At 44.1% G+C, this 288,358-nt stretch overlaps 4 protein-coding genes across 15 annotated transcripts; 2 read left to right on the forward strand and 2 right to left on the reverse strand.

Annotated features, from left to right (window-relative positions):
• The first annotated feature begins 12,967 nt into the window (after nucleotides 1-12,967).
• SNED1 (sushi, nidogen and EGF like domains 1) lies at nucleotides 12,968-149,337 on the forward strand. Of its 6 annotated transcripts, none has more exons than XM_083178178.1 (42): nucleotides 12,968-14,019; nucleotides 64,429-64,716; nucleotides 66,019-66,159; nucleotides 67,378-67,540; nucleotides 72,335-72,460; nucleotides 72,603-72,716; nucleotides 81,555-81,668; nucleotides 83,251-83,376; nucleotides 84,047-84,160; nucleotides 85,910-86,023; nucleotides 89,353-89,466; nucleotides 91,852-91,965; nucleotides 95,410-95,523; nucleotides 97,413-97,526; nucleotides 98,680-98,793; nucleotides 100,038-100,151; nucleotides 101,677-101,790; nucleotides 104,605-104,718; nucleotides 105,665-105,778; nucleotides 112,234-112,359; nucleotides 115,715-115,816; nucleotides 116,798-116,914; nucleotides 117,519-117,635; nucleotides 120,050-120,166; nucleotides 120,358-120,474; nucleotides 121,602-121,778; nucleotides 121,873-121,986; nucleotides 127,882-127,995; nucleotides 130,263-130,376; nucleotides 131,203-131,319; nucleotides 131,985-132,272; nucleotides 132,617-132,797; nucleotides 132,906-133,018; nucleotides 135,219-135,497; nucleotides 135,591-135,729; nucleotides 136,599-136,681; nucleotides 136,767-136,865; nucleotides 140,629-140,736; nucleotides 141,700-141,787; nucleotides 142,686-142,762; nucleotides 144,316-144,353; nucleotides 148,273-149,337. In XM_083178178.1, the coding sequence occupies exons 1-41, from the start codon at nucleotides 13,822-13,824 to the stop codon at nucleotides 144,339-144,341; spliced, it is 5,337 nt and encodes a 1,778-aa protein (XP_083034304.1). In that variant the 5' UTR covers nucleotides 12,968-13,821; the 3' UTR covers nucleotides 144,342-144,353; nucleotides 148,273-149,337. The 6 variants fall into 6 exon arrangements, with proteins under 6 accessions (XP_083034304.1, XP_083034305.1, XP_083034307.1 ...); XM_083178179.1 differs by having other exon boundaries at nucleotides 121,605-121,778; XM_083178180.1 differs by having other exon boundaries at nucleotides 12,969-14,019; nucleotides 83,263-83,376.
• Nucleotides 149,338-151,061: 1,724 nt separating this feature from the next.
• On the reverse strand, nucleotides 151,062-176,345 carry MTERF4 (mitochondrial transcription termination factor 4). 2 transcript variants are annotated; one of them, XM_083178185.1, is made up of 5 exons: nucleotides 176,173-176,337; nucleotides 170,756-170,881; nucleotides 169,825-170,600; nucleotides 169,028-169,390; nucleotides 166,857-167,067 (listed from the first exon to the last, which is right to left on the reverse strand). In XM_083178185.1, the coding sequence occupies exons 3-5, from the start codon at nucleotides 170,588-170,590 to the stop codon at nucleotides 167,063-167,065; spliced, it is 1,134 nt and encodes a 377-aa protein (XP_083034311.1). In that variant the 5' UTR covers nucleotides 170,591-170,600; nucleotides 170,756-170,881; nucleotides 176,173-176,337; the 3' UTR covers nucleotides 166,857-167,062. The 2 variants fall into 2 exon arrangements, with proteins under 2 accessions (XP_083034312.1, XP_083034311.1); XM_083178186.1 differs by lacking the exons at nucleotides 166,857-167,067; nucleotides 169,028-169,390; nucleotides 169,825-170,600; nucleotides 170,756-170,881 and adding exons at nucleotides 151,062-151,515; nucleotides 157,532-157,716; nucleotides 158,496-158,802 and having other exon boundaries at nucleotides 176,173-176,345.
• A 6,954-nt stretch (nucleotides 176,346-183,299) lies between these two features.
• Nucleotides 183,300-251,766, reverse strand: PASK (PAS domain containing serine/threonine kinase). 5 transcript variants are annotated; one of them, XM_083178191.1, is made up of 18 exons: nucleotides 251,748-251,766; nucleotides 247,699-247,863; nucleotides 241,022-241,191; nucleotides 238,334-238,501; nucleotides 214,826-214,954; nucleotides 212,673-212,807; nucleotides 209,550-209,792; nucleotides 208,813-208,945; nucleotides 207,656-207,770; nucleotides 205,113-206,179; nucleotides 202,399-202,577; nucleotides 201,472-201,639; nucleotides 200,154-200,279; nucleotides 192,907-193,041; nucleotides 192,218-192,417; nucleotides 190,994-191,127; nucleotides 190,388-190,564; nucleotides 183,300-185,231 (listed from the first exon to the last, which is right to left on the reverse strand). In XM_083178191.1, exons 2-18 carry the CDS (start codon nucleotides 247,844-247,846, stop codon nucleotides 185,185-185,187), a joined length of 3,474 nt encoding a protein of 1,157 aa, XP_083034317.1. In that variant the 5' UTR covers nucleotides 247,847-247,863; nucleotides 251,748-251,766; the 3' UTR covers nucleotides 183,300-185,184. The 5 variants fall into 5 exon arrangements, with proteins under 5 accessions (XP_083034317.1, XP_083034315.1, XP_083034314.1 ...); XM_083178189.1 differs by lacking the exon at nucleotides 251,748-251,766 and adding an exon at nucleotides 251,514-251,668; XM_083178188.1 differs by lacking the exon at nucleotides 251,748-251,766 and adding an exon at nucleotides 251,080-251,152 and having other exon boundaries at nucleotides 183,300-185,228.
• Nucleotides 251,767-254,057: 2,291 nt separating this feature from the next.
• Nucleotides 254,058-276,784, forward strand: PPP1R7 (protein phosphatase 1 regulatory subunit 7). 2 transcript variants are annotated; one of them, XM_083178192.1, is made up of 11 exons: nucleotides 254,058-254,087; nucleotides 255,838-255,937; nucleotides 256,487-256,585; nucleotides 259,328-259,383; nucleotides 263,454-263,519; nucleotides 263,805-263,935; nucleotides 268,004-268,166; nucleotides 269,708-269,824; nucleotides 275,052-275,156; nucleotides 275,238-275,324; nucleotides 276,280-276,784. In XM_083178192.1, the coding sequence occupies exons 1-11, from the start codon at nucleotides 254,073-254,075 to the stop codon at nucleotides 276,454-276,456; spliced, it is 1,116 nt and encodes a 371-aa protein (XP_083034318.1). In that variant the 5' UTR covers nucleotides 254,058-254,072; the 3' UTR covers nucleotides 276,457-276,784. The 2 variants fall into 2 exon arrangements, with proteins under 2 accessions (XP_083034318.1, XP_083034319.1); XM_083178193.1 differs by having other exon boundaries at nucleotides 259,331-259,383.
• The last annotated feature ends 11,574 nt before the right edge of the window (nucleotides 276,785-288,358 follow it).

The raw sequence follows: 288,358 nt of genomic DNA on the forward strand, positions 1-288,358 counted from the left end.
AGAAATGCACTGAATAAAATGGCCCCTGCTCCCACCCTTGGAATTCAAACCCAGCCCATTATTTAAATAGCCTTATAATGAAAGAGTCTTTCGCCTCCTGAAAATCTCTCGCTCTTTGGGGGAAATAGCTCAGTGTGTACGCACTACTTTGGTGACAGATATATCTATCAGAGATTTTGGCAGTCTTTTGAAATGAAAATCTTCTAGTGTGTATGGGCCTTAAGAGTAATTTGAACAGGCTGCAGCCAGGTAATTAGTGATGATACTGGACAGGTGTACCACAGCAGCCTGGGAAGACTGGATAACAAGGCAACCAGAGATGCAGAAGTGACTGGTACTGGCCTATTTGTTGTCTAGAAAGATAGGAACCACTGCGCTCATTCCCAGCACTATTCCATGGAGCATTGAATTTAATTGCCCCCATGGTATATAATGGTTCTTATGTAATATCTGGGCTCACGTTTTTCTTATGAGACCGCGTCCCCTCGCCATGCTTCGGGCACGGTGGCTAGCTGCGCTCGCCACACTATATAAAATCAACTCCATGCATAGTTGGATAGTAGGGGTATGAAAAAATGGGGTGCATTTAACATGGGAGCCCAGATAATACATAAGTACCTATATAATCTCTGTAAAGCTCCGTACACACGGGGGAGATATATTGCTGAGCAATATATGGCTGAGCAATATATTGCTCAGTTTCTCCTGTTCATCAGCGACCAGAGATGGTCGCTGATGAAAAAGAAACTGCCGGGGGCAGCCCGGCAGTGGTAATCAGCTGGTCGCAGGAGCATGTTCCTGCGACCAGCGATCACTACAGGGGTAAAAACGGGAGCGCGCACCCAGCGATATATTGCCGGTGCCCACTCCCATCGTGGGCAATATGGTCGCTTAGCGACCATATTTCCCGCGATATTGTACAAAATCGCCCCCGTGTGTACACAGCTTTAAGCCCCGTACACACGGGGGAGATATATTGCTCCTGAGATGGTCGCTGATGAAAAGGAACCTCTGCTGGCGGAGCCGCAGAGGTAATCAGCTGGTCGCAGGAGCGATTAGAACGGGGCTGAAAACGGAAGCGTGCACCCGGCGATTTATCACCGGGGCACACTCCCATCACTGGCAATATGGTCGCCAGCGACCATATTTCCAGCGATTTCAGCCACTATCGACCCCGTGTGTACACGGCTTTAGTTATCGTGGTTACAGTACTATGGTACATATTGCTTTTATTCTACCAACAATATAGAGTAATTTGCCCTCCTGTAATTGGGTTGTCATTTTCTATAATGTGTGTCTCTGATATAATACAAAAATGATTGTTTTGGTATCAGAGCTTGTTTGATCAATTAGATGTTGTAATATTGAGTGGCTGTATTATTTGGGATACGGTCATATTGTCTACAGCATTTAGGTCTACAAGCATTAGGTCTACACCACTAGGTCGACCTGCATTTAGGTCGACCTGCATTTAGGTCGACATGCATTTAGGTCGACATGACTGAAGGTCGACATGACTTAGGTCAACAGGGCCATTAGGTCGAGAGGGTGATTAGGTCAACACTTTTATAAGGTCGACAGGGTCATTGAGTCGACGTGGGGAAGGTCGACAGGCAAAAGGTCAACATGGGGTAATTTGACTGTTTTATGAGTCGACATGTGCCGACAGGCGGTATTTCATGCCCTACCATCCACTAGGGCGTGGTGGGAGAATAAAATAGTGTGCCGAGCGTAGCGAGCCATGCGAGGGGACACGGTGCTATGTTGACTCTGTCGACGCTTGAAAAAATGAAAAAAAAAAAATGACCCTGTCGACCTTATACCTGTCGACCTAATGACACTGTTGACCTAACACCTGTTGACCTAACACATGTCGACCTAATGACCCTGTCGACCTAATGGCGTGTCGACCTTCAGTCAGGTCGACCTAAATGCAAGTCAACCTAATGGTGTAGACCTAATGCTTATAGACCTAAATGCAGTCTGACGAATGATCCCATTCCGTATTATTTACCCAAGTTTGTGCACAATCTTTTTCTGAAGTTATAGCATTTGCTGCATTATAAGTGAGATCATTGACATTGGCAGGCAATGTGTCCTATAACTGGCACATTCCTCTTCTCCCTTGATAATTCTAACATTAGTTGTGCTGCCACACATACTCCTTTAGCTTGAGGATGAATTAAACTGGTTCCCATGTAGGGATAACTCCTAAATATACACAATCATCCTCCTCTGCTGCCTGGTAATTGTGTTCCACTTCTATATACAGGCCTGTGAAATTTGATTAACTGAAAATTGCAAATCTCTGACTGGTATGCTAATTACAAAAAATACTTTTTAAAAATGACTTAATTTCCTGTAAGATGTAAGGAGTTATGCATTGAAATAAATGTGACAACCAAAGCTACTTTACTTTTCTCTGCATGTGGATCTGCTCTGTGCAGCATCTGACAGTGGTCTGACACTTTGATGACGGGTGTTGTATGTGACTCCGACAGTCGGGATCCCGACAGTCATTATCCCGACATCAGGATCCCAACTGGCCAGAGTCAGACAGCATGGCGAGCGCAAAAAAGCCCCTTGCGGACTCGCTGCGCTCGCCACGCTGCGGGCACAGTGGCTCGTTACGCAAGCCACCTATTCTATTCTCCCTCTATGGGGGTCGTGGACCCCCACGAGGGAAAATAGTGGGTGGCTGTCGGGCACCCGGCTGTCTGCGTTTTGACAGTCGGGATCCCGATGTCGGGTAAATGACTGTCGGGATCCCTTGATGACATGCCATATTTACTGGTATTGTCATTCCGTTTCCTTTCTGTATGCTTACTAACTTTCTGGCTTCATGGAGTCGGATCTGACAGTCTTAATGACCGCATTGAATATGCGAGTGCTGCTAGTTCTGGCAGTGGAAATAGAGGCACAAATTGAATGGGTGCCGGATGACTGCCCGACAGGGGGGATCACGATGGTCAGTATCCCGACATCGGAACCCGACTGCCGGTGCTCCTACAGGGGGAATCCCAACTCACTGGGGCTATTCCATGACCCCCATAGAGGGAGAATAGAACCTGTGGTGAGTTAAGCGAGCCCACAGCGTGGCGAGCGAAGCAAGCCAACAAAGCTTCTTTGCGCTCGCCCCCCTGTCGGAGCACCAGCAGCCGGGATTCTGACATTGGGATACTGACTGTCGGGATCCCCCTGTCAGAGCGCCAAACCATACCCAGATTAAATATTCCTCTGACTTTAGCAGACTGACCACCCTCGTATCCTGGCAAAGCGTATGGAGGGCTTCATCTAAAAGAGCGACATGCTTTGCGGAATCACAACGCTTTAGCTCCTCCTTCACTTTCTCAGGCTGCTTCTGCAATAGCCTGATCAGGGGAATCACCTGATTAATGCAGGTAGTGTCAGAACTGACTTCACGTGTGGCTGGTTCAAACGGCTGGAGAACCTTGCACAACATGGAAATCAGCCTCTACTGTGCTGAGTCAGGTGCAGCCCTGCTCCTCTGCCTATGTCGTAGGTGGCCGTGTAGGCTTGAATGGATTTTTGCTGCTCCTCCATCCTCTGCAGCATATAGAGGGTGGAGTTCCAGCGCATCACCACCTCTTGTTTAAGCTGATGGCAGGGAAAGTTGAGGAGTTTTTGCTGCCACTCCAGCCTTCCGCAGGCAGCTGCAGAATGCCAAAAGTGTCTGCAAATTTTGCAGGCCACCACAAGCATCTCCTGCATGCTCCTGTCACTTCTGATGAAATGCTGCACCACCAAATTTATTGTGTGGGCAAAACATGGCATGTGCTGGAAATTGCTCATGTGTAATGCCCGCACAATGTTACTGGCGTTGTCCGACACCACAAATCCCCAGGAGAGTCTAAGGGGAGATGATTTCCCTCAGATTCTCTAAGAGGTTGCTGGCGTTGTGCCTCTTCCTGAAACCGGTGATACACAGCGTATCCTGCCTTGGAAGGAGCTGGCATGCAGGAGATGCTGCTGTGGAAGGCGATGCCTCTACCCAGTGGGCTGTTACAGTCATATAGTCCTTAGTTTGCCCTGATCCACTTGTCCACATGTCCGTAGTTAAGTGGACAGTCAGTTCTTTTTTCAGTACTTTTTTTTTTTTACATTTCAGGGCACTGAGGACACTTTTTCTGACCTCCCTGTACATCCTGGGTATCGCCTGCCTAGTGAAGTGGAATCTAGACGGGATTTGGTACCGGGGACACAATACCTCCATCAACCGTCTAAATCCCACTCCACTGATGGCGGACACCGGACGCACCACTAATAACAGCATAGCTGTCAAGGCCGTAGTTATCCTCTTTGCCATAGGATGACTGCTATCGTATTTTGTCCTCATGGCAAGCGACTGTTGGATGGTCAATTGCTTGGATAGAAGAGGAGTCAGTCATGCAGGTGACATGGCCTGCATGAATCCCCCCAATCCGGATCGAGGAGGAAATTGACGAGGAGGGGGTTTGTGTTGTGCTTTTCAGGCGCTTGGCTCCAACAGGAGGACCAAGGGATTTAGGTGTCCCTGGACTGATACCCGCAGTTCCTGAACTAAACACTGATTTATGAAGGGTCATCAGGTGAAGTATAATAGAGGATGTCCCTAGGTGGGCAAGATCCTTACCCCTGCTTATTGGAGCTTTACATAAGCTACATATGGCAATACATTTGTTGTCCGGATTCGGATAAAAAAAATTCCAGACCGTAGAGGTGGATTTATTGGTCCTCTGCCCAGGCATGACGATGGGCTTTTTCATCCCATGGACAACAACTGCTCCCCCCCTGGTGCCTCATTTAAGAAAACAACCTCAGCATCCTCCTCGTCAACTTCCTCCTCAGCACCAGCTACATCAATATCCTCCTATCATTCTACAACATTGACAACTTCATTATCTAAATCAGGAACTGCACTGTGGGTGATCGTTCCAGCATATGCAGAGGGAGTGCTGAAAATGGTGGAAGGAGCCACCTCTTCCCGTACAGCAATGGGAACGTCAGGCATCGCAACTACCAACACCCCTGGACTCTCCTTGGGGGGTTTGTGATAACATGTCTTCTTTAGTAGGCAGAGATGTTTGCTCTGTTTTTGATGACAGCTGAAATCTCTCCAAATTTCTAAAAGGGGGAGTAGGAGGGCTTGCATGATCATGTGTAGTTGAACCACCAGTCATGAATACAGGCCAGGGCCTTAACCGTTCCTTGCCACTCTGTGTCATAAATGGCACATTGTCAATTTTACGTTTCTCCTCCAATGATTTGAATTTATTTTTTTGGTCCTCCTTTTACTCAACTTTTGCTTTTTGGATTTTACATGCCCCGTACTGTGACACTGGACATCGGCCTTGGCAGATGACGTTGATGGCATATTATCGTCTATGTCATCATTACTACTTGCATTTGCAGCAGATTTAGAAGTAAGAAGAAACGGCCCTTCATCTTTCCCTAATTGATTCTCCATATTTTGGATCTCCATTATTTTTGTGGAGTTATGCAATACAGTGGCTAAACCAGCCTCTGCTCTCCCTCCTCTCTCTATGACGCTGCCGGGGTTCAACGTCACTATCTGGTGACCAGCTCCGGCACGAAGAAGGTGCTATTGCCGGCACTGCCAGGGCGAAAGGGCGGTGACAGCGGAACCCGGGCTGCCTGCCTGCCTGACATCCGCGCCACTGAGGGACACGCTGCGCTGCTGAGGCGATCCGGCTCCGGCGCCGATATGGAGGTACAGTAACACAAGCCAGTTTATACTGTGGGAGGGCAGGGGGGCACATGATGCCTGGTCAGGTGGGGTGGGATGGATGAAGATCTTCCCTCACTCTCTCCTCTTTTATCCTCTGTCTTGCACTCTCCTCCTCCCCATCTCTCTCTCTCTCTCTCCCCCTCTCTCTCCCTCTCCCCCCCCCTTGTCTCCCCCCTCACTCATCCTCCCCTTGTCTCATCTCTCTCTCTCCCGCTGCCCCACTCACTCTCCTCTTTCTTTCTCTCCACTGTTCTTTCTGTTTTCTCTCAACCCTCTTACTCCCCCTCCATCACTCTGCCTTTATTCTCTTTCTCCTCCCCAGCTATCTCTTTCCTGCCTTTCCCCTCTCTCTTTCTTTCCCCCATTCTGTTGCACTACCTGACACTGGGGGGTATTCAATGCTGTGGGCGAGCGACAACAGCATGCAGAGCTTCCTGCTCGCTGTCACCACTCACCCTGTCAGTATTCAACGCAGCCCCCTCATACGCCAATTCCCCCTCGCTCCATTTTTTTGAGCGAGGGGGAATTGGCGTATGTGGCTCCAGAACCAGCGAGACTCGTGGCTAAATTCAGCGAGTTTCCTGCATTAGCCGCGGGTCTCGCTGTTTTGGGGAATTCTCGCCGTCCTTTCACGGCGAGGATTTCCCCAGAGCATTGAATAGAGCGAGCGGCCGGCGCGGGGGTTAAACAGCGAGGATCGCTGGTTTTCTGCAATTCTCGCTGTTTAACCCCCTCGCCGGCCGCATTGAATACCTGCCACTACCAGACTCTCTCTCTCCTTCCCTCCCTGACATTCTCACTCCTGCTCATACCTCTCCCTTTCTCGCTTGCTCCTCTCCCTCTTTCTCCTCACATTCATTCTCTTTTCCTGACCACCCTTATCTCACAACCTTCCCCAGCAGAGGGGGGGGGGGGGGATAGCAAAATTTTGCTATGGGGCCCAAAGAGTCCTAGTTACGCCTCTGATGCAATATATTACACCACAGGACAGCACCACTGGAGTGCAAGTATATACGGCAATAGATGCACCATTAGAGAGGTATTATATATATGGCAGTAAATTAATTATGCCCCGTCAGAAAGATATTATATATACGGTAGTAAATTAATTAGGCACCACCAGAAAGATATATATACGGTAGTGTAAATGAATTAGGCACCACCAGAAAGATATTATATATATGGTAGTAAATTAATTATGCACCACCAGAAAGATATACGGTAGTAAATTAATTAGGCACCACCAGAAAGATGTACGGTAGTAAATTAATTAGGCACCACCAGAAAAGATATACGGTAGTCAATTAATTATGCACCACCAGAAAGATATACGGTAGTAAATTAATTAGGCACCACCAGAAAGATATTATATATACGGTAGTAAATTAATTATGCACCACCAGAAAGATATTATATATATGGCAGTAAATTAATTAGGCACCACCAGAAAGATATTATATATACGGCAGTAAATTAATTATGCACCACCAGAAAGATATTATATATATGGTAGTAAATTAATTATGCCCCACCAGATAGATATTATATATACGGCAGTAAATTAATTAGGCACCACCAAAGAGATATTATATAAACGGCATATGCACCAGCAGACGCGGAATACATGTGAAGTGATGCGCGTCCGCTCGCCACGCTTCAGGCTCGGTGGCTCGCTGCGCTCGCCACACTATATAAAATCAACTCCACGCCGATGTGGATAGTGGGGGTATGAAAAGGTCGGAGGACTAGCTGGTTTTCTGCAATTCTCGCTGTTTAACCCCCTCGCCGGCCGCATTGAATTCCTGCCACTACCAGACTCTCTCTCTCCTTCCCTCCCTGACATTCTCACTCCTGCTCATACCTCTCCCTTTCTCGCTTGCTCCTCTCCCTCTTTCTCCTCACATTCATTCTCTTTTCCTGACCACCCCTATCTCACATCTTTCCCCAGCAGAGGGGGGGGGGGGGGGGAATAGCAAAATTTGGTACTTATGTAGTATCTGGGCTGCCGATTTTGAAATCGGGTCCATCGCATCGCATACGACCATATCGCATGCGATGCGATGCGATGGACCCGATTTTTCCATAGGATTCAATGTTAAAATGGACTGAGTCCATTTTAACATGGAATTCAATGGGAAAAGGGGTCCTTTTCATACCCCTACTATCCAAGTGGGCATGGAGTTGGATATAAACCTGTGGCAAGTGTAGCGAGCCACCGAGCCCGAAGCGTGGCGAGCGTAGCGAGCCCCGCAAGGGGACACAGAATACCGTTCGCTCGCCACGCTTCGGGCTCGGTGGCTCGCTACAGGTTTATATCCAACTCAATGCCCACTTGGATAGTAGGGGTATGAAAAGGACCCCTTTTTCCCATTGAATTCCATGTTAAAATGGACTTAGTCCATTTTAACATTGATTCCTATGGAAAAATCGGGTCATCGCATCGCATGCGATATGGTCGCATGCGATGCGATATCGCATTGCATCGCACTGATTGTATGCCTTAAGTTAAGGCATACAATCAAAAAATCGGCAGCCCAGATACTACATAAGTACCCAAAATTTTGCTATGGGGCCCAAAGAGTCCTAGTTACGCCTCTGATGCAATATATTACACCACAGAACAGCACCACTGGAGTGCAAGTATATACGGCAATAGATGCACCATTAGAGAGGTATTATATATATGGCAGTAAATTAATTATGCCCCGTCAGAAAGATATTATATATACGATAGTAAATTAATTAGGCACCACCAGAAAGATATATATACGGTAGTAAATGAATTAGGCACCACTAGAAAGATATTATATATATGGTAGTAAATTAATTATGCACCACCAGAAAGATATACGGTAGTAAATTAATTAGGCACCACCAGAAAGATGTACGGTAGTAAATTAATTAGGCACCACCAGAAAAGATATACGGTAGTCAATTAATTATGCACCACCAGAAAGATATACGGTAGTAAATTAATTATGCACCACTAGAAAGATATACGGTAGTAAATTAATTAGGCACCACCAGAAAGATGTACGGTAGTAAATTAATTAGGCACCACCAGAAAAGATATACGGTAGTCAATTAATTAGGCACCACCAGAAAGATATACGGTAGTAAATTAATTATGCACCACCAGAAAGATATACGGTAGTAAATTAATAAGGCACCACCAGAAAGATATTATATATACGGTAGTAAATTAATTATGCACCACCAGAAAGATATTATATATATGGCAGTAAATTAATTAGGCACCACCAGAAAGATATTATATATACGGCAGTAAATTAATTATGCACCACCAGAAAGATATTATATATATGGTAGTAAATTAATTATGCCCCACCAGATAGATATTATATATACGGCAGTAAATTAATTAGGCACCACCAAAGAGATATTATATAAACGGCATATGCACCAGCAGACGCGGAATACATGTGAAGTGATGCGCGTCCGCTCGCCACGCTTCAGGCTCGGTGGCTCGCTGCGCTCGCCACACTATATAAAATCAACTCCACGCCGATGTGGATAGTGGGGGTATGAAAAGGTCGGAGGACTAGCTGGTTTTCTGCAATTCTCGCTGTTTAACCCCCTCGCCGGCCGCATTGAATTCCTGCCACTACCAGACTCTCTCTCTCCTTCCCTCCCTGACATTCTCACTCCTGCTCATACCTCTCCCTTTCTCGCTTGCTCCTCTCCCTCTTTCTCCTCACATTCATTCTCTTTTCCTGACCACCCCTATCTCACATCTTTCCCCAGCAGAGGGGGGGGGGGGGGGGAATAGCAAAATTTGGTACTTATGTAGTATCTGGGCTGCCGATTTTGAAATCGGGTCCATCGCATCGCATACGACCATATCGCATGCGATGCGATGCGATGGACCCGATTTTTCCATAGGATTCAATGTTAAAATGGACTGAGTCCATTTTAACATGGAATTCAATGGGAAAAGGGGTCCTTTTCATACCCCTACTATCCAAGTGGGCATGGAGTTGGATATAAACCTGTGGCAAGTGTAGCGAGCCACCGAGCCCGAAGCGTGGCGAGCGTAGCGAGCCCCGCAAGGGGACACAGAATACCGTTCGCTCGCCACGCTTCGGGCTCGGTGGCTCGCTACAGGTTTATATCCAACTCAATGCCCACTTGGATAGTAGGGGTATGAAAAGGACCCCTTTTTCCCATTGAATTCCATGTTAAAATGGACTTAGTCCATTTTAACATTGATTCCTATGGAAAAATCGGGTCATCGCATCGCATGCGATATGGTCGCATGCGATGCGATATCGCATTGCATCGCACTGATTGTATGCCTTAAGTTAAGGCATACAATCAAAAAATCGGCAGCCCAGATACTACATAAGTACCCAAAATTTTGCTATGGGGCCCAAAGAGTCCTAGTTACGCCTCTGATGCAATATATTACACCACAGAACAGCACCACTGGAGTGCAAGTATATACGGCAATAGATGCACCATTAGAGAGGTATTATATATATGGCAGTAAATTAATTATGCCCCGTCAGAAAGATATTATATATACGATAGTAAATTAATTAGGCACCACCAGAAAGATATATATACGGTAGTAAATGAATTAGGCACCACTAGAAAGATATTATATATATGGTAGTAAATTAATTATGCACCACCAGAAAGATATACGGTAGTAAATTAATTAGGCACCACCAGAAAGATGTACGGTAGTAAATTAATTAGGCACCACCAGAAAAGATATACGGTAGTCAATTAATTATGCACCACCAGAAAGATATACGGTAGTAAATTAATTATGCACCACTAGAAAGATATACGGTAGTAAATTAATTAGGCACCACCAGAAAGATGTACGGTAGTAAATTAATTAGGCACCACCAGAAAAGATATACGGTAGTCAATTAATTAGGCACCACCAGAAAGATATACGGTAGTAAATTAATTATGCACCACCAGAAAGATATACGGTAGTAAATTAATAAGGCACCACCAGAAAGATATTATATATACGGTAGTAAATTAATTATGCACCACCAGAAAGATATTATATATACGGTAGTAAATTAATTATGCACCACCAGAAAGATATTATATATACGGTAGTAAATTAATTATGCACCACCAGAAAGATATTATATATATGGTAGTAAATTAATTATGCCCCACCAGATAGATATTATATATACGGCAGTAAATTAATTAGGCACCACCAAAGAGATATTATATATACGGCATAGGCACCAGCAGACGCGGAATACATGTGAAGTGATGCGCGTCCGCTCGCCACGCTTCAGGCTCGGTGGCTCGCTGCGCTCCCCACACTATATAAAATCAACTCCGCGCCGACGTGGATAGTGGGGGTATGAAAAGGTCGGAGGACTCGTACCTCGCTGCGCTCACCACGCTTCGGGTTGGCGTTGATAGTGGGGGTGCATTTAACATTGTAAGCACCCATTAGGGTGCTTATACAATTAAAAATTGTATAGGGGCTTATACAATTTAAAATCGCATTGCATTGCATGCCATATGCCCGCATGCGATGCAATGAGATGCCATACAACTTAATATCATGGGTGCCGTGCTAGGAAACAAGTACCCAAATTTGTACTGCGATCTGAATAAGGGCCATGAAGTGTTTTTTCATTGCGATGCAATGCGCACTCCCCGCACATCACATCGCAAAGTACAAAAATGATGTTTAACACGTACTTTTTTTACTACTATAGATCGCATCTAGTTCAAACGCACACTGTTGGAAAGTATGGCATGCGTTTTGAACTAGATGCGATGTGATCTAGTACAAACCACACCGTAGCTGCACATTGCACCATGTGTGGGCACCTTGAGACAGATTGTCTCAATCACAACTGAAACACTGTATGCATGGACTCTGGATTCATGTGAATTGCAACAGACAAATGTGCAGTAGAACAAAAAAAAAATTCTCAACCATGTGCAACATTGACATCAAGCTCCTAATGTGGAGCCCAGTTGTTAGGAATGGGTCATCAAGTGCAAAATTGGGTAACTGCAACATTTGTGATGTCTAGAGGGGGTGTGGACAGATCCAAGTACACATGACAGCGTGTTCTCAACAACAACAGAAAACAAAACCCTTCCAACAAGCCTGGGCCCCTATAAATAATACACGCACCCTGTCTGATGCTGTAACTAGTCATGAAAAGTGCCGGTTATTTGAGATAATTCTGTAGACCAGTGGTTCCACCCTGTATAGACCTGTGGCACCCTGGTGTGCCACAGGACCCTTGTAGAGTTTCTTCAGTTTGATTGTGTATGACTAATGCAGGTCATTTATGGTCATTGTAATAAGCAAAACCAGTGCTAGTGGTTGTCAATCATAAACTATGTGGACAAACAGAAGTGAATTCTATTCCTCACCACATAATTAAACCTAAACCTAATTAAAACACAATTTACTTAAATAGTAATTTTTTTAATTATAAACTTTTGTACTAGGGGCGCCGTGAAAAAAATATTGCGATACTCCAGGGTGCCGTGATACAAAAAAGTTTGGAAACCACTTGTATAGACCCTCAGCAAACCTATTAGTAAAAAAAAAGATAATCCTTTCGGGAAAATATCAGAAAGTTTGGAAACCATTTCTGAGATCCTGAAAGTCAGAACACCAGATGTGACACCAGCTTATGATATTGCATATTAGGTTTTACCACTTTCTACTTGATTCCAAATAAAGGTAAAATAATGTAAAGTTAATAAAATTAGATTCTATTGTTAGAACATGACATAGTTTAAAAAAAATACAGATGTGTATTATAGTATAACGTCAATTATTGCATTTTTCTGACATTGTAACGTGAGAAACATCTATATATCATTTATTATTGTGTATTTTTAATTGGGTTTTTTTTATAGCAAAATTACAGTCTTCATACATAGTGGTGACCAAACACGTGTGACATAATATAAGCCATAATAATATTATTGATAGCTGCTATTATATTCATTAAAATGTTTAGCAGATGTTGAGGGCACAGCTAATGGTCATAGGTTGCCAAGGAGTACCCAGGTGGACAGTTACTGAGAACCACCGGCTCAGGGCAATGGAGGGGAAGCCCTGCACGGAGACCAGTGCGAGCCATTCTAAAGTGCATGTGTGTGCTGCTGTTATTATTCCATGTAGCCCGGGGACTGCGAGTCCCATGATGCTTTGCGAGAGGTCCCGGCACATTCCTGAGCTCCTCTCAGCAAACTGGACACATTAACCCCTGCACGGTTGCTCTTTCCCGGGCCCAGCGTCACCGCGGACAGGGTCGCTGCTGATTGGCAGGGGCCCCCACCTCTCATTCCGGGGGGTTGTAGAGTAATGGGGGGGAGGGGACAGAACCCCCCAGTCAGTTCTCAGCCTGAACAGAGAGTTCAGTGTCAGTGAGTGAGCTGCTGCGCACAGGGAGAGTGAGAGAGAGCTCCTCACACCGGGTGTCAGGGAGAGTGCTCGGGGCTGCAGAGAGAGAGAGTTAGGAGGCGAAACACTCCGCTGTGCTGGGGAGGACAGGGGCAGTCTGCTGCAGAGCTAGTCCCGGGACAGCCTGGCATAGGGGGGGGGGGCAATAGCAGAGCAGAGTGGACTATAGGGGCAGGGGTAATGCAGGGACAGGCTGACATAGAGAGGTAATGCAGGGACAGGTTGGCACAGAGAAGCAATGCAGGGGCAGACTGGCATAAAGAAGCAATGCAGGGGCAGGCTGGCATAGAGAGATGCTGCAGGGCATTTTGCCTGGCATGAGCAATATACACGAGAAAGGACTGAGGACAGAATACTCCATCCTCACACATCCAGTACATTATAGTAATACTACACACAGGACAAAGAGGTTATTTGCAACACAGACCTTTACACCTATCCAATGACAATGGCAAAGCTGCCCTCTGCCCTGTGGGAAATGTCAGACCTTTAAATCGGTGGAGAAAGTCCCTAGTGACTGTCAGAAGGGGGGCTGCAGAGTGATACTACAGAGAACAGGGCATCCCATAGCCTCTCTGGGAGCTGTAGTGCCACCCCGGGCAGATACATTGTTTTGTTACTTCTGGGGATGGGGTCACTGGCCCAGTTTTTGGTTTTGTGGTATGTGTTTTGTGGTGCCCACTGCTTGGTACCTTTGTCAGATTTCTACCCATTTGGCCCTGAAGAGGGAGACTTGGTAACCCGCAGGCAGGATGATGGAGGATCGGGACTACTGCCCATCTCGAGAGCGTTCACTTTCTTTGGAGACAAGCACAGTGGCCTTTATGTGAGTATAATACAGAAAATCTTTGGTAAACAGATTATTATGCCCTCATGTACATACACACATAGCAGATGTGATGGTTTATATAATATGTAACTGGTGGAGATTTAAAAATAAAATTAGAATGAAGTTCTGCATCGTCTGCTCAGGACCTAGGATGTGCAATAGACATAATGAAGTTACTGATATAATAGTCATGTGTATTCTGAATGCAATTGATCTAAGTATAAGAAGTTTGTGTGTGTGTATATATATATATATATATCCTAAAACTTTTAAAGTATTAAACTAAATTAGACACAATCACACTGCAGATAACATATTGTGGCTCTGTTTAACCGATTATTTGATCCTAAAAACTTGTATTATTTACAACATTCTGTGTGGCCTTTATCTATTTGATCTGTTCTAGAGCCCGTTGGTTGTGCCTTTATCGTTAAAACTCAAGTATGTATTGATCATATTCAGTATAAATGATTTAATCTTGTGTTGTGTACAGAAGGGGGTCAAACCAAATATATAGTCTCCTCTATACTATTTCACTAAATTCAGCATTATTGCAGAAAGGTAGGGTGTGGTTTATGTAATTCTGTGCGTCCAATGGACAAAAGACTTTTTCCTAAACTGAATGTGTCGGATGCAAGAACAGCATCCACTGAACAACTGAGCGTGGAGAAATACTTCTGGATTTAGTAAATCAGCCACAAAATGGGAAAGCATCTGTACATCTGCAGCTCACCTGATATGATTCCTGTACATCCCCTCACTATAATGACAAGAGAAGTCTGTTCCTTTACTCTTTTAAATTAGTCTCAGATGAATACATTAGCTAAACTAGTGAAAGCAGAAATTGTCGTTCTTCGTGTTGACCTTTTTAGACTAAGAGGAACACTTCCATGTTACATGGATTGTAGTGGTAAACAGTGGGTCAAATTTTAACCTGCCTACTAGGATCTGGTGGTACCTGTGTTTACTTATACCACTTTCACACCAGAAAATGCAGGGACTTACCTGGGAATACCATCCAGGGATCAAGCAGGGACATTCCCGGGCTGGCCCCTTTCACACCAGCCTAGTCCCTGTATTTTCTGGTGTGAGAGTGGAAAGACAGCGCTGGGCTATGTGCAGCAGCGGGTGGCGGGCAGTGGGGGTCCGGGAAGCTGGGTCCAGACTGCGGGGATTCGGGCAGCGGCAGCTGGGCACTTGTAGAGCTATTTGCCAGGCTGTGGGGTGGGAAGCGCTGCTGAATTTGAAAAGACGGGCCGGACACTCTCAGCCAATCAGCGTCTGGCCAGTCATTTCAAAATGTTTTCAAATTCAGCAGCGCTTCCCACCCCGCCGCTTAGCAAATAGCACTACAAGCACCCACCGGCCACGGCCGGATCCCAGCAGTCTGGACCCCGCTGCCCGCAACCCGCTGCCTGGACCTTACTGCCCGGGTCAGTAGCTTTCACACCAGCCAGTAAGAGGGGCTGGTCACAGGAGCAACTCTGCTATTAAGCAGGGTTGATATCCGGGCATATTTTTCCGGGAATTTGGCCCAGGAACCTTTCACACCAGCGCTAGTAGCGGGTTGTTCAAATTTTGGCTGGTGTGAAAGAGGTATTACTAGCCTAAATAACAAGCCTAATTATATCAGTATAATTATTTTAGAGGAGACCATGGGGCCCATTTATCAATGAGTTTTAGCTAATCATTTTTCAAACATGTGACAGTGGGGAGCTGATTGACTGGAGTAGCATATGTAATACACTCTGGGCCAGATTCTCTAAGCTTCAAAAGTTATAAAATAGAGAGTGATAAACAGCCAGCCAATCAGCTCCTGCCTGACATTTTTAAAACACAGTCTGTGACATGGCAGGTAGGAGCTGATTGGCTGGCTGTTTATCACTCTCCATTTTATCACTTTTGAAGCTTAGAGAATCTGGCCCACAGTGTTTAAAATAGCTAAAGCTGGTTGATAAATGGGCCCCTAAATCAGTTGTCTTTCTCCTAATTTTTATGACTAAAATCCAATGGGGTTTATTCTTTGTATTTATGGAATGTGTAACAACCCATTGAAAACAGTTTGGTTATGTTTGTTATTTTTCCATATCTGGTTGCTGTAAGATTCTGCACATTTCTGGCCATTGTGACATGGTCTTATTAAGCCAATTTATGTTCCTGATCAGCTGATGGTATTTATAATAGCCTAATCTGGCTTCTCATAGGTTGAAATGGATAATTTCTAGATTTTAGATAGAGATATGTCAAAGCTTAGAGAAAGAACCAACCAACTCCTATCATTTTTCAGATACAGACTGTAAACTGACAGAAGCTGATTGGCTGGTACTATTTGACACATCTAGCTCCATGTGTAAAACAGTTGTTCCCTAACTGTGGGCCTTGGCACCCTAGGGTGCCATGAGGCTGATCCAGGGGTGCCTCAGGTTGGTGGTCCACGACCAATTTAAATTATTGGGAACCACTGGTGTAAAACATTACCTCAGTATGAGCACGGGTTGGTAACACATGGACATTGTTATTCTGTCCAGGTAGTGTTTGTCAGCCTCCAAACATACCTAGCAATCACTAGTTTTCTGACTTCTGGAAGCAAATCAAAACTATTCACAAGTGTGCCTATAGAAATGAATCATCTTCTAGCTATTATTTACCTAGCTAGTACATTCTATAAAAAGATAGATATAAGTTTATTGGTTCCTATAAGCAACTACTCCACCTGCCCCCTTTATAAAGTTGATATATCTCCCCCAAAGTTTTAACAATCAGCTCATAACACCTGATGCTCCTCCCATGTTGCAGTACTGTATGCTGATAAGCTATCATACAGGATAAAAAGCTGAGACACAAGTCCTACTGTGACATCACTGTCCTTGCCCTTTTAGAAATCAACCAATCCACAGAAGGCATTTTTGCGCAGAAAAGCTGGGTACACACTGGAGCATCTTGATGGTGGAGCCTCTGTCTTGCGCAGACAGATCAGCTGGATCATGTATACATGTACAATTACTGATGAGTTGCTCCATATATCACATCACAGCAGCAAGTGTATGGGTAGACTGCGGATAGCCTGTACACACAGACAGATGCATGATTTATCTGCGGCTATATCGGCATCGGCTCTGTTGCCCGGCCCATGCGATATATCTAAACAACATAATTCATAGGCATATCTAGTGTTCATTCTAGCACCCGCTATCTTTGAAAACCCATGCAGTTCCTCTTCCCTGCCTGGGATGTCGCTGTCTGCTGTAGTGCTTCTAGCGCAGTGTGGTCTATATATCAACACTGATATGCAAACTAGACCAGTGCTAGAAACACCACAGCAGACAGCGACACCCCAGGCAGGGAACAGGAACTGCATGGGTTTTCAAAGATAGCGGGTACTAGAATGAACACTAATATCAGATGTACACAAATGACGATCCGATTACGATATATTGGCCAGTGTCTAACTTTAGTTTGCCAAGCTGTTACTCACACTTCCTCGTAGCATCCTACTACGGGGGAAGCAGTCCATTTATACATTGCGTATTATTTGACTTATATATAAACATAGAATTTGGTGACACATAACAATCTCTTGGCCCCAAACAAAGCCTTTGATATATATATATTCTTTCCAATTGAAACTAAAACTTGAAGCTAAAACGACACAAGTGGCTTTTGTTGAGTGACAAATTTTATCTGAAGTCTACAAGTCTACAAAAAAACACCTATCAATCAGACTGTTGTGTGACAAAGTTGCGGTAGCCATACACATAATTGACATCATTGTTGTTACGACTGAATGAAAACAAAGTAAGTCTAAAGGCAGATAAAGGAAAAGGCTGCTAACGACAAACCAAATGTGGTGTTTCCTTTGTGATTTGCTGCTAATGGGTGTTTGAGATCACTTTTAAGATGTTGTTGAAAATAATATCCTTGGAGACATGCCAAATGTACTAATGAAGACTAATCTTGTAAAATAATCATACATCTGGATCGCAACAGCTGAAGGCATTGACGGTGGACCCCAGTGGTGTTTGAATATGACTGTTGGTCACAACAAAAGTATTAGTGGTTTAGTTGAACCATGTGTGCAGAGGAATGCTATCAATGGTTCCTACTCTATTCCCAATAGTTCTGTCCTGTACTGATGTTATTTATTTTGTTTATAAATGTCGATGCATCGAATATTTGTCTGTTGGGTTTGTGGGTGACAAAAATAAGTGCAATAATAGTTTGTACAAGATGCTTGTAAATGCTGTCAGTATTGGTAAATGTTGACTGTTGGATGGCCAGATCGGTGTCCAAGTTGGAGTATGTGTGCTCACCCGGCTATGTGTCGGTAGTTTCTGGGGCAACACCAGTTGTTTAATGTCTTATGGGCACCTTATTCTGGGCTCTCTGCATTGTATTGTATTGTAGGTAGATAGAGGAAGCCTAAAGGCCACCAACCACTAGTGTGATACGGCCATTTGTTATGGGATTGCATTTGCTGCAACGGTTCATATGAAAAGTGACACATTGCATGTCATATTCCTGTAATTGGCATTTGTGGCACATTCTCGTGAGCCTCACACTGCAGTCGCAGATCCTGTTCCATGAATTTTTATCGTAGCCTGTAGCCCTTGCTGAGATCACATACAATATGCATTGTATGCCAAAGGATCACATACAATGTATCGTATGCGATGATCTTGCTGTAAGTTTGTGGGGTATCACATGTGAGGTACCTCAATGCGATACCTCAACCCTATTGGATGAGGGCCACATTGGCAGGGTTTGTTGGGATTTGTTTTTTTTTACAACCGCCTAATTACAATTTGTCTCAGGATTAGTGGTATGGAGCGACTTGTGTACTTTTAGAATTTACAAATAGATTGGGTTTATAGGTTGTTGCAACATCCATAGATGCAGCATTTATTAAAAGAAAACCTTTTTTTATTCTGCATGTGTTATGTTCAAGTCATGACTCAGTCATTGTCCAGCTTGTGTACAGTGAAATAATGCTCTGGAGAGCTGACGGGTTAGAGTTTATACAACATTAATAAGAGTGAAAGGAGGAGATGGGGGGGCGGGGGTTACAGGCTCCTGCCATCTGACCTTCCTCTATAACGATTCATACTGCTTATGCAACAATGTATAAAACTATCTGCTCTAGTGAAAACAATTTGTTCTGTTTATGCAACACGAGTCCCTAAAGTTTTTGTTCTTTTTTTTTTTGTTTAACAAAGAGAAAAAAAATGTGGAAATTTGACTTTTTAATTCCTCAGAGTGGTGGAACTCAATCCAGATGTAAATTACTAGATGCAGAGATTCTCCACAGTGCTGGATTAAAAACATATATACATTGTAATCTTCAAAGTAAAATCATTTCTAGCTGCACAAACAGAAAAAAAGAGGATTGTTATTATATACATAAAACTTGTATATATTCACAGAGTCAAAGGTTGCATGAACTGTTAGTATATATTTACATACTCATTGTATATGTTGGATTTATGATTTGACCTAACAGGTCTGTTTCTAGTAGATAGCAAAAGTATATTCAAACAAAATAATAATAAAAATCCCACACATTTAACATATGGCCTGCTCTACAGAAAAGGATTTGTATATAAAAAATGTTTACGTATATAAATCATTACAGTCATTTTATATATATATATATATATATACATATATATATATATATACATATACAGTTGTGCTCATAAGTTTACATCCCTAGTAGAATTTGTGATTTTCTGGCCATTTGTCAGAGAGTATGAATGATACTTTGAGTACTTTTGTTTCTGATGGTGTTAGGGTCACCATTTTAGACTGTACCCACCACAAGGCAGCCTTAAGCGCACTTACTCAAAACTTTCTTCTTGTGTCTATTTCAATATGAATGATAAATCACAAACTTTTCTTTCCCTCATGGTTAGTGGTTGGGTGAAGCCATTAATTGTCAAACAACTGTATTTACGCTTTTTAAATCATAATGACAAAAGAAACTACCCAAATGACCCTGAACAAAAGTTTACATACTCCAGTTCTTAATACGGTATATTGCCCCCTTTAACATCAATGACAGCTTGAAGTCTTTTGTGGTAGTTGTGGATCAGGCTCTTTATTCTCTCATATGGTAAAGCTGCCCATTCTTCTTGGCAAAAAGCCTCCAGTTCCTGTAAATCTTGGGCTGTCTTGCATGAACTGCATGTTTGAGATCTCCCCAGAGTGACTCAATGATATTGAGGTCAGGAGACTGAGATGGCCACTCCAGAACCTTCACTTTATTCTGCTGTAGCCAATGACAGGTCGACTTGGCCTTGTGTTTTGGATCATTGTCATGTTATAGCGTCCAAGTACGTCCCATCCGCAGCTTCCGGGCTGATGAGTGCAAATTTTCCTCCAGTATTTTCTGATAACATGCTGCATTCATCTTGCCATCAATTTTGACCAAAGTTAAAGTGCCTTTGTAACTCACACATCCCCAAAACATCAGGAATCCACCTCTGGTGTTTCACAGTAGGAATGGTGTACCTTTAATCATAGGCCTTGTTGATTCCTCTCCAAATGTAATGTTTATGGTAGTGGCCAAAAGTTCAATTTTGGTCTCATCACTCCAAATTACTTTGTTCCAGAAGCTTTGTGGCATTTGCGTAGTAACGGCTTTCTTCTGGCGACTCGGCCATGCAGCCCATTTTTCATCAAATGCCTCCTTAACTTGAAACAACCACACCACTTTTTTTCAGAGAGTCCTGTATTTCAGCTGAAGTTGTTTGTGGATTTTCCTTTGCATCCCGAACAATTTTCTGGCAGTTGTGGCTGAAAGTTTTGTTGGTCTACCTGAACGTGATTTGGTTTCCACAGAATCCCTCATTTTCGACTTCTTAATTAGAGTTTGAATACTGCTGATTGGCATTCTCAATTGCTTGGATATCTTTTTATATCCCTTTCCTGTTTTATACAGTCCAATTACCTTTTACCGCAGATCCTTTGACAATTATTTTGCTTTCCCCATGACTCAGAATCCAGACACGTCAGTGCAGTGATGAAAGATGCAAGGGTCTTTCAGGAGACCAGAAACTCACTGACCTTTTATACACACACACTGATTACAAGCAACAGATCACAGTTGTCATTATGATTTTAAAAATAGTTATTCATATTCTCTGACAAATGGCCAGGGTATGTAACCTTATGAGCACAACTGCATGTGTGTATATATATATATATATATATATATATATATATATATATATATATATATATATATATATATATATAATGTGTGTTTTGTGTTGGCTGTACTGTCATGCAATAATAAAAAGTTAGATAAAATGCTCCCCCGCTTGGGATATCCAATGTTCACAATGTCGGTGATGTTTCCAACGATGGTACATTGTGCAGCTCTTGATACCTCAAAGACAAAACAGAACAATCGCACAAATATAGCATCAATATGATTCAATCTACTGTATCTTGAAATGTACTGTGATTCAATTCAATATCTTTAGCAATAGACTCCTTAGTGTTCTGAGTGTAAAGCACTTTGTAATATGTAGGCGCTGTATAAATAACTTAATAAATATAAAAATAAATATTGTTGAGAAAGCACTTTGTTTTTTTATAAGAATTACCATATGGTATGGGGGAGCACAGTTGAACGCAGGTCAAACTTAATTCCTAATTGCATGCTTTAAATTTAATGCATATGTTCACCGCATGCTGAGTTGTATGCATTTCTTTAGACGGACTATCTCCATTTCTACAGTATGCTTGACTTTACAGTATATTAGTCATCACTATCAGTGTACATGTGCATATGTACAACTGTGCTAGCCCACAATTTTGTGGACATACCTTCAGTGATCTTAGCCTATATGTGAAGGTCCTACTCCCAGCCAGCTATGCTCCTTCAGCAACAAGTGCGGTGGCAAAGCATGCAAAATACAATAATCACTTGCGTTAAAATGTGCTTCAGCTCCAAGATCATTCTTTAAATTGTTTGCACTTGTAAGACAAATTGGGCAGGGTAACCTATAAGTGCAATCAGGAGATGACCTTGGTCAAGGCCAATTTATAGTCATGGCCAAAAATGTGTCCGTTTACTCTTATATGTATTGCTCTCAGTTTAGTGCTTCATCCTAACTTGAGTACCTGTTCGGTTCTTATGCTCTAAAATGCCCATTAATTGCACTTGCAGTGCAAGCCCATGTTAAATTTATAAGCCGCACAGATCATATCAGGTTGGCTGAGGGAAGACTGTATTCCTTCATTCTCGGGGAGGGACAAAGCGCAAAGGAATATGCTGCAATATATAAGAAACTGTTAATAAATAAACACTTGCAGCTCCCTCAGAACGCTGGTGTCAGGATTCTGATGGAATGGATGCTACTTGGACCGAAGGGCATGCAATAATCGCAGGATGGGATGGGGAGAATGATTTTTATTCACAGGTACCGATGTGGATTCTACTGGACAAGAGGACAGGCCTACGTTGGACCCTATAGGTAAGTATGTATGAATATAAGTAGAATGTATAAAGTTTCTACAGGTGCGTGTGTGTATGTTCTTGGGGTATTGGTTCTATAGTAGGACTACATGTCCAAGTGGGCCCATTAATGCCTTGCATGCTGGGACTTTTGGTTCTCCAAGTCCCAGCATGCGGGGGAGGTTTGCTGGGCCCTGTAGTTCTACAAAAGAACCATATTACTATTTGTAACACTTTCATTTTAACACTTTACACCATCAGCCTGCTACCCACAGCCCAGGGATGGCTGGGAACCCCTTTATTGGAGGTCACCAGGGGCCCGGCCCGGCCCGGCTGACCAGCCAGGGTGCTCCTGCTTTGGCAGGGGACCTTATGCAAAAAGTGTCCTCCGACACTGGGCTCAAACAGCCGGCGGTGTCCCCCGTATTTTCCCACTGTATTTCTACAACCAGGACCCGTTAATGAGCCCTGGGATGGTTATGCTCCTGGGGGGGACCCCACAACTTTTTACATTTTTATTTTTCCAACTGATCCGTACAGGCTTCAGCCAAATACGACTGGAAAATGAGGAGTTTATACATACGAATTCAACAGTGCGAATGCTAGTAAATGAGGACACCACCATAGAAATCATGGCCATATACAGCCAAGTTTTATCGATGGTGTACACCAGAATTCAGCTGAGTTAGCTGTATATAAATACAGCAAATAAGCCAAATTCAGCTGATAGTAAAATAGCTGATGCTAATTTACCAGCCCGTAAAATAGCTGATGCTAATTTACCAGCCCGTAGTTGACGTCGTAATTGTACAAATGCATGCAATCGTACACATTAAATCTTAGTAAATTCCCTCCAATACCTGCAGAGCGTTTAAATCTTGGAACTGTGCATAAGATATGATTGAGCGTCTTGTGTCCATGTTAATATATTATTATTAAACACTATTATAAAAAACAACGCATACACCAGCTCTGTGTGGAATTTGAATTTTTAGTCAAATCTGAATATGGGACTCTGCCACCCCAGAAATATGTATCACAATATCATTTAGATTTCGTGGAAGCTGTACGGTAGTGCACTAAATAATCCTAGCATTTAGGCACATGAAATCAGAATAAAATAAGCCCAAACTGATGAAAATCTGCATAGATTTCCACCCTCTTTCGAGGTCAATGAATTGGAATTTTACCTGCAAAATTGAGGTATGGACTTCTATCACATATAGCCAAGACTGGGCGATTGTCAGGAGCCAGATTGCCAATACTCCTAGTAAGTTAGTGCTGGCACTTCACTTTTATGAGTCATTTCTACTGTTTCACATTTTCCTTTACTCTTTTAAAGATCATGCTGGTTTGTTTTGTAGCACATTTTACTGCAGCGGTATTGCATTGCACTACCACATACAGCACATTTAATTAATACAGGGCTCTTCGGGAAGCACCTGATTCTGAACTGATCTCACGGATATTAGCAACCTGTGTATGTGCCAAACATTTGTGGGCCTGATTCAGAGATGCACAGAATGTCGGATGCATTGAGCGGATTTTCTTAGCCACTGTGCATGCGCTGCAATGGATTGGCGATTGCAAATACATTTTTGTGTGCTTAGTGTGCGACAAGTAATGGGAGAGGTAATGGGGTGGCTAAACAAAATGGAGGTGTGTCCAGACCATTTTGTAGCTGTGTCCTAGCAGCCACTGCAAATGTATTCACAGCTGGAGAGGCCATGGTGTCTTAAGGTGCTCATACACTGCTGCGATGTCTCACAGCAGTGTACGGACACCCGATACCCTGCAAAGCCACCCGGGACCTTCCTGGGCGGCAGGGACGTGTGCGATCTGTCACAATTTGTTGTGATGGATTGCATGCGTCCCTGATTCCCGCCCGTCTTGCCGCCAGGAGGGAGGTCCCAGGATGGGTGGTTGGACAGCCAGCAGCCAGCCGATAGGTCGGACCAATTTGGCTCAGTGTATGGGGGCCATTAGGTGAGATACTCAGGGGTTTATTTACTAAGATGGGCATTCTGTTAAAGATGAGATGTTGCATATGGCAACCAATTAGAATCGATTTTGTTTATTTAGCGCCTTCTAGAAGATAATAGAGAGAATCTGATTGGTTGCCCATAGCAACATCCCATCTTAGTAAATAAACCCCTCAGTCTGACAGTGTAAGGTTACTGAGAGATCCGATGGTCCATACAATGTGCACAATATATCCATCTTTCTATGTGAATAGTGACTGTGAGGTGCTGGCAGTGTGTGTTTGCACAAAATGCAAGTTACTGCAAGCAAAGCACCGCTGCATGCACAGGGGCTTAATTAGGATATTTGCGCCCCCCCCTCGCACCGATATCAGCAGCGCCTCCCCCTAGCCCGCCGCGCAAGAAAAGTTAAACACCCCCCTTACCCCTCCGCATGCCGCCACCGCATTCAGGGTCACACAGTGCAGATCTCCTCCTGGCTCCGTCTCCTCCTGCAGTGCTAAAAAAAAATGACCATCACAAAATGGGCGGGAGAGGGGTGGCGCTGCCGATATGTCCCGGCCACACAGATAGTAACCATAGCCCCACAGACCAGTGCTACAGCGGGGGCTGCGGGGCTATAGTTACGACACTGCATGCATACCTCCCAAAATGACCCATTCCAGGAGGTTTACGGTATAGAAACATAGAATTTGACGGCAGATAAGAACCATTTGGCCCATCTAGTCTGCCCCTTTTTTTTACCCTTCAGGTAATCTCAACCCTTTTTAATCCTTATTTCTTTGTGAGGATATTCATATGCGTATAGTGGGTAGGCAGTGTCTAGTTCAACAGTCACTTGGTTGATCACTAATGGATGTCAGTGACTAGGTCAACACATGAAAATGGTTGACATACCATAGGTCGACACAAGCTTAAGGTTGACATTTTTTGGGTGGCTATTTTGACATGTACACATCCCCTCACATGGCTTGCTGCGCTCGCCATGCTTCGCGCGGAGCGATATTATATTCTCACTCTATGCCCACTTGGATAGTAAAGTATGAACCAAATCGGTCTACACCGAAAAAAGGTGAAAAACTCATGCTGACCTTGTGGGGTCAACCCTGTCCATGTCGACCTTAAGCTTGTGTTGACCTTCTGTCAGTGCCGACTTATGGTATGTAGGCCATTTCTTGGTGTCGACCTAATCACTGTCGACCATTAGTGGTTGTCCTAGTGACTGTCTACCAAGACATTGTGGCCCCAGGGACCCCATACCTTCCAGGAGGGACACAGTGCTCTGTTCCTGGACTTCCTTGCCAGTGGCAGTTGTAGAGGTGGAGCTGCAGCAGAGTTCAATATTCAAATAGGGGAGACACACCAACTGCCAGTGGGTGGGAGACTGTAATGTTTGGTGTGACAGTTGGTGTAGCTCCCCTATTTGATTTTTTGAACTATGCTGCAAGCCTGCAGCCACCACCTCTGCATCTGCATACCTCCCAACTTTGCCAGTTCAGCAGGCGGGACGCTGCTGCTGCGCGGCGTAGGCGCGTTGAAATTTTGGGGGGTGTGTGGCCTAATTTGGGGGCGTGGCCTATACTCGCGCGGCCACGCCCCTATTTTGCCGCTATGGGGGCATGACCCAGAGGCTCTGTGAGCCTCTAGCCATGCCCCCAGCCCCCTGGCTGCGGGAATAGATGCTGTGCGCGTTTATTCCCCGCTGCTTAGCAGCTGACAGGGGGGACTCCCAACAGCCCCCCCACACCGCGGGACACTGCCACCCGCGGGTGGGACAGCGGGACAGGCCCTGATAATCGGGACTGTCCCGCTAAAATCGGGACTGTTGGGAGGTATGAATCTGACACTGGCAAGTAAGTCCAGGAACAGAGCATTGTGTGTTCTGACGGCCATTCTGAGAGACCTGACAGTTGCTCAGAGGTACAATGTGCGACCGATGTTACCGATGTTGTGTTTTCCTAAACAAGATGCCAATTGCGGGCATCTCCGTATACAACCTACTGTAGCAAGTTCCACACTTGCATATTTTCACATGCCCGGCATGAACCAGGATGCAGCCATGACAGGAATGGCGTATGCCTCTGAATCAGTCCCAATATATATATTTCTGCACACCAAGGTTTAATGCCAAATTATAGAGTGTATAAACTTCCAGTTCTCATGAATACTTCCCTCACATCACACATCAACACGTCTCCTTATTACAGTTTATCAGGGCTATGAATCTATATCACTTCATGTTTATATAGAGATAATCCTATACCTTATGCACATGACCTATAAATCAAGTCCTGAAACTGTGTTTACTTGCAGATTAGTTTCCAGAAGAATGTAGTTTTTTTTGCATAGCTTAACGTAAACATGTTTATTTAAAGGTGGTTGGCCCAAAATCATAATCACGTCTTTCATGTGTACGATATCAAAAGATACAGATGGCATTCCTTGCAAAGAAGCGTTTTCTGTTCATTATTTGTATTTACAGTAGTTAAACTGCTCTTAAGGAACTTGTAATGAAAGACGCATGTTTACCTTATATTCAAGGTATCTTAAATATTCATAAAAATATGAACTGTGTTATGCTAGATCTGGTATTGCACAAAACATGCAAGGTGATAAGGGGATACACGGGATAGCTTGAGCATAGAATAAAATATATACTCTATAATGGAACAAAGTTCTGCAACAGTAATACAGTATATGATGAATTAATAAGTGTTATTTTCTTGTTTGCCTATGAAGTTCAAGGTAAAATAGAACTGTTGACAAGCGTAATGAACATGTTAACATTATGCCAATGTTGACATTCTGACCATGTCAACAGTGTGATGCCGACATGGTTTACCGTGGCCAAAATAACAGCCTAAGGCCCTTATTCAGATCTGATTGCAGTACAAATTTGTTCTCAAAATGGGGACAACCATGTGCACTGCAGGTGGGGTAGATGTAACATGTTCAGAGAGAGTTAAATTTGGGTGGGGTGTGTTGAAACTGAAATCTAAATTGGGGTTAAAAAAAATGCAGCTAGTATATACCCTGCACAGAAACAAAATAACTCACACAAATCTAACTCTCTCTATACATATCCTATAGATTGTAAGCTTGCAGCAGGGCCCTCTAACCCCAAATCTGTCTGTTGTTACCCAGTTTGTTTTATCAGTCTACTATTGTAAAGCGCAACTGAATCTGCTGCACTATATAAGAAACTGTAAATAATAATAAATATACATGTTACATCTGCCCCACCTGCAGTGCACATGGTTTTGCCCATTTTGAGAACAAATGTGTACTGCGATCAGATCTAAATAAGGGCCTATGAATTTAGCTGTGTTGCTATACTAAATATGCTGGTTCAGTAAAGCTGGGTACAGACTGGGATGGGCCAACATTTCAGATCCATGGTATACCCTTTCTTCATTGCACATCCTATGGTAGTGATGATGGGCAACATGTAACCAGAAACTTCCGCAGCTGCCCCTTGGACCTGTCTTCCAGCATCTCCTGGAATGGAGGCACTAATAATAGGTAGGTATTAGGGATGCCATCCCTAGGACTCATGACCCGGGCTGGTAACCTGTGTCTGAGCTCCACGGGGCGGTAGTGGCACTGGCGACCTCCAGCGATGAGCGGCACCGGGCAGAACATATCATTGACGCCCTGGCCGCCCACTATTTACTTACATTTTGCAGAGTGGGCGGCCGGGCTGGTGCAGGGTGCTGTCGGGAGTCGGGTTTGGAGGGCCGGGGTGCCGGGAAGGCGGGGCGGATGGGCGGGCTGTGCACTGCGCAGCGTGACCTCGTACAATGCTACATTTCCGGGTATGGGAGAAGCCGGGCAGCGTCTGAGGCAGTGAGTGCTCAGACGCTGCCCGGAATTAGACTACGCATGCGCAGTCTAATCCCGAAATCCCGGGATTGGAAACTCCAATCCCGGGATTGAAATCCTGGCATTTTGGGGGCCAAATCCTGGGATCCCGCCGATCCCGGGATTGGCCACCCTAATAGGTATGATTCAACTGCTTGGCTCACTAACCTGCCATAGGCGTATTTAAATAAATATAAAGGGTGGAAAGCTCAGGGATGGCTCTACCATTAGGCAGCTGCCTAGGGCGCCAGGCTCTGGGGGGCACCACCAAGTCGCCTATAAAAAATTAAGGATGTCTATGAGGATCCTTGTACTTAATGCAGGTGGCATTAAGTACCTCCCAACTTTTCCTTGAGGGATACTTACCTACTTTGCTGCCCCCTCTTCCTTGTACTCTGTTGTGGGTGGCAAAGGGGGCCTCTAGGGAAAGTGGGGAATTGCCCACCTTCCCGAGGTGGGGCTGGAAGGACCACCCAATTTTTTGGTAGACTCCCTGCTATTCCAGAAAGTTTGTCAAGTATGCCTTAAGGCAGTGGTTCCCAAACGTTTTGAATCACGGCACCCTACAGTATCAGATTATTTTTCACCCCTAGGCAAAGAGTTTGTTACTGAGAATTTCAGAAATAAATATTAAATTAAATATATTGGGATTGAATTTTATCCGTAGGTCCAGTTATGTGGTGAGGAACATGATTTAGTTCTGTTTACCCACATATTTTATAACTGGAAGCCACAAGCACTGACTTTGCCTATTTCATTGACCATAAATAATTAGAATTGGTTCTGGACCACCAACCTGAGGCACCCCTGCAAGTGTTCCGAGGCAGCCCAGGGAGCCTAGGCGCACAGTTTGGGAACCACTGCCTTAAGGGGTTGGAAAGTGGGGTGCAGTCAGTTTAAGTTTTGCCTAGGGTGCTGTGAAGCCTTACACCGACCCTGGGAAAGCTAAAGCATCTAATAAATGCCACACAATTACCCAAAGTGACATTCAGCTGCTTAAATCCCATTCGACAGTAAGCAGCATAAAATTATCATTACTGCTATTACCTAGATGTGTGTATAATAACAAACCTTTCGTTATAGAAAATCTCTGAAATGGTCAGATCGACATAAAGCATTACTACAATGCAATGTAATCATTTTCTCCTAAGGCTTAAGCACTCTCTTCATATAATGCTAGAGATGTAATGTACTGTATATTGTGGATGTTTTGCCAGAATTTGGGTACTGTTTTTATAATGTAACTGAGCAGTGATTTGGGCACTTTTGTTAAGGGTCTTTTCTTGGATAATAATCATGGGTCCTCAAACTGCGGCCCTCCAGATGTTGTGAAACTACAAATCCCAGCATGCCTTGCCACAGTTTTGCTATAAGGGAGTGTTAAAACTGTGGCAAGGCATGCTGGGATTTGTAGTTTCACAACATCTGGAGGGCCGCAGTTTGAGGACCCATGATATAGATCATGCTGTTGTGTGTTTTGACATTATTGAGAATTACTGGTATAATGTGTATGTGATCACCAGACTAGTGACTGGAAGTATCAATTGCACATTTGTAGAATAAAAATGAAAAGTGTTCCTCTATTGTGCTGGAAACTATTATGCATCGTAGACTTCCTCATTTGCTGTGGTAGGTTTCCCAGCTTCCTAAATGATATTCCATTCCCACCTTTTCTCTTGGTATTTTGCAGCCTTTAAAATGCATGTATTTCACATTTTAAAGACAATAAAAATCACTCCAAAAATGTTGTTAATGTAGGTTGTGCCAGGAATACGTATATGCAAAGGCACTCATACAGATGGTTACCATTCTTCTGATTATTCCTTCCAGCAACTGTGTAATAATCCATTATATTCCACAACTGCATCACTTTGTTGAATGTTAATAAGCCTTATAAAGGAACCAGCGGTATTTTCTGATAAAGCCAAGGTATGACTTGTGCGCTTTTTGAAAAGGAATTAGCTGATTTTGAATTCAGGAATGTAATGGGCCCAATGGTGCCAAAATAGGATCAGCACAGTGGAGAAAATGCCTTATCAACAACGGGGTTTAATAAACAGTTGAAAACAGGTGAATTAACAAAATTGGGGTCATTCTAGTCTGCTCGTTCCCTGGCGTGTTCGCACCAGGGACCAATGTTTGCTCTGCGCATGCACATATTCACTTATGCAGTACACTTACCCCCCCCCCCCCCGTAGAAGGGGGGGTAAGTGCGCATAAGTATTCACTTATGCGCATGTGCAGGGCTGCTGTACGGATGCCTTTGTCGACTTGTATAGTCCCGGCGGTGGTGTTAGCACTGGGGCGGGGGGCAGAATGGAGGCACGCAGGGGGCGTTCGCATGGGGACGACCAGCATTTCCTGGGTGTACCCATGAAGGTGCTGGGTGTGAACACAGATGGGCAGCTGCCTGCCGGGGGCCGTCCTCGCACCGGACGCCCAAACCTAGGTCAGTCAAGACTGACTTACATTTGCAAACGGGAAAAATAATTTCATGGTCGGTGACCATCGAATGTTTTTGGCCCCGTACGCTCCCCTTAAAATGGATGTATATGCAAAATAACCATTTGCAAAGTGGCGGGGATGTGTGGACCACTGCAGGGGCATTAGATGATTCGGTAAGCAGTGATTTTTCACTGCTTAGTGAGTCAACCAGAATCAGCCCCAATATACCAAGAGTGTTAAACGTATACAGTGCAACAAAACAGTATGGTTCAAATGAGTAATTTCCATACATTAGGGATGTCTAACGCTGACCTACAAGAATAAGTATAAATAAGGGGGTCAGTACCCCTGGGACCCCCTCAACTAGAGGCCCTGTGGTTGGCATGTATTTAAAAATATACATATTTATTTTTATTAGCTAAAGATTTTGTGCATGGAAGTGGGGTAGTGCTGTAGCTTCACCTATCTGCCAATGTGACAATGATTAATGGTGCTGAGCATCAGGAGCCAAGGCACACTGACTTCACAAGTGTGCAATGCATTACTGGGAGTTCACTAAGTCCCATAAGAGGTCAGAGGCTGAGAGGCTTGTGCTGAGCTCTGATTGGTGGAGCTCATCATATGCTTCTCAGGCCTATTGAGGACAGCAGCAGCAGCCGCATCATGGGAGGGTTTTTAATCAGAGGCAGCGCTGAGCCTGTCAGGGCTCCTACAGAGTAAGGTACAGAGGGACAAACACAGGTTTTTCCATGTGGTATTATATATTTATATATTAATCCCCCCCCCCCTGCAGTTACCCATTGACCAAGTTTAAATTGCCTTTATTCTGTGTTTTGACAGTGTAATTTTCTCCCGTGCAGTTTGTGGCCAGTAATGACAAGTTGGAGGGGGTCCCCCTGTCTAAAGTGACCACCCCCCCCCCCCCCCCCCCCGAAGGTTTAATCTGGCCACACTGTAACTTTAACAGTATGGCCCATGCTATTACTAGTGTGTGACATTATTGCTTGTATGGCTGCATGCTTGATATTTTGCACCTGTTAGCAGAGGATTTAGCTGAAATGGCCAAACACACTAATTAGAATAAAATATTTACAGCCCTGTGGTATAGCCTTGGTGTAGGGTAGAGCCACAAGGAAAATGGAAATAAGTGCTGCGTGTGTGCTCCTTATTATGTATACAGAGAAGGGATTCATGACTGGCGAGGTGCTCTTCTGGGTGGTTTTGACGATTGTGTACCAGTTAAACTAAAATGACCTAGAGATAATTAAAAACATTGCCGTACGGTAGTTGTTTAGAAGGACACACCTCTCCTTTTACATCAGAGATGTACCTCGTCTTGCAGCCGCAAGTGCATAACAGCTCTGATTTTTTCCCCTCAATCATATTCTATGCTCACAGATCCATGTTTGTTTTCCTATGGGAAAGCTGACTTCTCACTCAGTATTGGGGCTCTAGAACTTTGCGACCTCCTGGCACTCGGCTTTAGATTTTTGTTGAGAAAGGTCTGGTTAGGTCTGGAAACAATTACGCTGGATGTGACAGTGGATGAAAAAAAAAAGCAAAATCTTGCGCTGTAACCAAATCTAAATACTTTACCATGACTGTAATCATGCCCCTATTAAGGGTTTCATTTCAAAATAAACAATATCAACAGGCAACACCTGGGCCGTAATGAAAGCTGCTTCTTCAGCATTTTCTTACACCAGCATTTTTACTATTTTGATTTGGAGATCTCCCAGCTTATCATCCTGTCTCATGTGACCAAGCTTGAACTATTTCCCCAAACACTGACCCATCTGGGATACATTTGCTGAAAGGCTCCAGGTGACAGCTGTCAGCTTGGCAAATAAACCAAACAAAAAGTACAACTTGAATCATAGTTTTTGAGTTTAAAGCCACCAGTAAAATATAGAAATAGGAGATTTTATCTTTAAGCCCTGGCCGATAAAATTAGAAGTATTTTGCTTGTAGATCTCCTGTACATTTTACACTGAGGCTTTATATTAGCTGCACCTAGTTATGTTACTATTCATGGTTCTGTGAATATTAAAATTTTGAGGAAACATGCAGGACTGACACCCTAGAGCCACTTCCTGAAAACATCAAAAAGATATGTCCTAATTTTTTACCTTTGATATTTCATTTATTTAATATATATACAGGGGTTAAAGTGAGGGGGAACTAGGTGGAACTGAGTTCCACCACCTCTAATGGTAGGGGGAACTGAGTTCCACCTCTATCACAGCCCTGAATAGTAATTTCAACAGAAAAACCTGTCCCAGTGTCGGCTTCTTCTGGCACAGCGTATGTGATGTCATACCGTCACCACCGCAGAAGTGAAGAAGGGCCACTAAAAGCAGGCTCTGTGCTTGCTGAAGACAGGGTGAGAGGGGGCTGGAGGGACTCAGAGGTCGGAAAGGTGCTGGAGGGACACAGGGCATGGAGCTGCTGAGGGACATGGACAGTGAGCTGGAGTGACAGATGTGTATAAGCAGCACTACAAAGGGACACTACTGTGTGATTTGTGATTTCAGGGCACTACATGCGTTGAAATGTGTATATGATTGTACTACTGTGTTTTGTAGTTTTAAATGGAGTTACTATTGTGTGACCACACTCCTTCCTTGTGAGACCATTATCCCTTTATTGGAGGTGGGGCAAAATTCCCTGGCACTGGTCTAGGCTCTGCCTAATGAGGAGGAGGGTTCGGTGTTATGGGAAAGGAGTTCCACCACCTCTCCAGTACCACTTTAAGCCCTGTATATATATATATATACACAAAAGAACAGGGATTCAGCGCCAAGATATAAAGCACAGTGGGACACGGGGTAGGTTTTATATAGAACTGTATATAATAAACATTCCCTCAGATATGGGGCGTCTGCTCACGTCAAATTGACCTGAGCAGTGTAAGGTGAACCTTCTAAATGCTAGGAAGTAATTTGGAAAAAAGTTTTTGACATTGGCGACCTGTGTTTAAGTTTTAAGAATAATAAAACTACAGGTATATATATATAATAAATACAAAGATTTATTATGAGGGTTAGGAGAGACTATGCATACAAATACGGTAAATACGTACAAAAGGGATATCCCTTTTTAAAGAAACATATGTTTCTTTAAAAGTGCAATAAAAAAAAGGGCATATATGTTCATTCGTGCAATAAAAAAGGGAGATAAGAACGCTTAGCTTTTTGGTATAACGTGAAGCGGGTTCAGAAGCTGCCCAACATGTCTCATCACAACTGACTTCCTCAGGGGGTCCCATTTTTGAAGGGACATTTGAAGAGACATTTGACGGCCAGATCATGCACCCCTACAGTGCTGGCTCCCCCAAGCCACTGCTTCGGCTGCAATGCCATTGTTACGACACTGTGCTGACATTACTGTTGCGTTGTTCTGTCATTTTGTCTGGCAAGTAACTAGTTCAGAATTGGACCTCTGCTGATTGGCAAAGGGTTGCCTTCTCCAATGAGTCATGTTTTCTGTTCCATCGAATGAATGGATGGTGGCAAGTCAGTTCAGAAACTGCAGAGAAAAAACACTCTCTAACCATTGCTGGAAGAACACAAGCTGGTGACAGTGGTGGTGTTATGGTCTGTGGAATGCTTTCTTGGCATTCTCTTGGTTCACCCATTCATTGCATTCCATTATTTAGCTGGCAGGTTGCTCTTCACTTAACTTTAATATTTGAACATATACATTGAATTATTTTTTTCCATAGGGCATTTGTGAACAAAATATGTTGAACCTGTTAGAAGACAGAGGGCCTTATTTAATTATCAATCAGGCAGAGGCATTACATATGCCTCTGCCTGATTGACAGACCGAAGCATATGGGGGAGTGAGGGAGTGGGGCGACTGGCTTTCAAGAAAATGGGGTAGTGTCACACCGTTTTTCTGAATGTGGCGAGGTCAAGTAATCAAGCCCCCTTTCTCTAGTTGCAGATGAACATCATCACAAATGCATGAAGGAGGTGGTATGCAGGCAGCGGGTGGTATGCAGGCAGCGGGTGGTATGCACCTCCTCCTGCATATGAATTTCTAAAGATCGCAAAAGCTATGCTGCTGCCAACAGCTTAGAATATACAATATATACTGAATGAAGTTCAGATTCATTATTTTTTAAAATGTGCAAGAAATGTACCCATTGAATGTGTAAATGTCCTCTTTGGATACATTGGGCTAAATTTACTAAGATGGGAGTTATATGGAAGATGAGCTGTTGCCCAAAGCAACCAATCTGATTCTACTTATTTACTTATTTATTTATTTAACACCTTCTAGAAGATAATAGGTAGAATCTGATTGGTTTCTATGGGCAACATTCCATTGAATTCCATCGAATAGAACTTCCATAGAACTCCCATCTTAGTAATGGGCCCTACACACAAAGCTCTACGCGTGCCAGCGATCTGAGCGATGCACCAGCAATGTGTGCTGAGCGATCTGGCAGGGCCAGTGTTCTCTGGTAAGAATACTGGTGGTCTGACTAGATTTATACTGTGTGTGTGTAGTATATAGTCTTCATTCTAGCACCCTGCTCCTTGAAAAATCCTTGCAGTTCCTCCTTCCTGCCTGGGGTGTCACTCTCTGCTGTGGCGTTTCTACAACAGTCTGGTTTATATCTTAACATTGAGATACAAACCAAGCTGTTCTTGTACCACAGCAGACAGCGACACCCCAGGTAGGAAGGAGGAACTACAACTACTAAGGTTTTACAAGGAACAGGGTGCTAGAATGAACACTAGTATAAATCTGGACAGGCAATAGCGATGTGTGCGGCCCCACATCGCTATGGCCCTTATACACAGAGCGATTTCGGGTTAATTTTCGAAGTGATCTAGTCAAATCTAGTCAGATTGCTTAGAAAATGACCCAAAATCGCTCCACGTATAGGCCCCATAACTTTACACCATTGTGCATGATTCAGGTTGGATTGTATTTTCTAAACTGCTCACAGTAATGCAAATGCAGGAGGAGGTGCAGCATGCTCCTATTTTCTTGAACACCAGCCACCTTCACCCTCCTCTTTCCCCCGCATAAGCGATCAAACCTGAATCAAGCCCATGGAATGGATATATTTGGGTATCAGGTCTCCTGCGTTCCTTCTTAGGAAGCCTTCTTAATTATCACTTTTAAGGTCTCCCCCAGACCTTGAATAAATGCTGGGATATGGGTGATTGTGATAATTTCAACAGGCGCCCAAAATTGAAATAAATTCCAAATTGGAATTTATTTCAATTCTGGGCGCCTGTTGAAATTATCACATTCACCCATATCCCTGAATCAAGCCCATAACTGTAACAAAAGTTTATTTTTTATTTTTTCATAAAAGCATCCTCCTATTTCCACTAAATGTTAATTTAGTCATTATAAGAGTACAAATCTAAGAATCTGTTGTCAACCACATTTTTTTTTCCAATTATGAGTGGGCATTGTGGTATACAGACAAAGAAATTGGAATGCAGGATTTGGAACTCTTTTTGTGTTACATGCGTTCTTTTTTTGTGGGTTTGTAATAAAATGTCATCATCTCACAAAAAGATTTCTATGTCCCTAGGGTTTTATACATTTCTCTTTACTGATGAGCAAAGTTTCTCTCTGTCCAAAGATAATTTACTTTGTTCTACATATGAAAATTTCAGCTTTGTACTTGTAATTTTTTTAACTGTGGGGACATTCCGCAAAATCATCTTCCAGTTGTGCTGTTATCAGCTCTTAACATATGTTGAAGAAAGTATTGTGAGTCAAGATTGTAGGTGAAAAAAGGAACAGGAAACATGAAAGCCCTACTACTATGCCAATTCACAGATCTTGGTTGTTCTCCATTTACAGATCCCTGATCAGTTCTCCATCCACAGTCTTAAGGTGGCCATATATCTACAGATCGATTGTCAGATTGGGCTGGTTGGAGCAAAAACCTGGTAATATCTGAATGACAGTGTTTTGGGCCACATACATCAGCAATTAATTGTGACAATCCTCCGTTCTGGAGATGATTGTCACAATTAGGGGGGTATTCAATGTCAGGGGCACGGCTGTCGAGCTAGCGCGACAGCCGTGCCCCTGTCCCGTTCTCGGTCAGCTCGCCTGGAGCTCGGCAGTCGGGATTCAATGTCCCGGCCGCCGAGCGGCGAGAAGTGGGCGTGGCCGCTAGTTGATGACGGAAAGAGACGAGCTCCGGCCAGGAGCTCGCCTATTTCCGGCTTTTCTCGACAGAACGAGCCCGACAGCTTGTGATGTCAGGCTCGTTCTGCGCAAAACCCCTGTTCAATGCTGTCGGGGAAGACAGCATTGAATAGGGCCCCGCAGCCATCTCCCCCCGTTGGGAGATGGCTGCGGGAGCTCGAATTACATTGCATACCCCCCTTAATCTTTAATGTGTGGGCTCCCCCTTTTGGTGATCCCAATCAAAAATGAATAGGGATCACACCAATGGATTGCTGAATCAGATTTTTAAACATGTTTAAAAATCTGGTTTTATTGGAGTTTCATTTTTGTATGTGTTGGCATTCTAACAAGAAAAATTTGCAGATTACTGAAACAAATCTGTTTAAGGAAGAGGGGAAAGACTCTCTCTTTGTCGGGGCACTCTTTTTCAAAAAATTAATTTCTTTAAGACAGTTCAAGACAGTATTACGGGTTTAACATCAGGAAGACACAAAGGATCCCAAGAAAATGTTAATTGTTAGAAAGGTTTTTAGTGATACATTACTTGCGTGTGTATGTGACAAGATTTAAAAGAATTGCTTTAATGGTTATTCATTAAAAATAAGCACTAGACATAGACAAAACAGTGACACAACCAAAAACAGATACATATAACATAAAATGATAGCTGAGCTCGTATTGGAAAAGACACTCAGGTAAATGGGGCCAATAGCGGTATGTTCCTCGTGGAACAGTTGGTCCCAAAAGTGGGAAATACCAAAAGTTCCCACGGGGGTCTCGGTCCCCAAATGGAATGCTCTTCCAAGTTTATCGACTCAAGTATCGGTGGTTTTGATAGGGATCAGAAATAATCGCTAGAATAAATCAATCAATACACCAATATACAATTTCTTAGATGTGAGGTAGCAATATATTTTATCTATCCAGGTATTACGCCCTCCGAATATCTGCAGTGACGACACACTGCACAGTTATAGGTAACCTGTGTCGACTCTGCTCTGGCACATTGTATGGATATCACTAATTGCGTGCAAAACCAAAAAACTGCTGCGTTAGATCCCTATCACTTGTCATTCAACATACATCTGTATGGTATAGAGATAATGTACTTTTGTAAATGATGCAGGTAATTACGTCAAATAGTACAGTAAAAATCAATCACACATTTGATAGAAAAAAGCGAAAATATAGCTTATATATGCAAAGGTAGCACTGTCTCCTCTCCCCCTAAGAAGTGAGTTGTAGAAGAAAGATGGAATAAAAAGAGTAGGGAAAGGAGAAAACAAATCTGTAGTGTGTGGGCAAGTCAAATAGATTGCAGAAACAATTTATCTGGGGGGAAAAAAAATCACTGGATCTGAGAAGCAATTAATTGTGATCGCAGGTGTTTTCCAGCATTTCAAACCAAATGGTCAACAGTCATTTGCTCTCATCCATTACCAGGATTTTGTTCCAACCAGCCCAATCTGACAATCGATCTGTAGATGTATGGGGCCCATTTGACCGGTTCTCCGTCCTCAATATTTGCCACGACGGACAAAAGCACACATCTTAAGATCACAGATCTTTCTAGTGTGTGGGAACCTTTAGGCTGATTCTCCATTTGCAGATCTGTGGCTGGTTCTCCATCTGCAGATCTCTGGCTGATTGTCCATCTGCAGATCTCTGGCTGATTGTCCATCTGCAGATCTCCGGCTGATTCTCCATCTGCAGATCTCCGACTGATTCTCCATCTGCAGATCTCCGGCTGATTCTCCATCTGCAGATCTCCGGCTGATTCTCCATCTGCAGATCTCTTGGCTGATTCTCCATCTGCAGATCTCTTGCTGATTCTCCATCTGCAGATCTCTGGAACATTCTCCATCTGCAGATCTCTGGCTGATTCTAGATCTGCAGATCTCCGGCTGATTCTCCATCTGCAGATATCCGGCTGATTCTCCATCTGCAGATCTCCGGCTGATTCTCCATCTGCAGGTCTCCAGCTGATTCTCCATCTGCCGATCTCCGGCTGATTCTCCATCTGCCGATCTCCGGCTGATTCTCCATCTGCAGATCTCCGGCTGATTCTCCATCTGCAGATCTCCGGCTGATTCTCCATCTGCAGATCTCTTGGCTGATTCTCCATCTGCAGATCTCTTGCTGATTCTCCATCTGCAGATCTCTGGAACATTCTCCATCTGCAGATCTCTGGCTGATTCTAGATCTGCAGATCTCCGGCTGATTCTCCATCTGCAGATCTCTGGAACATTCTCCATCTGCAGATCTCCGGCTGATTCTCCATCTGCAGATCTCCGGCTGATTCTCCATCTGCAGATCTCTTGGCTGATTCTCCATCTGCAGATCTCTTGCTGATTCTCCATCTGCAGATCTCTGGAACATTCTCCATCTGCAGATCTCTGGCTGATTCTAGATCTGCAGATCTCCGGCTGATTCTCCATCTGCAGATCTCCGGCTGATTCTCCTTCTGCAGATCTCCGGCTGATTCTCCATCTGCAGGTCTCCGGCTGATTCTCCATCTGCCGATCTCCGGCTGATTCTCCATCTGCAGATCTCCGGCTGATTCTCCATCTGCAGATCTCCAGCTGATTCTCCATCTGCAGATCTCCGGCTGATTCTCCATCTGCAGATCTCCGGCTGATTCTCCATCTGCAGATCTCCGGCTGATTCTCCATCTGCAGATCTCCGGCTGATTCTCCATCTGCAGATCTCCGGCTGATTCTCCATCTGCAGATCTCCGGCGGATTCTCCATCTGCAGACCTCTGGCTGATTCTCCATCTGCAGACCTCTGGCTGATTCTCCATCTGCAGATCTCCGGCTGATTCTCCATCTGCAGATCTTCGGCTGATTCTCCATCTGCAGATCTCCGTCTGATTTTCCATCTGCAGATCTCCGTCTGATTTTCCATCTGCAGATCTCCGGCTGATTTTCCATCTGCAGATCTCCGGCTGATTCTCCATCTGCAGATTTTGTTTCCTTGATTCTTATTCCAGATGCTGCTTAAATATGTATTTACCACAGAAACTGGCTGCTTATTCTTCTAGTTGTTGCTTTGTTGTTTGTTTGCCATCCCACACATAACTGCTGTGTTATGTAATCAGATGTGTCATTTGGTTCTCTATGCACATAGGGCCTGATTCAGACCTAGACTGCTAGTGGTTAGCCGCCGCCCACGCAGAGTCACTCACCATCTAATGATTTTCCCAGTCTGTGCAGATGTGAGTGAGTCTGACCCTTCCACAACTCTGCGACAGATGTGCAAGCTGATTAAGGCCGATGCTGATGCTCCCTCCCTTAAACCGCCTGCAATTTTTAAGACACTCCCTGAACTTTTCCGGTTTCCATCCCCAAACGACAGCTTCCTGTCATTCAAATTGCACTGGAATGGCAATTAGATATTTTTCTCTATTTCTGCTGCTAATTTGGTTCATACATGCACGCTACGATCTGTAGGCATGCGCAGTTGTTCGATATTCAGACGGATTGTGAATTGGCACAACAGATACATACCTCCCAACAGTCCCGATTACAGCGGGACAGTCCTGATTATCAGGGCCTGTCCCGCTGTCCCTCCCGCGGCCGGCAGTGTCCCGCGGTGAGGGGGGCTGTTGGGAGTCCCCCCTGTCTGCTGCTAAGCAGCGGTGAATAAACGCTGTGCGCATGTGCACAGCTTCTATTCCCACAGCCAGGGGGCTGGGGGCATGGCTAGAGGCTCACAGAGCCTCTGGGTCATGCCCCCATAGCGGCAAAATGGGGGCATGGCCTCACGGGAGAGCCGCGAGTGTAGGCCACGCCCCGGAATTCGCCAGCGCCCCCCTGAAATTTTTGACACGCCTATGGCGCGCAGCAGCTACGTCCCGACTCTGGGACGTCAGAAGTTGGGAGGTATGCAGATATCAACAATGAATCAATTCCATAGATCCATTTGTTTCTAATAGGTAAATGTCTAGTTTTCTATACTTGAATGATGATAAACATACTTGGTTGTAATCTAAACCCTTCTTAAGTCTGTGAGATTTGTCATAACTTGTGTGTGGTAATACTGGCCACAGATATGCCTACATATCAACAACATTAGAGTATGTTAGTAGTAGAGATGTGCAGACTCGGATTCCAGATTCCGAGCCCCCACGGACGTCATCATTCCGAGCCCGGTTCCTAGCAGCGCTCGGAGATTCCCGCCTGACTCGGGTCCGTCCACGTGGTCAGAACGTCATCTCCCGGCGCCGGATTTCGCGAGGCTTTAAATAGCGTCTGCTGCGCCCGCCATCTTCACTCCAGTCTAGTAGTGGGTTGGGAGAGGGTGTGTTGGTGCTGCTGCTGGGGCTTAAACTTGAGCTTGAGCTTGACCTTGAACACAATATTTTTTATTCGCTGGGGCTGTCTCTCAGTGCTGCTGTGTAGTCTAACTGTGTACCTGTAGTACTACTGTTTCCTCTGTGCTGTCTACCTCTGGTGTGCTGTAATTAATTATTTTATTCACTGGGGCTGTCTCCCTCAGTGCTGCTGTGTACTCTGTTCTCCTCTCTGCTTAGGAGAACAGTCTAACTGTGTACCTGTAGTACTACTGTCTCCTCTGTGCTGGGGCCTACCTCTGGAGCTGTGCTGTAATATATATTATATGAATAATTAATTATATTATATATATATAGTCCACTGGTGCTGCCTGCACTGAATATGCCAGTATTATTTAGTTACTCAGACCACTGTTGCCACTGGCAGTGCTACTGCCTACCTAGTGTACCTACCTAGTACATACTAGGCTGCTATATCTAATTTAATAAAAAAATAATACTTGTGCTGTGTGGGACTGTAAAAAATAATTCCATGCTGCTGGTGCACTGACGTGTGCCACTGAGTGCCACTGCCAAGCATTACCTAATAATAAAATTAATTATTATAAATTCTGCTGGTGCACCGTATAAAGCTACTGGTGGTGTGTAATATAACTACCTTTTGTGGTGACCACTGGCAGTGCTACTGCCTGCCTGCCTTCCTGCCTGCCTGCCTGCCTACCTACCTACCTAGTAGTTTATTTTCTCTACCTACTAGGCTGCTATATTATTAATACTTAATTAATTGAATTATATGTAGTCCACTGGTGCTGCCTGCACTGAATACTGTGAGGTTGCCAGTGATATATACTCAGTCCACTGTTGCCACTGGAAGTGTTACTGCCTAAGTGTACCTACCTAGTAGTACAACTACATACTAGGCTGCTATATCTAATTTAATTCTGCTGGACTGTAAAAAATAATTCCATGCTGCTGGTGCACTGATGTGTGCCACTGCCAAGCAGTACCTAATAATAAAATTAATTATTATAAATTCTGCTGGTGCACAATACTAGTATTGCTGACGTATTTACCTGTCTTGCGCCTAGTACTGCCTTATCTACCTGTCTGGTGCCTAGTACTGCTGTATCTACCTGTCTGGTGCCTAGTACTACCTAGTACTGCCGTATCTACCGCTACAGTGACACTCTTACATGAGCCACGTGTTTGTGCCGCACTCTTGTGTGGCTTAGCATAGTTATCCAGCTACCTCGGTGCAATCTTTTGCCCTAAAAACAATATTGTGAGGTGTGAGGTGTGAGGTGTTCAGAATAGACTGGAAATGAGTGGAAATGAATGTTATTGAGGTTAATATAGCGTAGGAGCAAAAAAATAAAAAATGCTGCGACTTTAGTCGTTTTTATGCTTTTTTAACAAACGAAACAGAACCCAAACCCCAAAAAATCCAAACACAAAAGACTTAGGAGGTGTTTTGCCAAAACCCATTAGAACCCAAAACCTCAAGGTAATCAGAACCCAAAACCCGAAAAGTGGCCGGTGCACATCCCTAGTTAGTAGATTGCTGGACTGTGTTCTGAATATGGTCAGGTTTAATTGACTCTTTATAAAGTGGACTTTTTTTAGGCCCTTTATCAGACTGTGCATTGGCAGACTCTAATAAAGTGAATCCCAGCTTCATCGAAACAGAATTTGACAGCAGAACCATCCAACCCATCTACTCTGCCTATTTTTAAACCATATTGTTACCCTTAAACCCTATTTAATCCTTATTTATTTGTAAGGCTATGCTTATATGTATCTCATGCATGTTCTACTGTCTTAGCCCCTACCGCCTCTGATGGGAGGCTATTCCACTTTTCCACTACCCTTTCTGTGAAGTAATTCATAAGATATGATACTGTAGACAGGATGCGCTAAAGTAAAAATGTGTTAAAAAAACCCTTATTAGACCTTTTTACTGCATTTTCGAATGTACCAAAGCCCCTTCTTCGGTGGCTTAGGTGTGGAGGGTAATGCCAACAAAAGATGACATTACCCTAAAAAAACCTTGGTATTCTCTTTGCATCGCTATCAGCGGAATCCGTCACAGATCCACTCTCCATTGTATCACTTTTAAAGCTTAGTACATCTGTCCCTCTGTCTTGCTAGCAAGAAGTGGTTGGGGTATGCAGGGCCTTGCAGTAAAAATGCCATAATAAGGGGCATGGCCAGTAACAAGAGGAGGTGTAGAGAGATGTAGATGTTCTTTCTCTGTCTTTCTTGTACTTGTGTGTGTGTATGTGTATATGTGTGTGTGTGTATATATATATATATATATATATATATATATATATATATATATATATATATATATATATATATACAAGTGTACGGACCAGCACTCTCCTCGAAGATTGTAGTAAAGCTGCGTGCCCTTGCTAGTATATGTAGCGGTCTGGGTCTCCCCTCCAGGCAATGAAGTAGAGACAGCACGTCACTGCAGCAGATAAAAAAATCTTTATTCCAGCCTCAACGGCTCGTTTCGGGGCAACAGCCCCTTTCTCAAGAAGCGGAATACAACAGGAAGCAGATGGATAAAACACTCCTACACAGGTGTCCTTTTTAAAGCTCACCAATTCGCGCCATCTCCGCCTCTCAGCGTCTCCGTCTACTCAGCTGTTGCGAGTCACGGCCAGAGCATGACGTGACGCGACTCCCACTCGCGTCACCGTCACCCAGGCAACCAGACTCACACCCCCAGGCGTCATTGACAAGCGCCGCTCACACCAGCGCTGTCATGACGACCGGACGCTAGCATAGTATCGGATGATACCGCTGGTAGCTTTTTGTAAATGCATTCAAGCAGCGGGCTGCTCATCAGCAATTTTAGCTGAAACGGCTCTCACTCGCTCAGCAGAATTGCAGATCGATAGGCCCCCTACATAAAGAGTGCATACAATCTAGGCTAAGGAGGTATGATAGTGTACAAGCTTATATATCTATACAGGGCACCACATGTAAAAAGTACAGTACTAAACAATGCATCAGGTAATGAAGTACATACAGTAAAGCATATCTTCAAAACTATCACACAATGTTTACAAATATAATAAAAATATGCAAAAATACAAAAAAATTGCAAAAAAAATGCAAAAAAATATATAAACATTCCCAAACAATTATATAGCAGGATTGGACAATATCAATACTAAATTTAACTAGGCAGTCAATTCTCACAACCAAGAAATCTTACATAAAACTGCTCCACACAATACGCTCATTAAGACCGTATGGGGCCACAGTGTTAAGACGATATATCCAGTTGGCTTCAAGTCTAAGTAATCTCTTAATTCTGTCCCCACCACGATTGGACGGGGGTATGTGATCTATGACTTGATAGCGTAGTGAAGCTAGAGTATGTCCACACTCTTTAAAATGGATAGCCACCAGTTGATCTGCTTTTTTGCCATGCAGGGCCGCCTTGATTGACGACCGGTGCATGGCCATTCTTTCCTTGAATTTTCTACTTGTCATGCCTATGTAAAAAAGGCCACAAGGACAAACAATTCTGTAAACAACGAACTGCGAATCACATGATAACACATGTTTGATGTGATGTATTTTAGAAGTGTGGGGATCTTTAAATTCATTACCAGTGATCATAAAGTCACATGTCACACATCGTGGACACTTATAGCATCCTGGTTTCTTATACCTGATATTACTATTTACATCACTTTCAAACCCCGTGATATCAGTGTGAACTAGTATATCACGTAAGTTCCGACCCCTAGAGTAGCAGGTCAGTGGTCTTACTTTTCTAAACACCGGTAACCCTACATCAGTAGCTACTATGGGCCACAGCGCTTTGGTAGCAATGGGGACCACAGAGCTCGATGTGTCAAATTTAGTAATGAAGGGGAACACCTGGGTTGGAGTTTTAACAGCTGGATTCAGAAGATCTGATCTTTTCAATGATAATGCTTTATTTTTAGCTTTAATGAGCTGCCCATAGGGGTATCCTCTTTGACGAAATTTGTAAATGATACGCTCTAATTCAGAGTGCATTTTGGAAGGGTCACTACACATTCGCACCGCTCTCACCATCTGCGAATATGGTAGGCCCCTCTTCAATGCAGGGGGGTGGTGACTGCTAGCATGTAAAAGGGTGTTACGGTCTGTAGGTTTTCTAGTCATGTATTGACTTTCTGGATGTGTCAGTCAAAGTGACTGATAGGGTAGTTAGTACGGAGCTGTTTAGAAAACCTACAGACCGTAACACCCTTTTACATGCTTTTCCCCATTGCTACCAAAGCGCTGTGGCCCATAGTAGCTACTGATGTAGGGTTACCGGTGTTTAGAAAAGTAAGACCACTGACCTGCTACTCTAGGGGTCGGAACTTACGTGATATACTAGTTCACACTGATATCACGGGGTTTGAAAGTGATGTAAATAGTAATATCAGGTATAAGAAACCAGGATGCTATAAGTGTCCACGATGTGTGACATGTGACTTTATGATCACTGGTAATGAATTTAAAGATCCCCACACTTCTAAAATACATCACATCAAACATGTGTTATCATGTGATTCGCAGTTCGTTGTTTACAGAATTGTTTGTCCTTGTGGCCTTTTTTACATAGGCATGACAAGTAGAAAATTCAAGGAAAGAATGGCCATGCACCGGTCGTCAATCAAGGCGGCCCTGCATGGCAAAAAAGCAGATCAACCGGTGGCTATCCATTTTAAAGAGTGTGGACATACTCTAGCTTCACTACGCTATCAAGTCATAGATCACATACCCCCGTCCAATCGTGGTGGGGACAGAATTAAGAGATTACTTAGACTTGAAGCCAACTGGATATATCGTCTTAACACTGTGGCCCCATACGGTCTTAATGAGCGTATTGTGTGGAGCAGTTTTATGTAAGATTTCTTGGTTGTGAGAATTGACTGCCTAGTTAAATTTAGTATTGATATTGTCCAATCCTGCTATATAATTGTTTGGGAATGTTTATATATTTTTTTGCATTTTTTTTGCAATTTTTTTGTATTTTTGCATATTTTTATTATATTTGTAAACATTGTGTGATAGTTTTGAAGATATGCTTTACTGTATGTACTTCATTACCTGATGCATTGTTTAGTACTGTACTTTTTACATGTGGTGCCCTGTATAGATATATAAGCTTGTACACTATCATACCTCCTTAGCCTAGATTGTATGCACTCTTTATGTAGGGGGCCTATCGATCTGCAATTCTGCTGAGCGAGTGAGAGCCGTTTCAGCTAAAATTGCTGATGAGCAGCCCGCTGCTTGAATGCATTTACAAAAAGCTACCAGCGGTATCATCCGATACTATGCTAGCGTCCGGTCGTCATGACAGCGCTGGTGTGAGCGGCGCTTGTCAATGACGCCTGGGGGTGTGAGTCTGGTTGCCTGGGTGACGGTGACGCGAGTGGGAGTCGCGTCACGTCATGCTCTGGCCGTGACTCGCAACAGCTGAGTAGACGGAGACGCTGAGAGGCGGAGATGGCGCGAATTGGTGAGCTTTAAAAAGGACACCTGTGTAGGAGTGTTTTATCCATCTGCTTCCTGTTGTATTCCGCTTCTTGAGAAAGGGGCTGTTGCCCCGAAACGAGCCGTTGAGGCTGGAATAAAGATTTTTTTATCTGCTGCAGTGACGTGCTGTCTCTACTTCATTGCCTGGAGGGGAGACCCAGACCGCTATATATATATATATATATATATATATATATATATATATATATATATATATATATATATATATATATATTAAAAATAGAATAATATAAAACTGAATTTCAGATGCCAAATAATTTTTTAAAGATATACATATATAAAATGATGTACATATATAAGTTCTGTAAGTACACAACTTGTCAACATATAAATAAGTTCTAATTTTCCTTCATGTGGACCCAACCATCTCTCTCATATTTACATACAGTATCACTGTATATTATCCAAGTACTGTACTTCCCTCGGGTGCTGGACGGCTCCCCGACAGTCAGGATTCCGACTGTCATTACTCCGACGTCGGAATCCCGACAGCTCGCTCGTGGGGGTCCACGACCCCCATAGAGGGAGAATAAAATAGGTGGCGAGCTCACCACCATGCCCGCAGAGCAGCGCATGCCCGCAGCGCAGCTGTGCAGACGGGATTCCCACGTCTGAGTAATGACTGTCGGAATCCCGACTGTCGGGGAAATATACCACACCCCTTCCCTCTGCCATATCCTGCCCAAAACAGCAGATAGCAACTCCATTTCAGTTTCCTTATCAGTCTTGTTTTGCACTTCAGTAATTGCTTTAAAGCTGCAAAACCACACAAAAAATCTGTGCTTTTGGCATATAGGAATCTATTACATTTGTCTCAATGTTGCACCAGCTGGCAGGGTACTTTATCTGATATGTTGAGTTCCATTATCATAGGATGGACAGTGGTCATTGATCTCCATGGTTCATTATAAAAAAATAAAATCAAAATGATGTACTGGCAATTGTTAATAAAAGTATAATATGTACATACTCCAAATCTATTGGATGTGCTGTAGCTAAACACATATCATCATATTATCCCATACTGTAATGCTCTCAGTTCATATTATGCCACACTGTAGCCAACCCAGTTCACATTATGCCACACTATAGCAGCCCCTGTTCACATTATGGTACACTGTAGCATCCCCTGTTCAAATTATGCCACACTGTAGCTCCTACAGTTCAAATTATGCTGTGGCACTGTCTCAGTTCACATTATGCCTCAATGTAGTGCCCTCAGTTCACATTATGCCACACTGTAGCATTCTCAGTTCACACTATGACACACTGTAGTGCCCTCGGTTTACATTATGCCACACATTAGCACCCTCCGTTCACATTATGCCAAACTGTGGCAATCCCAGTTCACATTATGCAACACTGTAGCACTCTCAGTTCACAATATGCCACACTCTAGCTCCCCAGTTTACATAATGCCACACTGTAGTGCTCTCACTTCACACATTGTCACACTGTAGTGCCCCCATTATCATTATGCCATACTGTAGCACCTCCAACTCACATTATGTCACACTGGATGCCTCTTTTTCCACTCAGCATGGAAAAGGTATACGTGATGATACTAATTATGACAGCTGCCATCATAAAAACAATGGGCGGGGTGGCGTTCCCCCCTGAAGACATACAGATACTTGATTTAGCCTAAGCGATGGCGATATGCAGTCCCACACTTCGCCATCACCCTCTCAGATCTTTAGCAAATGCAGTCAAAATCTAGATCGGTCGCCTGTGCATAAAGAAAATAGTGGTTAGCACAGATCGCACATCACACATTGCTAAGTGTGTATGGGTGATTTATCTAACTAGGAAGCTCTAGGGCAGGGCTGGGCAACACCGGCCCTCCAGATGTTGATGAACTACACATCCCAGTATGCCTTGCATCAGTTTCAGCATGGCCACATAGCAAAACTAATGCAAAGCATCCTGGGATGTGTAGTTCATTAACATCTGGAGGGCCGGTGTTGCCCAGCCCTGCTCTAGGGGAATCACCTTGCTAAGCAGAAATCTCCCCATGTGTATTGGGTTTAACATCTGGTCCTGGCGTCTCTAAACCTATATTTCAGTTATATTTAGTCAATTTGATTTTCATATTTGCAAACCCCAAAACCCTGCCTCCCTTTACCCCCAAAGTCTCAGAACAGCAACAGTGAGGGAGGAAATGTGTTGCGCTTTTCAACACGCAGCTTTTCCAAAATTTCACACTTTACAGAAGACAGGCCTTCCCGCTGAGAAAATTGATGTTGCATTTTTCAATGGCACTCTCCTGTCCTACAGCAATGGATTCTATTACTGTCAGATGTAGGATTTTATTGCAGAACCTTCTTTAATGAACACAGCTGTATGGGGGAAGGGGGTGATAGGTACATTCACTCAACATAAACAATAGCTAGCAACTTGCTGAGACTGTACCTTTTCCCACCAATCTGAGTGTGAATAACCAGACCATGGCTATGGGAAGCACAATGAGTGTACTGGGGCATCATGTAAATATTAATGTTAGCAGTCTGGGCTCGACCTCATGTAACCTCGCAGTGTCAGGGTAATGTAAAGCTGAGAACGGTTTAATCAAGGTTAGAGGGAAGGAGTAAAGATTAAATTGTTTATATGACAGAGACTACACAGTATATAATATATGTTTATTTTACTAAAAGGAGGGGAGATCACGCAGATATTTGAGGCTTTTAAGCACTTTGTTCTATTACAAAAAAAAAAAAATCCTGGTTATTCTGCTTAGTAACAGAATGTTGTCAGCAATCATGATTTCAGAATGATCATTAAAGTGACTTATCAACTTGCATGTTCCCAGTGTAATTCTATCCTGCTGTAGTGAGTACAGAGGACTGGGTAATAGTGTAAGCGGGGGAACCTCCAGTGGGACGGCATGTAACTGTATTCTGTGCTCAACACACAAAACAAACTTGGTCTTTCTGTTTCTCCTACAGTATGATTATTGATCACCTAAGTCAATGTAACAATTCAAAGGAACTTAGAAAGTACAGAAGTTACCGGGAACTTGTGTTCCTATCTTTGCTGAGTACAATGGGCAGAAATAATACAAAGTGTCACTATATGAACATGGGGGTGGCCCTGCCGCTATTATAATGAGGCAGAATACATATGTAAAAAATGAATACTAGCTAAGCCCGCTCGACGCAAAAGGTTCAAAAGCTAGTCTGCTACCTTGTGATTGCCTCTGTGTTATTGTATGTGTGATTGCCTCTCTGTTTCTGTATGTGTGAAAGAGCAAGAGTTGTAGTCTCTCTGGCTCCCAGCAGATGGCAGTGTTTCGGTTACTCACGGACACTAGACACACACACACACACACACACACACATATACACATATATATATATATATATATATATATATATATATATAACATTAATTAATACATTTGTGTATTTTTAACAGTTGTTATTAGAGCTATGTGAGATTTTATATATCCGTATAGTTCCATCACTCTCACAGAGGGTGTAGATCATTTGGTCTACAACAATTAGGTTGACAAGCATTGGGTCAACACCACAAGGTCGACATGGGTCTAGTCGACAGGACATTAGGTCGACACAAGCATTAGGTCGACATGGGCAAGGTCGACAGTCAAAAGGTCGACAAGGTGTTTTTTACAGTTTTTTTACCCCGAATGTTGACACAGTCGACATGGACACAGTTTGAAGTGCACCGCATCGCTCGCTTCGCTCGCCATGCTTCGGGCACAATATTTTGTTGTCCCGCCATGCGCTAGTGGATGGTAGGGCATGAAATACCACCTGTCATCATATGTCGGCTCAAAAAACAGTGAAAAACCCCACGTCGACCTAATGACCTTTCGACCTAGACCCATGTCGACCTTGCTGTCTGTCGACCTAGTGGTGTCGACCCAATGCTTGTCGACCTAGTTGCTGTAGACTTAAGGACTGTATCCCCTCACAGAAGGTTTTTTTTTAGCAAGATAGTCACCTAATCTCTGTACATTGTGCATATATATAACAAAATCTCCAAAATTGCACTAAATATAAAAAAAAAAAACGTTTCAATCTTGGTCGCTATAACACTGAGTTGAGTTTCCTACTAGTAGGAACTTGTAACACAAACCTCTCTCACAATAGTGTTAACAGTGCCCTATATTGAAAATGGAAGTCATTCCATATTTACAAACAAAACAAATTTCACCATTTTTAAAACATTTGTTCATAAAGTAAAGCAGATGAACACAATTATGAAATCTCTTTGTGGCTGGAGTATGTCTTGATGTTTAACAGTTGTTTGTAATCACAAGTGAAGCATACCAAACGCGTTTCGTCACAAAGACTTCATTAGGGGTAAAAAATCTCTTGAAAACATCTGTCTGAGGAATCAAGATAATATAAATCCTCTATTTTGACCCTAGGAATGTGTCCTGAAGGCTCCCTTATTAGATTAGGAATTGGTGGTAGGGTTATTTCAGGTGTCCCTTCTTGTGTAAAGAAATAGTTTTCTTTATAAGATAGTCTTTGAGACCTCCTTTATAAAAATTTGTACAAGATGTCCAGATAATTTGATAAAATAAATAAACAAGATTTTCGGAAACTTGGTAATTATTGGCCGATTAGGGCCATATAATTTCCGTTTGGAGAAGGAACCATAAATATAACACCACCTTCTTTATTCATACAGAGGAATGAGATAAGAGTGGTTCCTAGTCCTGGTACAATATGTGTGTGTCCTCTATGGATGGTGTAACAGTTAACCTCATAGCACTGAAGTCATGGGTTCGATTCCCACCATGGCTCTGTGCAGAGTTTGTATATTCTCCCTGTGCTTGCGTGGGTTTCTTCCGCGTAATCCAGTTTCTTCCCACAATCCATAGGCTTCAGGGGTATCCAGATTGCTCACAGACAATTCCTATATAGACAGTCAATAGCTTGTAACCTAGAGTTGACATCCACTGCAGAATGTGTCCTGCGTGTTTTCTGTTTCCCAATTATTGAGAACACGTTACAACCTGAATGAGGCCCATCATTGCAATAACGAGGAACATCGACTCTTTGAGTGAGTCTTTGGTTACACAGACTAGCCCTGCAGTGGCGACGCTGCCCTGTTTTCTACCTTCATAATCACAGCTGAATACAGATACACTCTGGGCAAGATGGGCATGATGGTGGCCTCGCAAAGGTGCCTCAGAGGATAAAGTATACATTTATAACACACTTCTGATATTTTGCATCTCAATTGCAATTGCGTCTCTGTGTGTATACACTGTAATACATGCATCATCTGAGAATATAGGGTTTTCTACACACACATAGTAGTAAGACAATCGTTCATTGCATGGAAGTCAGAATCAGGCCCAATGTGAGCATGATTACATGTCTATACACAGCCCATCTGATATAAAGAGTACATAACCATAACAGCAAATACAGATGTAGCCGGGCTCATCCTTGCAGGAGATGGCGATTCTACCGCCATCCCCCGCCAGCGGCCGGGTACCGCCAGGGGCGCACGCGCACAAGACACTCGCGCGCCCCGTGACAACGGAGCTTGGCGAGGGTCCCTGCTGCTTCCCCCACTGTTGCCACCGGTCCCCCTCGCCGCCCTGACCCCCCCCCCCACCCCCCCCTGAACTGGGCAGCGTCTCCCTGAAGCGGAGATGAGCAGGGAGATGCTGCCCAGGCGCCGTGATACTGGGACGCGCGTGCGCGTGACAAGCACGTGCGTCCCAGTCTCTATCGCCGGCCAAGGATGAGCCCAGCTCCATCTGTATGCAACACAAGTTCTTTGGTGTGATACTTTGGCTGAAGCTCGGCAGGCAAGGAATGCAGTTCTCCACTGAGGCTGGTGGTGTAACTGTTACTAATCAATTTTGTTTCCTGCAAATGTACATCATGTATAGCATCCCTTAGATCAGTGATGAGCAGCATGCGTCCTCCAGCTCCTTCCTGCTATATTGTACTTGCAGCGCTGATTTAAATTGGGTGTAGACAACTGAATTCAGACATGGGCCCTTATTCTGGTTGAGTCAGAAGGCTGCAAATCCGCCCGCCCCCCCCCCCTCTCATGGCACAATTACTCACAGCCAGGCAAATGGATGATTTTGCTTGCAAATCTAAGACACCTCATTGGTGTCTTGCATCTGTAAATGCCTGTACCGGAAGTGGGCGAGCAGCTGACATCCGCTGACGTCAGCTGCCCACCCCCCGCACCCACGTCATCCGGGAATTACCATTAGGGCTGTTTCACACAGTACGGTTCCTGCCGCACGGTGAAATCCCGTACGGCCAGGGAGCCGCGCCGCACTCAGAATTTTATAATGGCAGGGATGGCCACAGCCCGGCAGCCGTCCCTTCCAGTGGGGGGATCCGGCTGCAGCCGTGCGGCCGGGCCGTGGCCGTCCCGTGTGAATGGACACAATAGTGTCCATTCACAACTGCTGAGTGCGGCACGGCTCCCTGGCCGTACGGGATTTCACCGTGCGGCAGGAACCGTACTGTGTGAAACAGCCCTTAGAACGCCCAGTGTTTTCAAAGCAGCTGCGCATGTGCAGTCACAAAACATCGCTCCCCTGGCAAACACACAGGGGAGCAAATCAATCAGAATAAGGCCCATATTTTAAATGTCAAAGTTCACAATGTGAACATGGACATTATGTCGACAGTCACATAGTACATGTCAGTGTTAGGTAGAGGCTGTGGCAAGTATAAATACATTAAAAATGCTATGTCAACATACGCAATGGTGACTAAGTTGGGATTGTCAAAATTCTGAAAGGCCACCCAATGTGGCTGCTGAAGTGTATCGGGTTTCCTATTACTGTCTTAGGCCCTCATACAGCATGGATTGCATTTGCAATACTGCTTGCAACCTACGGCACCGACACCTCTACCAGAATCCGGTAAAATAAGGGGGCGTGGCCATTCCCATGTAAAAAAAACCTTAACAGAGACGTCTGAGTCCTAAACCAGCAGGCAGGTGGCAGGGTGTGGTTGGAATTGCCCAGGGAGAGAGAAGAAAGGCTGCCGCTGCAGCTGCCTCTTCCCACAGCTCAGCACATAGCACTGAGCAGTGTGTGCTGAGCTGTGGAGAGAGGCTGCTGCAGCGGCAGTTAATTATTTCTCTCACTGACCATGGTTCTCTACATCGGGGGACGAGGGTAGTGGGCATCCAGGGATCAACATTCCAGCCATTTGCTGTGATGTTCAGCTGCATTGGCAAGCTGAGTAAGCTTTAGCTTTTTCAGGCTGTCCTTCGCTGGGCAGCTTGTGAGACAAAAGAGAAGGATGTCTTGCCATGCAGTCCTTGGCCTCGCCACTCCTGGAAATAGGAATGACACATCCCCCCCCCCCCCCGCCATTTCTTGCAATGCCGGTCTCCTTCGCCCAGACCCTCCTCCTGAACGCCTTTTGTCTGCCAATTGATAATTGAGAAACTGTGATACTGATAGTGGTTGTGATCAGCAGTAAATGAGGACCTTGGTTGGATATGTGGCCTCATATACAGTATTGTTTCATCTGTTACAAATAAATGTAAGTATTTGACACATTTACTATTTCTGTTGCTGGTTATTTGAGGTGTGTTTTGGCTCACATTTCCCGGCACCTTTCACATGAAAGCACATAGTTGCCATGTATAGTTTTGTAGAGGTTAGCTTTTAGTTAAATAAAAAGAAGAAAAAAGAAAAGAAAAAAAAACCCACTATACTAAAACAGCTTATGGGCAAACAAAAGGAATTGCAATTTTACTTGGCCTTTAATTTAGTAAATTTGTCTTATGAAAGCGAGAACGACCTCTGCCTAGTTTTGGTTTGTTGTCATGTTTGTTATCCGAAATGTCAGTTATAAGGTTAGCAATTGTTTCTGTAATAACAAATGACAAGGAGGGCTGAATTAGGGGGCCAATTCAGACAGGCTCGCTAGGCTGTGTATTTTCAGGGCCTAGCGAGCAGGTAATGTTTTTCTGCCGAACGCCCCCCCCCCCCCCCTTGTTGTAAGTGCAAAACATGGAAAACTTATATTCCATTCTATTGTATGTGTCCAAGTCCATTTTCCTTAATTTTGCCTGTGTGCGTTTACTTTGTGCATCCTGCTTCTCCCCTACCAGTGCATCTGGGCAGATGTATTAAGCCATTAGAGATAAAGTGGAAGGTGATAACGCACCAGCCAATCAACTCCTAACTGTCATTTATCACCTTCCACTTTATCTCCACACCGGGCTTAATACATCTGCCCCATAGTGGCACTTGAAAAAGTCTATGATATCTATGAGCATTGTGTACATACATATTATGAGCTAACGTTAGCAGTCACACTCACATTGTGATGCAGCACCTGCATCACGGCTGAATTACCATGGGAATTTAATAGGAATGCCCACCACCCATGCCCGCCACCCCACGCTCGCCGTCCACACTGCTCCATGCAAAAGTGCCAGCACCTATACAAATCGCAGCGTCCGTTCACAAACGGAGCCTGCACATGCGCACGAATGCTTATTAGCAGTAGCAAAACATCTTTCCCCTTGCGAATGCATGGGGGAGCGTGAAGACCAGAATGACCGCCATTGTTCTTCATTCTTTCTTTTCAATTTTCCATCCATTTGTTCCCCTCAGCAGCTCGCCTGAAAGTTGCTATGGGTATTGTTTCCATTTTATCGCTCCAAGATTAGATACACCTCCCTCCCTGAGTATAATGGTATAATACTGTTGACTGGTTTTGGTGCTGTTGATTTCACTCCTTCCGGAAGAGGCAACCCGGTTAGCACATAGGGAGTGTGGCCTGTTTGGGGGTGTGGCAGCATGATTGCATTGTTGTGGCTCCACCCTTGCTTTACAGTGCCAAGGTAACAGGCATTACATAGAGGGGGTGGGGCTATGATTACGTGCACTGTTGTGAGTGGCCTAGGAGGGATGCAGGGGCCCTGGAGGGGGAGGCGGGATAATTAACCACCCTTATGGGGGCCAGTAATACCACCCAGTCTCTGCCGGGAGGGTAGGCAAGTTCTAGGGCAGGTTGAGAATATTTTAGTGTAGGGGACACAGTTCCTGTTTGAATTAAAATCCAGAAAGCTAGAGGTCCCATTGAAATGAACATACTATTTTTAGATATTTAGTTTTTATCCTTTTGGTGCAAAATCAGCATGTCCCAAGGAAACTAAACTTAGGGCCTGATTCAGTATAGATCAAATATAATAAGCTGATTGCAGCAGCTTTGCCTATGCACTGCAAACGCGAGAGAAGGAAGGTACAAAGGCTATAGGCTACACCTCTGTTTTAGAAACTTTCGAAAATCTACTCCTTTGTCTTGAACAGTAGAAAGGGTTAAACATTTGTGGCAGATCCTCTGTTTACATTTTATATCTTGGTAAAGACGGTTGATGAATAAAATGTATGTGCTCACAAACCTCTGATCACCACTGCAGCGGCCCCCAGGACAGTTTTCAGTGCCAGGTTTCATTTAGCTTTTGCTGTCCAGATTTTAGGATCCCTCCAGTGAATGTTCGTTTCAAAGGGTCATCTAAAGGGGGATAGAGTTAATTTGGAATATAAGCTTTTGTCAATATTTAACACAATACGAATAGAACACCGCTATTGTTTATTGTTGTTTTTGATTCTTAGGAAAAGTATCCAAACAAATATCCAGAGGTCATTGCCTCCCTGGATATTTGTTGACGCAAACACCAGTGGGTAACCGGCCTTATGCCAATTTTTTGTTGTTGTTGCTTGTATATGAGGATTAAAGCGCATGCTTCTACTTTGTACTATATTGGACGACTTCAGCGTTCTGAACAGTGCGAAAGTAATCTATTTAAAAGAAAATACATTATAGTGAATGTGCTTTTCTTGCTGGGTTAAAATAAGACAACTTCTGTTTCTAATTTCCTTCTGTGAATATCCTTCCTCATGGATCTAAAACAGGCCTGAATAGAATTATGGTAAAGGAGGTGCCGGTTATTTATTTAGTAAAATCATTATACAGAACACAGGCTTATTTTATTTCCTAGATACTTACACAAGTTGTTTGGAAGGCTATATTAGCAGCTTCTAGTTCTGCTTATTTGGGGGATTGGTTTGCAGCCGAATGTTGAGTTCGGTTACATATGCAGTGTTCTTGTTTAAATAATTGACCAAGATTGAAATTAAATATCCTCCTTTTTTTGATATATATGGAAGAAAGCTTTAAATCTGGCAAAAAAACTTTTCTTGGGAGGGAAATATTGCTTCTTCATACTTAAGCAGCCATCAGTCTGGATATGTCATAATTTATTAACCGTTTCTTATATAGCGCAGCATATTAAGGTGCACTTTATAACTAGAACATCTATATAATAAGTTGAAGAGTCTGTGTGCGTGTGTGTGTGTGTGCGTGTCCGTCGCATTGCGGACACACCGTGGCACTCAGAGACACCAAATTCAGCAACAAGATACCTCTGGACCCGGTGGTGTGCACCTCGAAGCCCTTTTTGGGAAATTTCACTTAAAAATTTAAAAAACACCAAGTTTTAATTTTCCTTCATTGATGTTCTGGGGAAAAGATCGATGATCTGGGAAACCGTTTGCGAAGGAACAACTCCACACCTGATTTCATTGCTGTCATTGAGTATGAAAGACACATTCTAACATTATGGTGAAGGCGTTAAACAATTAGGAAATAATTGAGGATATACATAGACCACACATAACACACACACATACACATTGTACACGCACACACAGTACACCACATACGCAGACATAGCACACAACACACACATTTATACGTAGAGCACCTCACACACTTACACATTGGACAGATACACACACACACAACACACCACATGCAGTACAATACAAATCCATGCACACTACAACACACACCCAAAAACAGTACAACAAACACACATTGACAGGATACGCAAAGCACACTACGCACACACATATATACGTAGCACCCCTCACAAACTTACACATTCGGCAGATACACACAACACAACGCACACACACACATAACACACCACTCACAGTACAACACACACCCACATTCACTATAACACACACCCAAAAACAGTACAATACACAGAACACACACACTTAAACATTGCACAGATACACACAGCACACTACACACACACACACACACACACAGATTTATACATAGCACACCTTACGCACTTACACATTGGGCAGATACACACAACACACACACATAACATACCTCTAACAGCACAACACACACCCACATTCACCACACACACCCAAAAAACAGTACAACACACACTTAAACATTGCACAGATACACAAAGACACAACACACACATACTGTATATACATAGCACACCTCACACACTTACGCATTGGACAGATACATACAATACAACACACACAACCACATACACTACAACACACACACAAAAACAGTACAACACACACAAACACACAGAACACATAAAAAATTATTTGCCGTTTATTTAACAGTCTGTACCGGCAAATAAAAACTGTACCTAATGTACCGTTTCTACTTTGTACCCCATATCCGTCTCTCCAGTCCTCCAGCCTGTCACTGCGCTCCCCGGCCAGTTGCACTGAGAAATCTTTGTCCTGGCCAATGCACCCATTGATCAATACAAAGTGGCTACACTGGATATCAGGCACTGCTCTGCCTTAAGGGTTTCCCAGACTCTTTTGGTTCATAGATCATGTTTGGTCGATGGGCATGAGCGCTGCATGCATTTGTTTGAATGTTATGAGTGTAAGAAGTTGAAGAATAAGACTGAGATGAAGATTTGTCACGTTATAGTGTACAAATTTCTCAATAAATCGTGAAAAAAATATGTGTACATAGAAGTACAATCAAGAAATGAATGTAGGATTAAAAAATAAATTCCGATTCAAACTGACAATGGTTTGGATGGGGGTGGGTTGCGAAACAAATCTATAGGTTGAGGGGGTATGGATATTGTGGGCATAATTGGTGTTTGGTACACCTACAGGGGGTCCCCAGTTGATGAAAAATTTTCACTACAGTGTCACCGTAGGGGGATTTCCAATTGGGGTTCAGGTGGTCTTTTAGGGACCCCTTTACAATCCCGTTGGTCTCTTCTCCTGGAGCCTACAGTCTCCCTCAGTGATTGACTATCATTAAGGGAGACCGTAAGCTCAAGGAGAAGAGACCTACAGGATTGTAAAGGGTACCTAAAAGACCACCTGGACCCCAATTGGGAATCCCCCTATGGTGACACTGTGACCGTGACACTGTAGTGAAAATCCCATCAATTGAGGACCCCCTGTAGGTGTAACAAACACCAATTATGCCCACAATATCCATACCCACACCTATAGATTTGTTTCACAACCCACCCCATCCAAAAAATTATCAGTTTGAATCAGAACTTATTTTTTAATCCTACTTTCATTTCTTGATTGTACTTCTACGTACACTTACATTTTTTTTCACGATTTATTGAGTAAATTGTACACTTTTTAACATGGCAAATCTTTTTCTCAGTCTTATTCTTCAACTTCTTACACTCAAACCTTATCAATGCACCCATTGATGATTGTGATGGCTGGATCAGTGGATTGGCCCGGCGGGTGTAGGGAAGAATTTGGCCCATTGCACCCATTCCCAGTGGTGCATTACAGTGGTGCGGGTAGCGTGCGTCGCGTCATGACATCATGTGGCCAGGCCCACGGACCTGCTTCCACACTCAGGGGCTGCCCCACTGTTTGGTAGAGATGCCCGGTGCATGTGCTTTACAGATCCCCAGACCTCAGAGACTGCTGCAGGCAGGTTCGGTGAGGGTAGTGGCACTGGCAGGGAGCAGTGAATTTTTAATTAATTATGGCGCGGTAAGTAATGCCCACCCCGGGTCCCCACGCACTCAGCGCCTGTAATTACACACCCTAGAAACTGTACCATTGAAAGTATAGAAATGGAGGTGTGGCCATGTCCCTTTCTGATTTTGGACTGATTTCTGACCCTCAGATGTTGGAGGGTATGTCATAGGTGCTAAATCTCAGGAGTGGATATGGAATTCATCAACACATACAAGTTATCAACTCAGGAGCGTTGTGTTTCAAACAACAACACCACACCTGATTTCATTGCCGTCATTGAGTATCAATGCAAACACATTCTAACATTATGGTGGAATCTATAACAAATTACAATCTTAGGTCTTTGGCACAGCATACTGTAAGATGACATTTTTCAGCAATTTTGGAAATAAAGAAACCCCAGGTTTTCCTGGGCAACGCCGGGTGGGTCAGCTAGTCAGTAATATAACAAAACTATGTAATAACAAAAAGACATAGAGGTAGGAAGGCCCTGCTTGCTCGCAAGCTTAAAATTTGTAGGAAAATAGACAGTTAGACACAACAATATGTGCTACCCATACTTGCTTACTTCTTTAATGTTCTCTCCAGGAGAAGTCCGTAGAGGAGACACTTTAGACCACTTTTGGGGGTGGAGCACAACTGGCTCATTATTAGTCCCCACCCCCAGCACAGAGAAGCAAGCAGCTGCATATGGAGTTATTCTATGTGAGCCATCATTTAGTCCTGCCCCTTTTTTCCAGCCGCTATCGATTGCCAGTAAATGTCACACCATCCTGCCCACTTTACTAGGAAGCGGGCAGGATGAGAAAGAGCTTGCTAACATGATGACTCCATTGGGAGAAAGAATACCAGCAGTTCCCTTGCACCAATCTGTTATATAATTACCAGACTGGATATGTATGGAGAGATGAAGTCTCTGGCTGTTTTGTTGGATACGGCCGTGGATTGTCCAATTCACTCCCTTTTCTCGTCAATCCATGGCCATTTTCACAGACACGGCCAATTTTAGCCACTTGACAGGCTGAACATTGAATTCCGCTTGTCGAGTTGCAGGCAAGCTGACTGTAAACAGCCCGGGATTCCGACTGTCGGAATCCCACTACGAATACCGCCTATCTCTCTATGTTTTTATCTCCTTATTTAAATAGTATTTTACTCACCCATTTAGTGTAAAGGCCCATACACATTGGGCGTTTTTGCCCAGCGTGTATTGACAGCGATGATGTGGAAAATCTTTGGGCTGAAAACTGCTCAGTGCATACACAATAAGCGATTTTTGCCTGTTTTAGCGATTTTCCCGGGGGTGGACGACTTTCCATAGCAGGACGCTATGGAAAGCCATCTAATCCCAGTAGATGAGCGTTGGTGCCAGTGATGATGTGGGAGCATGTATTAGCGCTCAGTGCTCATCGCTGCCCCGTACACACTGGGCGGCTTTTGAGCTGAAAGCAGCTCAGACGAAAAAACTGAGCAGCTTTCAGCTCAAAGTCGCCCAGTGTGTGTATGGGCTTTAAGGCATTGTACTTTGTGAATTTGGAGCAATGCTTAATACTCATGTGTTTGGATTCGCTTCACTATATACTGTACAATGATTAGGAGTATGGGTCATTAGGTCAACCAAACTAAGGTTGATATGCATCAGGTCGACAGGTCAGGTCGACACACGAAAAAGGTTGACATGGCTTTAGGTCAACAGGGTCATTAGGTGACACAAGCATTAAGTCGACAGTCAAAAGGTCAACATGGGTTCTTCACTTTTTTTGTCCCAAATGTCGATACAGTCGACATGGACACCGAAGAAGTGCACTGTGTCCCCTTGCATGGCTCTCTACACTCGCCATGCTTCGGGTCCGGTACCCCTCTACGCTCGGCACACTATTATATTCTCCCTCCATGCCCTAGTGGATTGTAGGACATGTCGGCACATGTCGGTTGGAAAAAAGAAAGTGAAAACCCCATGTCGACCTTTTGACTGTCAGCCTTCCCAATGCCGACCTAATGCTTGTGTTCACCTAATGATCACGCCAACCTAAATTCATGTTGACCTTTTTCGTGTGTCGACCTAAGGCCTGTCGATCTTCAGTGGTCAGCCATGCCATGCCATGATAACACATTTTATTCCATGAATGCTTTTGCAACAAGTACACTTTGTACAGGATATTTCGTAAAAGTGCTAAGGACGTGAACATAAATGTTTTTATACAAGTAATAACTTGTGTTTATTACAGTTTATAAACACTGAATGTATGTTATAATGACAGATAAAATAAGCATATCAGAACAATAAAGCTTCAGACCTACAGTATATAATTACTAATGAAAGAATCTGAGGCTTTTAATTATGTGTAATTGCACATGGTTTATTAAAAATTATTTTGCTGCTAGTTCCCCACTTAAAATGAAAGAATAGACTAATAAGAACCACATGATTCTACACGCGCCCATTTCATAATGTGTTTGTATCTGTCTTATTGCCATTCATTTCATTACCCTTCAGTGTAATTAGATAACCTGGAAGAAAGTAGTTCTAGGTTTTAGTTTGCAGCAAAATCCTGGATTAAAGGGTGTAAAGCTGCCCATACACGCCCCGATGCGGGCGTGCGTTGTGGGCTTAAATGGCACGGATCACATCACATTGCATTGCCTGTGCATGCGTTGTGCATGCAATGCAATGCGATGTGATGATAACTAAGTACAAAAAGTATGTGCAAGCACATACTTTTTGTACTGTGCGATGAGGTGCCGCGGGAGCGCGCACCTCAAAGCACAGAACGCACAGCCCGCATCGCAGCGTTTATGGGCTGCTTAAGTGCTGCATGTTCATTAGTGTTCCTGGGTGTCCCACAAGGGAGTCAGGGTGCCATTTTTGCATCATCGATAAGCAATTCATTTTTAGGTTCTAACTCATAGGTTCCCAAATGTGGTCCTTAAGGCACCCCAATGGTCCAGGTATTAAGTATATTCATGCTTGGCCACAGGTGACTTAATTAGTAACTCAGTCAGTCTGATTAAACCATCTGTGCTGTGCCATGGATATACCTAAAACCTGGAGCGTTGGGGTGCCTTGAGGACAGTGTTTGGGAACCTCTGTTCTAACCTATTCTCATCCTTTCCCATTACACTCACTCAAAATTTTCATTTTCTTTTATGTATAATGAAATATACTTAATTTCTACAGGACCTAAATTGTCCTAATCTGGTACCTAAAATGACCTAATTTGACTGTTAAAAGTCCTAATTCTGTAGTTTAATGCTGGGTACACACCAGGACAACAAGGGTTCGATCCCATCAAGCTAGATCCAATTCCGACCGATTGGATGTAGATTGTGTGGTGATTGGGCCCTTTTCTGTCCTTTTCTGATCCGATTCCGATCGGATGCACGGCCCCGCGTGTCGGTCGTTATTCAGATCCCACCTGCAGCAGGTAGGATCTGGAAATGACCATACACCCGGGTGCGGGTCGCCATCGGATCAGAACCCGCTCACGGTGCACATCGTGAGCAGGTCGTGCACTCCGCGTGATCGTGGGCGGGTCGGACGAGACACTGACGACCCGCTCACGATGTGTCATAAAAGGGGTGTGGATCGTTTGGTCTACAACAACTATGTCGACAAGCATTGGGTCGACACCACTAGGTCAACATGGGTCTAGGTCAACAGGACATTGGGTCTACATGGGCAAGGATGACAGTCAAAAGGTCAACATGGGGTTTTTCACTGTTTTTTTACCCGAATGTCGACATGGACACAGTGCACCGCATGGCCGCCTGTCGGAAATACCGCCTGTCGGCACATGTCGGCTCAAAATACAGCGAAAAAACCTATGTTGACCTTTTGACTGTCGACCTTGCTTGTGTCAACCTAAGGACCTGTTGACCTAGACCCATGTTGACCTTGACCCATGTCGACCTTGTTGCCTGTTGACCTAATGGTGTCGACCCAATGCTTGTCGACCTAGTTGCTGTAGACCTAATGACCGTATCCCCATAAAAGTATCTATACAAAGCACAATAGTTTTACTTTTTGGTGGTACTCAGTGCTGGCACCTTTTTTGGTGTATTTTGAATTCTTATGGGAAGAATTCAGTGAAATGATTTTAGAAATGAATAAAATATATCATTCCCAACATTGTGGAGATCAAAGGAAAGTACACAGTGATCAGGATAGTATTCAGTGTGTAGGGGTGTGCACCAATCTGATAATCGCACCTTCAAGTGAGAGCATTTATCGGATCGGCGCACACCGTGGTATAGCGTGTAGCTAGCTTTACTGTATCAACTTGTAACTTTAGGTGACGCTTTCTAGATTTGCACCATGTTTCCTGTTCTCTTGTAAAACATACAATAAGAGTTGACCATTTGTGTTAAACTATAGCTTTAGGAGTTGTTGATCAGTTGTGTGCTAATAAAGTTTTGTAGAAAAGTCTGCTTTATAAACTTATATTTTGTAAGCTTTGTAGCACCACATGTCTGTCAACTGGCTTTTAACCTCTCCCTATACTGCAAACAATAGATATCTGTATTTTCTGTAATTACCATACTGTACAGTGTTATTTATAGCTTAGGTGGGCTGAGCCAGACGGATTGTCTAAATTAAGGTGGAGATGTTATCAAGTGAGACCTAACTGTTGTGTGAGGCCTTTGTTAGACCCTGTGGATCCCTGCCATCAATAATATGGAAACCTTAATAAGATGCTCAGTTTTTGTAACAACATCTTATATTGAAAGTTTAAGACCCACAATGAGGCATTTTTCATGATGTGTTTCTTTTACAGCAACATTGACCCCATTTTCTATCATTAGTCCTTATTGTTTTCTGACGTATTTTGCAGGTAAATAACAATGGAGTTGTGTCTTTCCTTCGAGAGGTTTCCCAGTTTACTCCTGTGGCGTTTCCCATTTCCGGCGATCGTAGAGTCGTGGCTGCCTTTTGGGCTGACGTGGATAATCGCAGAGGAGGGAATGTATTTTACCGGGAGACTGAAGACCTAAGAATGTTGAAACGTGCCAGCCAGGATGTGCACTCTTACTTCCCGGAGCTGCCCGACTTCAGTGCCACCTGGGTCTTCATTTCCACTTGGTACAGAGTCACTTTCTATGGCGGCGATACCACTTCACCAGTGAGTGACTCACACTTATCTATGCGCATTTGCAGATCACACAATTATGTGGCAGCCTATCAAGACCCTGTGAGGTTTATTAGTAAGATGGGAGTTCTATTGATGATGGGATGTTGCTATGGGCAACCAATCAGATCACATTATCTTCTAGAAGTTGCTAAATAAATAAGCAGATTCTGATTGGTTGCCCATAGCAACATCTTCAAAAGAACTCCTATTTTAGTAAATAAACCCCTACAAAATGTAAAGTTATGTGTCTCCTGCCGTTGTATAATATCGATCATGATTTAACTGTTGTCATTGGAGTTCAGGGACTTTTGTTTAGGAACAATGCCCGAGACAGTATAAACGTTTAGCTGAACGAAGTATAGCCTAAACTATATACCACCTGCCAGGATGGTATTGTTACTAGCGCAGAGTGAAGGGTTAAATTACCATAATCTAATACACAGTCCCTATAAAGCCCTCTACACACTAGCCGACAATGGGGCACTGCCATGCGTCTGGCCAATGAGATAGGGCATACATACTAAAGGATATCAGTTACCGATAACGTTCAATGACATCACTGGGTCCCCCATGGTGCATGCAGCTGCTGATGATATAACCTACAATCACAGACATTAATGCCCACACATGGCTAATCACATTGAATATACAGACTAGGTGGTTTTTAAAAGATGTCGCAAAAATCATTAATTATACAAAATCAATGTAGTAGCACCGGGTTTGCTAACAGTCAGAAGCTTTTCAGAGCCGAATACGAGCGCCAGTAAAAAGTGGGACCCAGATGTTTTGTCCGTGATAACATAGAACTCGGCTAATGCAATGGGAGCTGAGTTTGTAAATCGGACACAAAACAGCTCTATTAAGTCGGACATATTTAGAGCTGGTTTGTTTGAATGAGTTTGCATCGGCAAAGTTTAAACTTGGATACACAATTAGAGCACATTTGTCATAAATAAACATTTGAAACAATTTTTCTAACCTTAAAAATGCAAAAAATTACAAAACATTTACATAAAAACAAATAAAGTTTTTCCCTTTATGTATTCTTATCAGATTTCTTTGTTAACATATTCATTATCTACTATCTAAAACAAATAAATACACCAGGGCTAAAGTTGACCATTATACAGTTATACTCTTCAGTGTTCTCGCTATTATTGCTTTATATTTCTTTAATAGCACTTATATTATAGACAACACTTGTATGGTGTTTTCACAGAACCTTCTGCTTGTAAGTCACTATTTAAGACAACCGTAACTTCTTGCATGAACTCTATTTTGCTATTTTCACAGACAAACACCTTCCAAATTGTACTGATCACAGATGGACTCCGTTCCTTCACCATCTTTAACTATGAGACGATAGAATGGACGACAGGACGACATGCCAGCAGTGGGGGTGACATTTATGGTAGAGGGGGCATTGCAGCACAGGTATACCAATGTTAAATGTATGTCTTTGGTTATGGTTACATTGTTATTATGGCTGCTCCACTAACGCACTACCGTTTCCTTAAAAGATCTTGCTGGCTTCTAAATTTAACCAACTCCCAAATTCTACATTCTACATTATTTTGTCCACTGTAGAAGCCTAATTCACATTACTAAAATGTTTTGGGACAACTGGACCCATATTTGTACCATATTATAGTTGTACCACATTATTCTCTAATTATATAAAGTCAATCAATTAAAAATGAAAGTCCACAAAAAACATTGTACAGTATATTTGCCCAGGTTTCATTTAGAGATATTACTGCCCACCCGCAGAAAAAATTGCAAATATGCCCCCTCTAATTGTTACTGCGGCAAGCAAGAGTTACTTGCTGTGACTAGTATTCCCATGGCTGTGTGTGTACTGCGATCCATTGGATTGAATGGATGTATACACTCCCATAAACTGGTCACAAGCAGGAGTGGCTAGTCGCAAATGTGATGCGACCCATTTATGTGCAACCCATTAGCAGGTAAGCTGACAGCATCTGCATCTGTAAATAAGAAGGAGGGTATATAGGAATAAGAAGGGAGGTAAAATAAAAATAGCAGCTCAATGGAAACTGGATTCCAGCCCATCCAAAATTGCAATAAAAGTGGTGATCTGGGATCTGTATCATATGGAATATCTGTCTAGCATAGTCGAGGAGAACCCATCACCCTTTAAGGCAATCTGGAACCCATGGTTAGCCTATCATAACCTGCCGTTAATATAGTAGGCAAATAAAGTAAGGTGGAGTAGATAACAAAGCGTAGATTAAAAACAAAATTAATGAAAGACGACCCAATAGATCATGATAATAAACACCCAACCCCTTTCCCTATTTATTATTTGTTGTAATGTATTGTCTCTTTTTTGTTTTTTGTTGTTGTTTTATTGTCTTTTTTTCTGTGTAATTATATGTTTCTGATATGTATATCGGTTCAGAATATGTAAAATAAGATGTTATACAATATACAAAAGAAAATAATGCACTGTGAAATGAAAAAACTTGAATAAAGATTTATAATGTAAAAAAAAAAAAAAGCAATAAGAAGGGAGGAAGGAGGATAGGAGCATGACTAATATTGACCATCAGAGGGAACAATGTACAGTACATAAATTGTATTTCACATGTCATGGTGCCATGATTGTAATGGTAATATCTCTATTCCCAGGCAGGCTTTAATGCAGGGGATGGTTGGAGGTACTTTAACATACCAGGCTCTCGTACAGATGACATTGCAGGAATTGCAAACACCACTAACGTAGGAATTCCCGGACGTTGGGTTTTCCGAATCGACAACAACCATGTGCAAGTTGGGGGATGCAGTAATGCAAGTACGTGTTGACCTGCACTTCTCTGTAGAACTAAATGTAGAAGAGATGGTGCTGAAGCCATGTAGAAGAAAACATGGTGAAGGAATGTGTAGAGAAGAGGATGAAGATGATATGTATAGCAGAGATGGAGATCTATTTAGAAGAGCGGTTAGTTGTGACGTGTAGAAAAGAGATGATAATGGGTAGTTTGTAGAAAGGAAAGGATGATGGTGACTTGTTGAAGAAAGGGTATGGTGGTGTGTATAGAGAGGATGGCTATGAAGTGTGCAGAAGAGAGAGGATTATGGTTACATGTGAAAAAAGACCAGATAGTGGTGATGTGTGTATAAGATAGCGGATGTTGGTTAATATTAGAGAGTGGATGGTGGTGACAGGTATATAATAGAGTAGTGATGTGTGTAGAAGAGAGCGATTGGTGGTGACATGTGTAGAAGAGAAGATGGTGGTGATGTGCGTAGAAGGGAGCGATTGGTGGAGACATGTGTAGAAGAGAAGATGGTGGTGATGTGTGTAGAAGAGAAGATGGGGGTGATGTGTAGTTGTGGTAGACAGTGGATGATGGTGTCATTTGTAGATGAGAGTGGCTGTTGGTAATGTATGTAGAAGAGAGCAGATGGTAATGTTTGTAGAAGAGAGGCTGGTGGTAACGTATGTAGAAGAAAGCAGATGGTGGTAATGTATGTAGAAGAGAGCGGCTAGTGGTAACGTATTTAGAAGAGAGCAGATGGTGGTAACATATGTAGAAGAGAGCAGATGGTTGTAATGTATGTTGAAGAGAGCAGATGGTTATAATATATGTAGAATATAGCAGATGGTTGTAATGTATGTAGAAGAGAGCGTCTGGTGATAACGAATGTAGAAGCGAGCGACTGGTAGTAAGGTATGTAGAAGAGAGCAGATGGTTTTAATGTATGTAGAAGAGAGCAGATGGTAACGTATGTAGAAGAGAGAAGATGGCTGTAATGTATGTAGAAGAGAGTGGCTGGTGGTAACGTATGTAGAAGAGAGAAGATGGTGGTAATGTATGTAGAAGAGAGCAGACGATGGTAATGTATGTAGAAGAGAGCAGATGGTTGTAATGTATGTAGAAGAGAGCGGCTGGTGGCAACGTGTTTTGAAGAGAGCGGATGTTGGCGACAGCAGTAGACTAGAATGACTAGTGGTGTTCATGTGTAGCAGAGAACAGATGGGCGAGATGTGTGTAGAAGAGAGAGAGAATGATGGTGAGCTGGTGGCTGGTGGTAACGTATGTAGAAGAGAGAAGATGGTGGTAATGTATGTAGAAGAGACCAGATGGTGGTAACGTATGTAGACGAGAGCAGATGGTGGGTAATGTTTGTAGATGAGAGCAGCTGGTGGTAACGTATATAGAAGAGAGCTGGTGGCTGGTGGTAACGTATGTAGAAGAAAGCAGCTGGTGGTAAGGTAGGTAGAAGAGAGCAGATGGTTGTAATGTATGTAGAAGAGAGCGGCTGGTGGCAACATGTTTTGAAGAGAGTGGATGTTGGCGATAGGAGTAGACTAGAATGACTAGTGGTGTTCATGTGTAGCAGAGAACAGAGGGGCGAGAGGTGTGTAGAAGAGAGAGAATGATGGTGAGCCTCAAAATTATATAATTAAATCATAAAATCCTATGAAAGCAATTAGCCCAAGAACTAATATAAAGGTCAGCAATATAAGACAGCCAAAAAGTAATGAGGTCATATTTAAATAGTCTTAGCAGGGTTTGAGGGCTTCAACTTCTAGACAGAGGGCCCTGTGCCCATGTCTTAAAACGATGCTAATCCTTAAAAGTCCTGCACATCTGGGTAACACATTACTGCCCACTGACATAGAATGTTGTGTTCCATTGTTGGGAATTCTGGAATCTGCCAACAAGTAAATATTGACTTCAGCATGTGCCAAGGAACCAAACATCGGTCTCCAAATATTTGACGTTGAATTCACTGGAAAACAAATATACATATGAGTGGCAAAGTGCTCTTTTTCTCTACCTAACAGCGTTGCAGAATCAGGGCATTCGATATATCCTATTAAAAGAAACCTTCACTCAAATAAATAAAAATAATCCACAGTAGGGTTTATAAAACATCGCTCAAACTTAAATGGCTTCTCTATAGCCATTTTTATAGTGTCACAATAATAATATTGTTTCAGCAAAGTGCTGTGAGGCAGTAAGGTTAACCATTACACCTTCCGTGCTGCCAAATATTAAGATATTATCACATATGGGGGTATTCAATCCCCGCCACTATTTCCTACAGGGGAAATAGCAGCGGGCGCCTATTCAAAGCTGTCGTTTTTGACAGCATTGAAGAGACGGCTCGACAGAATGGACCCAATTTTAAAAGCACTTGGTCTGTTTTGGTGAAAATGGACGTGGGTTGTCGAGTTCATGGCCAGATCTCGACAAATCATGGCCAGTTTGACACCCCCCCCCTTTTCGCCGCTTGGCAGGCGTAACATTGTATTCCACCTGCTGATAAACTGGGGAGTGGACTGAAAAATTCTGTAAGTCGGTACCTGGGATTGAATAACCCCCATAGTCTTTAATGGGAAACATACAATGAACATTGATATTTGGGTTTTGTAGTGCTGCGCTCTGCCTAAGTATTAAAGTGTGTGTGTGGTCATAATAACAGTCCGTTGTTGAAATTGAAAAAACACACTTTACTGATAAATCAAGGTGCGAATTGACATACACATGCAAAATTTAAAGATAAAATATAAATGAAAGTCAAAACATAAACTTAAATGCATACATGGTCTGCAAGTAATGTTGCAGCACAAGTGGAAAATAGTTTAAATGAGCAACAGTTGCCGATATGTGCACAAACTCCCAAGGAGTCAGATTGGTGATCTGTCCTGGTTGGGCAGTGTGTACGCTCTTGCGGAGCTGTTGCTTCGAAATGTAAATTTCACGTCAGAGATGAGACAAAACCTTAGGTTGTTAATAGCAACGGGGGAAGGTGAGTTGCAGATGGTAATTGGCAGTCTCGGAATGGTACTGAGCGCGGCGTCCCGCTAACTCAGATGTAATTTGAACAGATCTTCAGGTACCCCTTTAGATGTTAAGGTTGTGTTGGTTTTCGGAGGAGCTGTGGATGGTGCATGTAGGTAAGCCAGGTGAGCTAGTGCACCCACCGATGTTTGCTGTGCGTGTGTGGAGACACAACGCACAGCACCTCGGTCCTTTGGTGACTGCCTGTTTCAAGGATGTGGACCGTGCCGACTGAGTCACCTTCGGTCACTCGTGCGCCGCGTACCAACCTCCTTGCCTGGGAGTCCTCCTGCCTCTCGTCACACTGGACTACCTCCTACTTACCCGTCCTCACAGTCCGGCTGTCTTAGCTTCCGCTCCGTCTCAGTTCTGCTTCCAGCTTGTCTGTTTGCTGCTGCACCGTGGGAAATTGCGGGATGGTTTGATGTTTTCCTCTCTGGTGTGGAACAGTCCAAATGTCTAATGGATATCACTCCCTGCAGCAAACAGACAAGCTGGAAGCAGAACTGAGACGGAGCGGAAGCTAAGACAGCCGGACTGTGAGGACGGGTAAGTAGGAGGTAGTCCAGTGTGACGAGAGGCAGGAGGACTCCCAGGCAAGGAGGTTGGTACGCGGCGCACGAGTGACCGAAGGTGACTCAGGCGGCACGGTCCACATCCTTGAAACAGGCAGTCACCAAAGGACCGAGGTGCTGTGCGTTGTGTCTCCACACACGCACAGCAAACATCGGTGGGTGCACTAGCTCACCTGGCTTACCTACATGCACCATCCACAGCTCCTCCGAAAACCAACACAACCTTAACATCTAAAGGGGTACCTGAAGATCTGTTCAAATTACATCTGAGTTAGCGGGACGCCGCGCTCAGTACCATTCCGAGACTGCCAATTACCATCTGCAACTCACCTTCCCCCGTTGCTATTAACAACCTAAGGTTTTGTCTCATCTCTGACGTGAAATTTACATTTCGAAGCAACAGCTCCGCAAGAGCGTACACACTGCCCAACCAGGACAGATCACCAATCTGACTCCTTGGGAGTTTGTGCACATATCGGCAACTGTTGCTCATTTAAACTATTTTCCACTTGTGCTGCAACATTACTTGCAGACCATGTATGCATTTAAGTTTATGTTTTGACTTTCATTTATATTTTATCTTTAAATTTTGCATGTGTATGTCAATTCGCACCTTGATTTATCAGTAAAGTGTGTTTTTTCAATTTCAACAACGGACTGTTATTATGACCACACACACACTTTAATACTTAGGCAGAGCGCAGCACTACAAAACCCAAATATCTATGTACAAGCAAAGGATTAGTCACCCTTGAAGTGCAGCTGCTAGCCGAACACGATTCAGTGCGCTGATTACAAACCTTTTTCCTACTGTAATACAATGAACATTATATGGGAACAACATAATTATATGGGAAAGTTTGAAAATAATTCAAATGTAGGCAACGGATCCGATATGTAATGCCGGCGGTCGGAATCCCGACACTGGAATCCCGACTGCCGAAATCCCGACATGGGGGGGACGTGGAGCGCCCCCCCCCCCCCCCTTGCGGGCTCGCTGCGCTCGCCACGCAGCGGGCCCGATGCCTCGCTACGCTCGGCACGCTATTTTATTCTCCCTCTATGGGTGTCGTGGACACCCACGGAGGGAGAAATTTTCGGGATTTCGGCGGTCGGGATTCCGACCGCCGGCAAATTGACTGCATCCCGTAGGCAACTGATGCTGTTATGTGTCTTTAATAAATGCATTCTTTAAAACTAAAATAAAATGTGTTGCAGCCTCTGTGTGCTGGACTCTGCGCCCCTGCCGGAACGGTGGACGCTGCATCGATGACTGTGTCACCGGGAATCCTTCCTACACGTGTTCTTGTCTTAGCGGCTTCACTGGAAAGCACTGTCACATTGGTAATGCAATCCTACATTACTTCTCCACAATTCACTGCAGAATAACTGCAATACATTATAAGACAAACAAAAATGTAATAATGCAAAATAAACATTGAATATTTATTATCTCTAAATATGTTTATATATATATGCCTTTTAGACATGGGGAGGTGTTATTCTCAGCCTTGTCAGAATGGCGGTTCCTGTGTGGACAAACCTGGTTCCTTCTCTTGTTTGTGTCTGCCAGAATTTACTGGAACATTGTGTGAGACAGGTAATTTCAGGGGAGGTTCTTTTGTAATGATTTTAATTTGTGTGTATCATTTACTGTTTTTTTTTTTTAAATAAATTCTTTATTTTTGAATTTGCGGTAAGTCACAACGTACAAGAATAGTTATAAAACAGCGTTATATCTGACCCCAGGCTGACCATACACAGAATGGCCATCTATTGCTCATGTCTTATCCCACAGTGACTTTATACAGCATGGCCATGTATTGGTCACATATGATCCCATAATGACCGTACACAGAATGTTCACATATTTGTTTGATCTCGTTCCACACTGTCTGTACATGGAGTGGCCATGGTGACCTCTGGTGGCGATTACAAATTGAGGCAGAACGTTATTTGAAATCTGCGGCACTTTTTAGAACATACACCCAGCGCAATGTAGTCCTATGGGAGATGGCGCTGTGACAAAAGTCAGTAGAATGCGGAAGTGAAACTAAAGCACTTCCGCTAAACTTTAATAGAGCATACACGATGGGAAAAACTGAGCAGAAAGTACCGGCATTGTGCATCAGTAACGTATAGGGCATTCTGCCCACAGTATGGCTAAATATTGTCCATATCATATCCCAACTGACCGTACACAGGGCCTTATTCAGCAGGAGTTGTAGTTTTGCGAGAAATCGTGCAATTGCATCGCAAAAAATGCGAACTCACAAATGGTCCAACACACCTTCTTTGTCCGGATCAATACCACCCAATGCCGCGTTGTTCACTCTAGACCACGGGAAGGGCACATTTTTCAATCACGTGGGCACATTTTAATTTAAAAGCTCAAAATGGTAACACCTGAGCGTCACACCATCAGCACGTTTATGTTATATAACCATCTTGTGACACCTGAGCATCACACCATCAGCACATTTATACTATATAACCATCTTGTGACACCGGAGCGTCACACCATCAGCACATTTATGCTATATAACCATCCTGTGACACCTGAGCGTCACACCATCAGCACATTTATACTATATAACCATCTTGTGACACCGGAGCGTCACACCATCAGCACATTTATGCTATATAACCATCCTGTGACACCTGAGCGTCACACCATCAGCACATTTATACTATATAACCATCTTGTGACACCGGAGCGTCACACCATCAGCACATTTATGCTATATAATCCACCTTGTGACACTTGAGCGTCACACCGTCAGCACATTTATGCTATATAATCCACCTTGTGACACCTGAGCGTCACACCGTCAGCACATTTATGCTATATAATACATCCTGTGACACCTGAGCGTCACACCATCATTACATTTATGCTATATAATCCACCTTGTGACACCTGAGCGTCACACCATCAGCACATTTATGCTATATAATCCATCTTGTGACACCTGAGCGTCACACCATCAGCACATTTATGCTATATAATCCACCTTGTGACACCTGAGCGTCACACCATCAGCACATTTATGTTACATAATCCACCTTGTGACACCTGAGCGTCACACCGTCAGCACATTTATGCTATATAATCCATCCTGTGACACCTGAGCGTCACACCATCAGCACATTTATGCTATATAATCCACCTTGTGACACCTGAGCGTCACACCGTCAGCACATTTATGCTATATAATCCATCCTGTGACACCTGAGCGTCACACCATCAGCACATTTATGCTATATAATCCATCCTGTGACACCTGAGCGTCACACCATCAGCACATTTATGCTATATAATCCATCCTGTGACACCTGAGCGTCACACCATCAGAACATTTATGCTATATAATCCACCTTGTCACACTTGAGCGTCACACCGTCAGCACATTTATGCTATATAATCCATCCTGTGACACCTGAACGTCACACCATCAGCACATTTATGCTATATAATCCACCTTGTGACACCTGAGCGTCACACCATTAGCACATTTATGCTATATAATCCATCCTGTGACACCTGAGCGTCACACCATCAGCACATTTATGCTATATAATCCATCCTGTGACACCTGAGCGTCACACCATCAGCACATTTATGCTATATAATCCATCCTGTGACACCTGAGCGTCACACCATCAGCACATTTATGCTATATAATCCATCCTGTGACACCTGAGCGTCACACCATCAGCACATTTATGCTATATAATCCATCCTGTGACACCTGAGCGTCACACCATCAGCACATTTATGCTATATAATCCATCCTGTGACACCTGAGCGTCACACCGTCAGCACATTTATGCTATATAATTCACCTTGTGACACCTGAGCGTCACACCGTCAGCACATTTATGCTATATAATCCATCCTGTGACACCTGAGCGTCACACCATCAGCACATTTATGCTATATAATCCATCCTGTGACACCTGAGCGTCACACCATTAGCACATTTATGCTATATAATCCATCCTGTGACACCTGAGCGTCACACCATCAGCACATGTATGCTATATAATCCATCCTGTGACACCTGAGCATCACACCATCAGCACATTTATGCTATATAATCCACCTTGTGACACCTGAGCGTCACACCGTCAGCACATTTATGCTATATAATCCATCCTGTGACACCTGAGCGTCACACCATCAGCACATTTATGCTATATAATCCATCCTGTGACACCTGAGCGTCACACCATCAGCACATTTATGCTATATAATCCATCCTGACACACCTGAGCGTCACACCATCAGCACATTTATGCTATATAATCCACCTTGTCACACTTGAGCGTCACACCGTCAGCACATTTATGCTATATAATCCATCCTGTGACACCTGAACGTCACACCATCAGCACATTTATGCTATATAATCCACCTTGTGACACCTGAGCGTCACACCATTAGCACATTTATGCTATATAATCCATCCTGTGACACCTGAGCGTCACACCATCAGCACATTTATGCTATATAATCCATCCTGTGACACCTGAGCGTCACACCATCAGCACATTTATGATATATAATCCATCCTGTGACACCTGAGCGTCACACCATCAGCACATTTATGCTATATAATCCATCCTGTGACACCTGAGCGTCACACCATCAGCACATTTATGCTATATAATCCATCCTGTGACACCTGATCGTCACACCATCAGCACATTTATGCTATATAATCCATCCTGTGACACCTGAGCGTCACACCATCAGCACATTTATGCTATATAATCCATCCTGTGACACCTGAGCGGCACACCATCAGCACATTTATGCTATATAATCCATCCTGTGACACCTGAGCGTCACACCGTCAGCACATTTATGCTATATAATCCACCTTGTGACACTTGAGCGTCACACCGTCAGCACATTTATGCTATATAATCCATCCTGTGACACCTGAACGTCACACCGTCAGCACATTTATGCTATATAATCCACCTTGTGACACCTGAGCGTCACACCATCAGCACATTTATGCTATATAATCCATCCTGTGACACCTGAGCGTCACACCATCAGCACATTTATGCTATATAATCCATCCTGTGACACCTGAGCGTCACACCATCAGCACATTTATGCTATATAATCCATCCTGTGACACCAGAGCGTCACACCATCAGCACATTTATGCTATATAACCCATCCTGTGACACCTGAGCGTCACACCATCAGCACATTTATGCTATATAACCCATCCTGTGACACCTGAGCGTCACACCATCAGCACATTTATGCTACATAATCCATCCTGTGACACCTGAGCGTCACACCATCAGCACATTTATGCTATATAATATATCCTGTGACACCTGAGCGTCACACCATCAGCACATTTATGCTATATAACCATCTTGTGACACCTGAGCGTCACACCGTCAGCACATTTATGCTATATAATCCATCCTGTGACACCTGAGAGCGTCACACCACCAGCACATTTATGCTATATAACCATCCTGTGACACCTGAGCGTCACACCATCAGCACATTTATGCTATATAATCCATCCTGTGACACCTGAGCGTCGCACCATCAGCACATTTATGCTATATAACCCATCCTGTGACACCTGAGCGTCACACCATCAGCACATTTATGCTATATAACCCATCCTGTGACACCGGAGCGTCGCACCATCAGCACATTTATGCTATATAACCACCTTGTGACACCGGAGCGTCACACCATCAGCACATTTATGCTATATAACCATCTTGTGACACCGGAGCGTCACACCGTCAGCACATTTATGCTATATAATCCATCCTGTGACACCTGAGCGTCACACCATCAGCACATTTATGCTATATAATCCATCCTGTGACACCTGAGCGTCACACCGTCAGCACATTTATGCTATATAATCCACCTTGTGACACCTGAGCGTCACACCATCAGCACATTTATGCTATATAATCCATCCTGTGACACCTGAGCGTCACACCATCAGCACATTTATGCTATATAATCCACCTTCTGACACCTGAGCGTCACACCATCATTACATTTATGCTATATAATCCATCCTATGACACCTGAGCGTCACACCGTCAGCACATTTATGCTATATAATCCACCTTGTGACACCTGAGCGTCACACCATCATTACATTTATGCTATATAATCCACCTTGTGACACCTGAGCGTCACACCATCATTACATTTATGCTATATAATCCACCTTGTGACACCTGAGCGTCACACCGGCAGCACATTTATGCTATATAATCCACCTTGTGACACCTGAGCGTCACACCGGCAGCACATTTATGCTATATAACCATCCTGTGACACCTGAGCGTCACACCATCAGCACATTTATGCTATATAACCCATCCTGTGACACCTGATCGTCACACCATCAGCACATTTATGCTATATAACCATCTTGTGACACCTGAGCGTCACACCATCAGCACATTTATGCTATATAATCCATCCTGTGACACCTGAGCGTCACACCATCAGCACATTTATGCTATATAACCATCTTGTGACACCTGAGCGTCACACCATCAGCACATTTATACTATATAACCATCCTGTGACACCTGAGCGTCACACCGTCAGCACATTTATGCTATATAATCCATCCTGTGACACCTGAGCGTCGTACCATCACCCTGATATGTCGTCGCTTTGCAGTGTAGGTTAGTAGGGCAACAAATACACTCGCGTGGTGACCAGATTTACTATACTCCGTCCCATTGCTTGGTCTAGAGGAGCTGGGTCTATGGCAGAGAGAAGAGGATCCCAAGTCCCTTGCCCTTCCCTCTCCTCCCTGTCACAGGTACTGTATATACCCCCTCCTGACACCTGGAAGGATGGGTGTGGATAATAAATATCTATTACCAGGGTGATTACCCTTTTCCTGCAACAGGACTGGCACGTGTGGCTGCCTTTCATCAGCCTGTGCCCTGCAGGTTACCTAATGCACGCAGGAGACTTTCATGTGTCATCCCGGTGTGTCAAAGTCCAGGCATCCCGGGGGAAGCAGCAGAGTCAGGTGACAAACATGCTGCAATATGTAGAAATTGGACCCTTGCCTGGGACCTGAGATAAGGGAAAGTCCCGGAATTCTGATGAGGTCACATGATTAAAGATTCCATCATATCAGTACCTGCTGGGGGTTGTGAGTTTCCAGTCCCAGCATACAGATGTCATATAACTGCCCTGTGTTGTCATCTACAAGCCGCTGGTTCCGGGTGATAGATCCAGTGTCCAGACTAATTGATGACAGCCGAGCAGACTGTATGTGCGCTGCCCGGCTGTACTGCTGTAGTCTCCGGCAAGAGAATCTGTATTTTCATATCTCCCGCTGGACCGCCGGGCAGCCAATCAGGAGCGGCGGCATTGATAGCCGCTCCTGATTGGCTACCGGTGGTCCAGCAGGAGATCTGTGAAAATACAGATTCACCTGCCGGATACTACAGCCGGGCAGCGCACATACAGTCTGCCCGGCTGTCAGCTACCTACAGGCGGGCGGAGCCACTGGTTGGGGGGAGATGCAAGCCACGTCCGCTGCTTATGTAAGTGGCATGGCTGCCAAGAGCACGTCCGTGTGTCCCCGCCTCCTCTGACTGCACATAGAGTCTATGTGCAGTCAGGGGAGGTGATTCCACACGGACCTGTTCTATGCAGCGCTCGGGAGGAGGTGGGGTCACACAGGAGGAGAGGCAGCCGAGGCCAATGAATATGAAGCAGGCTGGGCTGCGGGGGGGGGTGTGGCCACTCCACACGCTGCCGCGCTAGAAGCTTACACTATGAGGAGACCTCTAGTGCGGCAGCAACTATTAACTTGTGCAGGGCGGGCAAAAACGAGCAGGGTGGAAATCGGCAGCTTTAAAAGGGGCAGGGCGCAGCGCCCTGTGAAATAAGCCTAGCGGGAACACTATACCATATATTTATAACATCGTTTTCAAACTTCCCACGTACGTTTTTAGGCTGATTCCTTTATTCTAATAAAAACAGATAATCCCACCCTTCTTGGTTGTGATATTATTATTTTCTTTTAGACAATTTTGGCAAAGATCCACACATTCTAATAGTTATCACAAAACATCTGTGCAGAACATGGTGAATATTGGAATGAGTGGAAGCTTGCAGTGTACCAATAGTTGTCATTGCAGAAATAACTCTGCGTTTTTTTGCTTGTTACCAATATTACCCAGTGTTAAAGTGGGGTAAAACAGTTTCCCTCATTCATCTGTCAGGTCATACATGGGTGGTAACCAAAACCAGTAACTTTCCAAGTGCTCCAGCTATGAAGTGTTTCTGTATTTAGGTGTGGTAGGATGACAGAAGAGTCTCATTGCCTGCTCAGTATCAGTAATCTGCTCATGTAAAGATAGGATATACAGGTTGAGTATCCCTTATCCAAAATGCTCGGGACCAGAAGAATTTTGGATAACGGATTATTCAGTAATTTAGGATAGTTTTGTATTTCAATGTGGTATCTTGAGGTATCTTGCAATTATATTGTATAAACACGTGAAATACACACACATATATTTTATTTGTGCATAAAACAATGTTTTAAAACATGAAACAAAGTTTGTGTACTATCTCAGGTACTGAATTTGAATGCTAAGCAATCATGTTCTTGCACATATTTAGTGGCAGTTACATATCACGTCCCCAGTCGTGCCAGTTACATATCACGTCCCCAGTAGTGCCAGTTACATATCACATCCCCAGTAGTGCCAGTTACATATCATGTCCCCAGTAGTGCCAGTTACATATCATGTCCCCCAGTAGTGCCAGTTACATATCATGTCCCCCAGTAGTGCCAGTTACATATCACGTCCCCAGTAGTGCCAGTTACATATCACATCCCCAGTAGTGCCAGTTACATATCACGTCCCCAGTAGTGCCAGTTACATATCACATCCCCAGTAGTGCCAGTTACATATCATGTCCCCAGTAGTGCCAGTTACATATCATGTCCCCCAGTAGTGCCAGTTACATATCATGTCCCCCAGTAGTGCCAGTTACATATCATGTCCCCCAGTAGTGCCAGTTACATATCATGTCCCCCAGTAGTGCCAGTTACATATCATGTCCCCAGTAGTGCCAGTTACATATCATGTCCCCCAGTAGTGCCAGTTACATATCATGTCCCCCAGTAGTGACAGTTACATATCATGTCCCCAGTAGTGCCAGTTACATATCATGTCCCCCAGTAGTGACAGTTACATATCATGTCCCCCAGTAGTGCCAGTTACATATCATGTCCCCCAGTAGTGCCAGTTACATATCATGACCCCAGTAGTGCCAGTTACATATCATGACCCCAGTAGTGCCAGTTACATATCATGACCCCAGTAGTGCCAGTTACATATCATGACCCCAGTAGTGCTGTTACAGTTGTAGCCAGTAGGTTTTTTTAGCAAAAAAATAAAAGTACATCTTGGAAACTATAAGAGATAAGGGATACTCAACCTGTATTAAACAACAGGATAAATTATGGGTGTAGTAATCTACTCATTTGGGTACATTTCTGATAATTGGAGTATGGAAATAAGATGCTACAACCTACAGCAGCCAATCAGATGATTGCTTTCTCATACACAGAAAGATGATGCTGTAGCCTACAGCAACCAATCCAATGTATTTCTCCTGGTGTGCAGGAAGAAGATGCTGTAATCTGCAGCATTTTACCAGATTTTGTTTCTTGTATTACTCATTACTCTAGAAATGACCTAATCTCATGATACTTACAGCACCTTTTTCATATGCTTCCATTTTCTCAAATGACCCACACCTGCAGATAATGCTGGGCTTTGTCTGGTCATAGGTGATGTATTTTAATTATTTCCTGCAGAAAAAACACACTATTGTTTTAAGTAATATTATTATTCTGAAAGAGTAAATGGAAAAATGGCTTTGGAAGAGATATTGGCCCTTATTCAGATCTGATCGCAGTACAAATTTGTTCTCAAAATGGGCAAAACCATGTGCACTGCAGGTGGGGCAGATGTAACATTTGCAGAGAGAGTTCAATTTGGGTGGGGTGTGTTGACACTGAAATCTAAATTGCAGTGTAAAAATAATGCAGCCAGTATTTATCTTGCACAGAAACAAAATAATTCACCCAAATCTAACTCTCTCTATACATGTTACATCTGCCCCACCTGCAGTGCACATGGTTTTGCCCATTTTGAGAACAAATTTGTACCGCAATTAGATCTGAGTGAAGGCCATTGTGCAAGGATGAGGTGGCCCTGCCCAAGGGCAAGTGTGTTGCTGTCCTATCAGCCATAGCTAACTGTTGTGTGATGTTCTGCCACTTGTGCAGGCTGTGATGCATTGGAGCTTTCCATGTGTCTCTGACATTAAAGGGATTTATGGCAGTTTAGTCCCTGCGTGTCCTGTTTATCCTAGAGGTATCGCCCTGCGCTGATAAGACCTGCTGGAACGGAGGGGATTGCCAGGTTAATAATGGGATTGCCGTGTGCCAGTGTCATCCCAGATACACGGGGCAGAGCTGTGAGACAGGTAAGGAGCATCAACCACTACTATTAAAGGTTATCAAAAGTATGTGGCTGGCGGGATCCAATACACCATAATCTCTAGGCCACTATGTGGACTGTATTGGTCATCTACACTATGGCCCTTATTCTGATCGGTGCGGCCCGATCAGAATATGCGGCCGCAACCGTGCAGGCGAATCCCCGCCTTCCATACGGATCGCCACCTGCCGTCCGTACGCGGATATGTGGCGATCCGCATGAAATTGGACGGGGATACGCCTCCTCCGTCTTGGGAGCTGCCCCTGCATTCGATGGTCGCCGAACATCGAATGCAGGGCCGCACGCTCCACCAGGTCCCGCAACACAAGACCACACGGACACTTGTCCGTGTGAAATCATGTATGGGGGCGGGCAGCTGACATCCGGCGATGTCAGATGCCCGCCCCTTACCCACGCGTCACGGCCTCATTACCATGCATACGCCCCGCGTTTGCATGGGAACGCCCATGAAACGGGGGGCGTATGCATAGGGTAATGAGGCTAAGTAGCCCCTCACGCCCCTCTACGCCCCCTGTGCGGCGTATAAAGAATCCGTGCGGCGAAATCGCCTGCACATGCGCAGAGTGACCTCTGCACATGCGCAGACGATCAACATCGGCGGTCCGTCCGCATGCGGGAATATCCGCACCGATCAGAATAAGGGCCTATGTTATGTTCATGCCTTGTCATGTCTATCTGTCAGTGTGTAGAAGTGCACACTCATGTCACTAGTTCCAAATGAGTGGACAGGCCACATTCACAGCTTCAACCAATCGCATGTCTTCTTCCGATGTCTGCTGCAGCATGTGCTCTCATAAAACGCCTTCTAAATCTGACTCCGTCCTCATTTACATCACAAAGCCTCTTACTGGGGGAACAATCACTCTATTAAGAATGCTTTTGTAGTTGTTACGCCACAGAGACAAGACATGGAGGGAAATTTTAAGCATTTGCACTGCTGGAAAATGTGTTTGAAAACCATACATTATGCTTTCTTTATTTGGTCCTAGTTCAGCAGGAGTTTTAGTTTTATGAGAAAGTGCAAGACTGCAACTGTTTTCACAAGCATGCGGGGGAGGCCGCCCAGCATAGGGCAAAGCCGCCCCTTATGTCTGGTCCCTCCCTGCAAAATGTTGCGATCGCATTACTAAAATGAAATAGTGAAGCACTGGTTTTATTATGGTAACACCCCCCCCCCCCTGCAGATTTGGTTCACAGTGGCTACGTGTGCCGCCATGCAGTTGCCGCATCCTGCCTCACAAACATTAAAGACATGCCTCCATTGTCTCGACCACACTGACCAAGTCGCAGCCCCCTGCTGGCACTTAAACTGTGGGACCGCAGTTGAATGGTATTGCATTTTCTTGCGACCTCAGTTTAAAGGCTGTTGCATGTGCGCTACAACATGCGCAGATTTTCTAAATCTCCATTTATGCACTGTATTATGGGTTGCAGCCATTAGTGGTAATAGTGTAGGTAACAGCAGCTGGATATGGATATCCATTTAGTATTGTAATCATAGTCATAAGATCTGTGGGGATATAGGAACACATAAGTAATTTCTACAGCTTTATTTTCAGAGATCAGACCGTGTTCTTCTTCCCCTTGTCTTAATGGAGGAAAGTGTGAGGATCTCGGCAATACATACCGTTGTCTGTGCACGTTGCCATTCACTGGAGCCCGTTGTGAAACAGGTGACTATACAGACAATATACTGATCCTTCTGCTGATTGCATTTGTGTAATCGGTAATGTTGCTGACACTGGGTCAGTGTGTACAGGGGCAAACGCCGGACTTTTTGTGGGTGGGGACGGTGCAAAGGTTTTATATTACAGTGATTGTTGCCAGCCAATTTGTGTGCCCCAAATAAAACAGTAAAACAGGCCGATGGACGGAGGTGATGCAAGAGTTTGCATCAGTGCTCCCCATTTATCACCTGTCCATACACACTAGGCAATTTTGAGCGCTACTTTGGTAATGTAAGGAGGTATGCAATAAGCTCCTAACCATACTTGCCTACCTGCCCCTCTCCATGGGTGAGAAAATGCTCTGGTCCTGGACTTCCCTGGTAATGTGTGATTGCCATCACCTGTGGTGAGCTAGGTAATTGATAATAAAGGTGTCTCACCACAGGTGACGGCAATCATACATTACCAGGGAAGTCCAGGAACAGAGCATTTTCTCCCTCATGGAGAGGGTCAGGTAGGCAAGTACGCTCCCAACGATCATTTTTGAAACATGGCCTGTATCAATTAGGAGCTGAGTGCTTATTACATCTCTCCCAGTATGTTTGAAAGACCCTAAACATATGTGCATTCCCCTCTCTTCCTCTCTCCATATGTAAAACACTTTTTGTGTTCCCAGAAATCAGACCTTGTTCCTCAGGTCCTTGCTTGAATGGGGGAAGTTGTGTAGAAACGGGTATTAATTACACGTGTTCCTGTACATCATGGTTTACTGGACCAAAGTGTGAGCACAGTAAGTATCTGAGATGCAATATTAACTTCCTTTGATTCTAATTAGAAACAGTCCTGGAGCCGATTTAGATAAATGGCAGTTGCATCACACATGCTTTCCACATGGATAAAGTGGGAGACATTCCATTATAAGTTCTGTTGACATGTTGCCGCACCAGAGCAGTTCTATCAGTTTAAATGGCCAGTGTTGAAAAACCACACGGGGGTTCGTGCACAGGGAACCCCTATTGATTGCGCAGATTACACATATTCATTGGGTTTCTACATCTGAATCCCAATTTTTAGGTGCAGGAAATGGCTATATATAGCTATACTGTTGAATGCAGGAATTGTAGCGGGCAATTGCATATCCCCATTAATGTTATTCGTAGACACTGGTGAATAATAGTTTGGTAGATTGGCCATGCGGACAAACTTAACCATTATCTAGTGTTTATTGTAGCGCTCATTGATGGCACAGCCATGCTCACAGTTCTGCTACATAGATAGATAGTGATAGAGTGGAGCATGCTATGCAGGTGGTTTAAATCACCCAATGGCATTTTTAAAGCCAACTACACCTCTCAGTTATGCATCTCATACTGTATACATGTGAAATTCATTGTGGATTTCCAAAGAAACTTTCCTCTGTTATCCAAATGAACTACAATCTGCCACTACTCACAGTTGACATCACAAGAAATAATACGATGATGCTGCCCACACATGGGCCCTTATTCTGGTCGGTGCGGATATATGCGCGTGCGTTCGGCCCGCCGATGTTTTGTGTCTGCGCATGTGCAGAGGCGTCTCTGCGCATGTGCGAGCGGGGCGTACGGCCAAGTCCCGCATGATATGTGAACACTCCGAACAGGGGGTGGAGAGGGGAGTGAAGGGCTATTTGGGCTCATTACCGTATGCATACGCCCCGCGTTTCATGGGCGTTGCTATGCAAACGCTGGGCGTACGTATGGTAATGCGGCCGTGACGCACGTGTAGGGGGCGGACATATGACACCGGCTGTCAGCTGCCCGCCCAGATCCCTGCTTTTGCACGGAAAAATGTCCGTGTGGTCTGAGGTTGCGGGAGCTGGTGGACCACTCGGTCCTGCATTCGATGGTCTGCGACCATCGAATGATGGGGGAGGTTCCCTGAGATGGAGGAGGCGTATTCCGTGAAAAATACACGTGCGGTCCGTTCGGCCAGCTTCTTACCGCGTACGGACGGAGTTGGCGATCCGTATGAAAGGCGGGGTTTCGCACGCACGGTCCTGGCCGCATAATCGGATCCGGCCGCACCGATCAGAATAAGGGCCATGGTGAGATGTGATTTGAGCTATACAATATGTCCTATGCAATTTGGACCTCAAGGGTCCTACACACGGGGGGATGCTGAAGCGATCTGAACACTTCAGCAAAATCACCGGGTTCCTCTTTATAATAAGTATACAGATCCATGTACCACAATATTGCTGCCATAGGCAATTCTAATGATAGGTAACCTAGAAACATCGAATTTGACGGCAGATAAGAACCATTTGGCCAATCTGCTCTGCCCCTTTTTAACAATATTGTTACCTCAAATCCTATGTGATCCTTATTTCTTTGTAGGGATATCCTTATGTCTATCCCATGAATGTTTTAAATTGTTCTACTGTCTTAGCTTCTACCACCTCTGCTGAGAGGCTATTCCACTTGTTCAGGAAATAGGACTTAATACTGCTCATTTTTGGTGTCATCTGAGGTGTCGCTTTTTCCTCATCTGTTTCCAGAGATCAGACCCTGCTCCTCAGCTCCCTGTATGAATGGGGCAACATGTGAAGATCTGGGTGACACCTACAGTTGTCTGTGTACTCAGGGATTTACTGGGTTGAACTGTGAGTCAGGTGAGCTACATTAGAGTAAGGCAATGTGCTGCATGAGCTGCAGAGTGTTAATCTATTTCTTTTTGTCCTATGGCTGGCCGCTTGCACAGTCTCAGCCTTGTGCCATTCGTCACATTCTCCTGGGTTCATAGTTGCCATTGGATAACTGATGTCTATGTGAAGAATGATTGTGATTGTTTAGCATTAGTTCACTAGGGGAAGTATCCAAATATAAAGGTGCGTACACACCTGAGATCTCCACAGCCGCCGATAGGTGAAGCAGGTGCTCCTTTATGATATATTTTATGTGGCTTTCTGTGGCCATACCGTATCTTTTTTCCTACCCTTCCACTAGGAGCATGGTGTGCAGAGGTTCCCCATTACATATGGGACTGTCAGGAATCGCAGTGTGCGTCCGCATCCGCATCTGTTATCTGCACCCTGGTGCACCTTGCGGCGCAGATCTGCGAGTGGCACTGTCCTCAGGGGTAGTCCGTGGTGGGATGTCTCCATGGATCTGGCCGATGTCCCACGCCACTTCCATGCCTATTCCCTGTGGCATGGGCGCCGCCATGACACCTTGGTCAGCTGACCGTTTTGCTCCAATGTGCTAGCCGGTGACTCTGACCTGTGCACTCGATCACATGCTCAAGGTGTGCATAGATACTTCCCAGGTTAAATTATGCTGCGACTTGCAGCCAATCACAGACAGGCATGGGTGGGATATAAGTCAGGCCTCCAGCACTATCAAATCGCCTTGAACAACTTGCCTGTGATACCCTCCAGAGTCAGCGTCCAAGGCTTCCAGGCTATTTCTCTGTGTACCTGTGCTGCTGCTAGCAAACCTCCTCGTTATCTCCACCTGCCAGACAAACCTGCTGTTTACCATCATCAGCTCCCGAGTAGTATCTGTGTATTCCAGGTCTCTGCTAGCAGGCATCATCATCGGCTCCCAAGCCACATCATCATTGGCTCCTAAGCCACATCATCATCGGCTCCTAAGCCACATCATCATCGGCTCCCGGCCTGAGTCCCCATCAGCTCCCAGGCCAAATCCCTATCAGCGCCCAGGCCGCATCATTATCGGCTCACAGGCCGCATCACTATCAGCTCCCAGACCGCATCTCCAGTGCTCACAGGCTTCTAGGCCTAATACCCTCGTCGGTTCCCAGGTCAACACCAGTACACTGATACACCATCATCATATCTTCATCCTCCACTATCCTGTATCCCCAGCATCCCAGCTCACAGAGCAGTACACAGAGGACCAGGGCAGAGAGCCACGACTTGCTCGTCGGGCACAGCGATGACCAAAGCCCCTTGCGGGGTTCCCTGGTGAAGACCACCGGCGGGTTAGACTCTGCGCCCCTGTTCCTGGTTACAGTCAACACTCTGTCCCCGCTGCTTCCTTGTGCTCAAGTTGCTGCATGTCATTCCGCTTCCTAAAGCCACCTAGTTTCAAGTATCCAGCTCCCTCCACTGACCCACCAAGGTCACAGCTGGGAACACAGATCTCAGCAGCGTTCATAGTGACTATACAACTGTTTATTTCTTCCTTGAGTTATAACGGCTTATAACAGTGTCCCACAGCCTATTGGAGTCCCCAGTTCTGATGTCTAAGAGGAAAGTATAGGGGCATAATGATGTAATTCACATGGCTTTCATGAAGCCGTGCAAGGAGGACGGCAGAGGCTGCTTGATGTCACACGCAGCTGCTGCGACCCTAAACGTGGTGGCCCCACCACCTGGCTTTGCAGCTCGTGTGTGCAGGTAGGGGGCTACCCTTAGCATGCAAGTGCTCCGCGGTATATGGAAGTGTTTGCATGACAGTGGTGTGATTGCAAAATTTTGCACCGCATTTTTTAACTGATTATTTGGATTCTTTAATGAATAATACTGTATTTTATACAGTTTTATCCATCCTCTCTGGTCCTAGATTTACTTACATGTGATACGGCCACGCAACAACTCTTTGTCATGAGAATCACTCCGTCCAGGTTATGTAGCTAGCTAATTAGTAACCTTTAGCTAAATAGCTATATTTTATAATATGCATCCTTGCAGCTTCATTGTATTTTAAAGTAGACTGGTACTGTACTACTTACTTGTATCAGACAGGTTGTATTTTTGTATAATTATTTAAATTAACATATTTTTTTTAAATAAATAAAAAATTATTCATTATTATTATAATTGTATTGTATTATAATTCTTGAATTGATATTTGCAGAAAATAAATGACCTGCTGGAAAGGAAAATAAGGAAATAGTATTTTTTTTGCACTTGTTTGATACCTAGATTACTAAACACATAGTGAAAGGTATACAAAAGCATTCAAGGGAATGATAGAGAAATGATCTTCATCAAAAACCATTACACTATCTATAAACTGCTAAGCTATGACTAAATCAATGACTAAAATTAGACAAAAGTGTTCATCAAGACTCACTGACTAAAATTTGACTAAGAAGAAATTAAAAAATGTGAGTAAAAGGTGACATTTAATTTCGTCAAATTTTAGGAAAGTGACTAAAACTAAACACTAAAACTAAATTGAAAATCCCTCACAAAATTAACACTGCCCCATAGTGACAAAAAATATATATATTTTAACATTCTTGACCCTTTAATAAAACATTTAATTTAGATTTCTTAATTTGTAAAGAAATAAAAGCGCTAGCATATAGAATACCTTTTTAAATATGGTACTCCTTTTTATTTTTTATTTTTGTGTGTGTGTAAAAAATTATATATCTTTATACAATTTTTTTTCATTTTCAAATTTTATATTCTACCTGTACAAGGATGTCCAGCTGGTGAATAGCCTTGATTTTCTGTTGTCTCTGATGGACAAAACTTAATACAGGTCGGGTCTCAACCATTCCTTTTTTTCATACTTACCTTGTCACCCGACGTCCACGAAGGCCTCCGGGAAGGCCTCTTCGGCATCTCCGGTCTCAGGGGCGCATTGCGCGAGTGCACGGTCGTGCTGGTGGCGTCACCAAAAAACAAAAAAATCCCTTATCCAAAATGCTTGTGGTCCCGAGCATTTCAGATGAGGGATACACAACCTGTACTGTATAGGACAGAAGTGAGCAATGCACACATTTTAGTTTTTTTCTTGTTTAACTCACTGATGTAGGCAAGATAGCTGTGATTGCTATCCAAAGGCACTTCTATTTTGCGGTGACTTATGTTCTTGTCACTTACTATATATTGTAATATGGTGGCGTTCGTGGCGAGTTTTACTCTGGCGATTGCAACTTGCCAGAAAATTGGAGATTATGTAATATCTATGTAGTGATCGATTTTAAGATTCCACTGATCAATTACTTATGTTCTGCCTTCAGAGCTCCGGCCCTGCTCTTCATCTCCCTGCCTAAACGGAGGGCTCTGCGAGGATATGGGTTCTACGTACAGCTGCTCGTGTCCGCGCAGATTCACTGGCAGGCGGTGTGAGACAGGTGAGCTGATCCCAGGACAGCAATGACAAGGAAAAGGGGAATGGGTTTGTTAACCGCACAGGAGGTATGTTTTTGTAAACAAAAAAGGCCCCTCATATATAGATTAGGAGTATAACTCGATATGGTCAGGAGGGTGTGCTACCACTGGACATCTGATTGAGGCAGAAGTTAGTGGGGAAAGAGAAAGGGTGTCTCTGTGTGGTGCACCAGAAGAATACGTAATAAAATGTAACTTTTATTTAATTGAAGGATAAAATATAGCGAAAATATGACAGACACAAAGACATTAAACACATAACATGTAATAAAAAAGGATATGAGAATATAAGGTACAAACGTGATCTTACTGTATCGAAACAGGTATAATCACACTTAATAGTGTCAATAAAGTGGTGACTGAAAGGCTCCAATGCACATATACTAGAGTCTCACTACGCGCTGCTGCGTATCTGTCCCAAAATCGAGAAGCCAGACAGCACGGAGTACAGTGAGGATGTAAAGGAGCTTCCGTTTGCTTACAGGTGAATACCCTTTGGAGCGCGGGTGGTGACCGGCTAAGGGTAGACACGTAAGTGGCACAGGAGCACAGTGCTCAGTACAGATTGAGCCGTGCGGCCGGTTTGTGCTCCAGAGTCCTGGAGGTCGTAGTGCTACACATCATACACTGCGCCTCCCCGGACCCGGTGTTCACGGAACTAGTCTGACACACGGACCACGAGTACCTGTAATGTAAATATTACGCTAGACAGATCAAAATGCATTCAATGGGTAGGGGGAGTGGGTGGTAGCCACGAAAAATTGTGAACCCGTAATTTAGCATGTTTTAGGCAATGAGAAGACTATGGGCCTATATGGCACTCCACCAAGTACAATGATATGTCTACCCACACTGAGGTTCCCCTACAAAAAGCTATAATGTGTCTCCTGCCATTGTATAATATAGGCCGTGATTTAACTGTTGTCATTGGAGTTCAGGGACCTTTTGCGCTGTCCCCCTTAAAGGAGGCAGGAATTAGAGGACCAGTGAGTACTATTGAGAAAAAAGAGAAAAAGTGGAGCGCTAAAGATTGGATCAATATGGTACAATTATATACGTGGTTTTATTTACTTAATAATAAGTGGATTTAAAGCCACTTTGTAGGTATAAAATATTTCACACAATAATACATATAGACATAGTTGAGCAAAATACAAAAAAAATTTAAGGATAAAAAATAAGTAAAAGGAATATTAAATGGTACATATAATAAAATGCAAATTAGGGTAATACTTATGGCATGGATTCCCTTGATAGTGTCCTTTTATGGAGGTACTTGTGTATGCTGGATTTTAGCGTTCTGAGGCTAGATAGTGGTGGGGTCCATATACCTTGCCGGATGGAGGAGCGCTGGAGGAAGATGGTAACCCAAGAGATGGTGGGTGTCCTCAACAATAGTATGCGTCCTTGTAATCCTTATTGTGCAGGTGGTGGTGTCCCAAGTTTGAATTATAGAAGAATTTTTGCCCAGTGGACGATCCAGATATAAAGCAGGATAGTACTCCAAGACAGGGTATCAGATTACAGCCAGTAAACCCAATAAAATCAGAAGGTGCTCCCTGACATGTTTCAGCTTTTTCAAAGGTAATCCATGCCATAAGTATTACCCTAATTTGCATTTTATTATATGTACCATTTAATATTCCTTTTACTTATTTTTTATCCTTAAAATTTTGTTGTATTTTGCTCAACTATGTCGATATGTATTATTGTGTGAAATATTTTATACCTACAAAGTGGCTTTAAATCCACTTATTACTAAGTAAATAAAACCACGTATATAATTGTACCATATTGATCCAATCTTTAGCGCTCCACTTTTTCTCTTTTTTCTCTATATCGCTTTTAGGGGTGTGACACCCCCTAGTAGGAGCTGCTTGGCACAACACCCTATTAGGCGCTTGTATACTTTTAGCCATAAGGCTACTAGTTTTTCTTGTACACCCAGTGAGTACTATTGTCATGCAGATTGTCATGCAGACAGAAGTGACGTTGGCGGATACATGTGTTTTTTACCTTAATGATCCCCCTTGCTGTGAATCACTTTGCATCGAAAATTTCACTACCAGCGCGATTGCCAAGGCATAATGGCACGTGCGCAGTGCGATCGGGAACACGTGCATTTTGCCAATAAATGTTCTTTTGCACAAACTTCAGCATTGCATACAAACATGAATTAGGCCCTATATGCTCTGTGCTATTTTTTGCGCAAAAGTGTTTTAATACTCTATGAAGACCTTCACACAATAGTAACTTGTATTGTTGTAGCACATTGATCTGACTGACACTTAGCGCTCAGTGTGATAGGTTACTTATTCTGTTTTCACTTCTTCTGTCTTATCGACCAGAGATCAAACCTTGCTCCTCATCACCGTGTCTGAGCGGTGGGATATGTCAGGACGTGGGCGATACATACAGCTGTTCCTGCAGGCAGAGATTTACTGGGAGACGCTGTGAGACAGGTGAGAGGGAAGTGGGCAAATTTGCATTGTATTATGATTTTTCTTTTGCAGCTGGTGAAGGTATAAAGGCAGGAAGATGTGATTTATTATATGTAACGTTTGTTAATAGTACAGCTTTGCAGAGAATTAGAGCATATACAGAGGACTTTTGATAAAATGTAGTAATACATCTGAAAACTTTAATCCATGTACTTCTAGAGCAGGGGTAGGCAAGTCATTTTTAATGGAGTCCAGATATTTCGAATTGTTTTGATCGAGGTCCACAAAATCAAATATCTATAATGTGATTAATAACAAGTTTTTATTTTGCTGCTGAAACTTATACTACAGATCCTATATCCTATAGATTGTAAACTTACAGCAGGGCCCTCTAACCCCCAAGTCTGTCTGTTACCTAGTTTGATTTATCACTGTCTACTATTGTAAAGCGCAACGGAATCTGCTGCGCTATATAAGAAACTGTAAATAAATAAATACTACGTTCCTTAAAATTTAAGTATAAGTTTCAGCATCAAAAGAAAAACTTGAGGCTTAAAACTTTAAAAAGAGTCTGCACCGCTGGGTAGCTTGATTTCAGTGCATCTCCTGTGGCGTTTTATTTGTTTGCTGGGTCCTTGGGGCTCCTCCACGTTGTGGTGCATGGAGGACTGGGATGCACTCAGCTCTTAAGCCTCCACATCTGTCACTTCCCGGGACGCCGCATCAGCCTGCTTATGTGACTCACGTAAACAATCGGTATATTACTGGCACCATGGTGGAGGAAGGAAGATGGATGCGGTCGTCTCTCTGCATCATTACAACGCAACTGCTATGCTACTGTAGCGCTACGGCACTAATCTATATTCTAGAGAAGGTCCGGTTTCCTGTACTTTGCGCTCTGGAGTCGGTTGCCTACCGTTGTTCTATAGGTCAATCCTATTGTACGGGACGTGTGTGATGTCGCCGCAGTGGTATAATACCAGAAAAGGCACCCTGTACTAGCACCCTCCACAGGCTGAAATCAGCGAGCACTTTAATGTGTATCTGTTATCTGCTACCATTCCCGACTACAGTACAGGATGATTCTTCACTGTGGAATTCCCATGCGTTTTCCCAGACTCCAAACCTTATAAAATTGAGCTGTAACCGTAACTGTAGGTTGTGCAAACTTCCCTTGTATGGGGTTATTCCTTTGTGTAATTTTTCCCTTGAACTTCACAGGGACGTTTTCACATCAGCAAGCCTCAGATGTAGATATATGTGAAAATATAAACATGGGAGATATCATCGCATAAAACTGTATTTAATTTTCACAAAGATATAAAACATGGGGGTACAATGTTAAAGAAAGTTTTCTTTGGCATCTGAATAAGCATACAAAGTGCACTGGGCCACCAGCTTAGGCCTGGAAAGGTAATTACCGGATGGATTGGAACCGTTAGCGAAAACAGTTCAGAAAGACATATGGTAAGTCACATACGGATCCCGGGTCACGCAGGTGCTCTCACAGTCGATGGGTAACTTCCTCTCCTGGGCGTCTGCCTGGCCCTGTGTCCACCAACGCGTTTCGGATCCCTCTGGATCCTTTATCAGATACACCTTGATAAAGGATCCAGAGGGATCCGAAACGCGTTGGTGGACACAGGGCCAGGCAGACGCCCAGGAGAGGAAGTTACCCATCGACTGTGAGAGCACCTGCGTGACCCGGGATCCGTATGTGACTTACCATATGTCTTTCTGAACTGTTTTCGCTAACGGTTCCAATCCATCCGGTAATTACCTTTCCAGGCCTAAGCTGGTGGCCCAGTGCACTTTGTATGCTTATTCAGATGCCAAAGAAAACTTTCTTTAACATTGTACCCCCATGTTTTATATCTTTGTGAAAATTAAATACAGTTTTATGCGATGATATCTCCCATGTTTATATTTTCACATATATCTACATCTGAGGCTTGCTGATGTGAAAACGTCCCTGTGAAGTTCAAGGGAAAAATTACACAAAGGAATAACCCCATACAAGGGAAGTTTGCATATTAATTATATATTAGCGCTGGTTGAGGATTTATCTCTATCCCTTTTTACATATTATGTTCCTTTCTGGGTAAAAGAAGAAATACCCGTGAGATAAAACCATCCCGGCAGCTTCTTTGCGCACTGTGGTGTTTACCGACCTCATATTCGTAACTGTAGGTTATTTGAGCTCACCCCTTTACTGTGTGGAGATTAGTTGGGATGGACAATGTCACAAGGTCATCGGTCTCAATTTGTAATAAAGGTCCTTTGGCTTACTCCGAGGCACTTTCATAATTTACAATGGTTTACAATGGTTAGTCTGTATCCTTTAACATTTTTACAAGCTTCGTATGTAACATCTTTTCATTGGACAGTCTATTGGACTGGCTTCTGATGTAGCTAGTACCACAATGTAGAACTAATATTAATTCATTATACCTGTTTAAGACAGTTGAAGGTATGTCCAAATGGTTGATTCAATTTTTCAAATTTAAATATACCTGGAAAAAGCTTGCTTGTCTTTTTCTAAAATATCCCCAGCTAGCACGCATAATGAGCTCTTTGTTAATGTCTAGCGTGATGCTTACTTATCTCCTATTAGACGTCCTCATATGGGGACTTCTGAGATTAATTGTTGCCCAAAATGCCATCATGAAGAAGTGGATATTTACCATTGCCCTATTATTGAGTACTTGTGGCATTAATCAATTGGCATGTCACCCTGGATTGGGCAATTTTTGGATCATTTAAGACTAATTTTATAGATAGACCTCAAATGTGTACGGATCGCATGCGATAAAATCCTGCTACTTTTTTAGTCACTGGCCGTATGCAAACTGATTGAGAAGACCGGGTTTGGGGGTGGTAACCAGCTGTTTTCTGGGAGTGTCAGGGAAAACGCAGGCATGCCCAGGGATTTTAGGGGAAGTTGTGTGACGTCCACTCTGGCCACGAACACCCTGTTTCTACCGTAGCCGCCGACTAGGTCCTGGGCTACGCACAGACTGCACACACTGTAGAAATCATTCTTGAGGTGCTATTCACCTGTCCAGCTCATTTTCGATAGCCATGCTAAACAATTCACAGGCTTGCATGGGGCAGGCTTTCACTCTGGCGGGGTGGCGTATATATCTGATTGCAGGACTCTGCTATTTAGCAGAGCAGCGATCACGTCTGAATTAGGCCCTAAGTCAAAGGCATAAGCAAATGCTTAATATTTCCTCAGACTTTTCCTAGCATTTCTACCATGCTACTAGACCGTAATGTCATAGGGAATACCAAAGGTACACTAACTATACTAAGCTACATTTATTAATAGTATACTTATGTTGCTGTTAAAGTTTTAAAAAGGTTTTGCGGCTGTTATAGATGTTTCCAACTGTCAATCTTGTTGCATTGTTTTTCTATACATGTTTACGTTGTTTCTTGTTCTCTTTTTTTGTCTGTCCCCAGAGATCAGACCATGTTCCTCTATGCCCTGTATGAATGATGCAACCTGTAAGGACCTTGCTGGCACTTACAAATGTCTGTGTGGCCACAGATTTACTGGAAGGCACTGTGAGACAGGTGACAGATGTTCACTCAGCAAACATACATTGTTATACCTTTTTCAGTCACCTCCGATATCGGGATCTTTTCTACTTACTGCTTTTTATATAAAAAATGTTGACTTTCCATCAGATTCATGAGCAGAAAGAGGATCAGAGGAGATGTTCCCAAATGGGATTCTTCCAGACATCTGTCAGAATCTGATTCCAGGGCCCTGCTATTCGTGACATTCTCACCCTGCTTGGCTGATTCTCCAGACAGGAATGTAGATTCAGTGGCCCTTGGCTTCATACATATGCTAAAGTATTCTGACCACTGAGGGTAGAATTCTGGTCACAGATGCAGTGTGAGCAGATACAGTATAAGTCTTTAAATATATGAGAGAGAGCGAGTTACTAATGGTATACATTTATATGAAATGGTTGGCTGTGCATTTGCTTTTGGGAAGCGGTTACAATGCCTGTGATCAGGATGTCTGTGGTCAAAATCCCGACTGGTGACCACAACACCAGTGCTGGAATCCCGTCAGTAGTGGAGATGCCGATGCCGGAATCCCAACAACCGACATCCTTATCACAAGGATGCCAGGTGTCTTAGTCATTGATCAGGGGGAGGGGGGGGGGTTTAGGAATTTGGGGAGAGTTAGGAATATGATTGGGAAGGGAGGGTTAGGCATTAAAGGGGCAAGGTTAGGGTTACACTGTAGGTAGGTTAGGGGGCTAGGCAGAGAGCGGTAATTGCCTGAATGGGAAAATTGCCAAGATGTTAGTTATATTTACAGATGTATGTGTACATGTGGAATCACTGGGCACGGCTGTAAGATTGGACATCATCTGTGTTCTTCAAATGTGCCTTAACAGGAAAAAATAATTAAATTAAAACAAAAAATACAATTACAATTTTGACTCATTGAGTTGCCTCCCTGATTTTAGGATCTTGTTCCATTCAGATTTCTCCTCAGCACACTGTTTTCTTTCAATACCAATAACTGCAGCACATTATATACTTAGCGCTCTCTTCTGCAGTCTTCCCTGTTCAAGACCCTTTACTGTCCCAGCCACGTCTCACGCCTCTAGGGCCTCTTTTTCTGCCCTCTATCAACTTCTCCTTGTTCATAATTGGCCCTTGAAAGATGCTAATGAATAGGCCTCGTAGAGGTCTTGGAATCTCACAACCTTAAACTTTGGAACCTAGGAGTGATCTGTTTCAGTGGAAAGAGAACTCATTTTAAACTCTTCTATAATTTGTATTTGGATCCTACATGCCTCCTCTGATCTTTGTAGGTGCTTCTGTTACCAGTGAAACATCCCACAGCGCATACGATGGACCTTTCCAAATATACTGGAAAGTTATCCCTGACCTCATTAGTGCTGTTACTAACACTGAATGTCTCCATCTCATCTTTATTCCTTGATACTTTGACCAGTTCCTCATATTCTGCGATTATGCCAAAAGCTCATCAAACACACATTGAATGCTGCTATATGACAGATCGTTTTGCATTGGAAAGCTACTTCTGAGAAAGTCTGGAAAACACTTTGTGAGGAGAAACCCCCATACTCATTATGTCTCTAATACATTCCCATATTATTTTCCCTTTCTTTTGGGCTTATTGCAGTCTCCTAATTTCTTTTTTTGGCATTTTTTTCATGCATTATGGGTTTTCTACCTCTGACTCTGTGTCATCTGTGTTGTGATTTGTCTGCTTTTCTTATATCACCTTGATTAATTCACCCCCTCCATTGTAGTTTAAGGATCAGGTGCCGAGACGTTTAACGTCAGCCATTTTGTATTGATGCTTTTTCATTTTGCCTCCAACATGTTTAATAGGTTCTTTAAAACAAAACTAACCATTTACTAGCTGGTTCAGCTGCTTCATTTGTCTATCTGTTTTCTTCTTTTCCTAGAGGTCAGACCCTGCTCATCATCCCCTTGCCATAATGGCGGAATTTGTGAAGACCTGGGTGACGGCTACAGCTGCGTGTGTCCACGGGGTTTCAGTGGGGATCGCTGTGAGACAGGTGAGGTCACATTTACCTCTGCTATGTTCTATAAGACAGCACACACCCTAATACACTGATGCCCATATACCATCCTTTGTCTTTTGTATGGTTATTTATACCTTTTGAATGTATTGTAGACCTATTATCTTATTGGTAGGTCTCTTTTTTTCTGCTGTTTGTCATATGATTTATTTTTCCTGTCTGTTTCCAGTAATCCTACTGTACCTTGTTTCTCATCACCTTCTTGGACGAAGGAATGTGTAAAGACCTACAAATGTGTCCTCATCAGCGGTGGCTGCAGCACTGACCAAGCAGTGGAGTGGGGAGATCTCCAGGCACATATATACATATACTGTATATTATCATGTATGTAATATATGTGTTGGATCGATCCCTCAGGGATCACCACTGTTTAGTGCCTGTGGAACCTGAGAGTCCGCATAAACCATTATGCACTGTTAAGCCCGCCCCCCGGGGTATTGATCTAGAAAATATATTACATACATGATAACATGTATGCATATATGTGCCTAGCGATCCCCCCTTCACTCGTTGGTCGGCACTGCAGCCGCCGCTGGTCCGCATAAATCCAGCTTCATTACACCATGTAGCATGGGATGCCTGCCAAGAGTGAGGTGCCAGGTCCCTTCACCTGTCATTTTTTGTTGAAAAGGCACCTTAATCACAACGCAGTGCAACTAGCACACACTGTATATTGAGTCTGTATACAGAGCGAAACAGAACTTGCTTTGGAAAACGACTGCAGCTGCTACATTGTAGCACTTCATGTACAAATTCAGAGGGGTTTATTTACTAAGATGGGATGTTGCTATGGGCAACCAATCAGATTCTATTCTCTTCTAGAAGGTGCTATATAAATAAGAAGTAGATTCTGATTGGGAGATGTCTGCGCCACAGCCAAATAAACTATATATAGTAATGGCTGCAAGCCTGGACAATGCTTTAGGGCCTTGATGGCTAACCTTGACACTCCAGATGTTGTTGAACTACACATCCCAGCATGCTCTGCATCAGATTTAGCATGGCCAAATAGCAAAACTGAAGCAGAGCATGCTGGGATGTGTAGTTTAACAACATCTGGAGTGTCAAGGTTAACCATCAAGGCTTTAGGGTCACAAAGTAGGTTTCAGATTTGTTATTTTTCCCTCAGAGGTCAGACCCTGCTCCTCATCTCCGTGCCTGAATGGTGGATTGTGTAAAGATCTGGGCTATAGTTACAGCTGTGTGTGTACACGTGGATACACCGGGGAGCGTTGTGAGACAGGTGAGGAGATCATGTGCACAAGGACAATACAATCATTTTCTATTCTCTTCTCATTTTGTTGATTATAAAAAGACATTTAACCACTGCAATGCACTGTGGGAGGGATTCAGGTTGAGACTTGGGACTGGCAAAATAGCCAGCCCCCCACTCTACCCCCACAGCAGCTGCCATATCACTACATATTATTGCCACGTTAAAGTATTAGGGTATGATTCAGTTCTACTTAAAATGCTTATAACCTTCTTCTTTGACTGATCTTTTCTATCCTCTCCTCAATGCGATCTTCACTCTCTTAAAGTTCTAGGTTGACGTATTCTGCCATGCCACAGCTCTCCACTCAGAAGTGCCAAGTTTTGGCACCACTTGTAGGTGGAGCAGGGCAGACACGCAGGAATGATGCACATACTGCCGATGCACACAGCATGGTGAAGGTATTGGCAGTAGGAACCTTCTATGTCCAGGCCCGGCCCAGCAGTTGTATCAATAAGCCCCCACCCCCAATGATGGTAGCCCAAGTGAATAGCATTGCTGCTGCTTACATAGAAGATGCGTACAACTCAACATAGTGTGTGCAAAGTTCCAACCAACTCAGGTGTCATTCATAAGTGTGCCCTTGTGAGAGCTCCATACAGTTTTTGTCAAGCGGTACAATTATTATTATTATAGCAAGGGGTAAAGCAGCTGAAGGAGCTTGGTAGGGCCCCTGAGCTGCTCGTCCTATGTTTCTGCCACCCGTGCTGCTCTTAGTGTTTGCTCCACTGTACAGTGGGCCTGACTCAGTTTTGTATGGTTTACGTACAAATCTGATGGTGGTCTGCACAGCTACAAGTGTCATTTCGCACATTTGCAGAACAGGTATTGCAATATCGCTCGCAGCCGCCTGTCATGATTGACATGCTGCGGCATTTGGGGGGCTAGAGTGGGGGCGGCACCCAACACTCTTCTTCAAAACTGGGGCTTGATGGGTTTAGGGTGTGCAAGTGAGTAAGCGTCAGCAATTTTACAGTGGTGTGCTGTGAGACCTAGGAGCTCACACTGCACCATAAGTCAGATGTTACCAGACCAATAAATATTCTATATGTAGGCACAATTTATTTACTTATCCAAATTTATATAGAACTAAAGTGCTACTTTATCCTTCTGTATCAATGTGTAGGCTATGCTTAAGGACGTTTTCTTCTAATACTTTCCACAAAAACTAATAATGGTAATAAGTAGCATCCTGTTGCCTCCACTTTTCCTAGAGGTCCGACCTTGTTCTTCATCACCTTGTCTGAATGGAGCAGTGTGCAAGGACCTGGGTGTTACTTATATCTGTATGTGTACAAGGGGATTCACTGGGATACACTGTGAGGCAGGTAAGATCAATATTTTCATAAACTCTTCACTTCTGGAATGGCCCTATTTTACTAACGTTTCGGGGAGTTTTATTTATTGTTTGGATTTTGCTAATAACCGGTAACTTGCCATTACTGACCATTCCTACCGCTGTTATTTGGACACCAAGTGCTCGCACGCTATAGTGCCAACTGCACCTTAGTGTGGTGACATCAACTGTCTGAGACTACTCGCTGCCACTACATGTCTCCCTCGCTGGCATCAGGAACCGCTTGCTCCCACTCTGAAAGCATAGCTTGCTAGGCAACACAGCTTCGAAGAGGCATTCACTTGTAATCCCCTCAGAACTGGTTTATTGAAGGACAGGTGGATTTTTTTGATGCACAATGTTTCTGTGATTCTGTACAAATGCTGAAACACCTCTGTGCTGATTGCTCTCACTTTGTAGACTTGGGCAGTTTCTTTGGCTGAAGACTGCTGGGTATCAGGCAGAGCATTGCTTTAGGTCACTGAGGGGTAGATTTATTAAGCTCGGTGAAGTGATAAAGTGTCTGGTTTTTATCACCGGCCAATCAGCTCCTAACTGTGAAGTTACAGGCTTGGTTTTAAAAATGACAGGTAGGAGCTGATTGGCTGGTGATAAAAACCAGGCACTTTATCACTTCACTGAGCTTAATAAATCTACCCCTGAGATCCAGACATGGGTTAGAATGTTCCAGTACCTGTAGATTACACGAATACAGCAGTTATAACTCTCTCCCAGAAAGCTCTTCAGCAATTGGGATGTTTATTGTTCAGAATCTGATATATTTTGTACAATTGGAAGTAAATGTACATATTATAAGCTTTTATGGAAGAGTGCAGCAAAAATAAATTGTTCTTTTAATGGCTCCCGGCTCCTTCCAGATTTCGGTTCGAGGTACTACTCTTCAGTAATACGTCCCCTCATACATATCTGTCCTCACCACGAGTGACACTCCATTCTACCACTGCACTTTTGTTTCCCTACCCTACTCATAACTTCCACCTACTATTATCTCAGAGACTTTATTCCACATTGCTCCCTGCCTAACCCGATCTACAATCCTACAAATGCTCCATCAAACCACAAACCTTCAAGCTAGTCTATCAATACTCACCTAAGTCCACTTCCTCCTCCCACTGCCATTTGTGTCCCATCTATGTCGCCTGTCTGTCACTGGGTTCCTCATTGTATTTTGGGTCAATGTATACCTGGACTGCTCCTTGCCATGTGTTCTGCAGAGCGTCTGTGCACACTCACCAATTTTGTACCAAATTCATGCCGCAGCTGTTATTGTTCACACACCACTTATTTTGTATTTATCCCTCTTGTTGTGATCATGCCTGAAGTTATTCTATTTGATGTTATAATATCAATTATGTTTCTACTTCTCTTTCTACTTTTTGAAATCATGCTCTGTCTTGCTAGAGAATCTATTATGCTGTACAAAAAAAACAGTGATTATAGTTAATACAGTTTTATGTTATATCAAAACCTTTGCCTTTGCCTCTGTGTTTTCCTAGAAGTTAAGCCATGCTCCTCATCTCCTTGTCTGAATGGGGGGTTGTGTAAGGATCTACATGACGGTTACCGCTGTGTGTGTCCTTGGGGGTTTACTGGGGAACGCTGTGAGACAGGTAAGCACATTGTGGTACAAAGTTGTATTACCTATGATAAGGGATAGCATGAAAGAATACCCCAAAACTAATATTTTTCAGTATTCCATCTAAGTAACGTTGCTATAATATAAGTTATGCAAATGGTAATCTAAGGTGCTGCTACTTTACACTTACCACAGAAAAAGGAACATAAAGCTGTCCAGTATCCAGGCTTTTTATATCTACAGTGTCTAGTTAGATAATCCAAAGGTCAACAACTATTCGTCGACAGTCAAAAGGTTGACATGAGTTTTTCATGATTTTTTTTGTATTATAAAACAACTTGGTTATACTTTACCATCCACGTGGGCATAGAGTTAGATTCTAATAGTCTTCCGAGCGCAGCGAGGAACCGTACCCAAAGCATAGCGAGCGCAGAGTGCCATGCAAGGGGACGCGGTACACTTATACCGACCTATGTCAACATAGACACCAAAAAAAACCATGAAAGCTAATGTTGACCTATTAACCCTGTTGACCATTAGTTGTCGACCTTTTGATTGTAGACCCAGACACTGTACATCTAAAAGCCCAAGCCCATGCTGGCCATACACTGGAGATATTTCCAGCCAGTCTTACAAATGGTAGAAAGGTCCTAGAGATGACTTTATACATTAAGAAATTTATCTTCCAGATATCGTAAGGCCCGTACACACTGGGCGACTTTGAGCTGAAAGTCGCTCAAAACAGGAGGTTTTCAGCTCAAAGCCGCCCAGTGTGTATGCCCCAGCGAGCGATGAGTGCTGCTGCGCGCTCCCGCAACATTGCTGGGAAAGCCGTTCATCTGCTTTTATACCAGCAGATGAGCGGCTTTCAGGACGGCTTTGCATAGTGCTGCGCTAGGCAACGCCATCCTCCCCCCCTCCATCGGCGCCGAGCAGGGGGAAAGCCGCTCAGTATGTATGCCCCAGCGAGCGATGAGTGCTGCTGCGCGCTCCCGCAACATTGCTGGGAAAGCCGTTCATCTGCTTTTATACCAGCAGATGAGCGGCTTTCAGGACGGCTTTGCTTAGCGCTGCGCTAGGCAACGCCATCCTCCCCCCCTCCATCGGCGCCGAGCAGGGGGAAAGCTGCTCAGTATGTATGCACTGAGCGGCTTTCCCCGCAGCGATGAGTCTCATCATCGCTGTCCATACACGCTGGGCATAGTCGCCCAGTGTGTATGGACCTTAGTCACTCACATACATGCCAGCAGTGATGTTTCATCTGCAGACTACTGAACTGGAAAGATTACATTCATTTTTTGCAGTTTGTTAGCATTGCCGAATTATCTTTCATTGAAAGTCTGCAGCAAGTTTGGGTCTTTGTAGAGGAAGCCACAGGGAGGGGGAGGAGGTGGTGAGGCTGCGCAGGTGCAAACTAAGCAGTGCAGCCCATGTAAGCAGAAAAATAATTGGATGCACTCTGCACTGACCTTTGTGGAGAGTGCGCCCTGCCCCATGGCAACGCTGATCCTTCAGAGATTTTTAAATGGAATAGAATGTCCCTTGGCAAAGTTGTCAGTATCAGCCAACTTCAGGGACATAGGAGGTAATTCTGGTTGGCTCGCTATTCAGCGTTGGTTAGCTGCTTAGTGAGCCTTGTAATGCCGCCCGCCAGGTGTACGGTTGCACGGCCCTCTGCCATCCAACAAATATATGCAACATCCATTCGCAGGCCAACATGCGGTCCCGAATGCATTCAATGGTCGCCTACCATCAAATGCTTTCTTCAGAGCTCGCAAATCTAAGTCAGTCTCTGATGATTTAGACTTGCAGCGTCCTGCTCCGGATACTGGTGCCCGCCCGTGTTCACATGGGGATGCCCAACTTTTTTTCCTGGGTGCACCCAGCGTTTTCATGGTCATGGCCCATCGGTCCCCAGTGCGAACACGTTGGGGACTGAGCAAACCAGAATGATCTCCATGGTGCTAATCGATTCAATAAGGTGGGCACCGTAACATTATACATATAGGTGATTTCTTCTCACAAATATGCAGGGACAGAGTATAAGGTGATGTCAGTGTGCTGCATGTGGGACACTAAATTCTAGCAGATTTTGATAGTGATCGTTTCTTTTATAGTTTTTCAATAATTTGTATCAAATTATCCTATATAGTACCAGTAGCATCACAAGGGAGGTGCAGGAATTGCGTCCCACACCCCGGTGTCACCGTTGTAGGCTCTGAGTACATATAACAAATTTAATGAATAATATTGACATTCTGATAAGCAAATTAACCTAAAGATGTCATCACCTTTCTTTGAAAATCTTTTTATTCTCTGTTAATAAGATATATTATATAATAATAATAATATAGGGGTGTATTCAATGCGTCCGGTGAGGGGGTTAAACGGCGGGGATCGACTAAAACAACCGATCGTCGCTGTTTAACCCCCACACCGCCCGCTCACCCTATTCAATGTTCCAGGGGAATCCTCGCTGTTGGAGGACAGCAAGGATTCCCCCAAACAGCGAGGCCTGCGGCTAATGCAGGGAGACCGCTGCATTTAGCAGCGAGCCTCGCTTTTTTAGCGGCTGCATACGCGGTTTCCCTCTCGCTCCAAAAACCTAGAGAGGGGGAAACGGCGTGTGCAGGAGGTCAGTTGAACACTGACCGTGCAAGCTTACAGCTCGCAGTAAGCATTGAATACACCCCATAGTGTTTATTGGCGCTTTACTGGCAGCAGTTAAGCAGCATGTTGTACAGAAAAGCATTATTTTAACATTACCTATGCAATAGGTTTTTTTAATATTTTTTACTATATGATACTTGAGGGTGTTTCTGTTGACTCTGCTTCTCCCATTTTTCAGAGTTCAGACCTTGCTTGTCATCTCCTTGTATCAATGGAGGAACCTGCGAGGATATGGGCGATGGTTACAGTTGTGTTTGCACTGCTGAATTCACTGGAGTACATTGTGAGACAGGTGAGCAGTGCTATCATTATAGACCAATAAGACCTGGTGATGTGCAGGACTCCATTGTGTTTCTGATACTATGGAATCCAGACATGGGTCACTATAAAACACATAGAAGGTATTGTTAGATTATTAATAAATGAAGAGGGGAGTGGTTAGAACCTCATGCATATCCTTTCCATATAATCCAACATTTTCATCGCTGCCTCTTTCTGATGAGTGTGGGGTGCCCAATCTAGGGTCCGGATACACTACTGCTGTATCAGATGCTTCACAGAACTGCCTATGGCACTATGCACCACCATAAAGGATTTGAGCTTCTACAGATTCTGACACTCTCCCATATTGTTTACTATGCAGAAAATATCAGGTACCTTGTTCTTGATGGAGACAACATGCACAGCTTTATACCTCCTGCTGTGGCCCTGGTGTGGCTAGAGCAGTGGAGCATAGAGCACTGTATGTGAGGGCCCTTTATATCAATTAATATTTGTGAGAAATCCCCCCCCCCCCTTCCCCCTCCCCAGCTGCGCAGGTACGTAACAAAGTTCATGGAAGTCTTGGCAGATCTCCCAAGGTTCAGAGGGGGTAATAATTATCCCTTATCTCGGCAATCTTTTCAGTGTTTTCATCAGGGCTGAGTCTCCAACTTTGCTTTGGCACACAAAACACTAAGAGCTGCAGTGACCTCCGTCTGTTCCTAGGTTTAGCCCGCCTTGGAGTTGATTGATGGGTATCATTTAAAGTTGTGTTATGTCAAACTCATTTTTACTGTGCTATAAGATAATACATATAATCTGAATAATCCTGTGGTTGAATTGCGGCGGAGTGAGAGAATGCATCCTTTGTCACTTCTCTTTGCGGTATGTTTTGATATTATAATAGTGCATTTAATAAGTTAATTGAATAATTAACATCACCTGTTGTTAACTGTTTGTTTCTGGGTTTTTACTAGATGTCCGACCCTGCTCCTCTTTTCCATGCTTAAATGGGGGGATTTGTGAGGACAGGGGCTCAAATTACAGCTGTTCATGTCCACGGGGATTTACTGGAGAACAGTGTGAAACAGGTAAGGGAGCGTTTTTATGTTCCTTTGAATGTAGGTACCTGAGATGTCCTCTAGACTGTAAGCAGTCACAGGCAGGCACCCATCGTCCCTTTGTCTCCGAGTGTTGTGGTCCCTTACATATAAATGATGAAGTATAACACTGTCTTGGCATTAAAGCGTTTTTCAAATACCATACAAAATATAACTGCAGTTCATTATGATATGCAAATGATAGGTTGACCTTAATTTGGCCAACAGTCAATTGGTTGTCCCCATATGATTGACATGCGTTAAGTGAACATGGTCAAGTAGGTTGACATGTAAAAGTTTGGTATAAAAGGTCAACATGTTCAAATGGTCGACATGACAGTGATCAACACAATGGATTTATAATACAAATATATCATCTAGATATCACGGCGGCACGTGTGTGTGACATATGTTTTTTGAAGAATTTATATGTGTGCACTCCGGTTATTAATGATAAGAACAAATTTCATTGTTCAGATATTAATAATAAAAAATAAATTAGCAATATTACAAGTAGATGAGCAGTACTAAAATGCAATGTAAATAATGCAGTACCTGAACAGTATGCATAAATAACCAAAAACAAATTCCCAATGCATAAAGACAAATCTAGAAAAATAAATAAAAGAACAGGAAGGTCATGCCCCTTTCCCACTGCAGCTAAAAAACGGTAAATTGCCGATTTTCAGCGCAATTTACCGTTTTAAGGCTGCAGTGGGAAAGTGCCAGAGTTGAAATACCGCTTAAAGCTAAATGGTATTTCAACCCGTTTTTAAACGCATAAATGCACATATGTAATGAGCGGCTCATTATTATGCACGTGCACTCATTACATATGCGCAAAGTGAGAACTACTAGTTCTCATCAGGCACTGGGACTGCCTGTACCCCGCATGGACCCCCGCTGCCTCCCCACTGCCCTGCATCCCCATGCAGGTAATTACAAGGGGAGGGGAGGGGAGGTGGGGGCACAGGGCAGGTACGGGGGTTAGGCACTCCTTACACTTGGGGGGGGGGGGGGGATTAGGCACTCTTTACACTGGGGGGGGGGGGGGAGGGGGTTAGGCACTCTACATTTTACACGGTTCACTGCAATGGGAATGGTTCTTAAATGGTATTTAAAACGGTAATCTGCTGCAGTGGGAATGCTAATACCGTTTTAAATACCATTTAAGATTACCAGTACTTTAAACTGGTCTGCAGTGGGAAAGCAGCATAATAAACTGCCCTGTTTGATAATAGTCTTAGGGTGTATGAAGGTTCTATCATATACAGGTGAAACTCATTTCAGTAATTCAACTTAAAATGTGAAACAAATATATTATACACTCATTACACGCAGAGTGAGATATGTCAAGCTTTTATTTGTTATAATTTTGATGTTTATGGCTTACAGCTAATGCAAACCCCACATTCAAAATTCAGAAAAATTTGAATTTGACATGAAATCAATAAAAAAAGGATTTTAAATACAGAAATGTCGACCCACTGAAAAGTATAATCCTGCATATGTACTCCATTGCTTGGTTTGGGCCCTTTTTGCATGAATTACTGCCTCAATGCTGTGTGGCATGGATGCTATCATTCTGTGGCACTGCTGAGGTGTAATGGAAGACCAGGATGCTTCAATAGCGGCGTTCAGCTCTTCTGCATTGTTCGGTCTCATGTCTCTCATCTTTCTCTCGGCAATGCCCCATAGATTCTCTATGGGGCTCAGGTCAGGTCAGTTTGCTGGCCAATCCAGCTGGTTATTGAAGCAGGTTTTGGTATTTTTGGCAGTGTGGGCAGGTGCCAAGTCCTGCTGGAAAATGAAGTCAGCATTTCCATAAAGCTTGTCTGCTGAGGGCAGCATGCAGTGCTCTAACATGGCCTGGTAGATGGCTGTGTTGACTCTGGACTTAATAAAGCACAGTGGACCAACACCAGCAGATGACATGTCTCCAAAAATCAACACAGACTGTTGAAACTTCACAATGGACTTCAAGCATCTTGTATTGTGCGCCTCTCCATTCTTCCTCCAGACTCTGGGACATTGGCTTCCAAATGAGATGCAAACTTTGCTCTCCTCAGCAAAGAGGTCTATGGACCACTGAGCAACAGACCAGTTATTTTTTCTTTAGCGCAGATAAGACGCTTCTGACGTTGTTTGTTGTTCAGGAGCGTCTTGACAAGAGGAATAAGACATTTGACGTTTATGTCAAGGATCCGTCTGTGTGTGGTGGCTCTTGATGCACTAACTGCAGCCTCAGTCCTTGTGAAGGACACACTTTTTATTGGCTTTTTTTCTGACAATCCTCTCCAGGCTGCGGACATCCCCGCTGCTGGTGCACATTTTTCTTCCACACTTTTCCCTTCCACTTAACTTTCTATTAATGTGCTTTGATACACCATCCAACTTCTTTTGCAATTTCCTTTTGAGACTTTCTCTCCTTGTGGAGGGTGCCAATGACGGTGGTGCGGCAGTGGCACAGTAATTGAGGGTGCACGTGCTCAGGAGTTGACATTGACACACACAAACGTTACAAACTCATGTTGAACCTTTCTGGGTCGACCTTGTGAATGTCAACGCCTCTGTTCCCCTTCTTCCATATGGTCTGGGGCTGGCAATGAACATCTGGAAGTAGTGCATTCTCAAAGTCTTAGAAGATAAACAACAAAGTGTTGAAATATACTATGGGGATGACAAGTTGGACAATCCACAGCGAAACAAAATAAATACGGGTGCCTGTTGGAAAATAAACTATAGAGGAAGAAAAGCAATTGGCACTTGTGGTATTTTTTAAATTAAAAACAGCTGCAAAGTTACACCATTGTGATATCAAAAGTAATCAAAATGAATTAAGGAAATTATAATGCAATAAAACTAAATTACATAGGAACCCCCTCTCCATCCCAAAAAAATACAGTGATGCTAAGGTTAGACAGTGAGTACTGGAATATAGGAGTAGCAGGATAAATAAAGGTACTTACTGTATCTGAGCAAGCACATGTCAGAGATGATTGCAATGAGTTGTTAGTGCAGTATGTTAGATGGCTGTCTGGCCCAGATAGTTCTGGTTTCACTTGTCCAGTATACTTTATAGCAGGGGATGGCCAAACTTGTCCTCCTGATCTACCAACAGTTCAAGTATGTCAGGCAACCTGTGGATCTATAGTAGGAATGGATGCAGCAGGTTTGACAATGTGACAGTTAGTAATGACTACAGCTGTGCACCAGCTAGGTGATTTGGAAAACGTGGACCGTTGGTAGATCTCGAGGACTTGTTTGGCCTCCCCTGCTTTATACCATAGGTCTGCAGTGCATTACAGAGTATACAGTGCTAATTTAACGTTATATAAAGTCTGAGAATTTACAGTTCAAAACAATGTAGGATATAAATGGAAGCAAGCCATATAAGCATTACTGCATATAAAGGTAGCATACCCAAAAATATATTACCGGCTAAACCAAAAACTTCAGTGCTGCTGATGTCAGGAGAGAGGAAATTATGATATAAATGTGGAAAGGAAGAGCACATGAGGGAACAGGGTTTTGATCGTGAGGGATTTCTATCCCAAACTGAAATATTAAAACTACTTATTTACCTTTGTGGTGCCTCTCCAGGCTGGTGCAGAGAACCGCTCTCAGAGTATACCCTGCAGTGTCAAGCTGTCTCCACTCTCCACAGCATGCTGCTCAAACATCATTACCTACAGGGCTCAGATCTGATGCCTCCATGCCAGAGTTCCCTCCAAAACTAGGCATTGGCGCAGCCATGTTGTAAGCAGTCACCTGATCAATTCTCAGCCACTCCAGTCGTTGTTTTCAGACAGCTGCTCACAGAGTGCGGAGGGTGCGTGCACTGGGCCAAGCTAGGGGACCAAAAGGAGGAACAAGCGTAAAAGGGTAAGAGTGGTGCAGGGAGCATTGAATGTGTGAGAGGGGCAGTGAGCACTGTCAGTGTGTGCTCTGAGAGTTAGGGATTTGGTTTACAGCATGATGGTCGACAGGTTCTAGGTCGACAGGTTGTTAGTTCGATAGGTCATTAGTTCGACAGTGTCTAGGTTGACAGCCAAAGGGTCGACATGGGTTTTTCACTGTTTTTTGAGCCGACATGTGACGACAGGCGGTATTTCATGTCCTACCATCCACTAGGGCATGGTGGGAGAATAAAATAGTGTGCAGAGCATAGCGAAGCACCGTGCCCGAAGCATGGCCAGCGATGCAAGGTGCACTTTAAACTGTGTCCATGTCGACTGTGTTGACATTCAGGTAAAAAAAAAAAAAACGTGAAAACCCCCATGTCGACCTTTTGACTGTTGACCTATGCATTGTCGAACTAATGACCTGTCGAACTAACGACCTGTCGAACTAATGACCTTTTGACCTAGAACCATGTCAACCTTTTCACATGTTAACCTAGACCCATGTCGACTTAATGACTGTCGACCATCATGCTATAGACCAAATGATCCCAACCCAAGAGTTATCCACAAGCTGGTAAGAAGCCGGTAGTAGTGTGTGGCAGTGAGGCTGCAGCAACTGTGAGCAGAGTGCAGTGACACAAAGCTCAGGGGTACATGTACTGTAGTATACTAGATTGTAAGCTGCTCCGAGTAGGGCCCTCTTCCCTCCTGTTGTCAAAGCTCTCTTCTCTTCACATATCACTCACAGCTCTCCCATACTTGAACACTCAGTGACCATCTTCGTCTGCATATTAATCTCCATCATTGGCCTCAAGCCTCTTTATAGTATGTTGATTGAGTCCTCACTACTTATATTTAAGCTGTAATGTTTCAGGGGAGAGTGGACATCTGGTTCCTTCAGGCAGAAGTCTTTTAGCAGATTACCATCTGGTGGGGGCAGTGATATATTAGCATTCCACAACATGGCGTGCTTTTGCTCTAAGGGAAGGAATCTACAGTCTACAGGTGTTTCTGGTCAGTACCTTTGAACTTTCATGTGAAGTGTTGGTTTGGTCTGGCAGTGATTGTACCACAGGTACTTATAAGGTAAAAATCTTTGTAAATAGATACTGTGAGGAGGATAGAGGGCCCATTGTGGTGCCATTGTGGTGCCTGCCTTCAGGGCCCATTTTTCTTTGCTGTGCATTTATTCTGGGCTATGGAAACCATGATGCTCAGAGCTAAAGGTTGTTCTGATACTGTGGTTCAGACCATGCTAAATGCTGGGAAGCCTCTGTTAGCCAGGAATATCTAACAGGTTTGTAAGACCTACAACTCAACTGGGAGTGAAGCAGATTATTTCAGATGGGCCTGTAACTTCTGATATTGCAGAGGATTTTGAAGGTAATATGAAGCCCTTCCAGTTCCTTTTAGAGTCCTGGCTCCCTTACCTGAGGTACATACCTTCTTTCAGGGAATAATGCAGCTACAGCCTCCATGTGTCCCTCCTACAGGTCCTTGGCACCTCAGCTTGGTGTTGAAATCCTTATAGCACCCTCTTTTTAAATCATTAAATTCTGTTGCGTTGGAATACATGTTGGCTATCTCCATATAAAGGTGAGTTCAGGGCTCTGTGCTTTGGACTTAATCTTTCTTTCAGTCCAAAATGGTTGTGAATGTATAGGGACATTGAGATCTGAGTAGTTTGCTGTTTAATGCTAACATGACTTTACGCTGATGTTTGTGCAAATTTAGCACAACCTACTCAACAAGCCGGAGCATATGTAACCTCTGTCATTATTAGTCACATCTATGGAATGATTGGCGAATGTCTGAATTTGGTATCCACATTGCATACCCATGTACAAGTACTAGCTCTGGCTGCACATCTGTTACACACACTTCTGAAACAGTTATGTTGCATGTCAAGGCCTTGCTGTCTCCTAGAGGACACCCAGTAATGCCCAGTTAGCAGCCAGAGAGAAGCAGATGAGATGCATACTACTCTGATTTGCTTGTAAGTTTGCAAATTTGTGAATGCAGCACACCACACTTATGCAGGTCGCTATTGCAAAGCATAGCTAGATGCGGCCACAGCCAAACTTGTGTGCAAGACAGAATCAGAATGGTTAGGATTATTGTTTTTTGGTATAAAATGTTCTGTATTATTGATTCTGTTCTTTGGGGCTTTGCAAGAAAAATGCGAAACTAGCAGGCAGCCAGTAGGGATATAAAGGGGGAGGAGCTTGATCTTTTGCAGAGGACTTTAAATATTGTTTTTTTTCCTTTGTGCATTAATGCTATATGAATGTCAGGTTTTCCTCTGCTCTCAATGTTTGCATGTTATAAATAATTGCTTGTTCCTTATTTTATATCCACCGGAGATTAGTATCTGCTCCCTATCTCTCATCTGATTGTGGTTCTGTGCGTGTTTATGTGGGATAAGGTTGTGTGTTCTCACTCATTTATTCATGCCAGAAACACTGTTTATGATTATTGTATTTTCCTTTTAGTCTGACATACTGAGTATCTGTATACCCTCCTTTTTCCTGTATGTTCTAGAGACTTTGGAATTACTCAGAGCTTGTTCTTCTTCACCATGTCAAAACAATGGTGTGTGTCGGGAGGGAGATGGAGCATACTTATGTGATTGTCCTTTTGGGTATACTGGCTTCACCTGCGAGAACTGTGAGTATCCACCACAAAAATGCCTTAGCCAAACAGTAGCTGTAAAATATAACCTGCTGCCTGTGTGATGAGATTATCACAGATCTGCCCCGGTAATAACCTTTCTACATTTCTGCCCCGGTAATAACCTTCCTACACATCTGCCCCTGTAATAACCTTCCTACAGTTCTGCCCCTGTAATAACCTTCCTACAGATATGCCCCGGTAATAACCTTCCTACAGATCTACCCCGGTAATAACCTTCCTACAGATCTGCCCCGGTAATAACCTTCCTACAGATCTACCCTGGTAATAACCTTCCTACAGTTCTGCCCCTGTAATAACCTTCCTACACATCTGCCCCTGTAATGAGAATACTACAGATCTGCCCCGGTAATAACCTTCCTACAAATATGCCCCGGTAATAACCTTCCTACAGATCTACCCCGGTAATAACCTTCCTACTCATCTGCCCCTGTAATGAGAATACTACAGATCTACCCCGGTAATAACCATCCTACAGATATGCCCCTGTAATAACCTTCCTACAGATCTGCCCCGGTAATAACCTTCCTACAGATCTGCCCCGGTAATAACCTTCCTACAGATCTGCCCCGGTAATAACCTTCCTACAGATATGCCCCGGTAATAACCTTCCTACAGATCTACCCCGGTAATAACCTTCCTACTCATCTGCCCCTGTAATAACCTTCCTACAGATATGCCCCTGTGATAACCTTCCTACAGTTCTGCCCCTGTAATAACCTTCCTACAGTTCTGCCCCTGTAATAACCTTCCTACAGTTCTGCCCCTGTAATAACCTTCCTACAGTTCTGCCCCTGTAATGAGAATACTACAGATCTACCCCGGTAATAACCTTCCTACAGATATGCCCCTGTAATAACCTTCCTACAGATCTGCCCCGGTAATACCCTTCCTACAGATCTGCCCCGGTAATAACCTTCCTACAGATATGCCCCGGTAATAACCTTCCTACAGATCTACCCCGGTAATAACCTTCCTACTCATCTGCCCCTGTAATGAGAATACTACAGATCTACCCCGGTAATAACCTTCCTACAGATATGCCCCTGTAATAACCTTCCTACAGATCTGCCCCTGTAATAACCTTCCTACAGATCTGCCCCGGTAATAACCTTCCTACAGATCTACCTCGGTAATAACCTTCCTACAGTTCTGCCCCTGTAATAACCTTCCTACACATCTGCTCCTGTAATGAGAATACTACAGATCTGCCCCGGTAATAACCTTCCTACAGATATGCCCCGGTAATAACCTTCCTACAGATCTACCCCGGTAATAACCTTCCTACTCATCTGCCCCTGTAATGAGAATACTACAGATCTACCCCGGTAATAACCTTCCTACAGATATGCCCCTGTAATAACCTTCCTACAGATCTGCCCCTGTAATAACCTTCCTACAGATCTGCCCCGGTAATAACCTTCCTACAGATCTACCCCGGTAATAACCCTCCTACTCATCTGCCCCTGTAATAACCTTCCTACAGATATGCCCCTGTAATAACCTTCCTACAGATCTGCCCCGGTAATAATCTTCCTACAGATCTGCCCCGGTAATAACCTTCCTACAGATCTGCCCCGGTAATAACCTTCCTACAGATATGCCCCGGTAATAACCTTCCTACAGATCTACCCCGGTAATAACCTTCCTACTCATCTGCCCCTGTAATAACCTTCCTACAGATATGCCCCTGTGATAACCTTCCTACAGTTCTGCCCCTGTAATAACCTTCCTACAGTTCTGCCCCTGTAATAACCTTCCTACAGTTCTGCCCCTGTAATAACCTTCCTACAGATCTGCCCCGGTAATAACCTTCCTACAGATCTACCCCGGTAATAACCTTCCTACTCATCTGCCCCTGTAATAACCTTCCTACAGATATGCCCCTGTGATAACCTTCCTACAGATTTGCCCCTGTAATAACCTTCCTACAGTTCTGCCCCTGTAATAACCTTCCTACAGTTCTGCCCCTGTAATAACCTTCCTACTCATCTGCCCCTGTAATGAGAATACTACAGATCTGCCCCTGTAATAACCTTCCTACAGTTCTGCCCCTGTAATAACCTTCCTACAGTTCTGCCCCTGTAATAACCTTCCTACACATCTGCCCCTGTAATAACCTTCCTACACATCTGCCCCTGTAATAACCTTCCTACACATCTGCCCCTGTAATAACCTTCCTACACATCTGCCCCTGTAATAACTTTCCTACATATCTGCCCCTGTAATGAGAATACTACAGATCTGTTTCTGTAATAAGATTACCATAGATTTCTTTATGCAATGAGATTATATAGATCTAAACCATATTCAAACTATTTTAAATAGTATCTTGATAGTAATGTGTTTGTTAGTTGAATTATCTGCACATTAATCATTTGTATTTTAGCAAAATAAAAATTAATTAGAAATGGTAAAATTGAGTTCAAGTATTAATTGCTAACTCCACAGTGTGTAATTAATGCGACTGCAATATAGATCTCACTCTGAAGTAAAACCCCACCCAAATCTAATCTCTCTGCACATGTTACATCTGCCCCCCCCCCCTTGCAGTGCACATGGTTTTGTCCATTTGAGAAGTATTATGCCTTTGTGAGTGAACCAGAATAAGGGCCTATGTCCTATATTAAAATAAAACCTTGTAAACAGCTGTCATTAATTGTGGCGCTGCAGCCTGAAACCCACGTTATCTCCCTTTCAAAGCCGTAATTTCTTAATGTTTTTGGCTGTTCAAAAAAATGAATTCGCTAATTTTCAGCTAATTGAATCGGCCCCTAGGTATTAGCTAAGTAAACAGGTAATGTCTGTTGCTGGCATTGCACTCACCCAGGCATGTATTACTGGCACTGTATTGAAATATCCATCAGACTTCTGGTGCAGAGCAGTTTCCTGTTCATAATCCTCTTCCTGGACTCTGAATATGGCTGCCAGCAATTGGATGAATACAGGACACCCTATGAATGGGTGTTTAATGTCCTGGCAGTGACATCTGCATACAAATGATTCTGGAAGTTGATCATGACTGGACATTGCTCTTGTGTTAATAAAAAGCGTTAAAAAAGACATAATAAGGGATTTAGTGATTGCAAATATCTGTCACTTCCGGTTTGTGATTTTGTTTTATGTATACTGATTTCTTTGTTTTATTTTTTTATTTTATGTATACTGCCTTGCTTTATTTATTCTGCTTTCTTCATTTAGCTAGATATGTTATAATAAATAGTTGGCTCAAAAAAAGCAGAATCAACTGTTTCTAAGTACTCACATACCGGTCATTGTAAGTCTGTGGTGACACTCTAGTGATCTGCCCTCTCTCATGAGTTTGCCCCAGATGTATCCGATGGCTGTGCCTGCAGGAATGGGGGGCGATGCGCCGATGGGAACAACACCTGTCATTGCCCACCAGGGTTCTTTGGGCTTCTGTGTGAATATGGTAAGATGTGGAACTTTGATCAATCAGATATACATGTAAATTTTGCATAGCTCAGGATAGTTTACATAGTGAAGGCATATCTAAGAGTGGTACTTAAAGGTGTTAAAGTAGCATAAAATATGGTTACATTTGAAATGATTTGACTAAATTAATGTTAAAAGCTTATGCCCACCATGAACACATATCTTACATGTGCAATCCGTGTAGATTGAAAGCTAAATAAAGAGAAAATACACTATGCGATTTGGACCCAATTTCACCCGATTCGGGACAAGAAATCTTGTTAAATTGGCCCAAATCGTATGTGCATGTCATCCGATCCTATGTGAGGTTGGATGAGCTGCACATAAGATAAATCATATGTGCAGCCATCATTGCGGGTGCTTTTTAGCAAACGCGATGTGTCGCATCTGATGCTCTCCATGTAGGTGTCTGGCAGCGGTGCACCTATCTGCAGAGTGGGGAAACACCGGGCAGGAGAGGCGCTCTCCATCCCCTGCAGCAGTGGGCAGGATATATAAAAATTTGAATACAGAAGATTTGAAAAATTTGAATACACGTAAAAAATGGCACATCAAATGCCATATTATATGTGAGCCCTCCCAGGGAGCTCAAGGGTAATCGGGTATGACTTATCCTTCAGGACAAGCCAGACTAATGTATGGGGGTCTTAAGTACTAGACACTGCTAGTGCTGGCCTGGGGTCCTATGCTCTGGGCAGGAACCTTAGTGTTAGGGACCCACCAGTTGACCCTGGTCATGGTTGGTGTGAACATATATTTGGTCAAACATACAGTAAGCACCTTAGTGTTACTCTAGGTTATATTGCAGAGTTTATTATGTTTATTCTGGTTAGCATATATATACATATAACTAATGTATAAATGTACTAAAAGCCTCTACACATCCCTCATTACAATGCATATCGGATCCCGAGATCTCCGTCTTGTATAAAGTACTTGTCCCCTGTGTGTATTTCAGAGGTTACCTCCCTTCCCTGCAGCATGGGCTCCCAGTGTCCAGATGGAGGATCGTGCATGGAGTACGGAGGCAGTTACCTGTGCGTGTGCCACACAGATTATATCATCAATAATCACTGTAAGTATACACTTGGCTTTTACTGTCAACATTCACTCCGGGTCCTCACCTGCAATAAAGTCATTCATTTACATACTGATATGAATGATCCAGCCAATATATTGTTCAGATTCAGCTGAAAACGACATATCTTCTAGTGTGTACCCGGATTAACTGTTATCCGTTACACAGTGGCAAAAACATAACGGAACATATAGGTTCTGATTCAGTTAGCGTCAGTGAACCGCCAAACATCCCGCAAAGTTTGCCTGAGCACATAGACTCCACAATGCTCATTTCCCTGTGCACCTGTCAGGGGTGAGGAAAAACCTATACTTGCTGCTGAGCGCAGTGCACCATTCCGGAACTGACTCATAATATGAGATGATATAGTCAGGTGTCCTCACCAACTCACATACTTGTTTGCCTTTAATGCTAATTCCCAACATTGAGCATTCATTAAAGAAAAAGTAGACTGTTGTAGAAGCGTTTTTTCCCCATATACCTTTTTTGAGGACTCCGGCAATATCGGTATTGTAGAGAATGAATAGTAGATGACATGATTCTGACATTATATAACCAGAAGGGAACCCGCTCATTCCTGCTCTGCTGCCTCTCTTTCTAGCGCTGCCTTCTCCTTGTGACTCGGACCCTTGTTTAAATGGTGGGAGATGCGAGTCTCAGGAAGACACATACTCTTGTGTTTGTCCCCATGGATTCCTTGGAAAGATGTGTGAAAAAGGTGAGGTTGAAAACCTAATTAACGTTGCCTTTAAAGTGGAGGGCGCAGCTGGTATTACAAGAAGTTCAATAACATGCACATTGCAGAAAAATATATTTACACATGATTAAATGAAGTATGTAGATTCTACTTATGCTGAGGGCTTCCCATGTGCTGGGTTTACAGGAGTAATTCAGACCTGATTGCAGGGCTGGGAGTTCACAGGGCGAATGATTATCGATAGACTGTGCATGTGTACGGCCTGTAGGATGCCAGCGCGAGGCCGTCCTGGGATGAAAGCCTGTCAATCAAGGTGATTTACAGGAAGTAGGCGTCTGGGGTGGTAACCAGCCGTTTCATGGCTGTGCCAAGAAAACTTCTAGGTGCGCCAGAAAAAAACGCTGGGAGTGTCAGGAAAAATGCTGAGAATATCCGGGAAAATGCATGCGTGCCTAGTGAAGAGTGTGTGGCATCAGCAACAGGCGGGATATGGCTGTTTTCTTTGCAGCCTCTGAGTTAGTCTCTGGCTGATCTGAGCCTGCAATGACTGGCGACCAGTGTAAAAATCATTAGATGGCGAATGACTTACAAATGGACATATTTACACGGCTGCGAATGGATTTTGCACCCATACACGTCTATACAGTAGGTATAATGGTTGAACTCCGCGCTAGCCATACACATCTATTCACACAGTGACCACATTCATTTGCAAGGCAGGATTTCACTCTGGCAGGGCGGCGTCAACATGAATTCTGGCCGCTGCCAATTTTACGTCCATACAATCATGTCTGAATTACCCCTATGTTCATAGCAGAATGTTGGTCCCTTTATCAGCCCTTACAGAGTAATACGGTCCCACTGCACACACATTGGGAACTCTGCTCTCTGGAGGAACATGCGATACAGCTGCACTGGAATTTGCTTATGATCTGTGATGTGTCTGTTTCTTCTGCTGTCTGAGGATATAGTGAATCACTGCCTTCTCTTCCCTTACTAAACACAATGCCGACGTGTACAAATACACTATGGGGTCTATTCATGAAGCAGTTAAAAGAGTGGTAAAGTGAGCCAGTGGAGGTTACCTATGGCAACCAAGCAGCTGCTATATCTAATTTTCTAGAATATTCTTGATCATTTGACTTCAATGCTAATTATTTGCCATGAGCTACTTCTCCGCTGGTTCACTTCTCCTTTTCACTGCTAGCTAGCCTTAATAACTGGCACTTATTGGGTGCACCCAGGCACCCAAAGCATAGCCACGTGTTTCCTTCATTAGGTCGGCATTTATTGAGTGACAGTGTCTAGGTCAACCCCCGAAAGACCACCATGCACAAGGTCAACATGCTAAAAAAGGAAGGTGGACCAGTATAACAACGACCAATAGTACTTGACCTTATTACGACCTAAAAGCCAATATACCAGAGCCGTGATAAACATGGGATCGGGAGATTATCCCAGGTCCCATGTGTTATTGCACAATAATGGGTAATTCCCCCCCCCCCCCAAATAAAAGAGCTATAGTTGGATAGCCCAATAATGACCTTCAAATGATAGCATGTAATAGGATACAGATCTAAGGTGTCGATCCTATTAACCCCAAAGGGTGGGAGTTGCCGTTTTCACGCTGAAAATTAACCCTAACTCTCACCCTTTGCAGGGCCGAATTCACTGAAATTTGCTCGCAACCCTATGGAGGTGCAAGCACTTTTCAGTGAATTCAGCCCGCCATAAAGTGCGCCCGGTGTCGTGATGCTTCGCACTCGGCGAATAATCCGCACACATCGTTGAAAATAGGATCGACCACTAAGTGTTTTCAGGTCCATTAGGTAGTTTATGCTCCCTCCTTTACAATTTACTGTCACATAGTTTTCCTACATTCCCTACATATGCTGCTCCTTTAACCTACCATCAGAGACAGCCTGGTTTGTTCATTTAATTATGGACCCAATTCTGAGTTGCGCTCATATCTGTGTGTTATGCTCAGGCTGCAAATGATTTCTGAAGACTGAGGTTCCATTTGCAGCCTCCTGAGATGGTGCATTTCTGTCTCTTGGAATCATATTAGAAACATCATTGGTTACACCATCGAATCTTGCATCTAGCTGATATGATAGGTGCAGATTCTGCACCACTTTCAGAGACACAGCCATGTTGGCTTAGCGCCACCGTTACATCTCAGGTACATCCACTTAAATCCACCAACTCTTTATTGATTCTCTATTGAGTATCTGAGCAGCAACAACTGGGATACATAAGCAGACCTACAAAGTCAGCCAACTGCATATGGCATCGACACAGGGACCACCCTTGCTCAGCGCTGTATTGATTTTTTTATGTCAAATGCTGTTAATCTTTATCTCACGTTCCCTGCTCTCCTTTACCCTGGTCATCTTATATTCCCCCTCTTCTCTACCACCTTCTTTCTATCTCAGTAAAGCCGGCTCTGTGCAGTTTACTTCCTTGCCGGAATGGAGGCACGTGTAAGGAAACCCATGAGGATTATCACTGTGTGTGCCCCTACCCATTCATCGGGAAACACTGTGAGACAGGTGAGTAAATGAGGACCGGAGAATGGATTTGTTCTGTAAAACATTCTTCCACAACATACTTGTTTTGATTGCCCCTTTAAATGAATGTCTGAGTTTGCCCAGTATGCCCAACTGGAACTTCATTACATCCCGCCATTGATGCAATATTGTAGACATAGGCTGATTAACCTCGATTGTAATTATCATTTCAGGGATGAGAGACCCCTGCTCCTCGGGTCCGTGTCACAATGGAGGCACCTGCTTTCATTACAAGGGCAAGTACAAGTGTTATTGCCCGCCTCACTACTCTGGCCGACACTGTGAGAATGGTGAGTGAAAGCTCTAGACACTGTGGAAGACATTTATGTGGCCATAGTAATGGCAGGGTCACTACTGTATTGTTAGATAGAGAATTACTGCATACACCGTATGATGGGACCTGATTCGCAGGGAAGCAGATGTGAAATGATGTACAAAATAAATACAACTGCGGCAGTAGGTGTCTGTGGAAGATAGGTTCCGCCAGCATCCGTCTGCTAGGTCAGAGTGCAGCGGCCGAGGATGCAGCCTTGGATCACCATCGCAAACATTGGTCATGATTCGTGATATTACTGAGAATGGCCATAGGCTCCGAACAGCCGGTTACAGAAAGCCGGCATAATACAACACAGACCCTTGGCCTGGCACACTTACAAAACAAGGAAGATCGCCTCCTTTTAAAGAATGGTGCTGGTTGCAGCCCCGCAAATGCTGCAGCATATGTCAATCATGATGTAAATAAGGGGTCTGTGAGCAACATTGCAGGGCCTGTTCTTCACATGCACAGAACGGTTCTTGCATCTGCAGTGACCCACAAACATCAGATTTGTATATAAACCTGGGTGTTTGTGCACAAATCTGAATCAGGCCCATGGAGTAATATTAGGTCAGTGATGAGGTTTACTGTATTTTGTGGAAGACTAAATACTTTGGGCCAGATGTATCAAGCTTCAAAAAGTGAAAAATGGAGAGTGATAAACAACCAGCTAATCAGCTCTTAACTGTCATGTTACAGGCTGGGTTTGAAAAATGACAGGTAGGAGCTGATTGGCTGTCTGTTTATCGCTCTAAATCTTATCACTTTTTGTAGCTTGATACATCTGTCCCAAAGTTGTTTCCTGCATTATCAGTAGAGTTTACATTGTGACTAGCACTAGATCACTGTAATATCAATTTTTTATTATATATTTGTTATCATCAGGTATTCTATCATACTAGTTTAATTCAGTTTATCATTACTTATTTAGTTTGTTCGATTGTGTTCAGAAATAAACAGCATTAAAAAAAATCATAACAGTTACTATTATTATGTTTCTGTTCTGTTTATACATAAATCAGTTAATGAATGCTTTGATCAATAACTTCTGTTTCATACACCCCATTCTGACACGTGTGCGCTCTTCCCCCAATTATATAGCAGAGTTGGACTGTGGCCCTCCAGAAGAAGTGAAATATGCACAGATGATTGTCACATCGACATGGCTAGGTGGCAAAGCAGAATACCAATGCAATGAGGGGTATATAATGAAAACCCCAAACAATAGTAGCATATGCAATGACGATGGCATGTGGGGTGAACCCCCACAATGTGAGGGTAAGTCTGTCTGTTGTCACTGCTTGGAGATCGGGGGGAAGGGAGGGCTGGTATGTTACAGAATAACACTTACAGCCTTTTCTTATGACCATAGAAATTGATGAGTGTGAATCACAACCATGCCAAAATGGCGCAGTGTGCAAGGATCGCGTGTCCCACTTCCTATGCGACTGCCAGGAAGGATACACTGGTATACATTGTGAACTGGGTAAGGGCATTACCATGTGAACACATGTGAGATGTAGTTGACCTTCAGTACAAGTGCTGGATCTGAGTAATAATATTGTGTTATTAATGAGAAATTTAGGAAATGTTTTTATTTGAATTGAAGTCCATGAGTTTGTAATATATGTGCAGTCTGGCAGATTTTCTGGTATGTGTTCTTACACCAGGGAGGGGGGGGGCCTGTGGTGCCTGCATACTCCAGGGAGGAGGGGCCTGTGGTGCCTACATACACCAGGGAGGGGGGGCCTGTGGTGCCTGCATACACCAAGGAGGGGGGGGCTGTGGTGCCTGCATACACCAGGGAGGGGGCCTGTGGTGCCTGCATACACCAGGGAGGGGGGGCCTGTGGTGCCTGCATACACCAGGGAGGGGGGGGCCTGTGGTGCCTGCATACACCAGGGAGGGGGGGGCCTGTGGTGCCTGCATACTCCAGGGAGGAGGGACCTGTGGTGCCTGCATACACAAAGGAGGGGGGGCCTGTGGTGCCTGCATACACCAGGGAGGGGGGCCTGTGGTGCCTGCATACTCCAGGGAGGAGGGACCTGTGGTGCCTGCATACACAAAGGAGGGGGGGCCTGTGGTGCCTGCATACACCAGGGAGGGGAACCTGTGGTGTCTGCATACACCAGGGAGGGGGGGGGCCTGTGGTGCCTGCATACTCCAGGGAGGTGGGCCTGTGGTGCCTGCATACTCCAGGGAGGAGGGGCCTGTGGTGCCTGCATACACAAAGGAGGGGGGCCTGTGGTGCCTGCATACACCAGGGAGGGGAACCTGTGGTGTCTGCATACACCAGGGAGGGGGGCCTGTGGTGCCTGCATACACCAGGGAGGGGGCCTGTGGTGCCTGCATACACCAGGGAGGGGGGGCCTGTGGTGCCTGCATACACCAGGGAGGAGGGGCCTGTGGTGCCTGCATACACCAGGGAGGGGGGCCTGTGGTGCCTGCATACACCAGGGAGGGGGGGCCTGTGGTGCCTGCATACACCAGGGAGGGGGGCCTGTGGTGTCTGCATACACCAGGAAGGGGGGCTGTGGTGTCTGCATACACCAGGAAGGGGGGCTGTGGTGTCTGCATACACCAGGGAGGGGGGCTGTGGTGCCTGCAGAGAGGTAGATGGGCTTGTGAACTATGTATATATTGGGAAGGTGGGATTTTGAACTTTGTATACAGTGGGAAGTTGGCCTATGATGCCTGTTTGGTTTGGTGCAGTGTGACATCTGTACACATTGGTGCAGTGTGATATATGTACACTAGGGCGGAGTGAAAAAACTGAAATTGAGAAATTCAAAATCGGCTAGTGTGGAAAAGTTGTGACTTGACTTGAATAAGAAACGTGCAAAAGCATTTTGATCTGAGTCAACATCTTCTGTTCTGGCAAGAGGCCTAAAGTTTCACTTTTTTGGTGAAAATGACGAAAACTATGAAGATGCTCCGATCTAGTTAAAATTATGTCAGGATGTCTTAGAGTGGTTCATTAATATACTTTAGCATAGTAAAAGAGAGTACGAGCTTGTCCTAGTGCAAAGTGAATAACTTTGGTGGGAGAAAAAATCCCTAATAATTGACCCATTTTCATGGTCACAATTGTGAATATTGTGTGTTTTCTCCTGAACGTGTTTATAATAGAAGAAGCACAAATACTCTAAATGGAATTTCGGTGACACTGTGTGAAATATAACACTGCATAATAGCCCTTAATCAGAGCTGATCCTAGTACAAATTTGTTCTCAAAATGGGCAAATCAAATGCTGCATTGCAGGTGGGGCAGATGTAACGTGCTGAGAGAGTTAAATTTGGGTGGGGTGTGTTGAAACTGAAATCTAAATTACAGTGTAAAAATAATGCAGCCGGTATTTACCTTGCACAGAAACAAAATAACTCACACAAATCTAAAGGTGGCAATACATCTACAGATCGATTGTCAGATTGGGCCGGTTGGAACAAACAGCTGGTAATATCTGAATGACAGTTTTTCAGCATTTCAAAGCAAATGGTCAACTGTCATTTGCTCTCATCTTTTACCAGGATTTTGTTCCAACCAGACAGATCGGACAATAAATCTGTAGATGTATGGCCACCTTAAATCTCTCTGCACATGTTACATCTGCCCCACCTGCAGTCCAGCATTTTTTTGCCCATTTTGAGAACAAATTTGTACTGCGATCAGGTCTGATTAAGGGCCATTATGCAGTGTTATATTTCACACAGTGTCACTGAAATACATGAAATTGGATTTATGCTGCTCTCTTTGCAGTGCATATACAAAGATAGACAATCCTGTGTATATAAATAAGAAATAACTGTTGCAGTCTGTTATTGAAAAACAGTAACTGTTACAATAAGTATTACAAGTAAGTGCAATCACTTCTGTTTATTGACAGAAAAACAGTGTTGCATCCCCTATACTGGGAACATGATTGGGCTGCATTACAGCATATAATTATGCCAAAGATAAGCCAATATATTAACTGTTAAATACGTTGAAGTGTATTATGATGTAATAAATTGTAAGTTTGCAGCAGAGCCCTCTAACCCCCAAGTCTGTCTGTCATTACCCAGTTTGTTTTATCACTGTCTACTATTGTAAAGCGTAAAGGAATCTGCTGAGCTATATAAGAAACTGTAAATAAATAAATAAACAAATACATCTAATGTTTAGGGGAAAAAAAACAAGAACATTGATTCAAAAAATAACAGGTTAATCATTCTATGAGTGGTGTCCAGCAGTACATATATGCCAATCACTGTGTTCATTTCTAGGCAGCAGGGCCGTCTTAACAGCAGTGTGGGCACCTGGGCAAAGCAATGCACTGGGGCCCTTACCCATTCTCCCCTCCTAGGGGTGTGGGGGGGGTGGTATCAGCAGCAGCTTTGATGTCCCACGGGTGGCAGGGGGTGCTCTATCTTCCATTAAACATGTAGGACTTGGAGCAGTAACTTCTGCTAATTACACCTTTACTGCACAGGTGGTGGGAGGGTGAACACTAACATGTGGAAGGGGGCACTGAGCTGTATGAAGGGTCCCTTGTAAATGACTTCCAGGAAGGTAGGGGGTGTTTTATACACAGGGGATGGTTGGATAATGGAGTGGGCTTAATATTCGTCATTTTCCGGTGGAAGGGCAGCTTGTGTGACTGCAGATATCGCCATTATCTGGAAATAGATTTCTTAGCCTAGTATAAAAACCTAGAGTCCCAACTTTCAGGAGGTGCTGGGAACTTGGGTATCAGAGATCAGGAGCCAGAGCAATCCATTGACAAAAATATAAAACTACACCAGACGTTTGGAGCTGGAGCAGGGACCGGCTGCTGGAAGGCTGATATCTCTGGTTCTGGGCATGATAGAGACAAGCCGCTAGTGTCAGAGAGAACCTGAGAAATATGGGTGCCGGACGGGTTCCCGACAGTCAGGATCCCGACAATCATTTACCCGACGTCGGGATCCCGACTGTCAAAACGCCGACAGCCGGGTGCCCGACGGCCACCCGCTATTTTCCCTCGTGGGGGTCCACGACCCCCATAGAGGGAGAATAGAATAGGTGGCTCGCGTAGCGAGCCACCGTGCCCGCAAGGGGCATTTTTGCACTCGCCATGCTGTCTGACTCTGGCCAGTCGGGATCCCGACTGTCGGAGTCCCATACCACACCCAGAAATATGACTGGAAATTGTAATTAACAGGTCGGATGTGGACTGCTGCTTTGAAGTTGGATATCTGCAGTTCCCCAGGGCCGATTTTCAAAATTCTGGTATCCCTGGAAAAAGGGGATCCTCAGCTATCAACATAGAGCCCTTATACGCCTGGGGCCCCTGGGCAAGTGCCCATTAAGCCCATACAAAAAGACAGCCCTGCTAGGCAGGATTGATCAGCAATACTTATTACAGCATAATGCACTTTAATGTATTTAACTGTTAATATATTGGCTTATCTTTGGCATAATTATATGCTGTAATGCAGCTGCAGGTGGGGCAGATGTAACATGTGCAGAGGGAGTTAATGTGGCCATACATCTACAGATTTATTGTCCGATCTGTCTGGTTGGAACAAAATACTGGTAATGGATGAGAGCACTTTGCTTTGAAATGCTGGAAAACTGCAAAAAACTATCATTCAGATATTACCAGGTATTTGTTCCAACCAGCCAGATCTGACAATCAATCTGTAGATGTATGGCCACCTTTAGATTTGTGTTGAATTATTTTGTTTCTGTGCAGGGTAAATACCTGCTGCATTATCTTTACACTGCAATTTAGATTTCAGTTTCAACACACCCCACCCAAATTTAACTCTCTCAGCACGTTACATCTGCCCCACCTGCAATGCAGCATTTGTTTTGCCCATTTTGAGAACAAATTTGTACTGCGATCAGGTCTGATTAAGGGCTATTATGCAGTGTTATATTTCACACAGTGTCAATGAAATTCCATTTAGAGTATTTGTGCTTCTTCTATTATAAACACGTTCAGAAGAAAACACACAATATTCACAATTGTGACCATGAAAATGGGTCAATTATTAGGGATTTTTTCTCCCGCCAGTCAGTCACTTTGCACAAGGACAAGCTCGTACTGTTTTTTACTATGCTAAAGTATATTAATGAACCTCTCTAAGACATCCTGACATACTTATAACTAGATTGGAGCATCTTCATAGGTTTCGTCATTTTCACCTAAAAAGTGAAACTTTAGGCCTCTTGCCAGAACAGAAGATGTTGACTCAGATCAAAATGCTTTTGCACGTTTCTTATTCAGGTCAAGTCACAACTTTCCCACACTAGCCGATTTTGAATTTCTCAATTTCAGTTTTTTCACTCCGCCCTAATGTACACATTGGTACAGTGTGATATCTGTACACATCGGTGCAGTGTAATATATGTACACATCGGTGCAGTGTGATGTATGTACACATCGATGCATTGTGATGTATGTACACATCGGTGCAGTGTGATATTTGTACACATCGGTGCAGTGTGATATATGTACACATCGGTGCAGTGTGATATCTGTACACATCGGTACAGTGTTATGTATGTACACATCAGTGCAGTGTGATATATGTACACATTGGTACAGTGTTATGTATGTACACATCAGTGCAGTGTGATGCATGTACACATCGGTGCATTGTGATAATGTACACATCGGTGCAGTGTGATATATGTACACATCGGTGCAGTGTGATATATGTACACATCGGTGCAGTGTGATATCTGTACACATTGGTGCAGTGTGATATCTGTACACATTGGTGCAGTGTGATATCTGTACACATTGGTGCAGTGTGATATCTGTACACATTGGTGCAGTGTGATATCTGTACACATTGGTACAGTGTTATGTATGTACACATCAGTGCAGTGTGATGTATGTACACATTGGTGCAGTGTGATATCTGTACACATTGGTACAGTTTGATATATGTACACATCGGTGCAGTGTGATATATGTACACATCGGTGCAGTGTGATATATGTACACATCGGTGCAGTGTGATATATGTACACATCGGTGCAGTGTGATATATGTATACGTCAGTACAGTGCGATATCTGTACATATTGGTACTGTGATATCTGTGCACATCGGTGCAGTGTGATATATGTACACATCGGTGCAGTGTGATATATGTACACATCGGTGCAGTGTGATATATGTACACATCGGTGCAGTGTGATATATGTACACATCGGTACAGTGTGATATATGTATACGTCAGTACAGTGTGATATCTGTACATACTGGTTCTGTGATATCTGTACACATCGGTGCAGTGTGATATATGTACACATTGGTACAGTTTGATAGCTATAGTCTGAAAATGCATGTGAGATACTGGGTTGTGTCTGTGGTTGCATTAATAGATGTTGTGTTGCTGATTTGCAGAGATTAATGAGTGCTTCTCTGGACCATGTAAAAATGGAGGAACCTGCCAGAATTTACCCGGGGGTTTCTTGTGTACCTGCCCTGAGGGCTTTGTTGGTGCCCGCTGTGAGACTGGTAAGACATGTGCACCTAATACCAATGGGATATGACAGAAGTGACATGTGTTGGTTACAGAGTAGCTATTACTGTGGTTACACATCTGTTATACAACAGATGTTACAAATCTTAATAGATTCAAGCTCTTTATTCCAAACTCTCAAATTTGTCAGGACGTCCCGTATGTTCATTTCATATTAAAACGGTTTAGTTCAGAAGGGTAGCCCGGTCCAAAGCATAATAGAAGGATACTTTTGTTGCTCTTTCCCATGAGCCTTGGGCCAAAACTAACAAGTAACACTGTGATGTTTTCACAAATACATTTATCTCAGACAATTGGGGGCAAAAAATTAGTGATACACTCACTAATATGCTAACAAGATATAATGCATATGTACCGATGTATCCCAATTCACTCAGGATGCAATGCTCTGTTTCTTTAAAATACTTGCTACTTGGTTCCATTGACTTATTTGCAATGAAATGCTTGTAGCATGTTTTGTATTAGTACAGTGTAGCCAAGGAACGTGCGTCTGGACTGCATTAAGCCTTAAGCCGCTCATCCTGCAATCATAACTTTTAAAACATCTTCCTCTTTGCAGGATATGCACCTGTTACTAGTGACTTTTTGTTATTTTGGGAGATCTATCAGCTTTGCGAGAGATAAAAGTACCATAGGGAGAGGAGAGTCATCAGCAGTAGAAAGAAAGAAATAAGTAATAATGCCACTGTATAGGTCATTGGTACGACCTGTGTTCAGTTCTGGAGGCCATATCTCCAGAAGATATAAATACATTAGAGACTGTACAAAGAAGGGCAACTAAAATGGTGCATGGCCTACATCACAAAATGTACCAGGAAAGACTAAAAGATCTTAATATGTATACTTTAGAGCAGAGAAGGGAAAGGGGGGACATGATAGAAACTTTCAAATATATCAAGGGTTTTAACAAGGTACAGGTGGGAGACATTCTTCACAGGAAGAGGAGCAGCAGAACACGAGGACATGCACTGACACTAGAGGGAGGAAGATTCAGGGGAAATGTGAGGAAGAATTACTTCACAGAAATGGTAGTGTATAATTGGAATAGCCTCCCAACAGAGGTGGTAGAGGCAAATACAGTAGTACAATTTAAACATGCTTGGGATAGGGATATTGATATACTTACAAAGAAATACGTATCAAATATAGTTTGAGGTAACATGTTTATTAACGGGGAAGACTAGATGGGCCAAGTGGTTCTTCTCAGCCATCAATTTCTATGATTCTATGTTTCTACGTAACCCATTAGCTTCTGTGATTTTTTTAACCACAGCCTGTAAAATAAGTTAGTAGCTGATTGGTTGGGTCATACATACTCTGCATGCTTACCAGCTAAACAGCAGGTCCGAGCTTAAAACTAATCGGGCCTACACACATGCCAATATTAAGGCATTTTCTAAGCGACTTTGCTTAGTTTGGCAAAGTCGCATAGAAAATGCCCCTAACATCGGTGTATGTGTAGGGGCTATAGTGACTGCAATGCACGTCTGGCCGAGATTGATGATCAGTGTCCATCAATCTCGCTGGTCGCCAGTGTTCTCTCTCCAGAAAATGGGGATGGTATTCATTCCTGTTTCCTGGGCATGCCAAGGTCAGTGGTTGCCTGCCCATGGCTGCGTGAAAACTCTGGCAATTCTATCTAACCGGAGGGTTACTCAGATGTCCGATGTTAAGCTTCAAACTCAGGAATGAATCAGAGAAGCTGGCAGGAGGCATCTTTTTACACAAGACGTCCCCATCAGCATTACATTATTATCGCTAAGCAGCTGCGTACCAAGATGTGGAGACTTTACTAATGCATCTATCTCTGAAGAAAGTCTTAAGTGTGGTGTGTTCTCACATATAGGGGGTATTCAATCCTGGCCGATATTTCCTTTTCCCGACCGGGACTCACCGCTGCAGATATGCTGATTTGAAAAGCCCTATCTACATTGGCAGAAATGATCACTAAATTGTCCAATTAGTCCAATTAGTGACCGTTTCCGCCTAAAAAAGATGAGGATTTGCCAGAAAATGTGAAAAACATTGAATAGATCGAAATTTCTAGGCAAAAATTGCCGATATTTTTGACTTTCAGAAATATTGGCCGGGGATTGAATGCCCCCATAGCGTTTATGTATTCTTGTTTACCTTTCACCTTTTTATTGTACATTTGAGTCTGTGGAACATCACCTACAGTATGATTTTGTGATGCAAGGAAGAGTACGGCTACTTTTAATTTGGCGCTTACCATTTTTTAAAGAGCTGGATGGCTGTGACTCTTCCCCGTGCCAGAATGGGGGCATCTGCGAGAACCTGGCAGGCTCTTTCCTGTGTGTATGTCCTAGAGGGTTCTATGGCTATTACTGTCAGACAGGTGAGTGTATTATGTGCCACCCCTCAGAGCTTCACTGCTCCAACTACTAGAACATTAGGTTACACACATCATGGATCCCTATGAGGAATGAGATGTACAGATATGCCCACAAACAATAGCCTCCCTGCATGTTAAAGAGCCCTTCTAGTCGCATCTTGCCATGGAGTAACTCGGTCCCACTAGGTGTTCTTGCCTTTGACTTTTTCTATTACAATGTGTCTTCTTCGCAAGAGAGGACGCACCAGCAGCTTCTGATGATTAAATGATATGCAGCATGCATATAATCTGTGTGGAACCGCAGGTGTATCTGCAGATGAAATGCTACATTACAGAGCTTTCCGGTAACACTGTAACATACTGTAGCATTTCATATGCAGATACACCTGCTGTCACACACAGAATATAGGCATGCTGCATATCATTTTAATCTGCAGAGGCTGCCTGTATACACTATTCCTCTGTTTTTTAAATAAGCCACATTGTAATAGTATAATGGGCAAGCAAACATGCTCAGCACTACTGAGTCACACAGAGCGCATGTGTTATGTGTAATGCGACTTATAGCATATAATGTTAATGTTTACAGCAGCTGCTGGTCAACATCCCATTCAACCCTACTAATGACGTCCTGCCAGATCGCACTGATTGGGCCAAGTTGCAGAATGGCCAGATCCTTATAATGTTGCCCTATATATGAGGGGATACATCTATAGCTAGATCTATATATAGGTTATGTTATCAAGATTTTTTTTCCAGCACAGTAATTATTTGATTTTAATGTAAACCATAGACAATACCAATCTCCACATAAACATGTGTTTTCCAGTGAGTGATTTATGCCTCCTGAACCCATGTGGCAGCCGCGGTGTCTGTGTGTCCAGTGCAGAAGGAATAGTTAGCTGTACATGTCGGACTGGTTACACTGGTGTCACTTGTGAGAGAGGTAATGTTACTTTGTGACCCTTCAGTAATTGTATTTCTGCACACAGTAAAGGTGACAAATTGTAAATGTCCCATGTCATGAATAACATGACATGGGACATGGTGCGCTTGATTGTGGAAAATATGGCTTGGGGCATGGTGCGCTTGATTGTGGAAAATATGACATGGGACATGGTGCGCTTGATTGTGGGAAATATGAAATGGGGCATGGTGCACTTGATTGTGGAAAATATGACATGGGGCATGGTGTGCTTGATTGTGGAAAAAATTATATGGGGCATGGTGCGCTTGATTGTGGAAAATATGACATGGGGCATGGTGCGCTTGATTGTGGAAAATATGACATGGGGCATGGTGTGCTTGATTTTGGATACTATGGAATGGAGGCTGGTGCACTATAATATGGTATGGTCCCCTTGATTTTGGATAATATGTCATGGGGCACAATGCAATAATTTGAAGATAATATGGCCTTGAATTTGGATAATATGGGACAGGGTGCGTGCTTATGGATAAGAACAGGTGCTATATGATAACATTCCTATTGAGTGTTATATAATGCAGAGAAGTGTATCTGTAACAGTAGTAATGCAATGCATATTGGGAAATCTAAATGAACATTTCTGGTCCGGTTACAGTTTGTGACGCATTTTATTCTCCCTGCAGATCTGCTGCCCCCTCTGTCTCTGTCGCTGGGTGCTGTGGGAGAGAACAGTGTATGGGTGTTTTGGACCCCCCCAGATGATATGTCTGGACATTTGTCAGATGGATTTGCTGTGAGCTACACAGCCCCGGATGGCTCCTCCCGGACAGACTTTGTGGAGAAGGGTAACACGGAACATGAGCTGCGAGGTCTCATCCCAGGGCGCCCCTACAACATCACCATTGTCACTGTGAAACGTAACCTGCGCCACAATGATATCAGTCGCCCACTGACCATCTCTGCCCGCACAAGTGAGACATTGTAACTGGCATAGAAAGCTTTGGGTGGTGACTCTAGACAAACAATTCCTTTCAATTTTAATTTTTTTAAAACATGAACAGATTATGGGTCAGAGAAGTCAGGCAAGTAGGCAAGCCTACGAAATGGTTACTAGCATTATAAACAAAAGTACATACTGCACTGCGCAACACTATCAAATAAAGACTATAGGGCTAGAAAGACTTTAAATGATTTGGTTATTGCATATATCTTTTTCATTCATTTTGGGGCAGTAATGAAGTAGTTCATGTGTAGAAGTCTCAGGCTGTGCTGTCTGCTCTGTATAATAGACAATATTGTGTTTTTGACACCACAGGACCACCTGCTGTGGACAGGCCACGGATTAGTTCTGCCACAGACTCTGCTATCACAGTCTCCTGGTCACTGAACCCCCACAGACATACATCTGTGGCCCACGTCCGGCTGTCCCTGCAGCACCCCAATGACAGAACACAGCAAGCAGAGCAGGAGCCATTAGCAGGAGAATACACCTTCAGGTGAGCATGAGAAAGACCACATCCATATATACCTGCATAATGGCCACGTGATTCCCATATATAACTAAGAATAAAACTTCTCATTATTGATGTCTTTACTATCCACAGAGACTTACAGCCTGGAGAGAAATACACAATTCTAATCAGCACCTTAAGCATTTCTGACCCTGGCAACCCACCCTCAGAGAGCCTCCCCGGTGCACCCCTGGTAGCTTGGACACGTAAGACCACCGCCAGTGGCTTGGCATGGGGACAATTAAGTTACTGTGGACAATGGGCCTTATTCAGATCTGAGCACAGTACAAATTTTTTCGGAAAATGGGTAAAACCATGTGCCCTGCAGGTGGGGCAGATGTAAAATGTATAGAGAGAGTCAGATTTGTGTGAGTTATTTTGTTTCTGTGCAGGGTAAATACTGGCTGCATTATTTTAACACTGCAATTTAGATATCTGTTTCACCACACCCCATCCAAATTTAACTCTCTTTGCACAGGTTACATCTGCCCCACCTGCAGTGCACATGGTTTGCCCATTTTCCAAACAAATTTGTACTGAGCTCAGATCTGAATAAGGCCCATTGAGAGAATGCATAGAGCAGGCCTGGGCAACCTGTGGCTCTCCAGCTGTTGTGGGACTACAAGTCCTAGCATACCCTGACACAGTTTTGTTATTAAGGAATGCGGTACTTGTGTATTATAGCGGCGCCCATCGCATCGCATACAATGCCATACAATGCGATTAAAAATTGTATAAGCACCCTAATGGGTGCTTACAATGTTAAATGCACCCCCACGCCACCCGCCCACTATAAACGTGAACCCGAAGCGTGGCGAGCGCAGCGAGCCCGCGAGGGGCGGCGGTACGTGTCCTACGACCTTTTCATACCCCCACTATCCTCGTCGGCGTGGAGTTGAGAATATAAAGTGTGGCGAGCGCAGCGAGCCAACAAGCCCGAAGCGTGGCAAGGGGACGCGGATACCTGTGAAGCCCACGAGGGGACGCGGATACCTGTGAAGGTATCTGCGTCCTCTCGCGGGGCTTGCTGCGCTCGCCACGCTTCGGGCTCACTTTATATTCTCAACTCCACGCCGACGTGGATAGTGGGGGTATGAAAAGGTCATAGGACGCGTACCGCCGCCCCTCGCGGGCTCGCTGCGCTCACCGCGCTTCAAGTTCACGTTTATAGTGGGGGGTGGCGTGGGGGTGCATTTAGCATTGTAAGCACCCATTAGGGTGCTTATACAATTTTCCATTGTATAGGGGGCAAAATGTGTCGAATCGCATGCCATTGGGTGTATGGCATGCGATGCGATTCGATAAAAACATCGTACGACCAACATCGGGGGCGCCGCTATAATACACAAGTACCAGGAATGCTAAAGCTGTGGCAATGCATGCTGGGATGAGTAGTTTCATAGCAGCTGTAGGTCCACAGATTGGCCAGGCCTGGCATCTAGACCTGCATTCACCACCTATTAACACTGAAGGTCCTATATTTGGTGCTAATGATGTCAGGAGCCAGGTGTATTTCTGCTTAGGTCACATACAATATACAAGTGTTGCATATCAGCTCAGTCTCCTGGCGCATCCTACTCACATCGCGTTGCTGTGTGGCGTATTGAGGCTAGATGTATATAGCTGGTAATTCCATGAAAGCTGGCTCATAAAACATTGCCTATATGAGAACTACCTCTGGTTATAAGATGCAAATGAAATGCTCACACCTTTGCTTCACCCTTACTTGGCGTGTGTTCACTTTTGGAGCACGCACAGCATGAAATCATGCAAGATACACTCTGCAAATGGGCATATGTACTAATCTGCATCAAGCCCAAGAGAGCTACATCTGGGCTGCATCTCACACCACATAGTACTGGGGGCAGCTGGTTAGCACATATAAACATACATGCAAAGATGTATATAACATATGTGATGCTGCAGGTCCCTGGGGATCGGCAGTGCTGTGTTCCTCACAGCGGCTGCTGCACTTTGGACGCAGCATTAGGCTTCACTCTCCTTCAAAGCCTGCCCACAGATACCTAGCCAATGGGAGCCTGGGGGCGGGCTTAGATTGCTGCCGGAGTCCGGGTGCGCATGGCTTCTGTTATACACAGCGCTGCCGTCCCAGGATAAAACAAGCCAGCATATATATTACATATATCCCTACATGTATGTTTATATGTGCTCTCCAGCTTCCTTTTGCCCAGTGTGATCTGAGCTCCAGCCGCCACTGGCTTCATCCATGGTTATTAAGCTATGGGTGCACTAAAAGCAGGCATGGCGGTGTTAGGAGTATATAAGTGAATCTGGGGGCCGTTGCACGGGGACATACCTTCTATTGTCTGTGTCTCTAGATCAGCATGTACAATTTATTTATCACACATAGTTATAATGATAACATCCAGTCTTTCCCCCCACCAGGCCCACTCCCCCCCAGTAACCTCTCAGCTGTGCTGGTCACAACCAGCACTGTGCACCTGAACTGGGACACTCCTCCTGCTGGCTCGGTGGATGGCTACATATTCAATGTGACGCACAATCACAGCACTAAGAGCCGCTATGTGCCGATTGGACAGATGACATCGTACACTGTGCGAGATCTCCAGCCCAGCCAGAGATACCGGATTACAGTGACTGCTCTGCGCAATACACCACAAGGCCCAGTGAATAGCGATTCCAAGAACCTGCGAATACAGACCTGTAAGGGATGTTATACAATGTGGTTATCTGGTGTCATATAAATATTCAGAATATTTATGGTGCATGTACTATCATTTTCTATGTATCCTGCAGTGCAGAGGGAGGGACCTCAGGAGCGCCGCTGGCCCCCTCCCAGGATTTTAAGGAACAGACCCCCTCCACAAACTCCTCCAGAAGTTCGGATGCTGACTGAACGGGGCCCACCCCATGCTGAGACCCCACAGGCCCACAAGTAAATATACATTGTTCTGTCATCTTTTAGCTCATTCTACTTTGAATGAAATACAATCTATGCCTTAGACCAGGGGAACCAAATAGACTTCAGGAGCTGCACATTGCAGGCTTCCAACCTTGGAGGAACGCATACAGTATAACTCTTAGGGGTGTATTCAATGCTTTCTGCATTTGCTGCCTGCTCGCTGTCACAGCTCACAGGGTCAGTATTCAACTGACCCCCTGCACACGCCGTTTCCCCCTCACTGGGTTATTGGAACGATGGGGAAACTGCATGTCGGGCAGCTAAATGCAGCGAGGCTTGTGGCTAAATGCAGCAGGCTCTCTGTATTAGCCAAGAGCCTTGCTGTTTGGGGGAATCCTTGCTGTCCTCTGACAGCGAGGATTTCCCCTGTGCGTTGAATAGGGTGAGTGGCCGGCGCGGGGGTTAAACGGCGAGGATCGCTTGTGTTTGGTGATCCCTGCTGTTTAACCCCCTGGCTGGCCGCAATGAATACAGCCCTTAGTCTTAGGTAGTAGTTAGAACCATATGTTTCATGTAACCAGATTTGACAACAGCTTTTGAAAGTTAGAAATTTGTCTGTAACCGGCACACCGTGACTGCTGTGACCATGCGTTATGTCCACACAGTATGTTCTGTTTTATAATACACTGAACTGCATGTTCCCCTAGCTCTTATACAGTATATTATAGGGCTGTAAGCCAAGTTATTGGGGCATAAAGCAGAGAATAGGCAAACCACTTGGCAAGAAACAGGAATTAGCTCAGGTCCACAGGTGAGAAACCAGAGAGCCGCAGCTGGCTCTTCAGATACCGATTTCCCATCAATCACTCAGTCTGTCCTTTCCCGTTTTATTCTCATTACAGATTCACAGAGCTGACAGATGGGCGAAGGCATATTACTGCCAGGTACAGTCCCCATAAGAATAAGTCCATCAAAATTACAAAAGGTGAGTGCAATCCTGTACGGTGCAGCAAGGGGGCGTATGCACAATGCAATCAAACTTTCGCATTGATTCTTTTGTTGGGTTTCAGAACCCGAGGCTCCAATCAGAATTGAGAATACAGAAGAGATGCCAATCCCTATGAGACAAGCACTGAACCTGCAAGACCCTGACCTTAGTAACAGAGATGGTATGTGAGAGGCTGAACTTACATGAAGGTCCTCTATAAATAAATATGCTGTATCTAAGTTTTATATAGGGGTGGTTCGGACACAAGCTTACTACATCAGTTTTACAGGATTCTCCGCTACCTATGTGTGCAGTTGGGGCTCCTGTTTCTTCTGCCTCCTGATTGTGTTGTTTCCTGCCTGTTTCATTTCCCTCCTCACTTTTTGTTAGACCATTGCAATATCAATCACTCAAATGGACAGGTCACGGCCTCTAACAAAGGAGCACACTCATATCTTGTTACAACAACATTCAATAATCTGATCGACGAAGAACTGTGGACCTCTTAGACAAGCAGGAAATTAATATTGAATACAGTAAGGTGATCTGATCCCTAGTCATATGCGCCTTATGCAACAGTCAAGCTGTAAGAAGACGAGGGTGTGGATAATAAGTTATGTCACACTCTGGGAGAGAAACTGATGAAAGCGATATTGGGTAGTTGGAGCCGACAGGATAGAGCCAGAGATTGGACATATGGGGGCGAAGGAGAGGGAGTAGTTAAGAGTGATGTCCAAGCACTCCCAATCTGGAACCACAACCACATCCACTAAATTATCTCTGTAGTAGAGGAATATAAAGCAATGGCCCATTGGTGAGCATCTACTCCCACAATGCCCAATCACAAACCTTTTCAGTGCCTGGCAAAATAATTGGGTGTTGAACAACAAAACCTTATGCATCAAGTCTGTCAGCTTTCAAATGTTGTTATTGCGTGTGAGATAAAGGGGGGTTTCCAAACCAAGATAACAACTGTCAGAACGTCCTGACAGTCAGAATCCAGGGCCATTTTCGCTCAGCTCAACTGTAACTCGACAGCCGTAATTCAATGTTCTGGCTGTCGAGTGTCGTTAAAAAAAACGGCAGTGAATTCGACAATCTGCAGCCGTTTCTGACAAAACAGATCCAACTAGTTTTAAAGTCGGATCTGTTTTGTCATAATCTGCCATAAACTGCATAGGCGACGGGCGCTATTTCCGCAGGTGGAAATAGCAGCCGGGATTGAATACCGCCCAAAGACAGCCTGATTTATGTGGTAAAGCAGTGGTAGCTGGCTGTTCAATCTAGTGGCTGATATTTTGTCTACGCAATGGCGTAGCTACGTTTTGGGCGCCCCTCCGCCGCCGCCCTGCCAAGCACCCGCCGCCCATGCAAACCCCCCCCCCCCCAATCCCCCACAGCCTTACCTATCTCGCTGGTCCTGGTGGTTCCGTTCTTAACTTCTACTGCTGAGGACCACCACAAAATGGCCACCCCCATTCAGCAGACAGTTTCAGAGAACTGTGTGCTATATGGGGGCAGCCATTTTGTGGTAGTCCTCAGTAGAAGAACGGAGCCGGCGGGACCAGCGAGAAAGGTAAGTCTGCGGGGGATTGGGGGGGGGTGTAACTATAGCACCTCAGCCCCCGGCGCCCCCACATGCACAGCGCCCCCCCGCGCGGTGGCGGGGGCTGCGGTGCTATAGTTATGCCGCTGTGTCTACCAGTTTTATACTAAGGGGGTTATTCTGGTTGGTTTGCAAAAGCGAACGCCTTTTTTAACTCTTTGAAGTCCAACATCTAGTCAGCCCTAGCACTAGTAGCAGATCCAATGGTGAACCACTTTAAAATAAGAACATCAACATTCAATGTAGACCAGGGGTAGCCAACTCCAGTCTTCGACAGCTACCAACAGTTCACATTTTCCAGGTCTCCTCACAGAATCACAAGTGAAGTAATTAGCTCCACCTGTGGATCTCTAGTAATTTGGCATTGAGCAAAGAGTGCACCTGCTCGGTGGTCTGGAAAACATGAACTGTTGGTAGCTCTCGAGGACTGGAGTTGGTTACCTCTGATGTAGACTATTTATGAATTTTTAAAAAAAATAATAATAATTAAAACATTTAAACCAGACTGAATTAAAAAAAAAATGTGGACTGCAAAAGGTTAATGGACAAAACCCCCTAAATTCACGTGACTCCATGGACAGTATTGCTGCACCAGAGTCATGTATTAAATTCTGATGGAGGGGTGGCATCCAACAGAGCAATTCAAGGGATGGTCCATTGGGGTGGGCACAGCTGCCAGCACTGACATTACTTTTATGTGGTTCAGTCATTTTGACAGGCTGATAACTAGTCTGGTAATATACTGCTGGTGCTGAAGTTTAATAATCACAAACATCTCCATCATTAAGTCGGTGTGTCTAGGTGCCCAGGTGCTTCCGCTGGCAGACTAGGCAGGTTACTATCCTAAAGTGCAGGCATAGAGGCCAAAGGGCATAGTGCTCTAGGTGTCCTGGTGCTCTGATTCTCTTCATGGGCCACATGCACCAAGCGTCAAAAAGCAATAAAGTGGACAGTGATAAACAACCAGCTAGCGATGGCCATCGTTGCCATTGCCATCGATGGCAATTCTGCAACTGGCCATCGATAGTGCTGAACTATGCAATGGATGACCATCCATATTTTTACATATGGATGGTCATCCATTGTGTTTGATTGATTGGCCTCTGGGCCAATCAAAATACGGGGAGCGAGGTTGCGTGGGTGTCAGGGACGGAGCTATGCTCCGTGCCCCGGGACTTTGAAAAAAAAAAAGAAAAAGCAAAACATTGCGGTTTCATCGATGGAGGGAAACCATCTGGTTCTCCCCCATTGCTGGCAAAAGTATTCAACATCGGGCATAAACCATCAATGATTTCAAATCATCAATGGTTTATGGCTATCCCTACAACCAGCCAATCAGCCCCTAACTGCCATTTTCAAACAGGATGCCAGATGTATTAAGCCTGGCGAAGAGATAAACTGAAGATAAAGTGGAAGGAGAAAGCACCAGCCAATCAGCTGTGTTTAAATATGACAGTTGGGAGTTGATTGGCTGGTGCGTTATCTCCTTCCAATTTATCTCCAGTTTATATATTCCCCAGGCTTAATTCATCTGCCCCCCAGCCTGTAAAATGAGTTAGGAGCGGATTTGCTGGGGAGCATTATGTGCTTTACAGACAATGCTCCACTGTGTATCGGGTGTAATTCTCATGAAGAAAGTACTCCTATTGTTGGGCTGCTTTCGTTCTAAACGCATTATCTAACAGGTAATTGTATCATTTCCATTTTCAACTAAGGAGGATGGTCCCGCAAGCCAAGGTCTGCCCTGACTGGTCAGGCCATGTCGGATCTCACTACAGCCAGTAGGATGTAATACATTCTAGAAAAGTTGTCCATTGTTTCATTACGGTCATCTTCATTTGTAAAACTATCATTACATAACATGGTTATATCTCAGATATTATGTTGCTATTGTATTATTTGGGCTGTTAGAATGATAGCATTTATGGGTAGGTGTGTACAGTATATGTCACAGGTCTTCAACCTGTGGCCCTCCAGATGTTGTGGAACTACATGTCCCAGCATACCCTGACAGTTTTGTCATGCTCTTATAGGAAAAAATGTGGCAATGCATGCTGGGACATGTAGTTTCACAACATCTGGAGGGCCACAGGTTGAAGACCCATGGTATGTCATAGCTACAAAAAAACATTAATGAGAACAAAAAGTGCCTGCCAAACGTATTATGCGAATGGTCTGATTCAGCCGTTTTAGACATATGGACCTAAAATTGCTGCATAAGTGGGCACCTCTGATTGTGTGAGAATATTTCCCAGACCGCTGAGCTGCCTTGGTATTCAGTATTTCAGCATTCAGACCAATGAGCAGGTTTGTTACTACAGTACCTATCCTCTTACAGGTGAACAAGGAGGCTGCCTGGAAACGCCATGTATTAATGGAGGCACCTGTGTTAATGGAGAGGTTTGTGACTGTCCAACAGGATTCAAGGGGTACCAGTGCCAGCTGGGTATGTATACTGGCATGATTTGTTTTCATTTTACATGGTAAAATATGACCGAGACTGTACACGTATGTACATGTTACTGTTGTGAGAACCCTCACTATAGGGGACATGGATTTAAAGGTCTGCATTACATGGTAGTTTAGCTCATTTATCCGGTGTTTCTCTTTTGTGCCCATGAGAACAGTCTTTACCATGATCCCTTATGAAGTTCCATTCAAGCTGCTTTTTATTCAGTCCAATGTAAAGTAGAGCAAGACTGTGGTGAATGTGATGTATGTGCTGTAGTCATCCCCATATTATGTGTGCACGGGGAGCGGGACTGCCACTCTCTGCAGCCTGCACATCTGCAGTAATAAGTGGGTATACGGTCATTAGGTTAAAAGTGTCTAGGTGGACAATCAAAAGGTTGACAGGAGTTTTTCATGTTTTTTTTTTGCTTTTTAAACCGACTTCACAGTTTACCATCCCAGAGGGCATAGAGGAAAAATAGTGGGCTTGGCACTGTGGCCAAAGTAGGGGAAGCGGTACACTTATACCATGACCATGCCGACACAGACACATAAAAAACCTCATGTCGACCATTTGCCAGTGTCAACTTTTCGACAATTTTTTACGTGTCAACCTTTTGACTGTTAACCAATGGTTGTCCACCTAATGACCCATACCAATAAGTGTCATACTTGTAGTGTGCAGTCTCCTACGTTTGACTCATTGAGTGACTGTAAATTCCCCAGTATAATTATTTTAGCTGCTGTATATTGTTAAATCCTCCAGTCCCGCTGGCCAGGTCTGGATCTAGTTGTCCAGCAACAAGGGCAATGATATTCCAGTATATGAATTGTTTTGTTGATGGGTCGCTGGAGAGCGGTGACTCATCTGGCTGTAACACGTTGCTGTGTGACTGTGTGTTTATTGCTGTATAGAAAAGTGTGAGTAGTTGCAGAGGGTGACATCTTTGTCCTCCAGCCTGCAGAAAGGAGACATTTGCCTGCACCAGACTGTTCTCTGAAACACTGTCACATCCTGTGTGGGAGGGAGGAGTCTGTCACCACCTGTAAGTAATTATCCCTGACCATCCAGTGTAAGGTGCAGAACAGGCTGTTCCATGCAGAGCACAGCACAGGGAGAGTGCATGCTCTCCAGAGTCTTTGGTCCGAGTTGGCAGGAGACCCTGGTCTGCATAATGAACTAGCAAATGTCAGTGCTGCACTGATCAAAGGGATTTATCATTTTAGTATGTGCTGTTTTGCCAACTCATATAATTGCGATGTAACCCGTTGTATAATGTCTGTGGTGCATTACAGCTGTGCAGTGATCAGCAAATATCAGGATATTTATCATTCTAGCATGTTTCCATTAAAGATGGTGTTTAGTTAGAGAAATGCACTGTCTATTAGCATGGCTGAAGCCATAATGACAAACTATATAGTTTTTTTTGGTGTAGATGTGACTTATTTAAAGAGGATCTGCTTCCGCATACTATTATTTATTTATAAACTGTTTCTTATATAGCGCATACATATTCCGGAGCGCTTAAGAGTATAGTTTAACACTCGCATCAGTCCCTGCACCAGCGGAGCTTACAATCTATATTGCCTACCACATATACACGCACACAGACATTGTAGGGTTAATTTTGTTGGGAGCCAATTAACCTACCAGTATATTTTTGGATTGTGGGAGGAAACCGGAGTACCCGGGGGAAACCCATGCAAGTACGGGGAGAATATACAAACTCTGCACATTTAGGGCTAATTATCAGCTATTGATGGGACTCACCGAAAATACCAGTATCCTGCTGTATAGAGTGTAAAGGGAAGGTCTAGCAACCCTATTGTTCCTGTCAGAGAATCAACCCTGAAAGCTTTCTATGCCCAAAACAACAGAAAGGATCCATCCCAACCATCCCCTGCTCTGCTACTGATGTGATTGTACATTCCTGTCTTGTGCAGGTACAGACGGGTATACAAGGTACAGCAGGACGTGTGCTACAGGGAGATCTGTGAAGGCACAGTCAGAGGCAGACAAAGTGAGTATGGATATCAATACCAAACTAATCAGTCACACATTGTTTGGTACATTATTGTGTTAGAAATATTGAAAATATCAGTATTTTATTCAACAGAACTTGGAAAAGTTGGGAAATAAATTTATTAAAAAAACGCTATCAGTATTTGTTTGTATGATCATCATCATGACCATGTGGAAATATGACTTCCACATGGTCTCCATTGCTGTGCTGTCATTTACATTATGTCATAAAATGAGCTCAGTGGGAATGAATACTAATGAGTGATCATGGGGGAGGTGCAGAAGCCTGCATTCAGTTGCACACTGTAGTGTACAGTATGAAGCTGCCTAGACTGGCAACAATACAGTGTGAATCGCGCCTCAGCATACTGTGCCACTGAATACTGTAGAAGAGAGTTGTTGTTTTTTTCCTATAAAGGGAAGAAGTGACACATCAAATCAATTTATTGAATAAAAAAATAATAAATACATTAAAAAATCAACAGAATTGTGTGCCCCTCTTGGGATCAAACCCAAGACACACGCATTGTAATACCCACTAGGCCATAACCATCTGCAAAAATCAGACACCAGGGCCGGTATCCTACAGTATACAGCATAAAGAGAATGGCAGCACAGCATTGGAGACCATGTAAAAGTCATATTTATAAGATCCTGTACAGAAGGGAACGAGTGGCCCAGTGGATCACAGGTTTCTTTCCATTTAATAAGAACGAAACCAGGAATACTTTTAGAGATAATAAAGCTGATTTTGCAAATAAAATCCCAAACTTAGTACACAGAGTAAAGACAAAATCACGGAAAGGTGCGACAGCTATTAGAGGCATGCGCTTTACAGTTTAGGAATAGCGACATCTGGTGGACAGAAAGTAGTATTGCACATTACAATTATAATGTGACGTTACATTTATAAAGGGACTTGTAATGCAAGGACCTAGCGCAAGTTGCATGGTGCGCGCTTCACAGCAACGATGTATGTGGACACCTCTGTATGCAGACACCTTGCTATATTATGTACTTAATGAATGATCTAGATGTTATATACAGATGTCCCTGCATGCTACATAATGACTCGCCACATTGTTATGTAATTGTTGGAAGATATTGGTGTTGGACTGCATGTAAGAACATCAAACTGATCTCTATCTTCTAGAAGGTGCTAAATAAATAAGAAGTACATTCTGATTGGTTGCCCATGTGACCTAGAACTCCCATCTTAGTACATTTCCCTCTAGGAATGAGAACATGAGTGCTTGAACCACAGCAACAAGTTAATAGCGTAATTATTCTGCATTGCTGAACCTACAGTATTACTACAGATAAGTGACCGGGTGCTGCACATTGTCGCTTTTTGTTGTACAATGTTATTAAATACGGCTCACTGAGTAGTCTGAACCTTTTCAATCTAACATGTCCCCTATGAGATAGCCATAAGGTCTCCGAATGATAATTCATATTGGCTAGGGCTGGCTTCATCATCTCACAGTACTATAGATTGTAACAAGGTTACATACGAATTTGTTAGTCAGAAATATTTCCATTGTTTTCCAGAGATAAGAGTCCCAAGTAAGCTTTGAAGATCAGGAACGGTAAGTAACTGAAGTTGTGCACATATTTTCCATATGGCCAAACTATATTCATTTAAAATCTGGAATGTTATCTATGATGACGTAATGAAAAGGGAATACTCTACTTCTGGTACTCTTCCCAAGAATCCCTGATTCACTTTCCTAAACTCATGAATGCCGGGAATCTCCTAATGACACTTTGTTCAGTGGCGTAACTACTGTAAGGCAGCCCCAGCAGCCGCTTGGGGGAGCAAGAGGCAGCGGGGTCTGTGTGGGCGCCAGCACCCGCTCAACGCACTGACATGCTGCTGCCTGCCGCTGCCTGCTGGCTGAGCACCGGAGGGGAGTCAGCCATGACAGAGACGACAAATCCACCCACTGATTTAATTGACTGTACACAGAGCTGGCTATTGGCTACTATGTAAAGGATGGGTGTGCGAATGGGCGTGCTAGGGCGGCCTCTCCCGCGTCTGAGCCAAGGGAAGCAGATGTGTCTGCTGGTCTCTCTGCCTCTCTACTGTTTCAGCTTCTCCGCTGGGGAAACACGCTGGAGAGGAGCCCAGGGGGCGCCACAAACTTTTTGGCAGGGGGGAGCAAAATATATAGTTACGCCACTGACTTTGTTTTTTTATTTGTCCACATCACACATTTGCCTAAATTAATTTCTCGCCCCATACTACAGAAACCATGATAATCTCATTCACATCTCTCCCAGTAACGCAGCCCCTCTCTCGTGTCCTCTGAAATGCCAGATAGATCTAATAAACAAGTCTTCCCATGACTTCATCTACAACTCCCTGAGTTGTAGCCATCACCAAACCTGTATTTCCTACTGACACTTCTCCCGCAAGTCTGTCAGGTGGGGTCCTCACATTCTCATACATCGTGGCCTGGAGGTCACCATGGTGGTAGTGTTGGGTCCTTCGGTCTTCCAGTTATTCCTACAAATTCATACTTTCTTTAACATTTTCTTTAATTCCCTATATTCAAAGCTCTTTCTATTTGCTTCTTCCACCTTCATGTCACGCAGCTGCCATTTACTGTCCCCCTGGCTCTCCCTCCAATATTCTTGACATTTGCATCCAGGCTCACTGTCTTCAGATCTTCCCTCCATTACCTTAGGTCAGGGCTTGACAAATTTTTTAAAAATTCAGGAGCCAGGATGAAAGTGTAGGAGCCAGTCAAACTAAGGGTGCGGCGACAGGCCGGGCGATTCTCCCATGGGAACGCCCAGCGTTCATGGGTGTTCCCATGCAATCGCCCGGTGACGTGAGTGGGGGCCCGCCCACTTCCTCCCGAGGGTGCACACATATCTAAGTGACCTGAGAGTCACTTTAGATATGTGTGGACCTTTGCCATCATTCGTTGGAGTTCCCCAGAGCCTGGGAATGGATATTTGGGGGAGCAGGGCTACAAATCATCCAGAGTATAGCATTCCAAGTGTGGTGAGTGTTTGCATGTGTTTAAAGAGGGGGTGGATCCAATGGTCAAGGGGTGTGGCTTAATCTTGGGCTGCGGAGGGCTGTTAAATAAAATTCCATGGAAACAAGATTTGTTTTGTGGGGTGGGGTGGGGGTGTTCTGTTTACTCAGAAATGGCCCTTGCGTAAGCCACTGGTCGCAGCCTTGTAAGTAAGATGAGCTCAGGGACATGGAGCTGCTGCTCTGCCCGGCCGGACACTACTTGCTTTCTCCATCTCCCTCCTCACCCACATTTCTACACAGTGGTCCTGTATATACTCCTTCTTATGGACACTTAAGTTACTCCTTCCTTAACATTTGAGCATTTTTAACTTGTTCTATCTGCTCTTCCTCAGCTCCCATCTCATTCATTTCTGTCTCCTCCAATACACTTCTACCCCCATGTAAATGTATTTGCCCCTTCTCCCTCTATCTTCTGCACAACAGCACCAAATGCCCTTCTCCCCATGCAGATGCCCTCACTCCTATGCAAACCCCCTGTACCACTTCCCCCCAACATACTGTACTGCTCATTTTACTAACCTTCATGTAATGAAAACATCTTACCCAAATTGCCGATTAACCCTCCTTGCACCGCTGATCTGCCCACAAACAGACAGATTCTGCTTCCTCCCTCTGCGCAGTAAAATCTGGTCGCCAGGAACCAGAATCTGGTCGCCATGGCGACCTAGCCCCCGGGATTTGTCGAGCCCTGCCTTAGGTTGACTATAACATATATTGCATTTAATATAGACAGTACAGTCAGCCTTCTTACTCCCACATCAGCATTTAATCCAGGGCTGGGTAATTGCGGCCCTCCAGATGTTGAGGAACTACACATCCCAGCATGCCTTGCATCAGTTTCAGCATGGCCACATAGCAAAACTAATGCAAAGCATCCTGGGATGTGTAGTTCCTCAACATCTGGAGGGCCGCAATTGCCCAGCCCTGATCTCTCCCAATGGACCTTCTCACCCTCCCATCCAATGTACCGGTAAGTGGAAACTCACTTCTTGATCTGGTCCTCGCTCATTATGCTGATCTCTCTGATTACACGAATTCCCCTTTACACTCTATCACCATCTCTATCACCCCTTCTCCACCTACAAGGCTACCATCACTATATGTAACCTTGATGCTATTGATACTGCATCTTCTCTTCCCTGCTCAACTCACTTCTCAACCCCTTTACTTCTCTCTTGCCCTGAACAAGCCAAGAGTCTTTTCTTGGAGTTATCCTCGATTCCTGTAACCTCCTCCAAAACTTCAATCTCCCCACTCCGATCTATCCTAAACGCTGCTGTCTGACTCTTATCCAAAATGTACTACTTCTGCCTCCCCCATCCTACAGACCCCAATTCAAATTTCTCACACTACAGGCCCCCCCATACATCTGAAAAACAGTGTACCCATACATTCTAGATGGATTGTATGCAGATTGTGCGGGCCTCGGGGGGGTTGGAGGACTGGTCCTCTGGTCTGATTGGGAGCAGCACATACAATCTGTCAATAGATGGCTCATACAACCGGGGTCATTTGACGCTCCCGCCCTGACTAGCAGAGAAGAGAGGTGCAGCTTCTGAGTGGTATGTGGCAGTAAAGACGTTGGGAGCCGCAGAAGTTTCCAAGCGGCAGGCGAGCAGGCGGCTGAAGAGAGCGGTGGACGTCCTTCTGCTCAATTCTGTCACTACTCTAAAAACAGTTTTCAGGGGATTGCTGCATTCGGGCTATTTAATAATGGCATAACACAGCAGATGTGAGCAGATCGGTAGTTGCTGGCAACCTGTAAATTAAAAAAATTATAAAATAGGATTTTTGGTACTCCTATCCCTTTGATCCTAGTAGGCCAGCCCCTATTTAAATGAAGCTTCAATCATACAATAATCCAGCAGCTGGATTGTAAGACTGATTCTATGACGGATTGTGAGTACATTGTGTGTCCAAAAACCACCAAGGACTGCCGGGGAGTTGAAGGGAAAGTTGGACATAATCATGATTGTAAGCAGGTCTTTCTGATGTATGGCCACCTTTACTTACAAAGCTCTCACCGAATTCTTGTTGTCACCTCTCCCCGGCTTTCTCTTTTCCCGTATGACCTTATATTGCTTTTAACATTTTGGTTATTGCCCTCATTCTTTTCAACTGACAGTTGTTTATTTATTATGTTGTTATCGAACTATAAATTGTATACTGAATGCCAATGGTTTGTTTTCATATGGAAATTGTCTGGATTTCTCTAGTTGTTCATGTTCATCAGATCCCCAGCACAGTGGTTAGCATTATGGTCTCGTAGCACAGGGCACTATTTGTGCAGTTTGTGTGTTCTTGTGTTTGCATTGTTTACCCCTCCCCCCACAAACATACTGGCACACATCACAGCGCAATGATGTATGTGTGGATATTCTATCGCTTTTTCACATTAAATCAATTTGCAACGTAGTGTCCCTTCCTATAATTAATACGCTTGTCTTCTTTTCCAGACATAGAAATACTAGCTGCTTCTTGGGGAAGGCTTTATATGTCAAGCAGCCCCATGTGTGAGACAGAGTTTGTCTTCCCCCTTTCCCTAACTTCACGGGACCTTGCAACCTCTCTCAGCTGCAATGGCACAGCTGGTATTGGCCATGGGATAGCCAGCCGTCAATGACCTAAGGAGATGCTCTCACCCATGGCCTCCTCTACTGTGGGTCCTGTAGGGTGGCAATTTTACCCTCCTCAGCCAATGATCTACACGATCATCACTCTTCTGACTACAGGCCTGGAGGCATTTGTTCAGTACAGGATTGCTGGCTCTAGAACCAATCCCGAAAGGAATCACTTAGAGAATGCGTTTGCTACTATGAGCTAGTCACACACTCGATGACTTACAGAACTAGCACCTAGCTGATACTGCATCTGAATAAGTGGCACAAAATTCCCCATATCCTTGCTGGTTTTATTAGCTCAGACCCTGGAGACCCTCCGATTGTCACTGTGGCACAAGCAACATGTGTTTGTATGCTACAGACACCAACTTCTCTACAACGATGACCACAGGCTCCTGGTTCTGCTGCTCTGTTTGTCAATACATCTTTGCATCTTCAAGTAGAGTTTGAAATAGTGAAACTGCTCAATTATTTTTGTAGCTTAGACTGATAGGAAACACACGAGGAAAGCAATCTCAAATCAAAGCGCTCGTCTTGCAGTTTGTTAAACTATTATAGTGTTTGTGAAGACTAAAGTATTTTTCTTTGTGGGATATTACCTTTAAGTAAGGAACTGCTCCAACTGCCTCTGTGTGCATTGTCAGCAATGGTACATCCTTGACCACTGACTCCAAGGAAAAGACCACATCCCACATACTGTACAATGTAGCAGCAGCAAGTTAGAGCACGGTGCAGATCCTTTTTCACTTGTACAGGACCAGCCAGCCTCCAGGTGAGGTGACAATAGTATTCAAAGCTGCACCCTAAAAAGATTGGGCTCTAACAGTGTTAAGTTTTGCCGTCAGACAGGCACTTTGTGTTTTATAATAAATTTTATAAATAAACATTTTCTAAAACAAACTGATTTTCTTTCATTGTTTAGTTAAAATGCAATGCAATGGTGATGGGATACACTAAGCGGCTACAAACCTTTATTTCCATATATACAGAATTTGAAATGTAAGATACCAAAGCTCAGCACACATTGCGGTACACCTATTGTTTACAGGCAAAGTCCTGCGAACTAGCAGGAAAGCCAGTGCGAGGGACCGTGCATCACCATCGCTGCAGGGGATACACACAGAGCGATCAGTGCTCCATTTCTAAGCAATCTAGACAGATCTTTTAGATATGTGGCTAAAATCGCCCTGTGTGTATGCCCTTTACGTCATTAATAAAACAGTTGTTCATGCCCACTGAAAACATTTGTCTGCTGACTTATGGCAAAAATAAAGCACATCATATAGCTGTGGTTACTGCGATCTCAGGAGGCCTTTATTCCGCAGACTCTATGGTGGGGTTCTACAGACATCTCTCCTACTCAAAGCTCTATTGCTTATTTAGTAAACTGCAGTTTGTAATTAACCATAGCAACCACCTGACCATAGTAGGTTTGCAGAACTGTGTCAGTGTAAAGGTAGCAAATGAATGTAATGAATTCCTTCTAGCAATCCCTTGGTATGTAGGCAGCCCTTATAAGTTACTGCTGCAAACAAGATCCCCTTATTCAGGGCTGGGCAACACCGGCCCTCCAGATGTTAATGAACTACACATCCCAGGATGCTTTGCATTAGTTTTGCTATGTGGCCATGCTGAAACTGATGCAAGGCATGCTGGGATGTGTAGTTCATCAACATCTGGAGGGCCGGTGTTGCCCAGCCCTGCGCCTTATTGGATGTAGTAAATTGCCTTAACATAAAGGCTTGCAGTATGCACTACATCCGTGCCTCTCAGACTAGCTGCAATACCTGTGAAAATCCACTCTCTCCAAGTCACCTGGCTGCATTCATTCCTATCTGACACATTCTAAAGAGCCGCTGTTGGGCTGGAACACATGATCCATAAGCGTTCCAAAGGACCAAGTTTAAGAAACACTGCATTAGAATTTTCTGTCATGTTCCTAAAGACCACATGACATTGGTGGTCAAAACTGGGTACTTGTATAATAAATGGGCGCCCGATTTTATGATCGGGTCGGAAAAATCGCATCGCATGCGATTGACGCGATTTTCCATAGGATTCAATGTCAAATGGCCCTGTTCATTTCCCCACTATCCATGTGGGCATGGAGTTGATTTTATATAGCGTGGCGAGCGGACGCGGAATACATTTAAAGTAATCCGCGTCCCCTAGCCACGCTATATAGAATCAACTCTATGCCCACTTGGATAGTGGGGAAATGAACAGGGCCATTTTAACATTCAATCCTATGGAAAATCGCGTCGATCGACGCGATTTTACCGCAAAATCGCGTTGCATCGCATCTGATTGTATGCCTTAAGTTAAGGCATACAATCAAATAATCGGGCGCCCAGATATTACACAAGTACCCAAAACTGTAATGGACTCGCTCTAAGTCTGATACTGTGTCAGGGGCAGTCCCTGAGTAAGTGATTCATATGAGTATCTGCTAGCATTTTAGCTGTGCAGCCAGGTGAGTAGTGGGATAGGAGGCGGGCACAAAGTACTGCATCCGGAGCAGTAACAATGGTATTTACAAAAAAAAGAAAAGCTCTTTAAGTGGACAATCCTCATCTCCAAACATGCCCGTGATGTCCGAAGCAGAGAAATAGTGGAGACTGAAATCATTATAGCACTTTGGTTTTATTTTTTCCTCTTACTACTAATGTATGGTCTAGCTCTTCGGACACGTCCCTCATAGTCTTCATCTTCAGAATCACTGTCCGACTCTTGTTCATCATCTTCGTCTCCACTACTTAGTTCATCCTTCTCTTCTCCCATCTTGTCGCCACCATCTTTTCCACTTTCAAGCTGCTCACGCGCCATTAGCTTCCGGAAAGTGCTGAACTCCTCTGGGGAAGAGCATGCGATGCATGATAAGAAGTCCTCCTCAGACGGCTGTATGATCTCTTTCAGCTTGGGGTTAGAAGATGGACATAACCCTTTTTTGTCTGGCGGCTGGAACCTACCAAGGCGTTCCAGGAACTGGTGTCGAACTTTTATCTCATCAAGAGAAGTTAGGAAAACGTCAGAAGAAATGATCTCTCCATGTTTCCCACCCATCCGAAAATATACATACTGGAAAATAGGATGAAAGCAATAATTAATGCTTTAGAATGACACCCAATGAATGATGAGGAGTGTGTAATTATATATATATATATACTAGGTGATTCATCGCGCCCTACGGGCGCTCTTCACACCGTCGTAAGGGGCTGCGCCCCCTTAATTTGTGAACGTTTGTATATGAGAAATATGGTTAGAATTGTATGAAAGATGCCCTGTATTGCAACTTAGGTGTCCACGAATCGCGGGAGGGAGGGTCGCGGAGGGTGCCGCGAATTGCAGGAGGGGGGGTCGCGGGGGGTGCCGCGAATTGCAGGAGGGGGGGTTGTGGGGGGGTGGATGCTGCGAATCGCGGGAGGGGAGGGATTGCAGAGAATCGCGGGAGGGGGGTCGCGGGGTGGGTTGCCGCAAATAGCGGGAGGGGGGTTACGGGGGCGGGGGTTGCGGCGAATCATGGTAGGGGGGGTCGCGGGGGGTGTGCCGTGAATCACGGGAGGGGGGGTCACGGGGTGGGGTGCCGAGAATTGCGGGGGGGTGTGTGTGTGCCATGAATCGCGGGAGTGGGGGTTGCGGGGGGGTGGGTGGGGGGGGTGTGACGCGAATCGCCACAAGAAAAAATCAACACAGAAAGGTCAACACATGTAAATGTTGACATAAGTGTGGCACTTCATTGGTGTCCATGTCGACACATGAGAATGAATATGAAAACATTCAAAAAATAAAAAAAAAACATAGCCATGTCAGTGTTTTCCATGTGCAATTTAATTCTGGAGCTGCTGCGAATCGGGGGGGGGGGGGGTGCCGCGAATTGCGGGAGGGGGGTTGCGGGGGTGGGTGCCGCGAATCGCGGGAGGGGGGGTTACGGGGCGGGGGTTGCGGCGAATCATGGGAGGGGGGGGTCGCGGGGGTGTGCCGTGAATCACGGGAGGGGGGGTCACGGGGTGGGGTGCCGAGAATCGCGGGGGAGGTGTGTGTGTGTGTGCCGTGAATCGCGGGAGTGGGGGGGGTGGGGGGGGGGGTGACGCAAATCGCCACAAGAAAAAAATCAACACAGAAAGGTCAACACATGTAAATGTTGACATAAGTGTGGCACTTCATTGGTGTCCATGTCGACACATGAGAATGAATATGAAAATATTCAAAAAATGACAAAAAAACTTCAAAAACTCATGTCAACCTTTTTCATTGTCGACCATAGCCATGTCAGTGTTTTCCATGTGCAATTTAATTCTGGAGCTGCCGCGAATCACGGGGGGGTGCCGCGAATTGCGGGAGGGGGGGTCGCGGGGGTGGGTGCCGCGAATCGCGGGAGGGCGGGGTTCACAGGGGTTCCGGTGGGGGGTTGCCGCGAATTGCGGGAGGTGGGGGGTCACGGGGGGTGCCGCGAATCGCGGGAGGGGGGGTTGCGGGGGGGTGTGACGTGATTAGCCACAAGAAAAAATCAACACAGAAAGGTCAACACATAATGTAAATAGTAAATGTTGACATAAGTGTGCCACTTCATTGGTGTCCATGTCGACACATGACAATGAATATGAAAAAATTAAAAAAATTAAAAATAAATCTTCAAAAACTCATGTCAACCTTTTTCATTGTCGACCATAGCCATGTCAGTGTTTTGCATGTGCCATTTAATCCTGGGGCTGCTGCGAATTGCGGGGGTGGGGGTGCCGCGAATCGCGGGAGGGGGGTCGCAGGGGGGGTGCCGCCAATCGTGCAAGGGGGGGTCGCGGGGGGGGTTCTTTTTGCCGCGAATCGCGGGAGGGAGGTCGCGGGGGGGGGGGGTGTTTTTTCCGCGAATCGGGGGGGGGGTCACGGGGGAGGGTTTGCCGCGATTCGCGGGAGGGGGGGGTCGCGGGGTGGTGGTTATGCCGCGAATTGCGGGAGGGGTCGTGGGGGGGTTCTTTTTGCAGCGAATCGCGGGAGGGGGGGTCGCGGGGGTGTTTTTGCTGCGAATCGCGGTAGGGGGGGTCGCGGGGGAGCGGGTGTTTTTGCCGCGAATCGCGGGAGGGGGGGGCACGCGGGGGGGGGGAGGTTTTGCCGCAAATCGCGGGAGGGGGGCGCTCACCTGGTGGCTGTGGAGTAGCAGTGCTGGGCAACATGGGAAGGCAGTGGGTGTCTGGCACTGTCTGTGGGCTCACTGGGCTGGTTCTCTGTCACATACCTCCCAACATGACCCTCTCCAGGAGGGACACAATGCTCTGTTTCTAGACATCCCCTTAATGTATGATTGCCATCACCTGTTTTAAACAGGTTAATTTCTCAGAAAGGTGTTCAGCACAGATGAAGGCAATCACACATTAAGAGGAAAGTCCAGGAACAGAGCGTTATAGACACAGACACCCACTTTGAGTGACAGATGTAGCCAAATATATAGGATATATATATATATATATATATATATACACATACATACACATACATACATACATACTTATACACACACACTGCACTCGCAAGATGTACAGAACAGAAAATGAAACCCTTTTTAAAACAGCTTTATAATACACAAAGTAACTTGGCAGTTAACATGTTAAACAAAGGTGTCTGTCGTATTCCTATTCCCTATAACCACTGAGGTTTACGCAAATTGGCGCACGAATTTGATATGTGAAGAGTTTGTTTTCTCCAACATTTAACATGAAACCCTTTTATATATAGAACGATAGTAACAAATCATCCCAGCATAAAACATACAGTGCTTTTATGGGAGAAACATAAAGTGTAATAGATTATAGGTACTTGGTTTAACAAGTAATTCCCCTAATATCTCTGCTTTCCACATGCACCTTTATCCCTGAAGACCAGGGGAGGATTTAGGAGTGAAAGCGCCCCTTGGCACAACAGCCGCCCATCACCTAATTGTCATTTTTTTATTGATTACTTAGAAGCCCTTATTTGATTATAGCCAATTTAATGGATCGATAAAATAGCTGCTAACTGTGACAATTACTTTCTATCATGCATACACATTTACTAAGTAGGACAGGTTACAGGGGCAGTATCTGCATGTCCTATCCATTTACACGCTATTCAAGATGGATAACTGTTATGTGTTCACGGTCAGAGCAGACAAACAGCCATTGATGCCATGCACCGGGGCTTCGGGTTTGCAGCTAATAACATTCTGGAACTAATAACTTAGGGATCCGCAGGATTTGAAGGTGTTCACTGGGAACCTGTCTGGAAACCTAACACCGGGATCTGCTTCTAGAGAATCTATGCAGGGGTACACCCGGGTTGTTACATCTGACCCCCCCATACGCTCCATAACCGGCCTTTGGTGAAAGGCCAGATACGTTACCAGGCTTTGTTTGTTCTTTTATACATACTGTGTGTTTTTATATAAATAAAGGTGTTGGTTGATTACGCTATGAGTGTTTCCCTTATATATCTCTGAGGAAACTGGGAAAGGACTGGATCATTGGAAACATTCCTGATTTATTAAGTGACCCCCGATCTACACCTAAATTCTTGGCCTAAAGGAGATGCCTGTATACGGTACAAGTACCCTCACCTCTTTTTTATGACGTGTATTGAACATCTAAGGAAAATCTGCACCATGAGATTTTCTCTTCTTTTTGAGGTGAAATAAATTGAAGAACCCTACTCGAGGAACAAGAACTGTCTATTATAGAAGGAGATCACAAAAAAGAAACTACCATCATTTAGGGCCTTATTTTGGTTCATTCTTTCTGACAAAATCCTTCTTAGATGGACAAAACCATGTGCACTGCAGGGGGGGCAGATGTAACATGTGCAGAGAGAATTAGATTTGGGTGTTATTTTGTTTCTGTGCAGGGAAAATACTGACTGCTTTATTTTTACACTGCAATATAGATCTCACTTTGAAGTAAAACCCCACCCAAATCTAATTCTCTCTGCACAAGTAACACCTGCCCCACCTGCAGTGCACATGGTTTTGCCCATCTAAGAAGGATTTTGTCAGAAAGAATGAACCAAAATAAGGCCCTTAGTTATTCCATCTACCCCAATAGGAAGCGCAGGGTTCCTATTTCTTCTTTTTTCTGGCATATACTTTGTAGTAGGTGGTACTACCAGGAGCTCGGCAGCATCTAAGTGGAAATGCGGGCTTTTTCCCCCCTTTTTTACTGGTACATTTCAGGCTGATGGTACGATCACAAGCATCCAAGTTCTGCCCCCAAACATGTCCCGCCCCTAGGCACCTTCCTAATGGGAAGATTGGCACTGCCGTAGACTCTATACATTTCATTAGGGCAGCTCTTAAAGAATCATTACACACGGTTGCTGTATCATGCTACTGGAAACTACTATAGGAAAGACTTAAACTGAAATTGGCGTTCCTAACGGAGAATCAGGGCCAGATGTAATAGTGTCCGAGTGCAGCGGCCGTGCGGGATGCCAGCTGAGCTCACACTTTTTTTGTAAAAAGGCAGCCATGTACATGGCATGGTTTTGCCTTGTAAATTATTGCCCCATTAAAATAAAGTCAGTTCAGCCAGCATCCAGCACAGCCGCAGAACTCGAGCGCTAATACAGCCTCCGGCACTCCATCTGCAAACAGATATTTTGTAACACCATTTACTCTGTTGTACTCTTTGCTGAAAATGGAATACTACTTCTAAAAGTAAACCCACAGCATTGTGCAGATACCACAGCAATGTGCAGATACCACGGCCATAGCGTACAGCACAAGATTTAGTGGATCATCTTCTATACATGACAAAGGTTGTCCCAGGACACCCTATGATGCACCTTTGAATTTTCATTCCACTTTGGAAGAATGGTTGTAATCATAAAGGTGGGACTGTAACCTCACCCGAGTAGACGGGCAGCACTTAGACCAGTGGTTCCCAGCCCTGGTCCCCAACAGTGCATGTTTTCCAGGTCTCCATACAGAATCACAGGCAAAATAATCACGTCCACCTGTGGATCTTTTGAAATGTGACTGAATAATGAGTGCACCTGCTGGGTGACCTGGAAAATATGCACTGTTGGGGGTAACTTGAGGACCGGAGTTGGGAACCACTGACTTAGACTATAGCCTCACCCGACTAGAAAGGCAGCATTGAGACTATAACTTTACCCGACTAGACGAGCAGCTGTGTGACTAGCATCACCCGACTAGACGGGCAGCATTGAGACTATAACCTTACCCTACTAGACAGGCAGCTCTGTCTCGCAAAGACTATTACCAGAAAAGGGGTAGAGGTAAGCATTCCCAGAAAATATAACACATATTAAAATACTATGGGGAAATGTGTGCAAATGGGGGGTTGACCCTGAAAGCGCTTCCAATTGTGTAAAGCGACTACCTCCACAAAATCTCCCCTGCTAGTGGGAGATGAAAACAGAAACCAGAAGAAAGATGTAGAGGGCGCTACTATAATTTCCACCACCTTGTCAAGTGCTCAGATTTAGGCAGATAGACAATCAAACACTCTTAATAACATTTATTAAAAACATATATATAAAACATTGACAGATTGTGATCTTTGAAACCGCATGGATAAACCCGATGCGTTTCGTCTCCGAAGAGACTTCCTCAGGGGTACACAGGAATAGGCGGTATGCTAGGTCTAAGACCAATATCAGAATTTCTTTTTAAAATATCGGAGAGATCCGATGACGATGAACCTTTATTGAAGGCCCTTAAAAAAAAGAGGCAGGGCACTCGAGAAGAGGGGAGGATTTAATACCAGAATAGGGTATTCACGTGTGAATCCTCCAGCACCTTTTAACGCACACACATATACCTTTAAATAACTTTTATATTTACTAAAATGGGTCCGCCATTTTGATAACAAATTATGGTGTACAGAAGGTAAGAAGTAAAACAACCAAGCCTCTTAAAGCAGGCCTGTCCAAACTGTGGCCCTCCAGCTGTTGTGAAACTGCACATCCCAGCATTCTTTCCCTTAGTTTTAGCATTCCCTAATAGCAAAACTGTGGCAAGGCATGATGGAACTTGTAGTTTCACAACAGCTGGAGGGCCATAGTTTGGACATGCTTGTCTTAAAGTAACGGAAAGTACAGTGAAACTCACCTGAAAGACCTCCTCTACATAGTCGGGATCCTGTGTCAGGGTTTCTGGAACAGTGTTTAGGATTTTCTGCACCTGCTGAGATGAGAACTGACATTGACCCTTGAGGGTCTGTGCTGATGCCAGCATGTGGGAGCGTGGCAAGGAAAGTAGAGAGGGGCATCTGGACAGGGAGTTCTGAAGAGAGCCTGTTTTAAGATAGAGGAGACTATTATTTATTTACAGGTTCTTATATAGCGCAGCAGATTCCGTTGCGCTTTACAATAGTAGACGGTGATAAAACAAACTGGGTAACAACATACAGACTTGGAGGTAGGAGGGCCCTGCTGCAAGCTTACAATCTATAGGATCCACAAGCTAAAGGCTAAAGATACCATAAATGGTTCAAACAGAATTGTAAAATCTCTCCTGGTTTGGGCTTTTTGACTGTTATATAGGTATGTAACCTGTATGTGACGTCATCATTGTGCATCCTGGCGGTGGTGGTGGGAACATCGATCCAGGATACCAGGGACTAGAAAAGCCACCATTGGCAGAAAAATATTAAAACACATTCCACATATGACCAATCTTCCCTATTGTACCCGTCAATACAATAGACTATGTTTCCTGAGATCCCCTCAGCACAGAGTGTGCTTGGAAATTAAGCCTTACCGTAAAATGTATTACAAGTAAGTGACATCACTGAGGCAACAGGCAACACAAACTTACCCGCTGAATTGTTTTAACACACATATTTATCATCTATATAGATGTCTAGTGTCAGTTTGTGTGTCTCTTAACCACTGCCATCTGTTGGCAGCGAGTGAAACTACATCTCTTTCTCTCTCACACATGTACAAACTCAGAGGCAATCACAAGGTAGCAGTTTAGCTTTCTAAGCATTTGCTTTGAGCGGGCTTACTAGGTTAGCTATAATAGTTATTTGTTAGAAATAAAGCAGTGATGTTCCAGTGAGACAGCTTACCTTCCCCCAAACCCAGGGTCCTCAGAGTGTCTACTCTGTCCCTCAGGTCCTTGGCTGGTGTTCTCAGAAGCTCTGGTCTTTCTTCCAGCATTCTCAGTATAACCCTGTGGCTCAGCCCAATGAGACACAGCTCCCTAATTGTTGACGTTCTGTTCGGAGGGCATCTCATAGACTCAATCGTTTCCACTTGTGTCTCAGAGAAGCCCAAGGCTAAAAGCTCCTGCCTGGCATTCGGAACACTGGACAGGTGTCTAAAACTTAGGCTGGGCCGACTGAAAGCCAGAATGTGTCTGAGACATAAGGACACCTAAGAAGTACATGAGAAGATAAGTCAGACAATGTATCTCACAGTACAATACGAAGAAGAAAGTGTAACAGAATCTAGAAGAGATAGCCCTGTGTATGTCTAGTAAGGGGCTATTTCACACGCTCCGGTTTGACCGGAGGACAAAATGAAATAAAAGTATATTTATACATTTATGTATATTTGCCACATATTATATATGTGGCAAATAGAAGCAAACAGCGGCACTCAGAGGTCTAGGAAAAGATTTATATTTTAAGGCATTACAAAATGCTGGTGAGGACCGACGTTTTGGAGCTAGATACGCTCCATTTTCAAGGTGCAATGTGAGACACACATCTCACATTGCACCTTTAAAACGGAGCAGATCTAGCTCCGAAACGTTGGTCCTCACCAGCATTTTGTAATGCCCTAAAATATAAATCTTTTACAAGACCTCTGAGTGCCGCTGTTTGCTTCTATTTGCCATGTCCATCGAATCCAGAAAGAAGGCACCGGGGCTGTTGACCGTTTGAGGAGAGTTCCAGGCCGCAATACTTTGATTGATTATATATATATATATATATATATATATATATATATATATATATATATATATATATATATATATATATATATATATATATATAGATAGATATATCCACATAGAAATAATGGGTGCACTCACCGGACTTCATCCAAAATGCAGGTGTTTTATTTACATACCACAGCCGATATTTTCAGGTGACAGTGGGCATGGTCAACGTTTCGGTCTAAACATAGACCTTTGTCAAGACCCCCTTACTCCTGCCTCCACCAGTGCACAACCAACAATCCCTTAATGGACCTTTTATGCTCAAACAACAAGTGCTAGGGCAACTCCCACTTTTAATTTTCCGGAAGTGCCTATCAATCGTTAAATCAACTATAACAGCTCATATATTGCGTCTATTGTAAACATTTACATATCATTTAATGCTGCTCACCCAGACCAAGAAACAGCGTGTAGTACAGGCAAGTGACACTTATCCATAGCCGTGTTCAGCGCTTCGCTGCGGCGTGCGTTCCACCGCTAACCTGCGTTCCATTCTCCGGAAGTAGTCATACCTCCCTCATCTCCGTTAATTAGTGTGGTAACCAGCGGCGTGCGCTCCAGCGCCCGGCCTGCGTACCACACACCGGGAACACATACATCACATCCGCTAGAGGTAGCAGCATCAACGTTGGTCGCGTCATGCGTACCAGCGCCCAGCTTGTGTTCCACACACCGGAAGTGTGTGCATTGTGTTTACTACGTTGTTATGGATACCGGCCATGACCTGCATGTCAACGCCTGGCTTGCGCTCCACCAGCAGGATGCTGTCACTGCCATGTTATTCCCACACTGTAATGACTGGGGTGTCAGAGAACGCAAAAATAGCAGCGCTCCATACCTACAAACGAGCTGCACATAATGTTTAGCACAAAAGGTCCACATCAGTGAATTAAAACAGTTCCATTTTTATTTAAATTTTTATATTTTACTAAATATACTGGCGCCGGGGTTTGCGAATTTATTCATGGCTGAATATGAGCAGATTCACATACTAGGCAGGTACGCCACCAACATTGTACACTATAGGAGGTTTATAGACGACCTGTTTCTAGTATGGAGAGGAACGGAGGACTCTTTTTTGTCGATGGTGCAGGAGTTAAATTCGCTCAACAGTCCCATCAGATTCACTGCCAAGGTGGACAGCACCACAATTGACTTCCTGGACGTTTCGGTGACACTGAAGGATTCACATCTTGAGTACACCCTCTTTAGAAAGCCAACCGACAGGAATGCTTTACTTTGGGCCACTAGCCACCATCCCGATAAATTAAAATCTAATCTGCCAGTGTCGCAGTTCCTGCGTGTGCTCCGAAATAATTCTGAGGCCTTCCAAGCTGAGGTACAATTGAAGGAATGCGCCGACAGATTCAGGGTTCGAGGTTACTCCAGTGGAGACATAGAGAGATGCATGTTGAAAGCAAGAAAAATCCATGCTAACTCTGGCACAGGGAGTAAAAGAACGGCTGATGGCAACAGGATGACAGTGGTTATGAAATGTGACAGTGGGTTTAAACAGGTCAACAAAGCAATCAATAAGAATTGGTCGCTATTGAAGACTGATCCTGCATTCTCTGGCATCTCAAGTGCCCCACCCATGATTGGAGCCAAGCGAGGCAGAAATTTGAAGGATGTACTGTTTCGCCCTGACATGAGACCATCCACTGGTGGAGGCGGCTGGCTGCAGAGAAAGATGGGGTGCTTCAAATGTTTAAAATGCACGACCTGTAGAGCCCTCATAACTGGGTCAACATTTTGTCACCCGCACTCTGGGCAAAAAAATCAAGATTCAGCACCATCTGGTCTGTACAGCTGATTATGTTGTTTACATCTTAAAATGCCCGTGTGGGCTCATTTACGTGGGCAAAACGATTAGGACTTTCCGTGAGAGGATGAATCAGCATCGCTCCTCAATACGGTTAGCCTATGCCACCAAGACAACTGACAAACCGGTGGCTGCCCATTTTCTTAAATTGAACCACCAAATAGCCTCGATGTCATATATGATTATTGACTGTGTCCCACCATTGGAAAGAGGAGGGGATCGAGGTCTTCTATTATTGCGTAAGGAGGCGAGATGGATACAAAAATTGGACACTATCTCCCCCAGAGGACTTAATGAGTATAACTCATTGAGTGTGTTCCTATAAAATGGATTCTAACTTTCTCCCCTTTTCTCCATTTATTTTTTCAATTTTTCATTTTTTCCAATTTTTTGCATTCTGGAAATTGATGAATTAATAGTGTATTAGTGCGCCTGGTAATAAATCTTTTTTAAAGTTTTTTAGTAAAATATAAAAATTTAAATAAAAATGGAACTGTTTTAATTCACTGATGTGGACCTTTTGTGCTAAACATTATGTGCAGCTCGTTTGTAGGTATGGAGCGCTGCTATTTTTGCGTTCTCTGACACCCCAGTCATTACAGTGTGGGAATAACATGGCAGTGACAGCATCCTGCTGGTGGAGCGCAAGCCAGGCGTTGACATGCAGGTCATGGCCGGTATCCATAACAACGTAGTAAACACAATGCACACACTTCCGGTGTGTGGAACACAAGCTGGGCGCTGGTACGCATGACGCGACCAACGTTGATGCTGCTACCTCTAGCGGATGTGATGTATGTGTTCCCGGTGTGTGGTACGCAGGCCGGGCGCTGGAGCGCACGCCGCTGGTTACCACACTAATTAACGGAGATGAGGGAGGTATGACTACTTCCGGAGAATGGAACGCAGGTTAGCGGTGGAACGCACGCCGCAGCGAAGCGCTGAACACGGCTATGGATAAGTGTCACTTGCCTGTACTACACGCTGTTTCTTGGTCTGGGTGAGCAGCATTAAATGATATGTAAATGTTTACAATAGACGCAATATATGAGCTGTTATAGTTGATTTAACGATTGATAGGCACTTCCGGAAAATTAAAAGTGGGAGTTGCCCTAGCACTTGTTGTTTGAGCATAAAAGGTCCATTAAGGGATTGTTGGTTGTGCACTGGTGGAGGCAGGAGTAAGGGGGTCTTGACAAAGGTCTATGTTTAGACCGAAACGTTGACCATGCCCACTGTCACCTGAAAATATCGGCTGTGGTATGTAAATAAAACACCTGCATTTTGGATGAAGTCCGGTGAGTGCACCCATTATTTCTATGTGGATATTCTATGGAAGCACCTGAATACAGTTTGGGACTTTCTGGTTTGTGGCACCCTGGCAGTTGGAGACTTGTGAGGAGCGTGCTGTCCGTTCTGCATGGATATATATATAGATATATATATATATCAAACAGATGGACCCGGCCCTCAGGTCTTAACGTCACGTCCAATTCAGGACACAGTTGTACTGTGCTGATACCTTCTTAGTGAAGATATGGGGGTCCTCCCAAATACAAAGTAAATGAAGCAGCACTCAGAGGCAGCTAGCAAGGTGATGTGTGGACTCTTTAATCCTAAAGATCCATTGGACCACTGTTCCTCAGTGTCTCATACACACTAGTCCATACAATTTCTGGGACTGCAGCTCCCCTCCAATGATCCCGACTCCCACGGGGTCTTTTACAACATCTCCACCTACAACAAGAATAGAGGGGGCGCCTGATAGTGTAATATCGTTTTATTAAAAACGTGTATTTAGATTTTTAAAAAGCTTTTGCAAACAGTAGTGCCCATACCAAGGTGATCCTCTTGTGTGGGCTGGCTACCACAAGAAATAGATATAAACCACGTTCTGGACTTACACACGGTCATCAACTCGTATTGGACTTACATAGGATACGAGTTGACGACTGCATGTACGTCCAGAACGCCTAAGTCGTTAATCCGGGAGAACCTAAGAAGAGACTGTGCGTTCTGTGAGTGTATCTACGTATGCAGTTTGCCAGTGGTTTATATCTATATCTTGTGGTAGCCAGCCCACACCAGAGGATCACCTTGGTATGGGCACTACTGTTTGCAAAAGCTTTTTAAAAATCTAAATACACGTTTTTAATAAAACGATATTACACCTCTATTCTTGTTGTAGGTGGATATAGATATATGGAAAAAAGTTTTAGAGGGCGCTAAAATATTAGGTATAATATAGGTATTTCATACATAAAATTGGTATAAAATAACATAAAAGATGCCCTTTGGGCAAAATAATGCATAAACAATTCACATATACATATTAGTAATGTGTCAGTATGACATCATTTTTATAATATTAGCAACAAACATCATTCGGTCGATGCAGAGCCAACGCGTTTCGTCATTACCATGACTTCATGTTACACCAATTTGATTGAATAGTCTCTATCCGAAGTGCAAATCCAATGTAGTATATAAAGCAATCCAGTATCAGAATGTCCAATAAACATAGAGGGATTATGCACTGACTATATTCCTTCAGGGGATATGATATTTGCTCAGATGAGCTAAAGTTCTATGACCTTTATCACTGCCAGCTACCACATAGTGGCTTAGGTGAGAGGTGTGTACTGCTAGAATCCTAAAACAGGAGTGCTATACTTCTGCCATGTTTTTCACATTAATTCTGGGGGCTGGCTTCAATGTGATAAGTTTGGGGTGGGGGGAGAGCTGCACTAGCACACCAAAAACCGGTGTGTGTGAAAGGCCCCCATCTCCCTGTGTACACACTGACCTGTTAAGGGGTGTACACACGGAGCGATCCTTCTAAGTGATTTTGACTACAAAGTCAAAATTGCGTAGAAGGTTAGTAAACATCGCCGTGAAGGTTAGACAAATCTCCCTATAATATCGCTTAGTAAAAAAGAGTTGCCAGGCAAGAATATTGTGACTAGATCGCTGGCTGTCTAGTCAAAATCGCTGCTATTCACTGCTGAGGGAGATATTCACTAGGTGATCTGCAATGAATACCAACCAAGTATGTTAATTCTAGTATAGTCGAAATCGCCCATAGACAAAATTGCTGGTGCATTTAGTCAAATCGCTGAATCACTGTTGTATCTAGTCAAAATCATTGTATCTAGTCAAAATCGCTTAGTTAAAGTCTCTCACCAGCAAAAATCACCTCCGTGTGTATGTACACCCCTTTAGGATGGGCCAGCCACGGCCCATCAGCTGTCCTTTTCAGTGGATAGTTAGGGCTATTTCACATTATCCGGTTCAGGCTGGATGGCAAGAAAACAGTGCCAGGCTTCTAATCTAGGGTCCCTTTCACAGTTTGGCCCCGGGGAGCAGCCGGATGTATCCACTGAAGAGGATGGCTGATGGACTGTCCTAACTTGACAGTGTATTACACAGGCAGATGGGGCCCCACACACACACACACACACACACACGGTTTTTGGTGTGCTGCTGCAGCTTTCCCTGCCCCAACTTGACATCACACTGAAACCCCACCCCCACAATTTAATTGGCAGAAACAAATGTAAATATACTTTAAATATTTTATATTCTGTATTTTATCCATCTAAAAATAGGACAAAGTTTATCCAGCATTTTGCCATCCAGTCAAAACCGGAGTGTGTGAAATAGCCCTTACAGCTGCTACCCGGCAGCCAGGGTTGTGGTTGACTTGTGTGAAAGGATCCATAAACTCTTAATTAAAATCCTGGCACAGCTTTTACCCGTCCAGGAGAAACCGGAGCGTGTGAAATATTCCATCCTCTAGCTAAACCTGGACCTTTTTCTCATTTTACATCTACACTCCTACAGTATATAATATAGATATTCTGCTAATGTACAAATAAAGAGATTACAGTCACGGACAGACTTTCTAGAAGTACCTATAGTGTAACTGAGGACCCAGCTGCTGAGATTGTACAATGTCAAATAAATTTAGTGCAAATGGAAGTTATCAAGTGATATGTATTATACATGATGGGTAATTGCAACAAAATGCTTACACTGGAATAGTCTGGAATATGCCACATACACAAGTATCCACAGCTACATAGGAAACATCAAGTCTTAGTGGTTGATAGTGATAAACCCACTTATTTATTTATTACCAGTTTCTTATATAGCGCACACAGATTCCGCAGCACTTTACAGAGAATATTTGAACATTCACATCAGTCCCTGCCCCAGTGGGGCTTACAATGTATAATCCCTACCACATGTACACACACACAGACATTCTAGGGTTAATTTGTTGGAAGCCAATTAGCCTATCAGTATATTTTTGGATTATGGGAGGAAACCGGAGTACCCGAAGGAAACCCACGCAAGTATGGGGAGAATATACAAACTCCACACAGTTAGGGCCATGGTGGGAATCTAACCCATGACCTCAGTGCTGTGAGGCAGTAATGCTAACCATTATACCATCTGTACTGCACTTTAAAATGTAAGAAATTCTAGAGCCCCCGCTATGTGCATGACAACCGTCTATCAGTAATAGATGCAGAATCACTGAATCATGTACCATGTATTCTGGACTCTAGCTGCAGGTCATAGTTAAGGGGAGGAACCTGCATTTGGGCACAGTAATATTGTGTCTAATTAGGAGTACAAGCCAAAGTTGCTGATGTCCCTGTTAGGGCCAGCTTTCCAGAGTCACCCTGCATGTGGTCACTGGCTTCTTCAGATGATATAATCTAGATCACTTTCCCATAAAGCGAAGGTAGTGTGTTTGGGATCTTTCTGTTCATTAGGTTTTACATGACACCAAACTAATTACTGATCTAGATGTCATCTGTCATCTGCAATCTGTACTAAATAATCCACTCCGGTCATAAGAACAAAGAGGATCCCATTCCTTATGTATTCTGGAGGAAGATTGAATGTTTGGGACATTACTTTATACTGTGTAATTTATTATTAAATCTGTAACCCTACAGAGGCCCTGTATTTTGTATTTGTCATCATATGTGTAATGTTTTTGAGGCTCAGTGTTTCTCTTTTATACAAGGGTCTGTACAGTCTTTTTGAATCTTGGGTTAATTTTCATTGTGATTGGCTCTAACTTCTTTTGCTTCGTACGGAGAACATCGCTCCGTGTATGGGCACCTTAAGATCCCGCTCCACCCACTCCCCACTGTTCCAGTGTCCACCATTGGTATGATTTTAAGCAGTTTTTAACCTTTAATATTGTGTTCCTCAAGGTCATGTGCAAACACAAATCAAAATGGCAGGGAGTGTAAAATATGGGTACATACTTGAGCAATGGACATTTTTTCTGACATGAGAACGAATGCCCGTCATCCCAGATTGTATGTACACACTCGAGTGCTGTAAATGAAGGCTGGATTGATGAAAAGCACATTGTGCATACACACTAAGCAACGCAGGCGATATGTTGTTACAGAACAGCACATCGGCCTGACATTGCTCCAGTGTGTACCCAGCTTACAGCTGCATACACTTGGAATGCAAAGTAGGAGATCAATACTAAGTGCAAACTTGTATAATTTTCCTTTTTTTATTTTTTATAAAAAAAAAAAATCAATTACATAAAGAAACTTGAAGTGTGATAGTAGTGAGAATAATTTAGATAAATAAAATGTTAAAAAACAAAAACACAGAAACAAGTTTCTAGAAAAAAAATATTTATTAACATAAACAGCTAAAAAAAAGTGCAGCTTAAAAGTAATTCTATATGTAACAAACTGGTGTGCGGCAAAAATAGTATTATTAGGTAAAATGAAAAGTAAATCTTAGATGTAAGATACAGGCCTAGAACATGCAGAAAATAAGTAATGCCATTCCATGTCCTGGGGCAGCGCTGCAGAGCCAGACTAGTCTGTAAGAAGAGAAAGATACATTAGTCACAGAAGCAAGAATGCGGAGGATGTTCACATGTACTCTGGAGTTATCCAGAACCTTAGATTAATCTTATCCATCTAATGATGCTATTTTCTCATTTCACAAAGTAGCCATGAAACAAGCGCTATACAGAGATCGGTGTACTGACATTACCTACAATGAGACTGCACCTCCTATGTGTTAGGATCACACGCACAGGGCATACCATTTTCTAGAATATAAACTCCCTCTAAACACCATACAATAACTATTTTTGCCCTTACAAGTGTTATTGTATATTTACATGGAGGACTAAATGTAAAGGGCTAATCTTAAAATCGGTTTTAGACAATTTGGCTAGAAATAAACCTTGTGACGTTGCTATTATGCGTGTCTTTGATCTATAATCATCGTGCGGGCGGCAGGTCTGGATATTTAGAAGAACCCGCCTTCACTGACTTCCTTTCCCCCATAGCAACCAATCAGATTCTACATATGTATCCAGCACCTTCTCTAGAGGATAATGGCTAGAATCTAATTGGTTGCTATGGACAACATTTCTCACGTCTAAAAACCGCTCTCCTAATTTCCTAACTCACAACCTCATGGTACTCAATTGCTCTTAAACCTCTTATATGAGGACGCCTCCTTATTCACGTTCCCTCTCACCCCCACAATGCTTCCTATGGCCGTCGCTTTCCCAGTATTTCTCTTTCAGCCTACAGTGCTCCAGGCCTGCACCTGTTCACTGAAGCCAACCAGTTCTCCTCCAGCCCTCTGTCCTTCCAAGTCACCCCCACTACCCTAGACTGTAAGCACTAACGGCAGACAATGCCATCCACCAACTTGTCTCCAGTACACCTGCCACTCACTCAGCAGCCCCGATTCTGCCCGACTGCCCTCCCAGGACACTGGTCTACTGACTGCTATAATTACACATCACTCGGATCTATAGAAAAGTCACTGTGATGTTTTCTCACGTTGTATGGTCCTTTTGAATGTATTTTATCGTAATCTCCATGTACAGCAAGATGGAAATGTGTGGCAATATATAAAGCATAACAATAAATATTAATGGTAATATGTATATCTTTAGTTAATTAGAAGTGAAGTATAGGAGCCTAATGTTTTCCAGCTTAGTGTAAGACAAGAATGTCCAAACTGTGGCCCTCCAGATGTTATGAAACTACACATCCCAGCATGCCTTGCCCTAGTTTTAGCATTCCCTAAAAGCAAAACTGTGGCAGGGTGTGATGGAACTTGTAGTTTCACAACAGATGGAGGACCATATAGTTTGGACATGCCTGGTGTAAGATCAACAACAGTTACACAACATAGCTACTATTATTTACAAAGAAAAGCCCCATATACTGTAAAGCATGAAAGTGTCTAGTCATTATCACTTTATTTCTACAAAAATAGGTGCAAATTAACATTTTCGCATACTATTATCGAACATTTATTATTAATGCAGGACAGATCACAGATGCCTTCTGCTTACCGATCAGTCTCCATATGGCCCACTGTCCACAATTACTAGGACCTATAGTCATCAATCTTCGAAAAGTCAAAATCTTTAAGGCATGACAGCTGGAACTATCACCATCTTCAAATCGTGCCGATTCCCAGAATCCACCCCTTCCAAATGGGAAGCAGTTTCAGACTGAAGAGGGATCCTATCAGATCCCTCTGCCTCGGTCCAACGCCCTCTGTCCCAAGCTCATGCATGTGCCCAGACTAAAGTAGATATTATAGGGATCGTGGGGGCAGCTGCTTTGCACCGAAGCAATGTTAATTTGCACTGGTGATTTTTTTTATCCACCGCTGCTACTTGAACCAACCCCGAATAATAACTAGGTCCCTAAGCATGTATACATAGGAGTAGTCAGTCTCCGTGTAGACCATTTTAAACAGAAGTAGAAGCAACTCAGTGTAAAGTTCCTGTGAACCAAGCTTACCAGAATAGTAATCTGCCATAACTTTATCTCTCTGCATAGAGCCTTCCATAGTGTCATCCTCCGTGGTTTCATCTTTGATGGGAGGTCTGAGATCCAGAGCAATGTCAATGTCAATATTCTTCAGGACTGCTATATTGTGAATGATGCAGCACACCATAATAATTTTACAAACTTTCTCTGGGTTGTACAGAAGAACTCCATTAGGATTATCCAGACACCGGAAGCGGCTTTTCAGCACATCAATCGTTTGCTCCACAACAGAATATGTTGCAGCGTGCGATATATTGTAACGGATTTCTGGATGCGTAACGGGGTTTTCAAAAGGTGTTAGAAGCCAGGGCTTGACGCCATATCCCAAATCCCCTGAAAGACAGTTTAAAGATTTTAAATATCCCATACAAAAGCACACGTGGATTCAGAATCCATACATGTTCATCTAGATGTGTTGGGAAACACAAGAGAAAAATAGCCTTACGTTTCCATAAAAAAAACAAAAAAAAAAACACACCACTCATTAAAAGGGTATCAAAACTGATTGCCAAACCTTAAACCCTTTGCAGATGATCAGCAAGTGTCCAGTGTATCTTTTTTTACCTATACAGCTGTCCCCAAGTCCTTTAAAGAATTTGGGCTGTATTTTGCAGGCACAGGACCATGCAAAAGGCCTATTAGTAACTACTAACAAACAGGTGTCAATGTATTTTATTACCATTTTATATTATTTAAGAAATAATCTCTTCAAGCCTTTCAAACAACTGAATACATAAAGAAAAAAGAGAAAGGGGAACAATTCTTACCCAACAACCACCCATTGAATTCTCCGCTCTCAAATCGGTCATGTATTTCTGATTGGTTCAGAACGGACGCGTCATCTGTGGAGCCAGGATAATGTGAGACCACATCCAAGATCCTCATGTCCGAGTCACATACTATCTGGACATTGATCGAGTGATAGTGCTTTCTGTTACGGTACCGTTGCTCCATCTCAGATGGGGGAGATATGGCTATATGTGTGCAGCCCACCACTCCCACTACATTTGGAAACCCATCAATTCTCTGGAATCCATCTTTGAGGAGCTGTAGTCCGGCAGGATTGCGGGGGAAGTTTATGAACTGATCAGTGAGCTTTAGGATAGCAGATATGACTTCGGAAAGAGCGCGGCTGAAGGTGCTTTGGGTGATGCCGCCAGCCTCGGCCACCGTGCTTTGTAAGGAGCCGCTCGTGAAGTAATGAAGGGCACAAAGTAACTTGACAATACCTGGAACGGCATTACTCCGCTTCGTAGTGGAGACTAGGTCTTTCTTTATGAGTTCATATAAGGACATTATTGCGTCTGAATTAAGACGGTAACGTTCTTTAATATCATGCTCGTCTATTTCAGAGAGATTTATTCGGACAGGGAAAATCCTCCTCCTTCGGCGCCGTCGCAGATACTGTCTCCTACTAATATTATTTGTTTCTCTATACTGGCGTTGTTGTGATTCATATTGAGCTTCTTCATTTAATTGTTCACGCTGGGCTCGCAGTCGCCTCAGAATCAAATATGGCACCTCCCAGAACATGGTGCAGCACCTGGAGGGGGGAATACAAAATAAATGAGTGCATAACAAAATAACATTCATGTATAAATATAACACTATCAATAGTAACCTTTCCCAATGGTCGGTTTTAAACATTATTTCAAGCAAAGGACAATTTTGGGCATAAAGCAATATAAAATGACTTACTAGTGTTAATGGTGAGGAGATTCCCAGGAGTAATGCAGAAGCTTGGAGGAGAAGCGGCTGATAAAGATGGGGAATCCACGGTGGGACCGGTCATCCGCTTGCACAACTGCGGCGATGGCCAACTTTCTAAAGAAAAAGAGATACTGCCAGGAGTAACACCCCGATGTGTGCGTATTCATGCGCAATACAGTCCTGTCTGCTATACCATCCTAAAAATGCAATGGCAATCAAAAACACCTGGAGGTGCATTGTAGTTCCATACACCATCGTGAGAAGTCGCTCATATGATCGGCAGGCGGAAACTACTGGGATGCAACTCCATAACTGTACACTGCTGGGAAATATGTACATGTACATGAAAATATCATTGGTAGAACCTCACACTTGTCGTAATGACAGTTGTAGCCTCAATCCAGAACTCATGTAGAGGATGCCAATGTTACCAGTACACCTGGATGCGTGCTACAGACATTAAGGAATGGGGCTTGTTTTGAAAGTAGATATTTGTAAAGGACACTCATTTTGGGGTTTATTTACTAAGACGGGAGTTCTATAGAAGATGGTATGTTGTTATGGGCAACCAATCAGAATCTACTTATTTATTTCACACCTTCTAGAAGATAATAAATATGATTGGTTGCCTATAGCAACATCCCAACTTCAATAGAACTCCCATCTTAGTAAATGTACCCCTTTGACTGCAGTGTTTCACAAACTCAGTCCTCATGGAAACATACCAGATGATACCCCAAGAGAATTGTGTACCACCTATAGAACTATTGTGTACTTTAGACAACACACCTGTGATGAATCTAGGATCAGTGCTTCCATCCCTGGTCCTCCAGTATCCCTAGCAGTTCAGGTTTTCCAAGGCACCCAGCCAAAGCACTGTGTATCACCAAATGTCACATTTTAAAAATCTACAGGCAACATGGAAAATGTGATCTGTTAGCAGGTACCTGAGGACCACGGAAATGATCTGGAAAACATGTAATGGTACTTGTTTCCTAGCACGGCCACAATCGGGAGTAATCGTGTACCTTAAGTTAAGGTACACGATTAACGCGATGGACCCGATTTCTTTTGAAATCAGGTCCATTTGGCCGGCTAAGACAAAATATCGGGGGCATCGCGTCGGTCGGGACCATTAACAATGGTCCCGACGCGACCGACGCGATGCCCCCGATTTCCCCATAGGCTTCAATGTTAAAAAATATTTTAACATTGAAATCGTGTCGGGAAAGGTAAAATATCGGGGGCATCGCGTCGGTCGGGACCATTAACAATGGTCCCGACGCGATGCCCCCGATTTTTCCATAGGCTTCAATGTTAAAAGATTTTTTAACATTGAAATCGTGAAAAAATGTGAAAAATGTGAAATGGGCCAATATGACCCATTTCACATTATAGATGTCCCCGTCGTCACCCCACGATAGACGCCAACCCGAAGCGTGGCGAGCGCAGCGAGCCCGCGAGGGGCGGCGGTGCGTGTCCTCCGACCTTTTCATTCCCCTACTATCCACGTCGGCGTGGAGTTGAGAATAGAATAGTGTGGCGAGCGCAGCGAGCCACCGAGCCCGAAGCGTGGCGAGCGCAGCGAGCCCCGCGAGGGGACGCGTATAACTTCACAGGTATACGCGTGCGCTCGCCACGCTTCGGGCTCGGTGGCTCGCTGATCTCGCCACACTATTCTATTCTCAACTCCACGCCGACGTGGATAGTAGGGGAATGAAAAGGTCGGAGGACGCGCACCGCCGCCGCTCGCCACGCTTCGGGGTGTACGCCGTGACATTTGGGGGGGTTGGGAATATTTTACATTGAATCCAATGTAAAATCGGGTCCCAGGGACCCGATTTACATTTCATTAAAAAAAAAAAAATCGGGTCAAAAATCGGTCGGTCGCATCGCATGCGACCAAATCGCATGCAATGCGATCGACCCCGATTTTTCCGACACGACCACCCCGATGTAACAAGTACCCATGTATTGCTAGGGTTCCATGAGGATCATGTTTGAGAAACTGATTGAGGACAATGACCCAACTGATTGAGGACAATGACCAAGTTGAAGAAACTGTCCTAGCCTTTGTAAGCATGGCTTGCTTCAAGTTATCTTGTGTCTCATAATCCTTTACCCTCCTCTCAGGGCATTTCACTTTTATTTTTTATTATGTGACAATCCCGTCTCGGAGGTCTACAGACCTCATGCTTTGACATGCACCGTCAAGTGTGGAACCTTATATAGACAGGTGTGTGCCTTTCCAAATCATGTCCAATCAACTGAATTTACCACAGGTGGACTCCAATTAAGCTGTGGGAACATTTCAAGGATGATCAGTGGAAACAGGATGTATCTGAGCTCAATTTCGATCTTCAAGGCAAAGGCTGTGAATACTCATGTGCATGTGATTTCATAGTTTATTTTATTTTTAATACATTTGCAAAAATCTCCTAAAGGTGCCCATACATGTTGCGATTACCGCATGCGTTTTGAACTTTTAAGTACAAAACGCATCGCATGTGGTCAGAATCGCACAGTGTTTCTGCGGGGATGCGAAGCGCGAGTGCGATATTGTATAGCACAAAAAGTAAGTGCTGGCAGTGCTTTTTGTGCTACATCGCATCACATCACTTTTGTAGCACAGTGTGATGCACCTAGTGACCATAAGGTATATTATATTCAAATGTATCATACATTGGGGGCAGGATGAACCTAAAGGAACGTAGGGCCAAAAATCTAGAGACTGGACCTAGTGGGTAGAACCATCTTTAGATGGCAATACAAAATGGAAGCCTATGGACTACGCTTAATGTCTGACTGAGAGTGTTCCAAACAGGTCCTCCCGAGCACCTTGCCTCGTCATGCGCAGGACTCCTGTACATCGTTTTTCAGGATAGCTCTAATTTACGCATTTTTAGGTACATACCAGCTTTGTTAACGCCTGTATGAATCGAATTAGAAAAGTGATACTTAATACATTCTGACCATTATATATTAGGATTAGCACATAAAAAAAAAAAAAAAAAAAAATTATATCTTAGTTTAGTGGCCTTTTAAACAAAAACTGACCAAACAGAAAAGGGAAATAAAAATAAAAAACATTTACATTTATATTCCCTACCACATGAATGCAAATATACACTAAGGTCAACTTCATTAGATGTCAATAAATAAGTATTTCTTTGGAGTGGGAGCAAACACACACAATCACTTGGAGGACATACAAACTCCACACAGATAAGGTCAAGGTTGGTATCAAACTCATGGTACCCAGGGCAGAGATAGTATTTCTAACCACAAACCCCGCTCAAATGTTAACCCCTTGAGTGGTGGGTTTTGCTGGGGCAGGACAAACCTACCAGGGCACCTAACTCTTATTTTGAAAACCATTCTCTTGGAGGGTACTAGTGCAGTGCATAGGTATATTGTTCCACAGACCATAGAGGTGGTGTGCCATGCAATTCTAATAAGCATGCCCTGTGGATACATACAGAGAGGATATGGTCATTGGGTCACCAGCATGATGGTCGACATGCACTTAGGTCGACAGGGTCAGTAGGTTGACATGGAAGGTCGAAAGGGTCATTAGGTTGACATTGTTTTTTTTTTTTTTACTGTTTTTTGAGCCACAGGCGGTATTTCATGCCCTAATATCCACTAGGGCGCGGTGGGAGAATAAAATAGTGTGCCCGAAGCATGGCGAGCCATGCGAGGGGACGCGGTGCTACGTTTCATGCGACACGACATGTGCCGACAGGCAGTATTTCATGCCCTACCATCTACTAGGGCTTGGTGGGAGAATGAAATAAGTGTGCCCAGCGCAGCGAGACATGGCTATGTGAGGGGACGCAGTGCTACGTTTTAGTGTTTATGTTGACATTCAGGTTAAAAAACAAAACCTTGTCAACTTTTTCAATGTCGACCTTACCCATGTCGACCAAAAGTCATGTTGACCTAATGATCCATACCCCATACGGACACCAGCAACCCAAAGGAGGAAAATCCATCAGGGGTCAGGTAATTTTACATAGCCTGCCACTCCCCCCCCCCCCCCCCAACCATAATTATCCCTTAATTGCAGCCTAACCCCAACTCCCCCCTCCCCTCCCCCACAGCCTAACTCCTTTACCCTGCTACCCAATCACACCCCCCCACCCTACCCACAGCCTAACCCTAAAGGGGTGTTGTAAAGCGCAACCGAATATGCTGCGCTATACAAGAAACTGTAAATAAATAAATAATACACACGGTGTGATGAGACAGCTGGGCGAATCGTTTTTGACTATGTCCATGGCCCATTGCCAAATACACTGTATGCGACAGTCAAAATGGTCTTGCCTTCACAGACTATTGTGCCAGCTGATAGTAACGCCACGCTGATTAAAAAGAGGTGAAATTCAGGCTTGAAAACAGCCAGACATGCAGCCTATTTCAATGTGCATGCACACCAGTTGTTTTTGCCCAGCCAACTGTGGATGGCTTTCCATGGCAGGAAGCTATGGAAAGCCATCCACTTGGCTGGTAATACCAGCAGATGAATGGCACCCTCCAGCGATGATGAGGGAGCGCAAATCACTGAAAACATCTCAAAACACCAAAAGTGAGCTGCTTTCAGCTCAAAAACGGCAAATGTGTATGTGCCTTAACTCATAGCATCTTAGAAGTGATAGGAAAAAAAACATAATTGTCAAAAACTAATGTGCTGGTCACTATACTTCAGTTTCCCAAACTCAGCCATCATAGTGTAGGTGTTAAGGATATTCATGCTTGAGCACAGGTGAGAATTATTACCTCAGTCGTTTTGATTTATGGTGCCCATACACAGTGCATTTTAAAATAGATTGCGTCAAGCATTGATCTCATTAAAATCTGGACTGTAGAAGAGTTTGAGAAACTCTGCTATAACTTAATATAATTAACCAGTTCACCAATTATACTTCTAGTTCGTGGTCTTAAACAGATAAGTGCGTAAGGTGGAGAGTATACTAGTGTTAAAAGGCCATTGCTATGCACATGACGGGTAACACTGTGCCCGCTCATGGCTGGGGTGGCAAAGGTAGCTACTGCTGCCGCTCTCCCTTAACCCATACCTCAGAACATGACCCTCTCCAGGAGGGACACAATGCTCTGTTCCTGGACTTCCCTCTTAATGTAGAATTGCCATCACCTGTGGTGAATCACCTTTCTGGTCACTAACCTGCTCAATAAAGATGACAGCAGTCATACATTAAGAGGGAAGTCCAGAAACAGCATTGTGTCCCTCCTGGAGAGGGTCATGTTGGGAGGTATACTTAACCGTTGCATGGCCTGTCACTTTCTACTTGCTTACTGGTACTTGTAATGACACCCCGATCCGAGTCAGTAAGCAGCGCCGAGCATACGGACATTCCCCTGTGTTGCCCCTCCATATCACTCACCATCGTTAACACAGCACAGCCTGCCCTCTTACTACAGCAGCTCATGAGCTTCACATGCCTCCGGTGTGCTCACAAACAGGCGCCTACACTTCCGGGGAAACAGCGGCCACCACTAATCGTTCCGCTTGCCGCCGCTCCACTGCGCATGTGGCGGGTCAGATAACACACAGCGCCGCGCCGGGCAGCAGGACCTGCTGACAGCTACAAATACGATGTAGTTACATGGAATACAGGGCAGACAAATAAGTTAGATACAACTAGGCCTATGGCTATCTATCTATAGCTGTTTTTACCCAGTTTGTTTTATCACTGTCTACTATTGTAAAGCGCAACGGAATCTGCTGCGCTATACAAGACGCTGTAACGGAATCTGCTGCGCTATACAAGACGCTGTAACGGAATCTGCTGCGCTATACAAGACGCTGTAACGGAATCTGCTGCGCTATACAAGACGCTGTAACGGAATCTGCTGCGCTATACAAGACACTAACGGAATCTGCTGCGCTATACAAGACAGTAACGGAATCTGCTGCGCTATACAAGACACTGTAACGGAATCTGCTGCGCTATATAAGACACTGTAACGGAATCTGCTGCGCTATATAAGACACTGTAACGGAATCTGCTGCGCTATATAAGAAACTGTAACGGAATCTGCTGCGCTATATAAGAAACTGTAACGGAATCTGCTGCGCTATATAAGACACTAACGGTATCTGCTGCGCTATATAAGACACTAACGGAATCTACTGCGCTATATAAGTAACTGTAACAGAATCTGCTGCGCTATATAAGACGCTGTAACGGAATCTGCTGCGCTATATAAAATGCTGTAACAAAATCTGCTGCGCTATATAAAATGCTGTAACGGAATCTGCTGCGCTATATAAGCCGCTGTAACGGAATATGCCGCGCTATATAACAACCTGTAACGGAATCTGCTGCGCTATATAAGCTGCTGTAATGGAATCTGCTGCGCTATATAAGACGCTATAACAGAATCTGCTGCGCTATATAAGACACTGTAATGGAATCTGCTGCGCTATATAAGACACTGTAATGGTATCTGCTGCGCTATATAAGAACCTGTAACGGAATCTGCTGCACTATATAAGACACTGACAGAATCTGCTGCGCTATATAAGACGCTGACAGCTGTAAATAAATATATATACAGATAAAGAATAAAGATATATACAGCACACAGCAGGGCCGGGGCGGCAGCAGAAGCCAGAGAGATTCACTCTCCCCCCACCCCCCTTGCCCCACGAATCCCCCAAACCCCAAGTTTATTACTATGTTTATTTTTAACAACATTAATTAGCTGTATAAAAAAATAAAATAAAAATCCACCTTCAATAATGGGATAATAGGGAGCAGGGCGGCACGGGCGGCAGCAGAACACCTTCTCCTCCTCCGGGCTACAGCCAGCACTTGGGAAGGCTAATGACGCTGCTGTAGCCAGGGAGGAGGGAGTGAGTCACTCTGCGTAGCAGAGGCAGGTGACTCTGGGAGGAGTCTTTAGCGCTGCTACGCTGCGCTGCCCGGAAGCCGAACCGAGCAGCAATTTAGAGAAGACAGAGAGGATTGTCAGCCTGCTGCCCGGCCTCACCATCCGTGACGCTTGGCGGCAGGGACCGGGCGAGCAGTGCAGGACGGAGGCAGGCGCCGGTTAGGGCAGGGTAGCCGCCGGCGCACGCTGCCCGTTATTATACTTGAACTGCAGGTATAATTTGCGGAGGGGGGCGGGCCGGCGGCGGCATTCGACCAATTGGCGCCCGGAGCATGAGCTCCGGTGGCTCCGCCCTCCCTACGCCTCTGCCTATGGTAGCCTATACAGAGATAACCCTACGTCACACTTACCATATGCGCTCCAGTCTCCTCGTGTTACGCCCGTCGCCCAGTGGTTATGTACATACATGCTCAGGATTTATATTCCCCCTCAGAGCATTATGGGAAATTGTCAAAACTGAAGGGGATCTAGACACTTCATTCACAAATTAGGGATGGCCATCGTTGCCTTTGCCATCGATGACAAAAGTGCAACTGACCATCAATAGTGTATAAATATTCAATGGACGACCATCGATGTTTTTATATATCGATGGTCAGTCATTTTCTTTGATTGGCGGGGGCGGGGCTTCGCGGGTGCCGGGGGCAGAGCTATGCTCCGTGTCCCGACACCTTGGGGAAAAAGCAAAAACGAAACTATTAGTTTAAGCTTGACATCGATGGTGGGAAACCATCTGGTTCTCCACCATCGATGGCAAAACTATTCGACATCGGCCATAAACCATCGATGATTTCTAATCGTCGATGGTCGATAGCCATCCCTACTTCACAACATGGGATTCGCTTGGCTAGCATCACTTACCATACCCTTGCATGGCTCGACCTATCCGGATACAGTATTAATGTTGTCTGCAATCTTTCCTATTATTGGTTAATAAAAAATATAAAAATTGGTACTTCCTCATCTTTGCTGCCACCGCTTACGCTACGGAACTTACGTAGCGTAATAGATTGCTCACCACAACTTTACTAAAGGCATACCTCCGCACAATCTGGTTTTATTATACGGAAACATGGATAATGATATAATTATGTAAGCATTAGAGATTACTTTTCTATTTATGTTATTGTAATATATATATTGCTGACAATGCGCTGTTTGCATTGAAACGTTGCCGTGGTTTTTATACACATTTTGTTTACTATTGGACGGAGTGCTGCTTCTTTGTTTCGCTATACGCTCTTGGAGTAGACGGGCACCCGCCCCAGCAACCACCCTGTAATTGGAAGTGCCGGACCTATTGGTGTGAGTAGCTTATAGAAGAAAAATCTATTTTTTTTTTAATATGCTTTCTCTATCAAAAAGAAAAATAGACGGTGCAGGCAAGGAAATATCGAATTCGATCCAGTAAATCGAATGTGTACCTTGAATGTAAATTGAAATCGATATCTAATGCAAAAGTGCAGATCTAATGCCAAATTGAATCCAAAGATCTAATGAAAGATCGAATCTAAAGCAAATTGAAGCGTGTGTACACACCTTTTGTATGATTCAAGTACAGCTAATTCCTGACCTACATCAGTCAGTGCAGTAGGCAACGTGAGAGTAAAGGGCTACATGATTCAGCGGTTTCTCCATTTCATTCAGAAACCCCCTATTCAACACACATCAATGATAGAGATCCATTTGGGAAATTCTTCAAAATAAAAATTCTCAATTTGCCAATCCTGGCCATTTTCAGGTCAGGATCAGGGAATATACATTTTTCAACATCTCCTTTATTCACGACTCTCTGGCCCGGCAGAGAGCAATCAAAGAATTGCAATAAGTAAGTATATGGGGCTTTAGATTTACATTCTGACCTTGAGCTGTGCACATTCTGAATCTGATTCAGTCACACTTTTTGGAGAACACAACTCAGGTTGTCCATTAAAAAGATTGCAAATAGATGCTGCTGAAAATTTATACAGTCTGCGTTGTTCTTTTATGCAATCGTACCACCTCACTCGTTCGTGTTATGGAACTCCAGCAATTGCATGAGACCCATAAATCCACTGTGAGAGTCTTCCATCTATAACAGCACCCCACTTTTCCTTAGTGTTTTATGCACACACTGGTACTTAGGATGCCACCAAGTCTTAAGCCTCATGCAGTAAGGGCTTATGTCTTTGGCTGGAGACCGCTGGATTCTTGACTGGAGTTAAGAGGTAGAGCAACTGATAACAGTGAAACTGGATACTGTAGCTGGCAGGTGGAGCTGGACAGACTGCAATCAAGACAATCAGTATGGGAAGGTTCACTTAGTAAGTAATTCTGCAGGGCTGCACATAGCCCAGGCACCTGAGCCATTAGGTTGCCTTGTTACAATAGTGAGGTACTGGAGAAACAAGCTTGGGCAGCAGCTTGTAACAATCCATCTATGAGAGGAGCTGACATTATCATCATCAGCACCTTCCCCATTGTTAAGTGCAAGAGATATGACTGCAGAATTCAGTATACACAATGCATATGCATGACTCAGAATAGCAAGTAACTCTAGCCACACACTGACAAAATGCTTCTCTTATGTTTGCATTGATGCCACTTAAACACACATTTAGCAGCTGGCGATAAAGGCCTCAGATCCAACCACCTATGATCACATGTATGTTCAAATCCCCCTACCCCCACAAAATGTGTTTTTAGACAGACTGCGCTCTTGCTTTAGCTGAATGCACAGTACCACAGGTAATGTAGCCGCACACCTTTAAGCATAAGCTTAATGAAATGATTATCTGGAGAGAGCTTGGACCGCACACTCTACTTCTAAACAAAATGTCACAAATGTGACTTGTAGCTCCACTCAGAAAAAAAAAATGTGGGTGCACATTCTAAATATCAGACTCGAATAAACGTTGCAATAAACCAGGGTAAATATGAGATGTGTGGCCTTGGGGTGATTTGTCTTGTGCTGGCCTGGGGGGTCCTGAACTTGCACCTTAGTGTTAGGGGCACATTAGATAAGGTCACCTGGTCATGGTTGGTGGACTCACTTTTGGCCCAAATTATTCTTTGGCCCAAAGAAGAGCAACTAAGCTAATCAGGGGAATGGAGAATTCCATAGATTGAGCACTTTGGGACTATTTACACTAGAGAAGAGTCTTTTAAGGGGGGACATGCTCAACATGTACAAATATATCAGGGGCCAATATAAGGAACTGTCAAGCACACTTTTTATTGCAAGAAAATAATCTAGGACGCGAGGACACGAGTTAAGATTAGAAGAACGAAGATTTTGTTCCCTCAGAAGAAATAAATTCTTTAAGGTCAGAGCAGTCAAACTGTGGAACTCTCTTCCTAGAGAGGTGGTGTCGGCGGACACAATAAATACGTTTAAAATAAGGTTGGACAAACATTTATTGGATAAAAACATCCAAGGGTACTAATAAGAATCATATTCTGTCTTTAAAAATGACTCACACTCTGTCTTTTACAAGGGATAAGCTATTAAAACCCACGGTAAACTCGATGGACGCAAGTCTTTATTCCTCCTTATCTACTATGTAACTATGTATGTAACTATGTGGCACAGGCAGACCGTTATACTTAAATCGATAAACATGGACCCTGTGGATACTGGGGGTGCCAGCTGTGTGGGCTTAATCTTATAAGCAGTGGCATCTAGGTACATTGTTGGCAATACTGGAAAGTATGAAATCACTTATCTCAGTAGCATGGTTTGTGAAACAGACGTTACACATGTGAGAGAAAGAAAAGAAGGAACGTACTTTCTGTACACTGGATTAAAAGCATTTTTATTTAAATAGACTCCACCCAAACCTCTTTTTGACATTTATTAGTAGACTTCTTAATCCAATAGCAGTCTTCTTCCTTAATGTAGTCCAAAATGGCCCAGGAGGGCTTCATCTGATTTGGCACTTGATGTGACATTTTTTACATGTGATGAATCGAATGCAATTTATTGCATTTAAAAGGACACCCGGGGAGCTGCGGGCGAGTTCAAAGGAAGTCTAATGCGATACATTGCGGGTGCTTCAAAGCATATGATTTACCTTATGTGCAGTATGTCCGACCTCCAACTCCAACCGGATGCGCACGGGACCATGCATCAGATGGGATGTCAAACACATACGATTTGACCAGTTCCCGCCTAATCCGTCCGCATTGGGCAAATTCAGGCCAAATCGGATTAGTGGATGGGGCCTTTACAGCCTAGTGCATTTGGCACCGTCCAGTTATGGGCGTGGGGAAGTACACTAGCATGTGCTTCACTCTGTGTAGTAAAATCTTTCACAGACATGCATGACACAATAAATGTGGCCCTGACATCACCACTCCGATTCATTTACAACATAAATGATGATACCGATCCGTATTTTATAAGAAAACTTGAACTTAAAATGAAGTCAATGTTGTTTAATTTAAAAGCCATCAATAAAAAAATAATATTGACTTTTTTGAGAAACCGTTTCAGTTATAAATGTTACACTTATACAGCCAAAGCTGCGGTACAGCAATTACAAACCAAGCACAAAAACACATAAGCAAACAAAATATAAAAAACTATGAACCAATGCAACAAATATATTGGCTTGTGACCGAGCATTTAAATAAGTTCATTACATTTTACATTTAAAAATGGTTAAAAATACAAGCATGGATAACATCAGCATATTCAAGTTTATACTTCTTTACAAATCCCTTTAATTTAATAATAGCATAAAGGAGGGACTGCCTGTAGCAATGTTTCTCAAACACTGTCCTCATGGAACCCCAACATTGGGCAAATGGGAAAATCAGATTGGGAGAGTTTTCCCATTCTTTTTAAAATCGGCAATCAATTACAATGAATGGCCAGGTTTATTTCGCCATGTAACGGATTGCGGCTTTAAAAAAATGTGAAAACTCTCCCAAAACCTCCCACGTCCTGATTCTCACACCCAATTACATGTGTCCCATTATGTAATCTCGATAATCTAGCGAAAGCACAGGTGTGTTAAATGACTAACACAACAGATCTACAGGTAGTACTAATTATTCCTGAGGAGTCCTTGAAAACATGCACTGCTTAGGTTGGATAAGGACCGAGTTTGAGAAACGCTAGCCTATAGGAATCACACTTTGTACTAGTGCCATTTGCCAATATGCTATCCAAACACTGACAATGTTCATATGTAATACAGTACAATACTGGTCAGTAATGCTTTCTGGGTTCTCCATAAACTACTCGGCACGAGATAGAACTCATAAGTATTCGCAAGGTGTATTACTTGTTTCAGAAGAAACCCTAGAGGCTAGAAATTAATACTTGTAACGAAAGCAATCCAGAAGAGTGATTCTGCAGCCGGTGCAACTTGCAGGCTCCGGTGCCATGCGCATAGGAATGTGTATCGCATCTGGCCTGCTGTCAATCACATGCAATTTGGACACTTTTAATGCGATTGGTTGCAGCGATCACATGAAAAAAGCCCAAATTGCGTGTGAATCACCCTAGTGCAGGGCTGGGCAACACCGACCCTCCAGATGTTAATGAACTACACATCCCAGGATGCTTTGCATTAGTTTTGCTATGTGGCCATGCTGAAACTGATGCAAGGCATCCTGGGATGTGTAGTTCATTAACATCTGGAGGGCCGGTGTTGCCCAGCCCTGCCCTAGTGTATGGGGGCCTTAAGAGGCTAGCATCACAAGTAAAAAAAAATCTTAGAAGATCACAGGTTTCTGAACAACCTCAACTGCAATCACATCATTTTAGACTATTTCATTAGATCATCATACAATTATGTTAATCCATACTATATAGTGTGCTCAGAAATGTTATCTTCCAGGTAAATATGCAACCTTTACACAATTCACACTCAGCATACCATCTTGGAATATTCCACCTCTGTACAAATAATAAGACTGTTTATGAATCTGCACATTTGATTACATTACATTTATGATCTCCTTTAGAAGCAATTTATTGTTGCCCTATGCAATTTTATTGTGATTTAACAATAAATGGCAAAGATATTAAAAAACAAAAATGCAATTACTGTGAGAACTAAATATTTGATTGTCAGAGACTATACAAACGCAGGATTGGCACATATTGCAAGTGCGAGTTGATACACTCATCCTTCATTGAGGCTATGGCAAAATGGTTTAATCAGAAATTAAACCATCATTCTATTAATACTGCTATAGTCTGAATAAATCAACGCAATCCACCCATCTCAGTAACTGGGGGTACATTATAAAAGGCTTACCATAATTAGCAATAAGTGCACCTTCTTCTCGTCTGGAACTGGAACAACAGGGTGTTTAGGAACAAATAAGTGCAATTTTAGATACAAGAGCAAAACAAATAATTATTTTGCAGTGGATGACTTATCAGAGTGACTAAATCCAAGGCACAGCAATGTTTGACAGAATTATTAAAAATCTTCTTAATGCTCCCACCCAAAGAATAAACAGAGTACAAACAACCTGACCATAGATAGTGTTCATTCTAGCACCCTGCTCCTTGTAAAATCCACGTAGTTCCTCCTTCCTGCCTGGGGTGTCGCTGTCTGTTGTGGTACTTCAAGAACAGTCTAGTTTGTAGCTCAATGTTGAGATACAAACCAAACTGTTCTAGAACCACAGCAGAGAGCGACACCCCAGGCAGGAAGAAGGAACTGCACCCTGGAGCAGGGTGCTAGAATGAAGACTACATAGAATATAGTGAAACTACAAAACAAACTAAAAAGCCTTATAATAAAAATTAGATTGCTTAGAAGCTACAGGTGAACAAAAAAAAAACCTATTGATCCAATGTCCCAGATCCTGAGGGCAGCAGTCATATGGCCTGATCTCTTCAATTTACCAGTCTCATTCCAGAAATTCACATTTGTGGGCATTACCAATTATAGTCTTATGTCCTGCATGTACAGTACATTACAGCAGTAGCCAGGCAATAGCACCCAGTCCTTGATCTATTAGTATGTATGTTGTAATTAATGGGAAATACGGCCCCATGAGAGAGAATTTTTTTACAATTGACAAAGATAATATTTCCATACCATAAATTAATATTTTGTTTTCTATGTGGATAACCATAACATTGTATTACAAATCTACTCAAATGCTTTACATTATTACCCCTCCATATAATTAGAAGAGACTGGATTCCTCGGCCAGACAACCATTGCTGCCAACATGAATGAAGCTCTGATAGTCTTGGTGGAGGCCATTCTCGGCAGGCAGCCATATATACTAGCAAGTGCTGTGCGATTAGTCAGTAACTGCCAATAGCAGGGCACATTTCCAAGCATTGGATAGGAGGCTGGATGTTAATGTGGATGTTTCATCCTGTCATTTATTAAGTAAAAATATCCCAATGAAATGTACGTCCGTGTACGTCAGCAAGTTGTTTGCACGCTTCAGATATATGGGCTGTTTTTGCTTCATCTGCATATTAAATAGATCTCCTGGAGCCATCATAATCACTCCGTCTGAGTCCCAATTTCTCCTTTTCATTCACTGCTGTAACTGATGGGGAACGGTCTCAAGCCTTCATCTGCTGACAGTAAAAACAAAGAGGTTGATTTTACCTGACACTCTGAGTGGAGTGGCTCGAAGGTTGTTCGAATGTCTACAGAAGTAATCAGATATTGCTAGCATATAAATGAGGTACAATATTGTTCGGTCATTAGCAAAATTGCAGTGTGTGCGTACATTCATAGGGGGTAATTCAATCCTGGGTCACGACTGTCGGTTCGTCCCGAAAGCCGTGGTCCTGGCCCGGTTTAGTTTTGCTCGCCCGCAAATCATCAGGCGGGATTCAATGTCCCACCTACGCGTCCACGTAAGCGGCCGTGGATTGTTGAGATCCGGCCTTGATCGCAACAATTCACGGCCATTCTCTGCAAAGCCGGCTCGACAGCTTTTTAAGTCTGGCCCATTCTATCGATCTGCCTCTTCAATGCGGTCAGGCAAGACAGCATTAAATAGGTGCCTGCCGCTATTTCCCCCAGCGGAATCAGCAGCGGGGATTAAATACCCCCCATAAGGTTGGTTTTGAGCTCAAGGGAAAAAGAGGCATAACCAGTTTATGGAGTGTACAGCCATGGACAAAAGTTTTGAGAATAACACAAGTATTGGTTTTCACGGGGGGCGTGGCTTGGCCAGCACTGAAAGCGGACGCGGGGAGTGTGAGCTCCGTGCACATCCTGACCATATATCCTGCCCCGGGTCCCGCAGGTGGCAAATACATATACCCACTGCGTCCGGAGGTGCTCCTGTCTCCCCTGGGCTGCCTAAGGATCCGATAGACGGCTTGCGGAGTCCTGTCAGCGGAGACTGCTGCGCCCTGCATATCTTCTCCGTACGCGGCCGCCATCTTGGATCCTCCTGAACACTGGATGTGTGCGCGATCCGGGTGACCGTCTGTGCTGCTGCCGCTGGCCAGGTGACTGGGTGGGTTGTGGCGTCCGGTGGCTCTCCGTAAAGTAGCGGGGGAGAGTGGGAGTCGTCTCGCTTGAGACGCGCCGCTCAGGCCGCGCGGAGGGGCGGGCGCCATCTTGCTTGCCTGTCTCTAGGCTAGCTGTGAGGCACCTATATCAGAACTGATCCTGTGCTGGGCCCAGTGGTTATTGCTGCCACACACCTACTGGTACCTGCAAGGTGGGCTAAAACTTCAGAGCTGCTGTCTCAATTGGCACATGCTGGACTTTCCCTCTGATGCAAATCTGATCATTACACCTGAGGTCCTATTGAAGCTATAATATTCCCTTCTACGGAGGACTACACAAATTATGGAAATCTCCACTCAAAAAATTATTTTGGCGATTCAAGCCTCGGCCTCCAGGCTCTTAAGCAAGCTGGATGCTATTAAACATGGTGGTCTGACTCCTGCCTCCTCTCCTGATGGTGCGGTGCAGGCTGCGGGGGACATCCTGGGCAGCCTGCCTATGCACACTACTTATGTGAGTTCTATTGCTCCTGTGCCAGCCCCAGACACATATTCTCATGTGGCCCTGTCTGCTGTGAAACCTGTATGGGACACTTTAAATCTCTGGGAGGCTGTGCCCGCATGTCCTGAACGCTGGCTGGATTGTCCCCAAGATGTTGGGGACAGACACTTATTTGTTCCTATACCAATTCCGGATATATACACCTTTGGGGCTTTGTCAGTTGGAAAACTTGCCTTGGACGCTTTGCATACCTGTACTGATATGTGTGTGTGCCCTGAATATTGCCCTGAGTATCCGGGAGGGGCTGGGATCAAGCACCTTGTCTGCCCTTTTCTATCATTTTTGGACACTGAGGCCTGGCCGGATTAATGTTTCAGGACTTACCTCAAAATCGCTGTTGGGAAAGTCTCTCACACCGTACTCTATATTTTACTGCATCCTAACTCTGCCTCCTGTATGCTATACATTTGTCTAATGTTATAACCAAAAGGTCATTCATACTTGCTTGTTGTGGGAGAGATGGGGTTCACCTAGTCTAGGTCATTATTTCTTTGCCACTCTAAATAGCCCTCGGCATATCCTGTCTTAACCATCCTTACTGAATATCCTCTACATGTTGGGTTGTGGGGGGGGGGGGGGGGGGATTTTCTAGGCTAGTTAATGTAGTTTAGTGGGGTTTAGAGGGTAGGTTGTTAGGTTTAGGGCTCCAGGTATTCCCAGGTTGGGGGTGGGACATACAGGGTGGGGGGTTATAGGGAGGTTTGATTTGGGCTACGTTTGGGGTTTTCTTTTGATGCATAGACATGATTTACTCTGGGATACATTTATATTTATTTGCATTTGGACAGTGGCAACTAACCACTCTGTGTTGCAGGTTGGTGGGGTGCAGTGAACCTTATACAATATATATCTACATTAGTGTATCTCTTTATCCATCCGTTTCCAGGGACCCGGATGGCGCCTCCGGGTACCTTGACTGGTATACATTTCTCTCTCTCCTGAAGTGATGAAAATCCCATAAAACCCTGCTATTTGCTTTTGAAACTACATATGTTTGATATACATGACTATGTCTCTATGTAATACTAAGGCTGTTATACACCTACCGATATAATGCAATACCACTGTCTATATTACTACAGGAAAAATGTCCCTATATATATACACACATGTCAAAGCTATTTCTGCTCCTGTTATATATGCTATTGTTTTAAATGCTCTGGCTATTTATAGCACTGTTATGGGGTGTTATTGTTATACGAACAAAAAATTTTTTCAATAAAAATTATCGAATTTAAAAAAAAGTATTGGTTTTCACAAAGTTTACTGCCTTAGTGTTTTTGGACCTTTTTGTCAGAGGTTACTACGGTATACTGAAGTAAATTACAAATCCTTTCACAAATGTCACAGGCTTTTATCGACAATTACATTAAGTTTATGCAAAGTGTCAACATTTGCAGAGTTGACCCTTCTTTTGCAAGACATCTGCAATTAACTTTCGGGCCACATACTGAGTGATGGCCGCCTATTCTTACCTAATCAATGCATGGAGTTTGTCAGAATTTGAGAGTTTTTTGTTTGTCCACCCACCTCTTGAGGATTGACCAGTCGTTCTCAATGGGACTAAGGTTTGGGGAGTTTCCTGGCCATGGACCCAAAATTTAGATGTTTTGTTCTCCGAGCCACTTGGAGCACCTTACCATAAAAGGCAAAAGTGATAACTATCATGTTCAAAAAGGTATTGTTCATCAAACTGTTCTTGGAAAGCTGGAAGAAGTTGCTCTCATAGGTACCATTTTTAAATCAAGGCTGTGTTCTTAGGTAAAATTGTGAGCGAGCCTACTCCCTTGGCTAAGAAGCAACCCCACACATGAATGGTCTCAGGATGATTTACTTTTGGCATGACACAGGACTGATGGTAGCATATAACTCTTCTTCTCCAGACAAACATTTCAATCTAAAAGGGGATACACCAAACAATCTGAAAATAGATTCAGAGAAAATTCATTTACCCCAGTCCTCACCAGTCCAATCCCTGTACCTTTTGCAAAATAGTAGCCTGACCCCACTGTTTTTCCTGTATAGAAGTAGCTTCTTTGCTGCCTTTCTCCAAAAGTCTGTGCCTCACTGTGCGTGCAAATGCACTTACAGCTGCCTGCTGCCACTACTGAGCAAACTCTGCACTGGTGGTGCACCAATCCCACAGCTAAAGCAACTTTAGGAGACAGTCCTGGCACTACCTGGACAATCTTGGGCGCCCTGAAGCCTTTTTTACAACTACTGAACTGCTCTCCTTGAAGCTCTTGATGATTCCACAAATAGTTGATTGAGGTGCAATCTTACTGGCAGCAAAATATTGTAGCCTGTGAAGCCCTTTTTGTGCAAAGCAATGATGACTGCACAAGTTTCCTTGCAAGTAACCATGGATAACAGGGAAGAACAATAATTTCAAGTAGCATCCTCCTTTTAAAAGCTTCTAGTATGTTATGATAACTCAATCAGCATGACAAAGTGATCCCCATCCTTGTCCTCTTCAATAATCTCAACCGCGTTAAAGCGAGAATCACGACATGATTTCAACTGGCCCTTTTGTAGCAGGACCCGTGATAAGTGAATGCGGGAAAATGGATATCGGCCTATATAATAAAAGGCTAACACTTCTCCTCAACACTATGGGATGGATTCTAGTGCTGTATACATCAGTGGCCAAGCAGAGGAAATGTTTTGGGGATTATATTCATTGTCAGGGCAAAGAAGGACTTTGCTATTCATCTGATCACTCTTCATAACATTCTGGATTATATGCAAAATTGCCATCATAAAAACGGAGGCAGCAGACTGTAAAAATTAAATAAGTCATTCTCAAAACTTTAGGCCATGGCTGGATGCCAACTAACATCTGGCAAATAACAAAGATATAGGAGGACACCCCCTTAGAATTCTGATGATTGCCTGATAAAATGCACATTATCTCATAGGTTCACAGCTCTAAAATGGGCTGCTTTTGGGGATGTTGCCTTGTTTACCAGAAACAGGGCAAACATAATTCCTGATAAGATGGTGCGAAAGTCTGTTTAGCTGGGCTAATTGGATCACCCCCGGTAAGCAAATTACCCGTGATAAGTGAATGCGGGAAACTGGATATCGGCCTATATAATAAAAGGCTAAGGGGTATATTCAATCTCCGGCGAGCACCTCCCATCGGGGAGATGCCCGCCGGGCCCTATTCAATGCTGTCTTCCCCGACAGCATTGAGCGGGGTATCTCGGCAGAACGAGCCCGACATCACTAGCTGTCGGGCTCGTTCTGCCGAGAACAGCCGGGAAGTGACGAGCTGCCGGCTGCAGCTCGCCTCTTCCTGGCCGCAACTCGCGGCCACGCCCCCTTTTCGCTCCCCGGCAGGAGGGACATTGAATCCCGCCTGAGTGTTCTCGGTCGAGCTGACCGAGAACGGGACTGGGTCACGGCGGTCGAGCAAGCTCGACTGCCGTGACCCTGACATTGAATACCCCCCTTACACTTCTCCTCAACATTAGGGGAGGGATTCTAGTGCTGTATATAACAGTGGCCAATAGATGGCACCTGTAGGAGCAATTCAAGTGTTGCTCCATTGGGGTATGCACAGCTGAAATTACTGTTATGTTCAATCATTTTGATGGGCTGCTAACTAGTAATATAGATTTCTTCGCACACCAAGAATACCCAAGAATCATCCACTGCTCCTTATCATGCTGCAGCAAAAGCGTGTTAAAGCAGTGGGTACCTTCTAATATGAGCTGGTTCTCTCCTTTCTGGGAGCTGGCAGGGGGGTACACCTCCTCCCATGTATATTCTGCCAGGTTTACAGGCTGTGTCACCCACAGGTCTCTGAGGAGCTCATCCAGAGTCATGCGCAAATCTGGATCCCGTTGGAGAAGACCCGAAATAAGGACCTGCAATTCTAGAATGCAAGTGGCTGGTATAAATTTACTAATATACAAAAAAGCACCATCTAAAAAAACATGCAAAAGTTTAAAGCAGTTAAAATAAAGATGATCTATAACATGATCTGCATTACTTGTCACTTCACTGTCCATGCAAGGCATGCTAACTGAATATATAAAATTCACAGGAGCATATTTAATCCTAAATAAAGAATGCATATAGACAATTGTAATAGGATTCATGAGGATATAACCGTAACTAAAGAGGAGTGACGTGTAGTTGTTTTACACCATAATAAATCGTGCGTAAGGTCTTGCCGATGTGAATTAATATATGAAGCACTAATGATACAATGGACAACAATATTAGATAGAAGACACACAAACGCTTTATATACCAGGGCACATCTCAGCAACATATGCGAAAAGCAAAAAAAGATACTCACCTTGGGATACAGAGAACGGAGGGTTTAATTCTGCCTCGAGGATCTCTTCCACCTCACAAAAGGGATTCTCTCCAAATATCAGTGTATACAGAGTCACCCCTAGAGACCACATTTCCAACTCTGGGCCTGGGTACCTGACATCACATAAGGACAATTTAATTAGTGTATTATGGGAAATAAATACTATATACATTTTAGAAAAACATAAGGGTACTTGTGTAGTTTCACGGCGGCAGTTACGCCGTCAGCGTAGCGTTCCTGTCAGAATCAGCATAGTGTTCCCGCGGCCAGCGTAGTTAGCATAGTCAGAAGTAGCATAGTGTTCCCGCGGCCGCTTAAGTGTCCCTGGCTACGTTATCAGCGTAAGCTGCTGCCGTGGAACTACACAAGTAACGATCGTACTGTTGCCAAGAACTGCATCTCTATCCCCGGCGTCCCTGGCAAGCCTACTCAGCGCCTCTCACACCGCCGGCGCCAGCATGATCCCCTCTCTTTGGTGGAGAGGTGATCATGCTGGCGCCGGTGGAGAGGTTTCTTGTGTTACCTGGGCTCCCGCCCAACGTGTGCTTCCCTGTCTCGTGGTTCAGGAGTCCCGGCAGCGCTATCCAGTGCTAGTGGTTCCCCTCATCCTGGAGTTCGTGGAGTTTATTGCATTGGTACGAGCAATTGCTTTTAATCGGGTTTTAGGAGTGTACTCTTTATATATTAAATGTCATTTACATGCACCATGGAGCACCCCTTTGTTATATATATATATATACACACACACCTCACATGTATTGTACACTTGGAGGTATCACCAGGAGAGGCACTGGCCCTTCTAGTCACAAGATGAGTTGCGGGTGGATTAATAGATCAAGAATGTCTATGTAGGCAATAAATTGGTTGACAGGGTTATTTTAACTCAGATAGCACCAGAACCCTTCCCTGGTGCCTAACCCTAACCGTCCCCTTCCATAGCCTAACCCTATCACATTGGCCTAACCCCAACCATGGTGGAAAAAGACATTTGTCAACCATTTTGGTATCAAAATTTCAATGTGTTAACCTTATGCACCTTTCGACTTTAAACACTGTTACCGTTCATCTGTCAATCTCACTGTTGACCAAATGCATGTCGATCTTTTGATTGTTGATCTACATATTGTCGGTCTTTCAACCAGATAACGATCAGTCATAGAGGAAGCAAAACCCACAGGGATTACAGAAAATGAACAAACTCACGGGTTGCCGAGGAGCACCTCCGGTGCACAGTATTCTGTGGTGCCGCAAAATGTCAGGAACAGCTTTCCAGGACGTAAGTTGGCAGCAGAACCAAAGTCAACAAGCTTTATAGTGAAGTCAGGAGCGATGATTATGTTTTCATCCTTAATGTCACGATGTAGAATATAGTGACTGTGTAGGTATCCCACAGCTGACACCAACTGGGATGATAGAATAAAAAAATTATTTTTGGACATGGACACATTCAAGTTCTCAGTCCAACATGTTCCTCTTTATCGAAATGAAAGTCAAAGTTGTGTATCACAACAGGGATCCTTTTATGTAAAGTAGTGCAGAAAGCAATGGTTGATGTGGCCAGTAAAGGCCCCCATACACTTATGCGATTTGGGCCGATTTCACTCCATTCTGACAATTTGGCCAAGAAATCGGTTGTAATCAGGCAAAATCACATATGTTTGAGATCCCACCCGTTGCACAGTCTTGTGCACATCAGATTGGAGGTCGGACATAAGAAAAACACATAAAAGCATATCACTGATTTTTTGGGGGGAGGTCGGACTTCACGCAGTAGTGTACGGCCACCTTAACACTGCACCAATTTACAGACATGTTTTAACCATTATATGCGTGCACAACAAATAAACATAATATTGCCAAGCTCATCTATAAAACAGGAATTATGAACTCACCTGTCGAAATATATAACTGGCAAGAGGTTCATCCAAATTGGGCTGGTTATCAATAAAGTCAAAAAGATCAAGAGCGTCGCCATGGAGCTCCATCACTAGTTGAAAGAAAGTTGAATTCTCAAAGACCCCCAGGACCTACAATACATGGAAGGAAGAATACATATATAAAAAAAAAAAAAGGACAAGTATAGAAATATTCTCAATTTCAATACTGCATTAATAGTAACATTTCACAGATCATCTGTACTTCCAGCGCATAGGACCACCACAGCAAGGGTGTACTAGCCTGAACAGTGCAATGACAGAGTTTTGCTCCCATACCACACACCTTGTCATGTTGGGGTAAAGCAGCCCCCCCCCCCCCCCCATTCTGGTACCATACAAGAAAGCAGTGACTGGGTTGTTTTCCCTCAAGCAGTGTGGTCCCTGCATGGATGCCCCACAGTTCTGCTAGTTTAAGAGAGGGCAAAGGCGGCCAACTATAAATACAATTTGGGTGAGTTTATACTCTTTTTTTTTTTTAAATTCAATCAATTTTTATTGAAATTTTGTTGTTTACACCTATTTATGCAAACATTTTATGAAAAACAAAACAATACATGTGTGAACATTGCTCTTGCGATTTAAGACGGCATTACAGGTTTTGTGCATATACTGTCCTTGTACATATGATAATTTGACATGTAATAAACAAATCCATTATTGTAACAGTAAATAGTGTGTAGTCTGACAGTTTTTTTTTTGCCGTGCTGATTGCTCAAGTGCTTTGCTGGTTTACTGCTGGCGTGTGAGCGCCGCAGAGGTACATTAGCATCACGTGTACATTGTGATCGTGGTAGAGAATTTAGTGCATGGTAGAGGTTTAGTACATATATCTATCCAAACACATGCTTTTATTTTATACATCCCCCCTTACGTGATGTAGAATATTTGGGTTTCTCCATGACTATCAGACCCGATTGATGTCCTGGTGCATGTGTGGAGAATTTAACCATTTATTCCAGATATCAATATATTTCTTTTCAGATCCCCTGGCCAGGTATACGAACCTTTCGTGCCGCACCACCTCATTAGTTAGTACTAACCATTCTTCCAATGTAGGCCCACGTGAGGCTAACCAAGATCTGGCGATACATATTTTAATCAGAGTACACATATTTATAATATATTGTTGGGTAGGCCTGTCCAAACTGTCCTCTTCGAATATGGTTAAAATGCACACTTTTGGGGTGAAAGTATTAAGGGGGATACCGGTGGATTCTATAATATTCGTGGTTTCCCTCCAGAAGTCCGAGACTGTCCCGCAATCCCACAGCAGATGCCAGAAGGAACCGTCGGAGGATCCACACTTGGGGCATTTAGAGTCATTTCTCCCCCCCATTCTCATCAGTCTGATTGGTGTCAGATAAACCCTGTGTAGTATATAGAGCTGGATTTGTTGAAACCTGGAAGACGTTAAGGAAATACGTGGGCTATTCAGTGCCATCTCCCAGGCTTCATCTGTTAAGGGGCCTATATCTAGCTCCCAAGTTGCCCTCAGTTGTGGTAGATCCTCCTTGTGAAGGGAGGACAGTAGGTTCCCGTAAAATCTGGATATTACTTTAGAGGGGCAGCTTTTTTTTAATAAGTTCTTAACAGGTGAGACACACATTAATGGGGGGCCCGTGGGGAACTGTGTGTGGCAGGCGTGCCTGAGTTGTAGGTATCTGTAGAAGTGGACATTGGGTACCGGGTATTCCACCTGAATTTGTTGGAATGATTTGAGTATAGTGCCCGAGTATATTTGCCCTATCGAAGTGACTCCCCATTGACTCCAGAATTCCCGTATCTGTATGCCGGAGAGCTCTGGGAAAGCATAGGAACCATCTAGGGGGGTATCTGGATCACACCCCGTCGCTTGCAGAATGCGACTCGCTTGTCTCCAGACCATTATCGCCTGTTTAAAGAGTGGTATGTCAATTAGTTTTACATTGTCACTAAGTAGCGCCTGCATCGGCGACATACCCGGCAGCTTTTGAGACACCAGTGTGCCTGGTAGCTTAGAGAGTGGATCCTCACCCACCCAATCCAGCAGATGGGCCAGCTGTGCCGCATAGTAATATAATCTGAAGGATGGAAGTGCCATGCCTCCGCTGCTACGTGTTCGTGTTAGAGTGTGTTGTTTAATGCGGACCCTCTTGTCAGCCCAGACGATGGATGAGAGCAGGCTTTCAATACGTTTAAATATCTTGATGGGGAGGTATATTGGGGCGTGTTGCAGTACGTATATCAGCTTGGGTTGAGCTGTCATTTTGATCAAGTTTATCCTGCCTGTAACTGTCAGAGGGAGTTTTCCCCATACTGAGATTCTGGATTTTAGGTAGGTAAGTTGAGGCTGGACATTTAAGGGGACATATCTAGACGGGTCATTTGTTATATAGATGCCTAAGTACTTAAAGGAGTCAACCCATCTCAGGGGGAGGGATAACTCGGGGCTATCTGGGACCTTGCCCTTAAGGGGAAGGATGCAGGATTTGTCCCAATTTATCAATAGTCCAGAGTAGGAGCCAAAGGTGTTTATAATATCTAGCACTGTGGGCATTGAAGAGACGTAGTCAGATAGGAACAACAGTATGTCATCGGCATAGAGGGCAATCTTATCTTCTATGGGACCTAACGACAGACCTACGATTGGGGGGGTGTTGCGTATGAGGCAAGCAAGGGGTTCTATTGCAATTGCAAATAGGGCGGGTGACAGGGGGCACCCCTGTCTGGTACCCCTTGCCAGTGGGAATGATGAGGAAGTGAAGCCGTTCACCGATATTCTGGCCTGTGGGCACGAGTAGAGCAACTTAACCCATTTTATATATCCCGGGCCTATACCGACTTTGGACATGGTCTCCCACAGGAACACCCATTCCACAGAATCGAAAGCTTTTGCCGCATCTAGCGACACAATTACAGAGGTTCTGGCATCCCCGTGAGAGACCTGCAGGTGAGTGAAGAGCCTTCTAAGGTTGATCATTGTGGACTTACCTGGCATAAAGCCAGTTTGGTCGTCAGATATAATTTGTGTTATTATCAAGTTGAGCCTAATGGCCATAATTTTGGCTAGAATTTTAATGTCTGTGGGTATGAGAGAGATAGGCCTATAGGATTCCACCTTGTTCGGGTCCTTATCCGGTTTCAGTAGGACTATTATAAGTGCTTCAGACATGGATTGGGGCAGGGATCCGTTTGAGTAGTTCGTTATACAATTCTAATAATTTAGGCGCATAGAACAAGATATGTTTCTTATACAGCTCCAACGGTAGACCGTCTAGGCCCGGGGCTTTGCCGCTTGGGAAGGATTTAATTGCTGCTACGACTTCATCTAGGCGCAGTGGGGCGTCGAGCAAATCCCTGGCCTCGGGCGACAGGGAGGGGATTGGAATTGTTTCGAGAAAGTCTCGAATCTCGGCCTCACTGCAGGTCACATTAGAGCTGTATAACAACCTATAGTATTCTAAGAACTGTGACGCAATTTCGTGTGTCTGTGTATGTTGTATCCCCGTGGGAGTGATTATCTTACATACAGTGTTATTAGTTTTATCTATATTTGCTAATTTAGATAGGTAGCTTCCAGGTCTGTCCCCGAATGCATAATGGGAGTGTTTATTAAACAACAGGCGATACTTGGCCTTATCGGCAAGTAGCTCCACCCAGGACTTCTGTGCCGCTAACCACAATTTTTTTGTAGATTCCAGACCATCTCCTATATATTGTTGTTCTAGGCTTCTGCAGGAGGACTCTAGTTCCTTCTCTGCCTGGCTGTAGGACTTTTTAAGATTAGCCACTTTCTGGATCAGAGTGCCTCTCACATAGGACTTAAAGGCGTCCCATACAACTGGCACCGCTGCCGTGCCATTATTGTTTTCTAGAAATTCTGACCATAGGTTTTCCAACTCACTATTTGGACCCATGCGGGTGAGCCAGAATTGGTTCAATTTCCAGAATACCTGACCTCTCTCTCCCCCCATGTCAATCTCGAATGTCAACGGGGAGTGGTCCGAGACCCCCCGTGATTCATATTGTATGGAGTTTATTGAAGGTAGGATATTTTTAGACACCAGGGCTAGGTCAATCCTAGAGAACGCTGAGTGTGCAGGCGAGTAGCAAGAGAACTGTTTGGTGTCAGGGTGTTTTTGTCTCCATGCATCTATAAGGCCCAAGCCCTCCACCATTGCCGCAAATTGTCTATGTCCGCTTCTAGATCCTGACTGTGACCTGGAGTGTCTGTCTAGTATCGGGTTCAGAACATTGTTGTAGTCACCTACACTTATTATCGGTAGGCTGGGGTAGAGGGCAATGAATTCGGCAGCTTGTTTCAGTACCTCTGCTGAGTATGGAGGAGGTATGTATATTGCTAGGAGCAGTAATGGTGTGGAGTGTATTGTGCATTTAAGGAAAACGTATCGACCTTCTATATCTACCTTTACTTGTTCTGCGTTAAACGGGACTGATTTACGCACCAGAACTGACACTCCTCTCGATGCAGACGTGTGTGTGGAGTGATATGACCAACCGATCCACGGCTTTTTTAGAGACAGTATTTTGGCTCCCATTAAGTGGGTCTCCATCAAGCACATGACATCTGAGCCATACTGCTTTAGCTGTTTAAACACTAGGGTTCGCTTTATCTTATCGTTGAGCCCACGTATGTTCCAGGAGAGAAATTTAGCTATACTAGAAGGCATTTAGGATTACAAGCAGGTATTGGTGCATAGTGTGTAACATAAGTAAAACCAGTTGAGCACATGTGAGTGATATATGTAGGGTTGAATATATGTTCCAAGGTCTTTCATACTCTGCATCGCAAGAGCTGTACCAAGAGCATCTCATAAAAAACAAATAGATAAACATAATACTGACTATTTTCAGTATGAAAACTAACCTATGTTTAACCTTAACCCCCCCCTCCCTGTATGTCCTACGAAACTGTGACATACTTCTTCCCTTAAACTAACAGATCCCAATATTCTATAGGTAAATACAAAATGTCATATTACCCAGAGTGGGCAAAGTATAGAATGACTGAAAACGGCAAGTTGTTACCGCCATCCGCTGCTTATATAAATGTAAATGTAAACGCTCACATATTATAACGTAGTTATCTCCTTGCACAGGGAAAGAAGAATCACATACCCTTACCCTTCTTGTCGACTTGTATAAAGGAAAATGTATAACACAGAATAGTGTCAACTAGCTAAAGTTTCTTAAGGGTCTACTTGCATGGCTCTTCTGGCCGGTCTGGCAGTGTCCAGCCATGCCGCAGCTTCTCTTGGGGTGGAGAAGAATTTCGATTCACCATCTATGATCACTCGTAGTTTGGACGGGAACAGCATGGCATATGGGATATTTAGGTCCCTCAGTCGTCGCTTGACCTGCATGAACTGTGTACGATTTTTCTGCACCTCCACCGCAAAGTCTGGAAATGTGGATACCCTTGTGCCGTTCCAGAGTAGGGGGCCCTTGGTCCGGTTGAGTTTCAGAACCGTGTCTCTATCCCTGTAGTGCAGGAACTTCGCAATTAGAGTGCGGGGTGGTGCCCCCGGGGGTAGCGGACGCGTGGGTATTCGGTGTGCCCGTTCAACCGAGAAGGCGGCAGAGAATGCGTCTGCTCCATAGGTGTCGCGGAGCCACTTTTCTACAAATGCTTCAGGGTTGGGGCCCTCTTCTTTCTCGGGAAGACCCACGAATCTGATGTTACACCTCCTCAAGCGGCCTTCCATGTCGAGCATTTTATTCTGGATAGTGGAGACCTGAGTTGTTAGGTTGTCCACCTTGGTGGTCAACGGGGTAATTTTGTCTTCTAGAGTGGATGTCCGAGTTTCAACTTCTCCCACACGCTCGCGCACCCTCTGTAGATCATGGTGGATGATCATCAGATCAGATTGTACCTGACCTATTTTTTCAGACAGCCTGGTTTCACTGGCCGTTACCGCCTCCAGCACCCTCTGCAGAGCTTCATCAGGGGTTCCCCGGGAAGAGGGGGGGTCAATAGGCGAGGGGGGTTGGGAGGCTGAGTCGGAGTTAGCGGCCCCCGAGGTAGACTGGGGGTCTCTAGCGAATTTTTCCAGTTGGGCCGCAGTTGATGATCTCTGTGTTTTCCCCATGATGTTATGTCGGGGTAGGAAGCGATATCTCCCGTGCAGTTGCAGCGGTGAGGGTTTGGGGGGTCTGAGTTGCTATGTAGAAATCAGTCAGACGAGAGATACAGGGGTTTATAGCAGGTGGTGACACTGACAATGTCCAGGGGAATGCAGGGTAGCTGGTATGCAGCAACTGGAGTACACAGTGTTCCAAGGGACTTAGAGCATGCAGTTAGTCTGTGTTGGGGTACCCCGTGCAGGCTGACTTTCACAACCACCTCACAGGGCCAGTGGGGGGCCAAACAATAGCACAGTATCTGCAGAGTAAGGGTGGTCACATGCAGCAGTCAGGGAGAGACAGGTCCCGCTTCTATGTTATGCAGGGTGTAGGATAAGCCTCTCAGCACTACCAGTGTCCCCAGGGCGATATGGTCACAGTTTTCCTCTCACCTCTCACTGCGGTTCACAGTTCCCTCTGGCAGCGGGGTCCTGTGTATCCCGTGGCCACTTAGGTGCTCCCCGCGACGATGTCACTCTCTTGGGGGAGTCACCAGGTCCAGCCGGCTGGTGCACTGGCTTCTTATTACAGGGCGCTGGATGGCAGCAGCTGCAGCATCAAAATGGCGGAGGCCTCCGTCACAGTGCAGGAGGCCGGGTCTCAGTCTCCCGCAGCTGTCGGGATCTGTACTCCCCGCAGGCAAGTGGGTATAGCTCGCTACGGTGCTGTGTCTTTAGGGGTCACTGGGGTCATCTCACCGAGCGGCTGTGTGTGTATCCGGCGGGGCGCACGCTCCGGAGGGCAGCAGCTGCAGCATCAAGATGGCGCAGGGTCTTCCTGTCTCCTCGTGCGCCGGAGGTTTACTGCTGTTCTCCGGGCGCACGTCCACCCCAGAGGCTGTCCAGGATAAGCGGGCTGTGCACGGGGGTCTCACACTGATGTGTGTCGGTTTTTGAAGAGGTGAGCGCTGTTAGGATATTATTAACAGGATCGTAGCAGCGGGAGCAGCGAATAATGGCTCCTTCTACATGCCCGTCGTAGCCACGCCCCGAGTTTATACTCTTAAAACGTGAGCAATCCTCGCTTCTAAATGATTATGTAAATTAAAAACAAAAACGTGAACAGCAAAATAAACTTACGCCAATAATATTGGGGTGCTGTAACCTGGACAGAATAGCAATTTCCTGAGTGACTCTCCCAAGTTCTGTGTCCTGCACCCAACAATCATCTAGCACTCGATCCTTGCGGATAAATTTCACTACAACCTATTGTGGGTAAAAAGGATTAAACGAAAAATATTATAACACAGTTGTCTAGTAAAACCAAAGTACACTGATGGCAGTGTGACACTACAAGTATATAAATAGTTTATGAAATAATTATGGACTCATGTTATATTACCAATATGTGAAAAGTTGTTTGAAAATGAATTTTTTTTTTTGCCAGCGACTTAATAGGAGCAAAACTCCAGTAGGATAACAACTGCTCCTTAGTACGTGGCTCCAACACCATGAAAATGTAAGCCACTTACGTAACAAACACTACATTCACCTACACATACTGACTTATTCAGCTGAGAGACATAAAGAAGACACAATGGCAAGGAGGAAGCACATTATATACCTTACAGGGGTGCTTTTATTTTAGATCTTTACTCAGCTGACAAAGGAGTAACGTCTACATTATAGCGGCCAAAGTGTTAAAAAAAGAAGATTACGTTTATCTTCGTGGCTCTGTGCCCTCCGTATTTGGATAAGCAGGATGGAGGATGTACTACCAGTGCACGGACTACAGATAAAGCAATGCATGTATAGCAATGATAGCAGCAGCTACTATATTAAATTAGTGGGATTTTCATATTTAAAATGCCCACTTGCTTTTTGCTAAGCAGATACAAAATCAAGCAGGGGAATTATGCTATTCATTTAGGCAGGCAAAGGCTCCTCACAGCAGCAGGATGCTACACCAGGCTAACCCAGCCAGTAGAAAGCACAGCCCTTGATAGAGACCTACTGTACAAAAATAAAACGGTTTAATTCAAAAGCACTAAACAGAGACTCTAATGTGCAATGGGTGGAGGGGGCAAAATAATTATGGCAGAGGGTGAAGCCAGAGTCATCGAATGGTCATTATAATCATAACCTATTTACAAACACTAAGTACATAGGATTGTGTGGAATGCTTGCTTGCTTCTGCAGGACAAACAATTGAAATTACAATTTGTCCTGAATCAATTGCTGCTCATTCGCGCTGGTTCTGAGCCGGACAAAAGTCCTTGTACAAGATGCATACCAGAGTTAGCATTTGTTTAATACTTAACATCTAAAGAATTATATGTTTCTATAAAGAGTGTTTTATGGATTGCACACATAACAAAAATATATACTTGTTGACTCATCTTAATAAATAGTACTTACTATGGACATGGAATACAAAAATAGGTGTAAAAACACTAACCTCCTTTGCATCTTCCCTGTCTTTTGCTGACCACACAAATCCAAAGGCTCCTTTTCCAAGAGGAAAGAGAGTCTCGTATTGTCGGTCGTATGGGCCGTCACAGGCGCCCAACGTCTGCAGATCCTGTATCTCTGTGCACTGCCCCGCTTCAGCGTTGCTGCGGATCAGCTGCAGGAAGGAGAGTAGGATGTTTTTGAAAATTATTACATTTTATTTGAATAGTTTATTTCAAATTTTTGTAATAATAGAAAATAAAAAATACAGACAATAAGATGGCATTACTTAATAACAGGAGGTACAGCTATTAGAAATGAAATTGCTGCAATACTCATAACAAATATACTATAGGGCATAATTCAGAGATGTACATAAACCCGAAGTTTACGTACATCTCCGATGAGTTTGAGCGTATCTGGGACGGTGATGAGCTTGCAGTGAGCCAAATGCTGCAACATAAGTAACATGCTGCAGGAGCTTGGTGGCGGAGACAAGACAGAGATAAAAAAAAAAACAGAAGAGTGTCCGCCTCATTTTCTGGGTGTGATGAAGTATTTCCCGGCCATCCTGAGTAACCAAAAGATTACACAGCCGGTTGATGTTCACTCACATGATCTATAAATGTTGAGTGTGTTTGGGAGTGTCACAAATCTGTGCTAGGTGTGAAATAAGAGGATGCACATTTCTCAACAGAGAAGCTATTACTGATCGCGTCCCAATATACACAGCTTAGTGATAAATATCTTAATACATTTTAATGGAAAATACCTCACCATTTTATGCCTTTTTAACTATACATGTAAAAATAGAAAAATAGAAAAAAAGATAGCCAAAAATAAAACATAAACATGCTAGTACAAGGTGGAGCAGTGGAAACAAAGACGTGTCTTCCAAGTGTGAGAAATGTTCATTCAAAGGTCCGGCACAAACCTCTCCCAGGCTGCGCTCAGACTGCTCCAGAAGCGACTGGGATGAACTCGCCAAACTGGAGAGCAGAAGTCGGGTTCTGGCAATGGCTTCTCTCTGTCCCTGCATCAAATCTTTAGATATCCAAACATTGAATAAAGGAATGCCAGCGGGGTGCACTGCATGCACTTCAAACTGAATATCTAACCCAAAACAAAAATAATAAATTAGCAAAAATAAGACTTTAAAGAGGTACCAAAAAAAAGGGGGGGGGGGGGAATTTAAGCAGGAGAATCAACAGAAAAGTCTAAAACAAACAGAAACAAAACACAAGCTCTGTGTTTTAACCAATGTGCCACATATCCATTTATCCTGGTCTGTGTTATGAAATAAACTATTACAGCAACTTTAATATAAAATCAGAACACACCACAAAAAAGGGAAATTGAAATCAAGGGTGAAGTTTAATGTGAGGAGAGATTTAGTAAGAAATCCCTAGGTTTTTTTTAAAGCGGCATTCACTTACACTGTAAAATCAAACTGATAAACTGTAAATGATTGCCGCTTTAAAAAACCTGGAGATCTTACCAAATCTCTCACTTTCTGAATCTCTCATCCTATTAAATTTACCCCCAATTCTCAGTACAGCCTTTATGGTTTACAAAAGGTGAGAAAAACTATTACATTAAATAATTGTATAATCCCCATAAATTTTGGTGCTGGTTGGAAAAATATATAGTGCTATATACTACCAGCTCACTATACAGCAGGAATTTCCAACCTCGGTCCCCAAAGCACACTAATTGCTGGGTACACACTGGCCAACATATTGATGGACCATTGGCCAGTGTCCACCAGCAATATGTCCGAACTATGTGGTTCACGAACATATTGCAACACAGCCAATGCCGGGATATCTAAAAATACACCATTGCATCGTACTGTGTATACGGTTTATCCGCTGACCGCCCGTACACAGTCACCAGGAGCCGGCGGTGGTCGACAGCTCAACTTGGCAGGTGCATGTGAATGTGCCCACCCAGCTGCGACGTAAGTCAGCATGGAGCAGGAAGCGTGTATGGAAAACAGCCAGCCCAATCCAACAAAAGATTATTTTTCAGATCAATTGATCTGCATATATATATTCTAGTGTGAGCTCAACCTACAGTCCAGTTTTCAGTGATATCCATGCAGGAGCAAAGGTAGCTTTATTAGTACCTCAGTTTTTTTGGATTCAACCCATCTGTGCTAAAGCCTGGATTTCACTTAAATCTCCACTGTGTGACTTGAGGAGTAAGGTTGGAAATGCCTGATATACAGAGAAGGAAGAAGTTAGAATTATGATCGTGAATTATCAAAGTATGGAGAGTGATCTAGTAGAGTTACTTAATGCACTAAACAAATGGCTTCTAAATCTCATTTTACAAGCAATGGGGCAGATGTATTAAGCTTGGCGAAGAGATAAACTGGAAAAAAAGTGGAAGGAGATAAAGCACCAGCCAATCAGCTGTGTTTGAAAAATGACTGTTTGTAGCAGATTGGTTTATTCTTTCCATGCTTTGATAAATACCCCCCATGAGTGAGTCCCTAGGGTTGGGGAAATGTATATTTGGACAAGGCAGGTATTTTATTCGTCAGTAGTAAGGCAAAAGAACAAGCCAACCCTAAGAATCCCTCTCAATTTTAATCTACCTGTCAAGGTCCATACACACTGGGCGATTTTGTCCAGCATGTATGGACAACGATTATGGGGAAATTCAGGAATATCATGTGTGCACTGTATAACGGTTACCGTATGATCAATACAGACACACAGGGATACCTAGGACTAGCATGTGCACACTGTATAACTGTTAATCCCCGTACACATGGGGCGATGCAGCCTCCGTCCTAAGCGGATTTACACAACATTTTTATTTGAATTTATATAACAAATGTGATCAACACTGGCATTTGTAGCAGATATTTTGCACATCTCACAGAGATTTTGGCACTCAAAGGTTTACGCACAGATTTCTCAGCACACAAGGGTTGTACCTGCGATGTGCACTGAGCAATCTGTGCTGAGCAGTGTTTTTCTAAGCAAAACACTGCGATCTAGCAACATAAGCAGTGCACGCACGATGTATCTCTGTAGGGGATCGTGATGCACGGTCCATCACTATAGGACATATACACGGCGAGATCAGTGCTTCAATTCTAAGTGATCTAGTCAGATCGCTTAGAAATGGGGCTGAAATCGCCCCGTGTGTATGCCCCATTACTACATGATCAATACACAGAGACACAGATGTGCTTACTCTAGAACTGGTGCTGTATAACCAAATGCATATTCTAATCTAATTGTGCAGTGTGTAATTTGGGTGTATGGTCTCTCTATATTCTATCTTCTAGACCAGTGGTCTAGAACTTAATCCTCACGATCCCACACAGTTCAGGTTTTCCAGATCACCCGGAAGGTGCATTGTGTATTACAAACGGTCACATTTTAAAAATCCACAGGGGACCGGGAAAACATGAACTGTGTGGGGTCCCGAGAACAGAGTTTGAGAACCTGTGCTCTAGCCTGGGAAGAGAGAGCACAGTGAGGTTAAAAAATCCTCTCCAGGGATCAAGAGCAATGTTATAACTAAGGGCATGGTCCAGGCTGCTTCACCAGCAAGATAACCGAAATAGGTAAAGGTACATGGTCAAATCCCTAATAATAAATACAATATGACAATGCAATATTCTCTTACACAGTCTGGAGCCATCCTGGTGATAGCAGCTTCCAGTGTAAACCCCTTCTTTAATTTCACAGTTGACAGAAGGTCCATTTTTTTCAGGTAGGGCTAAGGAATGGGGAGATCCATTCTTAACAGGGGTGGATGTAACCTGGGAAAACTCCTCAGTTAAATGTTGCTCTCTATCAATTGGGCTTAACGGTCTTTCTGGTGACCTGCTGGATGAGTCACAGTCCGGTCCATCAACAACTTGCTCCAAGTGTTCATTGCTGGAGCAATGTGCATGCAATGGGTTCAATCTTGTGTCAGTAGGAAAAGGGTGCTCGTTTTTAATATTAATGAAAGGTACTTTATCGTTGTTCCCCTCTATATTCCTGGTGCTTTGTGGAGGAGACAGTACTAAGGGTGACGCATGATGTAGTGGGGGAGTGGTGTTTAATGTAGAGTTTCCTGGTGCACTAGACTCTGATACACCAGTACCAGGGCTGCTGTGGTATAGTGGCGGAGGGCCAGAGATTAGGGGTAAGTTATCATTACTGGTTGCAATATCTTCTGTGTTAGTGCAGTTATTAGACTGAGTAGCAGCTGGTGCCAATAATGGGGTATCCTGGTGAGGGTGTGCATTAGGATCTGTGCATTTGTAAAGGCTTACGGTGGTGAATACTGGAGAATAAGGTAGTGGTGCCACCTGAACTGTGACTGGTGAAGTGCGGCCGATAGAAAAAGGAGGTTGCATTGTGGTCTGCTCTGAGGTACAGTGAAGTGATAGAGAGTAGCCGTCATGCCCTGAGCCTGGGCAAGCACCAGGAGAATGAGAAGATTTCTGTACAGATGGAGTTTTCTGTTGGCTATTGCTGCCAGTTAAGTTCATGCTTTTTAGGCAATGGGTGAGAGGTGACAAGTCCAGCTCCATGCCCACCACAGGGAGAAGATCATTTAGTGCATATCTGTCCACTGCTTGGCCTCCCTCCCATGGCTCATCCTGTGTAGGGGTTCCAGGAGAGAGGCAGAAGGCAGGCATGGTCAGGGCGCAATGGTCAGTAAGGGATGAGGAAGTCGCGTTATCCTGATCATTTCCTTTCCTGAACACAGAGAGGGAAAATCAGTCATGAAGAGCATTACATTACATTGCTAAATCACTCAAGGGTGGCACAATAATAGGGCTGATTTTTTTATATTATATACACAATTAAAGACACCAAAGGGCTGGATGTAATAGCGTCCGAGCGGGTTGCTGGACGAATTCAGATGCTTTTTAAAGGGGCAATCATTTAAAAGGCAAAACCGTGTCTTGTAAATGATTGCCCTTTAAAAAAAATAAAAAAAAAAATCCAAATTTGGGCAGCAACCCACATGGCCAATGAACCCATAGGCTATTGAAACCCGGCCCAAAAGAAACTAATTAAAAGGCAACATGATCAACTCAAGACTATAACAGGACAATTTCAGGAAAGCTTTAAAGTTAATATAATTGATAACACCTTATCCGGTTGTCAGACAGATGCTTTACAACTACTAGAACACTGCCCAAGAGCTGTCCTGAGGCTCCTCCAGATATTTCACGCAGTAGAAGTGGCACAGAGCGTGCGCTGCTGCTATTTATATAAACATTCCAGAGTAATTCAAGAAAAAAGAGAATTGAAAAACAATTTAAGTAATCATGCACTCATCAAATCACATTGTATTTATACTGCCAATTGTCAGCACTAGTAATAGTGATAAGTGATAGGGTTGGGGACAGAGGAATGTTTACATTGTAGTGTTTTAAAATAGTGTAGTAGAGTTTATAGCACCTTTCCCCTATCCTTGGAAACAGTGGTGATCCCTTTAATAGTGACCAAGGGCTGATTTAGATCTGAACGCATGACTGCGAATTCGCACTGCGGCCGATAATTGATGTGAATGCCTACGGTACATTTCTATTTGCACACCAATCGCAAGGTGATTGACAGGAAGTAGGCATCTGGTGGTGGTAACCAGACGTGTAGTGGGACTGCTAAGAAAAACGCAGAAGTGCCAAACAACAACAACAACAGTGTCGGGGAAATCGCTAGGCGTGCCTGAGCACTTTAAGGGATGGTTTGGGATGTCCGCTCCTGGTCGGATATGCCTTTTTCCATCGCACCGCCAAATAAGTCTCTGGCTGCTCTGAGCCTGCGTTGACTTGTACCCCATGTAAAAATCATTCAGTGCTAAGCCTGTTACAATGGGTTTTGGACATATTCGCACAGCTGCAAATGGATGTGAAGCCATTTGCACAGCGACCACATTAATTAACAAGGCGGGTTTCAACTGTAGCAGGGTTCAAATTCGCGGCCGTGCAGTCTGTTCTGAATCGGGCCCCAAATGGAAGTGCTCATCTCTGCCACAGCATCAGAGGCCGTGAGACACACATAGGTCACCTGCAACTTAGAAGTGATCTGAGAATGTGAATTAGCAGAAGTTACCTAAACATTTCTGTTGTTTGTTGTAACATACACATGCTCTAGATTTACTGCATTTATTAGCTTTTATTTATTGCCATATTCAAAATATGAAAATGAAACCTAAGGGGATACCTTGTGGGTTGAGTCGAAGATGGACTTCCTACGATACAACAAGTGTGATGGGAATATCCACCCCCAGAAGCCAGTGGGTCCTCAGACTTACATTTCTGTACACACTTCTCTACATCTGGCAATAGGAGACACAACACAGTGACTATTATGTAATAGGATGCATAAAGCACACACACACACACACACACACACGCTGTAACTTACAGCATCCAGCCTTCTCGGGATTACTGTAAGATAAGCAAATATCGGTACTTGTGTCACGGCGCCCACAATGTTGATCGTACGGCAGCACATTGAAGCATCGCAAGCACAGCGAGCCCGCGAGGGGCGGCGGTACGCGACCTCCGACCTTTTCATACCCCCACTATCTAAAATCATCTCCACGCCGACGTGGGGTATGAAAAGGGTCGCGTTGACAATGGGGTGGCATTTTACATTCTAGGGGCATTTAACATTGTATGCACCCATCAATTTGCTGGCATGCGATATTTTATTGTACGTTCGGGCTTTTTCACGCGGAATTCGCATCGTATACCAATGGCATACCCTATTTAGTGGTATGCGATGCGATGGGCGCCGTAATAATACACAAGTACCCAAAAATCTTACTGGCAGCCATAGGTTACAGTGTGTTTTTTAAACCATGTTATTCTAAACGTCTTCACATCTTTCAGTGGCTATAATAGAAACATACAAATGATTCAGAGATAAACACAATTCTGCTCTGCATAGGGATCTTGTGAAATGTAGCGGTGCACGATTCAGAGCCTACATACGTAACGTGCGGTAACCCACAGGCTATGCAGAGGTGTACACATCTCAGCATGATCTTCACATGCGGCTGAGTGGGTGTACCTTTATTACAATGGGGTATTACAGATACTATAGGTGGCCGTACACACGCAGATTTATCTTCAGATCTGGCTGGTTGGAACAAAAACATGGTTATGGATGAGAGCAAATGACAGTTGACCATTTGCTTGGAAATGCTGTAAAACTGACAAACTGTCACTCATCCATAACCATGTTTTTGTCCCAACCAGCCAGATCTGAAGACAAATCTTACTAGTGTATGGGCACCTTTAAAGTGTTATGTAGGAATGTAAATGAAATGATGTAGGATGTGAGTTCCAACTGACTTCATACAGTTCTCTTACCAGCAGAGCCATTGCAGAGAATGTCACATGACTTGCTCATGGCTTTCCTCTCCTCCGGAGGTACCAGCAGTGATAACTCTTCCTCTGCACTAAGCATGTAGTGATGAAATCCAGGAATCAGAAAGGTAATGTTCTGTGAGGGAGCACATAGAACAGTGGTCAGCGCCTCCCAATGGACTTATTGCAATGTAAGTAAACATTTTATATGTAAAAAAAAAAAAAAAGAATACAAAAATGTTATATATAAATAAATTAAAGTTAAATAAAGGCTAAACTTTATTATTTGTGGGAATTTGTATACTATATACCCTAATACAGGCATGTCCAACGTTGGCCCTCCAGATGTTTTGAAACTACACATCCCAGCATGCTTTGCAATAGTTTTAGCATTCTGTAATAGCAAAACTGTGGCAAAGCATGCTGGGATGTGTAGTTTCAAAACATCTGGAGGGCCAACGTTGGACATGCCTGCCCTAATAGGTAGCTGCTTGGCTAGAACTGCACAAGTGTTGAGCAGAAGCCAGGACAGAGTGCAGGGATATCATTATGCTGAATGAGGGCATTCTGCAAATTTATCTGGTTGCCCTATATACCTCTGTATATCATACCCAGGCAGGCCAAAGCCAAGGCCCCCAAAAACTTCTCCCCCATAAAAGTAGAACTGATTAGCAAAAACAAATAAACCCATATGTATATTCAGTATATCCACACACACACACACACACACAATCCCCTACCTTCCCCAACAGTTGTGACCTTTCATATCCAAAAAGAGATCGTGAAAAAGTTCCATTTAGCTCCTGAATGGATCCATCTGGAAGAAGAGTGATCAATCCACTAATAGAGGACAGGACACTGAGGCTGGCATAGTATTCTTCCACTGGGGACACACCTTCACCAAAGTCCTCTATCAAATTCAAGCAGAGGGGGAAAGTAGCCCCGTCACGTGTCAAACCCACAACCCTCTGTTGTTGGATATTCTGAAACAAGACAAACAGTATTGACAATCACTAGATCATATGAGAAGACGTTATTTGAGGACATGTATCACTGGGAGCGGATTTATATAGACTGTAAGCTTGCGCGCAGGGCCCTCCTACCATTTGTCTGTAACTATCCAGTTTGTTTTATCCCTATACTTAAAATGTAAAGTGCAACGGAACATGCTGCGCTGTTAATAAATAATACATTTATACATCGTTTAGGAGTTGCATTTTCTAGTGTTGCAGCCTGGTTAATTACACTCAGCCTCATGAGCATGCACAGACTGTATTTTCTACATTAATTAAACTACTCTACCGCTGTCATTTGGCAGAGAGAGCGGGCACCACCAGAATACCCCTGGATTGGAAAAAGAGATCGGTATTCACTTTCCATAGTACTTAAAGCTGGTCTCCCAAAGCATAATGGGCTGAAAGTACCAGTGCCATTGCCGCAAAACTGTAGCATCATCACCAGTAGCATAGAGGGGAGCAGTAAAAGGTGCGATGGTTTAGGCGGGATTGGTTCAAAATCGCGGCGGTTGGAATCCCGACGTTCAAAATCCTGACAGGGGGGGGGGGGGCGTGGATCGCCCTGCAGCGGGCCTGGTGCCTCACTACACTCGGCACACTAATTTATTCTCCCTCTATGGGTGTCGTGGACACCCACAGAGGGACAAAGTGCCGGGATTTCAGCGGTCGGGATTTCGACCGCCAGGATTTCAACGGCACCATATATAGTAGATTAGTAAGCAGCAGAACACCATAGTGATGTTCAGAGGCACATGGAGCCGAACTGAAGTGTCCACATTAGTCTTCTTTGCTGGTTCTGTGAGATAATACTGCTAATTAAAAACTATCTGGGACCCCATGAATGGGTTTTCTTTTAAAAGCTTTTTACTGAATGTCAATGTATATGGTCCCATATTTAAACCAGGGAATACCAACAGTTCATGTTTTCCAGACCACCTGGCTGCTGCACAGGTGTAGCTAAATGGACTTCACTTTTTGGTACTGTAGCTCTCGAGGACTGGAGTTGGCTCCCCCAAGTAAAACATGTCACCTGTACATATTTGAACATTTCACCATAACTCAAAGTTGAAAACGCTGCTTGTGTCAGTTTCACGGACAATCCAGATAAAGGCAAATTCTGGAATGTTAAATTCGAGTCGCAACAAAAAATTTCCTACGAGTGTGACTGAATGCACCTCACTGCATTAGGCATTCACAGATCATCATCTCTCTTCTGGAATACAAGGAGGCTCTCAATGGGACCTGCCCAAAAAGCCAATTTAAAACCTATTTCCCCAGCATGCCCTGCAGTGCTGTGCTATTTGCACAAATAAAAATGTTTGAGTATCATTGTTTTTTAATATTCTCACTGGCTAGTGATTTATAAATGATTAATAACATATTAAGGCTGTCCCCACCACAGTTTTTATATGTTTGTTTGATCCCACTGGACTTGGGCTTTTAGGGCATTCCCTCCTACAGTCAGTAACCACCTTTCACTGACTCCACCCACTGGGCGGGTAAATGACTGCTACCACCAGACTCCTACGATCAGCACCTGGACCTACTATTGGGTATGCATGGATACGCCACTGCCACTCTTCCTGATTGGGTCAACTTATTCCCACTGGTCCCTCATCATGGACCAGTCCCTGCACCGTAGCTGGCTGAGGGTTTGGAGATACTGGGCTCAAATAAAACAGCCAGAGAATGGAATACTGGTTTGCACAATTCTATTGGTCGTAGGATAACGATGTATTCGTAATAAAGGCAAGATGTTTATTGCTCAAAAAGTCTCCCAAAAGACTTCCCTTGCAGATATCGGTTGGGGATATGTCTCCATGAAGATATTCAGTAAAAATACAAGTCTTCTTGATGTCACAAAAGATATATAGCTCCTAGGGTTCACAGGCCACACCTTCATCTAATCCTAAAACACAGTACTACAGGAGGTGGTCACAGGCCCCACCTTCATCAAATCCTAAAACACAGTACTACAGGAGGTGGATCCGCTCTTGGTCCCATAACTAATCAAACTAATTCACAAAATAGACAGCTCCCAAGTTAAAAAGTTCCAAGTTATGTTCCGTTTGTCAATCATATGTCCCGTCATCTATATGAGAGGTCAATCATGAGTTTGCTGATGTATTGCTGTTAGTCGTAATATTGTTGTGTCTATTTTGTGATATTGTCAATTTATACAATGTCAACCTAACGTACCCATCAACCAGCTGTGTCTAGATTCGTTATTACCGTTGATCATTAGCTTTTCAATCCACAGGGGGTCAATCTGAATGTGGTCACAATCCATGGTCCAGATACCATTAAAAAGACATGTACAATCCTTTCACCCATCAAAGCTTTGTTCAGAAATTTGAATCAAATAAATATATTTTATGTTCTACCGATATAAGTAACTTGATGATTTATGTGGTGTTGAAGAAATGTCTTGTGCTACCATTTTACTAGTCAATTTATTAGTACTAGTAAAAAACCTCTAGAACTTAAAAAGAAGCTGGAAAGAGGAAAAATAGGAACTGGAACTAGAGAAGAATGTTTGCTGACTTTACACTAATCTAAAGCCTGGTACAAAAGGACTTGTGTTAAACAATTTTTTACCTGCATGGTGATATCTTTGGACCTCAGGATTTCGGTCGCACCCCACAATGGTGCCATACTCTACTATATCTCTATAACAAAAATATACTAATATACTTTATTCATACTAGCATGATGGAGAGATAAAAAAAGCAGTGTTCTCAAACGAGATCTACAATCTTATTAAGGATAATATTGGAGCCTTCTTCTTAGGCTCAGTTGTTACTTTCAGCAGCTTCAGCGAGTGGCCCAGTGGCGTTTGTAATATACCTGTGACATTTCTTTTTTGTGATGGGGAATATGAACCGCTGGCATCAAGACTGTAATGCGCTGCCCTAAGAGCTCTTCAGGGTCCATATACCCAAATAGCTGTGAACACGTCGGATCACAGGACACGATTTTGCCCTAAAAAGACAAATTAAAACATTCAATGAATGTTATAGATCTGGACAAATCTTTCAAATTTACATTTAAAGTTGAAATTTTACCAAGCAAAATTAGTAATATTATAAAACTTGAAACAAAATGGGGCTTTTTCCACTTACTTTAAAAATTCTATTTTCCATGTTCATTAAGGTACACCAGATATTATGGGGGTATAAGAGCTTTTGGGCACTTTAAATCTAACTTTAGTATCTCAAGGTCCTCCATCTACATCCCAGACCGTTGCTGAGGAGTACAGGCATACTAACAAGATGAAGAGATCAATAATACAATGTTCTCAATTTAGAACTACAATCTTATCAAGGATAATATTGTAGCCCTCTTGTTAGACTTAATTGGAACTATGTTGTGTATAGTCTGTAATCACAGAATTTATTATGCTAACATAGGAGATGAAATTCCATTTGTTGGTTCCAGGAGCTGTATTCAGGCACACACCATTCTATATTCCCCTACTGCCAATTCATGAGAGTACATATTGACACATATACAGTAGTTGTTGAGAAAAAGACATCAGATGAGACTTAAGATGCAATTATACTGGAGGGACAGCAGGCGGTGCTGTCATATTTGTGCCTATGTGTTTTACAGTCTTTGATGTATGCATATGGGTATTCCATATTCCTGTGTCTGAAGGTGACATGAAGGAGAGATGCAGCATGCAGTAAAAGTTATTCATGTACAGTTACCTTGTTCTCATTACTAGTTCATGTTATGACCAGTTACAGTTTATATAAAACAAAATCATACCACAAAGACCTTTCCGGTGTGTGACTACTGACTGAAGCTTAGTCCAAGAAGTGATCCTGACTGCGTGGGTAAAACTCAAATACCAACAACAGTTACAATATTACATAAAATTTTCGCAATCCAAAACCAGTCTGGTTTACATTTTATGGTGAACGATGTTAATTTTCTTATTTTAAAGTGTCTCACCATTGGATCCACTACTAGCGCTAGGGCTGTTGGGCCTCACTAGACGTTGGACTTGGAAAGGTTAAGCTTGTTATTTGGTTTCCTTAGCTACCAGTTTAACCCTTTGAATACCAACAGGTGAGATGTGCAAACTATCTGCTAAAACTTGCCAACATCACTCAAATTTATTATACAGGTTCAAATAAAAAAAAAAATTGTAAAAAAAATAAAATAATAATAATAATTATATTTCCTATATAAAAAGGTAAACATTACAGGTGATTATGAGGAATAAAAATTTTCACACCTATTTTGACAAAGTCACTTGGCAATCAAACGGTTATATTTGAGTATGGATGTTCAATCAAGTTATCCCCACTGCATACTGTACACACGGTGAGATATTGGATATGTACAATTTTGACTATTATAGAGCACTAGATTGTACACAATATAGTCACAATCTGTAGCTCATATCGCACCATGTGTATGCACCTTCTGAGGATGCAGAACACAAATGCAGTTGCAGAGGAACAAAACAGAAGTGAAGTGACTGCTAATGCGATCACTTCATTTCTTTCACAAATGTAGAGATGAGCTCTCTGCCCTGCATGTGCTTTACATTATATTTATGCAAATATTGAAGCCTATACATGCTGTGAAGGCTTTGGAGATGGCAGTGGATGACAGGGGGAGGCAGAGGATGCAGGATGATCTCTAAGCCAGTGATGTGAGGAGTCTGAAGCAACAGACAATGCAATGGATTCTCAGACTCCTTGGATCACAGACTGAGAATTCATCAGCCTGACTGTCAGAAACATGGAGTCATGATGCCATACTGAGATGGTCAGGACCCACAATGTTTCATATAATAAAATGGTGCGATTAAGGTATCATAAAGGCCAGAGACAACACAAAATATGACCCATGTTGGCGGGTAGAGCAAGAGAGCTGAACATTACCACGGTATGCCCAGCAAGTAGTAGCATAAAATGATTAAACCGCTGAAGAATAGTGGATAGTACATTGCAGTCATACTGTTCTGGTCATTCAGAAGTACTCACATCCTGCTGGAATGATAAAACAGTGGTGATTGTTTGTAGAGTCTCCAATAGCAGCAGACATTGGTTTTGTACTCTGCGTATCCACAAACATAACACAATCACATCTCCCCCATTCCGCACGGCTTCTACCTGGGGAATAAAGCACAATTATTGCAGATTTCACACCTACTTATTGCTTTTTAAAGTAGGAAAGCACAGTTCTAGACGCACTCAACAAATTCTAGGAAAACTTAAATGCACAAATATGGCACAAAGAAAAATAACTAAAGTCCCTCTATTTATGATAAAGCGTAATATAGCCTATATGAGGCTAAACGGATTCATAAATTAAAAAAGAAAAGGAACATTTAAAGATAATGAAGGAAGTGGTCCTAAAGCGGTAGTGGGAACCTATTCTTATCCTTGAATGTGAACTTTTTTTTAAACAAACTTTATTAAAGCAACACATCACAGGATGGGATCTTTTCATTCTGCACTCATTTTCCACAAATCTGCATGTGCTCCACAAGCACTAGGGGGTAGATTGACTAAATAAATGTTGGGCTTCCAGTGGGTTAAAAGACATTTTTTTTTTTTAAGCTTACTTTATAAATGTTAGTAAATGTGATTTAGAGAGAAAAGGAGAGGGATTAATCACTCTAGGGTGAAAATCAGTGGGCGCCACTAGATGGTCACACACAGAGGGAGGTCACTCCTCAGTAAAATATATCATGGGAAGAAAAAGGAATGGTTTGTGGAGCGCTACAACATGAATTGGTTAATACTACTTGGTCAAAATATTATATCGATCAATTGGGTATCACAGAATTAAAAATATATCTATTCATTTATATCAAAGTAAAAATCACAGAATAAAAATAATATAATGTATGTAATTCGTGCCAAGGCAATGCAACATGTATAAAATAATTTTGTAGGTCCAAGGTTATGTGCGCTGGAAATGAGGGGTGTCCATAGACCTGACTGGGTGAGGTAGCTTATGAATTTGTAATCCACTTTAGAGACGGAGCTTGCCTCTTGATTGGTGTCCCAGGATTAAACAGGTGGTGGTTACTCTGTGATTTTTACTCTGACATAAATGAATAAATATATTTTTAATTCTGTGATACCCAATTGATCGAAATAATTTTTTAACCAATTCATGTAGCGCTACACAAACCATTCCTTTTTCTTTAAATGTGTTTTAGCCCTGGAAGCCCAACATCGATTAAGATTGATTTTAGTCAATCTGAAAATCGATCAAAATCAAACTTTAGTAAATATAATCGTAAGTGTAAAAGCTGGTGAGTGACGGCTCCAGGGAAAATGGGGATTCTATATATACAAAAAACAGAGTGGAGTAATCCACCGCACAGGATAAAGTATGACAATTGGTAATATGACGTGTGACCCCCTATTGTTCTGATTTTCTATTATTCATGTGACGAAGTCAATTATTAGGGGTGTGCTACCACTGACACGGATACAACAGAGTAAACAAGAAAGAGAAAGTGTGTCTTGGTGTGGTGCACCATAAGAATTAAATGCCAATAAAAATTAACTTTTAATTATTTAATCTAAAAACTTGCGAAATATAAAAATAAACACATAAATGACAAACAAGGTGAAGATAAGTGCGTGTTTAAAAACAGCACGTGTGGGGACTAATTGTGTGCTCTATAAGTCTCTTTTTATGAATATATGTGCAGTGTTGCGTCTATCATAATTAGTATCAGATTCAAGTGTGGGACAGCTTCCTCTTGTTACACTTGTCGCAATTAATTATGGATGAGCTACTAGCATTTGTAAGAGTCTGTGTTTTCAATTGCCAGTTCAATCACAGTGTCGACATTCGTGTATCGATGGCATGTAATTGATGTACACTGCCTCCTAATCTTTGACTGTTAATGAATATAACAGGTATAATTCCTGATTAATCAACAGTTGGATGGGCAATGTTTTATCTTTGCCTTAATGATGTTTGTTGCTGGGCAAGAACCTATAAGTACATAGGACAATACACGCTGACTGATTCACTGTAGTCAGACCTCGGAGGTAACTGATCTGTGAGACAGATTGTCAGTGTGTATCACAGTTGGTATCAATTTCAAGTGTGGAACAAAGTTCTCTTATTACACTTGTTACAATTATTTGTGAATGAGCTGCTTGCATTTGTAAGAGTCTGTGTATTTAAATCAAAAATGATTCCATCGGGGTGTCGACACTTATATGTCGATAGCGTGTAATTTATGTACACTGCCTCTAGATGTTACTCTTATTCCTCAACTGTTATTGAATATGTCGGTATAATTCCTGATTGGTTAACAGTAGGATGGGCAATATTGTTGCTTGTCCTAATAATGCTCGTAACACTGGGCAAGAACCTGTTTAGTCCATGAGACAATACACCGACCGTTTAGATTTGAAACAGATGCAGTATAGAGCCTGCGACTCGTTGATGCAACAGCGATACTATAATAAGACCTCGAGGTAGTAAGTCTATAGGATATATTGTCAGTGTGTATCACAATACACTTTGACTAGCGTGTTCGCTAATGGATGTGCAGTGAGTCACGGCGCTGGTCTACACAAAAATGTGCCAGCTATTGTATCTGGTAATATCACAGCACTTTAGTCTTGCTATTATATAGTTTCAGCCCTCATTTTGTGTATGGGCTGTTATATACTGTGTCTTGTTAATTGCCAAATCAAAACACTCCTACCAGAGTGTTGACACTTTCATGTCGATAATGAGTTATATGAGCTGCATCTAATAGTTACTTCCAATCGTCAGTGGTACATGATATTTGTAACATAAAGCAGAAACATTGGTCAGTACCCAGGAGCTATACGTTGACTGTTTTTAATTTGACACAAATGCGGTATGTCTTACTTCAATGATAATACAGTCAGACTTGCTAGTCCTGAAGGTAACTGGTCTATAAGATCAATTATCAGTGTCTATTCCAGTGTACTTTGATTGGCGCATACACTGATGTATAAGTAATGGATCACAGTGCTGGCATGCATAAAGTGTGCCAGATGCTGTGTTTGGCAATTCTCAACCACAGTCCTATTCCAGTGCCCAGGAACTATACGTTGACTGTTTTAATTTGACACAAATGCGGTATCAAGCCTGCGGCTTGTTGTATATATTACTAAAATGATAATACAGTCAGACGTATTAGTCCTGAAGGTAGCTGGTCTATAGGATCAATTGTCAGTGTCCATTACAATACACTTTGCCTGGCGCATGCGATGGTGTATAAGTAATGTGTCACAGCGCTGGCATACATAGAGTGTGCCAGATGCTGTGTTTGGCAATTAAACAACCACAGTCCTATGGTACAGTGCTAGTATACAATTGCAGCCCTGAAAAGGGCTAATTATTACAGACGCTAAATACACCTATGCTAAATTGGTTAGAGACAATGCACACATTAGCCCCCCACACGGCCGTGCTGCCTATTCTATATATATACTTCTAGGACACTGCAACTGAGATACAATAGGATTATTGCTTATAGCCTTTTCAGACCAATATTGAGATTTCGGGGACATTTTATTAACTAGAACAGCGGTTCCCAAACATTTTTAACTCACGGCACCCTACAGCGTCAGAATTTTCTTTTGCGGCACCCCTAGGCCAAAAGTTTTGATTTAAATTTCATCCTTAGGTTTAATTATGGTTTGAACAATGAGATGTGCTTCGGTTTGTCCACATGTGTTATGATATGAAAAGCAATGATTTCACCTATTACATTGACCATAAATAATATGAATTGGGACTTCCGGTGGGTGGCGCATACAAGATGGCCACGTTTTAACAGAGCTCTGCTCACACAGGCTAAATCCCAAACCATCCACCCGCACTACGCCTAGATTTGGGCTGGAAACCGTGCTGGATCACCCCCTGACTATCTGGGGAATCGTCCAACATAACTATTGTGGACCTGGGCTCTGGGATAGCCTATCGACGCCGAAGTCTGGCCCGTGATCGGGCCCTTACACGAGACGCTGCTGGACTGGGGACTGAGAGAGAACCGATTACCCCACTCTGCAAACATCTGACCCCCCCGGAACCCTCTTCACGCCACGCTCACCTTACCTTCTCCCCACAGTGAGACACCGGCAGACAAGCGAGGTGTAACGGAGGCCGGGGCAGCGGATCCCACTGCAGCAGAGCCGCGCAGGACGCCCCTGATCGGCGGCGAGCGGAGAGCCCGGAGCACATCCCGGGCTCAGCTCCAGCCCCGTGGCGCCGAGACAGACACCGGAGACAGTACGCAGCACGGAACCGCCGACGCATACTGCAGCAACCAACGCCGCGGAGACGCAGAGCGGTGAGCCCGGTCCCTTCCCGCTCCCCCCGCTCCTAAGCCCTGAGGCCGCCATACCTGAAGCAGTGCTACTGTGAGGTGCCAGCCACGCACCAACCTCGGTCCCACGCCGTTCATAAACACCGCAGCGGGGTCTGGGGTCCGGGGGCTCCCTGGGATCAAGCCACGCTGAGAACACACTGTGCCCTATGAACTATTCTGGACAGATTTACTGCTGCATATTTGCAAACCCAGATGCCGTGGCCCTTTTAACAGACCCTACAACCGGAGGTTGGTGCCCCTGACCTCTTACCTCTTACTGCCCACCTCCCTTTGCCAGGCAACACATTCAACTCCTAAGAGTGGACCCCCTGATCTCCCACGTGACCCGTGGACACTCGGGGTGAAATCCCACACTACCCACTACAAAAGACCTGGTCTGCTCACCACTGCTCAGCCCAATGCTATAGGGCATGCTACATATCCTACCAAACTAAAGTGCCTTTTATACCATCATCTGTGGCCCATCCACGTCTACATCTACTTCACCCTGCTCCTAACCTCACCCCCCCCTCTTCAACCCCTCTGTGCTCTTCCGACTGAAGCACTCCTGAAGGGACACGCCAATTAGGCGAATAAACCCTCAGCCCCAGGAACTTCTATACACGGCCGGTTATAAGGAACTTAACCTATTGATTACCAGCAACCCTGACGACACAAGGGGCTTTATGTACCCCATCAGCTAAAGGTATCCTATAAAAAGTTCCTACAAATCCTCTGGGACTGCTCCCACCCCACTGTGACTTGGTGATATCTGGTAACGGATGGAAACCCACCCATATGCTAAATAACTGTTTAATGTTATAATTTTTGTGCATAGCTGACTAAATACTCTGAAACCGCTTAATACTGTACTGAATAACATAACAAACTAGCAAGAAAAAGCAGCAGAATTGTCTAGCATTTTACAGGTTAAAAACTCACTTTCTTATACCTCTACATAAAAGTACTGTATGTTGGGCACATTTATTAACCCCTTCCTGACACAGCCAGTTTTTGCGTTCCTGACAGAGCCATTTTTTTCAAATCTGACATGTATCACTTAAGTGGGTATAACTTTTTTTTGCTTTTACTTATCCCAGTGATTTTGAGATTGTTTTCTCGTGACACATTGTACTTCAAATTAGTGGTAAATTTGGGTCGATACAGTCTGTGTTTTTTTGTGAAAAATACCAAAATGTCGTAAAAAAAATGGAAAATTTAGCAATTTGCAAAATGTTAAATTTTCTGCTTGTGAGACAAATAATCATACCACTCAAAATAGTTAATAACTAACATAGACCATATGTCTACTTTATGTTTCCATCATTATTTCAACTTCCTTTTAATTTTTTTGGACACTAGGAGGCTTACAATATGAATAGCAAATTTTCAAATTTTCAAGAAAATTTCAAACACTGATTTTTTTAGGGACCAGTTCAGTTCTGATGTGACTTTGAGGGACTTGTATGTGAGACACCCCCATAAATGATGCCATTTCAAAAACTGCACCCCTCACAGTATTCAAAACAGCATTTTGGAAGTTTGTTAACCCTTTAGGTGTTTCACAGGAATTAAAACAAAGTGTAGGTGAAATTTCAAAATTTCAATTTTTTTGCAGATTTGCAATTTTAATACATTTTTCTAAGGAACACAGTAGATTTTACTAGAGAAATGTGACTAAAAATTGATTCCCCCAATTCTTTTGTTTTCAAAAATATCCTATATGTGGCCCTAGTGTGCACGTTGACCAAACCACAGGCTTCATAATAGAAGGAGCACCTACTTGATTTTGGAGCCTCCTTTTTATGAGATTATTTTTTAGGCACCATGTAGGTTTCTAGGCACCATAAGATGCTAAAATTTAGGAACCCCCCCACAAGTGACCCCATTTTGCAAACTACACCCTTCAGGGAATTCATTTAGGGGTATAGTGTACATTTCAAACCCCCAGGGGTTTCACCAATTTTGATACAACTGGGCTGTGAAAATGAAAAAATTTAATTTTTCATTTTCACAGCTCAGTTGTATCAAAATTGGTGAAACCCCTGGGGGTTTGAAATATACACTATACCCCCTGATGAATTCCCTGAAGGGTGTAGTTTGCAAAATGGGGTCACTTGTGGGGGGGTTCCACTGTATGGGTGCTTCAGGGGTCATTCAACCAGAATCTGTGCTGCAAAATCCAAATATCACTCCTTCCCTTCTGAGTCCTGCCATGCACCCAACTGGTATTTTTTGGTCACATGTGAGGCATTGCCATACTCGGGAGAAATTGGGGCACAGATTTTGGGGTGCTTTGTCTCCTTCATTCCTTGCGAAAATGAAAAATTTTGAGCCAGATCTGCATTTTTGTGTAAAAAAATTTTTACACAAAAATGCAGATCTGGCTCAAAATTTTTCATTTTCGCAAGGAATGAAGGAGACAAAGCACCCCAAAATCTGTGCCCCAATTTCTCCCGAGTACGGCAATGCCTCATATGTGACCAAAAAATACCATTTGGGTGCATGGCAGGACTCAGAAGGGAAGGAGTGATATTTGGTGGTGGAATGAATGGTGGGTGCTATGTCGCATTAGCAAGACCCCCGAAGCACCAATACAGTGGAACCCCCCCACATGTGACCCCATTTTGCTCACCAGCTTTGGGAGGGGGGCTGGCGCTGCGGCTGGTGGGGGGGTGGGAGGGGTGCTGGCGCTGCGGCAGCCGGGTGGGTGGGAGGGGGGGCTGCCGGGTGGGAGGGGGGGGGGGGCTGGCGATCGGTGCTGTACTTAACAGCACCGATCACTATATATATATATATATATATATATATATTTCATCCCATTTCCCTTATTATTCATATTTATGCTGCTGTGCTGCGGCTGGCGGGGGGGGTGGGAGGGGGCTGGCGCTGCGGCTGCTGGCTGGGTGGGAAGGAGGCTGCCGGGTGGGAGGGAGGCTGCCGGGTAGGTGGGAGGGAGGCTGCCGGGTGCTGCCGGGTGGGAGGGAGGGTGGGCTGGTGATCGGTGCTGTACTTAACAGCACCGATCTCTGTGTTACCGAGCGGCTTAGCCGCCGGTAACACAGAAAACGCTGCAATTGGCTGTTCACTTTTGAACAGCCAATCGCAGCGATCGCCGACCGGGGGGGCACCCCTGCCCCCCCTGGGCGGCGAGGGGGGATGTCTGCTGTCAGGGACAGCAGACATCTCCAAACTGTCACCGCGTCTATAGACGCGGTGACAGTTAGAAGTCATGACGTACATTTACGGCATGTGTCGGGAAGTACTTCCCGACCATGACGTAAATGTACGTCAAATGTCGGGAAGGGGTTAAGCACATGCTGCCATCTTGTGGCGAAAACTGAAACTACCTCAGTTTACCTGATTCAGCAGCTTATACTTCATACTTTAAAAATTACTAAAAAACCTGGCGCTTTGTATAACCTTTGTATATTTATGCCCTACTTCTGCTCCTCAGGAGAGCTGGGGTATTAGCCCACCTATAGCGGTTTAGAACACAGGGTGCAAGGCACAAAGTGCCTATTACTAAACAATCATAGATTACCGCATAGGTATAATGTAGACCATAACCCTCAGTAGGGGGAAACACTCACTTGCTATAATATGATAAGGTGATATTTGACCATTCTCGCTTCTGACCTCCACTAGTGGGCCTGATTCTATTTTAGACTCCTATTGTCCGATCCTAATTATTTAAGAAAAGGAGGAGACAAGGTGAACCAAGAAAAAGTGCATCACCCGGTACACCCAAACTATTGTTAATACAATCTTTCACTAGTCACCTGTCCTGATCATTGGCTAACCCTATACTCCAGGTGCCACCCCACCCCCTGCCTTTCCTATTTCCCCCCCCCCATACCTAATCTGGTTAATGGACAGATTCTTGTCCCCGCCACGTTCACGCCCTACCTCATCGCTTGACGAGCTTAGAATGGGCCGCAATAGAACCGTTAAACAGACACCCTTAACCCCCCACTCCTCACAATCCACCACGGATGTGAACCCCCCCACCCGACGATGACTCCCCCTCAGATAACCAAACAGGCTTCTCATCTACAGCTCAGGAAATACTGTCAGTCCTGATGCCGCACATTGACAAAAAACTAGACGAATTCAAAGCCTCTTTCCAGACTACAGTCAGGGAAGTCGCATCTAACACCTCCCGTATTGCCGACCTTGAACAAAGAGTGAGTGACGCAGAAGACGCTATCACTAGTGCACAATCCTCCTCTGACGCCTCAACCATGATGATACAAGAACTCCAAGACAAAATTGAGGATTTAGAAAACAGAAATCGGAGGAACAATCTCCGATTCATAGGCATCCCAGAAAGCGTTAAACCAAATATGCTGTCAGACTATCTTACCTCCAAATTGTTACTAGCCCTAGATGTATCGGACGCAGTTGACTTCCCACACATAGAACGAGTACATAGAATCGGACCTGAAAAATCAGACCCCAACTCACGCCCCAGACCAGTAATAGCACGGTACCTTGATTTCAGAACAAAAGAAATGGTATTACGTGCTTACAAGAAAATGGAACAACTTACAATTGATGGCATCCGTGTGCTCATATTCCAAGATTTCTCTGTGGCAGTAGCCCAGAAACGTAAAGCATTCTCCCCAATTTGTAAATTCTTGGTGGACTCCCATAGGAGATTCGCCTTATTATACCCGGCTAAGCTACGGGTGACGGACAATGGACGCACCCTATTGTTCGACGACCCTGAAGCCGCAAGAGCACACTTTATGCCATCAACGGGTTCTCCTGGCTCACTGGTGAATACCTAAATACCTGAACCTATCCAAAACACCACTGTTCTTTATTGTTTCTCCCTATGTTTATCACTGTTAGGTATATTGTTACTGTTATATAGTTCGCACCCGGTCGGTTCTGATACCCCAATCAGAACACACCGGGAAAGTTTGGTTTGGAAAAAATGGAAAATGTTGTCAAAGCTTCACATGTTATCTACAACTTATGTTCTTTTAGTTATTAATACCCGAAAAATATTGCTACATCAGGCATGCCTGACTTCCTTGATATGGGGGTTTACCATTTATCAAAACACGGTCCCACACTCGCTGGGATGGAGGACCGTCTTGTATGTTTAACTTCTGTTCGAATATCTTTGCCAGGGCTGGAGTAGGATGACACCGCACATCCCCACAACCCTACCATACTCATCCCCCCCACACTCTATTAACGTACTATCTTGGAATGTGTGCGGCTTGAACTCTCCAATCAAAAGGAGGAGAATAATAACCCACATAAAACACCACGACCCAGATATCACCCTATTACAGGAGACTCACTGGAAGGCTGGTGAGGACTCAACACTCAGAGCACCATGGATTGCAGAGTGCATATCCGCCCCCTATGTCACCAAATCAAGAGGAGTAGCCATACTTTTTTTCCAAAAAACTGGTTTATTCCATTACTGACTCAATTTTAGACCCCGAGGGCAGATTCCTGTTATTAGATGTCCGGATAGGGGACTCGCCATACACTATCTTAAATATATACGCCCCCAACACCCAGACCTCAGACTTCCTCTGCCAAATCTCCCAACTACTAGCACAACGATCACACTCCTCATTAATTATAGGAGGAGATTTTAATGTAGTCAAAGATCCCACATTGGATAAACTACCCCCCCCCCCCCCCACGAATTACCTCTTCCAACATTTGGACAGCATTCAACACATTCCTGACCCAAACACACGTGACAGATGCATGGAGACTATTCCACCCTACTGACAAATCATACACATTCCACTCGGGAGTCCATCACTCATTCTCCTAGTAGCGGACCACCTTATCCCTTCTGTTACCTCAGCTAACATAGGAGACATTCTAATCTCTGACCACGCTCCCATAAACATATCCCTCAACATATCTACTATGAACCCGCTACACAGATCTTGGAAATTTCCCTCCTACCTATTCCACTCAGAAAACTTTCGCCAATACCTAAAACACCACTGGTTGGATTACGTAGACACCAACATCGAACATTGGGACACGCCAGTGTTATTTTGGGAAGCTGCAAAATCAGTAATGAGGGGACACATAATAGCATATGTGGCCAAACGAAACAAAGCCTCCAGAACCCAATACGATTCCCTTCATACCAATATGAACTCCTGCCTCAACGCTTACATCTCTAACCCCTCAGATGACAACCACACAGCTTACCAGCAGGCGAAACACCTTCTTGAAGACTTCTTGCTTTCACAAGCTCAAAGGCACCTTGATTTCACAAAGAATAGATATTATAGATGGGGAAACCGCACTGGACGTTTATTAGCAAACCTAACAAAACCCTTCAACCGCAGAAGTCACATCACATCCATAAAACAAACTACTGACTCCCCACTACTAACAAAGACGCATGATATAGTAAATGCATTCGAAAATTTTTACACTACATTGTACTCGGCTGACCCCCCGGACTATACGCAAATAGACCAACTACTTAGAGACTCTAGACTACCATCCCTCTCACAATCCCAAATAGAAATGCTAGATAAAGATATCACAGCTGAGGAAGTGACTCAAGCCATTTCGTCCCTCCAGACAAATAAATCCCCGGGGCCGGACGGATTTTCCGGGGAATATTACAAAATATTGCAACCAGACATCATCCCGGCATTGTTAGAACTCTTCCAGACTATCCATAAGTTCCAACCCTCATATCCCACATTTAATGCGGCATACACGACCTTAATCCTCAAGCCCGGGCGTGACTCCACAAAGTTGGACTCATATCGCCCCATTACCCTTTTGAATGTAGATTTTAAGCTCCTATCCAAAATTATGGCAACTAGAATACAATCCTTTTTTGCGGAAATCATCTCACCTTCCCAAATGGGGTTTGTCGCGGGACGACAATCCGTTAAGGGTATCCGCACTGCTATTGCCTCGGTAATTACATCCAATCTCCAACCCAATGCCCCACACATGTTATTGAGCCTAGATGCTCATAAAGCATTTGATACCGTCTCATGGCCCTTCTTACTCTCAACACTATCAGCCTACTCCTTTGGACCTCATTTCATAAATTTGGTTAAATTCTTCTATGACACCCCTAACACCTCTTTACTTATTAACGGAACCAAAAATACACCCATCCAGATGCACAGAGGGACTAGGCAGGGTTGCCCCCTCTCTCCGATCCTGTTTAACCTCTCCCTAGACCCCATACTCAGATTAATCGAATCCTGGCCCACCCTACAGGGAATACGGGTAGGCGACATGGAAATTAAAACAACCGCATTCGCAGATGACGTCTTAATCTACATAGCAAACCCCAAAACCTCTTTACGCCCACTTCTAGATCTACTACGTAGTACAGGTCGTCTATCTGGTTTCCAGATTAATCTGGAAAAGTCAGAAATTCTATATTTAAAACAGGGGTTCACGCGCCCCAAGTGGGCCTCACAGCTACCCATGAGATGGGCCAAGGGTCGCCTGACCTATCTGGGCGTAACCCTCCCCAAAAATATACAAAACTTATATACCTTTAATATAAGCAAAACTATCAAAAATCTCGCCAGAGACTTGAATAGAATGGGCCACCTCCAGCTGTCCTACTTGGGAAGGGCGAACCTCCTGCGAATGATATACTTCCCTAAACTCTTATATCAAATCCAAGTTTTGCCCCTTCTACTCACCAAACCCGATACCCTCACTATCACGAAGTTGTTCCGAACTTTCATTTGGAACAAGGGGAGAGCAAGGATCGGAATGATAAAATTAACCCAACCCAAATGGAATGGCGGCATCAATTTCCCAGATATTACGGTATACAATCAAGCGGCGGTATTTAGATACCTCAAAGATTGGCTACTTATAAATCATACCTATGCTAACACCACCCTAGAACAAAATTTCTTGCCCCATATCTCCCTAACCGCCTTTTTACACCTAGAAGATAGAGACATCCCTCCGGAAATACAACTCAATCCCCTCCTAATGTCGGTCCGTAAATTATGGCTAACCCTGCGCCACACTTTCAAATTGAACCCAAACCACTCCATACACCTGCCTTTCTTACGAAACCCCCAGTTTCATGATGGTAATGCTCCACCTCTCTTCACGAGCTGGAAAAATGCAGGACTGCATAGAGTAGGACAATTAATAGACACCCACACTCACAAACCATTCACTTTCATGGAAGCCTCAAGAGATTACCCAATTATAACCACCCTCAATTTAAATTTTATTCAAGCCCAATCATATGCCGACAAAATCTCAAAACTTATCCCGGAAAAAGACTGGAATAATGACCTTGACAATGTACTCTTGGCTCCTCCCCTACCCAAAAAAGCGATCTCCACTTACTACAAATTCCTCTGAAAACCCATGGATTACACGTCACAACGCACAGGCCTTAACCAGTGGTTAGAACACTTCCCTTCCCTAACAACAGACACGTTATTAAAGACCCTACAGACCTCAATCACGACATTCCCAATGGCCAAATTCTCGGAAATGTACTTAAACATATTCCACAGATCATACATTTCTCCCTCACGAGGGTACCAGATGCAAATCCTGGACTCCCCAGGATGCCCCAGATGTAATAACGCCCACGCAGACCTATACCACTGCTTTTGGGCCTGCCCGTTAGTTAAAAAGTTTTGGACAGATGTCCGTGACTTTGCCAACGAACACTTGGTTAATTACACTCCATTCACCCCGGAATGGGCCATATTTGGCATCCTACCAGAGGAAACTAGAGCCCCTAAACCCATCAGAAAATTAATGCTGGCAATCTCCTCGGCTGCCCGCAAAACGATCCTTCAAGTGTGGATCCAAACCACCCCCCCAGCCCTGGCAATGTTCAAAGATAAATTGTTCTTTATTTTCCACATGGATTGGTTGGAGGCCTCCCTTCAAAAGGACTCACGTACCAAACAGTTCTTTGCTACCTGGAACAGTTACATGGAAACACTGCCCATGTCAACCAAGCAAACTCTTCGTCAATGTTTCCAGAATACCCGCTGGTACGAAGAACAAATGTTACTCAATGATCCTCCGCTAATCCTAGAATAAGGGGCTCCCTTTTTATGCCAAGATAGACATCATGTATACATGTTCTGAAAATGCGGAATCCTATGTCTAAAATGTAACTCAATCTTACCTCATGTACTTGAATGCTCTATATCTGTATCAAATGCCTGAATGTTCAGCAATATGTTTTGTTATGGAATGATGCTTTGACTTAATAAAAAGTTGTTAAAAAAAAAAAAAATAATATGAATTGGTCCGGGACCAGCACTAACCCAAGGCACCCCCTGTAAGTGTCCCAAAGCACCCCAGGGTGCTACGGAGCACAGTATGCCCTGAACTGGAAGAAAGTAGGCAGAATCTGAACTGACTTAATAGTTTAGCAAAAGGTACCAAAGCCTGGAATGTAGAGATTCGGATTCTGTTCACTTCCCTCAGTTCTTCTCAGTCTTGCATAAACTTTAATCCCCAAGTAGAATACAATTGAGAGAGTGGTAAAGCAGGAAGGCGCCCTGCTGTCTGAGCAGTACTTTTGTAACCCCTGCATTTGATACCAGCTCTTGAATGATTGAACTTGTCTGGCCAGTGGAATTTATCCATTCTCTCCATGGTGATTATTCAACCTAGAATGTCCCCATAGGCAGAATGTCAAAATCAGCCTTTGAGACACATCCCATGATGCCCCTCTGGTCCCTCTGAGGTGCACCTTATGCATATGCGTTATGAAGAAAACCAATATAAGCAACGTATTTTTAGTAAATTATGTGATGCAAGCTCTGCTGGATAGGGATTAGAGAAAGTGGAGAAAGGACTCATTTTAAAAAAGGTAAAGGGGGAGATGTTTTAAGTAGTGCTAAGCCTCCCCTAATGTTGCACAAGATCTTGCCCAGAGACCTCTGGGCATCTTTGTGCTTAAAATGCTACGGTGTGGCTAGGACACCCAGTAGAAATGCTGCAGTTGTATATCTGTGTGCAGCAAGGTCTCTGAATCGGTTTATGAAGTGCTACAGTTAGCAGGCTAAAATTTACCCAATACAGGTTACATCGGGCGTTGTATTATACAGACTCCATAACAAGTGCTGCATATCAAATTAAGCAGTAGAGTTTTTAAGATGTGTCCTAGTCACAACGCATTGCAACTTAGATGCATTTTTTTCAATAAAAAAAGGGGGGGGGGGGATATTGGATATTAGAGGGAATGGTGGAAAAACATAGGCCAGGTTGAAGTTCCAAACTTGGGTCAACACATCTATTCCGGACGATCCTGGAATCTGGAACCTGGAGAAGTAATGATTCACTTTTCTGTTGGCGTATGACTCCATTAGGTCTATATCCGGGACTCTGAATCTGCGGACTATCATATGGAATAGTCCTGTAGCTCCCATTCTCCTGGGCAAACTATTTTTCTGCTCTAAGCCATAAGGTTCCTCTAGCCACAATACCTGATGTAATAGATTTAGCCGAAAAATCCAATACATTTTTTTGAGATCTGTTCTCTAGGAACTTTATCCATTAATTGCTCCTGAAGGGATGCACACCATAGGCGTAATGCCCTGGCCACGGACACAACCGTCACGCCAGATTTAATTGATACTGCACTGGAAATGTGCAATCTCTTCAAGGCACTTTACATTTTGCGATCCATGGAGTCTTTCAGGGATGCTCCATCCTATAAAGGAATGGTGGTTTTGGTAGTTAACTCCGCAACTGCCGCATCTACTTTTGGAAGGTTACACCATTTTAGAAAATCCTCATGTTCTATACGATACATTTTGTCCACTCTTTTCAAGCTACCAATACATTTATCAGTGTTTTGCCACTCTTTCAGTAGTATATCTTTCACCACCGTATGTACAGGAAAATATATCCCCTTTCTTGCTCTGTCTTCAAAGAGAGTATTACTCTCTTCCTTTGCAGTTTCTTTATAATTCAAAGTTTTGTACAAATTCTTTAAAACTAAATCTACTGCCATCCTCAATCAATTCCCCTGATTCAGCTGAGGAACCAAAAGAACCATCATCATCATCTGATAATATCGGAAGCATATCCTCTGATTCATGATCCAAGCTTGCCCGAGATCTACTTCTTTTACTGCTAGCAAAGAAATCATCCTTAGACACAAAAGTCTTCTTCATCCACTCCAGAAGTTCAGAGAATTGAGCAGGTGGAGTTTGTAAAGGAGACTTGGTTTTAGTACAGTCTCCACAAAATAATTCCTCTAAACTCCACACAAAGCTGTTGTTACAAGCAGGGCACTGTTTAGATACACATTTTTTCTTGAATGGCTTCTTCTTTGCAGAAGGCACACTAAAACAGAAGAAAATATACTACTTGTCCATGCGAAAAAGATAAGTAACCAGCCCTCAGTATGAGGACTTACCCGGGCGGCTCGGTAACAGGCTTGCTCCATTGTAGTAAGCACACCACAGTACTGATCGGACAGCCCTTTCAAATAGTAGAGCTGACTTCCTCCAGCTGGCGAAGCGGGAAAGCGCAGTGGAACGCACGCCGCTTGAATTCACGCCGTCCACATACCTGGAAGTGGAAATGCGTCATGGCTCTGAGCCGGAAGACGCTATGCGGCTTTACTCAGCCGGGAGCATTGCTGTATCCACTGTACCAGCATGCTGGCCGAACGTTAATAGTCACTGCCGCCGGCCAGGACCCAAATACCGGGATATAGACACCGCCATTCCTGCACCGCCCAGAGACAGCCGCATAACCAGCCAGGTGACCAGGTAACAAAAATAACAAACCTACATCTACCTAACCTACTCCTAAGGAGACAGGAAAAAGACTGAGGGGATACAGGGAGAGGGAGCAGATATACCAGAAGGAGAAGGAGCAAGGGTAGGATCCTAGCTTCATAGAGAAAAAACTACCTGTGTACAAACTGGGAGATAAGGGGTTAACCCATTGTAAGGCTGCCATGAAGTAGGAAGGAGAAAGTTATTATTTCATGCAGGCAAAATACTTTGCCCTTACTTAAAATCTTTTGTGGCACTGTGGGATCTGTACAGTATGTTAAAATCATTAACACTGGAACCATGCAAACTATTAGATATATGTATCACCCAAGTGACTGATAATCAGAAATATTTTTGTTAGAAATATAACCTGCCCTAAGAGTGACACAGCGTAAAGCTTTACTGACCCAGGAACTATTTCAGCCACTAAGACAGGCATGTCCGAACTATGGCCCTCCAGCTGTTGTAAAACTACGCATACCAGCATGCCTTGCCATAGTTTTAGCCTTCACTAATAGCAAAACTGTGGCAAGGCATGACGGGATTTGTTTCACAACAGCTGGAGGGCCATAGTTTGGACATGCCTGCACTAAGATAACATGCAGCTCCAACACATTCTTCTGAATTTGTGTTCACAACAAATTAATAATAGGAAAAACAACATTAAAGGGTTTGGTTACAGCTATATATTGTTTTAGAACAAAAAAAGACCAATCCTCTTCTTGTACTTCCACACCATGGACAAACTACTTTAATAGCTTACAAGATGGAGCAGAGATGCCACCTTACAGACGAGCAAAGGATATAAGGTGGCAGAAATAATGACTAGTGGGTAATTCCTGGGCACAGGCCTCAGCAGAGGATCTGGTTAAGAATTTACAATGAAAATATTTACAGCTTTAGAAAATTAAGGAATACAACACCTAAACTACTGAAATTAGTTAGACAATAAATAGATTAACATCTGTGATGTTATTTCAATAAGAAAATTTAGAAGACACATCCAAAAACTTTCATAGCAACAGAAAAAGTGCGAATTATAACTCACCGATAATTCCTTTTCTTGTTAGAGATCCCATGGCAGCCATAACACTGGGATATCCTCCCTTCTCCTAGTTCAGACAGAATGTTTTTCAGGGACCGCCCACCTTGGGTATAATAGCCTCCTCCTCCCTCTCCTCTGTGTCTTTCGTTTGTCTCCGTTTCCATCGGTTTCTGAAAAACACATATATCTGGGAGGGATCTAGATGGCTGCCATGGGATCTCTAACAAGAAAAGGAATTATCGGTGAGTTATAATTCGCACTTTTCTTTTACGATCCCCATGGCAGCCATAACACTGGGACATACCCAAGCTTACAAAAAAATGGGAGGGAGACCATGATATATGCAGTTAAGATTTATTACTCTCATCAGTTAGCTTTCACTGACAGAGCTTCATTTAACACATGGTTCCCAAAGTGGGCAGTTGTTATATCCAGGGCATAATGCTTCGAGAACGTATGGGGCGACGACCATGTTGCCGCAAGGCAAATGTCCTTCACCGACGCTTTGGCCTTCTTAGCCCATGACGTTGAGATTGCCCTAGTAGAGTGTGCCTTTATGATAGAAGGTACTACTTTATCCTCATGTTGATAGGCGTAGATTATCACTTCTCTGACCCATCTAGAGATGGTCTGTTTGGCTGGACATAAGCCTTTCCTCGGACCCTCTGGAATAATGAATAAATGGTTTGTCTTCCTTATGCTGGCCGTTCTCTCCTTGTACGTGGATATAGCTCGCACCAAGTCTAGCATATGCAAAGTCTCTTGCTCCTCATTCTCTGGTTCTGGGAAGAAACTCGGCAATATTATATCTTGGCTCAGGTGGAAAGAAGATATCACCTTTGGAAGGAAGTTCGGGTTTGTTCTTAAAACTACCCTGTCTGGGAAGATGACTAAGTAGGGTTCTTCAATCCATAAGGCCTGCAGTTCTCCAATCCTTCTTGCCGACGTTACTGCAATGAGAAATACCACCTTCCACACCAGGAACTTCATCGGAATTTCTGATAAAGGTTCGAACGGTTCTTTAGCCAGAATTTGTAATACTAGGTTCAAATCCCAGGGAGCTACTAGAGATCTTGCAGGTGGACGCATCTTTCTCATGGCTCTAGAGAATCTCTTGACCATCTTCTCCTCCGCCAGACTACGGTCCAGAAGAATACTTAGAGCTGAGATTTGTGACTTAATCGTAGCTGTTGCTAGGCCCATCTTGAAGCCGTCCATCAGGAACTGTAGCACTTTTGAAGTTGGTATTTCGTGGAATTCTTCCTTAAAGCTTCCCCAGCTTAGGAATTTAAGCCAAGTTTTATAGTAGACTAACGATGACACTTTCTTCCTGGCTTCCAGAATCATCCCCACTACTTGGTTGGATAGATTGTACCTCTTCAGAACCTTCCGCTCAATTTCCACACCTTTAAGGAAAATATAGCTGGATCTGGATGACAGATTGGCCCTTGCGTCAGCAGGTTGGTCTGTACTGGTATACTCCATGGCTCTTGTATCCTCATGTTGAGTACCTTTGAGAACCACGGTCTTCTGGGCCAGTCCGGCAGGACGATAATCACCTCCACCCTGTCTTCTGCTACTTTCTTCAGAACCTTGCTTATCATTGGTATGGGGGGAAACACGTATCCCAGCCTGAATCTCCATTTTATCGAAAAAGCATCCATAGCTAGGGCTTGTGGGTGATAGAATTTGGAGCAGAAGTTCTTCACCTTTCTGTTGCCAAACGTCGCCATGAGATCTATCTCTGGGAGACCGAATCTTGTCACAATTGAGTTGAATGTTGTCTTGCTTAACTCCCATTCTCCGGGAAGCACCTCCTTGCGACTTAGGAAGTCTGCTAGTATATTTTCCGATCCTGGAATGTATACCGCTGATATTGACTGAAGATTCGCCTCTGCCCAAGCCAGAATTTTCTCTGAGACCTTCATCAGTCTCCATGCTCTTGTGCCCCCCTGGTGGTTTAAGTATGAAACTACAGTCTTGTTGTCTGACATGATTCTCAGGTGCGAACCTTGAATGACTTGGGACAGCCTCTCTATCGATCTCCAGACCGCCAGTAACTCCCTCACATTGGAGGATCTCTGACTCTCTTCTGTCGACCAGGTTCCTTGAACAGACTTTGATTGAAGGTGAGCACCCCAGCCCAACATACTCGCGTCTGTTGTCAGAATTAGGTATTCCGGGTTTTCCAGGTTTGTGTACTTTGCCTCCAGACCCCTTGTCCACCACAGCAGTGACCTCTTCGTCTTGTCGTGTAGGGACACAAGTTGCCTTTCGCTGTTTTTGTCTCTTGAATAGTGAAGAAACTGCCACTGGAGAGCTCTCATTCTCCATTGGGCCCACGGTATTATCTGGATGCACGATGCCATCATGCCCAGTAGCTGGAACACCTGACACAAAGGAGATCTCTTCTTTAGAAACAGTGACTTTGCTAAGTGATGGATTCTTACGCACCTCTCCACTGATAAGGCTACTGTGAACTTTCCGGTGTCTATTCTCAAACCTAGAAACTGTATCTTTTGACACGGGACCAGCTGGCTCTTCTCTAGATTGACCACCCATCCGTGTCTCTGAAGGAAATTGATGGTTGTCTCAATGTCTTTTTGCACCCTTTCCTTGGATTCTCCGGTCACCAGAAGGTCGTCCAGGTATGGCCAGATCTGGATCTCCTGTTGTCTCAGTTCCGCCATTAGGGTTACCAACACCTTCGTGAATACTCTGGGCGATGTCTTGAGGCCAAAGGGAATGCATGTAAATTGGAAGTGATTCCCCATTACCGAAAATCGGAGAAATCTCCTGTCTCGATGACACACTGGCACATGGTAGTAGGCATCTCGCAAGTCTATTGACGCTAAGAACTCGCCTTTCTTCAACCCCATCATGATCGATCTCACACATTCCATGCGGAATTTCAGAGTCTTTACCCATGTGTTGAGGTCCCTCAGATCCAAGATGGTCCTCAAGCCACCTGTGCTCTTTTTCACTAAAAACAGGTTCGAGTAGAACCCTTTCTTCCTTTGAGTTTCTGGTACTGTTTCTATAGCTTCTATTTCCAGCAACTGCTGGATCTTCAATAGTAGCTCTTTCCTCTGTCTTAGGTCTTTCGGAGTCTTTGAGACCAGGAACCTGTTGCAATAGGGTACCTTCATAAATTCTATCCTGTACCCGTTGTCGACAATGTCCAGGACCCATCTGTCCCTTATGGTCTCTCTCCAGATCTCCGCAAACCTCAATAATCTTGCTCCCACCTTCAGTGGATAGTCATGACCTTCCCCCTCTCCGAAAGGACTGGCGGAAGGTTTGTCTGGATGTACTGGCGCTGCCTCTTCTGAAGAACGGCCGCCCCGGCCTGTAGCTCTTTGCATCTCTATAACCCTGTTTGCCGACATTCGGAATAGGGAATTTATTTCTTTTGTCTTGGGGTAGCCTGGTTGATTTCCCCCCAGACAGTTTCTGGATCATACTGTCCAGTTTAGACCCAAACAAGTAGGTACCTTCAAATGGGAGCGTAATCAGTCTATTCTTAGACCCTGCGTCCGCACTCCATGGCTTCAGCCATAAGGCTCGCCTTGCCGAAACGCCCGCTGCCATAGTTTTTGCTGCCAATGAGACTGAGAGGATTTGCATAAATATTATATGCCCTTTTGCATGATCTCCACACTCTTAATCAAGTATTGTTTTGAAATACGCTCCTCAACGTCCGTATGCAAGTTAGTCGACCACAGCCTAAGCGCTCTCACCACCGAAGCTGTAGCCACACTCGCCTTGAGAGATGTAGCAGCTGTAGCATGTATCTTGCGTAAAGCGTTCTCCATCTTTCTGTCCATAGGATCCCTAAACGTTGCGCCATCTTCTACTGGGATTGTGGTTTTGGATACAATCTCGGCTACCGCACCATCCACTTTAGGGACCAGACACCAATTGAGGAGCTCCTCATCCTTATATGGATACATTCTTTCTAATCTATTATTTGTTCCTGTTCTTTTATCAATGTTAGACCACTCTTTGGTTATCAAGTCCCTAATCATCTTATGTACTGGGAAGCACCTGTTCTTTTTAGGTTTGTCTTGGAACAGTGGATTATCCTCCTCCGTGTCCACTGGCTCCTTAAAGTTCATTGCCTTGTAAATCTTCTTTAGCAAATTCTCTACTATCTCCAAATTAAATGACCTGGAATCCTCAATTTCCCCAGGTTCATCCTCAGAATCCTCTTTTTCTACGACTTCAGCTGGATAATCATCTACTTCTTGTGATAAGTCTGCTTGCTCTCTGGATCTTTTAGGATTTTGACTTTGTACAAACTCTTCCTTGGATACAAATTAATTTTTCATCCATTCCATCAAGTTTTTTAATACATCCGTCTGTTCCACTTGTTTAGTGATTTTTGACTGAGCTTGCAAGCATTTTCCACACACTGTGGCTTTGTCCACAGATGAGAATAGCATATCACAGGTCATGCAGGTACATGAAACAACCTTCTTCTTTGCAGTCCTCTTTTTAGGCACCGGTGAAGAAGGCACACTATAATAAAAAGGATAATTACTATCTAAGCTTAAATAAACAACCTAATGCCCATAAAACCAGGGTTACCTCAATTGGGCATCAGCAGGCTTAGGGGAAGAAGGTAGATCCATCTCTGACCAGCCTAGCAGACTCCTGAAACGAGTGACAGTCTGCTGGCAATACAGGTTTAAATAGCGCACTTTAACCCTGCGCTCTCCTCTCTGGCCGCTCAACGCATAGCCATGTGGAACCAATACATCCAGCCGAGTACCCGGGGGATGTTCTAGCCCGTGCACCTGTGAGCACGCTGGGCGGAAGTGCGGCATCAGCGTGCTTCCGCCCCTTCTGCCTGCGGCGTTTGCTATAAGTCCTACTGCCGCTGCGCCTCTGACACAGCTCCTGCCTGGACCCCGCAAGAGACCCCCGCCGTCTTCCTACCTGCGCGCGCGCCGGCACACTACAGGTACCAAACGGCGTTGCTATGCTGGCAGCTGTTTTCTAGGCAGGTATACTTAGCTGTACGGCAGGACCCAGTCCACGCTCCTTTCAGCTCCTCTTCTTCCCGGGCAGCTACCCATCAGCTGAGGCTGATTCTGAGGCACCCTCTCAAACAAATAAAATACCCTGTACTGTCTAACTAACGGAGACAGAAAGAAAAGACACAGAGGAGAGGGAGGAGGAGGCTATTATACCCAAGGTGGGCGGTCCCTGAAAAACATTCTGTCTGAACTAGGAGAAGGGAGGATATCCCAGTGTTATGGCTGCCATGGGGATCGTAAAAGAAATCAATGTACTTTTTTTACCAAATGATCGTAATCACAGTCCACCCAGCTGAACCATTCCAACACCTAGCAGGTGACAATAGCGTTATTTATATTCATATATAAAAAAAAAAATATACACATTTAAAAAATATTTGGTCATACATGAAAAAAAAATGAAGTACCGTATTTTCCGGCGTATAAGACGACTTTTTTCCCCTGTAAAACATGCCTCCAAGTGGGGGGGTCGTCTTATACGCCGGGTACACTTTAGTTGAGATCAGGCCAGGCTGTGCAGGGTTAATGGAGAGGAGCCGCAGCAGCATTCCTGAGTGACAGGAAGAAGAGGAAGCCACAGGATTGGCTGGCGCCGGGAGGAAGAGGCGGGCAGTGGAAGAGAGGAGGAAGGAGCGTGCACCGTGCAGGGAACTCACGTGTAGCCAGAGAGAGGGTGCCGCACTAGTGCCGTGATGACCGTTTCCCACACCGACGCAGCACAGCCGCTGAAAAGGGAGACCACACAGTGTAGCCGAGGCCAGAGCAGACAGAGGCGCCGGGGACAGCAGCACCAGGGACCCGCCGCAGCACACGTGGAGACCGGAGCCATGGCACTCAGGGGGAGAGGCTCCCTACAGGTACAGCTCCCATCCACTCGACCACGCACCACAGCAGAGGGGGATCAGGGACAGACACTCCAGTTAACAGCAGCAGATTATGCCGGTAGTCGGGGAACCCCTCCAGCCTAACCCTCTGCCTCCAGTTCTAGCACCCCTGCCTGAGGGACACTAGGTCCTCCGGACGCCCCCTGTAATTGACAGCCCAGCAGTATTCCCTCCAGGATACACAGATTGGCTACTTGCTATATCCCATCCAGTATCGCACAGTACGTTTTATTTGGTGTGTGGAAGAGGGGGTAGTCTTAAAGGGCGAGTATATAACAAACTCTACATTTTGAGTGGAAATGTTGGGGGGTCGTCTTATACGCCGGCAAATACGGTAAGAGGAATGAAGTAAAACATGTTGTATATCTCAGCATGCAAAAACCATGGTACACCCACCCCCAAGGTCCATCTTCAACCAGGAATCACACTCACCACTTCTCCAGGAACCCGGGAGATCCCATCAGCCTTGGCAAGCTCCTCTTCTAGAGCCTCAGAGATTCGGTGGCTGGAAGCAGGGATCAGCATGGACAGACTCATGCCAATCAACTCAAGACTGCTGTACCCAAACAATCTGCAGGCTTTATCATTGGCCATCAAAACCTGGAGAGAAAAAAAAGGAAGAATACATTTCTCTATATACAGCACTGGCAAGTGACCTTGACATCACAAATATATACATTATTTTGTTAATAAACCACTATAATGTAGGTTTCTGTTTAATGTGTGTATATTATTAGGCTTTTGTGATGTGTGGGCAGGGCTACAATATCCAGGGGTGAGGACTGCATCAGAGTCTTAACATAGTGTTTGCAATTTTCTTTATTAGCCAAGAGATGCCCTGATTGTAAACTGGGAATACACCAGATCAGTGATTGAGAACCTTGGCACTCCAGTTGTTGTTGAACTAAACATTCCAGAACGCCCTGCTACAGTTTTGCTATTTGGCCATGCTAAAACTGTTGCAGGGCATGCTGGAATGTGTAGCTCAACAATAGCTGGAGTGCCAAGGTTCCTCATTCACTGCAATAGATGATACGAGTCAGAACGTCAAAATCTAAATATCGTCAAATTTGTAGGCACTATGTCGCAGACGATGCTCGCTCCTGCAAGTCATCAGCGACATCCCAGTAGGCCATTGCCAATGCTGGCGCCCCACCAGGTCTCCGTAGCTGCCCCTCTCACTTTATACACACACAACGTTTCATATGTACCCAGTTAAAGACCACCACAAGAAATGAAGTACATTTACAAACGCCCACAGTAAAGAGTTCTAAAAATAAACAAGCAGAACACATCTTAACAGAGAGCAATTGATTATGACTCATCTATCACTCATATCGCAGTACTAAAAATGAGATTAACATTATGAACACATACCCAGTGTCTTGATGGACAGGTTACATAGGGAAATACAGGGGGGAATTGCGTTGAACCAACCTTAAATTTTAGCGAATATTATTGCCAGCTGACCTTGGCCAAAGATGAAGAGGAGCATTCAGAATATATTAACCCATTCAGGCTCTTGTTAATCCACAGTGCTGTAGTTTGGCATGAACAATCCACCTCTCATTTTCCTATGTATGGCCACCCACATTCTGTACTATAAGGACATCTAGCAAATGGTCTGTTAGAGGTTTGACTCTTTCATGGTTAACATTTGGATAGCTGAGGAGAAACCCCAAAAAGTTGTTGATGTTAGGATGAGCACATATACAGTGTCCACGTCCTCCTATCTCAACATAGCCACCAAAAAAGTGAAAACCTCATGTCGACCATGTGACCTTCGACCATGCCCCCGTCGATCTAACACTTGCGTCTTTACTGTAGATCTAGACGCGGTCAACTATCTTAAGGCATCTAACTAGACAGATTAGGGTGGTTGACCATAACATGGTCGATCTAGACAGCGTCGATCCGCTATACCATAACCCTTTGGCCAAACCCCTGAAGTCTAGAAGTCACCATATGCCACATGTACTGGAGTCATGTGTTCTTCTAGACTTCAATATCAATCCACAGTTTTCGTTTCTGCAGCATGTTTATTTAAGGACTACAACAAACATTGGGGTAGATGTATGAAGCAGTGATAAGGGAGAAGTAACAAAGTGCCTGATACTTTATCACCGGCCAATCAGCTCCTAAATGTTAAGTTACAGGCTGGGTTTAAAAAGGAAGTCAGGAGCTGATTGGCAAGTGATAAAGTATCAGGCACGTTATCACTTCTCCATTATGCCTCCATCACAAAGTTTTTAAATCATCCAGTATCTCATTCACCCTAATGAAAAATATAATTAACAATTAAGGTCCCATATGGACTTGACCATTAATACATGCGATAGTATCACAATTTATCCATAGCTTGAGGAAAGATTCATCTCCTAGACAAGCTTGTCCTGGTGATAAGGATTTGTTGCAGTGCAAACAAAGGGATTTTATAGTGTACGATATTGTACAATGTATCAGTCATGGTCTGAGCCGACAATCATAATTGATCAAGCAGTAATTCTCCAGTTTGACTTAAGAAAATATTATAACAGGGTGCCTGATTTTCTGTAACAGCTTAGCTTTGTTGCCAGACCATAATAAAAAGCATACACAATGCAATGGTTACTGTATACAAATCCTTTTTATGCTAAGAATATAATTTTATTCAGAATTTAAAACATAATCAAAGCCTTCTAAAAGTAAATGGCGGCCATACACTACTGCGAAAAGTCCCAGCAGTGTATGGCCATCTGATCCCCCATGAGCTACCTCAGGACCTTCCCGGGCAGCAGGATCGCATGTGGTCCTTTTACGTGTGATGTATCGTATGCGATTCTATTCCCCGACGCCGGAAGGGGCTGAGTCGGAAGTCGGACGCGCAGCAGGTCCGACCTCTGACTTTGAGGTGCACAGGACATACACATGCGATTTGGCCCGATTTCTCGGCCCGGAATTGGGTGAAATCGGGCCAAAATCGCATTGTATATGGAGGCAGTTACTAGTTATGTTTTATTATTGAATAATTCCTAGAAACACAACATTCTATAATCTTTTGTCGATGTGGCGTAAAGTACCAGCAAGATCAAATATACATTGAAGGTTTTTTTGATGTACACTTTTTTTTTATTTTGATACCTGTGTGCTTTTAGTGTTTACAGTAAGCACGGCTCGGTTTGAACTGCGCACATATGACGGCAGACACTGGATGGTATCATCTGGGGTAGGTATACCACTGGCATATTCCAGAGGTGAGCGTAACATGTTGCTGGTAGCTGAAGAAAGACTGTATGAGCTCCAGTCCTCCCCTAAGGAAAAAAAATAATATAATAAATGATACAAGTATAATATGCAAATTGTAACTATGCCGCAGCCCATAGCACCAATGCAGACTTTTCTACTTATATATTAAGAAGAGTTTAAAGACTTAGGATCACTGCCAAGTCGTAGTAGCTAAGGTTTCTGCAACCCTAACACCAAAATCCTTATCATGACTCAAGAACATAATGTTGTAAATAATATTTTTCTTCAGAGAAGGAAGAAGTCCATAGGCCCTATGGCATAGGGAGTACATGGATGATGGGCATAGCCTCGAAAGACCCAAGTCTGGCCACCAAACAGTTTACAAAAATTGTTCCCAGTAGTCCCAGGCTTCTTTTCCGCTATATCTTGCCCCTAGCCTCTGGCAAGCCCATTAGATTAGTAAGCACACAGCAGGCGCAAGGAGAGGTAGAAGGAAAACTGGCGCACACACATACAGACTGACAAGTACAGGAGAACAAACAGAAGCCCGAATAGGCGTGGCAGACAGTTAAGCAAAGAGACCTGGCCAAGGTCTGCCAGGAAAAACACCAAGGGCAACTAAGGAAGGCACAACAATTTCATGATTGACCAATAGCACAAATCACAGCATCGATATTGAGGAAGGAATAATAATCAATAATTGTGGGATAGATTTATAGATACATTTAATAAAAGAAAAAAAAAATTCACAATAGGCATAAAAATCTCAACCTAATTTAGGCTTAACCTGATGAATTTTATCGTAAATGTAATGTGATCTCTCTTCGAGATGAAAACAGCAAAGTCACGTTCCTATAGTAACCTTACAGTACAGACACTGGCAGTAGGTAACATACAGATTGCACTAACATCGGTGGTCATGAAAGTGCTTGAACGTATGGTGCTGAACCACCTGAGAGTTGTTACAAATGCTCACCTCGACCCCCTGCAGTTTGCCTACCGAGCAAACAGAAGTGTCGAGGATGCAGTCAACCTAGGGCTGCACCACATTCTACAGCACCTGGACAGTCCAGGCACCTATGCAAGGATACTATTTGTTGATTTCAGCTCGGCATTCAACACGATCATCCCTCACATCCTGGAGCCAAAACTCCGTTCACTAGGAGTCCCAGAACCTACATGCTCCTGGATCACTGACTTCCTGACTGAAAGGAAGCAGGCGGTGAAAGCAGGCGCATTCATTTCAAACACATGCACAATTAGCACCGGTGCCCCTCAAGGATGTGTCCTCTCCCCCCTGCTCTTCTCCCTCTACACAAACGACTGCACCTCAGCAGAACAGTCAGTAAAAATTATAAAATTTGCAGACGACACAACGGTTATCGGCCTAATCATGGATGGAAACGAGTCGGCATACAGACGGGAGGTGGATCGGCTAACTAAATGGTGTAGCGGAAACAACCTTGACCTCAACCCCCTCAAAACGGTGGAGATGGTGGTGGACTTCAGAAGAAAACCAAATGCCATGCACCCACTCATAATATCTGACAGAGTAGTGTCGAGGGTCGACTCCTTCAAATTCCTAGGAACAAAGATTTCCTGCGACCTCAAATGGGGTCCCAACATCATTACAACTGTCAAGAAGGCTCAGCAGCGGTTATTCTTCCTGAGTCAACTCAAGAAATTCAACATCCCGCAGGAGCTGCTGCTCATCTTCTACACTGCCATAGTAGAGTCTGTCCTTTGCTCCTCGATCACAATCAGGTTCGGAGGAGCAAACGAGAATGACAGACGAAAGTTGCAAAGAGTGGTGAGGATGGCAGAAAAGATCATTGGGGCGGAGCTCCCCACTGTCCAAGAACTATACCTAGCCAGGGTCAATAAGCGTGCAGGAAAGATCTTGGCGGACAAGCTACACCCTGGCCACAACCTGTTTGAACCCCTTCCGTCAGGCAGACGTTTTAGGTCCATCCCAGCAAAGACGACAAGAACTACAGGTACAAAAGGCTTCTTCCCAATAGCTGTCCACCAACTAAACCGTATTGAACGTACCAAATACTAAATACTAACTCAAACTTTTCTAGATACATGTGAAATGTATGTGATGTATGTTTATGCCTCTCTTCCCACCCCCTTTGTGTTCCCTGATTGATGCTGCACTGTTACCACAAAAAATTCCAAGCATACGCAAGTATACCTGGCCAATAAAGATGATTCTGATTCTATCTCAGCAGTCTCGATATTCACAACGGATCTCATGTAATTAGTTCGTATTAAGTGATGGGATTCTCCTGATGGATGTGGAACCGAGACACAACGTTGGGCTAATCTTGTGCAAAAGGTCAAAAGATGAGAAAAAGTGCAGAGGTCTGGCACTTTGGGCCTATTCTAGTTCCCTCTTTCTGACAAAATCCTTCTTAGATGGACAAAACCATGTGCACTGCAGGGGGCAGATGTAACTTGTGCAGAGAGAATTAGATTTGGGTTGGGTTTTACTTCAAAGTGAGATTTAGATTGAAGTGTAAAAATAAAGCAGCCAGTATTTACCCTGCACAGAAACAAAATGACTCACCCAAATCTAACTCTCTCTGCACAGTTTACATCTGCCCCCCTGCAGTGCACATGGTTTTGTCCATCTAAGAAGGATTTTGTCAGAAAGAGTGAACAAGAATAAGGCCCTTTGTGCCGGACGCAATAGCCAGTCTTCAAAGTTAGCCAACATAAATCCACAGTGTCCAAATCAAATCAAAGAAAGGTTCGGTACTTGTTTCATAGCACAGCGCCCGCGATTTTGATTGCATTGCATTGATCGCGGCCAAAAAAAATTGGCCGCGATCTACGAGATTTTTACATTACAATCAATGTCAAATGGTCCCTGAGACCCAATTTTACATTAATTCCAATGTAAAAAGCCCCAAAAACACCAATTTTAATAGCAAACCCCCCCCCCCTCATGGTTGAAATGGCCCCCCCTTGTTAACGCTACCCCACTATTGATGCCAACCCGAAGCGTGGCGAGGGGCGGCGGTACGCGTCCTCCGACCTTTTCATACCCCCACTATCCACGTCGGCGTGGAGTTGATTTTATAAAGTGTGGCGAGCGCAGCGAGCCACCGCCCCCGAAGCGTGGAGAGCCCCGCGAGGGGATGCGCATAACTTCACAGGTATACGCGTCCCCTCGCTGCGCTCGCCACACTTTATAAAATCAACTCCACACCGACGTGGATAGTGGGGGTATGAAAAGGTCAGAGGTTCACGTCGATAGTGGGCGGGCGTTAACTATGGGGGGGCATTTCACATACTTCAAAACCAATAGGGGGCATATACAATGAGAAATTGGGCACATTGGCCCATTTCCCATTGTTCCATTTCCCATTGTTCCCTATGTAAAATCGCGTTGATCGCTTGCCATTATAATGGCACGCGATCAACGCGATTTTAACATTAAAAGCTCAGTTAACATTGAGCCCTATGTAAAATCGCGTCGGTCGCATCGCATGCCATTATAATGGCATGCGATGGACGCGATCAACGCAATTTTCTTATTGCCGGCAATAAAGCCTGGTAATTAAAAGAAAATCGCGTCCATCGCATACCTTAAGTTACCTCAACTTAAGGTATGCAATCAAGTATAACGGGCGCTGTGCTAGGAAACAAGTACCAAAGGTTCCATAAAGTCTCTGGAGAAACAAACGGTGGCTGCAGTGTATGGGATAGAAAAATTGTCATCAGGCTATAGTGCAATCGGTCTTTGAAAAAGCACAGAAAGTGGGAAGACCTGTACTTTAAAGAAGAAAACTTGAAGACCAGCTCCCAACTTGCCTAAACAAAAGAGAAGATCCTTGCAAGCCCCAAAAAACAGGGGCTAAACCCATGGAGGAACACCAGTCAAAGTAGGATTGCCAAACCTGCTAATAGATTCTAGCCGATGACCTTCCTTCCCTCCCTTTGCCCTCAGAATGGATGTCTCCAGAGCCACCCTGTCAAAGATAGACCTGTTCCACTGAGCACGCACGGAGCTAGAACCTCCAGCCAAGGAGGTTGCTGGGCGTGGGACAGAGCTTACTTCACTAGATTGAATATATTGAATGTGGTTGATTTTCAAATTGTGGGAATGCAGAAGCCCTACTGTTAATGGAAGGCAAGCTTCCAAAAGGAGCACAAGATTGTACTAATAGGGGAGAATGAATATGCCCCTACAACAGACGTGGGACACTATGATTTGGTTAAATAGCCGAAGGGCTGTGGACCTCATCCCAATGGATTGCAAACCAAAGAAAGAGTGGATGACTGTCTTGGATGTAGAAATAGGCATCCTGTATGTCCAATGATGCCATGAAGTCCCCTAGTTCCAACGACAGAATGATGGATCAAAGGGATTCCATGACAAAATAGAGAATGTGCAAGAATCTGTTTAGAACATTCAAATTAAGTATAAGTCGTAATGTGCCACCCGGCTTCCGGACCAGAAAGAGGTTGACATAAAACTCCATATCTTTAGATAGTGACTGTGGCACAAGAATGATGACCCTGGAGGCAACAGGAGAGCAAACAGACTCTTTGAGCACCTCTGCCTTCTCCGAATGGCCAGTGGAGAAGAACCACGTGAGAGTCCATTTCCAAGAGATCAATACATAACCTTGAGAGACAACATCTCTGACCCAAGCATCCTCCATAGTCTCCATCCAAATCAAAGCAAAAAAACAGAAGCCAGTCCCCTATGCTGGGATACCCTCGGAAGATGCCTGCCACATCATGCTGCAGGTTTGTCCTTGGAAGCCAGGCATCTTGTAGCCAAGCATTGTCTTGGAAGCCTTTTGATAAGGGACCCAGGAAATGATATAAAGCTTGCCCTCTAGCTATACCCTGTGGGGCGAAATTAACTAAAATTGGCATTTTAGCTCTCAAAAGCATGGATGAGGGCAGACATATTCCGAAAGCCTTAACGCCTTTTTAAAATTCGCTGTGCCCCTCTAGTAGTGGAGAAAGTCCTTCTGGCCACCGCCGTACCAGCAGTCACTTTAGATGCCACAATCCCAGAGTCTACAGAAGCCTCTACCATACCAGGACAAGAGCTGCTACTGCTGGTACCGGGACTGAGCCTATCTTCCAAATCCTGAGCCCAGCATCCAAATGCTTTAGCCACCTAGGCTAAAGGTAGAGAAGGATGACGGAGATCACTTGCATTAGAATAGGCCATTTTAAGAAAGGTCTCAAGCTTCTAATCCGTATAATCCTTGAGAGAAGACGCATCCGGAATAGACAGGACCAACAACCTGACCAAGAGAGATACATGAGTATATACAGCAGGAGGGAGTCTCCCACTTAGCCTGCTCCTTAGCTGGTAATGGATAAAAGGAAGATGCCTAGTGTGCTAAACCCAAGCTGAGCCAGGAATATGCCACTCCTTGTAAGCAGGGTTTGCTCTTAACTAATCCCCCTGCACCTGGCTTCTTCTCCTAGTGGCGGCGTGTGCAGATGGCCCACGGGGGAAAACACAGACCTGGTCGCTGATGCTGCCGCTACCAGAATTTGGTGTTGGAGCAGAGGTGAGGCTTCCAAATAGACACTTGACACTCAATTGTGAAAAACAAAAATGGAGACCATACAGACTCCTGACAAAGAAAAACGGTCTTGCCGGAGTATAGCTTAAGATGGAAGCTGCTAAAATTTTTTAACTGTTTGTTGCTTGAACCTTACGTCCCTGTGCCCCTAGTGGACAAGAAAGAAAATTCTCCACAGCGTTATATGGTTTAACAGAAAAGATTGTCATTCCAGTGAGACACAAAATTTATAACAAAATCCACTATTGGCTTAAATACAGAGAACACAAACATAAGAGTCAGATTGGGCTGGTTGGGGCAAAAACCTGAATGACAATTTTTCACAGTTTTCCAGCATTTCAAATCAAATGGTTAACTGTCATTTGCTCTCATCCATTACGAGGTTTTACTTTCAACCAGCCAGATCTGACAATATATCTGTAGATATATGGCCAGCTTAAGAAAATAAAACAAGGAAAAGGACTGACAGTTGATTACATGTTATAGCCATTGTTGGTTCTGTAAGGGAAGGAAAGGGGAAAAAAAAAACATAGCATACTCCCCCATGTAGGTTTGGTCTAGTAGTAGCATACACCAAAGTGGCAGAGTAGTCACTGTAGTCTAGACTTGTTCATATCACACTTGAAACACACTTTATTCATGGTACTTACAACACTAGAGGACATTTGAGGTTCTGGATACTTTTTGTAGTCTTCCAGTTATTTAAAATATGCTTTACTTCTAGTTATATTTGATTACATTGATTTTGTATTTTTTGGCTCTTTTAATGGTTTTGTTAAAGCCCCTCAGACCCCACTATATAAAAGACCCATAATCTTAATTAATTATTCATGCTGTATGTGGGTTCAGATTTACTCAGATTTCACAACAGCATCTTATTGTCTTTTCTGCCGTCACAGGTTTTGTACAGCCAACAAGAAAACTCTGGATAAATATGTGCGTGCACTGATTAGGCGCTTAAAACAGAGTAAATCCAAATCTGCAGTTGAAATATAGATGAAGTATTACCGGTCAGGCTTGTGGTATTCCAATGGCTCCTGGCACGCCCGCCATGTCTTCTTCTTCGTGGGCTGGGGAGCTGTGGAAAGGATTTGCTCAGCAGTGCAACACTCTGCAGTAAGGAATTGGGCGATTGCGGTGCGACTGAAGTTGCCATTTTGAAAACGATATATCCTAGATATAAAAAGAAAGATATTCAATCATTGCACTCTATTCTTGTTTCAACAAAAACACTTTTTTAAGACCATAATCTATCACAGAACAATCTTAGAACTCATTATGTGAGTACAGCTTGCCTAACAAACATATACAGGGTGTCCCATCATGATAGTACATATTTGATTTTTAATTTACAAGCATGCGGGTATTCGCCCATCTGAAATGTATTGTATTTCAAAGTCTGAATTTGTGAGTTAATGATAATGATAAAATGGAGACTGATAAACAACCAGCCAAGCAGCTCCTACCTGTTATGACTGGGTTTGAAAAATTACAGGTAGGAGCTGATTGGATGGTTGTTTATCACTTTTTGAACCTTGTTACATCTGCCCCATTAATCCTTAATGATATAGCTGAGCAGTGAAGCTCACATCCAAATGCTGACTAGTCCAGTCATCAATAGACCCACGCCCAAGTGAGACTAACTGCGCATGCTTCCACCAAGCAGAGAAGCGCTCAGAAATTTGACAGTGCCGAAACCTATACCTTCAAGGAACCAAGTCGCAGGCCTGCTGCAAGGCCCGCCAGCAGAAAACGAGGTAACCTTCTTTCAGGCATTAAGCATGGTCAGAATGAAAGCTAGGAGATCCCCCTGCATCTCAAGACAGCCCTCTCAACAAACATGCCGTTAAACGTAGACATTTTAAGTCTGGAAAGATGAAAGGGCCTTGCTTCAGATCCTCCCAAAGAGAAAGAGGTTACAGCTGATCTATTAGATGCCTCTGTATGTCCAAATGACAAGCCCGGCGGGGACAATCCAAGCCATCAACAGAACCTTGACACATTCTCTTTATGAATCAGGTGATAAGGAGTTAGACAAACTATTAATTCCAAGTAATCACCAGAGTGTCAACTGCCACCAGATCTCTTGTCGGTGAACAATATTCTGGTAGCTTATGATTCCGACGAGATGCCATCAGATCCACTGGTGGAAGGCCCTACCATTGGGATAACATGCGGAAGACTTTTGGATGTAGGGCCTATTCTCCTGGATCTACATCTTGCCAACTTATACAGTCGGGGTCCCAATGGTCAACCCCTGGCATGAATATTGCAGAGAGGGCGTTGGCATGCTCCTCTGCTCAAATCAGTATCCGACTAACTTCCCACATGGCTGCACGGCTCTTGGTGCAGCCCTGGCCACCGCGGTACCATTGTCTGAATGAACCCGTTGCAGAGCATAGAACAAGGCCCCCAGCTCCTGGATGTTTATAGATAGTCTTCTTGTGTTGACTCCAAAGGCCATGGAACTGAAATCTGCAAGTCACCGCTCCTCAGCCGCAAAAGCTTGCATCGGTAGTGAGAAGCGTCCAGTTCCACACTCCGAATCTCATTCCCACAAGTAGGTGCGATGATACCAGCCACCGAAAGAGAGATATTTTACTTAAAACTATGCACACAGAGCAGGGACGCGGTGTATTCCTAGTCATTTTAACCAGATGCCATACCCAGGTCTTGACCAGTGTTTTGATACTAATTATGGTGTTAAGCACCATGACCAGTAACACCTGACGACAGTACACTTGTCGACACCGGGTACAATACAAAAGCACATTACTTTATTAGACTGTTTAGATTATTGTTATTCACTGAATATATTACTTAGTGTGGTGCTAATATTTTCACTTTCCTTTTTTTACATATAGTTTCCCCTTCCTGAAGCAGCTGGCCCTAGTGATCCAGACAGATGGGAGGCAGGTTTGTTGCTGGGCAACAGGGAAGCCGTGAGTGGGTCCACCCACCGACATCCTCTCCCGGAAACAACATCACACGCCAGACACCTGGAGTGACTGAAAGGTGGAACAGGGACAGAAGAGAGGTGAAATGTTGCTGAGCAATGGGAATGCCACGAGCAGGACCTCCCACTGACTTCCTCCCCCGGAAACCGCATCACACGCCGGCCACCCGAACAGGTCCTGAATGCACACCTCTTATACCCCATTCACACCAGCCTAAATTCCCGGGTTGAGTCCGGGAACAAGCCGTTACTAGCGCTGGTGTGAAAGGTTCCTGGGACAAAATCCCAGGCTAATTTCAACCCTGCTAGGTAGCAGGGTTGTTCCCGGGTTCAACCCGGGGACCTGGCTGGTGTGAAAGGTGTAGGGTATACTTGCCCGGGTTGCCGGGTCCTGTCCGACGGGAATTAATGCAGGCGGCGGGCGCAAATGAAGGGACAGCCGGTGGATGATGATGACGCAGCTCTCCGGCGGCAGTGAGGGTGCCGGAGAGCTGCGTCATCTTCATCCGCCGCCTGTCCCGTCATTTGCGCCGCCGCCTGTGTGGATCCCTGGCCTGTGCGGAGGACCAGCAACCGGGGTGAGTATTCTCCCCACCTCCGCCGCCATCCCGCCGAGTGCCCGACGCCATCCCGCCTCCTCCCCACCTCCTGCCGGCCTCCTTCCCGCACCAGAAAATGCAGGGACATTTCTGGTGTGAATGGGTCAAAACCCGGGAATGTCCCTGCTTGTCCCGGGAACTGAATTCCCGGGTTTGTCCCTGTATTTCTGGTGTGAATGGGGTATTACTAAAGTATTTAAGGCAATACCTATTGTTATTGCACCCCTGTGACTGGACATGCCGCTGAAGAGGATCCTGAAGGACGCCATGGAACACTGTGGACGTCGGGGGACCATCAGGGCACCAGGTAAGTATGGAAAAAAAAATATTTTCCAAAATCTGAAAAAATCCTTATCCAAAATGCTCCTAGTCCCGAGCGTTTCGGATAAGGGATACTCAACCTGTATATAAAAACTTGCCTACTCCAGGGAATAATATTGTAAAGGGAGGTGGGGCTACAATGACGAGATTGCGTCTCCACACATCCCGCATTGCCTCTTCCATGCCCCCTCCTGTGTGACTATCTGCCCCCTTTTAATATCATCCAGCATGCAGTCTTAACATTTCCAGTATCACATGGTGCCATTTCCAATCTCAAACATAGGTCCAGACCTGGCACTCTTAAATGACCCATATATATGTTTAGTGCTTTGCTTCTATATTAGTTATAAGAAATACTCACTGTTATTGTGTGTCCGTCCCCCCACACACACAGTCAGTGTGCAAAGCTAGTGTAATCTTCAGCATCTTGGGGACACATATGCACATCAGTTACTGCATTATGTACTAGGCTGCCAATAATAATACAAAGCTGTATACTACAGTAATGCATACCTCCCAACATGCCCCTCTCCAGGAGGGACACAATGCTCTGTTTCTGTACTTCCCTTTAATTTGTGATTGCCGTCACCTGCTTTGAACAGGTTAACTGATAAGAAAGGTGCTTCCACACGTTATGGCAATCCTAAATTAAGACAGAAGTCCAGGAACAGAGCATTGTGTCCCTCCTGGAGAGGGTCATGTTGGGAGGTATGGTAATGTCAATGCCCCAGGTAAGCAATGCATGTTGTAGGAGCAGAACATGGGCAAGCAATGTGCATGATCAGACAAAGAACTGGGCTGTCACTACTGACAAAGCAGCAACATGCAGCGCTCTCCATACAACCCCAGCCAGCGCCTGCGGCTGCCCCCTACACACAGGTGCTACTGTCCTCCCCCCCACACTAATCACAACAGCAGCAGCCCATACACAGCAGCACATTACTCACACGGGTCCCTTGTTATTATGTCATCCTCCTTCCCACACAGACACTGATTCAGCGGAAAAGGCGGGACTCAGTCATTTGAACAAGACGCCCAATCAGAGACCCAAGTCAGTTGATCGTTAGGCGTATATGCCAATAAACGAGCTTAAAATGTTGCCGGGGAAGGGACACGCCTCCATTAAGACAGAAAAGAGCGGGCCAGCGGTTGCTAGGGACGCGAGCAGCAGATTTGTTTACCTCTCAGTTCTGCTGCAGCAGCCCTGTATTCTAGCAGTACCTAGTACAGAGCACGGAGGGGCGTGTGCGCGACTAGCTGGCCTGGCTAGTGGCTGGCTTACAGCTCAATAATAAGCTTCCATTACGTGGTCCAAAGAAAATAAAAAATATTATAATTTGTACATTATAGACACTATGCATGAATGACTCATCCCACAGTTCTGAATTAATTACATATCCCATTTTATTAAATTTACAGTTCTGCAATAATTATATAATCATCTGTTCTATGAAAGTGTATAAATAGAGAGAGATTATGGGGCACACTTTTTTCATTTGCAATGCAATCTGGGCATGATATTAGCATCAAGAATCACATTGCAGAATGGACTGTTATGGTGCATAATTGTACACCCGCAGGGTTCCAGAGCCCATCCTGGTGATGTGATATTGATAAGTGTCCAATTTGGGGGATACTAAATATTTGTGGTACACCAAACACCACCACCACCACCCCACCCCCCCCCCCCCCCCCCCCAACAAAAGAAAACGAAAAAAAAAAAAACAGGTGTATTAACATACCTCCCAACTGTTCCAAATTTAGCAGGCCACTCCTATTTATTAGGGACTGTTTAGCATCCCACCATAGTTGGGAGACACTCTGAGCACAGCATCTATTCATGGAGACAGAGGGGCTAGGGGCATGGCCATGTCCCCACAGTTATTAAAATGAGTGTGTGCTTGTGATCGCTGCAAAGCCACAACCCTTTATCATAGCTGCCTACCCTCCTGCATTCTGCAGGAGACTCCCTGAAATAGCAGCAATCTCCCTCTCTCCCTCATTAGTCTAGCAATCTCCCTCATTTCACCTAGCCCACATTACACTGTTACATTTGTGGGGAAAAAAGGAATAAAGGACAGATACATTAACATTGAATCATCAGCACCATTTCCCAGCACTTTATCAAGTATAGTAGCTCTTACTTACTACTTTGGGACTCACCTACATTTGGAAATAAGTAATTTTACAAGATTCCTCTCAGATGTTGCAGTACAACCCCACGCATCTAGGTGCCACATTTACAATCTCTCCAAATATGGAACTAGACATGCCCTTTAGGAGGAGCAGGACACGCCCCCTCAATGGGGCTCTGTGCAATATTCTACTACGAACTATAATCTCCCTGAAACTAGTTTTCAAAAGTGGGCAAGTCTGCCCTTTATGCGCATGTGTATGGACCGGGTGCGAGTGGCCATGGCGAATAGAGTGCTCGCCATGCGCTCGCACCCACAAGTGCAGGCGTGGGGCAGCTGCAGGTAGTCACACCCATGGGAGCGCTCAGTGTTTCATGGGTGTTCCCATGAAAATAATGGCATTCCCATTGTAATGACCCAGTAACTTGGATGATGGGGCAGGCATCACCGGATGTCAGTTGCCCGCCATGTTCCCCTCCAGAACACACACTAAGCTAAGACACCTGAGACTGTTGGCGACCATCAAATGATGTAGGTTTGGCCACGTAGGATGCAAATGGATGCTTATGTAAAACACCCATTTGCAGCCAAATTTGCCCTGCAAAGGGGGGCGGCGGACTGTGCGAGCAGAGGGCGGTCTTAAAATGACACGTAGGGCTATGAACTTCGCACCGCTGCGTGTCAATCAGAATAACCTCCAGTGTGTACACAGAGAGTTCCATGGGGTTCAAAGCCGGCACCCCGACTAGTGCTGGGAGAGTGGTGCCAGAATCCCAACACCAATTAAGGTGCTGCCGCCATAAACCCAATTGACAGGATGCCGAACATAAGTATGCCGGGTGGATTAGGGTCAGGCCGCATAAGGGGGGTGTGGTATGACTGGCTGACTGTCTGGACCCAGGCGGTCAGTATACCAACATCAGAATCCCGGCCCCTGGTGCTCCAACAGCTCCAAATAGTCGGAATGGTATACTGGCTGTCAGATTTTCGACAGTTGGCCAGTCATCCGGCACCCATCCAAGGGGGCTTAGGTTCGGGCACTAGTGGGAGTTAGGCTTCGGGGGAGGTTAAGGTCCGACTGCAGGGAGGGAGGATTATGGTTAGACACTTAGAAGAGGGGTTTAAGCTGTGGATTACATGGATTAGGGTTTGCCACTAGTGGGGAAAGTGAGGGTGGGGAGGTTAGGGTTAGACTGCTAGAAGAGAGGGTTAGTCTGGGTAGGAGTCAGCTTTGGTATTCTAAATGCCGGTATCCTGACCACCTGTCATCTGTATGTATCCCATTCAGACATATCATCTATTTCAGAAAATGAAGCAGAGGGCCACAAGTCAGAGGTGTGGAAAATAAGTGTAAAAGTCAATTCTCAAAGGATGCACAGCAGCCAGGTAGTTAACAGATATACAGTATATACAATATGGGTAATATGAGAGTGCAAGGCCTAGATGCACGTTGGTGAGTGGAAATAGCACCATATGTCACACAAATGTCAGTAAAATGTGTGTATGTATATACACACATTTTCAGTGGTGCTTTAAGAGAGGAGGTGGCCCCTGTGCAGTCTCTGATTGGTCCCCCTCTTTTCCAGCGGTGCAGTAGACTCTGGCATTATGCCAGAGTCTACTGCACATGCGCAGGTCTCCGGGAACATGGCGCCGTGCCACAATCCCAAGGACACCTCTATTTCACTTATTATAGATACGCGACAGCAAATCTTGTATTCCCAGGAGTATACATAAATGTGAGGGTTATTCGGACCTCATCACACGTCTGTGAATTTGCAGCATGAGTGATTACCGAATGACTGCACATGTGTATGGATCATCTTGTGCATGCGCAAGGCCATCCTGAAATAAAATCGCGCTAGTTTTATAATTGATGGCAGTACGCAAGGTGATTTATAGGAAGCCGGAGTTTATGGGTGTCATCTGTGAGTGTCAGGAAAAATGCAGGTGTGCCCAGGTGTTTTAGGAGAGGGTGTGTGACGTCAGCCCTGACCAGGATCCTCTTGTTTCTATTGTGTCCGATACAGCAGAGACGGGATGCAGTTTAAATCCCGGCGGTCGGGATCCCAGCGTTCAAAATCCCGACGCCGGAATCCCGAAATCCCGACACTTTCTCCCTCCTGGGGTGTCCACGACACCCTCGGATGGAGAATAAACTAGTGTGCCGAGCGTAGCGAGGCACCGGGCCCGCTGCGTGGCGAGCACACAAGGGGGGGCGATCCACGTCCCCCCCTTGTCGGGATTTCGGCGTTCGGGATTCCGGCGTCGGGATTTTGAACGCCGGGATCCCGACCGCCGGCTTTTCATGCCGAATCCGCAGAGACTACACACAGTGGGAAAATCAGTCAATGGTGAGTGAGTTGCAAATGGATTTGCAGCTGATCGGAGGCCTGAGATATTTTTGCGGGCCATTCCCAAACTTCCTTGGGGTTGGATTTCACTCAGATTGGCATCTAATTGCAGGGTGATCGCAGGGCGCTGCTAAATTACACCGCAGCAATGGGGTCTAAACCCCTGTATCTCCACTACAAGTAAAAAATAAAATATACAAAAACTAAAGGGGTTATGATTAAACATGCAAGGTTGCCTTTACTGAACATTTATATTCATTGTCTAAATAAATCATTATTTTGGGTTCCCCGGATACTTGACATTCTGCCAGAAATCACCTGTTGAAGATACAGAAATCAGTTTAGCTGCTATATGACATAAATGTTCTAAGAAACTCAATTTCATGGGTTTATACTAATTTACTAATTTTAAAACATAAATTATTTTATCGTTGCCTGCATTGGCAAGTGTACAGTATATGCAAATAATGACGGCTGCATAATCCTCCTGATGAGAAAACCATTGATCTAGCATGCATATGTGGATTTGATAAACTGCAAATATCCTGAGTTCCCTTTACACATGTTCCTGTAGGTCAGTATCACCAAAATATTACTTCATTAATAAATACAATTTAAATGAAAAAGACATGGACGTTTTTAGGGCGCCTCAGGTGCTGTGTGGAGATGGTCTGGTCTAGTGGTAGTACAGTAGATGTGAATGTATAAAGCAACTACACTTCCCAGAAGTCCAAGCGCACAAGCTCTTCTCAAGTCTGTTGTCGTTGGCCACTTTCTGTTAGGCCCCCGCCGCTGATTGGCGTTGGCAGACGCTTCCGGAAACCCGGGGAAAGAGCAAGTATACGATGGCGCACGACGGGGGAGAGGTGCAAGATATGGAAGGTAGGGTGGGGAATCTGGTTACCTGCTATTTATTGGGTTTGGCTGTAGAAAGAAACGTATAACGTGCGCAAGATAGTCAGTATAAAGGGAAGGCTCATAGATTGGTGTAATTACAAATCCCAGCATGCTTTCACAGGGCTTGCTGGCATTTTAGCAGTTAAACGAATGACAGGAATTCACCTATAACATAAACACAATGCAGGGTGAACTGACAGGTCATTAGATATATATATATATATATATATATATGATTCAGATTGTATTTGTATTTGCAGATCTGTTGTCTTGTTTATGGTCAGGTGGTCTCAGCATTATTACTGGAAGGTAATAAAGGAAAACCTCTTATAACCATTCTCTGCTAGATAGGAGGAGATCTGTCACTGAAGAGGTCTATCATTATCTAAACATTAGAAAAGGCTGCTTGTTTCAGTGTGTATATGTTTTTATGGGTTTAAAAAAAAAAAGAAACTATATTTCAATGTGGTGCTACTTTATTGCTGTAGTAATATAGTTATGCTTTAGATATTTAAACATTTTATTTAATTTGAGTTGATAAAAGGAGAGAATCTGACGAGTCAGCTGACGATGAGGTTAAGGAGAAGCGCGTTGTCATCGATGGTGGTGTCCAGAATGGCGAAGAGCCTGCAGGTACCATTAGTTATTAATTTCTGGGATATGTGTCTAGTGAGGACTTGACTTTGACTCATAAGCTTGCAAGCAGGGACAGGATTGTCTGTCCTCTGTATACTGATGTCCCTCTTATACACCTCTCCTCACCTGACCTCTCACCCTCTCTCATGTCTCTTATTTCCTCTCTGCCTACTCATCCTGGGCACCCTCATCTCCCCCTGATTTCTCTCACAGTTTAGATAACCTCTCCATTACCCTTATCGTATCTGCTGCCTTGGTGTCCTATTTAACGAATATAGATCTTTCACTCCAGCTGTTTCCACATTTGCAACATTTCTAGGGTTAGATGTTTTCTAGCCCTTGATGCCACTAATGTACTCATCCATGCACTTCTCATTTTCTGCAAGTACTATACTGTCCTCCTTCCAGGTGCCGGACGGGGTCCCGACAGTCATTTACCCGACGTCGGGATCCCGACTGTTAAAACACCGACAGACGGGTTCCCGACGGCCACTGGCTATTCTCCTGGGATCCTGACTGTCGGAACCCCTCTTTCCTGTCTTCTCCTCAATCTATAGTGATGTCTAAATTTCCTTTCTCATCCTCAGCATCTCATCCACCCCATCTCATCCACTCCTCCTGTCCCCTGTCTTCTCCTCAATCTATAGTGATGTCTAAATTTCCTTTCTCATCCTCAGCATCTCATCCACCCCATCTCATCCACTCCTCCTGTCCCCTGTCTTCTCCTCAATCTATAGTGATGTCTAAATTTCCTTTCTCATCCTCAGCATCTCATCCACCCCATCTCATCCACTCCTCCTGTCCCCTGTCTTCTCCTCAATCTATAGTGATGTCTAAATTTCCTTTCTCATCCTCAGCATCTTCTGTCTGCAACCTGATTCACTAGCACCTTATCCCCTTAAAAGTCCATATTAAGGTGCATACAGTACACACGAAAAATGTTGCAAACGATCCAATCTCGTTAACGATTTCCTCAGAACTCCTGGACAAATGATTTGGTGTTAAATAGTGAATGATTGTACAAACAATTACACATAAATGATTGATCTTTAACGATGATGGAGGGTAATGGGAGCCAGTCAATCAGCTTTTCCAAATCATTTATCGTGCATACACATTGCTAATGATTGGTCTATAATCTTTCTGCATGTAGAAATGATCATTGACCTCTACCAACGACCGGTGATTATGCGCATCGATATCCTTCATGCACACGGAACGATTTGAGCGATTGATCGTTTCAATCTGTTGGGAATGCCCAGATCTTTTGCCGCATCCATCCATGTGTACGCACCTTAAGGGGTAAACTTACTAAGGTGGGAGTTCTATTGAAGATGGGAGGTTTCCCTTAGCAACCAATCAGATTCTATCATCTTTTAGAAGGCGCTAAATAAATAAGTAGTACTTGTTTGTAATTGGTTGCTCTGGAACACATCCCATCTTCACTAGAACTCCCATTTCAGTACATTTACCCATAAGAGTCCTCAGGTCCAATGTGCCATTCCAGTACATCACAAGGGTATGGATCATTGGATAGACAACAACTAGGTCGACATGACTGAGGGTTGACATTGGGATAGGTCATCAGGGTCATTAGGTCGACAGTCAAAAGGTCGACACAGGTTTTTTTCACTTCTTTGACACACATGTAGACACATTCGACATGGACATTGAAGCATAGCACCACGTCCCCTTGCATGGCTCGCTGCGCTCGGCACACTATTTTAGGTACTTGTGAGTTAACTGGGCGCCCGATTTCTAAATCGGGTCGGATCGGGCGCATCGCATCGCATGCGACCATCGGATGCGATGCGATGCGATGACCCGATTTTTCCATAGGAATCAATGTTAAAATGGACTGAGTCCATTTTAACATGGAATTCAATGGGAAAAGGGGTCCTTTTCATACCCCTACTATCCAAGTGGGCATGGAGTTGGATATAAACCTGTAGCGAGCCACCGAGCCCGAAGCGTGGCGAGCGCAGCGAGCCCCGCGAGGGGACACAGAATACCGTCCCCTCGCGGGGCTCGCTTCGCTCGCCACGCTTCGGGCTCGCTACGCTCGCCACAGGTTTATATCCAACTCCATGCCCACTTGGATAGTAGGGGTATGAAAAGGACCCCTTTTCCCATTGAATTCCATGTTAAAATGGACTCCGTCCATTTTAACATTGATTCCTATGGAAAAATCGGGTCATCGCATCCGATGGTCGCATGCGATGCGATATCGCATCGCATCGCATCTGATTGTATGCCTTAACTTAAGGCATACAATCAAAAAATCGGGCGCCCAGATAACTCATAAGTACCCTATTTTATTATCCCACCACGCCCTAGTGGATGGTAGCACATGAAATGACACCTGTCGGCTATGGAAAAAAAGGGTGAAACCCCATGTCGAGCTTTTGACTGTTGACCTTCCCCATGTTGACCTAATGCTTGTGTCGACCTAACCCTATGTTGACCTTTAGTCATGTCGGCCTAGTGGTGTCAACCTAATGCTTGTAGACCTAGTGACCATATCCCCATCACAGAATGGTGTCACAGCAGGTGTCATTAAAGATGTTTGTGGCAAATGTATTGTGTCATTCATGTTTTGTGATATTTTGTCTGATGTGTAGTAGCTCAGAGTTTCCATTATTACCTAGCTTGTGGCATGTAGTGAAATGTATACTGCATATCATATTGTATGTATCTGCATTGCCGGCATCATATTTACAGTAATGTGCTTCTGTTCAGAAGACTCGGAGACACCAGTGAACTTGGAGACGATCACCCTAGACCCTGAAGCGGAGGTAATAAGGAGCTGCGTGCATTGCTTTTTATGTCCCCACCTGTCTAAGGGCCTGATTCAGAGATGGAGAGATTTTTATTATTTACGCAGCTGGGAGGAGTGTTGGTACGTTGGAGCCGCAGTGAGTGTGCGCTGCAATGGTTGCAGTGTTAGGGAAGCTGCCGCTACATTGGCAGGCTGTCCCTGTTTGGCGGCTGGGAGGGTGTCCATTTCAGAAAATGGGGGCATATCAGTGCCACTTTCTGGGTGTGGCAAGGGCAGTGTCTGCATCTTCCAACACATAATTACTGGCACAGGCAATGGCGGTCCCCTAAGCTGCAGAGTTGCAGGCAAATCCATACCACAGACCGCTCCTGCAGTATTGGGAATGTTCTGCAGCTGACCGTATGTGTCTGTGGGCGACTCCTAGATGCAACTCCACTAGGGGCAAAGTGATGTAACTGGACATTCAAATGCAGTTACATTTATTGAGGGCATAATGTTGAATATGTGGCCTTTGCTGTATTGTGTTGTGTGTCCTCTCGCACCAGGAATGCGTTAAAGCACTAATAATGGGCTATTTGAATACATGTATGGGGTGGGGCAATGCGTCACATAGATATCAGCGAACTCAAGATTAGTGTACTTGCCCCCTTTTGCTATATTGGACTTTGATACTTGGGGTAGATTTGCAGAAGGTTGATTTTAATCTTATTGATTGAATACAAATATTAGTAAAAGTGTTTTTTAGCCCAGGAAAGCCAACATAGACTAAGATCAATTCTAATCAATCTGAAATACATCAAAATCTGTAAAAATCGACCTTTAATAAGTATAACCCTTGGTGTGTACATCATTATGCCTGGGAAGAAGACTATGCTGTCTATCTATAATGTATGCTCTAACTCAGGGGCCAGGGAACGTTTTTACCTTTTAAACTAAAATATATTTAGCTACGCCGACGTTACCCCCTTGATTTGAAAGGAAGGAAATCATATAATTGTAATACACACTGTACCCCCAGAAATTGATCATATATCCTGCTAGTACGGTACACAGCCTGGCAGCCATTGATGATGATGATTACATGTATGGCTGTGTGTGGTACAAAATATGTACCACACACAGCCATCCATGGTAATCATCATCATCACTGGCTGCCAGGCTGTGTGTGGTATAGCCATTGATAATGTGACGTCCAGGCAACTGTTAGTGTCAGTATTTCGATATGGGTATACCTTGACAGGAACCTATAACAGACATAGAGGGCGAAATGTAATAGGGTGCGATTTTTTAGACTAAAAAAAAATCGCACCAAATCGCACCTTTAAAAATCGCGTTTTTTGCCGCGAATTCGCATATGTAATGAGATGCGAATTAGCGGCAAAAAAATGCGATTTGCCGCGATTTGCCGCGATTTTTAGTCATGAAAATGTGCGCATTTTCAGTCATGAAAATGTGCGCATTTTTATAAATGCGCTTTTGTGCAAAAAAAAAAAAAAGTAAAAAAAAAAACGGCGTGGGGTCCCCCCTCCTAAGCATAACCAGCCCCGGGCTCATTGAGCCGGACCTGGTTCCAAAAATACGGGGGAACAAAAAGCATAGGGGTCCCCCGTATTTCTGAAACCAGCCCCGGACTCTTGGACCGGTCCTGGTTCCAAAAATACGGGGGACAAAAAATCTGGGGGTCCCCCGTATTTTGAAACCAGCACCGGGCTCCAACAGCCCGCGGTGTCATGCCACAGCCGGGGGACACTTTTTATACAAGGTCCCCCGGCCAAAACATGAGCACCGTGGCTGGTCAGCCTTGGACGGGGTACCTGGAGGAGTGGGGACCCCCCCAATAAAGGGGTCCCCCCCCCCCAGGCTTCACCCGTCCAGGGCTGAAGCCCGGGGCTGTCACCGGCGTCCGTGGCCAGTGGACGCCGGCCTGATAGGGTTAAATTCATCATACATATCATTACATTGCTTTTTACCGGCGAACTACAAGTGCCAGCAGACCTCCCCCGCATGCTGGGACTTGGAGAACCACAAGTCCCAGCATGCAGGGCATTAATGGGCCCGCTGGGACTTGTAGTCCACCTGTAAAAAGAATGTTTATAAAAAACACACACACAGAGAAGTACAAGTTTATTACACACACACACCTCAATTTTACACAGCGTTACTTACCATTCCTGGATCCAGCGCTGGTCTGGCTGCTTTACAGCCGGCTCCCCCCGAACTGACAGGCAGCGGGGAGAAGCGGCTGTCTCCGTCGCTTCTAACAGCCTCTGTAGCGCTGTCCGAGTGCTACAGAGGCTGAGAGCGTGATTGGCTGAGCTACAGTATGCGTCTCCATGGAGACGCATAGCTCAGTCCTGATTGGCTGAGCTATGCGTCTCCATGGAGACGCATACTGTAGCTCAGCCAATCACGCTCTCAGCCTCTGTAGCACTCGGACAGCGCTACAGAGGCTGTTAGAAGCGACGGAGACAGCCGCTTCTCCCCGCTGCCTGTCAGTTCGGGGGGAGCCGGCTGTAAAGCAGCCAGACCAGCGCTGGATCCAGGAATGGTAAGTAACGCTGTGTAAAATTGAGGTGTGTGTGTGTAATAAACTTGTACTTCTCTGTGTGTGTGTTTTTTATAAACATTCTTTTTACAGGTGGACTACAAGTCCCAGCGGGCCCATTAATGCCCTGCATGCTGGGACTTGTGGTTCTCCAAGTCCCAGCATGCGGGGGAGGTCTGCTGGCACTTGTAGTTCGCCGGTAAAAAGCAATGTAATGATATGTATGATGAATTTAACCCTATCAGGCCGGCGTCCACTGGCCACGGACGCCGGTGACAGCCCCGGGCTTCAGCCCTGGACGGGTGAAGCCTGGGGGGGGGGGACCCCTTTATTGGGGGGGTCCCCACTCCTCCAGGTACCCCGTCCAAGGCTGACCAGCCACGGTGCTCATGTTTTGGCCGGGGGACCTTGTATAAAAAGTGTCCCCCGGCTGTGGCATGACACCGCGGGCTGTTGGAGCCCGGTGCTGGTTTCAAAATACGGGGGACCCCCAGATTTTTTGTCCCCCGTATTTTTGGAACCAGGACCGGTCCAAGAGTCCGGGGCTGGTTTCAGAAATACGGGGGACCCCTATGCTTTTTGTCCCCCCGTATTTTTGGAACCAGGTCCGGCTCAATGAGCCCGGGGCTGGTTATGCTTAGGAGGGGGGACCCCACGCCGTTTTTTTTTTAATAAAAACACTTTTACACATTTTTATTAACAGAACCATGCACAGATCTCAATGATCTGTGCATGGTTCTGTCAAATTCGCCTGTCAGAACCTGGTCTATTTTTTTTGCGATTTTTGGTAACATTGACCAAAAATCGCACCCTATTACATTTGCGAGTTGTATACTTTATAATGGGAAAACATCTGGATGCGAATTGAAATGTGACTAAAAATCGCACTTCTAAAAGTGCGATTTCGCGGTAAAAAGTGCGATTTTTTACCGCGATTTTCAACCTATTAAATGTGCGATTTTCGGAAAATGTGCGATTTCGGCCGTTTTTGACCAAAAATCGCACATGTCTAAAAAATCACACCCTATTACATTTCGCCCAGAATCTCTGCACCGCAGATTGTACACAACAGTACTGTAACACACACAGCCGGGGCATGCATATATAATCTATATATAGATTGTATATGCAATGAAATAAAATTCCTGGGGGTAATGGACGAATGCACTGCCGAGACACAGCCGGGCATGTATATAGATTCATATGCATACCCCGGTTGTGTCTCAGTAGCGCGACTGTCCACTACCCCCAGGAATTTAATTTTTACCTCATTTTGGAACACTGCTCTAACTGATCCAATGTGCATGTGAATGTATTATAATATGTTGTCTGAGAAGGTGATAAGGTAGGTACAGTGTATGCGCGGTGGATTCCTAGGGCCCGAGTCCAGCTTAAGGCCAAGGATCATTTTACTCCAACACGGAACTTGCATTTATTGTATTGTTTTGTGCTTTTCCTAATTGTTCATTCAGTAACTTGCAGACAACACTGTTGGGTATTTGTAGTTCACCTTTGTTACAACCTTGTATCTCTTTTCACAGGAAGTTGACTTAAACCACATGAAGATAGGAATGATTCAAGGTTTTGAGGTACTCAGAAAAGTAAAGGTAAGTGTAAAATTCCTATGTTTATTTTTGTGTATGTTCCTTTTATTCTTCATATGCATGTGCACATGACATTGCACCTCCCTTCACTTTGTCCACCATCATTGGTATATAATATGACCATATACCAAATCTGTCCTGCAAGTACCTCATTTGTCATGTGATTGTCCTTTTAGTGCATTAATTTCTTCCTGTCTATCCCTTTGACTTGTCTCCTTATCTGCCCCTCACTCTGGTCAGTCACAGCCTCTCCTGTAACCTGCCCTCTCATTGAATCTACCCCTGTAGACCCTGTGCCTGCGTCAAAACCTAATAAAGGTGATTGAGAACTTGGAACAGTTGGTGACATTGAATGAATTGGACCTGTATGACAATCAAATCCGTATTATCCAGAACCTGGAGAACCTGAGTCAACTCCAGTGAGTCTTTTCAGATAGGGTAGTTTCATCCAGCTCCCCCACATCCTACACCTCCTTTCCCTAGAATGCACCACACTCTCCTATGCACTAGAATTCCATAGCAGTGGCATACTGCAAGTTCAGGCCAACAAATACGGAGCTCAATTTAAGCATGTGCCACTATGTCACTGTGATCTAGATCAACGGTGTTCAAGATGTATCCCTCTGGCTGCGGTGCAACTTCAAATCCCAGCATGCACTGCCATTAGTGTATGCTAAAACTATGTTGGGGTATGCTGGCATGTGTAGTTCCACAGAGGCTGGAGGGATGCATGTTAAATATCCCTGATCTAGATGCTGGTTACCACCACTGAAGGGACATTCTTAGCATTAAATAAGATCATTTTTGTAGATATGTATTTATTGTACTGTACAACATTTAGGGGGGTATGTAATCTGCCGCCGCTATTTCCGACGTGGGAAATAGCGGTGACTCCCTATTAAATGCTGTCTTTAGCAACCGCATTGAAGGGGGTTCACGGCCCTGTAGAAGCGCCGATGGAGCATGTCGCTGTCAGGTCGGACATCTAAATCTTATCCAGTTGGAATCGTCAAAATTTATAGGAATGTTGTCTAATGTGTATGGACCTTTTAGGGGAAAATTTACTAAAATGGGAGTTCTGTTGAAGATGTAATGTTGCCCATAGCAACCAATCAGATTCTATCTTTAGTCTTCTAGAAGGTGCGAAATAAAGAAGTATAATCTGATTGGTTGCTATGGAAATCCTATCTTCAGTAGAACTCCCGTCTTAGTAAATGTACTCCTTCTATAGTTGTTATTCGGAGTATCTTTAGTCATTATGTTGCATTCTGTCTATTGTCTTAAATGAACGGAATCCTGTTATAACCGAGAATTAATCATTTATTTACCAGGCAGAGAATAAAAGGGAATTAATAGAAGAGTAGATGGCTTTTATCCATTCTCAGTCATTTGTGCTTTATATTAGTTCAAAGTCATACAATGCAGATTTCATAGGAATAATTAAGTTCTTTACTATGTGTCAGTAAAGCCACCTCTTAATCATACTGTACATGTAAACATAGTGAATGTCTAAAGCAGTGCTTCTTAAACTTTGTCCCAAAGTTCATGTTTTCCGGATCACCTAGCCGGCGCACGCGTGTCGTTTTACTTGTGATTCTTTGAGAGATCCTGAGGACAGAGTTTGAGAACCTATGGTCTAAAGCAGTGGGGTAGACTAATATACGGTAATGTGCACATCTGCACATTGCAAGCTAACATCATTTGGAATTGATTTGTTTCCATGTAGTAATATTACTGTATAATGATTTCATGGAGAGACTATAATTCAGAAGAGTCAGACACTATAGATAGTTTCATGGGTGTGTCGAGAACTGGCAAGGAGTAATGGGACTACACGCGTGTCGATGTGAAGTGTGTTCTGAGCCATGCTAGATTGCTCAGATCACTCAGCAAGATCGCTCAGCACACAGTGATGTGTTAGCGCTGTGTGCTGAGTGATCTGTCAGGGGCAAGTGTTCTCCGGTGAGAACACTGGCCCTGACACAGGCGATTTACTAGATTCATCCGGCATACTGGATATTAATCACTGAGCTATATCGCTACAAGCGATTGCTTAGAAAAAGTCCTGAAATCGCCCTGTGTGTGGGCCCCATAAGACTCACTGCTGATGCTCTGGCTCAGTTGGTACCTACACTGCCTTTACTCTGCTTAATTTCCAGTTGTAGCACTGACCATACTGTCCTCTCTGGGAAGGCTCGCTGATCATTCAGATCCTTATCGCTGCTGTGTACCCATCAGTGATTTTCTGTCCTGGTCCATGCTGAGGACTCTGGAGTCTGGTTACTGTCACTACTGGCCATGGCTCTCTTCTCCTTCCAGCCTGTCCTGCTCCTTGTAGCTCCTCTGTTGCAGACTGGCTGCTAATTGTGTCTCACTGTAACTAATGGCTGCAAGCATTGTCTGGCATTAGCTGTCTTTATGAAGATCTCTGGGATCTGCTCTGTTGGCATTTGCTCTAATGCCTCTCTGGTTGCTCTTCGGCTGGGACTGAGGCTTCTGCAGACGCCTACAGTTCCGCTCTTTACTAGGTTTTACCACCTCTGCTAAGTTCACCCTACCCTGGTGCTCTGCCTTGCTGTTTATTATTGAGAAGTTCTGATTCTGAATCTGTGGACCCGTGCACTACTTTGTTCTTACTCCGTATATTACACTACCCTTACCTCGGCGTACCGATTGCCACCACTGGAGATTTGGAGTCATTTTGTGATAAAAGGTTCCATTTTTTCCGTTCAGCTCTCTCCCTCCAGCAAATCCCCTCAGTTTATTAATGGGGCCACTATTTTATTTAAGGGACGTTCCCCTGGAACTTGTCTGCATGCACTGTTTTGCTGCTCATGCATCATCCATGGCATTCCTTCTTGGATTTCTCTAGACCTGAGCGAAGGTTTTGAGTACCTTTTGTCTAATCGTGGCCACCTGAGAGACCTCCCATTCCACTACGAAGTTGTCTGTAGTACATTTTAATTTGCTGTTATATCTAGAGAACGCATTCTGTGGTCGGACCATCATGCTCCTGAGTGGTGATTGGCGGCTTTCCTTTCCTGTCCCCAAAATAGATTCATTATTTAAAAATTTTTTTAAGGAATCAAACATTTATTTATTATTTCTTTATTTATTTATGAATGTCAAAAACCCTGCAGCTTTGTACAGCACAGAAAAAAAGTTAAAGCTTGCAAATGAATGTGCCCATTACGGTTTGTGTTCCTTTGCTTATTATTTTCTTCAGTCTTGTTTAGTACTGCCAAACATTGCTTCTTTGTATATTTCATACCTTTATTTCTACCAAGGCGTTATATTTCTGGAGAGCTGTGTTCGGCAGGGCGGAGCTGACCTGTCCGCTAGTATAGGTAGCCAAGCCAACAGCTCTGAATCAGGCCCTTGCTGTGTTTGAGGGTATGGTATTCAAGGTGGGGGTAGATGATGTTGGTGTTTTTTTTTTAAATTAAAAATAATTGGTATATTTTTTTATTTTATATTGGTATTTCTGTACTATAATTGCTTATAGGAGCGTGCTAAGAGATGTATGAGGACATATCTGTATTCATAATCTCAGTCTTCAGCATAAATAAATCCCCCAAATGATAATATAATTTGCCATACGCTGCTGTAAACGTGAACAGCATACATCAGTGTTTACTGTAGTTAAAGCTGTACTATTGTGTTGACACTCCGCAGCTTAGCCGCAATGCAGAAATGACAGTGTCCCCATATAGGTTAAGCCGCCACTACAATATTAGAAATTAGTTTCCATTAAGTGGGACGCAGCTGCACTCAGATCTGTTAAATAGGGATAGAGAGAGCACACAGGAGGCTTCTGGGTAATCTTACTATATTTGAGTACATTTGTCACAGCACTTTCTCCTTCAGGAGTATGAAACATACAGCTGCTGTGGAACTACACATCCCAGCATAGCCTGCCACAGATCAAGCTGGTCCTAATGGCAAAACAGTGGTGGAAGAGCATGCTGATATATGTAGTTCTACTTCAGCTGAAGGGCCACATTTTGTTCAGTTGCTAAAATGTATATCCTGTCTATATTGTCCTTCAATAGATTGTACACGGAATTGGCAGCTTCCTAAGGGTGGTATCCATGAGGCTTTTACATTTTCTGCATTAACTGTCACCATTGTAGTGTGTATCCCGTGCGCTTTTCTGCTCGCACAATGCTTCTCCTCTCCATTTTGCAATGTTCTCTGCCTATTTATTATGTCTTGGTAAGCAAACCATGCTTATGTATTGCAATGCTCTTGTAATATATTAAGCCTTATGGATGAGATTTAAATGGCAAGTAATGATATGGTTTATGTAATAGAAGTTGGTATTGCTGTAGTTCTAAAACAAAGTGAAAGCCTTCATAATTAAACCCATATGATGTTTGTGTTGTATACTCTTTGTAGCTGTCTTCTTGGCCAGACACCAAGTTTAATGCTTCCTTTGCAGTCACCATAAGCCCTAGCACAAGTGTGATGTAGTCCTGTCCTTGCAGAATCCTGGATCTGTCATTCAATCTCCTGAAAAGAATTGGAGGGCTTGACTCTCTGACCCAGCTACATCGCCTCTATCTGGTGAACAACAAGATTGGCCGGATCGAGAACCTCAGCTCTTTAACACTCCTGCGTTTATTGGAGCTAGGCTCAAACCGTATCCGGGTGAGTGATCTGCATAGGAGCATGAACTGTAGACTGGTATCATTAGTGAATGGAAGGGAAAGATGGGTGAGCTGGCTTTAGTAGGTTTTTTAAGTAAATTGGTCATCCACATTCGCAGCAGACAGCCATTTTGTGGGCTAAAGTAATATCTATATATATATATATATTTACTAGGAACCACTACCTCATGAATATTAGACACATATGGATGGCGATGCATGGTCCTGCCCGTCCCCATTGCCCGCTCAGATCTTTAGCACATTCAGTCAAGATCTCGATTGGTCTCCTACAGAATACTGAGTTAGCACAGTTCACCCATACACATATCGCAACGTGTGTATGGGTGATCTAGCCACCGGGAAGCTCAAGGGGAACATCTCACAGCATGTAGGCCATTCAGAAATCGCCCATGTGTATGGGACTATAGGGTTGGATTCAATTACGCTCAATATGTACCACATGAGCCTCAGGCTTTTATACCCGGAGCTATCTAATTACAAGCCCTTCTCCTCTCTTGGTAAATCCACCGGATAACATGCTCTAATTCATAAATTCCTGGAGCGATGGTTAAAAGAGTTTTCTGCTGCCGCAATAAGGGTGGAAAGCCCTACTGTACATACCACTGATTACTCTTTCAAACCTGAGGATCTGCTGAACAGAAATCCAAATGAAGGGGTAAAGTTACTAAGGGCCTTATTTTAGTTCACAAAACCATGTGCACTGCAGGGGGGCAGATGTAAATGTGCAGAGAGAATTGGATTTGGGTGAGAAATTTTGTTTCTGTGCAGGGTAAATACAGGCTGCTTTATTTTTACACTGCAATATAGATCTCACTTTGAAGTAAAACATCTGCCCCACCTGCAGTGCGCATGGTTTTGTCCATCTAAGAAGGATTTTGTCAGAAAATGTGAACTAGAATAAGGCCCTAAGCTGGGATGTTGCTATGAGCAACCAATCAGATCCTATGTCTTATTTATTTAGCACATTCTAGAACAGGGCTGGGCCCTCCAGATGTTGAGGAACTACACATCCCAGGATGCTTTGCATTAGTTTTGCTATGTGGCCATGCTGAAACTGATGCAAGGCATGCTGGGATGTGTAGTTCCTTAACATCTGGAGGGCCGCAATTGCCCAGCCCTGTTCTAGAAGATGATAAATAAACGTTAACATCCCATCTTCAATAGAACTCCCGTAGGCAATTGTGTGCATCGATATTTAGTTTGAACTTCAGGTAATTCTATGTAACATGCGACCTGCTCGGTCACCTTAAAGTGTTTAGTTTCTACTGTCTTGATTACAAGCATTGCATGGTGAGACTTTCTGAATGGTTATTTAATTGTGCATTTCCTTATAGCTTTGTCTAGCACAATAGATTTTGTAAAGTATTTGTTGTAATTACAATTAAAGTATTAGGCAATGTCAATAATACTAGAGTAATGGGGATTATTGTTCTTGTCTTTATCTTAATTATTTAAATATAATCAAAAATGGTTTTCCTATTAATGCAATTTAAAAAAAAAAAAAATTTTATGTGTTCACAGGAGATAGAGAACCTGGACACGTTGCGAGATCTTGACAGTCTATTTCTTGGGAAGAATAAAATCACCAAACTACAGAACATGGAAGCGCTGACTAATCTCACTGTACTGAGTGTGCAGGTAACCTTACTGGGAATAACACCAGCCGCAGTACACGAGTCACCTGCTGCTGAAAGGCGTCCAGCTGAGCGCATACTGACTTCCTGATTGCAGCCCACTTTAGTACGAGTGCTGTCTGTCTATACTTGTATGTACAACTTCACAATCTATCCTCTTTATTGATTAGTGCTGTTATCACTTAGCTTGGTTATTCGTAATGTCACAGTTTGAGAGAAACAAAATTTGATTTTTCTTCCTCACCCTCCATGGCAGCCATTACTCATCAATGGCTGCTGGAGTGTCAGCTCCTCGAGCAGTGTGGCTTCGTAGTTGGTCGGCTGATGTGAGCTCTAAAAATCATTTATTGTCTTTGCCATATGAGGGCTCTATGCTGTTTGGAAGTAAATTTGAATCTTTGATTCAAAGGATGTCTTGCGGAAATTCAGCCAGATTGCCACAGGATAAAAAAAAAAATCAAGATTTAGAGGCCAGTCTCCTAAACAACAATTTAGAGAGGCTAAGAGCTATAGACTGGGAAGAACGTACAATAGAGCATCCTCTGGAACAACTAGACAGTATTTTCGCCAATCTAATCAAAGAGGGTTTTCCCGAGAATCTTTACAAAGGTTCTAACAGGCCTCATGGCTCATCTGAGACTGCTGGGCATAGCGATCTGGTCAACCTATTGTTCTGCGGAAGATTGTAGAGGATGCTTTAGAGATCACAATCTCCACTCTAGAGTTTCACGGTTGGTTGATCAACAGAAGAAAGAGTCATCTAATTCCTTGCCAGAATCTACTTTTTCTAGGAGTCATTATAGATCCAGTAGAGTACATAATCTAACTGTCAGAGGAAAGATGCGACAGGATTCAACTATTAGCATCACTAATTCAAGGTCAAAAGAAGACTGCAATGCGTCAAGTTCTTCGGTTGCTGGGGATGTTAACATCTACTATAGAAGTTGTGCCCTGGGCAAGATGGAGGATGAGAGACCTCCAAGGAGATGTTCTGACGTTTATAAGGGATCACACAGACTTAGAATACAAAGTAGAACTAAGTCAAAGAGCAAGGAATTCTCTAAATTGGTGGCTGAGCCAATTTAAGATCCAGAAACACATCTCTTCTCCAACCAGAATATGTAGTATTAACAACAAGTGCAAGCGCCTTAGGATGGGGAGCAGTTCTAGGTCAGCAAAACCGTCAAGGCATCTGGTCACAATCAGAGCAACGAATGTCATCCAACCAAAGGGAGATGCGTGCAGTGAGAATGGCGATTTTCCATTTCAAAGAGCTCCTTGCAGGGACCCATCTGAGAGTTCAATCAGACTGCAGTGGTGGCATACTTAAACAGGCAAGGAGGGACCAAAAGCCAGGCTCTATTGAAAGAGGTTTAAACAATCCTGTCCTGGAAGGGAAGGAAAACGCCAGAGCAGATTTTCTCAGCAGACAACTAGTATTACCCGGAGAATGGAAACTGAATCACCAGGTCTTCGTGGAAATAACAAAGAAGTTTGGGATACCACAAATAGATCTGATGGCTTCGAATCAGAACAAGAAGATCGATCGCTTTTATTCAAGATTCCATCTACCAGAAGCAGAGGGGATAGATGTATTTACTCTAAGATGGGGCGTCAGTCTGGCCTATGTGTTCCCTCCATTCCCGATGATATCGCGAATATTGATGAAAATCAGGGAGGAACAAGCGACAGTTATTATAGTTCTTCCATTTTGGCCCAAGAGGGATTGGTTGCCAACAGTTCTTCGGATGGCAATTCAAGAACCGTGGAGATTACCAGCAATATCCAACCTTCTGCAGCAGGGTCCTCTGTCACATCCAGACATACAGACTCTCAAGTGGACGGCATGGAAATTGAGCAGTCAATTCTAGTTAAGAAAGGGATCTATGACCAAGTAGCCAGATTCCTGTTGAGAGCAAGGAAGAAGATTTCATCAGAAATTTACTACAGAATTTGGAGAAAATATCTGTCATGGTCCGAGTCCTATCCCAAGATGGAGAAGTATGATGTTCCAAGTGTTCTGCAATTTCTTTATGATGGCTATGAAAATCTACTCTAAAAGTGCAGATTTCAGGCCTTTCAGTATTGCTGGATAAGACCCAGGCTCAAAACAGCCTGGTGAAGAAATTCTGTCAAGCTATTAAGAGGGAACGTCCTAGAGTGAAGTCACCCCTTGCTCGCTGGGATCTGAATCAAATCCTAGGAGCACTTATAATTTCGCCTTTTGAAACCATTGAGAAAATTCCTCTAAAGTTCATTACCTGGAAGGTAGTGTTTCTCACAGCCATAACATCTGCCAAGAGGGTCGGAGAATTGCAGGCTTTATGGGCAGAAGAGCCTTACCTAAATAAATTTCCTGATCGAGTTGTACTGAGAAATAACCCAACGTTCCTGCCGAAAAGTAATTTCAGATTTCCACCAGAATCAAGAGGTTGTTCTTCCAGCATTTTACCCGAATCCTAATAATGAGGATGAGGAGAAATTCCACATGTTAGATGTGAGAAGAGCTATTTCCTGTTATCTCCAGAGAGTGGAAGGAATACGGAAATCTAAGCAATTGTTTACACTCCATTCAGGTCCGAGGAAAGGCGAAGCAGCCTCTAAGGTTACCATCGCACGTTGGATCAAAGAGATAATATCGTTTGTGTACAAAGAAAAGGGTCTGGAGGTTCCTGATCGGCTGAAGGCACACTCTACCAGGGCCATGTCTACCTCTTGGGCAGCAACATGGTCCTCTGTACATACCTTTTCTATGTGCTATAGCATTGATGTGTCTAATGCCCACTTCGGGAGAAATGTTCTTCAGCAAGCTATGCTGTGATTTATTATTAATATATTTTCTGAAGCATGAATTGTCTTTGTGTATTTATTTACCCGCCCTTTATTATGCTTTGGTATATCCCAGAGTAATGGCTGCCATGGAGGGTGAGGAAGAAAAGTGCAAATTCTACTTACGATAAATTTGTTTCTTCTGAACCACTCCATGGCAGCCTGCATTCCCTTCCAAGGTTCTATAAGATGGTGTACAGGAGACACTCAAAAGACTGTAGAGCAAAGGGGAGGAGGTGCTATATACCTGAGGTGGGCGGAGTTTCAAATCTACCTGTCTATCACTGGAGGAGTGGGGATAAATCCAGAGTAAGGCTGCCATGGAGTGGTTCAGAAGAAACAAAATTATTGTAAGTAGAATTTGCACTTATCTGTCTCCCATTTGTGGCCATTGGAGCGTTTATAGAACGCGGGCCAGGAACCTGTGCACTTTTATATATACCTCGAAATAGATAAAGCTCCGACCCCTTTTATACCCCTGGCTGTCCGCCAGATCTTCAGGCTGTTGGGGATGCCTGGGGCAGGCAGTGGAAGTACTGAGGTCACTATTTTCACCTGCCACTCCCAACGTGGGCCGGCCTCTGGCCGATGGAGAGTCCACCACTGATGCAATTAGGGACTGGCGATACCAGCAACATATACACCACAATGTATGGTCTCAGGTTTGTAATAGAAAAGGAACCCACCTGACTTATTGTTTTGGCTTATCTTACTGGTACTGTGTGACAATAATAAGCTTTGGCAGTTCTTATTGTATCACTATAAATCCCTCTCTACAGGGACCTATGTTGCCCCTGTTATATACCTATTCCCTAGGCTGCAAACAGGTCTGAATCAGGCCCATTGTTCATGGTTTTAAGGTCCTGTTGCATCAAATTTCTAAAACATTGACGTCTAGTCGCTTCACCTGATACGTTTACCCATTGTTGCCTAAAACTGAATTATATGCAGTTGCTAATGCATTTTTCCCTTCCCCAGTTGTTTTGTATGTCAGGTCGGTTCTTAGTAACTTGTTTTACCATGTATGTCATCGTGCAATACACTGCTATATATTACAATTAGCAGCCTGTAGCTCCCTCATTATGCATAGTCTCTTCCAGGCATTGCCTTTTGCACCCAGTGTAACCTATATGGTATGTTCAGTATGGCTTCCCCGCTTGGTATCCCTGTGGGTCTGAGGGACAATCCCTCAAACTAATGGTCCAAAATGCTCACGTCACATCTGTATTATGGTCCTGTATTCTGCAAATCTATGACTATTAATTTCAAGGTTTCTGTATTGTTAATGTAAAGAGCCCTAAATCCTCTTGGAGTAAAATTTATTATATCAATCACTACATGCACTAGCTCTTCAAGGATGAGGGGGTTGAAGGTGTTTTTTGGTGGATACTATTTGATACCCTTGGCTCTTCCATCTGCTCATTCTGTGCCTTCCTTAAGACTGCCTTGTGTGTGCTCTGGAGGGCTGAGAATGAATTTTGGGGGTTAATGTCAGCCTGCTCTTCATAATGAGTCTCTGAAAACATTGTAGCTTGGCACATCTACTTCTGTGGTGTCTGCTTACAGGACCAGATCTGATTGATCAGGTTACCTTCCCCTTTTGCACCAGAGTTTAGCTTAGCTGGCTGTTGAGGTGGGGCTGTGATGGGCCAGGCATTGGCAGGGCTAGGAAGCCTATTTTTGTTAGACCAGAAGTGGATTTTATTTACTAAAGCCTTTACTGTAGTATGTCTTGGCCCTTGATTTTTGTTCTGAGTATTCTGGCTCTTTTTTTTGTCATACAGTCCTGCTTTTGTATGATACATCTGCAGTCTTCATAATTTGGCTTAATAATCCCTTGTTTTATCAGTGTTGACAGCCTTACAACTCCTTTATTTATTACTCTGGCATCGTTTAGCAATCCTTCTGTTTTGTAGCTTGGCAGATTTATTGCAATGTGCACCAGCTCATTTTATTATTATTAAGTTTTCCTCCTTTCCAGAACAATTGTGTAAAGAAAAGAATTGAACGTCTAAGCTTTCTAATGTTGGTTTGAAACAAAGTGACTTTTATGGCCTGTAAACCGCGAACAGTATGTCTGTAGTTCAGTATTCACACCCATGGCTACATTTATTCTGCAAATGTTTCCCAGTGCAAATAAAGATGGGAAAAAAAAATACTGGGCCAGATGCACTAAGCTTTAAAAGTGATAAAATGGAGAGTGACAAACAGCCATCCAATCAGCTCCTACCTGTCATTTTTTAAACCCAGCCTGTAACATGACCGGCAGGAGCTTATTGGCTGGCTGTTTATCACTCCCCATTTTATCACTTTATGAAGCTTGATACATCTGGCCCACTGTGAGGAACTGAAGTGCAGCTATGTTATATAAACATGGGTTAACAATTCATTTTCTCTTCCAGAGTAATCGTCTGACGAAGATTGAGGGTCTCCAAAGTCTAGTGAACCTGCGAGAGTTGTACTTAAGCGACAATGGCATTCAAGTCCTGGAGGGGCTAGAGAACAATGTGAGCATCTGAAACTGTTTCTGGGCGGAGAGTGTGATCAAACCCAGTCATTAAATGTCCTGTTTTCTCCCTGTGTTTCAGACCAAACTCACAACTTTGGACATTGCCTCAAATAGGATAAAGAAAATAGACAATATCAGACACTTGACAGAACTCCAGGAATTCTGGGTACAAACTTAATTACCTATTTTGGTACTTGTGTATTATCACGGCGCCCACTACGCCGTTTGCGTAGAGGGCTATTCAAGGTAGTTGAATCGCATCGCATGCCATATTGTATGGCATGCGATGCGATTTTCCTATATAATGTATTCACTGCTCTGTGTCAGTGAATCCATTAAAAAGATAGGGTGCAATTAAAAAAATCGCATTGCATGCCATTATTGTATGGCATGTGATGCGATGAGATATAGGTTCTGATGGAACCTATAATAATGCCAGTTAATGGCCTATAGCATGAAATTACATATCATGTCATTTATTTTGGGCCCCGGGTTTTGTGGTGCCCTGTGTTACAGTATGTGAGCTCTCTGGTTCAGATCAAAGGATTTGCAATAGGGTAGTGGGGCTGTTCTTATGGAATGTTAATGTGTGTACACACGGTACAATTCAGCATACAATTTTGACTGTATAGTCAAAATCGCATCGGGATCGCATGCAGATCGTACAGGTTTTTAACCTTGCAATCCCAATGCGCTTCCGCACAGCACAAATCAAAGCCAGATAGACAGGGCTGCATTGACTGTATAGTACAGATGTGTACTATATTGTCAAAATTGCATGCATGTCTCATGGCTTGCCGTGGAATTCGATCCGCATCGGGATCGAATAGCATGGCTGTCGACCATGTGTACACACCATTAGTTTAACAACGGCTCCTAATCAATGAAGGTCACTTTTTTCATGTGCCATCTGGCAGGTAGAGTTCAGTTGTATGTTCCTGGTCAAGTTGACGGTCCAGGACAAGTAGATGAATTACAGCAAGCACTACATTGCATCCAAACAAGCTGTCTCAGCAGTTATGCAAATTTAGTTGTAGCTCCAGCATTTGATTGGTCTTGTGTAAATGTGTATTGCTTGTAGCTTCCTTGGGCTATTAAATATATTGTATTCTTTATCACAGATGAATGACAATTTGGTCGAGAACTGGGCTGATTTGGAGGAGCTTAGTGGCGCCAAGAATTTGCAGACTGTGTATTTGGAAAGGAACCCGCTACAGAAGGATAACCAATACAGGCGCAAAATTATGCTGGCTCTGCCCTCGGTTCATCAGATTGATGCAACTTTTGTCAGATTCTGAGTTGATTTCTAGGTTTATGTTTGTTTCACTCCTAATGTAGCAGCACAGAACAACACCTCTTTCTCATAAGGCACCCATCCTTTCTGGTATATTCCATTGTATCATCAACATCTGATCACTCTCATCACACTTTTATTTTTCCCTGTTTTGCATGATTTTTCATATCAAACTGAATGTCCATTACCTCTGAAACCTGTACTACCTGCTTCACACTGGACTGTCTTCCTAAAGCGGAATCCGTAACAATTGATATCGCCCCATCTGTTGGGGGTGTCACAGTATTTATTTCTGGACAGTTGTCCTCTGGTTAATAAAGTTTTTAACCTCATCACCTGACCATGTAATTATATCATTGTGGTCTCTGGCCCAATTGTATCCACTTTATCACTTTACATGCCATAGCACAACATTGATCCAGTCGTATTCACCAGAGTAACCACCTTTTTAAATATATATTTGTTTTCTATTGGTAGCAGTCACTAAGGGCTTGTCTGCTACAGAATGACAGTCAATTGCAGGCCTGCCTTATAACTCTGTAAATCAGTGGCTCCCAACCCCGGTCCTCAAATACCACCAACAGTGGAATTTTAAAATGTGACAGTTGGTAAAACATGGTGCACCGGTTGGGTGATCTGGAAAACCTGAACAATTTGGGATACTGAGGACCGAGTTTGAGAACCATTGGTCTAAAATACTATGCCAGTTTATGTAAGCTTTCTCTCACAATAAGTTGGTTTTTCTAACAACTTCTGTTCTAGTTTTCATTCTATATTGTATCCCCCTTCCCTAAGAAATCGTGCTGTAACGAGGTGTCATTATACTAAAATAGATGGGGGTGTCTGATCCAGTGCCCCCACCCCTAAAGGCTCCTACATTACAGCACTGTACTCCTCTATTATACCACAACAGTGTCGATACCTCAATCCCAGGACCTCCCACTCACATGGAGGAGCTGCTATAGCACAGGCAAGAAGCATTACACCTCGAGGACCACTGAATTGAGGGAATTCTGCACCCCAAATGAGTAAAGTACAACTTTGTTTCTGATCCATCTAATGTGAAGAACGCTACTGGCCTTGCTGTACAGAGACTAGTCCAGGAGTGAAGCACATAGATGAAATCAGCACAGACTTAATTGCCCCTTCTCTTTGGCAGAACTACCTATAGTGACCATTTAATATTATTATTTTCATTTCAAATAATCATGTTGTTTATTGTCACGGCTATAATAGCATTCCATGTTCTCCTTTCTTACAGCTGCCAGAGTTGTATTCATCAGGGATGCACTAGTGTGGTGTTACACAACTGAGGGGGGAAACAGAGGTACCCCTAACCGTGTAATGGTGCTGGGTATGGTTTGGTAGTGTGTCTTTGTGCTAGGCTTACCCACTAGAGACAAAGGTTACTCGGGGAGTCAGTGCCATGAGCAATGGCACTTCCTGGTTCCATAACCCATCACCAGTCTCTCTAGATATTACCATGTTTGATTGTCCAGTCCCGAGACGCTATTCTGCATCTGTGGCAGTCCAGCTTCCCAATCATATCCAGCTTCAGCCCCGCTTCTAGACTCTTCCAGCTACCAGGTCACTAGGGGCTCTACTGGCTGCTTCCAGCTACAGTTCGCTATGGATTAACCAGCCGCTAATCACTACTGATCATCAGCAGCTATCTGCTACCAGGTTACCACCTGCCATCTAGTGGCTGCAGCTTTGGTTTTCTGTGTATTAAGTTATCAACCATAACCCGGTAGTCGAGATGACTCCATTCAGTCCTCCTCTGTCAACCAGTGATTCTACAGTATCCAGTAACAGCCTGGTTAGCCCTGCGCTTCACCACTGTGTTTATCCAGAGTTATCCCTGGAGTCTCCCTCCAGTATTATTCTGGTGATCCCGTATTCCACTACAGCCACGTCCGGCCTGTATTAGATGTTCTGTATTCCATTTCAGTTATCCGCTGACGGGGCTATATCTAACCTATTCCTGAGTTTACCAGTTTAGTTTTTGCCTAGGTGGTATTCTCCCATTTGTGTTACTGAGCGGCATTCTCCGCTGTTCCCGTATATACATGTAGAGTATTCCAGCAATCCCCGCTTTCAGCACACTATGACTTCTCTCAGAATCTCCTCATTGAATTTCCCACTCCATCCCGTCCTGCTGTTGCTGGACTTACAGGCACCAATCCAACTTAATAGTTCTGTTAGTACCTGTTATTCGCTGCATAGGTACCTTAATCACAGTTCCTTCATGTTCCTCTAGTATCCACCACCAGGCCATTCCAGTCACGACTGAGTTCACAAATCCATCTTGAAAAAAAAAACCTCATGTCGACCTTCTCAATGTTGACCTTCTGACCATGTTGATCTTTCACATATGTTAACCTATGACCTGTAGGCTGCTGACCTTATTAGTGCTAACCGTTAACCTGCCAACTGTATCCCATATAAGAGTACTGGGCGCTACTCTGTTACATCTCATAGCTGTCCTCCGATGCATTCCCTGGATGTGAGGTCCTGTATGCGCGGAGATTCCAAATATCCCTGACATTAGACTGTACATCCCCTAATCCCTATGAGAGGGACATGCCCTAACGGTATCCAAACTCATCATTGACTCTAGGTCAACAGTCATAAGGTCGACCACTATTGGTCAAGAGGGTCCAAATGTCGACATGCTCAAGAGGTCGACATGTATTTTATAACAAAATTTTGAGCTGACATGTGCCGACAGGCTGTATTCCATACCCTACCACCCACTACGGCGTAGAGGGAGAATCTAATAGTGTGCTGAGTGCATAGAGGCACCGAGCCCAAAGCATGGCAAGCTTTTGGGCTTGCGGTACACTTAGACGGTGTCCATGTCGACCTATGTCGGCACAGACACCAAAAAAACATGGGAAACTCATATTGACCTTTTTGATTGTCGACCATATGTCCTGTAGAATTAGACATTGTAGATATAATATACCATAACCGCCCTAACTTGCAACAATAGCTGACCAACATTTGTGATCTACATGCAAAATTCTACGTGTATTTGCACCCCTTCCCAAAGAAAAATACAGGTTGGCTTACGTGCAGAATGTCCCAGTTAATTATTCAGAGTGTCCAAGGATGAAATGGTCAGTAACGCTAAAACACATACAGTATAACATATACCATTACCACAGCATACCACGTAATCCGCACAGTAGTGGTGGTTACAGCATTAGCCGCATACAGGTCACAGCACTTCAGAAAGCTCCAGTGGTTCCTACAGTAGTCCACACCCCATGCCTATCACTTGGGCAGCTAATTCACCATCATGAGCATTTTCCTTTTGCCCTGGGAACACTTAAATCAAGAGAGCACAGGTGCTGCTGATTATACAAGCGGTTTGTATTACACAATGTTTTTTGCATCCTGACGATAGTGCCAATAAAAGGAGCATTGATTCACAAGGCACTGTACTTTCGTTTGTTTGTGATAAAATTACGAGGCATTTTGGATGTGGATATTCCTTTCAAACTTATTCTATTTCCAGCGTGTGATTTCTTCAGTTACACTGATACTGAAGTGGAAAATTTTCTTGATCTCAATGAACTGCCGGAGTCTGCATCTCTGGAAATTGTTTACCGAAATTTATTATGGCTGAAAAAATGGGAAATCGACTTCCGATTACATGGTATTTGCCTCAGTGACTATTACCGTTCAAAAATGATCCCAAGGGGATTTTGTATGAAAAACTGCCCCACTATAGGGCAATATGGTCCTTTATTCTGTAATGCTGTGTACAAACGGGGGCAATAGGGGCTGAAATCGCTGGCAATATGGTCGCTGGCGACCATATTGCCAGTGATTGGGAGTGTGCCCCGGCGATAAATCGCCGGGTGCGCGCTCCTGTTTTCTGCCCCATTCTAATCGCTGGTCACAGGAGCTTGCTCCTGCGACCAGCTGATTACCTCTGCGGCACCGCCAGCAGAGGTTCCCTTTCATCAGCGACCATCTCTGGTCGCTGATGCAAAGGAGACACTGGGCAATATATTGCTCAGCAATGTATTGCTAGCAATATATTGCTGAGCAATATATCTCCCCCGTGTGTACGGGGCTTAAGAAGTGGGCTGGGATTTTAAATAAATGTTAATTTGATCTAATGTTGCTCGTAATAGAACAAGCAAAAAAATAATTACTAATGCTGTGTACACACGGCTGCAATTATGCATTAAATCGCTGGCAAAATGGTTGCTCAGCGACCATATTGCCAGTAATTTAATGTGCAGCCAGCGATATATGGCTGGGAGCGCGCTCCTGCGGCCAGCCCTTCATGGTCGCTGGTCGCAGGAGCTTGCTCCTCAATTTCTGCAAAAAATTGCAGGTCGCTGGTGCACAAAGCACTGTGCACCAGCGACCCTAGCCTCCTGCACCTGCCGGGACCCGCCCACCCGCCTTGTCACTCACCGCCCACCCGACATGGAGCCAGCCCCTGCTTCTTGCTCCGGTCTTCCAGCGCGCCGTACACAGCAGCAGCTCCGCCAATCAAGCCCACTACTACACAGCCGCACTATCCAGTAAGTGCATAGGCTGTAGTAGAGGGCATTGGTGTCGGGCAGCATGATTATGTTCATGCTGCCCATCGATGGTGATTTGCACCATCGGTGGGCAGCATGAGCATTACCATGCTGCCCCACACCAATAGTATGTGACCAGATTTAAAATGAAGGGGGCATTAGTGTCGGGCAGCATGATTATGTTCATGCTGCCCATCGATGGTGATTTTCACCATCGGTGGGCAGCATGAGCATTACCATGCTGCCCCACACCAATAGTATGTGACCAGATTTAACATGAAGGGGGCATTGGTGTCGGGCAGCATGATTATGTTCATGCTGCCCATCGATGGTGATTTCCACCATCGGTGGGCAGCATGAGCATTACCATGCTGCCCCACACCAATAGTATGTGACCAGATTTAAAATGAATAAATTACATTTTTTTTGGGTGGGTGGGGGGGTTGGGGCAGTGGGGACCGGTGGCAGGGGCCGCACGGCCGTCTTGTGCCCCCACACCCCTGGCGGGTGCGGGGCACTAGCGGCTGCTGCCGCTAGATTATCCTACCCCTACAAAGATGACCCCTGCTACATCTGTAGGTACTTGTGGATTATCACGGCTCCCATCGCATGCCATCACATGCCAAATGTAGTGGCATGAGATGGCATGCGATTTTAGCCTATTTTTGGTGATTTTTAAAAAAAAAACGCATGCGATCGCATCGCATACAAACAAATCGCATGCGATGCGATTGCACCCAATTTTGCACTGAAATGCATCCAAATGCATTGAAATGTGTAGGAAACATGTGAAATGCCCCCAAATGTCATTTTTCATAGTGTACCACCCCCACTATCAACCTCAACCCGAAGCGTGGCGAGCGGACACCTGTGAAGCCCGCGAGGGGACGCGGATACCTGTGAAGGTATCCGCGTCCCTTCGCGGGGCTCGCCATGCTTCGGGCTCGGTGGCTCGCTGCGCTCGCCACACTTCGGGTTGATAGTGGGGGTGGTACACTATGAAAAATGACATTTGGGGGCATTTCACATGTTTCCTACACATTTCAATGCCTTTGGATGTATTTCAGTGCAAAATCGGGTGCAATCACATCGCATGCAATGCAATTTTTTTAGCATACGATGGCCATCGTGGGAGCCGTGATACTCCACAAGTACACCATATACAGACTTCCCACAACCCATGTCAATCATAAATGAATTTAAATAGAGGGTAAAAAAAATCTAGTCAAAATTGCTAGCAATTTTCATGGAAAATTGCTGGTCCTTCTGAAAAACTGGACACTGAGCAATATATTGCTGAGAAATATATTGCGGAGATATATTGCAAGTACACCGAGCAATATATTTAGTGGAGACTAAACATCTAGCTGCACTGGAACTTGATACCGAAAACAACTGGATGGACAAACTAAACACCCAGTTAATGATCTACAAAAGGGAGCTCTTAAAATTTAAAAGAGAGTAACGCAATAAAGTGACAACAGATTATGAGCAACGTAAAGTGTATCCGTGGTTATCCAGTGGGAGGAGTAATGGTCAAAGATGTCCTTTTTTCAGAAGAGCTAATCCTAATCAATTTGATACCGATTCCTCTAATGATCCGACCAGCCCTGGAAGTGAGACCGATAATGTAACTTTTTCTGCCGCCCCTTTAGGGGTCAAAACACAGACCAAAAAAAAAAACCCTCCTGCAGGAGGATGAGACGTGGGAGACCAGCATAAAACACAAGTACAAAGGGAAGAAAGCAGCATCACAAACACAGAAGAAGTAATTATCAATTTATCTTGATATGAATTAAGCAAACCTGAAGTAAAACTACTATCAAAGGGTCTCTCGTTTATTCCCAGTTGTGTGTTTAATGATTTTAATTGCCAGGTCGAGAAACATCAACTACATAGGAACATGAGATTAAAGGAGCACTTTAATAAAACAGATAACAGCACTACATTTAGTATTACACTGCCCGTTAAACTTGTGCTACCTGCAAAAATTTGCACACTATTACCCAAGTCGAATTTTGATCCGGTGTATACAATGTAAGTTTAGAAACAGTTAAACGTCTTATTGACCAAGATGTATCAGCTTTGAGTCCAGTGGTGCAACTAGAAAAAACGACTTAGTGGTACTGTGCCGAAAAATGGGCGTGGTCATATGACACTAGGGAGAGTGGCTGGAATATTGCACGCCAAAGGCACACGGCCAAAATGTACACAGTAATGCCTGTTACGCGTCACACACCCAATACATATGACCCATGCCATATGCCCGTTACACATTCTGCCCCACACCATAATGCTCATTGCACCGCTGCTGCACAACTGATGTCCATTACTAATATGCCCCCACAGTGCCACACATATGCCCCCACTGCCAGATATTAGATGCCCTCACAGTGCCAAGTATGCCCCCAGTGCCAGATATGCCCCCACAGTGCCACACATATGCCCCCAGTGCCAGATATCATATGCCCCCACAGTGCCACACATATACCCCCAGTGCCAGATATCATATGCCCCCACAGTTCCAGATATGCCTCCACAGTGCCACACATATGCCCCCACAGTGCCACACATATGCCCCCCAGTGCCAGATATGCCCCGACAGTGCCACACATATGCCCCCACAGTGCCACACATATGCCCCCAGTGCCAGATATACCCCCACAATACCACACATTAATACCCCCACAGTTCCAGAACAAGTAAGCAGCAGCACAACTCAACCTCTGTGAGTGACTCCTGCAGTGATGGCTGTGTCTGATCAGGTCTCCCCCGCCCCCCCCCCCTCCAGTCTACCGCCACTGCCTGCTTCTGCTTCCCTGGGGAGGGGAGCGCATCTCTGGCTTAACTGTGTCCCTGACTCTGACTGTGTGACTGGGCCGTCAGCCAATCATATCTCGCGGGCTGGCTCCTGATTGGCTGCCAGCCCGCGAGCTCTGATTGGCTGACAGGCGACATCCCAGTCACAGTGTCACGGAGGGGAAGGAGAGGCGCGCGATGCATTCCCTTTCAAAGGGAATCAGCTGTGGCGGGGCGGCGGAGCCCACGTCCCCCGCCACTTACATATGCGTGCACAGCTGCGTAACTATAGCACCGCAGCCCCCGCCACCGCGGGGGGGGCGCTGTGCATGTGGGGGCGCCGGGGGCTGCGGTGCTATAGTTAAACCCCCCCCCTCAATCCCCCGGAGACTTACCTATCGCGCTGGTCCCGGCGGCTCCGTTCTTCTGCTGAGGACCACCACAAAATGGCCGCCCCCATATAGCACACAGTTCTCTGAAACTGTCTGCTGTATGGGGGCGGCCATTTTCTGGTGGTCCTCAGCAGAAGAACGGAGCCGCCAGGACCAGCGCGATAGGTAAGGCTGTGGGGGATTGAGGGGGGGTTTGCATGGGCGGCGGGGTAGGGGTGCTTGGTGGGGTGGCGACGGGGGGGGCGCCCCCCCCTAGCGGCGGGGGGGGGCCCCAAAACGTAGCTACGCCACTGTTCGTGCATGCGCATTAAACACTTCAGGGGGTATTTGTTATGGCGGTACGGGGTACTGGCAATATATCTTTTACCGGTACGCTGTACCACCCTGTACAGCCGTACTTGCACCCCTGGCTTTGACCAATAAACCCATAGATCACCACTCTAATCTATCACCGTCTGAACGAGCAGCCATCAAAACAATGGCTTACAATATCAGTCTAATTATTCGACCAGCGGACAAGGGCGGGGCCATTGTCCTGCAAGATCGAGATGTGTACATTACTGAAGCTATGCGACAACTCAGATGAAACTACCTACCTTCTGCTTGACAAAGATCCGATGGCCACTTTTAAACAAGAGTTACCGTAAGAAATCTTTTGACCTTATGGAGTGGATTCAGATGCCATCGCTAAAGAACTGGAGGATGCCTTATGCTCGTAATTTCCTATTATTCCACTGTTTTACATCCTCCCCAAGGTGCATAAAAGGCTAATTTCCCCCCCCCCCCCGTACATTAAGGGTTAATCTCCCGCCTGGTCATCCAATGACATCATCTTGGATATCATTGCTACAACCTATTACGATTATTTTCCATTCTACAGCCTCTTGTGCAGCAATACAAAAATTGTGTGTCCGTGCGGAATCGCCGACATCTGTAAGACACAATGCAAATTTAAAGACAGAGTGGCGGGACATCGCTCCACTATTAGGACAGCCCTTATGAATAAAAATAGTGATCAGCCTGTTGCCTGTCATTTTGTTGAGTACAATAACCCACTTTCAAGTTTACTATATAACATTATCGATCAGGTTGTTAAACCAGTGAGAGGAGGTGATAGGAATCGCTTGTTGTTAAAACTAGAGGCACAGTGGATCCATCGATTAGATCGGTTAAATGAATATCTATCCTTTTTGCAGGCTTCTAACTGGTCATGTTTTATGTATAGTTAATATTTTAGTTATTTTTTTCTATTTGCTTTATGCATCTTCTACTATGTGATGGTTAGATGGTATTTAGTAGGCTGATATACATGCAAAGTCCATTTATGTTTATTTTTATTTGGTGAAGGGTATTGTATGATCACTTTAAGTTGTCCTGATGACATCATCCACAGCCGCCGGGGCGGGACGGCAAATCCGGATACAGCAGCAATCCATGCACAAGTGGTGTTATATAAAGTATGCATTCTCTCATGTTTTTTGTATCCTGACGATAGTGCCAAAAAAAGAGCACTGAAACGTTGATTCATAAGACACTGTACTGTCGTTTGTTTGTGATAAAATGAGGAGAGCCGTACCCACCCTATCTACTGTTGCTTCATTGTAGCTGTGAGGGCACCACCGCCATTGTTTATCTATCAGCTTGGAGTGCCAGTCCTATTTCAGTATCTATCTATCTCAGGCATTCCCAACCACGGTCCGCAAGGCACACCAACAGTGCAGGTTTTAGTGATATCCAGGCTTCAGCACAGATGGTTTAATCAGAATCCCTCAGATACTAATTAAGTCACCTGTGCTCAAGCCTGGGTATCTACAAAACCTGCACTGTTGGTGTGCCTTGAGGATCGTGGTTGGGAATGCCTGATCTATCTATCTAGATCAGTTATTTTCAACCTTTTTACCTTGTGGCACACTAAATAAGATTTTAAAATTGCCAAGGCACACCGTGAGATCCCCACAGGACAAAACACATTGGCCCCCACAGGAAAAAACAAACCTATTGCCCCCCATATAAAAAACAATCACACTGGTCCCCACAGGTAACACAAATAAAATACATTAGCCCTTTAAATGAAAAGAAGAGACCAGTAAATAACACTTGAACTGGTGGTGGCTGTAAACTAGTTTGGGCATCTCTAGATCTGGAGGCACACTTGAAAACAGGTCAAGGCACACTAGTGTGCCACGGCACAGTGGTTGAAAAACACTGATCTAGATATTGCTCAAAAAAAGAAAGGGAACACTAACATAACACTTCCTAGATCTAAATGAATGAAATATTCTTAGTAAATACTTTGTTCTTTACATAGTTGAATGTGCTGACAACAAAATCACACAATAATTATCAATGGAAATCAAATTTATTAACCCATGGAGGTCTGGATTTGGAGTCACTAAAATTTAAAGTGGAAAACACACTACAGGCTGATCCAACTTTGATGTAATATCCTTTAAAACAAGTCAAAATGAGGCTCAGTAGTATGTGTGGCCTCCACGTGCCTGTATGACCTCCCTACAATGCCGGGGCATGCTCCTGATAAGGTGGCGGATGGTCTCCTGAGGGATCTCCTCCCAGACCTGGACTAAAGTATCCGCCAACTCCTAGACAGTCTGTGGTGCAACGTGGCGTTGAAGGATCGAGCGAGTCATGATGTCCCAGATGTGCTCAATTGGATTCAGGTCTGGGGAATGGGCGGGCCAGTCCATAGCATCAATGCTTTAATCTCGCAGGAACTGCTGACACATCCCAGCCACATGAAGTCTAGCATTGTCTTGCATTAGGAGGAACCCAGGGTCAACTGCACCAGCATATGGTCTCACAAGGGGTCTCACATATGGATGGCTGTGCGGCCCCCCAAAAAAATGCCACCCCACACCATTACTGACCCACTGCCAAACTAGTCATGCTGGAGGATGTTGCAGGCAGCAGAACGTTCTCCTTGGTGTCTCCAGACTCTGTCACATCGGTCACATGTGCTCAGTGTGAACCTCCTTTCATCTGTGAGGAGCACAGGGCGCCAGTGGCGAATTTGCCAATCTTGGTGTTCTCTGGCAAATGCCAAACGTCCTGCACAGTGTTGGGCTGTAAGCACAACCCCCACCTGTGGACGTCGGGCCCTCATACCACCCTCATGGAGTCTGTTTCTGACCATTTGAGTAGACACATGCACATTTGTGGCCTGCTGGAAGTCATTTTGCAGGGCTCTGGCAGTGCTCCTCCTGTTCCTCCTTGCACAAAGGCAGAGGTAACGGATGTAAACAATGAATATCTATGTGCCTTTGTACTCTTGCACATAGATACTTTTTGTGAGAGAGCGCAACTAGACTGGATACAATAAAAGGTTTTATTCCTTAGTAATTATAAAATCCAATTTCACAGTAAATACACAATAAAATTAAATTATATATTAAAGCTTATACATAGTTAAAACATAAATGCTTTTTCTCTCTCCGTGTGTGCGAACCCTAACTCGTTTCCTGGATATTGCACAATGTCCAATGTTTCAATTTAATCGTGACAATACAGAGCCACACATTGATTGCACTGTCCCACAATGGTTTCCGATCCAATAGAAAGATGGCAATTATATATCCACAAAGACCTTTCTTGGTCTTCAGGCGTATTATAGATAGCGCTCAGGCAGTGTTATTGCATTATTATGACCATACCTAACGAGCTGGTTATCCGGACTGGCAATAGATGTTCAGAAGAGAGGAGCTCAAGCTCACCTGCTGGCTGCCGCCGCCAGATCACGCGCCGTAGTTAGTATTCGGGCAGGGAGCGAGCTTTCCGTCTCTGCTCTGTGTAAGGAGCGTGCCGTCCGCCTGTAGTAACTGTGCAGCGCACAGCCGCCTTCGAATGTGGACTCGCCGGAAGGATCGTTGTAGCAGAGGGGTTAGTGCGAAGTTGTAAGCTGGCGCAGAGGTGCCGGTGGCCTCTATTGGAGTCAGGATAGGGTTCCCACAGGAGAGGAGAAATTGCCCAGGCCTCTTGACGCGTTTCTCCGCTATTGGCTTTTACAGCGGTTTCCTCAGAAAAAAACGGTAACGGTCCTGCTGCTGGGTTGTTGCCCTCCTACGACCTCCTCCACATCTCCTGATGTACTAGCCTGTCTCCTGGTAGCGCCTCCATGCTGTGGACACTATGCTGACAGACACAGCAAACCTTC

This window comes from Crinia signifera, chromosome 3 (assembly GCF_055691185.1).
Source record: "Crinia signifera chromosome 3, ASM5569118v1, whole genome shotgun sequence".
Lineage (NCBI taxonomy): Eukaryota > Metazoa > Chordata > Amphibia > Anura > Myobatrachidae > Crinia > Crinia signifera.

Bases quoted from the DNA above. Each gene is read 5' to 3' on its own strand.
- PPP1R7 (XM_083178192.1), top strand. The intron at 259,384-263,453 runs GTAATAAGGAGC...CTCTTTTCACAG, and splicing joins CCCTAGACCCTGAAGCGGAG to GAAGTTGACTTAAACCACAT. The intron at 263,520-263,804 runs GTAAGTGTAAAA...CTACCCCTGTAG, and splicing joins AGGTACTCAGAAAAGTAAAG to ACCCTGTGCCTGCGTCAAAA.
- MTERF4 (XM_083178185.1), bottom strand. From the start codon at position 170,590: ATGTTCTGGGAGGTGCCATATTTGATTCTGAGGCGACTGCGAGCCCAG. The intron at 169,391-169,824 runs GTAAGAATTGTT...ACTGTCTTTCAG, and splicing joins ATTCAATGGGTGGTTGTTGG to GGGATTTGGGATATGGCGTC.
- SNED1 (XM_083178178.1), top strand. From the start codon at position 13,822: ATGGGGTCACTGGCCCAGTTTTTGGTTTTGTGGTATGTGTTTTGTGGT. The intron at 104,719-105,664 runs GTGAGCAGTGCT...GGTTTTTACTAG, and splicing joins TGGAGTACATTGTGAGACAG to ATGTCCGACCCTGCTCCTCT. The intron at 120,167-120,357 runs GTGAGTAAATGA...TTATCATTTCAG, and splicing joins CGGGAAACACTGTGAGACAG to GGATGAGAGACCCCTGCTCC.
- PASK (XM_083178187.1), bottom strand. The intron at 212,808-214,825 runs GTGAGTACTTCT...TTGTCTTTTTAG, and splicing joins TTTTATCATTCCAGCAGGAT to GGCAAAATCGTGTCCTGTGA. The intron at 190,565-190,993 runs GTGAGTATCTTT...CTTGCATTCTAG, and splicing joins TCCGTTCTCTGTATCCCAAG to AATTGCAGGTCCTTATTTCG.